Raw genomic sequence first — 288,358 nt, forward strand, 5'->3', positions numbered from 1 at the left:
TCTGTCTACTACGGCCTGCGCCTACCCGAAGCGACCTGCAGTCTGTGGCCGCTTCTCCAGTTATTCCCCTCTACAGACTAGAGGATTTCTGTTATTCCCTGTTTGGACTTAAATAAACTCTGTTTCTGTTAAGTCGCTTTTGGGTCCTCTTTCACCTGCATGACATAAACTAACAGAACTATGGTCAGAACGTGACACACAGTTACTTTACAAATGACCTTGACTAACTTGTATCCCCCAACATTGACTCAGTACCGGTACCCCCTCTATATAGCCTAATTTTTATGTACATTTATTGTGTTACTTTTTGATTGATAATATTTACTAAATACATTTGTTTTTCTTAACTCTATTTCTTGAACTGCATTGTTGGTTAGGGGCTTGTAAGTAAGCATTTCACAGTAAGGTCTACACCTGTTGTATTCGGCGCATGTCACAAATAACATTTGATTTAATCACCCTAACTTAACACTGAGTGGGTGAAAATTAATGCATGAGTTGAAATTCTAAAAAGAGAAAAGAGAGAGAAAGAATAGAAACAACACCATTGCAGCCTGTATCACAGGACTGGGTTTCTGTGGTCCAGATGGGATTGTTTGTTGCTCCCTGCTGCAAGGGGTTGGAGCGGCTGTAGCTGCCTGCCCACCTGAAAGATCCATCCACCAAACACGATCCTCTGTTAACCCTCACACACTCCACTTTGTCAGCCATTCACACACACACACACACACACACACACACACACACACACACACACACACACACACACACACACACACACACACACACACACACACACACACACACACACACACACACACACACACACACACACACACACAATCCCAAACAAGGGGGTAAAATATATAAGAATGAGAAATAACAAGAACATAAGAAAAAAAAATATTTTTAAAGTGGGTAGCTTATCAAAACCGCTGTATTTGTTTGACATCTTTCTCCCAGGCCAATATACGTTTCATAGCGTACGTTCTGTTTATAATTAGGGGAACCTGACAGCTTGCCCAGGAAAATGAGCTCTCCATGGAAGGGTGGCCATGAGAACTGTATTTCCTCTCAGACTATCCACTGTTTTCCAGAAAAGGAATGAAAAAGTAGGTCTACCTGACATTAGCAATATTTATGTTTGATAAAATGGCTTATTATTATGCTGTATAAGACATGCCATATCTAAGATGGAGGGATGAAAGCCTATAATCTTTAAACAGTGTCACCTCTGCCCTCTTGAGGAATCATGCATTCGTCTTTTTCATGCTCAGGATATATTGCATGCACCCCTTTATTTGTTTGTTCAGACCCTAGTTGTAGTCTGGTCAGTCCTACACATCTGGGGTTTTGAAAATCAATCATCACTTTCCTTTCACCACCCATCCTTAGCACTTATCCATACTTATCCAGTAAATGGGGAGTAGAATAACGGTTCCTGTATGTCACATCTACATATTTGATTCATTGTCCCTTGTGAAAGTGTGACGAGACGAGCAGCTGCGATTGTCATCGGCTGGAAGTCTAGTTCAGTGCTTGAGTTAACTCTCATCTATCATCGAACACCAGAAAAGTTATACTGTATATTGGGGAACATTCCACAGAACGTGTCTTTTTTCTTTGTGAAAAGTGGTGAACAGATAGTGGTATTGCAACTACATGTTACAACTGGCCAGGTATAATAAGGGCTCAGAGTTTTCCCTGGTCATGGTCAGGAAAAACTCAGGGCTCTAATTGTAACTTAAGTTGGCAAGAAGCACACCATCCAGCACTATTCTTAATACTGTACATGTGAAGCCATAACAATCAAACATAATTTGAGTTTGCTAATTAAGCTAATAGAGTTTTGTACTCCTCCGTGTTAAAAGTTACACATAGATTAGTCTGTGTGGAGTCTGAGAGGACCGTGGGTGTTTGTTGACGCCAGAGAAAGAACACTCCCACACAGCAGGTGGCTACATGGCGCTGCAGACAGAGGGTCAGAGAAATCTATACAAAAACAATCTCAAACTGCAGGAACTTTAAACATATAGGTAAGTTCTAGATAAAATCCATCAGCATTATATGAAATAATGTTATTAGCCAAATAAGTGATATGAGAGGAGGATAGGTAGAGGCATATAAAAACCCAATAGAACACAGGGTGAGGTCTGGTAACTCATCTCAGGGTTAAGTATGAGGTACCTCTATGTGTTTGTACCAAACAGTCCTGTCCTTCCCTATTATAGTCCTCTATCAGCATCCCACAGCCCTGGGGTCACTCATAAGGGGCCACAGTGACACTCTCCTTTTGTCTGCCCCTCCCCTCTGGTCCATCCAATCAGCACAATTAGAGCTTCCACTCCTGCCACTTCTGCTGAGTGTCAGATGGCCACGGAGTGTCTGTCTGGATAACTATACTCACACTCAATGTACGTTCCAAATGGCACCCTATTCCCTATGGGCCCTGGTCAAAAGCAGTGCACTATAAAGGGAATAGGGTAACATTTGGGAGGTACCCTCTGACACTTCTCCTCTATTCTCAGTGTTGGGCCTATAATCTCCCACTGAGTGAAGCTGAGAATGCAGGCTCTGGCTCTCCAGCATGACTTTATTCACTAGCATGAAATGGAGCTCTAAGCAATCACATATGATAAAGGAAAAATCCTTAGGGATTTAAAGGGTCTTTGGTGAGAGTGTTCCACAGGATCTCTCTCAATGTGGTATTACTCATAAGGGGATAAGTGACTGCTAGACGAGCTGTGCTAATAAGATTCTATACCTACTTTGAAGTCAATATGATCACATATGCACTTCGTTTCTGGTTTGTAGCATTGATCCAACACTGCATGGTTTAAATAGATATACATCGTTGTTATACATACAGAGGAGGAATACTGAGGATTCTAGTTTCATATGAATCAGGTCATTCAAAGGGTCCCACTGGATGTTTTGCCATTATTACTATATTTATTTGTACTTCATGTACAAAAGCACTAGCTCTTCATTTTTATACACAGGGCCATCTGGGGAAGTTAAGTAATGAGAGCAGAAGACACATTTATTTTATTCACTGTACCATGGAAAATAAAGATGTACTCTATTCAGGGCTGTGAAACGATAGAAAACATTTAACCAAGTTAATTGCAGGATTTGCTGTGATTAACCATGATTAAGAGTCTATAATCCAAGTAACATTTAAAACATCTGCATCAAAATCTGTCATTCTAAGCTACAGATCTCTACGTCTCAGTCCACCGAATCTGCCTATGTTGGCCTTCCGCATCTGAGGTGGAAGGTGGCCGAACTTGGTGGCCGAACTTGGTGGCCAAACCGTGAGACATCCTGAAAATGTTTATTTTTATTTTTATTTCTCACGTCTGTAGCATCCGAACGGTTTGGTCTGCAAATTAAAATGACCACTCTGTGGAAACAGAACACGATGGTGTTCTTCGTTTTGATCTATGACCCCCACAAGTGTCACGGGACTCATCTGAAGGTAACCCATATAAATTAATGGAAGTATGGAGGTAGTTTTGTGCCAACAAAAATGAGGGGTTAAATGTGTGTCCAAAAAAACTACAATATATTACTGAGCTTTCTTTAGATCTCCTAAATATAGGACAGGCACTTCAAAACCTTATTATTACTATTGGACTGTCTTTTTAACTGACTTTTTCTATGGCCAGCTGTTTTTCAGGCATTAGTTAATGATGTTCTGAGAGACATGCTGAACATCTTTGTTTTTGTCTATCTTGACGATATCCTGATTTTTTCTCCGTCACTCGAGATTCATGTTCAGCACGTTCGACGTGTTCTACAGCGCCTTTTAGAGAATTGTCTCTACGTAAAGGCTGAGAAGTGCTCTTTTCATGTCTCCTCCGTTACTTTTCTCGGTTCCGTTATTTCCGCTGAAGGCATTCAGATGGATTCCGCTAAGGTCCAAGCTGTCAGTGATTGGCCCGTTCCAAGGTCACGTGTCGAGTTGCAGCGCTTTTTAGGTTTCGCTAATTTCTATCGGCGTTTCATTCGTAATTTCGGTCAAGTTGCTGCCCCTCTCACAGCTCTTACTTCTGTCAAGACGTGTTTTAAGTGGTCCGGTTCCGCCCAGGGAGCTTTTGATCTTCTAAAAGAACGTTTTACGTCTGCTCCTATCCTCGTTACTCCTGACGTCACTAGACAATTCATTGTCGAGGTTGACGCTTCAGAGGTAGGCGTGGGAGCCATTCTATCCCAGCGCTTCCAGTCTGACGATAAGGTTCATCCTTGCGCTTATTTTTCTCATCGCCTGTCGCCATCTGAGCGCAACTATGATGTGGGTAACCGTGAACTGCTCGCCATCCGCTTAGCCCTAGGCGAATGGCGACAGTGGTTGGAGGGGGCGACCGTTCCTTTTGTCGTTTGGACAGACCATAAGAACCTTGAGTACATCCGTTCTGCCAAACGACTTAATGCCCGTCAAGCTCGTTGGGCGTTGTTTTTCGCTCGTTTCGAGTTTGTGATTTCTTACCGTCCGGGTAGCAAGAACACCAAGCCTGATGCCTTATCCCGTCTGTTTAGTTCTTCTGTGGCTTCTACTGATCCCGAGGGGATTCTTCCTTATGGGCGTGTTGTCGGGTTAACAGTCTGGGGAATTGAAAGACAGGTTAAGCAAGCACTCACGCATACTGCGTCGCCGCGCGCTTGTCCTAGTAACCTCCTTTTCGTTCCTGTTTCCACTCGTCTGGCTGTTCTTCAGTGGGCTCACTCTGCCAAGTTAGCTGGTCATCCCGGTGTTCGAGGCACTCTTGCGTCTATTCGCCAGCGCTTTTGGTGGCCGACTCAGGAGCGTGACACGCGCCGTTTCGTGGCTGCTTGTTCGGACTGCGCGCAGACTAAGTCGGGTAACTTTCCTCCTGCCGGTCGTCTCAGACCGCTCCCCATTCCTTCTCGACCATGGTCTCACATCGCCCTAGACTTCATTACTGGTCTGCCTTTGTCTGCGGGGAAGACTGTGATTCTTACGGTTGTCGATAGGTTCTCTAAGGCGGCACATTTCATTCCCCTCGCTAAACTTCCTTCCGCTAAGGAGACGGCACAAATCATTATCGAGAATGTATTCAGAATTCATGGCCTCCCGTTAGACGCCGTTTCAGACAGAGGCCCGCAATTCACGTCACAGTTTTGGAGGGAGTTCTGTCGTTTGATTGGTGCGTCCGTCAGTCTCTCTTCCGGGTTTCATCCCCAGTCTAACGGTCAAGCAGAGAGGGCCAATCAGACGATTGGTCGCATACTACGCAGCCTTTCTTTCAAAAACCCTGCGTCTTGGGCAGAACAGCTCCCCTGGGCAGAATACGCTCACAATTCGCTTCCTTCGTCTGCTACCGGGTTATCTCCGTTTCAGAGTAGTCTGGGTTACCAGCCTCCTTTGTTCTCATCCCAGCTTGCCGAGTCCAGCGTTCCCTCCGCTCAAGCGTTTGTCCAACGTTGTGAGCGCACCTGGAGGAGGGTGAGGTCTGCACTTTGCCGTTACAGGGCACAGACTGTGAGAGCCGCCAATAAACGCAGGATTAAGAGTCCAAGGTATTGTTGCGGCCAGAGAGTGTGGCTTTCCACTCGCAACCTTCCTCTTACGACAGCTTCTCGTAAGTTGACTCCGCGGTTCATTGGTCCGTTCCGTGTCTCCCAGGTCGTCAATCCTGTCGCTGTGCGACTGCTTCTTCCGCGACATCTTCGTCGCGTCCATCCTGTCTTCCATGTCTCCTGTGTCAAGCCCTTTCTTCGCACTCCCGTTCGTCTTCCCTCCCCCCTCCCGTCCTTGTCGAGAGCGCACCTATTTACAAGGTACATAAGATCATGGACATGCGTTCTCGGGGACGGGGTCACCAATACTTAGTGGATTGGGAGGGTTACGGTCCTGAGGAGAGGAGTTGGGTTCCGTCTCGGGACGTGCTGGACCGTTCACTCATTGATGATTTCCTCCGTTGCCGCCAGGATTCCTCCTCGAGTGCGCCAGGAGGCGCTCGGTGAGTGGGGGGTACTGTCATGTTTTGTCATCGATTATCATGCCTTGTCCCTGTTCTTCTCCTTCTATTCGTTTCCCTCTGCTGGTCTTATTAGGTTCTTTCCCTCTTTCTATCCCTCTCTCTCCCCTCCCTCTCTCACTCTCCCGCTCTCTCTTCTCTCTATCGTTCCGTTCCTGCTCCCAGCTGTTCCTATTCCCCTAATCAATCATTTAGTCTTCCCACACCTGTTCCCGATCCTTTTCCCTGATTAGAGTCCCTATTTCTCTCCTTGTTATTCGTTTCTGCCCTGTCGGTTCCTTGTCTAGAATTCACCGTGCTGTGTTTGTGTATCGCCCTGTCGTGTCGTGTTTTCCTCAGATGCTGCGTGGTGAGCAGGTGTCTGAGTCTGTTTGGTTCAAGTGCCTTCCCGAGGCAACCTGCTGTTCACCTGCTGTTCAAGATCGAGTCTCCAGTTTGTCCTCGTCATTTCGAGTGAAAGTTGTGTTTTTTTGATTGTATTTACTTTACTAGATTAAAGACTCTGTTTTCGCCAAGTCGCTTTTGGGTCCTCTTTCACCTGCATGACACTGTTCCAGTGAATATTGTTATTTTATAGTAATTATTTGGCATGGATTTTTCATTTTTCACCAAAGATATCAGCTATGTCAGCAGTCATCTCATGCATATTTCTTGTCACTGTAAAGGGCAGACCTTCGAGAAAATGTCATTTTGGTGAACTGAGAGAGAATCTAAACTTAATCAATATGAAGCGAATGCAACCCAACGCTGGCACCCACCGCATCGAATCAATAGACAGAAAGTGACATGACTCATTTTATTTTCCATTCAGGTATGACATGTCTATTGTGGGTAACAATGTTTATGGACTGTGAGGAAACAAATCCTACACTGGAGAAAGTACTGTATATAGCTCTCATTAGGGATTCCTCTGAGCCTGGGAGTGTACAGCGCCTTAGTCATTTCTCAGGGATTATTGGTAATATGAAAGGCTATAATGTCCATGCAAAGCCATCCCTGGATGGATTAAATGAGCGAGCGAGAGGAGATGAAATGAGAGGAAAATGATTGATCCCTCCTGGAAGCTTATCCCCCTCTCTGCAATCTCATATCTCTGATGAGCCCTGACTTCTGACCTCCAGCAGTCAAAGGTCAAGTTGGGTATTCACACTCTCTCACTCCTACCTCTTTACTTCAACAGATGATTACACTCTCCTTTCTCCCAGTGGTATAATATGTACGAAATGTATCATTCATTTAGCTACTGATCCCAAGGTGGAATATTGCTGGATTTTACACTTATAGTTTTTTGGGGGGAATATTCCCAAGCAGAGATAATTTGCTGCATTTGTAAAGAGACACCACTTTTTCGTATCCAGTTTGTATAACGTTAGTTGTAATAGTTGTTTTTCGTATGAAATGCAAATTATGTAGCATATTAAAGAAAGTATCTACAGAGAAACACCACAGCACCACAGAAATTAACCTCAACGTAAGGTTTCAAATACCAAAGTGTTATATTATATTCATTATTTCTCTCTCTTACAGTATGATTCTAATTCTGTTTCTCTGACAAGGCCCAGACAGAATCCCTGGGTGTGGACATTGTTTTTCTTGTGCCTCAGTTTGGTGTGGAGACTAGCAGTGGCTCCCACTCTGGCTCTTTAGAGTGAAATACTGAACATGCTTCACAATGGATCTTTGTGCCTGAAAAACAGTGAAGTCATAGTTTCCCAGGCTTCCTCCCCCCTGAGATGCCTAGCAATGAGGGGGAGAAGGGAGGGGGGAGAGGCTCAGACTTTTTTGTGGTAAACAAAAGATCAGAATCCATCGGGTGTCACTCTGGTCTTCTAGGGGTCTTCTTCTCCAAGTCTCTTAGCGCTTCAACACAGCTGGTCAGCATCACAGGTGAATAATGGGTCTCCCCCTCCTCTTTTCTCTGTTTTTCTCACTGACCAGTGACTAGTTCAGTTTAGAAGCTGAGTTTAGAGAACAACCTCACTTCATACAAACTCATCAACACTAGCAGTAAAATGAGTAGTTAAGCACACTCCTGAAATCTCTTTTTATGCTCTGACTACCACAAATGATGCAGTGGAGATTGCCACATTTGGAGAATTTGCAACAGTCAGCACAGCCAGAGTGCAGCAGCTGAGCCTCTCCCTGGGTGAACCTCCTTAATGATTAAGGTGTCTGCACTGCCAGGTAAGTATATCTGTATTTTCATTCATGTATTTTTCATTCAGACACTATGGTAAAAGGTCAAAGGTCACAATGATGTTCATGCATCAGCTCATACAGCTACTATTACTTACCGGGCTGTGCATTCTCCTTAGGTAGGTGTTCATCAGCCAGAAAATATCTTCAGACAGCACTGGGCCGGTAAGCAGGGTGGAGGAAAAAAACCACATCCTATTTTTGGCATCTTTATTTTATGAGGCATGAGGGGCATGTTCAGAGTTTGCCCAGATAAGTGGGAATTTATGTTCTGGGGGCTTAGAGAGCCACTCTCTCAGATCAATTAGACTCTCCAGACAGACTGTTTCATCTCCACATCTAATTTATGTACTAGCGTGTCTTCATAGGAGGGAGCACTGTGCCAAGCTCATGTCGCAACCCACTCCCACTGACAAGGCTCAGGCACAATTATGAGCTTTACACTTGAGTGCCATCACGGTAATTTAAAAGCTATTATCTACCTATCTTCCAAGAATTAATGGAGGGTGATACGTAAACAGTTTGCGCATCTGCTAAGACAACCTCTGACTCATCTTGTAGGGTGGTAAATGCGATTGATGGACATTATTTTCCAATTAAAAGTGTCAAGAGAGGAGGGTCTTGAATCATAAAAAAAAAAAATAATGTTTTACTCTACCTTACATTGGTCTGCAGAGTCCATATCTGGAACAATTTGTACATAAAATCTGATGTATATCAAGATGTGAGACAGTAAGATGTATCACGGCCAAGGGAGATGGCAGGAAGTCTTTCAGGTGAAGTCAGGCGTTTCTTATAGAGCAATGTGCAGTGTTCAGCAGAATACTTGGATATTTACAAATGGATCCACAAAAATAAGAAAAATATATAATAAACGCAGGACTGTGGAGACTGGGATGAAAAAGGCATGTAGGAACCACCTGGAATGAAGTCAAGAAAACCGCCCAGAACAGAATTCGCTGGAGATGCACCGCTGAGGCCCTTTGCTCCACTAGGAGCTGAAAATAACGAGTCAAGCGAGTCAAGTTATGCGCATACATGACTGCCATCCCCCATTTAACATAGCAGACAGATGTACAGGAAGGAGGAGCCAGCCTACTAACAAAGATGACACATTTTGACACTACTGTAAAACATCAAGCGCATATGTGGTATAGGTTTAATTGACTGAACACTTGAACCAAAAGTGAGAATCAGATGTGTGTGAATGATTCAGAATGGAGCACTGATATTTTTTCATTGTGCTGTTTAGAATAACGTAATAGTACTTTATCTTTATAGACGTCTCCAATCAGAGTTTTGAGTTTCATCAATCCTACAGTATATTCCTTTGCTTCTAATGTGTGCTAGACCATTTTTCACACTCAGATCCAGAGCCAACACAATGTTTAGGACTCAGTTTTAATAACATTGGCACAGCCAGCAAAACATTCACATCTTTGCTGCCATGCCTATAATCATCATCTTCTGCATGTGTAACACATTGCAGTACTTGCATCTATGACGCCTCCATTTGGCAAAACAACCTACAGATCCAACATACAATGAGTGAGTGTTTGTGTGCAATCCTTCATGTGAGGATTGTTTTTCATCTAACCTTTATTTTATTTATTTATTTATTATTACATCTAAACAGAGCACAGAAAGATGGGCAACTCCTGGAATGAGATGGAGAAGACTGCCCAAAGTTAAGTTTGCTGGAGAAGCATCGTTGACAGCCTACTGTATGTTGTTCATGGGGCGACGGGCCTAAATAAGTCAATTATTCATCTTTATTTAAAGCAGGAAGTGCCATGAAGACAAAGAATGATTTCCAACAGAGACTTGGAATTGAGTTTCAATGATATTAAAGAGGTGCTGAAGGTGTTGATGTATAATCCCAGTCACAGTGACGGGCTAGGATTCATGTAGGGTAGCCTAGTGATTAAGAGTGTTGCCCCAGTAACCAAATGGTCTCTGGTGTGAATCCTCAAGCCGACTAGGTGAATAATCTGTAGATGTGCCCTTGAGCAAGGCACTTAACCCTGGAACAAACAGCACAAGCCTACCTTTAACTATCAACACTACACTGACCTTGCACACCTATGTACCCTTACACACACACATTGGCTTTCTACTTGCATATTAAAGCAACATGCAGTCATGTACAGTTCCCACACGGACTTACATACCTCCAGACCTTTTCCCCTCACATCCCCCCACCGATACATGACTGCTGCCCTCCCACCCCACTACAGGACCTATTAGCATCCAAGATGGCGTAGTAGTCGGACGTGTGTTTTGTCTTGTCCCGTGTAAATATTGTTTTATCTATCGTTTTCCTAATTTTCTTCATATATATTTTAATCTCACTTTCCATCTACGGACTGAATATACACTCCTGCAACCCACCTCACCCAATGTGGTACGGATCTGCTATTTTTATACTTTAGAACCAGAACCCCCATCTGAAGCTAGGCAGCTAACTAGCTACTAGCTAGTAGTCAGCTAGCCACTGCTAGCAGTCTTCACCATTAACTCGGACACCAGCCAGCCTCAGCTCAGTCAATACCTGCCAGTCTGCATAGTGCGATATTGTCCCAAAGCATATCGGAATGCTTCTTCTCTACCACATCTCTGGATTTCTACCGCAAGCTCTGAATCTTTACACCGGATCATCGTAGCTTGCTAGCTGCAATCCGAGTGGCTACTCCTAGCTAACGTCTCTGTCCTGAAGCAAGCACCAGTTAGCCTTGAGCTAGCTTCGAGCTAGGCCCATCTCCCGGCTTGCCAAATAGGTCCACCAGCTAATTCTTGGGTACAATACCTCTTTTGCCAATTGGCCTGGACCCTTTACTGCTGCCACAGAGCCCCGCCGAACCATCACGACTGGTCAGCCGACGTAATAGTTTGAGGTGGTTTCAACAGGCTCTTCCGTTGCAACATCGCCGATGGCCCATCTGCTAGCTCCAGCCCGCTAGTTGTCTGAATCGCCGTGTCTCCAGCTCGCCTCGCGTAGTAGCAATTACTGAATCGGCTCCCTGATTCACATATTGCTACTCATTGGACCCTATGATCACTCGGCTACACATGCCTCTCCCTAATGTCAATATGCCTTGTCTATTGCTGTTTTGGTTAGTGATTATTTTCTTACTTCACTGTAGAGCCTTAGACAGCCCTTTTGTCCCACCCCCCACACATGCAGTGACCTCACCTGGCTTAACTGCTGACTCTAGAGACAAAACATCTCTCATCGTCACTCAATGCCTAGGTTTACCTACACTGTACTCACATCCTACCATACCCTTGTCTGTACATTATGCCTTGAATCTATTCTTCCACGCCCAGAAATCTGCTCCTTTAACTCCCTGTTCTGAACGCACGAGGCGACCAGTTCTTATAGCCTTTAGCTGTACCCTTATCCTACTCCTCCTATGTTCCTCTGGTGATGTAAAGGTTAACCAAGGCACTGCAGTCCCCAGCACCACTCCCATTCTTCTGTAACTGTAAAGCCTTGGTTTCATGCATGTTAACATCAGAAGCCTCATCCCTAAGTTTGTTTTATTCACTGCGTTAGCACACTCTGCCAACCCAGATGTCCTAGCCATGTCTGGATCCTGGCATAGGAAGGCCACCAAAAATCCTGACATTTCCATCCCCAACTACTACATTTTCCGACAAGATAGACCTGCCAAAGGGGGCGGAGTTGCAATCTACTGCAGAGATAATATGACAGAACTCTGCAGGCTATCTAGGTCTGTGCACAAACAGTTTGAGCTTCTACTTTTAAAAATCCACCTGAAACAAGTCTCTCACTTGTGCCGCTTGTTATTACATTTACATTTACATTTAAGTCATTTAGCAGACGCTCTTATCCAGAGCGACTTACAAATTGGTTATAGACCCCCCTCAGCCCCCAGCTGTGCCCTGGACACCATATGTGAATTGATTTCCCCCCATCTATCTTCAGAGTTCATACTGTTAGGTGACTGGGATATGCTTAACACCCCGGCCGTCCTACAATCTAAGCTAGATGCCCTAAATCTCACACAAATTATCAAGGAATTTACCAGGTACAACCCTAAATCCGTAACCATGGGCACCCTCTTAGATATCATCCTGACCAACTTTCCCTCTAAAGACACCTCTGCCATCTTCAACCAGGATGTCAGCGATCACTGCCTCATTGCCTGCGTCCAAAATGGGTCCGCGGTCAAACTACCACCTCTCATCACTGTCAAACGCTCCCTAAAGCAATTCAGCGAGCAGGCCTTTCTAAATCGACCTGGCCCGGGTATCCAGGAAGGATATAGACCTCATCCGACAGTAGAGGATGCCTGTTTGCTCTTTAAAAGTGCTTTCCTCACCATCTTAAATAAGCATGCCCCATTCAAAAAATGTAGAACTAACAACAGATATTGCTCTTGGTTCACCCCAGACTTGACTGCCCTTGACCAGGTCATCTATAAGTCTTTGCTAGGTAAAGCCCCGCCTTATCTCAGCTCACTGGTCACCATAGCAACACTCACACGTAGCACGCGCTCCAGCAGGTATATTTCACTTGTCATCCCCAAAGCCAACACTTTCTTTGGCCGCCTTTCCTTCCCGTTCTCTGCTGCCAATGACTGGAAATATTTTCAAAAATCACTAAAGCTAGAGACATATCTCCCTCTCTAACTTTAAGCATCAGCTGTCAGAGCAGCTTACCGATCACTGTACCTGTACACAGCCAATCTGTAAATCGCCCACCCAACTACCTCATCCCCATATTGTTATTTAACTTCCTGCTCTTTTGCACCCCAGTATCTCTACTTGCACATCATCATCTGTACATCTATCACTCCAGTGTTAATGCTAAATTGTAATAACTTAGCCTCTATGGCCTATTTATTGCCTTACCTCCCTGACCTTCTACATTTGCACACACTGTACATAGATTTTTCTATTGTGTTATTGACTGTACTTTTGTTTATGTGTAACTCTGTGTTGTTGTTTGTGTCACACTGCTTTGCTTTATCTTGGGCAGGTCGGAGTTGTAAATGAGAACTTGTTCTCAACTGGCCTACCTGGTTAAATAAAGGTGAAATAAAAATAAATAAATATCAAGTGTGTGTGATAACAGTGTGTGATGTCTGCACACATTAACGTGAGAGTCCGATGACAGCAGTGGTTCCGCTCACCACAATGGAGGAACTTAGTGCTGTTGGTATGACATACGCCTCTATAAGGGCCACAGCCATGGAAGTAATGCGAGTTAGCACAGCTGGAGGGGGGTTTCCATAGCAATGAGCACTACATTGGGTTTGCTATGTTTCTCTCTGATTAGATGATTATCAATATGTTCTGGCCAACGCAGCTTAAATAAAAACATGAATGTGAATCTAATTGATTGGTTAACACACTACAAAGCAACACAGGAGTATAAAAAATGGATATATTGAAAAATGAACTGACAAAGCTTCTAATAGCAGATCCTGTCACCTGTGTAACCATGTCGTTGATTGCAAAACAATTAAACAGAACCATTTAATGGCGCCGGAGGGGATGGCTGTCATTTTATGTGCTCTTAACAAACCATGCTATTTTGTTAGTTTTTTCGCATTGTTTGTAACTTACTTTGTACATAATGTTGCTGCTACCGTCTCTTATGACCGAAAAGAGCTTCTGGACATCAGAACAGCGATTACTTACCTTGAACTGGACAAATCATTTTTCTTTACTGAGTCGGATGAGAGGGATTTACTCCAGACACCCGAACAGGCCCTCATCCCGTCAATCGAAGGAGAAAAAGAAGGAGATATTGCGGAAGGCGATTGGGGTACCTTGTAAGGATCTGGCGATGAGTGGCTAATCTGCCTTTGCCATCGGTACAATTGACTGGATAATAAAGTGGACGAACTACAAGCACGTATATCCTACCAATGGGACATTAAAAACTGTAATATCTTATGTTTCACAGAGTCGTGGCTGAACGATGACATGAATAACGTTGTGGAAATATTCAGTCAATAATATTTCACAAATACCGGAGCCGGAGTTCAAATAGACTTTTATTACGACATAATAAAAGTCGAGCTGGTTCATGAAAACAACTAATTTTCCAGTCTTGGCACACACTTCTTCTAAATGTTTTCTCTTCACGTCACACACAGTAACTCCTCTTAATGACTCATCCCCTCTGGCATTTAGCCACCGTTATCTTATTGCCTTGCACTAATTTTAGTTTGGTTTCATATTAGGACATGGAAACTGTAGAGTCACAGCAATAGTTAAAAAATACACACATGTTCTCGACTGAGACAGGTGCATGCATGTAGGACGATAGCAACAGTTTATAGATACATTTTACAGAAATAACTAGACATGTCATCCTGCTAGCTCATCTGAAAGGAACACCCATGTTCTGGATAAGTCCCAAGAGGTGTAACCATAGCAAAATTACATATTAGGCCATACCACTTGTTACAGAAATAACCAGTCATGTCCACTCCCCAGACAGGTGCATGTCTAATGCAGAGTGCACTAGTCTTGCGGACCATCCTGAAATGTATAATGGCCACACATGTTATGGAGAACTTCCCAGAACAACATACAGCTGGTGGGTCACACACTGTATCGGCAGGATAGAACAGCAGCCTCTGGTAAGACAATGGGTGCCGGTCTATGTATATTTGTAAATAACAGCTGGTGCACGATATCTTAGGAAGTCTCGTCTGAGGTAGAGTATCTCATGATGAGAATAAGACCATCTATATTCTTTGTAGCTGTCTATTTACCACCACAAACCGATGCTGGCACAAAGAGCGCACTATATGAGCTGTATACGGCCATACGAAAACAGTAAAAAGATCATCCAGAGGTGGCGCTCCTAGTGAACGGGGACTTTAATGCAGGGAAGGTAAATCTGATTTATCAAATTTCTACCAGCACGTTAAATGTGCAACTAGAGGGGGGGGGGGGGAACTCTAGACCACCTTTACGCCACACACAGAGACACGTACAAAGCTCTCCCTCGCCCTCCATTTGGCAAATCTGACCATAATTCTATCCTCCTGATTCCTGCTTACAAGCAAAAACTAAAGCAGGAAGGACCAGTGACTTGGTCTATAAAATGGTGGTCAGATGAAGCAGATGCTAAGCTACAGGACTGTTTTGCTAGCACAGACTCGAATATGATCCGGGATTCTTCTGATGGCATTGAGGAGTACAACCACATCAGTCACTGGCTTCATCAATAAGTGTATTGATGATGTCGTCCCCACAGTGACTGTACCTTCATATCCCAACCAGAAGCCATGGATTACAGGCAACATCCGTGCTGAGCTAAAGGGTAGAGCTAACGCTTTCAAGGAGTGGGACTCTAACCTGGAAGCTTATAAGAAATCCCGCTATGCCCTCCGGGAAAGCATCAATACAGGACTAAGATCGAATTGTACTACACCGGCTCCGACACTCATCAGATGTGGCAGGGCTTGCAAACTATCACAGACTACAAAGGAAAGCACAGCCATGAGCTTCCCAGTGACACGACCAAACCAGACGAGCTAAATTACTTCTATGCTCGCTTTGAGGCAAGTAACACTGAAACATGCATGAGAGCATCAGCTGTTCCGGAAGACTGTGTGATCACGCTCTCCGTAGCCGATGTGAGTAAGACTTTTAAACAGGTCAACATTCACGAGGACGCAGGGCAAGACGGATTACCAGGACGTGTACTCCGAGCATGCGCTGACAAACGGGCAAGTGTCTTCACTGACATTTTCAATCTCTCCCTGTCTGAGTCTGTAATACCAACATGTTTCAAGCAGACCACCAGAGTCCCTATGCCAAAGAATCCTAAGGTAACCTGCCTAAATGACTACGACACGTAAGCACTCATAACTGTAGCTATGAAGTGCATTGAAAGGCTGGTCATAGCTCACATCAACACCAGAAACCCTAGACCCACTCCAATTTGCATACTGCCCCAACAGATCCACAGATGATGTAATCTCTATTGCACTCCACACTGCCCTTTCCCACCTGGATAAAAGGAACACCTATGTGAGAATGATATTCATTGACTACAGCTCAGCATTCAACACCATAGTGCCCTCAAACCTCATCACTAAGCTAAGGACCCTTGGACTAAACACCTCCCTCTGAAACTGGATCCTGGACTTCCTGATGGGCCACCCCCAGGTGGTAAGGGTAGGTAACAACACATCAGCCATGCTGATCTTCAACACGGTGGCCCCTCAGGGGTGCGTGCTCAGTCCCCTCCTCTTCACTCATGACTGCATGGCCAGGCACGACTTAAGTTTGTCAATGACACAACATGGTAGGCCTGATCACAGACAACAACGAGACAGCCTATAGGGAGGAGGTCAGAGACTTGGCCGTGTTGTGCCAGGACAACAACCTCTCCCTCAATGTGATCAAGACAAAGGAGATGATTGTGGATTACAGGAAAAGGAAGACCGAGCACGCCCCCATTCTCATAGACGGGGCTGCAGTGGAGCAGGTTGAGAGGTCCAAGTTCCTTCGTGTCCACATCACCAACACACGAGCATGGTCCAAGCACACCATGACAATCTAGCAGAGGGTACGACAACACCTATTCTCCCTTAGGAGAAGATTTGGCATTGGTCCTCAAAGGTTCTATTGCTGCACCATTGAGAGCATGACTGGTTGCATCACTACCTGGTATGGCAACTGATCGGACTCTGACCGCACTATGGCACTACAAAGGGTAGTGTGTTTGGCCCAGTACATCACTGGGGCCAATCTTCCTCCCATCCAGGACCTCTATACCATGCGGTGTCAGAGGAAGGCCCTAAAAATTGTCAAAGACTCCAGCCACCCTAGTCATAGACTGTTCTCTCTGCTACTGCACGGCAAGCGATACCGGAGCACCAAGTCTAGGTCCAAGAGGCTTCTAAATAGCTTCTATTCCAAAGCCACAAGACTCTTGAACATTAATCAAACGGCTACCCAAACTATTTGCAGCGCTTAGAAATGTTTGCCAATGTATTACAAATAAAAAACAGAAATACCTTATTTACATAAGTATTCAGACCCTTCGCTATGAGACTCGAAATTGAGCTCAGGTGTATCCTGTTTCCATTGACCCCCCCCCCCTTTTGCGCTGCTGCATACTCTCTGCTTATTATCTAATAACTCTACCTACATATTACCTCACTTACCTCGACTAACCGGTGCCCCTGCACAATACTGCTGCTATTTAAGTTTTTGTTAATTTTATTTCTTATTTCTTTGGGTATGTTTCTTAAAACTGCATTGTTGGTTAAGGGCTTGTAAGTAAGCATTTCACTGTAAGGTCTACCTACACCTGTTGTATTTGGCCATGTGACAAATAACATTTGATATGATTTATGACGGAATAAGACCCGAACTGGCAGAATCAGACACTATTTACCCGATATTGAAAAAAAATGCAAGAAATCATATCAAATTAAAGAAAAAAGCTGCCTAACAGATACCACATTTCTTGCAACAAAATGTGTGAGTGAGTGAGAGTAAGAGAGAGAGTTCTACAACGGGAGGAGACTCACGTGACGTTCGACTCAATTCATCTGTCCCTGCAGCGCAAATTCTCGGAGCGCACAGCTAATCAAAGACTGGTCCACTGCGAACGCACAAATATTCATTTTTGGACACTCTAGAAATAAAGAAATCGTCGAAATGGGTGAACGCCTAGCCTACATCCACGATCATTCTATTTCCATTATTTTCTTGTTTTGAGTAGAAGGGTTTTGTTTTTCTCCGCTGCAGCTTTTGCATTGGATGGCATGCTTTATCAAGAAAAGCGTAGTACTTATCTTCAATATAAAATAGACATAGCCCTCTGCAGGCGAGCATTAGGGAGCTCACTATAGAATTTCGCGTTTCATTTCTTCATTAGGTGATTAGCATTACTTAAAACTTGAGTTTACATTTTTTTGCATTGAGCTAATCGGACACAAAGAGCAGAGGACGGAGAACAACGCTGCTGAAGTCGAGAATCATCACATAGGACCTCTTGCGCAAGCCCCCACGAAAAATGTCATCTCAAACCAGAGTCAAGAAGGACAAGGAGATCATAGGAGAATATGAAACGCAAGTCAAAGGTGGGTAATAAATGATATGCAAATTCAGAAATGTTTTGACCTTGTGGAACTGCATCTATAGCCCTGCAAGCTAAATGACACGAGACAGAATTGGGGAAGCATAGGCTGGAGTTTCATCATTACATTTCAACGAATCATAAGTACATCGACGTTTAGCTTTTGTGCCTGCTTGGTCCCCTTACCAGTGCTGAGGGCTCGTCAAGTAGTATACATAGCATCACTGTGGTTTGGTCACCGTTTCATCAGCATCCCTATCTTTGCATATAATTATATTGTACCCAGCCTTCAGGTGACAGGTTCTGTCAATTAACTTCTGTAGGCCCATTGATGAGGCTGCTGGACACGTGTTTGAGAGACCACGAACGTTCGAAAACAGGTATCATATTACTGAGGTCAATTCTTATATTCACCCTAGAAGACGCCAAGGTAATAGACAAGGTTTAGAAACTCTGAGTCGGTAATGGGCTTTTCAGTCTGGTTCGATTTAGGGTCAGTGTGTTTGAAAGGCTGCACGCTTTGTTGCTGGGTAGAACGATCTGTGTACTGCCATGGTCCCTTGGGGGGGGGCTCCGTTAATTGCGCTCCTTTGTTTACATTTATTGAGCCTTTGAGTTCAGCCACACCACATTGCCTCTATATTAATGTCACTGGAGAAGCTAATAGCATCAATTTATATTGGTTATCAATTATATTTGAATACATTGTCTAAGTGCAACATCACTACAGTCCCTGGTTCGAATGCAGGCTGTATCACATCTGGCCGTGATTGGGAGTCCCATTTTTGTATTTATTATTTTAATTTGACCTGGCAAGTCAGTTTCAATGATGGCCTAGGAACAGTGGGTTAACTGCCTGTTCAGGGGCAGAACGACAGAATTGTACCTTGTCAGCTCGGGGATTTAAACTTGCAACCTTCCGGTTACTAGTCCAACGCTCTAACCACTAGGCTACCCTGCCGCCCATAGGGCGTTGCACAATTGGCCCAGCGTTGGCTGAGTTTAGGCTGGGGTAGCTAAGAATTTGCCTAGTTAAATAAAGGTTAAATTAAAAAAATTAACTACAGCAAGGGGGCTCTGGTGGCATTCTCTCTCTGTCCATCTCCTCTCTCTGTCAGGAAGAATATCCTGTAGGACAGGGATCATCAACTAGATTCAGCCGCTGGCCAATTTGTATTTTTGAGCGGATGGCAGAACATAATTACAAATAATTTGTAGACTGCAAATTGACCTCAAGGAAGCCCAAACAGATATAATATTTGACTAAAACATAATCATTTCAAAACTTGCCTACATTTGCATATTATCACATACACTGAGTGTACAAAACATTAGGAACATCTGCTTCTTCCATGACAGATTGACTAGGTGAATCCAGGTGAAAGCTATGATTCCTTATTGATGTCAGCTGTTAAATCCATTTCAATCAATGTAGATGAAGGGGAGGAGACAGGTTAAAGAAGGATTTTTAAGCCTTCAGACAATTGAGTATTGTGTATGTGTGCCATTCAGAGGGTGAATGGGCCAGACAAATATGTAAGTGCCTTTTGAACAGGGTATGGTAGTAGGTGCCAGGGGCACTGGTTTGAGCGTGTCAAGCACTGCAGCGCTGCTGGATTTTTCATACTCAACAGTTTCCCATATGTATCCGAATGGCCCACCACCCAAAGGACATCCAGCCAACTTGACACAACTGTGGAAAGCATTGGAGTCAACATGGACCAGCATCCCTGTGGAACGCTGTCAACAGCTTGTAGAGGTCATGCCCCAATGAATTGAGGCTGTTCTGAGGGAAAAAGGTAGTGCAACTTAATATTAGGAAGGTGTTTAATGTTTTATACACACAATGGGAATATCTCTATGAATGGGAATACTTTGAAACAGATTTCCAAAATTAATATCACTTGGAGCTGATTTGCTGGTGTTTTTACAGTCTTATGTCCCCCCCCCCCAATTTGTATTTTTTAATTTTTTAACAGAACTTTCCTGCAGGCTGCCAGTTGGGGTTCCCTGCCCTACAGTATGTGTGTTTTCTGCCTGGCTGATGTTTACGAAGTGACAGTGCACCCTCAGAGCGTCAAGATAGTGTGTGTGTGTGCGCGTGAGAAAGAGAGAGTGAGGCAGAGGGGAGGACGGTCTGTGCTGTCTGTGCTGCGACTGAACAACATGGCAGGTCCTGTGGGGTCTGTATCCAGGCTTACGTGGCTTCTGCTCTGAAAGAGGTTTTACCCTCATAGGACATCTAACACTATCTCCCCAGAGTCCAGACAGGTGACACTAACATAGATTTACTTTATTTGACTGATTGTCTTACCTTGGGCCAGACAGTGTCAAGGCCTGGTGACAATAGCTGGTCATATTAGCCTTCCACTCACAGTTATTGTCTGTGATAAATTAGAAAGAATACAGTATACTCTCACTGTTTACACCCTTTAATAGTGTGGATGATCACACTTTCGCATGCCTTCTAGCCTTCTGTTGCCTGGACCTGCCTCACTGCACTTTTTTATGGTGCCTTTGGAAAGTATTCACACCCATTTACTTTTTTTAAATGTTGTTACGTTGGTTTTATTCTAAAATTGATTCATCTCCCCCCCCCCTCAAATCTACACACAATACCAGATAAAGAAAAAATGTTTTTTAGAAATTTTTGCTAATTTATCAAAAGTAAAAAAAAAAAAAAAACTGAAATATGACATTTACATAAATATTCAGACCCCACAGAGGAACTCTACAGCTCTGTCAGTGACCATTGGGTTCTTGGTCACCTCCCTGACCAAGGCCCTTCTCCCCCGATTGCTCAGTTTGGCCGGGTGGCCAGCTCGAGGAGGAGTCTTGGTGGTTCCAAACTTCTTCCATTTAATAATGATGGAGGCGACTGTGTTCTTGGCAACCTTCAATGCTGCAGACATTTGATTACCCTTCCCCAGATCTGTGCCTCGACACAATCCTGTCTCACAGCTCTACGGACAGTTCCTTCAACCTCTTGGCTTGGTTTCTGCTCTGACATGCACTGTCAACTGTGGGACCTTATGTAGACATGTGTGTGCCTTTCCGAATCATGTCCAATCATTTGAATTTACCACGGGTGGACTCCAATCAAGTTGTAGAAATATCTCAAGGATGATCAATGGAAACAGGATACACCTGAGCTCAATTTCGAGTCTCATAGCGAAGGGTCTGAATACTTATGTAAATAAGGTATTTCTGTTTTTTATTTGTAATACATTGGCAAACATTTCTAAAAACACATTTATACTTTGTCATTATTGGGTATTGTGGGTAGATTGCTGAAGATTTAAAAAAATATAATCTATTTTTGAATAAGGCTGTAATGTAACAAAATGTGGGAAAAGTCCAGGGGTCTAAATACTTTCCGAAGGCGCTGTATGTACATAGTTCTGTTTCATTGATTTCAAAGTCTGAGACTATGGATCTAATAATGGATCACAGACTGAGGGATTTGATTGGTATTTTAGGCCTGAGGTAAAGTCTTTTAGGGAATTCTGTCAGGGTTGCGGCTGGGGATTTGTAGTTTATTATTGTCAACCGTGTTAATCTGTTATTCACCATGTTTATCACTGGGCTTGGCGAGACATGTTTTCAAAATGATATCAATGATGCAATTTCATCCAGTGCTATCCTAGATAATCCAGCCCGTGCTGCTGTCACTGTGTTCCTATGCATCTCAGGGTAGTGGCCGTGGGGTGAAATACAAAGGAGGCAAATAAGAGATTGAGCTGGATCATTGAGAATAATACTGTGAATTGTCTTCTACTACTGTAAGAATGGGAATACAGGGAATATTTTAGCATGCTCGAGAAGCCTGAACTCCTCAGAAATGCTGTATATAATGTAAGCCGTCCAAATGAACCATAAAGACCGAGGGGGTGGCGTATAACAATAAGGATGAACAAGAGACTGAACAGGCAACCAAGAGAATGAGGAGAACCATCTTAAGCATCGGTGCTGCTAAGTGGGTTGAGTGGCAGTGTCAGGAAGCGAGAGAGGGAGAATTCCTCCCACCCCCCCCCAGTCTCAGTTACTGTGCTGCAGGGGTTTATGGTTAATGATCCCCTGAGTCAACCCTCAGACACTAGGCTAGGAGGAGAGGAAAGTGTGAACTGCTACTGGAGGATTATGGGTTGCTCTACAGCGCCACTCTTACTTCTACTGGAGAAGGGTTGTAAATGTCTATTACTGCTGCTAATAATGGTAGTGAAACCTAATGTTGCCTTATGTGGTGGTGTGACTTTAAATGATGTCTAGTAAATAGCATCTTGTCTTCAGCTTGCCATTGGCCAGACTTCTCCAGTATGGCTCCTCTCTCTCTCTCTACCATGGCACTGTGCCGACTGGAAGGCCTTCTTGTTCATTCAACCATCTATTATTCAGCATGCGTCTGAAGCTGCCATGGGAGCCATTCTCTTGTTCTATAAAGCCTGGCTGTGTGTAAGACAAGGCCTTGAAAGAGAGCAAGGAAGAGACTGATGCTAATTTATGGATAAATCCGCCTCTTCACTCATTCTCAGCTGCTCAACCACACAGAGGATCTCCAGCAATCAACACAAGGGGGCTCCGACATCCACGGCCCGTTGGTTTTGTTCATCAGTTGGTTAACAACAATGGCAGCGTTTTGGGTCTCTTTCTGTCTGTAAGGCCCAACCACTGTGCTACCATAATGAGCTTCAGTTTAGAGATGGCACCTGACGTGGTGAGTTGTTGCGTTTTTATGTATGGATGATGTATACGAGCGAGAGAAAGGGTGTTGAGGATCAGTGTTGCCTCTCTGATAGGCCGTGGCACAGCACAGCTTGCTGCTGCAAGGTTGCTTGCCTCACATTTATTGATAGATTGATTTCAGTAAGGCATCAGTGAATCATTTTAATAGTAATTTGAGCTTGAGGTTGAAGACGTATGAGCCAATAGGAAAGGGCAATGTTATCACTGTGATTGGTCAATGTTTCCTCTTGAATGTATGCGTTTCAAATGATTCACCAAGCAAGAAAACAACTTCACATCGCCACAAACATTTTGCTCAAAAGATATGTGAATTTCACAAGTCAACTTCTCTTTTGGCATCACTGCAAATGCAGTGTTATTCCCTGCAATGGAGACATATGAGACAGAGAGGAGAGGATTCTAAAAGAAAAGCCTGGCCTCTCGCAAGAAGCTCAGAGACCGCATGGATCAAAGGTCTTGGGATCATACTGTACATGCACTAGCTGGATTGCACACAGACGTGCAACACAGTACACACAGCACGTGTGTATGTCTCCGTGATCTCCGTTTCTTGTTCATCCGTTACATTTTACAGGGAAGCTTCTCTACTTCCTTCTTATGCTAGATTGGCTTGATAACCTAATACTGATGCATGTCCACTGCTTGTTTTCACCCCTTTCATAATCCCTTCTAAACCACTCCGATGTGTAGCCGGGCCATGCGGTGAAACTCCTATGGCGTGGTTGTCTTGTGAGTGGTTAGTTTTTTTATTAGATTTGCCTGTTATTTGTCTGTACTGTTCTCTCTCTTCCCCCCACACCCTGCCCTGGCTGGGGGACAGCATGTTGCCTGTCCTTTTGGCAGTGTTCCCTGGCTTTGGCTCTGGTGCTGAACCTGATCCCATTGCAGGAGAAGTGCTACAGAGCAATCTCAGACTCCTTTTGTTGTCTTTTAGAACAGTGAACCCTTAATGAACAGGATGCCGGAGCTTTGAATAACATGCCCACCCAAATCTGCTCCAAAATGTTCTGTATATTAGTTTATGTTGATGGCTTTTCTCCACATTAGCGTTTTTCTGTAGCTGTGATGCTGTCTTTATAAAGGGTTGTTTATGGTGCTTATGAGAACATCATTGAAGGTGATGCAGTTACAGATCTGTAGTTCCCTATTAAACTCTTCCATTTGTTAGTACTTGATGGGTAATGTCACCATGTACACTACAGGCTCTAACATTCATATCACGACTCAGTGAATACACACACATATTCATTATTTGCCTTCCATAGAAAAGACAGAGTTTACCTTGCAACATAGAATTCCCTTGTGGCCTCTTTCTCAGGTCACAGCTTGCTAATGACCGGTACACCCTCTGTCTGTCTAACCCTGGTGATACTCATGTACAAGCATGCCGGCAATTTCCTGACTAATAGCGCACACACACACGCAGATAGACAGAGGAAACAGGGTCATGTTGCTGCAGGCAGGCAGCACTCTGTGGTCTGGTCAAGGGAGTTTTCAGTTGTCACACCTTTTGGACTCAGGTTTCTGCTACTGGGCTGGTAATAAGCCCTTCTCTGCAGGTTGTCCTCAACCAGACTAAAAGCAAACAAACTCAACCTGCTCTGCAGAGACAATAAAGTAAGTGGGATTTGATTCACATCAGGTACAGTGCAGTTAAACGTTTGGACACACCTACTCATTCAAGGGTTTTTCTTTATTTTTACTAATTTCAACATAGTAAATGTTGAAATAACTCATATGGAATCATGTAGTAACCAAAAAAGTGTTAAACAAATCAAAATATTTTAGATTCTTCAAAGTAGCCACCCTTTGCACACTCTTGGCATTCTCTCAACCAGCTTCACCTGGAATACTTTTCCAACAGTTTTGAAGGTGTTCCCACATTTGCTGAGCGCTTGTTGGCTGCTTTTCTTTCACTGTGTGGTCCAACTCATCCCAAACCATCTCAATTGGGTTGAGGTCGGGTGATTGTGGAGGCCAGGTCATCTGGTCAAATACCCCTTACACAGCCTGGAGGTGTGTTGGGTCATTGTCCTGTTGAAAAACAAATGATAGTCCCACTAAGCGCAACCAGATGGGATGGCGTATCGCTGTAGAATGGGAGCCATGCTGGTTAAGTGTGCCTTGAATTCTAAATATATCACAGACAGTGTCACCAAAGCATCCCCACACCTCCATGCTTCACGGTGGGACCAACACATGCGGAGATCATCCATTCACCTACTCTGCGTCTCACAAAGACCAGAAATCTCAAATTAGAACTCATCAGACCAAAGGACAGATTTCCACCGGTCTAATGCCCATTGCTCGTGTTTCTTGGCCCAAGCAAGTCTCTTCTTCTTATTGGTGTCCTTTAGTAGTGGTTTCTTAGCAGCAATTTGGCCATGAAGGCCTGATTCACACAGTCTCCTCTGAACAGTTAATGTTGAGATGTGTCTGTTACATGAACTCTGATGTTTTTTAGGCTGCAGCTTCTGAGGTACAGTTAACTCTGATGAACTCTGGGTCTTCCTTTTTTTATGGCGGTCCTCGAGAGTCAGTTTCATCATAGAGCTTGATGGTTTTTGCGACTGCACATGAAGAAACTTTAAAAGTTCTTGACATTTTCCGGATTGACTGGCCTTTATGTCTTAAAGTAATGATGGACTGGCACACCTGCTAATTGAAATGCATTCCAGGTGACTACCCCATGAAGTTGGTTGAGAGAAGGTCAAGAGTGTGCAAAGCTGTCATCAAGGAAAGAGTGGCTATTTGAAGAACCTCAAATATAAAATATATTTAGATTTGTTTCACACTTTTTTGCTTACTACATGATTCCATATGTGTTATTTTATAGTTTTGATGTATTCACTATTATTCTATGTAGAAAATAGTAAGAATAAAGAAAAACCCTTGAATGAGTAGGTGTGTCCAAACTTTGGACTGGTACTGTATGTCCAAAATCATTCTGTCTGTGTAATGTCAATGTTACCCAGAGGTCTGCTAAATACCCCTGGGATAGTTAGAGTAAAAAATATTGATTTAGCATAAGAACAAATCTTGCCTCCGATTTCTACAATACAGAATGCAAAAGAATGCACATGTCCTCTGCTAGAACCATAACCACAGTCCAACTATGTCTTACTAAGGTTAGAGCGAACCATATAGTGTATATCATGTACTGATGGCCTCCCATAATATGAACTCTTATGCCTCAGGATTCCCCCCAGGCTACCCCTGTTTGTTTCATGCAGAGCAGAGGGCTTTGATGAGTTTCAGTTATGATCCCAGCACACCCAAAATGGGAGAAAGTGTTATGTTTTATTAGAAGGGCTCGAGAGAGCAGCCAATATGAAAAGCATTCCAAAGAAACCAACTTCTTGCCAAGTGAGAGCAAAGGGGATAGTGTTCACACATTGGGTGGATAGACAATAGTGTAGACTATAGGTGTTGTTACTCCCAGTGATCACACTAATACAATTACTGAGATCAGAGATGTGCACTGTACTGCACAGATGCAACTAGTCTTCCGCCTTTTAGTGAAATGTGGATCGTTTGAGAATAAATACTAATTTGCACATCTGACAATCATTTCCTATTAAGAACTTTTGGTAAGCTTAGCTTGGATCAGAAAAATACTATGCCTATATATTTTCCTGATTGTACCTCCTGTGTTCCTCTGTTTTGCCTTAGCATATTATAGCTAAAGGTTTGTTGTATTGCAATAAATCATATAATCATTTGAAGTCTTTGACATAGAATAATTGGTTCCAGAATATATTTTGTCATCCAGAATTTGTGATGGCTGAACTGCTGGCACATGAAAAGTGTTAAGAAGGAATGTGGGCATTTCCATGTAAAAAGCCCCATGAGCACTACTAACATGTGAAGTTCATAGGAGCACATCACATTTGGTGTCAAATGAAAGCTAAGAGTCTTTATATTTTTGAGAAATTAAGGCATATATAAAAGTTTCAACCATTTCCCATCCTAAGAAATTGGAATAAACAAAGATTTCTGGTCAAACAGATGGAAAAGGGGTCTTAAACAACATCTAGCAGAAACAGTATTTAATAGGTATTAGAAATGCATCAAAACAAAGTAATATTGAAGCAAAGACTCCTGCTAACGTTTCTATTTTGTTTTGCAGAAATGATTTGCTTTCTGAAAGTTGTTACAGCCTTATTCTAAAATTGCTTAAATTGTTTTCCCCCTCATCAATCTACACACAATACCCCATAATGACAAAGCAAAAACAGGTTTTTAGAAATGTTGCAAATATATTTCGAAATAAAAAAACTTATGACATTTCCATAAGTCTTCAGACCCTTTACTCAGTACTTTGTTGAAGCACCTTTGGCAGCGATTACAGCCTCGAGTCTTGTTGAGTATGACTCTATTTGGGCACACCTGTATTTGGGGAATTTCTCTCATTCCTCTCTGCGAGTCCTCTCAAAATAGACCAACTTGACAGAAGGATGGATTGGGAGCGTCGCTGCCCAGCTATTTTCAGGTCTCTCCAGAAATGTTCAAATTGGGTTCAAGTCTGGACTCTGGCTGGGCCACTCAAGGAAATTCAGAGAATTATCCCGAAGCCACTCCTGCATTGTCTTAGCTGTGTGGTTCGGGTCGTTGTCCTGTTGGAAGGTGAACCTTCACCCCAGTATGAGGTCCAGAGGGCTCTGGAGCAGGTTTTCATCAAGGATCTCTCTGTACCATTCACCATTCATCCCTTGATCCTGACTAGTCTCCCAGTCCCTGCCACTGAAAGACATCCCCACAGCATGATGCTGCCACCACCATGCTGCACCATAGGAAGGAATGGTGCCTGGTTTCATCCAGAGGTGATGCCTGGCATTTAGGCCAAAGAGTTCAGTCTTGGTTTCATCAGACCAGGGAATCTTTTTTCTCATGGTCTGAGAGTCCTTTAGGTGCCTTTTGGCAAACTCCAAGCGAGCTGTCATGTGCCTTTTACTGAGGAGTGGCTTCCGTCTGGCCACTCTGCCATAAAGGCCTGATTGGTGGAGTGCTGCAGAGATGGCTGTCCTTCTGGAACATTCTCCAATCTCCACAGAGGAACTCTGGAGCTCTGTCAGAGTAAACAGTGGGTCTTGGTCACCTCCCTGACCAAGTCCCTTCTCCCCGATTTCTCAATTTGGCCAGGCAGCAAGCTCTGGGAAGAGTTTAAGAATGATGGAGGCCACTGTGTTCTTGGGGATCTTCAATGCTGTCGAAATGTTTTGGTACCCTTCCCCAGATCTTTTATTTTTTTAATTTAATCTTTAGTTAACCAGGAAGGCTAGTTGAGAAGAAGTTCTTATTTGCAACTACGACCTGGCCAAGATAAAGCATAGCAATTCGACACATACAACAACACAGAGTTACACATGGAATAAACAAAACAAAGTCAATAATACAGTAGAACAAAAGAAAACAAAAAGTCTATATACAGTGAGTGCAAATGAGGTAAGGTACGGGCAGTGATCGGTTGAATAGCATGCATTTAGTTTGACTTGCGTTTAAGAGTAGTTGGAGGCCATGGAAGGAGTGTTGTATGGCATTGAAGCTCGTCTGGAGGTTAGTTAACACAGTGTCCAAAGAAGGGCCAGAAGTATACAGAATGTTGTCGTCTGTGTAGAGGTGTACCAGAGAATCACCAGCAGCAAGAGCAACATCATTGATGTATACAGAGAAGAGTCGGCCCGAGGATTGAACCCTGTGGCACCCCCATAGAGACTGCCAGAGGTCCGGACAACAGGCCCTCCGATTTTACACACTGAACTCTATCAGAGAAGTAGTTGGTATACCAGGCGAGGCAATCATTTGAGAAACCAAGGCTGTCGAGTCTGCCAATAAGAATGTGGTGATTGACAGAGTCGAAAGCCTTGGCCAGGTCGATGAATACGGCTGCACAGAAATGTCTCTTATCAATGGTGGTTAAGATGTCGTTTAGGACCTTGAGCGTGGCTGAGGTGCACCCATGACCAGCTCTGAAACCAGATTGCATAGCGGCGATGGTACGGTGGTATTCAAAATGGTCGGTAATGTGTTTGTTAACTTGATTTTCGAAGATTTAAGAAAGGCAGGGTAGGATAGATATAGGTCTGTAGCATTTTGGGTCTAGTGTCACCCCCTTTGAAGAGGGGGATGACCACGGCAGTTTTCCAATCTTTGGGAATCTCAAACGATACGAAAGAGCGGTAGAATAGGCTAGTAATAGGGGTTGCAACAATTTCGGCAGATAATTTTAGAGAGGTTCCAGATTGTCTAGCGCGGCTGATTTGTAGGGGTCCAGATTTTGCAGCTCTTTCAAAACATCAGCTATCTGAATTTGGGTAAAGGAGACGTGGTGGGGGCTTTGGCGGGTTTGCTATGGAGGGTGCCGGGCAGTTGACCAGGGTAGGGGTAGCCAAGTGGAAAGCATGGCCAGCCGTAGAGAAATGCTTTTGAAATTCTCAATTATAGTGGATTTATCGGTGGTGACAGTGTTTCCTAGCCTCAGAGCAGTGGGCCGCTGGGAGGAGGTGCTCTTATTCTGGATGAGGTCAATGTTATTCCAGGATACCCCGGCCAGGTCAATTAGAAAGGCCTTCTCGCAGAAGTGTTTTAGGGAGCGTTTGACGGTGATGAGGGGTGGTCGTTTGGTTGCAGACCCATTACGGATGCAGGCAATGAGGCAGTGATCGCTGAGATCTTGATTGAAAACAGCAGAGGTGTATTTGGAGGGTGAGTTAGTTAAGATAACATCTATGAGAGTGCCCGTGTTTACGGATTTGGAGTTGTACCTGGTAGGTTCATTGATAATTTGTGTGAGATTGAGGGCATCAAGCTTGGATTGTAGGATGGCCGGGGTGTTAAGCATGTCCCAGTTTAGGTCACCTAGTAGCACGAGCTCAGAAGATAGATGGGGGAAATCAATTCACATATTGTATCGAGGGCACAGCTGGGGGCAGAGGGAGGACTATAGCAAGCAGCAACAGTGAGAGACTTATTTCTTGAAATGTGAATTTTTAGAAGTAGAAGCTTGAATTGTTTGGGTACAGACTTGGATAGACTTGGATAGTAATACAGAATTCTGCAGGCTAACTCTGCAACACAGCCCCCTTTGGCAGTTCTATCTTGGTGGAAAATGTTATAGTTTTTGGTTGTTTTCCTAAACCAGGATTTAGACACGATTATGCATCCGGGTTGGAAGAGTGTGCTAAAGCAGTGAGTAAAATAAACTTAGGGAGTAGGCTTCTATTGTAAACATGCATGAAACCAAGGCTTTTACGGTTACAGAAGTCAACAAATGAGAGCACCTTGGGAGTGGGAATGGAGCTAGGCACTGCAGGTCCTTGATTAACCTCTACATCACCAGAGAAACAGAGGAGAGTTAGGATAAGGGTACGGTTAAATGCTATACGAACTGGCCGTCTAGCACGTTCGGAACAGGGAGTAAAAGGAGCAGGTTTCTGGGCACGATAGCATAGATTAAAGGCTTAGTGTACAGACAAAGGTAAGTTAGGATGTGAGTACATTAGAGGTAAACCTAGGCATTGAGTAATGATGAGAGAGATATAGTCTCTAGAGACGTTTAAACCAGGTTATGTCATCGCATATGTAGGAGGTGGAACAACATGTTTGGTTAAGGCATATTGAGCAGGACTAGAGGCTCTACAGTGAAATAAGACACTAATCACTAACCAGGACAGTAATGGACGAGGCATATTGCTATTAGAGAGAGGCATGCGTAGCCAAGTGATCATATGGGTCCAGTGAGTGGTTGAGCTGACTGGAAACACGGCGATTTAGACAGTTAGCAGGCCGACGCTAACACGCTAACAGTTAGTAGGCCGGGGCTAAACAAGCTAGCAGTTAGCAGAACGGAGCTGGCAAGCTTGCAGTTAGCAGACCGGGTTAGCCAGCAAGCAGTTAGCAGGGGCTAGCACTTAGCAGACCAGGGCAGGCAAGCTAGCAGTTAGTAGACCGGGGCTAGCAAGTTAACCTTTGAGGGATGTCGCGATGGGGGTAAGTCTGTTTTTGCCTCTTTGTGCTGTGATGTCGATAGACCAGTCGTGGAATTAGTAGGGTTCCAAGTAGCTCTAGGTAGCTAGCAGGTTAGCAGAATGGGCCTTCAGTGGACGTCGCGCCTGAGGGGCCTGTTGGAATCCTCGGGCAGATTATGTCGGTATTCCAGTCGTAGAGGATCGGAGGGGTTCCGTGCCCCATAACGGCAGTAGAAGGGGTCTGGATATTGTAGCCCAGGAGTGAGCCGGGAGATGGGTCTAGCATGGGCTTGCCCCAGGCTAGTTGGTGCTAGCTCCGGTGCGGAAACGTTAACCAGGAGAAGTCAACCCGGGTTGCGGTTAGCTATCTGTGATGATCCAGATGAAAAGGTTCAGAGTTTGTGGTAGGAATTCGGGGATATGGAGAGAAAAATAGGTCCGTTATGCTCTGGTTTGAAACGTGTTGTACGAACTGGCGAGAACTTTCCGAGCTGAAGGTTAGCTGATGACCGCTAGCAGTGGTTAGCTGACTGATAGCTGGTAGCTAGTTAGCTAGCTAGCTTCAGTTGAGGTATTCCAGTTCGGAGGTAAATAGAAATACTTTAGGGGGGGAGAAAAACAGAACCACACCACATTGGGTGAGGCGTGTTGCGGGAGAGTATTTTGAAGTTGAGGTATGGGAAAAATATTAAAAAGAACGCGAAGAAAAAGATATATACACATGGGACAAGACAAGACAAAGACGTCTGACTGCTACGCCATCTTGGATCCAATCTGTGCCTCGACACAATCCTGTCTCGGAGCTCTAAGCACAATTCCTTCGACCTCATGCCTTGGTTTTTGCTCTGACATGCACTGTCAGTTGTGGGACCTTTATAAAGATAGGTTTGTGCCTTTCCAAATCATGTCCAATCAATTGAATTTACCACCGGTGGACTCCAATCAAGTTGAAGATCTCAAGGATGATCAATGGAAACAATTTCGAGTCTCATGGCAAAGGGTCTGAATACTTATGTAAATAAGGTATTTTTGTTTACTTAAAAAAAATACATTTGCAAAAACTTCTCAACCAGTTTTTGCTTTGTCATTATGGGCTATTTTGTGTAGATTGAGGGGAAAAAAAGATTTCATCCAATTTAGACTAGGGCTGTAAAGTAACAAAATGTGGAAAAAAGTCAAGGGGTCTGAAATAATGTATTTTCTCATTTCTCTCCATGATGCATGAGGATAATGAAAGTTCACAGAAGTAACAAGTTAAGGTAGACCTACCAATTAGTTATAGTGTCTGTACTGATAACAATTTGGTTTATGATTTAAGTTATTAAAACGTGTCATTCTGTTACAAAATTGGTATCAGAATGACCAACAAATTGTCTACAATGGGAATTCGTAGGAAACACAACCCAGAGTTGGGGAAAACAGCAAAAAATAATTTAAATAAAATATGACAATTTAAATAATAAAATAACCACAGTTGGGGAAGCTGCTTACTGTCCTCCTTTCCACTGGCATACTGTTATGTTCAGATTATAGCTGTTTTATTTTTAAACTCTGTTCCATGGAGGTCAAAGAAGGAGTGTGAAAACAGTTTGGGCAACCCCTCCCCTTGTCTCTCTTTTCCCTCTCCATTTAATGTCACCTCTCCCAGCTCTAACTGACACCTACCCATGAGCCCACTCTCGTTCCATTTACTGTAACCTACCCTCTCACCCACTAAGCAACGACCAACACCGGACATCCGTGGACGTTGAAAGTAGTTTGAACAGTACAGTACAGTACACTAAAGAAAAGTAGAGTATAGGTCAGTACAATATAGCACTTTATAATTTTCTGTACTGAACGATACTGCACTGAACTCTACTTTACTGTGCTATACTGTATTTTACTGAACTTTGCTCTGCTGTGCTTTGCTGCGACCACAACTATAATCTTGTAGGACAGGAAGTATCCTAGTTGTGGAAGGTTGAATGCCTGGTGACGGTAAATATACCTTACCTCATATGTCTGGCTTCACCCTCCAAAAATGTCCCGCCAATAAAAGCATATCTATAATCACTCTGAACCAGTTGTAAGGATAAATGTGTCCCTCGCTATCAAACAAACGTCTGAATCCAACTTTTGTCCTAACTGCACAACAATCCTGCTGTGTTAGACAGTGGGCTGCCATTAGAACACGCATTTCACACAAGACTTCCTACAATGTCGTCTACCACCGTTTACACCAAGATTGTGGTTCAACTTTTATTTGATTGTGAGGGACACATTTAACCTTACAACTGGGTCGGCAGGGTAGCCTAGTGGTTAGAGCGTTGGACTGGTAACCGGAAGGTTGCAAGGTTCAAATACCTGAGCTGACAAGGTACAAATCTGTCGTTCTGCCCCTGAACAGGCAGTAAACCCACTGTTCCTAGGCTGTCATTGAAAACAAGATTTTGTTCTTAACTGACTTGCCTAGTTAAATAAAGGTAATTTTAAAAAAGTATTGTGTAGAGGTTATCAATATTCTTTTGTTGATGCGAAAGCCGGACATATGAGGTTAAGTATATTTTCCGTTGCTAGTCATTTCAACCTTCTTCAACGAGGATACTTCCCGTCCTGCAAGAACCAAATTTGGTCATGTTTGGGGGCGGAGCTCAAATTAATTAATTAATTGTTCTACCTTTGTGTACCTACTCAGGATATGTCACCATAAAGAGAATGACATTCATAATTATGCATTTCTGCATAGTACAGATCAGGGATCCATGATGTCATTCTGTTACCATCATTCTGTTCTGGGTGTTAATCCACTTCATTTATTATAGTTCAATAACCAAAATATATATTTTTTTAACTCAATGTTTCATATCACAGCTCACACCACATTCTTTCTGCAGACATCTTTGAATCTTAATCGGAGTAGATATTTTAACCAGAAGGGGACTAGGGTTCCAATTTTGGAACACCCCCCCCCACGTTCAGCTGGAAGGTGGCGCATGGAACGCAAAAATATTCCTAAAAATATTTAACCTCCACACATTAACAAGTCCAATGGCTCAAATGAAAGATAAACACCTTGTTTATCTACCCAGCAAGTCAGATTTCTAAAATCTTTTACGGCGAAAACATAGCACATATTTATGTCAAACTACTACCGAAGACACAGCTAATTTGCATAGCCAAGTTGAAAAAAATATGCAGTCAACAAACGCAGGATTAAAAGACAAATAATGCACTAACCTTTTGAAATCTTCATCAGATGACAGTAATATAACATGTTACACAGTACATTTATATCTTTTTCAATAATATGCTATATATATCCATAAATCTCTGTTTACAATGATGCATCGTTCAAAAAATGCTACTCAAATGTCCTGAGAAATGACGATAGCTCCGGCAGATAACGTCAGCTAACAAGGAATACACATCATAAACTTTGACTAAATATGCATGTTCTACATATATATAGTTAGATACACTTCTTCTGAATGCAATCGCTGTGTTACATTTATTTTTAACGTTACAGTTTTCGTTCACTAGGCTATACTATGAGTCGGCGCTCAAAAAGTAGCATTATGGCTCCTCTATCTTGGAGTCCACATAAACCCAAATTTACCACATAAATATTCCCTTTGCTGTGCTTCCATCAGAAGACCTGGAAGGAATTATACTTACCAAAAACAGCTTTTAGTTTTGCAGTCTGTGTCTTTCGGTTCTCAAACTCGACACATTTAGGTTGAAATGTAGCCAAAAGTCAAGTGGATGCGCACCAAAACGTCGAACTTACATATTATATGTCGATTAAACTTGTCAAACTAACTTCATAATCAAGCTTTAATATGTTATAAAGGTGTACAGCAATCGTGAGGACGAACAGAAACGCATGCATTGTATAATCGATCTTGGAAAAAAGACAAGACCTGAGCAGAGTGCGCATAAAAGTGACCTGTTTTTTCGCCTGACCGAAAGGTTTCGGCCCGCCAAAACTCTCGTGAGCGTGCAATTCTCACAATGAGAAGCCCCATTGAAAGCTGAGATCGCGCTGTAGACAGAGAGACTGTTCCCAGACCTGTAACTGCTTGGGGAGGGTGGGGGCGATGACGTCAAAGTTGGGCCAACTTTTCTGATGACGAGAGAGTTTGGGAGAATGACTGCCCTGAGAGTTCTGCTTTACATACAGACATAATTTAAACGGTTTTAGAAGCTTTAGATTGTTTTCTATTCAATAATATTTTTTATTTGCATATATTAGCAACTTTTGACCAAAAACAATTATGTTTACTATGGGCACGCAATTATTCCAGCGGGGGCAGTAGACAGCCCTATCCCCAAGAGGTTTAACAGAGTTTTAAACACCCATGTGTTTATTATTTGATATCAAGCAGCCTCAATATTAGTTTAAATCGGGCTGATTTTATTGACTATGAGCTTTGATTTAACAATGATAACATCCCATTTGAATTATGCGAGGTTGGTAGTGTGTGTTTGTTTTAACTCCAGATTACAAGGCAGCTTTTCTGTAATCAGACACGGGAGATCAATGCAGCAAAGCATCCATGCATAGATAATAAACAGCGAGTAACAGCAGTGTAAAAACAAAGGGGTGGGGGGGATCCATGTAAATAATCCGGGTGGACATTTGATTAATTGTTCAGTAGTCTTATGGCTTGGGGGTAGAAGCTGTTAAGGAGCCTTTTGGTCCTAGACTTGGTGCAGCTGTAGAACGTTTTAAGGATCTTGGGACCCATGCCAAATCTTTTCAGTCTCCTCAAGGGGAAAAGGTGTTGTCGTGCCCTCTTCACAACTGTCTTGATATGTTTGAAACATGATAGTTTGTTGGTGATGTGGACACCAAGGAACTTGAAACTCTCAACCCGCTCCACTTAAGCCCCGTTGATGTTAATGGGGGCCTGTTCGGCCCTCCTTTTCCTATAGTCCACAATCAGCTCCTTTGTCTTGCTCACATTGAGGGAGAGGTTGTTGTCCTGGCACCACCCGGCAAGGTCTCTGACCTCCGTATAGGCTGTCTCATCGTTGTCGGTGATCAGGCCTACCACTGTTGTGTCGTCAGCACACTTGATGATGGTGTTGGAGTCGTGCTTGGCCACGCAGTTATGGGTTAACAGGGAGTACAGGAGGGGACTCAGCAATCACCCCTGAGGGGCTCCAGTGTTGAGGATCAGCGTGGCAGATGTGTTGTTGCCTACCCTTACCAAATCAGCTTTTATTGGTCACATACACATGGTTAGCAGATGTTAATGTGAGTGTAACGAAATGCTTGTGCTTCTTGTTCCGACAGTGCAGTTAATATCTAACAACTAATCTAACAATTTTCCAACAACTACCTAATATGAATGAATGAGAATATGTACATATACACAGTTGGAATGGGAAATGTCAGAATAAAAGTAGAGAATTATTTATTTCAACTTTTATTTCTTTCATCACATTCCCGGTGGGTCAGAGGTTTACATACACACAATTAGTATTTGGCAGCATTGGCTTCAAATTGTTTAACTTGGGTCAAACGTTTTAAGTAACCTTCCCCCTTTTTTCCTCCAAACACAACGATGGTCATTATGGCCAAACAGTTCTATTTTTGTTTCATCAGACCAGAGGACATTTGTCCAAAAAGTACGATCTTTGTCCCCATGTGTAGTTGCAAACTGTAGTCTGGCTTTTTCATGGTGGTTTTGGAGCAGTAGCTTCTTCCTTGCTGGGCAACCTTTCAGATTATGTCGATATAGGACTTATTTTACTATAGATACTTTTGTAGCTGTTTCCTCCAGCATCTTCACAAGGTCCTTTGCTGTTGTTCTGGGATTGATTTGACTTTTCTCTAGGAGACAGAACGCGTTTCCTTCCTGAGCGGTATGACGGCTGCATGGTCCCATGGTGTTTATACTTGAGTACTATTGTTTGTACAGTTGGACGTGGTAACTTCAGGCATTTGGAAATTGCTCCCAAGGATGAACCAGACTTGTGGAGGTCTACAATTTTTTTCTGAGGTCTTGGCTGATTTCCCATGATGTCAAGCAAAGAGGCACTGAGTTTAGAGGTAGGCATTGAAATACATCCACATGTACATCTCCAATTGACTGCAATTATGTCAATTCATCTATCAAAAGCTTCTTAAACCATGACATTGTTTTCTCCTAACCGACTTGCCAAAACTAGTTTGCTAACAAGACATTTGTGGAGTGGTTGAAATAAGAGTTTTAATGACTCCTACCTAAGTGTTAGTAAACTTCCGACTTCAACTGTATGTGAACATTATTAAAGGGGCATTATTATTAAAGTGGCATTGTTTAAAGTGACTAGTGATCCATTTATTAAAGTGCCTAGTGATTGGGTCTCAATGTAGGCAGAAGCCTCTCTGAGTTAGTGGTGGCTGTTTAGCAGTCTGATGACCTTGAGATAGAAGCTGTTTTTCAGTCTCTCAGTCCCAGCTTTGATGCACCTGTACTGACCTCGCCTTCTGGATGGTATCGGTGTGAACAGGCAGTGGCTCGGGTGATTTTTTTTTTTTTTGGCCTTCCTGTGACATCGGGTGCTGTATGTGTCCTGGAGGGCAGGTAGTTTGCCCCCAGTGATGCGTCGTGCAGACCGCACCACCCTCTGGAGAGCCTTGCAGTTGAGGGCGGTGCAGTAGCCATACCAGGCTGTGATACAACCCGACAGGATGCTCTCGGTTGTGCATCTGTAACAGTTTGTAGTGTTTTTGGTGACGAGCCAAATTTCTTCAGCCTCCTGAGGTTGAAGAGGCGCTGTTATGACTTCTTCACAACACTGGTTGTGTGGGTGGACCATTTCAGTTTGTCTGTGATATGTACGCCGAGGAACTTAACTTCCACCTTCTCCACTGCTGTCCCATCGATGTGGATGGGGGTTGCTCCCTCTGCTGTTTCCTGACATCCACGATCATCTCCTTTGTTTTGTTGACGTTGAGTGAGAGGTTGTTTTCCTGACACCACACTCCCGTGTGCCCTTACCTTCTCCCTCTAGACTGTCTCGTCGTTGTTGGTAATCAAGCCCACTACTGTTGTGTCATGTGAGATGTTGTTTCCTACCTTCACCACTTGGGGGCGGCCCGTCAAAGTCCAGGACCCAATTGCACAGGGCGGAGTTGAGACCCAGGGCCTCCAGCTTGATGATGAGCTTGGGGGGTACTATGGTATTGGAGGGTCCTATGGTAGTGCTACAGGGCGGTAGTCATTTAGTTCAGTTATCTTTGCCTTCTTGGGTACAGTATCATTGGTTGCCATCTTGAAGCATTTGGGGACAGCAGTCTGGGATAGGGAGAGATTGAATACGTCCGTAAACCCACCAGCCAGCTGGTCTGTGCATGCTCTGAGGACGTGGCTAGGGATGCCGTCTGGGCCAGCAGCCTTGCGACTCTTTTTGTAGTCCAAATCAAATCAAATCAAATTTTATTTGTCACATACACATGGTTAGCAGATGTTAATGCAAGTGTAGCGAAATGCTTGTGCTTCTAGTTTCGACAATGCAGTGATAACCAACAAGTAATCTAACTAACAATTCCAAAACTACTGTCTTATACACAGTGTAAGGGGATAAAGAATATGTACATAAGGATATATGAATGAGTAATGGTACAGGGCAGCATACAGTAGATGGTATCGAGTACAGTATATACATATGAGATGAGTATGTAGACAAAGTAAACAAAGTGGCATAGTTAAAGTGGCTAGTGATACATGTATTACATAAGGATGCAGTCGATGATATAGAGTACAGTATATACGTATGCATATGAGATGAATAATGTAGGGTAAGTAACATTATATAAGGTAGCATTGTTTAAAGTGGCTAGTGATATATTTACATCATTTCTCATCAATTCCCATTATTAAAGTGGCTGGAGTTGGGTCAGTGTCAATGACAGTGTGTTGGCAGCAGCCACTCAATGTTAGTGGTGGCTGTTTAACAGTCTGATGGCCTTGAGATAGAAGCTGTTTTTCAGTCTCTCGGTCCCAGCTTTGATGCACGTGTACTGACCTCGCCTTCTGGATGATAGCGGGGTGAACAGGCAGTGGCTCGGGTGGTTGATGATCTTTATGGCCTTCCTGTAACATCGGGTGGTGTAGGTGTCCTGGAGGGCAGGTAGTTTGCCCCCGGTGATGCGTTGTGCAGACCTCACTACCCTCTGGAGAGCCTTACGGTTGAGGGCGGAGCAGTTGCCGTACCAGGCTGTGATACAGCCCGCCAGGATGCTCTCGATTGTGCATCTGTAGAAGTTTGTGAGTGCTTTTGGTGACAAGCCAAATTTCTTCAGACTCCTGAGGTTGAAGAGGCGCTGCTGCACCTTCTTCACGACGCTGTCAGTGTGAGTGGACCAATTCAGTTTGTCTGTGATGTGTATGCCGAGGAACTTAAAACTTGCTACCCACTCCACTACTGTTCCATCGATATGGATAGGGGGGTGTTCCCTCTGCTGTTTCCTGAAGTACACAATCATCTCCTTAGTTTTGTTGACGTTGAGTGTGAGGTTATTTTCCTGACACCACACTCCGAGGGCCCTCACCTCCTCCCCGTAGGCAGTCTCGTCGTTGTTGGTAATCAAGCCTACCACTGTTGTGTCGTCAGCAAACTTGATGATTGAGTTGGAGGCGTGCGTGGCCACGCAGTCGTGGGTGAACAGGGAGTACAGGAGAGGGCTCAGAACACACCCTTGTGGGGCCCCCGTGTTGAGGATCAGCAGGGTGGAGATGTTGTTGCCTACCCTCACCACCTGGGGGCGGCCCGTCAGGAAGTCCAGTACCCAGTTGCACAGGGCGGGGTCGAGACCCAGGATCTTGAGCTTGATGACGAGCTTGGAGTGTACTATGGTGTTGAATGCTGAGCTGTAGTCGATGAACAGCATTCTCACATAGGTATTCCTCTTGTCCAGGTGGGTTAGGGCAGTGTGCAGTGTGGTTGAGATTGCGTCGTCTGTGGACCTATTTGGGCGGTAAGCAAATTGGAGTGGGTCTAGGGTGTCAGGTAGGGTGAGGTTAAATGGTCCTTGACTAGTCTCTTAAAGCACTTCATGATGACGGAAGTGAGTGCTACGGGGCGGTAGTCGTTTAGCTCAGTTACCTTAGCTTTCTTGGGAACAGGAACAATGGTGGCCCTCTTGAAACATGTGGGAACAGCAGACTGGTATAGGGATTGATTGAATATGTCCGTAAACACACCGGCCAGCTGGTCTGCGCATGCTCTGAGGGCGCGGCTGGGGATGCCGTCTGGGCCTGCAGCCCTGCGAGGGTTAACACGTTTAAATGTCTTACTCACCTCGGCTGCAGTGAAGGAGAGACCGCATGTTTTCGTTGCAGGCCGTGTCAGTGGCACTGTATTGTCCTCAAAGCGGGCAAAAAAGTTATTTAGTCTGCCTGGTCCGTGACTGGGCTGGGTTTCTTCTTGTAGTCCGTGATTGACTGTAGACCCTGCCATATGCCTCTTGTGTCTGAGCCGTTGAATTGAGATTCTACTTTGTCTCTGTACTGACGCTTAGCTTGTTCAATAGCCTTGCGGAGGGAATAGCTGCATTGTTTATATTCGGTCATGTTACCAGACACCTTGCCCTGATTAAAAGCAGTGGTTCGCGCTTTCAGTTTCACGCGAATGCTGCCATCAATCCACGGTTTCTGGTTAGGGAATGTTTTTATCGTTGCTATGGGAACGACATCTTCCACGCACGTTCTAATGAACTCGCACACCGAATCAGCGTATTCGTCAATATTTTTATCTGACTCAATACGAAACATGTCCCAGTCCACGTGATGGAAGCAGTCTTGGAGTGTGGAGTCAGCTTGGTCGGACCAGCGTTGGACAGACCTCAGCGTGGGAGCCTCTTGTTTAAGTTTCTGTCTGTAGGCAGGGATCAGCAAAATGGAGTCGTGGTCAGCTTTTCCGAAAGGGGGGCGGGGCAGGGCCTTATATGCGTCGCGGAAGTTAGAGTAACAATGATCCAAGGTTTTACCACCCCTGGTTGCGCAATCGATATGCTGATAAAATTTAGGGAGTCTTGTTTTCAGATAAGCTTTGTTAAAATCCCCAGCTACAATGAATGCAGCCTCCGGATAAATGGTTTCCAGTTTACAAAGAGTTAAATAAAGTTCGTTCAGAGCCATCGATGTGTCTGCTTGGGGGGGGGATATATACGGCTGTGATTATAATCGAAGAGAATTCTCTTGGTAGATAATGCGGTCTACATTTGATTGTGAGGAATTCTAAATCAGGTGAACAGAAGGATTTGAGTTCCTGTATGTTTCTTTCATCACACCATGTCTCGTTAGTCATGAGGCATACGCCCCCGCCACTCTTCTTACAAGAAAGATGTTTGTTTCTGTCGGCGCGATGCGTGGAGAAACCCGTTGGCTGCACCGCCCCGGATAGCGTCTTCCCAGTGAGCCATGTTTCCGTGAAGCAGAGGACGTTACAGTCTCTGATGTCCCTCTGGAATGCTACCCTTGCTCGGATTTCATCAACCTTGTTGTCAAGAGACTGGACATTGGCAAGAAGAATGCTAGGGAGTGGTGCGTGATTTGCCCGTGTCCTGAGTCTGACCAGAAGACCGCTACGTTTCCCTCTTTTACGAAGTCGTTTTTTTTGGGGGTCGCTGCATGGAATCAATTCCGTTGACCTGTTTGTAAGGCAGAACACAGGATCCGCGTCGCGGAAAATATATTCTTGGTCGTACTGATGGTGAGTTGACGCTGATCTTATATTCAGTAGTTCTTCTCGACTGTATGTAATGAAACCTAAGATGACCTGGGGTACTAATGTAAGAAATAACACGTAAAAAAAAAAAACTGCATAGTTTCCTGGGAACGCGAAGCGAGGCGGCCATCTCTGTCGGCGCCGGATTAGTCTGTGATTTCCTGTCGACCCTGCCACATACGTCTTGTGTCTGAGCCGTTGAGCGATTTCACTTTGTCCCTGTACCGGCTTTTCGCTTGTTTGAATGCCTTGCGGAGGGATTAACTACGCTGTTTATATTCAGCCATATTTCCAGACCTCTTTCCATGGTTAAATGCAGTGGTTTGTGCTTTCAGTTTTGCGCAAATGCCGCCATCCATCCACAGTTTCTGGTTAGGGTAGGTTTTAATAGTCACAGTGGTTACAACATCTCCAATGCACTTCTTTATAAACTCACTCACCGAGTCAACATATAGATCGATGTTGTTCTCTGAGGCTGACCGGAACATATCCCAGTCTGTGTGATCAAAAAAATCTTGACGCGTGGATTCCGATTGGTCAGACCAGCGTTGAATGGTTCTAGTCACTGGTACATCTTGAATTTCTGCCCATAAGACAGTAGGAGCAAGATTGCATAGTGGTCGTATTTGCCGAAGGGAGGGAAGGGGAGGGCTTTGTATGCATCGTGGAAGTTAGAATAGCAGTGATCGAGTGTATTACCCCCGAGTGTAGTGCAATCAATATGCTGGTAGAATTTAGGTAGCCTTGTTCTCAAATTTGCTTTGTTAAAATCCCCAGCTACAATAAATGCAGCCTCAGGATGTGTGGTTTCCAGTTTACATAGAGTCCAGTGAAGTTCCTTGAGGGCCGTCTTGGTGTCTTCTTGATGGGGAATGTACACAGCTCTGACGATAACTGACGAGAATTCTTTTGAGAGGTAATATGGCCGGCATTTGATTGTAAGAAATTCTAGGTTGGGTGAGCAGAAGGATTTGACTTCCTGTGTGTTGTTATGATTACACCATGAGTCGTTAATCATGAAGCATACACCTCCGCCCTTCCTCTTCCCAGAGAGGTGTTTATCTCTGTCAGCGCAATGCATGGAGAATACTTTGAGGCACCTGGGGGCGACCAGTCAGGAAGTCCAAGATTCAGTTGCAGAGGGAGGTGTTTGGTCCCAGGGTCCTTAGCTTAGTGATGAGCACTATGGTGTTGAACGCTGAGCTGTAGTCAATGAAAGGCATTCTCGCATCGGTGTTCCTTTTGTCCAGGTGGGAAAGGGCAGTGTGGAGTGTGATTGAGATTGCGTCATTTGTGGATCTGTTAAGACGGTATGCAAATTGGAGTAGGTCTAGGGTTTCCGGTATGATTTTGTTGATGTGAGCCATGACCACCCGGCTATGTGAATGTTGACCTGTTTAAAGGTCTTGCTCACATCGGCTACGGAGAGCGTGATCACACAGTCGTCCAGAACAGCTGGTGCCCTCATGCATGCCTCGGTGTTGCTTGCCTCGATTATTAAAGGCATTTAGCTCTTCTGGTAGGCTCGCGTCACTGGGCAGCTTGCGTCTGGGTTTCCCTTTGTAGTCCGTAATATTTTTCAAGGCCTTAGTAGTAAAGCAAAAGCTTCTATTTAATGAGTGATCTGCGGATTATTAATTTGTCTGTTACAATAACAGATTAGTCCCCAGGTTCAATCATTGTGTTTGCTTCGGCATTGGTGAATTACACATGGGCCTCCTGAATATTTACTGCCATTTCAATACATGATCTCACGTAACTAAGCATGCAGTCAGTTTTTTATGCTCAAAATAATTCTAAATGAGACAAAAAGCATCAAAAACCAATACAGAAAGAGAAGAAAAAATATTGAAAATATTGTGTATGCAGCAGTGAGTAGCAATCCTAGTTGGAGCACAGCCAGGCAGGGGAAATGATGGTATGGTATTTAGGCCACATTAGTTCCCAGCCAAGGAGTTTCCATGGACGACACAGCGGGCTACTCTACTTTTCAGATGATTTAACCTCTGTCACTGAGACGGTCAGCGGTGAGAAGTGCTAAAACAACAGTGGCCTCTGACAACCAGTAACATTAGCAACAGCACACTGCCAACACTTAGCTTTCCTACCATACCAAATAGAAAGGGGGGATAAAAAGTTAGCCATTTTAGTCATTAATAAACTCCTAATTACACTGACCTGGCTGATTAACAATATGATATAGCAATATGTAAGACTGATTATGAATGAAAATACCATTGAGCTGAGGCAGCTATTAGCAGCACAGCAGTCCTTCAGCAACCTCCACTGAAGATAGAGATGTACTGTAGCATCGCAGCACATTATACATTACTGAAGACCTAGAGAAGCACAACTGTCAAGTGAATTAACACAGGTGGCAAAACTTCTAGCAGTCAAGATGGATGTAGAAGATCATAGGGCACTCTGGAGCTAAATCATCCGCTTATACAATCCACTTGACATCACACATACATTATACTGTAACGTGGCTTAATGATGAATCCATGTGTAGAGAGGATTGTCTGGGCCCCTTGGAATGTGTGGGGCAGGCTTATGACTGTGGAGCCCAGGGAGGTAGACCTAGGCTGTGTTTGGTGAATTGCTCCACAGGTGAACCCCACTGCAGAACAAATCCCAGCACTGACATGATGTCATGATGCAGTCTTTCTATGGATGGGGTCTCCAGGGTCATGCTCTGCTCTCTCACACTTTTTCAACTGACTGGTCTCAGTGGCCTCAGTATAGTGCAATCCAAAATATTGACATTCATCATTGTCAGCTTTTCACACTGGCCTGGGACTCCCAGCACAGCAGCTCTATGCCTTGGTCTTGTCTGTCGTCACCACTGTACTGTCTTTGATCAGGACCCCCAAGTCACTCCTAGCAAACACAGAGAAGGATTGCAGTTAATAATTGTTGACTATCTCTGGAGGAGGCAATTATTTTCCTTAACAAAAGGGGAATGAGAGACACAGAAGAGAAACTCATCTGTTGAGGTTGTCTAAGTAAGAGCTTTCAGATCTACATCCTTAAATAGAAAGTAAATAACTTGTGTTTAAAGTAGACTACTAGACACTCAGTGACCTTGTTGTTAGTGTCCACCCTAAGATTTGAAGGTTGTGATTTCGATCCCGTCTGAGTCATACCAAAGTCTGTAAAAATGGGACCTTATGAGTCTCTTCTTGAGACTCCGCATTAAGGAGATAAATTGGGGTTAAGGCATTGTGATGGCATGCCTCAGGCTCTTATGCTACAGAAACAGGAGATAGGCTCCCGCTCCAATGAGCTGTTCTGGCTCACACAAGCCTAAGCTTGAGCAAGACTACTTACTCTTTTCTACTAGATACTCTTGGTTTGGAGGCAATGGTAGACTGGCAGCCATTTAAAGGAATGATCCCATAAATGCAGTTATTTTTGAGAGCATGTTTGCTTGGTCAGTTGGTTTGGGCTCTCCAGAGACTGGACTGGAGTTGGCCAGACTGCAGCGGACATGGAGGATACTGGACAGGAGGCACAAGGCTATCTCCTTACTTGTCCCTGAGTCTCTCTTTGTCTCTGTCTCTTTCTCTCTCTCTCTCTCTCCAGGCCCTTTGTCTTCTGTTCTGTAGGAAGTTCCTCTTTCTGCTGTAGCTGCTGTATGTAGCTGTGGTGGTGGTACAGTCTACTCCCAGAATACATAAGCTCTCCCTGTGGTTTCTGTTTACTGTTCTGAGGCACCAGGTGACCTTGGCCTCTGTGGAAACTGTCTCGCGCTAATGGGTGAGCAATAGTCTGGCAGGATGAACACTTTGGCTACAAATACATGTTTTACCATACAGCAGTAATATCATAATGGCTAGACCTGTTAAATGGCATGTATAGTGTATTTGATAAATGATGTGATTACAGAATGACATATATTGTGCATAGAGTATCGCTGTGTCGTTCCCAAGCATGTTCAGCCTGGGTTACTGCTGGGAGATAAAGTCATTTTATTTGTTAAGGGATGTGTTTCAGAGCAGCAATAATACAAAGTAATTAAACAAGATTATGATTTATCTTTACATTATTTGATCCATCCAAAGCCTCCGCTTGCTACACATCCAGAGACAGAAAGAGAAAATAACATTCATGTCATGTCACAAGGAGTGAACCTACACATGCATTCTAACCCCTCTTCCCCACCTATCTGCATCCCCCCACCCTGCTCTCCTCCAATCAGCTGCTCCCAAGGGATGTGTGCACGCCCCTGTTGTCATGGAGACACCATGCAGTCTATTTTTCTTGGTTCTCCATGGCAGCTGGTGCCGGGATACGGCTGTGATTGACGGCTGGTGTTGTGAAAGGGCATGTCTGGTGCGCTGGGGCCTTGGCTTCCTTGAAGCTCCAGTTCTGTGTAGCATACTGACACTGTGTTGATGATACTCAGGAAGGAGAGAAAATCAATGGTGAGGAAGGATGAGAGCAAGAGGAGAGAGAGAGTGGGTGACTGTTTTTCATCTCTCACTGTGAAGTGGTCTGTCTGTCTGTCTGAACCTCCGGACCTGTGATGAGAAGCTGTCACATTTCCTTCCTTTTAATATACACCACAGCACTCCACTTGACAGGTGACTGTTTGAAGAAATCGAGATTTGAAAAATAATTGGCAATTGAAAGGGAATCAGATATTTTGCTAATCAAATAATACCCCCTAAAGTAATCTTCACATAGTATTATGATTGATCAAGGTCCAACTGAAATTGGACTTTTAACCCATTCTCCCACGAAATACAGACATACATACACATAGATATACAGTACATACCGTATACAGGTTTTGGAGAGGTGCAGGGGGCTGCCACACTGGGTGCCCAGGGTGATGTTGTTGTGGGGGGTTAAGTGCCTTGCTCAAGGTCACTACGGTAGGTAGGTAATGGCAACTAGGATTTGATACCAGCAACCCCCCGGTTGCCAGCCCACTTCCCACCAGATTTGTTCTGTCGAACCCTGGATTCGAACTGGCTGCTGGCTCGCCTTCCTAACCTCTGGGCTACCTACCACAATTGGCAGATCTACTCCATATCATGCAAGAACAAGGCTACTTCATGGCTACTTCATCTATCAGCATGTGACAAACGTTTATTCCATGCAGGGGGAAAATGTATCCCTGGGTTGAACTGTATTGATCTAATTTCAACAGGAGTTCCTGAAAAGGAAGTGACCATAAACCAGACAGTAATGACCCGGGATAAATGATAAACAGGCTGACAGAGCAGGCAGGCAAACAGAGCAGGCAGGCAGTCAGGCAGGCAGACAAACTGACAGACCAGGGAGAGATGGACTGATACAGAGCCCTACAGCAGGGATTAGTGACAGAGGAAGAGTGGAAAACTGAGCCTGGATGAGAATGGAGAGAGGGTTGCACGGAGAAGGATGCCGTGCCTACCACACCCATCCAAAAGCCAGGTCTGAACAAACAGTCAGCAATGGACAACGTCCTAGAGGAGGATAAGGCAGTCTTCCATTTGGGTGCGATGATGTTAGGCTACTGTCATTGGGCATGTGCAGCGTGAGAGTCTACTCCAGGCTGATTTTCATGAGCATTTGGCACCTAATGTAGAGAGCTGTAAGGGGACGGTAAGCTCTGCAGTAGAGAGGCCAGAAAAGCTGTGTGGGGGATTAGGTGAGTGAATTTGGCTTTCAGGCAGACGCTTTTGTCTGCTGCGTACGTGTGCGTATATGTTGTGTGTGCGTGCTCTCGCTTGTGTGTGTGTGTGTGTAATCCAACAGTGATATTGTTGCCAAGGAGGCTAATTCCTTCTGAGGCTGTTTATTTTTATGCGGCACACACAGATGTTACACAAACCCAGATGTTACAACCCAGATGTTACACAAACCCATGAACCTCTTGTGTTTCCCTTTACCCCACAACGCTCTGACTCATTCATATTCATATCGGATGTGTTGATGTACTCCACTCACCATAACAGGCCTCCGTGTTTGAGGTGATAATGGGGGGCTGTAGTGCCCTGAGGTGAAACGAACCATGTTTAATGCTGCATCTTGTGTGTGGCATGGGGATGATGGGGAATGGCTGCTGCTGTCTCTGTCTGGCTGTAAGTGGCCTTTGTGAGATGAAATTACCCGGCCTATCAGGCTAAAGCAGTCTGCTCCACTGCACTCTGGTTGCACAGGCTGGCTTACTGTGCCTCTCTCCCCAACCAAGCCACCCTGAGGATGCTATGCAGGAAACACACACTCCAGGACACACACACGACACACCAGTTTACATTTCCTCACATTTGTGCACTGTTCCGTGGAGAGGTGGAAGACTAGGTTGAGCAGGTTTACTGTGCCTTCAGAAAGTATTAATACCCCTTGACTTATACCATATTTTGCTGTGTAACACCATGAATTCAAAATTGATTAACTAGATTTTTCCCCACCCATCTACACACAATACCCCATTATGACAAAGTCAAAACATTTTTTTAGAAATGTTTGCAAATTGATTTAAAATTATGTAAAGAAATATCAATTTTGCATAAGTATTCACACTCCTGAGTCAATACACCTTTAGCTGTGATTACAGCTGTGAGTCTCTAGGTGTGCAAACCTCTAAGAGGTTTGCACACCTGCATTGTCAAATATTTGCACATTATTCTTTTTAAAATTCTTCAAGTTGGTTGTTGATCATTGCTAGACAGCCATTTTCAAGTCTTGCTATAGATTTCTAAGTGGATTTAAGTCAAAACTGTAGCTAGGCCACTTGAACATACGTTGTCTTGGTAAGCAACTCCAGTGTATATTTGGCCTTTGTCTTTGTGTCTGTTGGAAAGCAGACTGAACCAAGTTTTCCTCTGAATTTTGCCAGTGCTTAGCTCTATTTTGTTTCTTTTTATCCTGAAAAACTCCCCAGTCCTTTCCGATGACAAGCATACCTTTTGGGCTTTCCCCCGATTCAGTTTCAACTTAATTGCCTGGAGTCGTCGTTATGTAAGCTTGCGCAAAACTTCTGCATCGGTGCATTATCCTGGAATGACTTCTAGGAAGAACAGGTTGAGTGTAGGGTAATTTTATTTTTATTTTTTATTTCACCTTTATTTAACCAGGTAGGCTAGTTGAGAACAAGTTCTCATTTACATCTGTGACCTGGCCAAGATAAAGCATAGCAGTGTGAACAGACAACAACACAGAGTTACACATGGAGTAAAAAAACAAGTCAATAACACAGTAGAAAAAAAGAAAAAAGAGTCTATATACATTGTGTGCAAAAGGCATGAGGAGGTAGGCAAATAATTACAATTTAGCAGATTAACACTGGAGTGATAAATGATCAGATGGTCATGTGCTGGTAGAGACACTGGTGTGCAAAAGCGCAGAAAAGTAAATGAATAAAAACAGTATTGGGATGAGGTAGGTAAATTGGGTGGGCTATTTACCGATGGACTATGTTCAGCTGCAACGATCGGTTAGCTGCTCAGATAGCAGATGTTTAAAGTTGGTGAGGGAGATAAAAGTCTCCAACTTTTAATTACATACCCTCTGATGTTTGATGTCTTTATTACTGGTATATATATATATATATTGTATTGAGATAGACAGATTCTGTACACTCACACTAGAGACTTTCAGAAGCCACGATTCTTTCAGTTGTGAAACGAAAATATGTTAATTGAATTTACCCTCGATAAAGCCTTGGTTGAAATTCCTGGCCAATATGGTGCCTTGTTCTGCGCTTCCACACTGCAGCTGTGGGCCATTTTCCAGGTTTTCTGTAGGGAACCATAGAGGAAGATAAAAACATCTTGGATAAGTGTGATTTTATGACTTGAGGAGAGTTAAAACATGGAGTAAAGTAGGTCCTCTCTCTAACCTGGGCCTGGCCTGGTCTGGGCTAACTACTTATTTTCATTCTGTGTCCCCTGGCCCACTGCTCTCTGGCCGGCTCAAATCAAATGTTATTCGTCACACGCTTCGTAAACAACAGGTGTAGATCAACAGTGAAATGCTTACTTACGAGCCCTTTCCAACAATGCAACAATGCAGAGAAATAATAGGAGAGTAAAACACTTAATAATAAATACACAATGAGTAACGATAACAGGGTACCAGTACCGAGTGGATGTGCAGGGGTACGAGGTAATTAAGGTGGATGTGTACATATAACTAGAAATAAAGTGACAGATCATAAAACAGTAGTAGTATGTAATGAGTTAAAGAAGGGTCAATGCAGGTCGCTACTTAGCAGTCTTATGGCTTGGGGTTAGAAGCTGTTCAGGGTCCTGATGGTTCCAGACTTGGTGCATCGGTAAAACTTGCCATTCGGTAGCAGAGATAACAATCTATGACTATAACTTGGATGGCTGGAGTCTTACAATTGTTAGGGCCTTCCTCTGACTGCCTGGTATAGAGGTCCTGGATGGCAGGGAGCTCGGGCTCAGTGACGTACTGGGTCATATACATTACCCTCTGTAGCACCTTGTCGTAAGATGTCAAGCAGTTGCCATACCAAGTGGTGATGCAGCCAGTCAAGATGCTTTCAGTGATGCAGCTGAATAACTTTTTAAGGATCTGAGGGCCCATACCAAATCTTTTCAGCCTCCTGAGGAGGAAGAGGCGTTGTCGTGCCCCATTTACGACTGTGTTGGTGTGTGTGGGACATGATAGATCCTTAGTGATGTGGACACCAAGGAATTTAAAGCTCTTAACCTGCTCCACTACATCCCCGTCAATGTGAATGGGGCCATGCTCGGACTTTTGTTTCCTGTAGTCCACGATCAGCTCCTTTGCTTTGCTGACGTTGAGGGAGAGGTTGTTGTCCTGGAACCACACTACCAGGTCTCTGACCTCCTCACTACAGGCGGTCTCATCATCGCCGGTGATCAGGCCTACCACCATGGTGTCGTTGGCAAACTTAATGATGGTGTTGGAGTCGTGCGCGGCCACTAAGCACGCCCCCCTGAGGGGCCCCAGTGTTGAGGGTCAGCGTGGAAGATGTGTTGTTGCCTACCCTCACCACCTGGGGGTGGCCCGTCAGGAAGTCCAGGATCCAGTTGCAGACGGAGGTGTTGAGGGATCTGTTCAGTCCCAGGGTTCTTAGCTTAGTGATGTGCTTGGAGGGAATTATGGTGTTGAACACTGAGCTGTAGTTAATGAATAGCATTTTGACATAGATGTTCCTCTTCTCTACGTGGGAAAGGGCAGTGTGGAGTGCAATAGAAATTGTTCTGAATTCTGAATGTAAAACTGTTTAAAGGTCTAGCTCACATTGGCTACGGAGAGCGTGATCACACAGTCGTTTGGAACAGCTGGTGTTCCCATGCATGGTCAGTGTGGCTTTCCTCGAAGCGAGCATAGAATACATTTAGGTTGTCTGGGCAGCTCGCGTCACTGGGCAGCTTTTGGCTGGGTTTCCCTTTGTAGTCTGTGATAGTTTGTAAGCCGACGAGTAGCAGAGCCGGTGAAGTAGAATTCGATCTTAGTCCTGTATTGACGCTTTGCCTGTTTGATGGTTCATCTGAGGGCGAAGCAAAATGTCTTATGCATCCGGATTAGTGTTCTGCTCTAGCCTTTAGCTCAGTGCGGATTTTGCCATTAACCGATGGATTCTGGTTGGGATAGATGCATTTGGTCAATGTGGGGATGACATTGTCGATGCACTTGTTAATGAAGCCGGTGACTGATGTGGTGAACATCTCAATGCCATCGGATGAATCCCAGAACATATTCCAGTCTGTGCTAGTGAAACAGTCCTGTAGCTTAGCATCTGCTTCATCAGACCACTTCACTGGTACTTCCTGTTTGAGTTTTTGCTCTCAGTGATTACCCTTCGTTCTATTGGCGAATGTACAAAGGTGGTTTATGTACTCACCGACGTAGTCTATTTTACAAGTCTCAGGAATTAGTCCCTGGTCCGGGGTGAGCAGTATATCCTGCGCCTCGGACTCGTTGAAGTAGAAATCTTCATCCAAATCAAGGTTAGTTATCGATGTTCTGATGTCCAGAAGCTGTTCTTAGGAAATGGTGGAGGAAACATTATGTACAAAAAAAGTTAAAATCAGTGGGAAAAAAACACAAAATTGCAGAATTGTTCAGGATCCCATAAAACGGTCCCGCAGCAAATGACGCCCTGCAGATGTGATTATGGATTTTTTTTCTGCTGAGATGTCAAAGTTCAGGGATCTCCTACATCTTAGTGTTTTTCTGAGAGGTCGCTGGCTTTATAATTCTTGTCCTGTCCCGGGATGTTGTCCCAGACGTGTAGTGATCTTATTGAGCAGGTGCCTTGTGGTGGGGATGATGGTGGGGGTTTAGGCTAGGCATTGATTATGATAATGTATGGTCTTCGAGGTCAGTGTTGAAGTGATCCCTTCTTATCTCTACTGTCCCATCTGCTCTCACAGGGCTGGTTAATGAGCTAGGACCACTGCTGACTGCAGATCACACCTGCATGATAACACTTGCCATACACAAACTACTGCAGTTAATATCAATTGTGTGAGTGGATCAAAAACGATGCAAAGTAACAGACTCGGGCAACTTCATCACAAAGATTTACGTAGATGCATTAATTAAGCAGGACATTTGACTGTGATTTAGACATGCCTGCCAAACTAAAGATATGATTATTGGAGAGCTTACTTGGTGTAAGATATAGGCATAAAGGGAGCCAAGCCAAGCTGAGGTCCATGAGCGCTTATCTGCTTCCGATGGTGGGAGGTAAATCTATAAGTTGAAGAACATGTTTTACATTAGAGAGTTTACCAGCATGCACATTGCACACCAGTACAGGCTTTCATACTTAACTGACAAAATATAGGAAACACCAACATAGTATCTTAATAAGGCGTTGGGCCATTGCGAGCCACCAGAACAGCTTCAATTCACTTTGGCATAGATTCTACAAGTGTCTTGAAATCTATTGGAGGGATTTGACACCATTCTGCCACTGGGATGTCCATAATCTGGTGTTTTGTTGATGGTTCTCCCATAAGTGTTCAAGTGGGGTTGACATCTGGCGACTGAGACTAACACACACAGTGCTTTATTTTCTAGAAATGTCTTTTTGTGGAGTAAAAATGTTTGACCATTAAAACTCTATTTTCCCCAACCCTGCCCTAACCTTAACCCCAAAACCTAACCATTAAGCTTAAAATAGCATTTGAACAAATTCAGGACGTTAAAAACGTTCTGACTTTTACAAAAAAAATCAAATCAAATCCAATTTTATTTGTCACATACACATGTTTGGCAGATGTTAATGCAAGTGTAGCGAAATGCTTGTGCTTCTAGTTCCGACAATGCAGTAATAACCAACAAATAATCTAACTAACAATTCCAAAACTACTGTCTAATACACAGTGTAAGGGGATAAAGAATATGTACATAAGGATATATGAATGAGTGATGGTACAGAGCAGCATAGGCAAGATACAGTAGATGGTATTGAGTACAGTATATACATATGAGAGGAGTATGTAAACAAAGTGGCATAGTTAGTGGCTAGTGATACATATATTACATAAGGATGCAGTCGATGATATAGAGTACAGTATATACGTATGCATATGAGATGAATAATGTAGGGTAAGTAACATTATATAAGGTAGCATTGTTTAAAGTGGCTAGTGATATATTTACATCATTTCCCATCAATTCCCATTATTAAAGTGGCTGGAGTTGAGTCAGTGTCAGTGTGTTGGCAGCAGCCACTCAATGTTAGTGGTGGCTGTTTAACAGTCTGATGGCCTTGAGATAGAAGCTGTTTTTCAGTCTCTCGGTCCCTGCTTTGATGCACCTGTACTGACCTCGCCTTCTGGATGATAGCGGGGTGAACAGGCAGTGGCTCGGGTGGTTGATGTCCTTGATGATCTTTATGGCCTTCCTGTAACATCGGGTGGTGTAGGTGTCCTGGAGGGCAGGTAGTTTGCCCCCCGGTGATGCGTTGTGCAGACCTCACTACCCTCTGGAGAGCCTTACGGTTGAGGGCGGAGCAGTTGCCGTACCAGGCGGTGATACAGCCCGCCAGGATGCTCTCGATTGTGCATCTGTAGAAGTTTGTGAGTGCTTTCGGTGACAAGCCGAATTTCTTCAGCCTCCTGAGGTTGAAGAGGCGTTGCTGCGTCTTCTTCACGATGCTGTCTGTGTGAGTGGACCAATTCAGTTTGTCTGTGATGTGTATGCCGAGGAACTTAAAACTTGCTACCCTCTCCACTACTGTTCCATCGGTGTGGATAGGGGGGGTGTTCCCTCTGCTGTTTCCTGAAGTCCACAATCATCTCCTTAGTTTTGTTGACGTTGAGTGTGAGGTTATTTTCTACCTTGTCAGGACATTGGGGTGAATTGTTAGGACATTGGGGTCCTGATAAGATAAGGAAACAAGTACACACACAAACTTTAAACTCCTATGCTCCTTTGAGACCCCTCTATCAAAGTCACTGAGATTTCTTCTAGTCATGGTAGCCAAAATAATGGGCAACTGGGCATTTTATACATGACCCTAAGCAAGATGTGATGTTAATGCTTAATTAACCCAGGAACCACACCTGTGTGAAAGCACCTGCATTCAAGATACTTTGTATCCCTCACTTACTCAAGTGTTTCCTTTTATTTTGGCAGTTACCCGTACATTCAGAGAAGCAGTCATACTGTACTGATAGAGAGCATTCTCTTTCGCAGACTTATTCACGTTACATATTCAAGTTACGTACAGTTTCATTAATACAGAGACTGTTCAGGGATAAACAAGTGGTTGTGGATTGATGCCTCTACACATAGGCCTATCTGTCTGCGTGTTCTATTGCATAATGAATGAAGCCTGTGACTCCAATAGCTTTCAGGGAGAGCCAGTAATACCGCATCATCACTTTGGCTTGCCAGAAAAGTTGCATTCTATGTTCAGTAGTAACTGAATTGGATTCATGCAATCCTTTGATATCTTTATTTTTTTATTTATCCATTATTTTACCAGGTAAGTTGACTGAGAACACGTTCTCATTTGCAGCAACGACCTGGGAAATAGTTACAGGGGAGAGGAGGGGGATTAATGAGCCAATTGTAAACTGGGGATTATTAGGTGACCATGATGGTTTGAGGGCCAGATTGGGAATTTAGCCAGGACACCGGGGTTAACACCCCTACGATAAGTGCCATGGGATCTTTGATGACCTCAGAGAGTCAGGACACCCGTTTAACGTCCCATCCGAAAGACAGCACCCTACACAGGGCAGTGTCCCCAATCACTGCCCTGCAGCATTGGGATATTTTTTAGACCAGAGGAAGGAGTGCCTCCTACTGGCCCTCCAACACCACTTCCACCACTTCCATCTGGTCTTCCATCCAGGAACTGACCAGGACCAACCCTGCTTAGCTTCAGAAGCAAGCCAGCAGTGGTATGCAGGGTGGTATGCTGCTGGCATACCAATATACACTGCAGAGAATCATGACAATTGAACATTAGCTCAATATAGATTGCGCCATCATTGCACATTTTCTGCAGTCTTGATACGTTTGTTTGCAAAAATACATTCACTAGAGTCGGGGTGCATCCATCATTGATGATCTTACTGTTAGGTATTTGTGCTGATTTAGAATATTTGCTCTTGTATCAAACTGAGACAGTCAATGGTGGTTAACTTTCAGATGAAGTAGCACAAATAGACAAAAGGATAGCTCTGTTGTAGGAACAATGTTGTTCAGTTACTAGCTTCTCTCCCCCATATGTAATGGTGGTAGAATTTCCTCATTGGGATATTTCTATCTCCCCATCCTCTTACCCTAATTGAAAGACTTTGTATAGCCCTCAAAAGAGGGGTTTTGTATCCCTTTGGTGTTGTTCCTTATGGGCGTGGAAGTAGTGAAGGATGGACCCTGTGGTTAACTACCACTGCCTCTTCCCCTCATTCCCTTGCCCCCTCCCGCTCAATCCTGTACTCTTTTTCTCAGAGGTTGCCACCCCAATGAGCAAACACATCCACCCACAAATGGAAACATGTGTAGAGAAGGCATGCTGTGCGCCTGCCGTATGTAATTGCTGCATTGCCTAATCAAACAATGGTGTTAAAGCCAAGTACATTGTACCCTTCAATTAAAGGTTGTGCTTCTGGCCTAGATCTAATTAATAGAGAGCTCCTGTTTATTTTGAGGAGTTGAATTACCTCCATCTTCCCTCCCCCAACACTGGGAGTAGTCTGTGCTTGTTATCCATACAAACGCATGAACAAGTGAACCACAAAACACTGTTTGAAATGCACATTTTTATTTCAAATAGGGGACTCATAACCTCGAACGAGCTCCTTTTTTAAATAACTTGATTGCTCTCAAAGAATTGGGCCGTAGCCAATAATCAAACCGTAAACGTTTGATGTCATGGATTCCTTTTCATTCCATGAATCATTGATGTTTATACGTACTCCAGAACATTCACATTCTTTTTTCTAAAAGGTCCATTTTGAAAATGTTTATTTGAACTGATGTCATGCTGGCTACAAGACTTGTTTTGGTTCTGTTCAAAAGGGCAAAGCATCATCTGTAACTGCAGGCCTAAATTCACAGCATTCCTCCCCTTCACAGATTGAGAAGAACCACTAAGGCTTCAGACACTTCAAATAAACCACAATGAAGGCGCTATGCAAGGAATCGAGAATACTGGGGAATAATTCTGCGATTGCTCATGGTTTCTAAGAGGTGAGGACACACTTCTGGCGCGAGTGACCTATTTTTCCAAACTCGTCTGTCAAATCCACCATTGCAGCTGCCGGTTCACAGTCGGCCATTTTTTACGAGAGTGCTTTAAAAAGTCCTCCCTGCCATTCATGCGGATCAGTGTCAGATTTTTCTGGGGCGTTTCTCCTGGCTCCTCTTGTTTTGCCACTGGATAGCCTACATGTAGAGAGAGAAAACGAGAGAAAGTAATGGAAAGAAAGGAAGAAAACAATCCTTCATTCAGTCTGGGAAGAGCTCAGAGTCCCTGGAAGTATGGGTTGGAATGTGTTTGTTGTAGGAGCCAGGCATCTCCAGGGCTGGTGCTGGTTATATGAGACCTAGGCCCATGTAGGCTGATGGAGAGCGAGGGAGGCCCATGGGTAAAAGGAAGGGCTGGGACAGTGGTTAACCACAGATTGTAGGATGCCGCTTGGGGCTGGGGCCAGGCGGCGCAACATCACAGGGACAGAAACCATCCCCTGCACAAGATCACTGCTCCAGTTGCTAAACACAAATGGCCAACTTCCCTTCGCTAAGTCACAGACTGTATATATCCACGGGAAGGGCTTGGCTGACCAAATTACACCCTCTGCAGCATGGAAACATGGTCTTTGTCATTGCTGTGGTGGTGCTGTGCAGTTAACAGTACATCTGCCGTACAGAATGTCACCCCCATGGCCTGTGTTATGTCGAATGTCCTATGACAAAGCTACTTCACAGGGACCTCTTATAGTTTTGACCTTGCCTGGAGTGCTTGAAGCCACTATGCTGTTGACCTCAGACAAATCCGAGACTCAAACTATTCTCTAAGCCTCAGCAAAGAAATTGTCCGCTCACATTCTGTCTCCAATCAGTACTTTGAAGCCTGCAGCAGCGAACGAGCTTCACCTTGTATTACAGAACACAAACCTTTCTGGGCACCAGGCAAAGGGACGCTGCCAGCCCTATTTAACATCAAACTGCTCTTCCCCCGCCATCCCATATTTATATTATTTAAGCTTACTGGACCAGGAACCTCTGTGGAGAAAACCAAAAGAACACAGTATTGTTTGATGCCGATACATATGGTATGGCACATGAAAAAGCTTTGATTCTGCATGCTGAATACAGCATGCTCGTGAGGTCTTTCCTTTCTGTTGACTAGTGATGCCACCTTTCAATCCGATAGCTAGTCAGTATTACTTTGCTTTCAAATCATATTTCCCCTTTATTCCATTTGTTTACAGTAGCTGTTTTATGAAGATCAGAAAGAAGCATCTCAGAAGCATCTGTTTTTTTTCTTCAGTTAAATAGGCCATTCTTTGTTCTTCAGTCGAGGCAGAGTTGGAGCTCAGTGACAATAGTACAAAGCCGATGAAAACTCCGGTTTCTCTCCTGGGTACCCACCAGCGTCGAGAATCGTCAGTGAGACTGCCAGTGTCAGGTTCCCCTCGTACGGTTTTAAGCACCATTGACAGCATTTCGAATTCCTGAAGCCCGTTCTCACACAGCTCATCTTAGCTCAGCTCAGCTCTGGAGCCATTACGCTACATTACATTTAGCAGGCAGTCGTTTCTCATCTTCCTAAAGAGATATTCAATAGCCCAGGGTGGAACCAGGGGAAACAGTCTGTTTGAATACAGAAAAGACTGCTACAATACAAACTCAGGGACCAACATTAAGCTTCCAACTCTTTCAGACATGATGTGTGGTGCTGATTGACAGCTTTGCCTGAGGGATGTTAGAGAGAGAAACACTTTGTTAACACAGTGAGCTGCTTGGAAATATGTGACAGGACATTTCATGGTTGTTAGGTGTGCAAGGTGAAAACCGTTATTTCCAGCCAACTTGCAGTGATTCGAGGCAAAAGAACAAGCCCAGTTTATAAAAGTAGAAAATGTGTGAATGTTGATGAGATTTCAGTGCCCTCCGTAACCTATTTCACGGTTGGAAAATAATCCTTGGCGCAACTATCATAACAGAATCATGATAAACCCATAATAAGATAAAGTATTAAATGTCTCTTTTACACATTAAACAAATGTATCTTGAATAAATCCACAGAATGGTTTAGGGTGCTGTAAAACAAATCTACTGACCGAAAATATAAAAGCAACATGTAAAAAATAAGAAGCTTAATTCTCTTAAATTTTGTGCACAAATGTGTTTATATCCCTGTTGGTGAGCATTTTGTCTTTGCAAAGTTAATCCATCCACCTGACAGGTGTGGCATATCAAGAAGGTGATTATTGTATGATCCTTACATAGGTGCACCTTGTGCTGGGGACAATAACATGCCACTATTAAATGTGCAGTTTTGTCACATACAAGTTAAAAGTGACATGTTATTGTCCCCAGCACAAGGTGCACCTATGTAAGGATCATACAATAATCACCTTCTTGATATGCCACACCTGTCAGGTGGATGGATTAATTTGCCACATATGTCAACATTTTTAGGGAGCCTGCAATTGGCATGCTGACTGCAGGAATGTCCACCAGAGCTGTTGCCAGAGTATTGAATGTTCATTTCTCTATCATAAGCCACCACCAACGTAGTTTTAGAGAATTTGACAGTAATAAATATAATAAATAATATGCCATTTAGCAGACACTTTTATCCAAAGCGACTTACAGTCATGTGTGCATACATTCTACGTCCAACTGGCCTCACAACCACAGACCATGTGTAACCGCGATAGCCCAGGACCTCCACATCCGGCTTTTTCACGTGCCGGATCATCTGATCTGAGACCCATCACCCAGACAGCTGATGAAACTGAGTATTTCTGTCTGTAATAAAGCCCCTTTGTGGGGAAAAACTCATTCAGATTGGCTGGGCCTGGCTCCCCATTGTGTGGGCATGGCTCTCAACTGGGTCCCCCTGCCCAGTCATGTGAAATCCACAGATTAGGGCCTAATGAATGTATGTCAATTGACTGATTTCCTTACATGAACTGTAACTCTGTAAAATAGTTGAAATTGTTGCATGCTGCATTTATATTTTTGTTCATTATACATAAACTCTTCTCAGATAAATGTTTTCAGACTAAGACACTTTTTTGGGGGAGAACATTTGAACAAAGATGTCAAACACGGCAGGGTTGACTGAATCCAGCCCCATGCCCCTGGTTTTCTGGAGATGATGACTCTGTTGTGACTTATTGACTCGTCCTGTTTTGTGTTTTGATGCATAGAGATCCGTAACCAGCTGGTGGAGCAGTTCAAATGCCTGGAGCAGCAGTCCGAGTCTCGTATCCAGCTGCTACAGGACCTGCAGGACTTCTTCCGCCGCAAGGCTGAGATCCAGCTGGAGTACTCCCGCAGCCTGGAGAAACTGGCCGAGCGCTTCTCCAACAAGATCCGCAGCTCCAGAGAGCACCACCAGTTCAAGTGAGTTTCCCTCCCATGAAGAGATGAGACCACCACACCGTTAAAGACCACCGAGCGTCAAACTGAGCCAAACAGCGAGGGATTGTGTATGCGTGTGTGTGTGTTCATGCAAGTGTGTGTTTGTGTGTCTACTTGCCTTGCCAGAGCATGTCTACTCTGTTTGTGTGTTTGCTTGGGTGTGCAGATTTAATTTGTTATATTGTCTCAGAGCGTGTGAACTTGTTGAGTACACATGGAGTTACATTCGTTCTTGCCAAGTTTTTCTCCACAGATCTCAAACTGCTCCACCCTATTTTTCTCACTTTAATCTGTCCGAAAACGACTCCCGCTGCATTTTAGGTTCACTACAATGAATAAATAGCCTTTGGATATAAATGCCCTTCCTATAATATGCAAGCGATTATGATTTCACTCACTAGAAATCTCAAACCATCCAAAGGCGATAGGAAAGTAATCTCATTCTGGATGAAACCTCAATTTTAATTGGCAAAGCTGATGTTCAGCACAGTGCAGAATCTCCCCATATAAAGCTCTTGTTCCTGTAGCTCTGGGCCGAGGAGGGACTTAAAGCCAGCCAGGCCTTACCGGTATTATCCTATAGGGTCGAGGCACGGCTGAAGCCAGGCATGCTACGAGACTGTGCCTTGTTTCCCCTCACATCAATGAATACATGGATTATTCTCTGCCATTCGGGGCGGCCAGTGATAGATTTACAGCTTGCTAGCTAGCCCCAGCCTTTCCATTGGAGCGTTTGAGTAAAGTGCAGTCTTATGCTGCAAAATGTACTCCTCTTCGTCTGCCTGTACAAGTATGTACTTGTACTCCAAACGTTTGCATGTAATTGTAAGCTACATCTTTAACACATTCTAAAGGTTAACTATTTGAATGTGATAACAGTGATCACAACAGTAGTTATGAAACTTTAAAAAAAGGCAGTAGAGTAGAGGGTGTGTTTCAGAGGGCTTTGTGTCATCCAGTTTAGTTCAGGCCCTGGTGAATTCGATGGGGATTTGACTCAGTAATTGAGGCCAGCTGTTTTAGAGCAGGCAGCTTGCACCAGGGTCCCTAAGGCCATGTTGACAGTAGACAGGCCTGTGCTGCTGCAGATGCTATGGCTTAACCAAGACAGTTACTGTATAGTAGAGCTTCTAGTAGACCAGTTCTAACAGTTCTTGAAGAGCAGGCACCAGCCAAATAGTTCTTACCAGACTCAGCATCTCATCTTCCTCTGCCACCTCAATGCCTTCGCCAAGACTGCCTGAACCACTGTACTCGCACTCATAGGGCTGCAGTGTAAAGCAGCCGTCTAGAAGTCTGTAGCCGCAGAGTCTTTGGCTGTGTGTAGTTGTCTGGCCACACACACACACACACACACACACACACACACACACACACACACACACACACACACACACACACACACACACACACACACACACACACACACACACACACACACACACACACACACACACACACACACACACACACACAAGATCTGTGTGTTGGCAACAATGAAGTGTGACATTTTGATTACACACACTTCTTTATGAGGGCCACGATGGCTTCCTTTGGACTCCATTAACCCAAACAAACACAACCATAAAAATGTTCAACCAATTAGCTTTGACAGTGTCCTTGTTAAAGACCCTCACTTCGTAAATAAACCCTGGGCACAACAACTACTGTATATACAGTACCAGTCAAAAGTTTGGACACCTACTCATTCCAGGTTTTTTCTTTATTTTTACTATGTTTTACGTTGTAGAATAAAAGTGAAACCATTAAAACTATGAAATAACACATGGAATAACGTAGTAACCAAAAAAGTATATTTTAGATTCTTCAAAGTAGCCACCCTTTGCCTTGATGACCGCTTTTCACACTCTTGGCATTCTCTCCATCAGCTTCATGAGGTAGTCAACTGGAATGCATTTCAATTAATAGGTGTGTCATGTTAAAAGTTAATTTGTGGAATTTAATTCCTTCTTAATGCGTTTGAGCCAATCAGTTGTGTTGTGACAGGGGTGTTATACAGAAGATGGCTCTAATCGGTGAAAGACCAAGTCCATATCATGGCAAGAACAGCTCAAATAAGCAAAGAGAACCGACAGTCCATCATTACTTTAAGACATGAAGGTCAGTCAATCCGGAAAATTGCACTCACAAAAACCATCAAGCGCTATGATGAAACAGGCTCTCGTGAGGACCGCCACAGGAAAGGAAGATGCCGAGTTATCTCTGGTGCAGAGGATAAATTCATTAGAGTTAACAGCCTCAGAAATTGCAGTCCAAATAAATGCTACACAGAGACACATCTCAACATCAACTGTTCAGAGGAGACTGTGTAAATCAGGCCGAATTGCTGCAAAGAACCCACTACTAAAGGACACCAATAAGAAGAAGGGACTTGCTTGGGCCAAATAACACGAGCAATGTACATTAGAAAGGTGGAAATCTGTCCAAATTTGTCAAAACAATTGAGATTTTTGGTTCCAACCGCTGTCTTTGTGAGATGTAGAGTAGGTGAACGGATTATCTCTGCATGTGTGGTTCCCACCGTGAAGCATGGTGGAGGAGGTGTGATGGTGCTCTGCTGGTGATACTGTCAGTGATTTATTTAGAATTCAAGGCATACTTAACCAGCATGGCCAACACACCATTCTGCAGTGATACGCCATCCCATGTGGTTTGCGCTTAGTGGGACTATCATTTGTTTTTCAACAGGACAATGACCCAACACACCTCTAGGCTGTGTGAGGGCTATTTGACCAAGAAGGAGAGTGATGGAATGCTACATCAGATGACCTGGCCTCCACAATCACCTGACCTCAGCCAACAAGTGCTCAGCATATGTGACTCACCACCTGGATTAGGTCTTATGTAGCAAAATGTGAAATGGTGTTTCTTACATTGGATAAAGTAGAGACTCAAAATGGTGTATCATACACTGCATTGAGGAACAATGGGAAAGTAATTCCACTTTGATAGTTGATCAACTTGTAAACTAGGGAGCCAGCCAGCTAATGTTAGCTAGCTCGCAAACAGTACAATTTAGCTTAAGACATATAGCAACTCTCTCGGCATGTCCAACCCACTCATTATCTCAGCCAATCATGGCTAGTGGTAAGGTTGCTCACTTTTTCTGTGGCTTAACCAACAAGGCTCGTAACTTAACAATTTTATTTGTATTTACAGATGGCATACAATTTTGTTATTAAGGCACATGAAAGTTCACATGTTCGAGAAGGCATTTCTGCCCCCCAAAAATATTTTTTTATGTTCAAATGGCTCTCCTGTGAAGTTGTGACTTGTGACATACGCCTAGTTTCCTGAATCGGGTCACATATGGGAACTCCTTCAAGACTGTTGGAAAAGCATTCCAAGTGAAGCTGGTTGAGAGAATGCCAAGAGTGTGCAAAGTTGTCATCAAGGCAAAGACTGGCTACTTTGAAAGAATCTAAAACATAAAATATATTTTGATTTGTTTAACACTTTTTTTGGTTACTACATGATTCCATATGTGTTATTTCATAGTTTTGATGTTTTCACTATTATTCCACAATGTAGAAAATAGTCAAAATAAAAAAAAGCCACTGAATGAGTAGGTGTGTCCAAACGTTTGACTGGCACTGTATGTCACACACCACACATATGTAATATGGATACTCTTGGCTACCTCTCAAATATGCATGCACTCGCGTGTCCTGTCTTTCACCGTGGTCTCACTATCTCTTTAGTTTAGATACAAATAAGCCCCAACTCTCAGTTTTTCCCCTGATATTTTGTCCCTCTGTGGATATTTCTGAGTTTCCAAAGCAGCCCAGCTCTCTGTGGAAGGATAGGCCATGAGCAGCATGACTTCTCCGGTGCCTAGCAACTCATGCATGGCAGTCCCTTGCCTCTGCTATACACTGCACAGCACTATCGGAAATGAAAACAGCACAATTAGACTCTGTTCAGCCAGGCAGAGGTCCACATTGAGCTGCTAGGTCACCGCCCCGGTCTTATTAACTTAACCCATAGCATACAAATATGGCTTTATGAGCTGAGTTTACGACAGCAGTCACTGATGTGATGCTCAATGCCACTGTAGTTTACAGCTGCACTGCCATGATGCTGCCATGATCATTCATTTTTTACATATAGCTGGATCTACACAACAGACGTCAAGATAAGTCCACGTCACATTAGACCACTTGAAGATCAAACAAACTTTGATTGTTGAGTGAACTATCACTTTAAGCCATTTCATCTGTGGGGCTTCGGGAACTTCCTATTGCTCCTAGAATTATCTTCAATGTCTATGAGACAGACAAAATAAATTGGTTGAGGAACTGTTTTGGGGTTTATCATTAAATGGGGATTTTAATCACCACCTATTAAACTAAAATGTCTGAATATGGTCTATCAGTCAAAACAGGCATTATCAACAGCAAGCAAGCAATTAGAAAGCAGCTCATGTTATACTGAAAGGAGACATAACCTGTCTGAGAAAGATAAGATAAATCTTGCATTAATGTCCAATCCTGTGTGTGCCTGCCTGTGTGCAAGTGGTGTGTGTGTCCGTGTATATGCGTGTGTGCATGTGTGGGTAGGAGGGGGTCATTAATGATTGTCCTGGTATCGTGCTGAGCCAGATTGTCTCCTCCACGCTCGTTCTGCTTGACTACAAACACTGGTGGCCTCCTTATTTTTCTTAAACCTAGTTCCATTTGATGTTGCTGCCTGAAATCTCTGTCCAGCTCCCTGTCTGGCTTCAAAACACAACACATGTACACATTACTGCAAAACATGAGACTGACATTTCATGGTTTTTCATTAGGAGTAAAAGCAGTGTACTGTTTCGTTTTCAAAACCTGTCCAGACCATACTGCAATGCAATATGTAGCTACAACCCATAACATTTAATCCAATATCGCATTTTATTAATCGGTCCAAATACCGATCCCTTCGTGAACTGACACTCGCACTTGACTTTTTCCCCCCTGACCTTGGTGATAGCTACTTTATTGAGGAAAATGTACAACTATAACTGTGATATGTGGTTGTCCCACCTAACTGTCTTAAGATGAATGCACTGTAAGTCGCTCTGGATAAGAGTGTCTTCTAAATGGCTAAAATGTAAATTTGATAAATGGATTTCAGATAACTCAATCAGCAGGAAAGCCTTATTAAGCTTGAGCCTACATCATCTGAAAGGTTCATAATTGATGCACAGTATTCATGACCATGTGCCAGTGATTCCTTCACTAATTATTCATAATATTATGAATAAGAGAGAGCATCAACTACCCAGTGACTCCCAGCAGACTGCTAAGCGTTATGCATGAGGTTGCTTGGTTGGTGTACTTTCCTGTGGGGCAGAGGCAGACCAAGGGCTGCCAATCTGCATTCCACCAAATACTTAAAATTAATATTTATTAGGCTAGACCACAGTACATACTATACATAATATTCTGTCTATACAGATTGCTTTGCACCATTGCATTTCTAATTTACGGACATTAGTGCGAACCAAGCAGCCTCTGTTCTGTGTGCCCACCTGTCCAAACCAGCTCACTGACTGTACAGCTCCTAATCATCTGCACAGCCCACATCACTGAGTCTTTCCCCGGTGGTCTAGCGTGCAAGTTAAACTATAGTGTTAAAGGTTCAGAAAGAGAGACTAGGTGTGTTAACAGCAAACATCAAACTCCTCTCCAAGGGAAAGTGTGAGAGGCTTGTAAGTCCCATATCCCTTTGGTTTACAACCTCAGCTGGATGACATCAGTATCTGCAGAAGCAGGCAGGGTTCTTTTGTGTGTGTGCCTGTAAGTAAGCAGTTCACTGTTAGTCTTCACCTGTTGTTTACAAACACCTGTTTAGACTAACAGTGACATGCTTACTTATGGGCCCTTCCAAACAATGCAGAGAGAAAAATGATAGAAAGATAATGACATGGGGAATAAATACACAATGAGTAATAACTTGGCTATATACACAGGGCACCAGTACCGAGTCGATGTACAGGGGTACGAGGTAATTGAGGTTGACGTACTGTGGCTTGCGAAAGTATTCTACCCCCTTCACGCCTTACATCCTGGAATTAAAATATATTTGGGGGGGGGGGGGTTGTATCATTTTGTATCACTACACAACATGCCTACCACTAGTAAGAAGAAATTAGACAAAAAAACAGAAAACACAACAGGTTTTAATAAGGAAATGTGAAACGTGGGATTAATCTTAAGGGATCTGGGTAAGTGAGGCGATATGAAACGGGGTTCACTCTCCTGGCAACCTTAAAGGGACCGATGTATTTCTGGGACAGCTTGCGAGACTCCACCCATAGCGGTACGTTTTTCGTGGAGAGCCAGACTCTCTGGCCGGGGCGCAGGGTAGGCCCGGGACGGCGACGTCTGTTGGCTTGTTGTTGGTACCGCTGTGAGGAACGCAGAAGATTAAGACGGGTCTTCCTCCACGTAAGCCGACAGCGTCTCAAGAACTTCAAGGCTGAAGGCACTCCGACTTCTGCCTCCTGGTCCGGGAACAATGGAGGGGCATAGCCAAACTGACTCTCGTGCGGGGACATACCAGTGGAGGAGGAGTGCAACGTGTTGTGCGCACATTCGGCCCAAACAATGAAGGACGACCATGTGGACGGGTTGTTAAGGGCCATACATCTGAGGGCGGTTTCCAGCTCTTGATTCATCCTCTCTGTTTGGCCATGGACTCCGGGTGGTACCCTGAAGATAGACTGGCAGTGGCCCCTATGAGTTGGCAGAAGGCCTTTCAAAACCTTGAGGCGAACTGGGGACCTCTGTCGGAAACAATATCTTGAGGAATGCCGAAGACTCGGAACACATGGTTAATTACCAACTCAGCCGTTTCTTTGGCAGAAGGTAACTTAGTCAGGGGGATGAACCTGGCCACCTTAGAAAACCTGTCGTTGAAGACAAGGATTGTAATATTATCATGGGACGGAGGAAGGCCAGTAATAAAGTCCAACGAGATATGGTGACCAGGGTTGGTGGTGAACAGGTAAAGGGTGAAGGAGTCCTTGAGGGCGGAGGTGAGAAGATTTGCCCTGGCAGCACACGGGTGCAGGCCTTGATGGAAGTGGCAACGTCTTCTTTTATGGTGGGCCGCCAGAACTTTCACTGGATGAACTCAAAGGTGCGACCTACGCCGGGGTGACAGGTGAGACGAGAGGAGTGCCCCCACAGAAGGACCTCGCTGCCTTGGGGACAAACAACCGATTGGCAGAACCTCCTTTCGGACCCGGTTCAATAGCTTGAGCTCGTCTCACGGTATCCTCAACTTGCCACGAGATCAGGGCCACGATCTTAGCAGCAGGAAGGACAGGCATGTCAGTGTCGTCTCAAATGGCAGGAGCGTAGACTCGGGACAAGGCGTCCGGTTTGAGATTCTTCGACCCGGGCCAATAGGTGTCTGGAGTTCAACCGCTTCGCCTGCTGGATATACTCCAGATTTTTGTGGTCCGTAGGCACTTGAAACAGGTGAGAAGCCCCCTCGAGCCAGTGTCTCCAGATAGGGAAAAGATCCGACCCCTGGGGGAGCAGGTGCCCGGAAACAGGTCGATGGGGCAATCGTAAGGTCTATGGGGTGGTAGCATGGTGGCCCTCTGTTTGCTAAATACCGGTTTGAGGTCATGGTAACACTCGGGAACCCGGGACAGTTTGATGGATTCTAGAGACTCGGGAGGAGAACTCGGGGAACTCGGGAAGATACAAGTGGCTAGGCATGTACGACCCCACTGCTTGATAGTGCCCACAGAACAGTCAATGTGAGGGTTATGGCTGTGAAGCCAGGGGTATCCAAGGACGAGAGGGAACTCGGAACAGGAGATCAGATGAAAGTTCATCACTTCCTGGTGTTGGGGAACTGAAAGTCGCAAGGGGGTAGTGACACGAGTGACAAGTCCAGATCCCAAAGGGCTTCCATCCAATGTAGTAACCCTTATGGGGTCACTTAGAGGTTCAGAGGGAACGCCATTCTCCTTCGCCCAGACACCATCCATGAAGTTACCTGCGGCTCCAGAGTCTACCAAGGCTTGAAGGGGAAGCTCGTGGTTGTCCCAGGAAAGGGTGACTGGAATGAGCAGGCGGGAGTTGGATGGATGGGAGGAGGTTATGTTTCCCGTTACAGTACTCCCAGGTCTGCACGGGACAGTGCGTTTCCCTGGAGCGGAAATGGCCCGGTTTGCCGCAATATAGACAGCATCGCTCCCTCATCCGGCGGTCTCTCTCAGCCTGGGAGATGCGTCCAATCTGCATGGGTTCCGGTGGAGCCAGCGAGGATAAAGGTGGAGACTCGGAGCTGGGACCGATAGGAGCTAGGGTGAGAGGTCTACGGTTGTGTTCTCTCTCTCTCTCAGACGCTGGTCTATGCGCGAGGACAACTTGATCAGGGACTCGAGGTTGTCCAGTGGTTCCCGAGTGGCCAGTTCATCTTGGATGGTTTCGGAAAGACCCTTCAAAAAGCACACTGAGTGCCTCGTCGTTCCAGGTACTCGCTGCTTCCACCGTGCGGAACTGGATGGCATAGTTCGTAACTTGAATCTGATGTACTGGGGCAGGAGCGGTTGCTGGGGAAAGTCGATCAGATGTCTGCTTTATGGAAGTCAGCATCTCCGACAGAAGTCGAGAATGTCTAGCCATTAAGGCCTCTTGCTGAACCAGAGCAGCTTCATGGCGTTGGACAGTCCCCCCGTGGTGGGACAGCATGGATAAAATGTCCTGGGTACTGGCTGCCTCTGGGTTAATTTTGTTGGCTCTGTGTTTCTGTCAGGACCCGGTTACGAACTCGGGTCTCCGGTATCCTCCAAGACACAAGGAAAATCCACAAAGTGGTAAGAACAGCAGAGAAAAAACAAACCTCAAAAGAATAATAAAAAATAAACAAGAACAAAACCACAGCACCTCAAGTTCACAGCATGGCTTGAGCTGGGTGCTAACATACCAACACAGAGAAAAGAACTGAGGAAAACTAAGGGTTTAAATACAATCAAGGGAAACGAGGCACAGGTGCAAATAATAACTGGGAACAAGGGAAAACAAAAGGGTCAAAAAGCACAATGGGGGCATCTAGTGACCAAAACCGGAACAACCCTGGCCAAATCCTGACAACTTGAGCGTGCATAACTATTCATCCCCCCCAAAGCCAATACTTTGTAGAACCACCTTTTGCAGCCATTACAGCTGCAAGTCTCTTGGGGGTTGTCTCTATAAGCTTGGCACATCTAGCCACTGGAAGTTTTGCCCATTTATCAAGGATTGGTTCCACTGGTGTACAGCAATCTTTAAGTCATACCACAGATTCTCAATTGGATTGAGGTCTGGGCTTTGACTAGGCCATTCCAAGCCATTTAAATGTTTCCCCTTAAACCACTCGAGTGTCGCTTAAGCAGTATGCTTAGTGTCATTGTCCTGCTGGAAGGTGAACCTCTGTCCCAGTCTCAAATCTGTGGAAAACTGATACAAGTCTCCCTCAAGAATTTCCTTGTATTTAGCGCCATCCATCATTCCTTCAATTCTGACCAGTTTCTCAGTCCCTACCGATGAAAAACATTCCCACAGCATGATGTTGCAACCACCATGCTTCACTGTGGGGATGGTGTTCTCGGGGGAATGAGAGGTGTTGGGTTTGCACCAGACATAGCGTTTTCCTTGATGGCCATAAAGCTACATTTTGTTTCTCATCTGAAGAGAGTCCTTCTTCCATATGTTTGTGGAATCTCCCACATGCCTTTTGGCAAACCCCAAACGTGTTTGCTTTTTTTTCTTTAAGCAATGGCTTTATTTTGGCCACTCTTCCATAAAGCCCAGCTCTGTGGAGTGTAAAGCTTGGTGGTCCTATGCACAGATACTCCAATCTCTGCTGTGGAGCTTTGCAGCCCCTTCAGGGTAATCTTTGGTCTCTTTGTTGCCTCTCTGATTAATGCCCAGCTTGCCTGGTCCGTGAGTTTTGGTGGGTGGCCCTCTCTTGGCAGGTTTGTTGTGGTGCCATATTCTTTCCATTTTTTAATGCTGCTCTGTGGGATGTTCAAAGTTTCGGATACTTTTTTATAACCCAACCCTGATCTGTACTTCTCTACAACTGTTTGGAGAGCTGCCTGGTCTTCATGGTGCCGCGTGCTTGGTGTTGCCCCTTGCTTAGTGATGTTGCAGGCATTTCAGAACAGGTGTGTATATACAGTTGAAGTTGAAAGTTTACAAACACTTAAATGAGTTTAAAACTCATTTTTCAACCACTCCACAAATTTCTTGTTAACCAATTATAGTTTTGGCAAGTCGGTTAGGACATCTACTTGGTGCATGACACAAGTAATTTTCCAACAATTGTTTACAGACAGATTATTTCACTTATAATTCACTGTATCACAATTCCAGTGGGTCAGACGTTTACATACACTAGTTGACTGTGCCTTTTAAACAGCTTGGGAAATTCCAGAACATGATATCATGGCTTTAGCAGCTTCTGATAGGCTAATTGACATCATTTGAGTCAATTGGAGGTGTACATTTGAATGTATTTCAAGGCCTACCTTCAAACCCAGTGCCTCTTTGCTTGACATCATGGGAAAATCTAAAGAAATCAGCCAAGACCTCAGAAACAAATTGTAGACCTCCACAAGTTTGATTCATTCTTGGGAGCAATTTCCAAATGCCTGAAGGTACCACGTTCATCTGTACAAGTATAAACACCATGGGACCACACAGCCGTCATAATAGTATGCAAGTCTGCGAAATGACTTAAATGTAAATGTAATAGGACCACGCAGCCGTCATACCGCTCATGGAGGAGATGCGTTCTGTCTCCTAGAGATGAATGTACTTTGTTGCGAAAAGTGCAAATCAATCACAGAACAACAGCATAGGACCTTGTGAAGATGCTGGAGGAAACTGGTATAAAAGTATCTGTATCCACAGTAAAACAAGTCCTATATCGACATAACCTGAAAGGCCTCTCAGCAAGGAAGAAGCCATTGCTCCAAAACTGCCATAAAAAAGTCAGACTACGGTTTGCAACTGCACATGGGAACAAAGATCGTACTTTTTGGAGAAATGTCCTCTGGTCTGATGAAACAAAAATAGAATTGTTTGGCCATAATGACCATTGTTATGTTTGTAGGAAAAAGGGGGAGGCTTGCAAGTCAAAGAACACCATCCCAACCGTGAAGCACAGGTTTGGCAGCATCATGTTGTGGGGGTGCTTTGCTGCAAGAGGGACTGGTGCACTTCACAAAATAGATGGTATCATGAAGAGATAAATGATGTGGATACATCATCTCAAGACATCAGTCAGGAAGTTAAAGCTTGGTCACAAATGGGTCTTCCAAATGGACAATGACCCCACGCATACTTCCAAAGTTGTGCAAAATGGCTTAAGGACAACAAAGTCAAGGTATTGGAGTGGCCATCACAAAGTCCTGACCTCAATCCAATATAAAATGTGTGGGCAGAACTGAAAAAGCGTGTGCGAGCAAGGAGGCCTACAAACCTGACTCAGTTACACCAGCTCTGTCAGGAGGAATGGGCCAAAATTCAGCCAACTTATTGTGGGAAGGTTGTGGAAGGCTACCTGAAACGTTTGACCAACATTAGACAATTTAAAGACAATGCTACCAGTAACAAATTGAGTGTATGTAAACTTCTGACCCACTGGGAATGTGATGAAAGAAATAAAAGCTGAAATAAATCACTCCCCATAATTATTCTGACATTTCACATTGTTAAAATAAAGTGGTGATCCTAACTGACCTAAGACTTTGAATTGTTGCTAGGATTTAATGTCAGGAATTGTGAAAAACGTGTTTAAATGTATTTGGCTACGATGTATGCAAACTTCCGACTTCAACTGTAGATTATGTTAATGCATCAGAACATGCAACTCATGTAATGAAGCAGACAATAAAACAATTTTCAAATAATGGCCAAAATAACTTGTGGGAAAACAGCATTCTAAACAGCGCACGTGATAGCAGTTCCATATGTGACAGAGATGAAAATCTATTTCAGGAACTTACGTAGAAAGAGGGGGAATCTAAAGTTGCAACAAATAGGATAGGTTGCGAATATGACTCGGATTCTGCCTTTGGCTTCTGGAAAAGGAAAGAAAATGTATAATTAAAACAAATGGAACAGGAGATTAATGGCATAGCGTTGTGTCCAATAGGGAAGTAAATGCAAATAAATAGAATTACTCCTGTCTATACACAAGCTTGTAGGTCTATGCCTATTTGGGAACCCCAGAATTTGGACAGCTTGCATGGCAATAGGCCTAGCTATTTATTTGCAGCTGTCAGTGAAAAGCATCTAAACTGTGTGAAGATAGTGTCTTGAGAATCATTTAAAATGTTGAGGCAAGAAGGGCAGGGGTATGTGGCAAAGATATAGGCGAGTATCGGCTGTCTCCCGCCAATTATTGTACATTCATTGTTTCATCGTGTGAGTTATTTGCCCTTAGATTATTTGTTTTAATCAATTCCCCATTACATATGTCACCTGTAGTAAATGTACCGTTAATTCCCATCATTTGGTTACATGAATTTATTACAGTCATTTACCATTCTCATTCTCAGAGTGGAAACATTGTTTGCAGAGTTCACAACCTGCTACACTTGTGAGAAACACGTTTTGGTTTATTTCATAACTATTTATAAGATTTGTAAAAAAAATATATATAAAAAAAAATAATCATTGTCTTTTCTTTGGAGTGCTCCACATGAGCAATGAGCATGTGTTTTGGTTTATCTGGCAGCAGTCCAAACACATAAAATACACACCCTCATACACTTACCCTCGCCTTATGCCCTTGGGGGAATCCCCGTTTCCATCTTGGCTGGTGGTCCAAATGATTAGCCAAGCAAGGGAAGATTGCAACATAAGCCCTCGTTTTAGTCGGCTTTGGGAGTGTACAGTTATGTTCACTCCTGGGCCTGAAACTCCCCATAATTCAATTCGCGGCAATCCACTAAGAAAAGTCAGCTACTAATGCACATGATGGCACAAGCAAGTCTCTAAAAAGTTAATGTTTTTGTTTGGTTGTCCTTTGGAAATTGTATAAATAAAACATTTTCCTTCTTCAGAAGTTCCAGCTAGGCAGCCTAACGTTAGTTAGCTAATTAATTTGCTAGCTATCATACAGTATGCGTATATTAATAATTACATATTTAATATAAGTAGACATGCACTCATAATTGACTGTAGCGCATATAATGCAACCACAAGCTACTGGTGGCTGAAAACACAATCATCTTCGGATGAACGAGTGATGAATTTCTGGCCAAGAGTTGTCCATTTAAAAATCATTCCTTCCTCCCTCCCTCACCTCTTTTTTTATTTTTTTAAATGTATTATGTATTTATTTTATTCAATTGTATATGTAGCCGATGTGAAACGGCTAACTAGTTAGCGGTGGTGCGCGCTAGTGGCGTTTCAGTCGGTGAAGACACTTGCTCTGAGACCTTGAAGTTGTGGAGCAATGGGTAATGATGCTTTGAGGGTGACTGTTGACGTGTGCAGAGCGGCCCTGGTTCGTGCCCAGATCGGGGCGAGGGGACGGAAGTAAAGTCTATACTGTTACATTGATGCTGTTAACCCGGATCACTGGTTGCTGCGGGTGGAGGTCTAAAGGGGGGTGAGTGTAATCGATGTAAAATGGCTAGCTAGTTAGCGGCGAGGCCAGCAAGTGGCGTTTCAATCGGTGACGTCACTTGCTCTGAGATCTTGAAGTAGTGGTTCCACTTGTTCTGGAAGGGCTGCTGCTTTTGTGGAGCGATGGGTAACGATGTTTCGAGGGTGACTGTTGACGTGTGCAGAGCCTCCCTGGTTCGCGCCCAGGTCGGGGTTAGGGGACGGAACGTAAAGTCTATACCGTTACATATACTCGTCAGACGTCATCAGAAGTGTTCACTTAATTTGAGGGCTGAGGGGATAAGGTGTGTATTTTAAGTGTTTGGACTGCAACCACTGTCCTAATAATGTTGAGGGAGTGCGCGCGCCTGAACACGCATAGACATACTTGGCCTGCTGCACGGAAATGAGGTAAAGTGTTGTTGTTTTTTAACATGGACTGCTAATGAATGATAATATATTAATTAATTAGTTTCTCACTATTGGAAAAATTTATTGGAGAAATCATTCCAACAATGTCCCCCTTGATAATCACCAATCCTCGATGTGAAAGAGCAAGTTATAGGCCTATTGCTGCATTGGCCTATAGAGTATGAGTTCCATGCGCTAATTTCTTTAGATGCCATATTACAAAGGCTGTTGATCTTGAGGTGACTTTTAACTTTTAGAATGTTATGATTAACCACGTGACCATGCTTTTCCGAAACTAAAAGGTTATTATTGAAATGGAACTATTCCATGAAAATGCGCATAGGAAAAAAGATGCCATGCGTAAGACGTCTTTTGTAACGCATATCTAAAATGCTTTTTATTGTAACCTCTGCTTGGCATCAGACGAATTTCCACTCAAATGAGAATTCACGCACGGACATTTTATTAGCAGACAACTGATGTGTAGGTACTTTTCGTTGTGGCCATCCTACTTTTCTATGGTAAAATGCAAGAGTAACTTTAAGAAAAACATTAGGAAATGTATCTGGCTACATTCTTTCTACAATAAACAGAAATATGATGTCCATGCATAGTTTTTGCAAAAATGACTTGCTCATTTAGCATACTTGTGTAGCTGACAGCAAAATAGCGTTGCACATCTGTTGTTAACTGATGGAAATGAAGCTATTTTCTGCCGAATGTGTTACACGAATATATTTTCTGTTAAGGAAAACTGTAGTTGCATGTCCCTGATCACTCAATTGAATAAAACCCACACTGTTGACCCCTGTCAATACACAGCTGGACTCAACTGCTCCCGCTTTATCCAGATGTGCCATTTACAAACAAACACGTGACTGAACTACGGTAAGCTTCATCATGTAAAATAATGTTATAGTTGGAATGAAGAACACAATCTTCTAACATATTGCACAAGTTAACTGCAGCTATTTACTTAAAAAGTAGTTACAAATATTAAAATGTAAAGTAAAACTTCAAAGAAATAGTTTAGACAATATTGATGGTATTGAAAAACCAAATACCCTAGTATACTGAATGTATGGTATACCGCCTGAGCTTACTGAGGTCTGATTTAGGATCATACTGTCTGTCTGATAAGGAGGCACTGTTATAGTAATGCTAGAGTTGTGACCTGTGGGTTTACAACCCACTGTTCCATTACTATAAAACCGGGGCTGCATTTATCACTCAGTGAAAATAATCAGCTCCCTTTCTCTCTCTCTCTCTCTCTCAGAGCAGAGATGTGTCCTGCTGCAGCCACACAGGCTTAATTGCTTGTCTTTTTGCTCCAAGTTTCTGTGAAATGAGGAAGGCAGCTGGGGAGAAGAGAGCCTGTGTCCTTTTGTCTCTTCCCTCAGGAAAAGGGTTTAACCCACAGCACAGAGAAACAGCCTGGCCAGATTCTCAGATGTCTCTTTTCGGAGGCTCTGCTTATAGTTATGGTCTCGTGGTGTGGGTGGGTGGGTTTTTGCAGTGTTGGCAGTTTCAGTGCTGCATTGAACGTCAGTCACAATGAATAGGCTGCTTTGTCACAGAGCATTGGAGCTCTCTGTCTGTCTGTCTGTCTGTCTGTCTGTCTGTCTGTCTGTCTGTCTGTCTGTCTGTCTGTCTGTCTGTCTGTCTGTCTGTCTGTCTGTCTGTCTGTCTGTCTGTCTGTCTGTCTGTCTGTCTGTCTGTCTGTCTGTCTGTCTGTCTGTCTGTCTGTCTGTCTGTCTGTCTGTCTGTCTGTCTGTCTGTCTGTCTGTCTGTCTGTCTGTCTGTCTGTCTGTCTGTCTGTCTGTCTGTCTGTCTGTCTGTCTGTCTGTCTGTCTGTCTGTCTGTCTGTCTGTCTGTCTGTCTGTCTGTCTGTCTGTCTGTCTGTCTGTCTGTCTGTCTGTCTGTCTGTCTGTCTGTCTGTCTGTCTGTCTGTCACCTTGGTCTTAGGTGTTTTCGTTATTTATTTGGTCAGGCCAGGGTGTGACATGGGTTTATTTTGTGGTGTGTTTTTGTATTGGGGTTTAGTAGGTATTGGGATTGTGGTTGAGTAGGGTTGTCTAGCATAGTCTATGGCTGCCTGCGGTGTTTCCAGTGCGGGTGCATAGCCCGGTGCGGTTCATACCAGCTCTTCGTAGAGTGGACATCGAGCCAGGTAAGGTTGGGCAGGCTTGGTGCTCAAGAGCTCCAGTGCGCCTGCACGGTCCGGTCTATCCAGAGCCACCTCCACACACCAGTCCTCCGGTGGCAGCTCCCCGCACCAGGCTTCCTGTGCGTGTTCTCGGTCCAGTTCCACCAGTGCCAGCACCACGCATCAGGCCTACAGTGTGCCTCGCCTCTCCAGCGCTGTCGGAGTCTCCCGCCTGTCTAGCGCTATCAGAGCCTTCCTTCTCTCCTGCGCTGCTGGAGTCTCCTGCCTGTTTAGTGCAGCCAGAGCTGCCAGTCTGCATGGAGCAGCCAGAGCCGCCAGTCTGCATGGAGCAGCCAGAGCCGCCAGTCTGCATGGAGCAGCCAGAGCCGCCAGTCTGCATGGAGCAGCCAGAGCCGCCAGTCTGCATGGAGCAGCCAGAGCCGCCAGTCTGCATGGAGCAGCCAGAGCATGGAGCAGCCAGAGCCGCCAGTCTGCATGGAGCAGCCAGAGCCGCCAGTCTGCATGGAGCAGCCAGAGCCGCCAGTCTGCATGGAGCAGCCAGAGCCGCCAGTCTGCATGGAGCAGCCAGAGCCGCCAGTCTGCATGGAGCAGCCAGAGCCGCTAGATCTGCCAGTCAACCAGACTCTTCCAGATCTGCCAGTCAACCAGACTCTTCCAGATCTGCCAGTCAACCAGACTCTTCCAGATCTGCCAGTCAACCAGACTCTTCCAGATCTGCCAGTCAACCAGACTCTTCCAGATCTGCCAGTCAACCAGACTCTTCCAGATCTGCCAGTCAACCAGACTCTTCCAGATCTGCCAGTCAACCAGACTCTTCCAGATCTGCCAGTCAACCAGACTCTTCCAGATCTGCCAGTCAACCAGACTCTTCCAGATCTGCCAGTCAACCAGACTCTTCCAGATCTGCCAGTCAACCAGACTCTTCCAGATCTGCCAGTCAACCAGACTCTTCCAGATCCGCCAGCCAACCAGGATCTGCCGGAGCCAACTACCTGCCTGAGCTTCCTCTCAGTACTGGGCTTCCCCTCAGTCCCGGGCTTCCCCTCAGTCCCGGGCTTCCCCTCAGTCCCGGGCTTCCCCTCAGTCCAGTGGGGTCCTTGGTGAGGGTTATTAGGGCAAGGTCGGCGGCGAGGGTCGCCAATCAAAGGACGCGTTACAGGGGAACTAAGACTTGGTTGGAGTGGGGTCCACGTCCCGAGCCGGAGCCGCCACCGTGGACAGACGCCCAGCCGGACCCTACCCTTGGGTTTAGGTGTGCGGCCGGGAGTCCGCACCTTGGGGTGGGGGGATTCTGTCACGCCTTGGTAGTTTCTGTATGTATAGTTTTCCTTCATTAAAATATTATGAATCATCATCACGCTGCATTTTGGTCCGATCCTTGTTCTACCTCTTCGTCAGAGGAGGAGATAGAAGAGAGCCGTTACTGTCTGTCTGTCTGTCTCTCGCCCTGAGCTCCTATCATGGTAAACAACTGACTTTTTTTTAATATTCAGGGAAAATAAGTGACTTTACGAGCAGATTAATATTTTATCAGGGATTAAAGTTTGGAGGTGCCTGCTCAGCATTTTTTGACGAAACATTTGGAGGAGTACGGTACTATTGACAGAGAGCCTTGTGAATGGAGTCTTGTTGCTTGGATGACTAAGGTCAAATCAAATCAAATTTTATTTGTCACATACACATGGTTAGCAGATGTTAATGCGAGTGTAGCGAAATGCTTGTGCTTCTAGTTCCGACAATGCAGTGATAACCAACAAGTAATCTAACTAACAATTCCAAAACTACTGTCTTATACACAGTGTAAGGGGATAAGGAACATGTACATAAGGATATATGAATGAGTGATGGTACAGAGCAGCATACAGTAGATGGTATCGAGTACAGTATATACATATGAGATGAGTGTGTAGACAAAGTAAACAAAGTGGCATAGTTAAAGTGGCTAGTGATACATGTGTTACATAAGGATGCAGTCGATGATGTAGAGTACAGTATATACATATGCATATGAGATGAATAATGTAGGGTAAGTAACATTATATAAGGTAGCATTGTTTAAAGTGGCTAGTGATATATTTACATCATTTCCCATCAATTCCCATTATTAAAATGGCTGGAGTTGGGTCAGTGTCAATGACAGTGTGTTGGCAGCAGCCACTCAGTGTTAGTGGTGGCTGTTTAACAGTCTGATGGCCTTGAGATAGAAGCTGTTTTTCAGTCTCTCGGTCCCAGCTTTGATGCACCTGTACTGACCTCGCCTTCTGGATGATAGCGGGGTGAACAGGCAGTGGTTCGGGTGGTTGATGTCCTTGATGATCTTTATGGCCTTCCTGTAACAACGGGTGGTGTAGGTGTCCTGGAGGGCAGGTAGTTTGCCCCCGGTGATGCGTTGTGCAGTCCTCACTACCCTCTGGAGAGCCTTACGGTTGACGGCGGAGCAGTTGCCGTACCAGGCGGTGATACAGCCCGCCAGGATGCTCTCGATTGTGCATCTGTAGAAGTTTGTGAGTGCTTTTGGTGACAAGCCAAATTTCTTCAGCCTCCTGAGGTTGAATAGGCGCTGCTGCGCCTTCTTCACGACGCTGTCAGTGTGAGTGGACCAATTCAGTTTGTCTGTGATGTGTATGCCGAGGAACTTAAAACTAGCTACCCTCTCCACTACTGTTCCATCGATGTGGATAGGGGGTGTTCCCTCTGCTGTTTCCTGAAGTCCACAATCATCTCCTTAGTTTTGTTGACGTTGAGTGTGAGGTTATTTTCCTGACACCACACTCCGAGGGCCCTCACCTCCTCCCTGTAGGCCGTCTCGTCGTTGTTGGTAATCAAGCCTACCACTGTTGTGTCGTCCGCAAACTTGATGATTGAGTTGGAGGCGTGCGTGGCCACGCAGTCGTGGGTGAATAGGGAGTACAGGAGAGGGCTCAGAACGCACCCTTGTGGGGCCCCCGTGTTGAGGATCAGCGGGGAGGAGATGTTGTTGCCTACCCTCACCACCTGGGGGCGGCCCGTCAGGAAGTCCAGTACCCAGTTGCACAGGGCGGGGTCGAGACCCAGGGTCTCGAGCTTGATGACGAGCTTGGAGGGTACTATGGTGTTGAATGCCGAACTGTAGTCGATGAACAGCATTCTCACATAGGTATTCCTCTTGTCCAGGTGGGTTAGGGCAGTGTGCAGTGTGGTTGAGATTGCATCGTCTGTGGACCTATTTGGGCGGTAAGCAAATTGGAGTGGGTCTAGGGTGTCAGGTAGGGTGGAGGTGATATGGTCCTTGACTAGTCTCTCAAAGCACTTCATGATGACGGAAGTGAGTGCTACGGGGGCGGTAGTCGTTTAGCTCAGTTACCTTAGCTTTCTTGGGAACAGGAACAATGGTGGCCCTCTTGAAGCATGTGGGAACAGCAGACTGGTATAGGGATTGATTGAATATGTCCGTAAACACACCGGCCAGCTGGTCTGCGCATGCTCTGAGGGCGCGGCTGGGGATGCCGTCTGGGCCTGCAGCCTTGCGAGGGTTAACACGTTTAAATGTCTTACTCACCTCGGCTGCAGTGAAGGAGAGACCTCATGTTTCCGTTGCAGGCCGTGTCAGTGGCACTGTATTGTCCTCAAAGCGGGCAAAAAAGTTATTTAGTCTGCCTGGGAGCAAGACATCCTGGTCCGTGACTGGGCTGGATTTCATCTTGTAGTCCGTGATTGACTGTAGACCCTGCCACATGCCTCTTGTGTCTGAGCCATTGAATTGAGATTCCACTTTGTCTCTGTACTGACGCTTAGCTTGTTTGATAGCCTTACGGAGGGAATAGCTGCACTGTTTGTATTCAGTCATGTTGCCAGACACCTTGCCCTGATTAAAAGCAGTGGTTCGCGCTTTCAGTTTCACGCGAATGCTGCCATCAATCCACGGTTTCTGGTTAGGGAATGTTTTTATCGTTGCTATGGGAACGACATCTTCGACGCACGTTCTAATGAACTCGCACACCGAATCAGCGTATTCGTCAATATTCCCATCTGACGCAATACGAAACATATCCCAGTCCACGTGATGGAAGCAGTCTTGGAGTGTGGAGTCAGCTTGGTCTGACCAGCGTTGGACAGACCTCAGCGTGGGAGCCTCTTGTTTTAATTTCTGCCTGTAGGCAGGGATCAGCAAAATGGAGTCGTGGTCAGCTTTTCCGAAAGGGGGGCGGGGCAGGGCCTTATATGCGTCGCGGAAGTTAGAGTAACAATGATCCAAGGTTTTACCACCCCTGGTTGCGCAATCGATATGCTGATAAAATTTAGGGAGTCTTGTTTTCAGATTGGCTTTGTTAAAATCCCCAGCTACAATGAATGCAGCCTCCGGATAAATGTTTTCCAGTTTGCAAAGAGTTAAATAAAGTTCGTTCAGAGCCATCGATGTGTCTGCTTGGGGGGGATATATACGGCTGTGATTATAATCGAAGAGAATTCTCTTGGAAGATAATGCGGTCTACATTTGATTGTGAGGAATTCTAAATCAGGTGAACAGAAGGATTTGAGTTCCTGTATGTTTCCTTCATCACACCATGTCCCGTTAGTCATGAGGCATACGCCCCCGCCACTCTTCTTACCAGAGAGATGTTTGTTTCTGTCGGCGCGATGCGTGGAGAAACCCGTTGGCTGCACCGCCCTGGATAGCGTTTTCCCAGTAAGCCATGTCTCCGTAAAGCAAAGAACGTTGCAGTCTCTGATGTCCCTCTGGAATGCCACCCTTGCTCGGATTTCATCAACCTTGTTGTCGAGAGACTGGACATTGGCAAGAAGAATACTGGGAAGTGGTGCGCGATGTGCCCTTTTTCGGAGTCTGACCAGAACACCGCCGCGTTTCCCCTCTTTTTCGGAGTCGTTTCCTTGGGTCGCTGCATGCGATCCATTCCGTTGACCTGTTTGTAAGGCAGAACACAGGATCCGCGTCGCGGAAAACATATTCTTGGTCGTACTGATGGTGAGTTGACGCTGATCTTATATTCAGTAGTTCTTCTCGACTGTATGTAATGAAACCTAAGATGACCTGGGGTACTAATGTAAGAAATAACACGTAAAAAAACAAAAAACTGCATAGTTTCCTAGGAACGCGAAGCGAGGCGGCCATCTCAGTCGGCGCCGGAATACATTGGTGTGTGTGTGTGTGTGTGTGTGTGTGTGAGAGAGCCTGGTTGTGCTTAAGGAAGGGATTAAGCATCTCTGGCCACTCTAAGGGATTAGGAGAGGATAGAGGTGCCTGGTCTCTAGGCCTCTCATCCACAAACACCAATTACACAGCGAGGAGCTACGACTCTAACAGCCAGATAGTTCACTCAACCGGAACTGTTACGGAATGAGGGCTGTGCTGAGACAGAAAATAGGCCATCCCAGAAGGCAAGGAAAACATGATTCATCACATTGAGTTTTTAATGTAGTTAGAGAGTCACCCCCGGTCTATTGTTTCCTCTATCTAGTCTCCCTGAGACAATGAATCACTTTGCCATAGCAACAGAAAGTTCAGTTTAATCATTCTATTATCACTAGTGACCTCTTGATTATTGAACTGTCCCCAATTTGGTTTAATTGGGAGATTCTCATCTCATTCAAATTACTTTCCCATTCCTTTTGATTCCAAACCTGTAAAAGTCCTTTTTAAACCGTGATCAGCTGGAGAATGCTCAATCAGACCTGTCTCAGCAAATGCAGAAGTCTGAAAACCTGCTTTCATAGTATAATATTAGACACATCCATTTTCTGTCTAACTTCTTTTTCGCACTGAGCATCCTTCCTCAAACGGTGAGTTGACCTGCTATAGCATCTTGACCGGATTCTTAGAGAGTATGTATATATGGTTGTGGTAGAACCATATGGCTGTACAGTATATTAGCTGTGTCCATTGTGGTGTCTTGCTGTGGGGGTATGTGGGGGGATAATGGTAACAGCACTCTAGAGCAGACATATATCAGCTTCTTAGAGGTGATTAGCATTGCGGAAGCTCTCTGTAGAGGGGACCCTTTGATGTTAATGCTCATGATTTTTCTTTGCAACAAGTACATGTGCAGTTTTCACCACGGCTCAGTGAAACCCTCTGCTGCTATCAGTGTGTCTGTGTGTGTGGGGGGGGGCATTTGTGTGTGTGTGTGTGTGTGTGTGTGTGTGTGTGTGTGTGTGTGTGTGTGTGTGTGTGTGTGTGTGTGTGTGTGTGTGTGTGTGTGTGTGTGTGTGAACATATACTGGAGGGGGATGTAGTGAAAGCTGATTACGCTTCAGTCAGAGCCCATGCCTCTCAGGGTCATTATGGTAACCAGCGTTAAGGATTTAAGCAATCAATGCCGTGTCAAACTGGAGCGCTGCGAGGAGAAACTAATGGCGTCTATTCTAGGCTAGCGCCATCACTGTAGAGCAGGGGAGTCAAACTCATTCCATGGAAGGCCTAGTGTCTGCAGATTTTTGTTTTTTTCCTTTCAATTAAGACCTAGACAACCAGGTGAGGGGAGTTCTTTACTAATTAGTGACATTAATTCATCAGTCAAGTCCGGCCCTCCATGGAATGAGATTGACATGTGCCGTAGAGGGAGGGAAAGAGAGCGGGAGAGGGAGGGAGGGAGAGATGGCGGAAAGGGAACAGAGATATATAAGGAGGGAATTAGATGGAGAGAGACAGAGAAAGAGAAAGTAGGAATAAATGAGGGGGAATAAGTGAGAGAGAGAGGCAGAGAAAGAGAAAGTGGGAATAAGTGAGGGGGAATAAGTGAGAGAGAGAGGCAGAGAAAGCGAGAGTGTAGTGTGATGTCAGTGTGGTTAAGTCTCTGCAGTCAGCCAACAATGGGATCATGTAGCAGCTGTATTGTTTACTTGGAACAGGAATCGGTCTCAGAAGCCCTATTTGTTTACTCCAACAATGCCTGTGTGTGTGTTGTGTTGCCTGTGTGTTGTCTACCCAGCGCGACCCTGGGCAATATAGGCTGCTCACTCATATTCACCGGGGATGGGCTATGCTTAACTTAATGGCAAGTCATCAACCTGTCAAGTCCATCTGGTGCACAAAATAAATTATTAGGGTGAAGTCGAAGACTTCTGCTGTGGGACAGACAGATATTTGTTCTGACCATCAACTTTGTCTCTTTATATGCCGATGTGTTGAGCCCGTTGAATAGACACGCTAATCAGGTAGTAGCCCTTAGAAATGATGAAAGCAGAGACAAGCGCATGTATGTACAGTATGTTACAGTAACCCTTTGCTGATCACTCTAACGTCACCTCTTGTCTGTGTTGTGTTCAGGAAAGACCAGCACCTGCTGTCCAGTGTGAACTGCTGGTACCTGGTACTGAACCAGACCAGGAGGGAAAGCAGGGACCACGCCACCCTCAACGACATCTACACCAACAATGTCATCGTCCGCCTCGCCCAAATCAGCGAGGACGTCATCCGCCTCTTCAAGAAGGTCTGTCTGCCTGTCTCTCTGTTTACTCCTCTCCTTATCACCTGTCTCTCTGTTTACTCCTCTCCTTATCACCTGTCTCTCTGTTTACTCCTCTCCTTATCACCTGTCTCTCTGTTTACTCCTCTCCTTATCACCTGTCTCTCTGTTTACTCCTCTCCTTATCACCTGTCTCTCTGTTTACTCCTCTCCTTATCACCTCTCTCTCCTTATCACCTGTCTCTCTGTTTACTCCTCTCCTTATCACCTGTCTCTCTGTTTACTCCTCTCCTTTTCACCTGTCTCTCTGTTTACTCCTCTCCTTATCACCTGTCTCTCTGTTTACTCCTCTCCTTATCACCTGTCTCTCTGTTTACTCCTCTCCTTATCACCTGTCTCTCTGTTTACTCCTCTCCTTATCACCTGTGCTCATGTGTTCAGAGTTGAAGATACAAATGAGCACTATCTTTTATCGTTCGCTTGCTGACCAGTAATGGGCATGATGTCAATTGTCCATTCTCTAAGATCCTAATCATATACAAATAACACCAGATCTCATTGCTCTTTTGCTTAAGGTTACGACCACATTCAAAACAGTTTTCACCTGAGCCTTTGAAATGAGTGAAAGAAACCAATTTTCCTCTATCCTTTCCATATTCCATCTTTCGTATCCCGATTTGTGATGTTTTTTGAGAAGCTCCATTATCAGCTGACCCGTATTCCAGCACATTGGATTTGTATACCTCTGTCGGGCATAAATAAGTTCCATGTGGCCTGTGGAGTAGTAGTGCAGCAGTAGGGTTAAGTTAGAGCAGGGCAGGGTACCCCCTGGCCCCCTAACCACCCATGGGCCCCTGCTGGTGTGAGCAGCATCTGGCCCTGTGTCAGCACATAGCAGAGATGACTGAGGTCTAACCCAAACACCAGACCCCTGTTTACACCTGGCAGGCTTTCCTAGAGGTGAGACCCAACCCGCGCTGCCAGCCTCCATTCACACACTACGGAGTGTGTGTGTGTGTGTGTCAGCAGGAATGTGAATGGGGGAAACAAGCAACACATGCTTTAGGGAGCACCAGTCAGGGCTGAAAACCGAACAACACAGCCTCCTGTTAGTCAGTACAGTTCCCTCAAGTAGCTTTTCCTCTGGCTGGAAATATGAATGGAGCTACACGTCCTTGCTGGCAGGCCTCGCAGTGACAATGGATAACATGTCAAAGAAATATGCTGCCGAGCTTTGTAGCTGTCAAGTAAATGCATGGAGGAGAGAGCTGAATAGGCTACAAGTCGATCACGCTGCCCCGATGATGAAAGAAAGACCCGGTGTTGTCCAAGATTTCTGATATCCAGATAGTCATAAATGAATACTCCATAAATAGGGCATGAGTTTTTCCTGACCATGTTATCTAAACTTTGACCTGACCACGGAAAAACTCTGTGCCTTTTCTAGACAGGATCTGTTCTGGGAAAAATACACAGGTCTTTGTTGTAGTATTTCTCTCCTCAGTTAGGAGTTCTCTGTTAGAGGTTTAGTAGCGTCAGAGTCTGGTTGATTTTGTCAGCCAATCAAATCTGCTCTACAGTCAGAGGTTCCATGTCTAGAAAGTGAAGTGAGACATTTCTAATCAATAGAAAATGTAATAACAATTACGGAATTAAAGGTTCGCTAAATGAGAAGGAGTGGGCTACAACGAACAACCAACACGAGGGCTGTTGTTCTGAATCATGGTGTTATATGTTCACAAGGATGCGGAGCACAGCACATTATAGCTTAAATTTTAGCTAGCTGGCTAACTCAGCTAGCTATCTGGCTAGCTGGGTGGCTAATTTAGCTAGCTATCTGGCTAGCTGGCTGGCTAACTTAGCTAGCTATCTGGCTAGCTGGCTGGCTAACTCTATCTTCTCTACATCGATTTGATGCAGTGAAGACAGGCACTGTTAAGGGATTATAAGAGAACCAGCATCTAATGTTACAAATTTGTATGACTAGCGCAAGCCATCGTGGCTACCTTTTAGTCTCACTCTCCTTCTCACAAACATATATACACCGGCCCCTCCTCTGCCTGCTGCTGTAGAAGCAGCAAAAAAGTATTTAGTCAGCCACCAATTGTGCAAGTTCTCCCACTTAAAAAGATGAGAGGCCTGTAATGTTCATCATAGGTACACTTCAACTATGACAGACAAAATAAGAAGATAATAAGAAGATTTATTTGCAAATTATGGTGGAAAATAAGTATTTGGTCAATAACAAAAGTTTATCTCAATACTTTGTTATATACCCTTTTTGGCAATGACAGAGGTCAAACCTTTTCTGTAAGTCTTCACAAGGTTTTCACACACTGTTGCTGGTATTTTGGCCTATTCCTCCATGCAGATCTCCTCTAGAGCAGTGATGTTTTGGGGCTGTTGCTGGGCAACACGGACTTTCAACTCCCTCCAAAGATTTTCTGTGGGGTTGAGGTCTGGAGACTGGCTAGGCCACTCCAGGACCTTGAAATGCTTCTTACGAAGCCACTACTTCGTTGCCCGGGCGGTGTGTTTGGGATCATTGTCATGCTGAAAGACCCAGCCACGTTTCATCTTCAATGCCCTTGCTGATGGAAGGTTCTCACTCAAAATCTCACGATACAGGGCTCCATTCATTCTTTCCTTTACATGGATCAGTCGTCCTGGTCCCTTTGCAGAAAAACAGCCCCAAAGCATGATGTTTCCACCCCCATGCTTCACAGTAGGTATGGTGTTCTTTGGATGCAACTCAGCATTCTTTGTCCTCCAAACACGACGAGTTGAATTTTTACCAAAAAGTTATATTTTGGTTTCATCTGACAATATGACATTCTCCCAATCTTCTTCTGGATCATCAAAATGCTCTCTAGCAAACTTCAGATGGGCCTGGACATGTACTGGCTTAAGCAGGGGGACACGTCTGGCACTGCAGGATTTGAGTCCCTGGCGGCGTAGTGTGTTACTGATGGTAGGCTTTGTTACTTTGGTCCCAGCTCTCTGCAGGTCATTCACTAGGTCCCCCCATGTGGTTCAGGGACTTTTGCTTACTTGTGATCATTTTGACCCCATGGGGTGAGATCTTGCGTGGAGCCCCAAATCGAGGGAGATTATTAGTGGTCTTGTATGTCTTCCATTTCCTAATAAATGCTCCCACAGTTGATTTCTTCAAACCAAGCTGCTTACCTATTGCAGATTCAGTCTTCCCAGCCTGGTGCAGGTCTACAATTTTGTTTCTGGTGTCCTTTGACAGCTCTTTGGTCTTGGCCATAGTGGAATTTGGAGTGTGACTGTTTGAGGTTGTGGACAGGTGTCTTTTATACTGATAACAAGTTCAAACAGGTGCCATTAATACAGGTAACGAGTGGAGGACAGAGGAGCCTCTTAAAGAAGAATTTACAGGTCTGTGAGAGCCAGAAATCTTGCTTGTTTGTAGGTGACCAAATACTTATTTTCCACCATAATTTGCAAATAAATGAATTAAAAATCCTACAATGTGATTTTCCTGGATTTGTTTTCTCATTTTGTCTGTCATAGTTGAAGTGTAGCTATAATGAAAATTACAGGCCTCTCTCATCTTTTTAACTGGGAGAACTTTCACAATTGGTGGCTGACTAAATACTTTTTTGCCCCTCTGTATATGGATATCCCAAAACAGTGGCAAACCGCTGCTAAATTGTTGCCACCGCTGCAAGAAATATGATGTAATTGAAAAAATATGTATATTTCTGCTGAGACATACTTTTATAGTCGTTGACTCAATGATTGAAAGTCTATGGGAACATCTAGCATGTCCCCCCGCTACACTTGTCACCACTGTTGAAAAGAATGCTAGGGGAAACACTGTGATTGTCTAGGTCAGTACTTCCCAACCAGCGGTACTAGGACCCTTGTGGGTACTTGACCTATCCACAGGGGGTTCTTAAGAAGACTTATGAGACCATAGACCTTCTTGTAAAATGGGGGTACTTCAAGGGTACTCCGGCAGAGCAATTGGTGGTACAGTAACAGAAAATAGTTGGGAACCACTGGTCTAGGTTGCCTGTCTGGTATGGTAATGTCTGGTTTCTCACATCCGTGGGAACATTATCAAGGTCTCACAATCTGTTTAACAAAGAAGTAATTGACGCATGTACAGGTAATTAGGTACCATTTTCAGGTAGTTATTGATGTTTAAAGTACTCCTGTCAAGCCATGGCTCAGTCGAGAACTGCAAGATCTCAGTGGGGTGCACAGTTCAAAATGTGGTCAAGAAAAATAGAACAAACCATTTCAATCAGGCTCCACTGTGTTCATTTTTTTTAGAGATAAGAGAGAATTTCATGAATGTATTATTTTTGTCTCGACAGCCAGAGCAGTTTTAGGCCAGCGCTATCTGACTTGACACATCCATATTCTTACTTGTCCACTCTCTGCTCTGCTCCCTCAGTGCCTCTGCAGTACATTCTCACTCTGCAGTATGTCTGACATCAGAGCCACCCATGCATACAAACGCCATTCACCAGCTGCCAGGAGTCTTTCACATATTTCTCACAAAAAGAGCTTCCCACTTATCATGTTCAGGCCAAGACACTTTCATATCTGATTTAACATGACATATTTCCTGTCCTCCTTGGGAGTTTTGATGATGAAGGTAAAATAAAATAACAATTTGCCTCTCTCTCTCTCTCTGGCTTGCTATCTTTGCTCAGTATAGTTTAAAGGGCGGACCTCAGAGGGACGCACAAACATTGTCCAATCAAAGAAAGCTCATACAATTCCATCTCAGCTGGCCCCTCCTCCTGTTGCTATGAGCCCCTTTTCTACATGATTGATTGCACATTCCAATTTTGACTCATCAGCCTGCGTATGTTAGGGCTTGGTTTTGATGGTTAGAACTTCTACCTGGTTGGCATAACCCATACAAAGATGTGCGGTCAAGTATGAAAAGGGTGTGTGTCTGCCTTCAGGCAAGCTTACTTGCATCTACCTGTATCTCTCTCTCTCTCTCTCTGTGTTCATGTGCGCGCATGTTTAGAGATTAGCCCTGGTGCTTGGCTCTGTGCTGTAGAGTCAGAGTGTAGCAGTGCTGCTGGCTCTATCGATCCCACAGTTTTACCCTCCATATGATTTATGTCCAGGGAGGGCCACCATAGCAGGCAGAACCATAAATCCTAGCAGACATGGATGTATAGGGACCATATATCAGATTCAATATACATAGAGCTAGGGCCTGGAACATTATGGCGTCTTAGACAGCGGAGGCTTTGGGCACACTGCGGGAGTGTGAAAAGTCCTTTATGTGTGTGTGGGTAGTATTAAAGATACTGTTAACAATGAAATAGAGTTTGAGATTAAATACTCAAGGTATGTGCTCTAGAAAAAAACTTTTCTGAAAAGGTTAGTCAGAGTCGTACTTCTGTGAAGTAATTAAAGGTGTTATATCCTTTGTGCCTACTTGATTTTCTGCAAAAACACAGTAATGTGTGATGTGGGTGGATTCACATGCCCCTGTAGCCTCAATCTAAGAACAGTTTGTTTTCTGTGGCATGTACCGCCGTGCTAGCAATTACGTTCTCTCACTGAGCTCCCACAATACCAGGTGTGTTCCCCACACTCGTCATCACTAGATAGGTTGTGTGGGATGGGTGTAAATGCTGCAGTATTTCTGTCCTCTGTAAAACACATGACTATAGTCCTCCTCCATCTTGAAGGCTGATAGCAAAACTGAATGTCACTGACAAGTCAAGCTTCCATCAGTTACAGCTTCTTTCTCAAGACTCTGTTTTGAAAAACAACACTGTACATGACATGACAAAATGACAATCTGGATATTGGTTGACAACAGGAAAAAGATGAAATGGCTGATTGTGCCTTTTCTCAGCTTGAGTCATTACTGATGTTATCTACTTAATAAATCAAATCAAATTGTATTAGTAACATGCGCCGAATACAACAGGTTACAGTACAATGCTCACTGACGAGGCCCTAACCAACAATGCAGTTGAAAAAAATATGGATAAGAATAAGAAATAAAAGTAACAAGCTATTAAAGCGCTGCAGTTAAATAACAATAGCGAGACTATATACAGGGGGGTACCGGTACAGAGTCAATGTGCAGGGGCACGGGTTAGTTGAGGTAATATGTAGGTAGAGTTATTGAAGTGACTATGCATAGATGATAACAACAAAGAGTAGCAGAGGTTTAAAAGAGGGGGGGGGGCAATGCAAATAGTCTGGGTGGCCATTTGAATAGATGTTCAGGAGTCTTATGGCTTGGGGGTAGAAGCTGTTTAGAAACCTCTTGGGCCTGGACTTGGCGCTCCGGTCCTGCTTGCCGTGCGATAGCAGAGAGAACAGTCTATGACTAGGGTGGCTGGAGTCTTTGCCAATTTTTAGGGTCTTCCTCTGACACCGCCTGGTATAGAGGTCCTGGATGGCAGGAAGCTTTGCCCCAGTGATGTACTGGGCTGTTCGCACTACCCTCTGTAGTGCCTTGCGGTCCGAGACCGAGCAGTTACCATGCCAGGCAGTGATGCTATTGATGGTGCAGCTGTAGAACCTTTTGAGAATCTGAGGACCCATGCCAATTCTTTTCAGTCTCCTGAGGGGGAATAGGTTTGCTTGGACCATGTTAGTTTGTTGGTGATGAGAATGGGGACGTGCTCGGTCCTCTTTTTCCTGTAGTCCACAATCATCTCCTTTGTCCTGGTCACATTGAGGGAGAGGTTGTTGTCCTGGCACCACACGGCCAAGTCTCTGATTTTAAAGGTGTTTATTTAAAACAATAAAGAAAAAGAAAGGAAACCTGTCACTTCCAGTAGACCTCTTCCGTGTCACCGCCTTCTGGGCTCCAGAAGGCGGTATGATATTGTAATGATATTCTCTTATGAATAATTAACCATTTGTTCACTAAGATAAAAATAAAAGATGAGTTGAACTAAACTGAAGTCATAAGAGGCTGTGGCATCCCTATAGGATGTCTCGTTGTTGTCGGTGATCAAGCCTACCACTGTTGTGTCATCGGGCAAACTTAATGATGGTGTTGGAGTCGTGCCTAGCCGTGCAGTCATGAGTGAACAGGGAGTATAGGAGGGGACTGAGCATGCACCTGAAGGGCCCCTGTGTTGAGGATCAGCGTAGCAGAAGTGTTGTTACCTACCCATACCACCTGGGTGCGGCCAGTCAGAAAGTCCAGGATTCAGTTGCAGAGGGAGGTGTTTAGTCCCAGGATCCTTAGCTTATTGATGAGCTTTGAGGGCACTGTGGTGTTGAACACTGACCCGTAGTCAATGATTTGCATTCTCACGTAGGTGTTCCTTTTGTCCAGGTGGGAAAGGGAAGTGTGGGGTGCAATAGAGATTGCATCTTCTGTGGATCTATTGAGGCGGTATGCAAATTGGAGTGGATCTAGGGTTTCTGGGATAATGGTGTTGATGTGAGCCATGACCAGCCTTTCAAAGCACTTTGTGGCTACAGATGTGAGTGCTACGGGTCAGTAGTCATTTAGGCAGGTTACCCTAGTGTTCTTGGGCACAGGCACTATTGTGGTCTGCTTAACACATGTTGGTATTACATACTCAGACAGGGAGAGGTTGAAAATGTCAGTGAAGACACTTGCCCGTTGGTCTGCCAATGCTCGGAGTACACATCCTGGTAATCCATCTTGCCCTGCGGTCTTGAGAGTGTTGACCTGTTTAAAGGTCTTACTGACATCGGCTGCGGAACAGCTGGTACTCTCATGCATGTTTCGATGTTATTTGCCTCGAAGCGAGGCTTCCGGGTTCCGGGTTAGAGTCCCGCTCCTTGAAAGCGGCTGCTCTAGCCTTTAGTTCAGTGTGGATGTTGCCTGTAATTTTTTGTATTTTATTTATCCGTTATTTTACCAGGTATGGTGACTTAGAACACGTTCTCATTTGCAGCAACGACCTGGGGAATCGTTACAGGGGAGAGGAGGGGGATGAATGAGCCAATTGTAAACTGGGGATTATTAGGTGACCGTGATGGTTTGATGGTCAGATTGGGAATTTAGCTTTAGTAATCCATGGCTTCTGGTTGGGGTATGTACATATGGTCACTGTAGGGACAACGTCATCAATGCGCTTATTGATGAAGCCAATGACAGATGTGGTGTACTCCTCAATGCCATCGGCGGAATCCCGGAACATATTCCAGTCTGTGCTAGCAAAACAATCCTGTAGCTTAGCATCTGCTTCATCTGACCACTTTTTTATTATTGATCTAACACTGGTGCTTCCTGCTTTCATTTTTGCTTGTAAGCAGGCATCAGGAGGATAGAAATATCGTCAGATTTGACAAATTGAGGGCAAGAGAGAGCTTTGTGTGCATCTCAGTGTGTGGAGTAAAGGTGTTCGAGAGTTTTTTCCCCTCTTGTTGCACATTTAACATGCTGATAGAAATTTGGTAAAACGGATTTAAGTTTCCCTGCATTAAAGTCCCCAGCTACTAGGAGCGCCGCCTCTGGGTGAGCATTTTCTTGTTTGTTTATGGCGGAATACAGCTCATTCAATGCTGTCTTTGTCTTTATTTTCAGCTCTCTCCAGAGATGTTTGATCGGGTTCAAGTCCGGGATCTGGCTGCGCCACTCAAGGACATTGAGTGACTTGTCCCGAAGCCACTCCTGCATTGTCTTGGCTGTGTGCTTAGGGTTCTTGTCCTGTTGGAAGGTGAACCTCCGCCCTAGTCGGAGGTCCTGAGCGCTCTGGAGACGTTTTTCTTATCAAGGATCTCTACTGTACTTTGCTCCATTCATCTTTGCCTCGATCCTGACTAGTCTTCCTGTCCCTGCCGCTGAAAAACATCCCCAGAGCATTCTGCCACCAGCATGCTTCACCGTAGGGAAGGTACCAGAGTTCAATCTTGGTTTCGTCAGACCAGAGAACCCTGTTTATCATGGTCTGAGAGTCTTTAGGTGCCTTCTGGCAAACACCAAGTGGGCTGTCATGTACTTTTTACTGAGGAGTGGTTTTCGTCTGGCCACTCTACCTTAAAGACCCTGATTGGTGGAATTCTGCAGAGATGGTTGTCCTTCTGGTAGGTTTTCCCATCTCCACAGAGGAACTCTAGAGCTCTGGTTCTTGGTTACCTCCTTGACTAAGGCCCTTCTCAGCCAATTGCTCAGTTTAGCCGGGACGGCCAGCTCTAGGAAGAGTCTTGGTGGTTCCAAACTAATCCATTTAAGAATGACGGAGACCACTGTGTTCTTGGGGACCTTCAATGCTGCAGAAATATTTTGGGTACCCGTTCCCAGATCTGTGCCTGTCTCAGAGCTCTACGGGCAATTCCTTCGACCTCATGGCTTGGATTTTGCTTTGGCCTGCCATGTCAACTGTAGGACCTTATACAGACAGGTGTGGGCCTTTCCAAATCATGTCCAATCAATTGAATTTACCACAGGTGGACTCCAATCACGTTGTAGAACCATCTCAAGGATAATCAATGGAAACAGGATGCACCTGAGCTCAATTTCGAGTCTCATAGCAAAGGGTCTGAATACTTATGTAAATAAGGTATTTATTTTATTTTATATATATATATATATATATATTTGCTAAAATTTCGAAAAACCTGTTTTCGCTTCGTCATTATGGGGTATTGTGTGAAGATGAGCTGAGTTTTATTTTAATTTATTTAATCCATTTAGATTAAATGTAACAACATTTGGAAAAAATCAAGGGGTCTGAATACTTTCAGAAGGCACTGTTAAGATTTAAACCAATCCAGACAGGGTCTCATCACCACCAACACACTGAAAAACATTGCCTGTCAGTTTGTTGTTACAGGATATTCATCACTATTTTGACTATTTGTTGATGCACTTTATCCACCTGGATTGATTAATGTGAATTGGCCCTAACTGCTTTCCAACCCATTGATTTTCAGAGCAAGGACATTGGGATTCAGATGCACGAGGAGCTGGTAAAAGTGACCAACGAACTCTACACTGTGAGTACAACAAAACCCATCTTCTTTTCCCCTGTCAGAATCGATTCCTTCTCTCCTCTTGTTGCATCCCTACATCCAGACACAGCCCGTATCAAGGCCTCTACTGAGGGCAATGTGATGAAACTAGTGTTCCTCTTTCTCGCTCTCTTTCTCTTCTTTTTATCTCCCCCTCTCTCTCTTTCTCTCTCCAAACTGCAGTGTGATTCTCAGATGTAGAGGATGATATGGAGGAGGAGGTGGGTGATTGTTATGATGATGGAATGAAACGTTGCATTTCTCTCCAAGTGGGCCAGTTGCAGGCTGCAGCTCAAATCACTTCCACATTGCAATATTGTTCTGGTGCCAGTGGCTGGGTCCACAGTAACAGGAAGGCAAAACACCCCTCGCTCAACCATCGGGTCTACTGTATCTATGTGTCCGTCAGGGCTTCTCTCTATGCCTTTATTAACTCTTCTGTAAACTTTCCTTTGTGACCAGTGAGAAATCAAGGGCACACTGTGCTTCTGCCCCTCTGTCGCGTTGTGAAGCTCATACTGAAGGAGACACTGTGCCTATGTCTGGAGAAGCTCCAGGCAACTTCAGCTGTCCTCTTGCTCCCCCAAGAAGAGCAGACTTCGATGACTTATTCATCTGATGTCATGAGTGACAGGCTATCAAAGGACAGGGCTGGCACAGATGCCATCTCTCCCTGATTGGACCATCTGTCCACCATGACACAGTAAAAAGGGGCTATAGAGAGTTAGAATAGAGGTTATAACTCCTTTTAAAGGTGAAGAGAAAGATCATCAACCACGATCAGGGCCAAAGGACCAAGGACAGACCTCTTTATACCATTTACCAAGTGAAGCCTTAACCAAAATATAGGACTGCATAATAATGATAAATGCTGTTTTTTTTATACCAAGTCACTTAAGTATCTGTCTAAATGTGGTATGTTACATTTGACAAACCCATGTTTTCTCTCCACCGCAGACTATATTTTATTGACTGAATCAAATCTCCACGTTCAATCACTGCCTCTAGTCTATGCTAACTGACCCACTCTCACCCTGCACATTTCCTAACCCCCCTGTACACATTAAAGGCAAGGATATTAGAGCTCACGGCTCCATCAGCAGCACCTCTATCTTCCCTCAAGTCTGCCAGGCTTTCCCCACCAGGTTTATGAATGAGACAGAGATTGTTTTTCCTCTTAAGCGGCTGGTGTCCTAAACCCTACCCTGTGCGGGGTACGGCCCGGGGGGCTCGCTCCAGCAGCAGTGTGCATTTCAAGGTCACAGCCAGAGGAGTCCAAATGCATCAGAATGCAGACAAGAAAACAGATAATTACTCTGCTCCTCTCCCTGCTCTTCAACAGCTAGGGCCAGCCATGGCTTGGTTAAACATGTGGGCTGCTATCAGATTGAATGGCCATGATCATGTTTTATGATTGTTCCTCTCTTCTTCAAGCCCCATTTGACTCCTGTGGTGCCCCATTTCATTTTTGAATCTCAAAAATGAAACTAATCAGAATCGGAAACCCACAGATGTGCCATTTTCTCGAAATACTGATGATAATGATGATTGTGGTTTTGGCTGTCGTTATATTTATTCATTGTATAAAATGGCAGTTAAAAAACACGGGAACAGTCGAAGCTTTTAGCTCATTGGTAATCAGATGACAGAGCTTATGGACTGCAAACAACAATGCATTTTGCCAGAGGTAGAATTGCAGAAATCCCTTGTGAATCCCTTTAAAATCAAATCATATCAAATGTTATTGGTCACATACACATGGTTAGCAGATGTTATTGGTCACATACACATGGTTAGCAGATGTTATTGGTCACATACACATGGTTAGCAGATGTTATTGGTCACATACACATGGTTAGCAGATGTTATTGCGAGTGGAGCAAAATGCTTATGCGTCTAGATCCGACATTGCAGCAGTATCTAACAGGTAATATCTAACAATTCCACAGCAAAACCTAATGCTCATAATCTTGTAAAGGAATGGGATAAGAATATATAAGTATAAAATATATGGATGAGCAGTGACAGAGCGGCTAAGATGCAATAGATAGTAAAGAATAGATAGTGAAGGATACTGAAGTGTCTACATATGACATTAGTAATGCGAGATATGTCAATTCTTAAAGTGGCATTATTAAAGTGACTAGTGTTCCATTTATTAAAGTGGCCAATGATATCAAGTCTGTAGGTAGGCAGTCGTCTTTCTGTGCTGGTAATGTCTGTTTAACAATCTGATGGCCTTGAGATAAAAGCTGTTTTTCAATCTCCCTGTCCCAGCTTTGATGCACCTGTACTGACCTCGCCTTCTGGATGGAAGCAGGGTGAACAGGCAGTGGCTTGGGTGGTTGTTGTCCTTGATGATCTTTTTTTGCCTTCCTGTAACATTGGGTGTTGTAGGTGTCCTGGAGGGCAGGTTGTTTGCCCCCAGTGATGCGTTGTGCAGACCTCGCCACCCTCTGGAGAGCCCTGCGGTTGTGGGCGGTGCAGTTTCTGTACCAGATGGTGATACAGCCTGACAGGATGCTCTCAATTGCGCACCTGTAAAAGTTAGTCAGGGTTTTCGGTGAAAAGCTACATTTTTTCAGCCTCCTGTTGCGCCTTCATCACCACACTGTCTGTGTGCTTGGACCATTTCAGTGTGTCAGTGATGTGTACGCCGAGGAACTTTACACCTTCTCCACTGCTGTCCCGTCAATGTGGGTAGGGGGGTGCTCCCTTTGCTGTTTCCTCAAGTCCACGATCATCTCTTTTGTTTTGCTGACATTGAGTGAGAGGTTATTTTCCTGACACCACACTCCGAGGGCCCTCACCTCTTCCCTATAGGCCGTCTCATCGTTGTTTGTAATCAAGCCTACCACTGTACTGTTGTCTGCAAACTTGATGATTTGAGTTGGAGGCGTGCATGGCCACGCAGTCGTGGGTGAACACTGTGTACAGGAGAGGGCTGAGAATGCACTTGTGGGGCCCCAGTGTTGAGGATCAACGGAGTGGCAATGTTTTTTCCTACCTTCACCACCTGGTGGGCGGCCCGTCAAAAAGTCCAGGACCCAGTTGCACAGTGCGGGGTCGAGCCCAAGGGTCTCAAGCTTAATGATGAGTTTGGAGGGTACTATGGTGTTGAATACTATGCTGTAGTCAATGAACAGCATTCTTACATAGGTATTCCTCTTGTCCAGATGGGATAGGGAAGTGAACAGTGTGATGGCGATTGCGTCGTCTGTGGACCTATTTGGGCGGTAAGCAAATTGGAGTGGGTCAGGTAGGATGTCAGGTAGGGTGTCAGGTAGGATGTCAGGTAGGGTGTCAGGTAGGGTGTCAGGTAGGGTGTCAGGTAGGGTGTCAGGTAGGGTGTCAGGTAGGGTGTCAGGTAGGGTGTCAGGTAGGGTGTCAGGTAGGGTGTCAGGTAGGGTGGAAGTTATATGATCCTTGACTAGTCTCTCAAAGCACTTCACGATGAAAGAAGTCATACCTTAGCTTTCTTGGGAAAAGGAACAATGGTGGCCATCTTGAAGCATGTGGAGACAGCAGACTGGGATAGGGATTGATTGAATATGCCACATTCACTAACACAGGGTCTAGAGATTTAAGAGGGTTTGGCTGAAGCCATTGTTCAAACATTATTTAAGCTACTGAGACAGCTATTGATTTGAGGGCATGATGCTTGATGCCTGTGGCTTGAATTATATGTAGTGAATCTGAAATGAGAAATGAGAGCAAATTTCTTCATTGGATCACAGAGTCAATTATTCACCTGGCAGCTCTGATCCATTTAAACAACGTGTGTGTGTGTGTGTGTGTGTGTGTGTGTGTGTGTGTGTGTGTGTGTGTGTGTGTGTGTGTGTGTAAAGTTTTTTTCAATTAACCAGACAGTACAGGAGCAAGAAGTCCTGCTGCAGTTTTCTTGGTTCATTTGTTATTAAACTCTGCCACACTGGAGGCTGATTGTTTAATGAATGCAGCAGCACGCCGCCCTGGTAGTAAGTTTGTTGCAATACATTATGGAAAGGATGGAGATGTTCTGCTCTCTGTTTCCACCCTGGGTCTGAGATGGGCAGTACAGTCTGATACAGACCGTCCCAGTGCAGTGACTTACAACAGGTCTGGTTTTTCCATCTCTCTCCAGTTTCATTCCGGGGTGCTCCTCTGACTGTCATGGTAATTGTGTTAGCCATAATGGCCATGCTTATTGTAACAGGTCTCTTGAGATAACACTTTCATATTTTTCCAATTGACAAACTATAGGAAACCAATTTGGTTTCAATACACAGGCTTACAGAACACATAATCAAATATCAGAGTGGCATATAATTAAATGTAACCTTCATTTAACTAGGAAAGTCAGTGAAGAACAAATTCTTATTTACAATGACGGCCTACCCCGGCCAAACCCGAACGACGCTGCGCCAATTGTGCGCCACTCTATGGGACTCCCAATCATGGCCGGATGTGATGCAGCCTGGATTCGAACCAGGGACTGCAGTGATGCCTCTTGCACTGAGATCAATGCTGCAACCACGGTTCACTTTAAGTGGAAGTCACGTCTGTCTGTATTTCCACAATTAAATATGTTAATTGTAGCTTTCATCAGTGCAGAAACAGAACAGCCTCAGGCTATTGTTTGAGTGAAGACAGTAACCACATACACACACCTCCCAGAAGGTAGACCCTGCCTCACCTCAATGTTCCTGCAAATAACATTCTGTCTTTAGCTGTTGGTCTTTTAGTTGTGCTGCTCGAAGTTGCCTGGAAACCCTGTTTTCTTTTCACGCTGTTGGAGAAATGGGTTGCCAGCCTTGGGAGATGCGCACTGCTAGCCCTAGTTTCCCCAAACACTGAAGTGACTTCTTTCTACTGTGTACTCTGTCATATACCAGAATAGACAAGAGTTTGTTTTTGCTTTGCGTTTTTTCTTTGAAGTGTTTGCCTTTCAGATCTTTGAGTTTTTTTTTTACTCTCCTAAGACTTGTAGCGCCTTATGCAGTGGAGCTCTGTTGATGAAAGCATTGACTGGCTGGATGATAAAAATAAGCTGTTCTTCTGACTAAGAAACCTTACTATCATACAGTAGCAGTCAACTGGAAATAGTAGAGATTCTGTGTGTGTGTGTGAGTTGACATAAACCCAACCCATTAACCCTGTGATGTTCTTATAACCTTATTTTTCCAGATTAAAGGGAGTCATACCATCCGGTCAGATGATACTATACAAAGTGAGCATTAACTACAGTAAGAGAACAAGCTAGCTTTAATGTTAGGCTCTCTGTCTGTCTAACATCGAGTTATAGTACTGGATCTCGCTGCCGAGTTACACGCACAGGAAGCATTTTAAGACGCTGCACACATCTGTGCTGTACTTTACAAGGCTGCTGAATGAGCTGCTAAGACCTCCTGAGGCCAGACCACATAACAGTGGGCCTAACCCTCAGACAGACAGAGCGACAGACAGCAGAGTGGGTCTAACCCTCACAGACAGACAGACAGACAGACAGACAGACAGACAGACAGACAGACAGACAGACAGACAGACAGACAGACAGACAGACAGACAGACAGACAGACAGACAGACAGACAGACAGACAGACAGACAGACAGACAGACAGACAGACAGACAGACAGACAGACAGACAGACAGACAGACAGACAGACAGACAGACAGACAGACAGACAGACAGACAGACAGACAGAGTGGGTCTAACCCACAGACAGACAGACAGACAGACAGACAGACAGACAGACAGACAGACAGACAGACAGACAGACAGACAGACAGACAGACAGACAGACAGACAGACAGACAGACAGACAGACAGACAGACAGACAGACAGACAGACAGACAGACAGACAGACAGACAGACAGACAGACAGACAGACAGACAGACAGAGTGGGTCTAACCCACAGACAGACAGCACAGAACAGTGAGAGAGCAGCGGATAGTAGCCATCTTACAGGCTCCTGACCAAGTCTGCTATGTTGTGATTTTTTTATGCTATAATTTCCTTTGACTGGAAACAGCTTCTGGACATCAGATCAGCCATTACTAACCTTGATTTGGATGAAAATATCTACTTCGAGTCAGCAGCTCTGGACGTTCTACTTACTCCGGACCAGGCCCTAATCCCCGACTCGAAAAAGGAGGCGGTGGAGAAAGAGAAGCAGGCGAGTCATCATCCTGACGAGATTATGTCGACGAGCAAATAGACGACCATTGCACTCAATTCTATAGGCGAACATGCAGTCACTGGAGAACAAACTGGATGAGCTCTGTTCGAGACTATCCTATTAACGGGACCTGGAAAACTGTAATATTCAATGTTTCTCAGAGTCGTGGCTGAATGAGAACATAGATAATATACATTTCGCTGGTTTTTCTATGTATAATCAAGACTGGATGGCAGACTCGGGTAAGATGAAGGGGGGAGGGGTGTATCTCTTTGTTAACAAAAGCTGGTGCGCGATCTCTAATGTTAAGTAAGTCTCAAGTTACCATACTATTTACCAAGAGTTTTCATCTATATTTTTTGTAGCTGTCTATTTACCATCATAACTCGATGAAGGCATCTAGACCGCACTCAATTAGTTGTATAGGGCCATAAACAAACAAGAAAATGCACAGCCAGAGGCATGGTTTCTCGTCGCCGGTGTCTTTATTGCAGGGAACCTGAAATCTTGTTTTACCCAATTTTTACCAGCATGTCACCTGTGCAACTAGAGGCGACAAAACTTTAAATCACATGTACAAGGCCCCCTCTCTCCCTCCCTTTGACAAATCAGACCATAACTCTATCCTTCTGCTTTCTGCTTACAAGCAAAAACTCAAACAGGAAGTACCAGTACTGCGCTCAATATGGAAGAGGTTCGATATAGCGGATACTAAGCTACAGGACTGTTTAGCTAGCACAGACTGGAATATGTTCCGGGATTCATATGATAACATCGAGGAGTTTACCACATCAGTCACCAGCTTCATTAATAATTGCATCGATGATGTTGTCCCCACAGTGACCGTACGTACATACCCAAGCCATAAACTACAGGCAACAGTGATCTAAAGGATAGAGCTTCTGATTTCAAGGAGTGGGACAATAATCCGAAAGCTTATAATAAATCCCTCTATGAACTCCAACTAGCAATCAAACAGACAAAGCGTCAATAAAGGACAAAGATCGAATCCTACTATGTCGGTTCTGACATTTGACGGATGTGGCAGGGCTTGCTAACTATCATGGATTAAAAAAGTTAAACCCAGCCGCGAGCTGCCCAGGAACGTGAGCCCACCAGACCAGCTAAATGCCTTCTGTGCTCGCTTCGAGGCAAGCAACACTGGTCCATAGATGAGGACACCAGCTGTTCCAGACGACTGTGTGATTTTGCTCTTCATAGCCAATGTGAGAAATACATTTAAACAGTTTAACATTCACAAGGCCGCGAGGCCAGACGGAATACCAGGATGTGTACTCAGAGCATGTGCTGACCAGCTGGCAAGTGTTTTCACTGACATTTTCAACCTATCCCTGAACCGGTCTGTAATACCAACATGTTTCAAGCAGACCACCATAGTCCCCGTGCCCAAGAATGCCAAGGTAACCTGCCTAAATGACTATCGCCCCCTAGCACTCGCATCTGTAGCCATGAAATGCTTTTAAAGGCTGGACATGACTCACATCAACAACATCATCCCAGACACCCTGGACCCACTCCGATTAGCATACCGCTCCAACAGATCCACAGATGATACCCACATGGACAAAAGGAATACCTATATAAGAATGCTGTTTACTGACTACAGCTCAGCTTTCAACACCATAGTTCAAGCTCATCCCTCTGGGACCAAACGCCCCCCTCTAAAATTGGATCCTGGACTTGCTGACGGGCCACCTCCAGACAGTGAGGGTAGGCAACAACACATCCGCCTCCATCAACAGGTCAAGAGCTTCAAGTTCCTTGGTGTCCACATCACTAAGGAATTAACATGGTCCACACACACCCACACAGTTGTGAAGAGGCACCATTGCCAGCACAATAATTTAGCTAGGACTGTCTGGGAGTGGTCTGAGAGCGGGACCTAATTAGTTTAGCCTAATGGGGGGGATATGTAACCTGAACTAGCTCTTATTGGCAGAGGTTTGAAACTCTTTTTGTTATTGGTCAATTAACTTATACCGCCTGGTGATCAAATCAAATCAAATTGTATTTGTCACGTACACATGGTTAGCAGATGTTAATGCGAGTGTAGCGAAATGCTTGTGCTTCAAGTTCCGACAATGCAGCAATAACCAACGAGTAATCTAACTTAACAATTCCACAACTACTACCTTATACACACAAGTGTAAAGGGATAAAGAATATGTACATAAAGATATATGAATGAGTGATGGTACAGAACGACATAGGCAAGATGCAGTAGATGGTATTGAGTGCAGTATATACATATGAGATGAGCAATGTAGGGTATGTAAACATAAAAGTGGCATAGTTTAAAGTGGCTAGTGATATATGTATTACATAAAGATGGCAAGATGCAGTAGATGATATAGAGTACAGTATATACATATACATATGACATGAGTAATGTAGGGTATGTAAACATTATATTAAGTGGCATTGTTTAAAGTGGCTAGTGATATGATACATTTTTTCCATCAATTTCGATCCATTTCCATTATTAAAGTAGCTGGAGTTGAGTCAGTATGTTGGCAGCAGCCACTCAATGTTAGTGTTGGTTGTTTAACAGTCTGATGGCCTTGAGATAGATTGCTGTTTTTCAGTCTCTCGGTCCCTGCTTTGATGCACCTGTACTGACCTCGCCTTCTGGATGATAGCGGGGTGAACAGCCAGTGGCTCGGGTGGTTATTTTCCTTGATGATCTTTATGGCCTTCCTGTGACATCGGGTGGTGTAGGTGTCCTGGAGGGCAGGTAGTTTGCCCCCGGTGATGCGTTGTGCAGACCTCACTACACTCTGGAGAGCCTTACGGTTGTGGGCGGAGCAGTTGCCGTACCAGGCAGTGATACAGCTGCTGCGCCTTCTTCACAATGCTGTCTGTGTGGGTGGACAAATTCAGTTTGTCAGTGATGTGTACGCCGAAGAACTTAAAACTTACTACCCTCTCCACTACTGTCCCGTCGATGTGGATAGGGGGCTGCTCCCTCTGCTGTTTCCTGAAGTCCACAATCATCTCCTTTGTTTTGTTAACGTTGAGTGTGAGGTTATTTTCCTGACACCACACTCCGAGGGCCCTCACCTCCTCCCTGTAGGCCGTCTCGTTGTTGTTGGTGATCAAGCCTACCACTGTAGTGTCGTCCGCAAACTTGATGATTGAGTTGGAGGCGTGCATGGCCACGTAGCCGTGGGTGAACAGGGAGTACAGGAGAGGGCTCAGAACGCACCCTTGTGGGGCCCCAGTGTTGAGGATCAGCAGGGTGGAGATGTTGTTACCTACCCTCACCACCTGGGGGCGGCCCGTCAGGAAGTCCAGTACCCAGTTGCACAGGGCGGGGTCGAGACCCAGGGTCTTGAGCTTGATGACGAGTTTGGAGGGTACTATGGTGTTAAATGCTGAGCTGTAGTCGATGAACAGCATTCTCACATAAGTATTCCTCTTGTCCAGATGGGTTAGGGCAGTGTGCAGTGTGGTTGCGATTGCGTCGTCTGTGGACCTATTGGGGCGGTAACCAAATTGGAGTGGGTCTAGGGTGTCAGGTCGGGTGGAGGTGATAAGATCCTTGACTAGTCTCTCAAAGCACTTCATGATGACGGAAGTGAGTGCTATGGGGCGGTAGTTTGTTTAGCTCAGTTACCTTAGCTTTCTTGGGAACAGGAACAATGATGGCCCTCTTGAAGTATGTGGGAACAGCAGACTGGGATAAGGATTGATTGAATATGTCCGTAAACACACCAGCCAGCTGGTCTGCGCATGCGCTGAGGACGCGGCTGGGGATGCCATGTGGGCCTGCAGCCTTGCAAGGGTTAACACATTTAAATGTTTTACTCACGTCGGTTGCACTGAAGGATAGTCTGCAGGTTTTGGTAGCTGGCCGTGTCAGTGGCACTGTATTTCTTCAAAGCGAGCAAAAAAGTTATTTAGTCTGCCTGGGAGCAAGACATCCTGGTCTGCGATGGGACTGGTTTTCTTTTGTAATCCGTGATTGACTGTAGACCCTACCACATACCTCTTGTGTCTGAGCCATTGAATTGCAACTCTACTTTGTCTCTATACTGACGCTTAGCTTGTTTGATTGCCTTGCGGAGGGAATAGCTACACTGTTTGTATTCGGTCATGTTTCCTGTCACGTTGCCCTGGTTAAAAGCAGTGGTTCGCGCTTTCAGTTTCGCGCAAATGCTGCCGTAAATCCACGGTTTCTGGTTTGGGAATGTTTTAATCATTGCTGTGGGTATAACATCGCCGATGCACTTTCTAATGAACTCACTCACCGAATCAGCGTATTCGTCAATGTTGTTGTTTGACGCAATGCGGAACATATCCCAATCCACGTGATCGAAGCAGTCTTGAAGCATGGAATCAGATTGGTCGGACCAGCGTTGAACAGACCTGAGCGCGGAAGCTTCTTGTTTTAGTTTCTGTCTGTAGGCTGGAAGCAACAAAATGGAGTCATGGTCAGCTTTTCCGAAAGGAGGGCGGGGGAGGGCCTTATAAGCGTCGCGGAAGTTAGAGTAACAATGATCCAGGGTTTTACCAGCCCTTGTTGCGCAATCGATATGCTGATAGAATTTCGGGAGTCTTGTTTTCAGATTAGCCTTGTTAAAATTCCCAGCTACAATGAATGCAGCCTCAGGATATGTGGTTTCCAGTTTACATAGAGTCAAATATGGTGGTGATGTCGCCAGGCTGGCCAAAACGCCACCTATGCTAAACTAGCTGAAATTTCAGGCAGTCTTTTCAAACAGCTCTTACACTAAAATTGTATTATCATCATTTTCACAATTTCACAGTATTATTCCATCCTGTATTATTCTGAAACATGTAAAAACATGTTTTTAAGTGCACTGCCCTTTTAACAAACAGACATAAGATGCGTCTAAGTATTCAATTAGACAAGTTGTATTGCCAGTGTTTTTGGTGGAAGGGCTATACTGTACATCCCATCCATTACAGTTATTTATTTTGATTTGTGACAGAGGGAATATTGAGTGTCTGAATGCAGAGAGATCACAGTAGGGAGGGGAAAGGCAGAGAGCACAATGGTGTCATTATGCCACACAAATGGCATGGAATGAACAACCATTAGGTGATGAACAGTTTATCCTGATTTACAAACCCAGATCCAGGAGGAGAAGGGGGGTGGAGAGGGGGTGTGGATGTGTCAAGTCTGGCCCAGATGAGATGAGCTATATTACCACACACAGCCCTGGGCCCCCTGATTCAATCAGCCCACCATTGAAAACATCGTGTGTGTGTGTGTGTGTGTGTGTGTGTGTGTGTGTGTGTGTGTGTGTGTGTGTGTGTGTGTGTGTGTGTGTGTGTGTGTGTGTGTGTGTGTGTGTGTGTGTGTGTGTGTGTGTGTGTGTGTGTGTGTGTGTGTGTGTGTGTGTGTGTATGTGTGTGTGCTCACTGAGCTTAGGCCAACAAAGGAGCAAATAACAGTTTCCATATGTGTAAAAGTTGAAGAGCGTATATCATGCAGTTTCTCTCTGGATGCAGACTGGTCTGTGGATGTGAGATAAAGGAGCTGTGATGTCCTGTGCTTTGCCTGGCCCTGTTATGCATATTCATGGCCAGCTGTGGTCCTGATAAGAGTACTGATGGGATCCTGTTCCCTGTCCTTGTCGCTGGGTGAGCACCCGCCACCATGGATGAAACACAAGCCCCTCATGCAGTATTTTATGAAACAGACCCATTCTCCCCCTCAAGTCATTATTTCAAAGGGAAAGGGTTCAAAAGACGTAATATGGTTTTTGTTAGTTAGGGCACAGATTGTAATGAAACTTTTCTAACTAGCTGTCACCTCAGGTCACCCATTTGCTTGCTCTGTCTGCTGTTGTGAAGTCTTATATGAAGCCTATGTCCAGTTATTGTTGCAACTTCCTCATTCTTCCTCTGTGCTGCTCCTGCTCTTCCAGGTGATGAAGACCTACCACATGTACCACACGGAGAGTATCAGCGCTGAGAGCAAGCTGAAGGATGCTGAGAAGCAGGAGGAGAAGCAGTTCAGTAAGTCTGGAGACCTCAATGTCAACCTGCTGCGCCACGAGGACCGGCCCCAGAGACGCAGCTCCGTCAGGAAGATCGAGAAGATGAAGGAGAAGGTGAGGCTGACACCAAGGCTTGTAAGGGTTGTCCCCGACAAAAAAAAAAAGAAGAAAAGTTGTCTGTTCTTCCAATCAATCGATTGGTCGAAATTTTCAAACATTTTTTTTCTTTCTATTTATAGACACACCCTATGTTTGTATAAAATCAACTATATGTAGGCTACTGAGCTTGTCTGATGCTTTAAGCACTGCGATTAAAAATGAAGACACACAAAGGGAGCCAGAGATCAATATACTGTAGCCTAACCAGAAGAGAGAAAAAAACTGCTCTCGACCCTCCTTCTCCTGCTGCTCGCTGCCGCTGGCATTTGCATATTCTGCAAAGCTCCTGAAGTTGCCGGTTTGCCGGTAATAGGTTAAACCAGCGGTCAGAAACCTTTTCCATTTGGAGTGCCAAGTTATCATAACATTTCTACTGATCTGCGTGCCAGTTATGATTTTCATATGCGCATTTTCGTGGAACAGTTTCATTTAATTTATAATAAGGTCTTCATATCTCAGATCTAATTGTTTTGGTCACATACACATATTTAGCAGATGCTAATTCGGGTGTAGCGAAATACTTGTGTTCCTAGCTCCAACAGTGCAGTACAAAGTATCTTAACAATTCACAACAATACACACAAAATCAATGTTGTGGTTAATCAAACCTCTTATCTAAATGAAAAAGATACAAATCTAAAAGTAACTTCTGTTGCCATCGCCAATATGTACAAATAGCCTATATAAAGCCAACAAATAATAATATTACAGCCCTCAGGTAGAAAATATCCTGATTAAAAATAAATATCCTATAAATCACATTGGCTACGCATGGCCTGTCTGCAAGGAACTTGAAACGTTGCATCAACTATTAACTTGATCAGCCCAAAGCTCATGCTAGCAAACTTGCAACATTCTATAAAATATATTCTGGGCCCTCAGAGCTTCCAGAGTCAGTGAGCTCCGGACAGACAGATACAGCTGTAGGCTATTTGCACAAGGGATAAGAAGTAATCAGGTAGGCCTATTTTAGGAAGTTTCCACCGACAGGATGTTTTCCCCTCCCTTTCATGCTGAGTGGTTATCAAAAGGGAGAGAGCTGGAAAGATTTTTCGAATAGGCTGTGTTCAGGAAACAGAGTTAGTTTGTACTGTCTGAGGCAAAGAATTACTCTGAGAAGCTCCACAGTGATGGTGAGTTAAGACAATCAGAAATAGTATCAAATGGGCACATTTATAGGTATATATATATATATAACCTTTATTTAACTAGGCAAGTCAGTTAAGAACACATTCTTATTGTTGTTAACCTGCCTGGGCTCCAAACAAGTAAATGGAACACGTAAATGGAAATAAAATTGACCAAAACCTTTTTCTCACAAGTGTAGCCTAGGTTATGCGCTCTGCAATTAATGTGTCCACTCCAACAATGACAACAGTAAGACTGCAATAATAATACTATATATTGAATGCATTAACATAAATTACTGTAACCAAACAAATGTAGATTAGAAATGATGGGAATTAACAGTAAATGTACTTCTGGTGATACTGGTGTGCCGTCCCTGCTGCCTCCGCAATGGATTAGTCCACTCAAACAGGCGTGAATCAGACAGGTGTCTCGTGTGCCGTCCCTGCTGCCTCCGCAATGGATTAGTCCACTCAAACAGACATGAATCAGACAGGTTTCTCGTGTGCCGTCCCTGCTGCCTCCGCAATGGATTAGTCCACTCAAACAGGCGTGAATCAGACAGGTGTCTCGTGTGCCGTCCCTGCTGCCTCCGCAATGGATTAGTCCACTCAAACAGGCGTGAATCAGACAGGTGTCTCGTGTGCCGTCCCTGCTGCCTCCGCAATGGATTAGTCCACTCAAACAGGCGTGAATCAGACAGGTGTCTCGTGTGCCGTCCCTGCTGCCTCCGCAATGGATTAGTCCACTCAAACAGGCGTGAATCAGACAGGTGTCTCGTGTGCCATAATTGTTGTTATATATATTTGCCACTGCTCGACTAAACAATTGTCCAGTCGACTAAATGGGGTCAGGCTTGATGACCATAGTGTCTCCAACAGCTAGTGCTGTTGGCTGGGACTGCTGCTAATACTGTACATTGTAAACCTAGTCACTTCTGTAAAGTGATATTTTGTTCGGCAGGTAGAATAATTTTAGCTGGCTAAGGCCAGAGGGACCCTCTCAGTATTGTGTGAATGAAGGCTGTGTGAGAGTGGGTGCAGGTCCATTGTGTAAGCCCACGAGAGAGGGAGAGAGCGAGAGAGAGAATTGCCGTAGCATGGGTCTACACACACAGACAAATGGTGACTTCCAGGTCAGTGATCCAACTGCACAGTCTCTCTAGCTCATCCATGCCCATGATTCTAATTCATGTTAATTCTGCTTATTACCACACACTCTACTGCACTGTACTTAAGACACTGTACTTCAAACATGCATATTTCATTCTGGATTCTCAGGGGGAATTTCTTCATTAAAATGCGTCCATTATCAGTGCAGCTCAGGGAATCAAATGGCTGACAGCTTTCCTCCCTCCTCAGGCTGCCGTCTCCAGAGATGCTGGCAGGAGAACTGTACCATCCCCACGGACTATTTATAACTTGCTGTAGTTGTGAACGTACTTTCTCTCTGCGTTGTGACCTGATTTTGCCGGCTACAATAGGATTGTCGTTCAGAATCCTTAGCTACCTGCAAACAGAGTTGAAGAGGGAGAGGAGAGGAGAATCAAGCCATAATCCCCATTTCCCCGATGCAGTGTTTTCATTTGCACGATAATGGACATGGGACATTGGTGTTGGTGGACCATGTCTATTTGAAGTGCAAAGTGTATGTATTTGAAGGACATGCTGTCCAATAATCCCCAGGCTGCTGGAAGAGGTTTTAAGGAGCACTTTCAAACACAGACACGCAGATACTCGTCAATGTGTTGTTGTTTAATTGGCTCTCTTTAATCCTGCTTTGTGAGCCAAGTCTCAATGATTCTGTGTCACTGCGTTCCATTTGAGTCAATTGTTTTTGTCAATACCATTGTGTATTGTCTGGTAACGTCCGTTATCGATGCTATGTGAACAACAGATGACTACATATTATTTTTGATGAAAAATGTCATGTTTCCCAGCTGGATGCCACGAGCAGATGCAGCATGCCCAGTTAACCATAGCAACAAAGACTGTGCACCATTTAAAGCTACAGTGCCAGTCAAAAGTTTGGACACATCTACTGATTCCAGGGTTTTTCTTGATTTTTTAAAAACCATTTTCTACATTGTAGAATAATAGTGAATACATCAAAACTATGAAATAACACATATAGCATCATGTAGTAACCAAAAAAGTGTTTAACAAATCAAAATATAATTTTATATTTGAGATTCTTCAGAGTAGCCACCCTTTGCCTTGATGTACAATTAGAGCACACTAGAGTGAATGTTTGTTTGAGTCTGTTTTGGTTTTAGCAAGCACACTGCACCAAAACAGTATTTTATATGGCTGTTTCATTGTTCACATCTGGGCTGTACATTTTGTTGTGCTGAATTGAATTGTGACTCTGACTGTGAATGGCCAGCCTGGGTGGAACAGTTATGATGCTGTTATTATCTACAGGAAGCTTGTCAAAGAGCCTCTCTTATAGTGGATCCCTCTGACCTTTTCCCTGCCAACACTAAGCCAGGCCATCAGGCTGCACAGAAATTCTCCGATGTTATTGTGCAAATACCATTTAGCAAACTCAACGTTGCTTAATTTCATTAACCCCCCCCCCCCCTCTGTTTCTGTTTTCCTCTCTCTCACTCTCTCTCTCTCTCTCTTTCTTCTCTCTGTCCCCCAGAGACAAGCCAAGTACTCCGAGAACAAGCTGAAGTGCACTAAAGCCCGCAATGACTATTTGTTGAACCTGGCAGCAACGAATGCCGTTGTGGCGAAATACTACATTCACGATGTCTCTGACATGATTGATGTAAGTACGCGATAGGCACACAGGTTTCACTGTATCTCTCAGCTGGGACGGTCTAACGGTGGTCTAACGTTGGTCTAACGTTGGATGCTACACTAGATATTCTCACCATCTGTTTTAGTGTTCGCAGCCCATTTGCTGTATTGCTACAAGCTGCTCTGTTGGTTTGACTGAAAGTGTTTACCTCCATTTTGTGTCTCATAATCTCGAACAAAACAGTTTGATTCTGAGCCAGTCGGTAGTACTGTTGTTAAGTGTCTAACTGAATGGCTTTGCCAGATGTACATTACAATTCTACTGTATGTTACCACCCAACAGGCATTGTTAGGATTCTTCTGGAATATAAATGATGACATCCTGTCATGGGAATGGATCAGTGTTTGACAGTCAGAATGCCGTCCTGCTGGTCTTCTCTTCCCCTGTTCTCCTCTCCTGCCTCTGTCATGCCCTCATCTATCTGGGAGTGCTGTGAGGGCTGAGGCTCCTTAAGGGAGTTGTGCTGGGAGATGCGGAGCGTGTGTGTCTGGCTGTCACTGTCACACACCCCACTCTCCCAGGGAGCCAGGCAAAACACACTGATGGTGAAACATGACCCTTGGTGACACAGACACATGCACACCCTCACACGCGTACAGAGACTCCTCTGGACCTTCCTACTTCTACAGGGCAGAGGTGGAGAGAAACCACAGCCACAGGAAAACTGGATTGACAGGATCGAGAAGGGAGAATCTCATCAGAATCTATTTAAAACAAAACAAAAGTTTCCTCTCTTACCTCAAATCTGCAGTACCTCCAGGGTTTCCACCCTCTTCTGTTGGTCCGTATCTAATAAATAACGTGTTCCGTTTAACAGTATGCCACTTCCCCTTCAAAGTATCAATTGGATTAGAGAAATAGAGTTACATGACAGAAAATACCATACCTAGGTGAACCACCATCATAATTCAAAATGCAAAGCCAACACACCCCAGCAGCAAGCCTGTCTGGGAAGTCTGTGATTACAGTTGGTGAACGAGTTTGCTTTGTAGACCACTAATGGCTAGAGGAATGAAACCCTAGCCAGGGTCTGGGTGCAGGCTCTGTGCATACAGGCAGCAGTGTGGCCAGTGTGGTTGGGAGGGATCATTCATCCCCAGGTTACCTGGTGGTTCTTGCAGGGATCATTCATCCCCAGGTTACCTGGTGGTTCTTGCAGGGATCATTCATCCCCAGGTTACCTGGTTGTTCTTGCAGGGATCAATCAGCCCCAGGTTACCTGGTGATTCTGGTGACTCTGCCAGATGTGCCCCCTAGCCCCTCCCTCCCTGTCTACTGTGTGTGTGTGTGTGTGTGTGGAGGGGGGGGAGGGGTGTACTGTGGTATTGGCCTAGGCATGCCTGGCCAGTTCTAAAACTCTCTGGTTGGAGAGTTGTATACAGAGATCCTGCATATTTACAGAATGCATATGATGCGATTGTACTTAGAGGCTTGAGGCTGGCTAGACTTTAAACAGTTCTAAACATCAACTGTGTGAAGTGTGAAGGAGCTGGCCTGGAGCTCTAGGTTACACAGGGTTCCGCCAGACAGAGACCTCTGGTTGGTGGCTGTGTCTCTATGCTGGGTCACTTTGTTGGAGCTGCTTCCTGTGCCTGGCAAGTGAAAGGGGACATGTCATGGCAAATCCTGCCGTCCTGCAGGGAAAGGGATTGTGAGCATGACTCGCTGTGCCGGGTCTTGCCGCCACAAGCTGGACAGAGGATAAGGGCCTGTTTGTCATGCCACACAGAAACAGTCACTAGCAGCCAGACATCAAAACATGCATCCAAAACATGCATCCACACCGCAAGAAGTCAGTCCTGTCTATTAAAATCAATGGAAATAGATTGCAGATGTCTTTTGCATGCAGATAAACAATGTCATCAGTTTTACAGTACCATTATTTTACCTGTCAGCGCTCCTGCTACAGTATACTTATGATAGAAGGGCACTGGTGAAATCAAGGCATGAATCTCATTACAGACTGCCAGTGTGTTGGTTATGGGATGTGGCTGTTGAAATAAAACTCTGTACCTTAAAGGGCTCTGTGCTGCCGTATCCTTCCCGATTGTACACTGACCCTGTTATAAAATAACCGCTGCTATGGGGATTTATCCTTGGAGCCGAGTGCAACTTCCGGTGCGTCTATTAAAGAGCGTTTAGAGAATCACAGAGCAGTCTGACTCTGGCCCCTCTGGCCTCGAGGCAACCCACTCACCGCTCTGCTCTGCTCGGCTGCAGTAATTAGGTTAGGTTTATGCAGCTCCATGGTTGAGCTAATTATCCTATAGGTGTCCTACTGTGCTTGCTCTTCTAATTCGCTGTATTCTATTATTCTATTTAGGCCTGTTAACCGATAGCAGTGTCTGATTTGGAATTGAGTTCATGTTGAAGGTCAGGTTAGTAACGTGCTTGTAGGAAATGAGAGGAATCATGTAACTGAATCGTGTGGATGCTAAAGGCTGAGTTTATCCCATTGACTTGTGTATAATGGATTCAGACTGCTATGTCAGGTTGTCCATAATTAGGTCCAGGAGGTTCTTAGTCACATGACCTGAGCCACAAAACTCTGGACACCTGATGTAGACTTACAGTCAGGTCATGTGGTCAAGAAAAAGGCCTATATTATATTCTACTCCTATATTAGTTATTGTATTATACTATACTATAATGAGTGTTTTTCCCTATATCTCAGTGCTGTGACCTGGGCTACCACGCCAGCCTTGCGCGTACCTTCAGGACCTACTTGTCAGCTGAGTACAACCTGGAGACAAGTCGCCACGAGGGCCTGGACATTATGGAGAACGCCGTGGACAACCTGGACTCCCGCAGCGACAAGCACAAGATCATGGACATGCACAACCAGGTGTTCTGCCCTCCCATGTGCTTCGAGTACCTGCCCCACATGGGGGACGAGGTGAGAGGGGTCAAATGACTGATTTGGTACATTTATAGATTCATACGATATTGATTGTCATTATTGAAACTGATTCCGAGTTGCAATTACAGCCGGTAGATTTGTTCAACCATGGAAAGCACGATCAAGTCAGCAGAAACAACATTTCTAAGCATGCTTTTTTCCAATTCTGTAAGGTACACTTAATGAGAATCCAAGTGCCCAGCCCATACCTCTTGTCTATGTGTGCCCCCTCAGGTGTGCCAGGTGAGTGCCCAGCAGCCTGTGCAGACTGAGCTCCTGATGCGCTACCACCAGCTGCAGTCCCGTCTGGCCACGCTCAAGATCGAGAACGAAGAGGTGAGGGCTCACGGTAGCGTCCACCCCCCCCAGTGTGTCTGCTGCATCAGCCCGCTGAGATCGTCCTGTCGCCCCCTGTTTCCCAAGTCTCTGAAATGCCAGAACTCAGGTCTATAGATACAATCAACTCTCATTGCAATTTCAATGTAATGGCCCACACACACTTCCTGGGAGCTGAGAATGTATCTTTAGCTTGTGACTGTGAGCTTGTATGATAACCGTAATGGATGCATGTTCCATGTAGATACAGTACATCCCTAATGATGGCGTGTTGTGCGTGGTGAGGAGTGGTCCTTCTCAGTGGGAGCAGCAGGCAGCACACACACACACAGCTCTCTCTCCCTCTGAGTGGATGCAGGTGCTAATGGAGATGCTAATGACCCTGGCTGGCTAGCTACAACCTGCCCTGATGGCTACGCCTCGGCTCCCGTCTCATATCGCCCTGGCTCTCATCACGTCTCATAACGTTTCATATAACTTCCGGGTAATGGACGAGTCGTGCCACTCTGGGAATGAGCCTGATCAATCACAGTGTTGTATAGAAAGAGCCCGCAGACCTTTTACATACAGCCGGGCCAGATGCTCTTCATATTCTGCTGTTATTGTGATGAATGGCTGACTGGCAGGTCGTCTGGTACGCTGCCTAGGAATGAACCGTGTACCTGCCTTAGGAGGTGAAGGCTGTTTGGTGTCAAACAGCTACAATCAAAGGTTATTTGTTGTTATTCGGGGTTGATTTGTCTTTGAAATGGGATATGCCAGTGATCACTCACATTTGACCTTGCAAGTGGCATAGGATGCTTTTACCTTTATGTTCAAAAAGACCCGAATCAGATGACTTGAGGAGGAAATCCTGGCTCTTTTTGTTGTGGTTTGAGTTGCTGAATCTTTGCCTTTGCTGTAGGTGAGGAAGACTCTGGACGCCACCATGCAGATGCTCCAGGACATGCTGACTGTGGAGGACTTTGACGTGTCTGATGCCTTCCAGCACAGCCGCTCCACTGAGTCCATCAAGTCTGTTGCCTCCGAGACCTACATGAGCAAACTGAACGTGGCCAAGAGACGGGCCAACCAGCAGGAGACAGAGGTCTTCTACTTCACTGTGAGTACCTGCCTGTTATACATAGCCTTCATACCTGCCTGTTATACATAGCCTTCATACCTGCCTGTTATACATAGCCTTCATACCTGCCTGTTATACATAGCCTTCATACCTGCCTGTTATACATAGCTGTGAGTACCTGCCTGTTATACATAGCCTTCATACCTGCCTGTTATACATAGCCTTCATACCTGCCTGTTATACATAGCTGTGAGTACCTGCCTGTTATACATAGCCTTCATACCTGCCTGTTATACATAGCTGTGAGTACCTGCCTGTTATACATATCCTTCATACCTGCCTGTTATACATAGCTGTGAGTACCTGCCTGTTATACATAGCCTTCATACCTGCCTGTTATACATAGCTGTCAGTACCTGCCTGTTATACATAGCTGTGAGTACCTGCCTGCTATACATAGCTGTGAGTACCTGCCTGTTATACATAGCCTTCATACCTGCCTGTTATACATAGCTGTGAGTACCTGCCTGTTATACATAGCCTTCATACCTGCCTGTTATACATAGCTGTGAGTACCTGCCTGTTATACATAGCCTTCATACCTGCCTGTTATACATAGCTGTGAGTACCTGCCTGTTATACATAGCTGTCATACCTGCCTGTTATACATAGCTGTCATACCTGTCTGTTATACATAGCTGTCATACCTGCCTGTTATACATAGCTGTCATACCTGCCTGTTATACATGGCTGTCATACCTGTCTGTTATACATAGCTGTCATACCTGCCTGTTATGGATAGCTGTCATACCTGCCTGTTATACATAGCTGTCATACCTGCCTGTTATGGATAGCTGTCATACCTGCCTGTTATGGATAGCTGTCATACCTGCCTGTTATACATAGCTGTCATACCTGCCTGTTATACATAGCTGTCATACCTGCCTGTTATGGATAGCTGTCATACCTGCCTGTTATGGATAGCTGTCATACCTGCCTGTTATGGATAGCTGTCATACCTGCCTGTTATACATAGCCGTCATACCTGCCTGTTATGGATAGCTGTCATACCTGCCTGTTATGGATAGCTGTCATACCTGCCTGTTATGGATAGCTGTCATACCTGCCTGTTATGGATAGCCTTCATACCTGCCTGCTATACATAGCTGTCATACCTGCCTGTTATACATAGCCTTCATACCTGCCTGTTATACATAGCCTTCATACCTGCCTGTTATACATAGCTGTCATACCTGCCTGTTATACATAGCCTTCATACCATAGCCTTCATACCTGCCTGTTATATACATACCTGCCTGCCTTCATACCTGCCTGTTATACATAGCTGTGAGTACCTGCCTGTTATACATATCCTTCATACCTGCCTGTTATACATAGCTGCCTGTTATAGTACCTGCCTGTTATACATAGCCTTCTGTTATACCTGCCTGTTATACATAGCTGTCAGTACCTGCCTGTTATACATAGCTGTCATACCTGCCTGCTATACATAGCTGTGAGTACCTGCCTGTTATACATAGCCTTCATACCTGCCTGTTATACATAGCTGTGAGTACCTGCCTGTTATACTAGCCTTCATACCTGCCTGTTATACATATAGCTGTCATACCTGCCTGTTATACATAGCTGTCAGTACCTGCCTGTTATACATAGCTGTCATACCTGCCTGTTATACATAGCTGTCATACCTGTCTGTTATACATAGCTGTCATACCTGCCTGTTATACATAGCTGTCATACCTGCCTGTTATATAGCTGTCATACCTGCTGTTATACTGCTGTCATACCTGCCTGTTATGGATAGCTGTCATACCTGCCTGTTATACATAGCTGTCATACCTGCCTGCTGTCATATGGATAGCTGTCATACCTGCCTGTTATACATAGCTGTCATACCTGCCTGTTATACATAGCTGTCATACCTGCCCTGTCATACCTGCCTGTTATGGATAGCTGTCATACCTGCCTGTTATGGATAGCTGTCATACCTGCCTGTTATGGATAGCTGTCATACCTGCCTGTTATGGATAGCTGTCATACCTGCCTGTTATGGATAGCTGTCATACCTGCCTGTTATATAGCTGTCATACCTGCCTGTTATACATAGCTGTCATACCTGCCTGTTATACATAGCTGTCATACCTGCCTGTTATACATAGCTGTCATACCTGCCTGTTATACATAGCTGTCATACCTGCCTGTTATATAGCTGTCATAGCTGTTATACATAGCTGTCATACCTGCCTGTTATACATAGCTGTCATACCTGCCTGTTATACATAGCTGTCATACCTGCCTGTTATACATAGCTGTCATACCTGCCATACATAGCTGTCATACCTGCCTGTTATACATAGCTGTCATACCTGCCTGTTATGAATAGCTGTCATACCTGCCTGTTATACATAGCTGTCATACCTGCCTGTTATACATAGCTGTCATACCTGCCTGTTATGGATAGCTGTCATACCTGCCTGTTATACATAGCTGTCATACCTGCCTGTTATACATAGCTGTCATACCTGCCTGTTATACATAGCTGTCATACCTGCCTGTTATGGATAGCTGTCATACCTGCCTGTTATACATAGCTGTCATACCTGCCTGTTATACATAGCTGTCATACCTGCCTGTTATACATAGCTGTCATACCTGCCTGTTATACATAGCTGTCATACCTGCCTGTTATGGATAGCTGTCATACCTGCCTGTTATACATAGCTGTCATACCTGCCTGTTATACATAGCTGTCATACCTGCCTGTTATACATAGCTGTCATACCTGCCTGTTATACATAACTGTCATACCTGCCTGTTATACATAGCTGTCATACCTGCCTGTTATACATAGCCTTCATACCTGCCTGCTATACATATCTGTCATACCTGCCTGTTATGGATAGCTGTCATACCTGCCTGTTATACATAGCTGTCATACCTGCCTGTTATACATAGCCTTCATACCTGCCTGCTATACATAGCTGTCATACCTGCCTGCTATACATAGCTGTCATACCTGTCTGTTATACATAGCTGTCATACCTGTCTGTTATACATAGCTGTCATACCTGCCTGTTATGGATAGCTGTCATACCTGCCTGTTATACATAGCCTTCATACCTGCCTGCTATACATATCTGTCATACCTGCCTGTTATACATAGCTGTCATACCTGCCTGTTATACATAGCTGTCATACCTGCCTGTTATGGATAGCTGTCATACCTGCCTGTTATGGATAGCTGTCATACCTGCCTGTTATGGATAGCTGTCATACCTGCCTGTTATGGATAGCTGTCATACCTGCCTGTTATGGATAGCTGTCATACCTGCCTGTTATGGATAGCTGTCATACCTGCCTGTTATGGATAGCCTTCATACCTGCCTGCTATACATAGCTGTCATACCTGCCTGCTATACATATCTGTCATACCTGCCTGTTATACATAGCTGTCATACCTGCCTGCTATACATAGCTGTCATACCTGCCTGCTATACATAGCTGTCATACCTGTCTGTTATACATAGCTGTCATACCTGCCTGTTATGGATAGCTGTCATACCTGCCTGTTATACATAGCCTTCATACCTGCCTGCTATACATATCTGTCATACCTGCCTGTTATACATAGCTGTCATACCTGCCTGTTATACATAGCTGTCATACCTGCCTGTTATGGATAGCTGTCATGCCTGCCTGTTATACATAGCTGTCATACCTGCCTGTTATGGATAGCTGTCATACCAGCCTGTTATACATAGTTGTCATACCTGCCTGTTATACATAGCTGTCATACCTGCTTGTTATACATATGTCATACCTGCCTGTTATACATATCTGTCATACCTGCCTGTTATACATATCTGTCATACCTGCCTGTTATACATATCTGTCATACCTGCCTGTTATACATAGCTGTCATACCTGTCTGTTATGGATAGCTGTCATACCTGCCTGTTATACATAGCTGTCATACCTGTCTGTTATGGATAGCTGTCATACCTGCCCTGCAATACATAGCTGTCATACCTGCCTGTTATACATAGATTCCTACCTGCCTGTTATGGATAGCTGTCATACCTGCCTGTTATACATAGCTTTCATACCTGCCTGTTATACATAGCCTTCATACCTGCCTGCTATACATAGCTGTCATACCTGCCTGTTATGGATAGCTGTCATACCTGCCTGTTATACATAGCCTTCATACCTGCCTGTTATACATAGCCTTCATACCTGCCTGCTATACATAGCTGTCATACCTGCCTGTTATACATAGCTGTCATACCTGTCTGTTATACATAGCTGTCATACCTGCCTGTTATGGATAGCTGTCATACCTGCCTGTTATACATAGCCTTCATACCTGCCTGTTATACATAGCCGTCATACCTGCCTGTTATGGATAGCTGTCATACCTGCCTGTTATGGATAGCTGTCATACCTGCCTGTTATGGATAGCTGTCATACCTGCCTGTTATGGATAGCTGTCATACCTGCCTGTTATGGATAGCTGTCATACCTGCCTGTTATGGATAGCTGTCATACCTGCCTGTTATGGATAGCTGTCATACCTGCCTGTTATGGATAGCTGTCATACCTGCCTCTTTTGCCCTAAGATATGCATCCATGTCTCAGGGCAACTGCCTGTTCTATCAGTTTCACACTAAAGTGACAAACCTAGCTGTACTACCATAGTCTTTTTCCCTGACTAAAAGGACCTTTAGCGTCAGTTTAGTGCACATCAAAGCCATCAGCCATCACACTTTTCCACAAAACACGCATGCTTTGGAAATCACATGGAAATTAGATTATCCTTGGAACAGATTGAATTTGTGCCATTCAGAGTGAGACTGAATGTCTTCTCTGGCCTTTGTGGTGGACAGCGGCCGACTCTGCCTGTTCCAGTCACATCCCATTAACACTGTTCACTCACTGACACTTTCATCTGGTCTGTCTGGGTTTGCAGAAGTTCAAGGAGTTCCTGAACGGCAGCAATCTCATCATTAAACTGCAGGCCAAGCATGACCTCCTGAAGCAGACATTGGGAGAAGGTAAGGGCCCGATGTCTCTCCACCAATGACGTCATGTCTATCGACGTCAATGTTAGTTCGACATCCCTTCTCTTAATGTTCCTATTTCTTCTGGTCACAGTGGCGTTAATGACAGGTGCCAGGCCTAGTCTGTCAACCTCTAGCTTATTATGAGCCAGGGTTCCCTGGGAAAGGTGATGGGCCTGTAAAATGGCTGCCTTCAGGGCAAGTAGTGTTGTGGTGCGCTTATCTAATGAGGAGAGCTGAACCAGGCTGAAGAGCGAGGACACCATAGGGACTTGTGTCCCCTCAATGGGCAGTAAAACAGGGAAGAGGAGTTCAGTTCATATTCAAAGGCGAGGACTGTAAGTACATCAAAGGTATCATAACAAAACATTATAACATCACAATCACCTCTCCTCTCTGTATGTTGTGCTGTAGCCTCTAGGAGGGTCCAGGAGGAGTCTGGATAATAGAGACCCCCTCTCACAGAGGCCCCTCCCAGGGGGACCCTTGTCACCTCAGCCGTGAGCAGTTTACGCCCAATCAATCAGGCTGTCCCAGCTCCCAGCCGCACAGGCCTATCTCCACAGCTGCTGCTGTACCAGGGGTTCACCTAATAGAGAGGGACAGCAGGAGCAACCAGCTGGGGCCGTGTGTGTGCACAGCCGTGCTCACTCACTCACTCACTCACTCACTCACTCACTCACTCACTCACTCACTCACTCACTCACTCACTCACTCACACTCAGTGTTTCCCCTATGATTTTTTTTCAGCAGTGGTGGCAAGGGTGGGTGCATTGCTACTATTATTAGCGCAATGACATGCTTGCTGTTCCCATAGACTTCCAGTCATTTAAGTAAACGACAATCCATTTAAAAGGGTGTTTCGGCAGAAATACATAAACAGTAACACCATATTTTTTGCAGTGGTGGCAACAATTGAAATGAATATCGGGGAAACACTGCACTTACACTTGCACATACACGCACACACTCCCCCTATTTCAACTCATACACACATACGTGCACACTCTTGTTCAACGTGGATTTTTCTCTTTCGTTTAGGCCTCCCGAATGTTCCTCTGTCATCTTCAGATCTCTATGAACTGATGATAGCTTGAGCATGTTCTCATGTGAACACAGCCCACAGCTGGTTTGTTTGTGTGATTGTGGCTAGGAGCTAGAAACAGCGCGAGCGTGTCTGTCTGCGCCATCGTATTGGTCCAGTGCTGCTGCTGTGTGTGTGTGTATGGGCGTGACATACGGCGTCTGCAGGTACCAAACATGTTTCATTATTGAGGTGATCAGTCAGCCCTGCTCATGTGTATGTTCAATCAGGCCTGCTCATTAAGTGTGTGCGTGCGCGCGCGTTATTAGTGACCATGGAGAATACCACATGGCGCACACATCAGACCTAGCTGTATAGATTACTAGAACACTATGTCTACATTGAAACTACTCAACATGGCTAGGACAGCTGCATACCCTCCTGGGTTCTAGCTGGAAATCACAGATCTCCATGAATATCTACAGTTAACGCAGGTAGAATTCAGACTGCTATAAAAAAAAACACCATTGTGATGATTAATTGCCTATTATCGGGTTATGTAGCTGTAGGTTGATTTGTTGGTTTAGAATACTGAAACCTTGAGTTAGCAGTTTTTGCATAAAGCATTCGGCTCATTTAGCAAACGTACTTCAGTCACCAATTGACCCTTTAATGAGCCCCGAGCCATAATTTGGGGCAATTTATCACAATCGAATTAATAGCAGCTGTTGTCAAGATGACACCTTGTGTCATGACATGCTCACGTTTAAATCCCATGAAAGCCGGTGAGGGCTAGGGCAAAGATTTTTTTTTTAAAAAAAAATACAATTTTTATTGGCTAAATAATTGAATAGTGCACCAGGAGTACTTGCTACTCTAATTCCTGAAATGCAGAACCTGTTAATTAAGTATATTTTGAATCCATAATTATACTTTTGTTAAGCTTCATTGTTTGCTGGCTCTGCTGGTTAGCTAGCTCTCTGTCTCACTAGCCACTTAATATAACTTGTTTTCTCAAATGTATGTTCCTAACATTGCTATTTGCTGTCAACATCAGGATACGATTGGAAGGCACTAGTTAGCTCCAAAAGTGATTATAGCTTTGACTGTATGCTGACAGGTAATTACACAAACATTATTTTACCAGGTTCCCGTGAAGCAATTGTAATGATAGTCCACCACAACATATCCAATAGTTTCTTGATTAACAAGGGGCAGTCTGTGTTTAATTTCATTGTGTATTAAAAACACAGTATGAGATCATTGTGAGGGGATTTCACCAGTGGTTTAATGGGGAATTGGGCTTTCGAAAAATGTGTCCAAGGTTGCAACAGTAACCAAAGGGGGCGGAGCTTAGCAAAGGGTCAAACGCTACTGTGTTCTTGCAGTTACAACGAGACACTTAAATCCTTATGTTTGGATATGAAATTAAAACTGAATTTGTATAGCCAGCCTGTGCTTTGCCCATGCTGGAGAAAAGGGGTGTAATTTCTGGGTTCATTGAGCTGAGCTAGGCTAGACTATCACTCACTGGAATGACTGGCAGGAAATGCACTGTTGTTTCTCCACATGAACGCTCCAGAGACCACACTGCTAGTCTCATCTACTGCCAACATTATGCATAGAGAAATGGGTCAGTCATCACTCTCGTCTCTCATTCTGAAACTGATAGAAAGGGAACAACATAATGCTAGAATAGTGTGCTGTTCGAGCTTGTTGTACACAATGAGGCACATTCAGTCAATGCTCAATGGATTATATTTAAAAGACAAAGGGCCTTTCTCCACGCCAGCTATTAAACTCTATTTATTAACTATTGGCTGTTAAAGCTATGGTTAGTGGGAGGACCTTTCTGACACATACGAATAACAGTAATAAGGACTGACTTCTTCATTGCCTAACCTATACTCAATGTCTTGTCTTTACCTGAGGCTCGACTAGCAAGGTGTGTTGGTTGTGTGTGCGTGTGTGTGTGTGTGTGTGTGTGCGTGCGTGCGTGTGTGTGTGTGTGTGTGAGAGAAAGACAGAGGGAGAACATTTATTTGTGAAAGTGTGTGTGTTTGGGTTGGGTTTGATGTTTTTGCGTGCTCATGTGCTACTGTGTGTGTGTTGAGACGTGCGCAGGGCTTCGGGACAAAGGGCTCAGTGAGCCGGTGCGGACATCGCTCAGTGTCACCAGTTAGAGATGCACCCCCAGTCCCCAGAGCCCCTTTTCTTCCTTGAGGGAGCCGGCCTGCACCCTACAGGGTCCCCTATGAGGTTTCTATGGTGACAGCTCAATGCATTTGTCTCAAGGATGCTGTTGTCCCTAGACCATTCAGCTCTCTCTCAATAGGTCTGACTAGTCCCATGAAATCCTTCACTGAGCCCTGGTAGAGGAGCTGGAGTTAGCCTGTGCACTGTGCATATTCTTAATGACTTGTCTTTCTTGTTCTGTGTTTGCAGGAGAAAGGGCTGAATGTGGGACTACGAGGTAAGGTGTCTTAAGATAACTAAACCACTTCAAATACCCTGCCTTTGGCCGAACTACTCTCATGGTGCATACAATATAATATATATTATACGGTTATTTGATTTCAGTGGGTGTCTAATAGAAAATAAAGAAGAAAACTACTACAGATCATACAGTATGGAGTTCTCGGAGCATCTTGTTCACAGACGTCCATTGTTTAATGCTTCATTAACCTTATTGCCAGGAGTTCATACAAATCTGAGCATCATGTGTTGCAACGATGAGCCACAATGAGCAGAATGGTTGAGGCTGTGTTTAGACTTCCGGCTGGATGGCAGAGAGGAGAGTGCTGTGTGTCACTGATCTGTCCGTCCCTGGGAAGGGCTTCAGGGCCGCAGTGCAGATGGATCAGGAATGCTGGGTAGCTGTTAGTGTGTGTGTGGGTGGGTGGGGTTGGGGGGCAGGCCCTGAATAGGAAACCTGAACATTGTCAGCTCTACCTCCCTCTGAGGGCAAATTACCAACTCGGTGTGTGTGTGAGAGAGAGATATTAATGAAGGAAATCCCAAGGTGTATTTTAACATCTTTGTAATGTTATTCTAAGTTTCGATAAGGCTTAAATAAGTGTTTGGAGTGCTACTTTGGTTTGCCCTGGCCGTGACGGGACTTGCTGAAGTACCACTGGTCTGCTAACCACACTGTCATTTATTTGTGAGGGATAACCTGAACTATCAGCAGGTGTGCTTGATTTTATGAGTTCTGGTTAATGTTTACATTATGCTATACATTAGGAGTCAAGTTTCAATACGTCAATCATAGTGGGTTTTATAAGGGGCCCGAAGCCTCCGGCCATAGAGCCACACAGGGACCTCCCAGCAGCAAGGCCTAACGCAGACTAGCACTGCTTAGGGGTTAATTACAGGGCAGAGCCATCAGGTTTAAATAACACACATCAGTAATAAAACGTCTCGTTTTGGTTGAATTTCCAACATTTAGATGTGGATCACTTCCTACTGCCTACACACATTTCCTCTTGATAAACAGAGTGCAGGGGGACATTTTGGAAGGTGGAAGTCAGGTCTGTTGAGAGATGATGTTTTCATACCTGCATTTCAGCCTTGCGTGTTCGTTTCACAGCATACAGTGTTTTTGTTCCCCTCCTCACCCGCCATCTCCTCAGGCCCCCCACTCTCCCCCCTAAACCACAGAAAATGCGGAAGCCTAGGCCGCGCTCAGTCTATAACCATAAGCTGTTTAACGGCAACATGGAGACATTCATCAAGGTACCCCCCCCCACACACACGCACACAATGGGTTGTGTGAATGAGCGACCCTGTGGGGCTAAAGGAGGAGGCCCTCTCTCCCTCTCTCTCCCTCTCTCTCGCTCCTCCTGCTCACTGCTCTCCCTCATCCTGTAACCAGTGTCCTTAACCTCACCTCCACTTTCTCTGTTTCCTTGGCTCTGACGATGCACACAGGCAGGGTGGCAGTGGGTTAGTGTCTCCCTATTCTTTCAGATGGAGCAGTAGCACAGTTTCTCCTCTGCTTATCTTCAGACGTGAGGATACTGCGTATCATAGTCCCCATAATGGCTACACAGTGGTCCCTGTGCTAGTTGATTCCCTCGATGCACCCACATCTCACTGCAACTCAAGCCCTCCCAGTGGCCCCTGACCTGTGCTTATCCTCCAGGCCTCCGAATGGGGCTCTTTCTGTCTATCTGTCATCTGTGCTTCTCTAACTATGTTGCCTCTCTGCCTCCCTCCCTCTGCACCTCCTTGCTGTGCTGCTTTCTGTCCCAGGGGAAGACGGAATGCCCGTACCCGCAACCAGGTACTATCAGTGGGGGTTGATAGGATGGGAGGTAGGGCGCGTGGCACGGTGCTGTAGAGTGGGCCGACTGAAAACGATTACCACAAACAGCTCCACATGCCTATTCCTGCTTTCCTCCACACGCAGTCGTACTAATGAGCTCCAATAGCATGTCACTGCTGCTCCTCTTGTTTCATGACTGCTTGCTTGCTGTAACAGGGGGCTGTGAATAGTAATGATTTCTATCTGTCATTTTAATCCTGCTCGTATGAATGCTGGTTGACACTGCTGTTTATGAAGCATCGGGAAGAGGCATTTGTTTCTTTATGGCAGGGTGCAGGGCAGGCTTCTCTTCTTTTAGTATAATGTGAAGTAAGGCCTAATTGGTTGTTATGTACAGTATGCTGAAATGTTTTTATTATGCTGTGCTGCTTCACATGAGCAACAGAATCTATCAATATGGCCAGTATAGAATGGGTGGTTTTCTAGTCACTGTATAAGTGTGAGTCATCCATGCTTTGCTCTTACTATTGCCATGATTTATCTTTCAGGACTCCGGTCAACCTATTCCACTTGTGGTGGAGAGCTGTATTCGACACATCAATTTGTATGGTAAGCCTAGTAGAATCACACCTTTCTGATGGCTTCTACCATTTAGCAGTATTCAAAACACCAGTAGAAAGCTGTGAACTCCGCTGTGAACTCTTCATATCTCATAACAGATGACAGAACCTCTGGGTAGAGGTAATCCATTTACTAAAACATCTCCAGGTGTCGAGACAAACCTGCTATGATTTAAAACCTCAGCCCCACGTGCTCTCAGCTTGGAAAACGTGACAGTTAGCGTGGCAGCACATCACGCATAGGGACTTCTGACAGGACCCTTGGTCTTTGTTTACTAAATCAGTCCAATCTTCCCTTCCTCCCTCCTCATATCTTCATCCTTCTGTCCACCTCCACATCTGACTCCAGCCAAAGTGGTGTAGCCTCCAGGCCTGTAACCCCCACCCCTCCCCCTCCCTTCCCTACCCCCCTAGACCTAATGAAACCCCCACAAACTGATTAGGGGTTCTCTAACAGAAACCATATGCGGCAGACCGACCGAGGGGCCCTCTCCTGGAAGAAGAAAAAACACACGTCCCGTCACGACTAAATTACATTTCCTGCTCTCTGTTGTGTGTTTTCCATTGGTCTTTCATATTGCGGCCGTTTGGGTGTGGGGATAATGGTGGGTTCAGACTCAGTATTATGTTTCTATGTGTTGTTGCAGGGCTCCAGCAGCAGGGCATATTCCGCGTGCCTGGATCCCAGGTGGAGGTCAATGACATTAAAAACTCATTTGAGAGAGGTAGGTCCCCAGTGAGATCGGGGGTAATTGGTAATAGATGAGATTTCTGTTTCTCTCCTACAGCTCAGGATCAATAACATGACAAACCCATTGAATGTCAGCCATACAGTAGATACCTGTTATTTTCTATAATATAAGATCTACGTGTAGCAAGCAATCATTTTTTATTCAGATTTACGGTAATGAAGTCTTCATTGTTTCACTGATTCAGTTCTGTTGCTGTGGTCAGAACTATTAACTCTACTCTGCTATTGTTTGGCTAGGTGAAGACCCATTGATTGATGACCAGAATGAACATGACATCAACTCAGTGGCAGGGGTCCTCAAGCTGTACTTCAGGGGCCTGGAAAACCCTCTGTTCCCCAAGGAACGCTTCCTGGACCTCATGTCTACTATCAGTGAGTAGACTCTAAAGCCCTACCTTATACTCTTGGTCAATGTAGTAAATGTGTTCAGGGTAACTGAAACCCTACCCATCTGGCTGGTGAAATAGCACCATTGGGGCTTTGGTTACAGTACATGCCTTTTTGGATTATTCCCCGTCCGACACTGAGTAGAGATTGAGTCAGAATAGAAGAGAGAGGAGCCAACATCCGGCTCCAAAGATACATCATCAATCCCCACCACAACACCCTAATCACACTGCTTTATGGGAGGGGTAAGTTAGGGACGAGAGGCACGCAGCGCAGCACATGGAAACGATCACAACACCACGGCTGTCTGCCTGCCTGTGATTTAATAGAAACCCAATAGGAGGAGAGGAGCGAGGGGGCCACGACAGTCTACTAACTGAGCACAGCCTTGCCGTATTTCCCCCTGCCCCAGATAGCCCAGTCACTCAAATCCCCCTATCCTCTGGTTTAAACGAGGTGGGGATATCTATTAATGATCGGACTGTTCGTGTTGTCATTCCTGTACCCACAGTATGACTGCCAGGCCCTTGATAAGGTCGACTCATTCTGTGTATTCAGTAGATCATGGCGGTGTAGTGGAGCATAACGTTGCCCTGTATTAATATGGAGTGTTTTTATTTTCCTCCCATGTCATGACACTCTCTGATCCTCCTCTGTTTCAGAGCTGGAGTCTGGAGCTGAGAGAGCGCATCACGTCCAGCAGATTATTGTGACTCTTCCTCGCGCCGTTATCATTGTCATGAGATACCTGTTCGCTTTCCTCAATCAGTAAGTCGGCCGTATTGACATAAGTCACGTTTTGACAGTCCTCTGTTTTTTAATAGAGTCCCGGGACCAGACTACCTATACACTAAGGGCATACAGTTTAACCGGATGGGGTAAAAGTATGAAATTATAACTTTTATACACCTTTGAGAGTCTTGGGGAAAGGAAAAATCACTGTATTGCACTACATCAGCAATCCTTGTGAACCTCTGCTGCAGCAGCCAGAGGAAATGGCATTACTTTCCAAAGAATTGAACAGCCCTACTGTTCACGGCCTATTTACCACCGCGTCTGTCGGCAGAGCTTTAGAACATGTTTACGGGCCCGCTTGGAAAGTCATCCCTCAACCCAGTAATATACCTGCCCTGTTTTATTGGGCTGTTATTTTATACTCCTTTTTGCTTGGTTCCCCTGCAGAACAAAGAGTTTGATTCCACATCCTGACTTTTACCTCCGTGTTTGATTCCCCCCCCCCCCTCAGACAGAGTTTGGCTCTGGGCCAGCTGTAGGTCTTTACTGCTTCTCTCCAGCACCACACCACTCTGCTTGAATCATGAGCCCCTCTTAAAGATGAGGGTGAAGATACTGTAGGCCTGCTACCTAACTAGGATGCTGCTGGAAGGAAGGATGTTCTCACTGCCCCCCAAACCAGGATGGCTTATTAATATTGGCTACTATTTGGGGCGGTAGGTAGCCTAGTGGTTAGAGCGTTGGGCCAGTAACTGAAAGGTTGCTGGATCGAATTCCCGAGCTGACAAGGTAAAAAATCTGCCGCCCTGCCCCTGAGCAAGGCAGTTAACCTACTGTTCCCCCGTAGGCCGTCATTGTAAATAATTATTTGTTCTTAACTGATGTCATGTCTTTGACTATGCCGGATTAAGTGATATGACATGCTATTCTATAAAATCCATTCTCCGTAATTAATATTACCTGATTGAGCTAATCATGTAAATGTAATTAACTAGAGAGTCGGGCACAAAATTGGGTTTTATTATTTATTTACTAAATACCTAACTAATCACACAGAATTACACATACACATAATTAGTCATAACTTGATTACAAATGACGTCACAAAGGAAAACATCCCTAGCGGGCGAAAAAGATATGACAGCTTGTTACACAAAAGAAAAGGGCTGGGTTTGAGTGAAAGAGCGGGAAGACTGAGTAACAAAAGAAGAAGCTGTGCTATCGTAAATACAGTATCTTATGCATTCTAAATTACCGGCCATTTGGAAAAGGAAAATGCAATAAATATTTACTCTGAGCTGCGCTTCAGTAGGTTGGTGGTAGATAGAAGGCTGTGTTGCCAAACCGAGTCCTTTGTCCTTTGAAGAATGTATCTGGTGGTCAATTGGATACATTGTAGTAATGTCATTGTGTGATAGACGGGATACTTTGTCTGTTCCTTCCTAACCCTCGTTTGCAGCTGCTGTTGCTAACTCAACGGCTAGGAGGTATCACTTCTGTAGTGAATAAGAGTTCAAAGTTCATACCATTCGCATCCAAAGCTCACGCTGATGTTGGCTTCGTTCTGTAGTTATTATCTGAACCATTCTGACATCAGACCGTCGTCCTCACATCCTCGGAACAGGAGGTTACATTTTCACCAAGGCTTTATATAGTGGAGCGAGAAGGGTGTGTCTGAAAAGTATTATAACCCATGACTCTTCACAGGGGCGGGCCACTGATTAAGCAGAGCCCTAACCTTATGAAAACCCAATTCTCACATTTTAGAAGCTAAAATCACATTTCATCCCAACACAAATCATTTCATATTCAAACATTTAAATTAAACAACAATTCCATGTGAATCCGATAACTCTGATGTGTAGACTTTCCACTGTAGAGTTTATGTCATCTTATCATTGATGAGAATGTCTCAGATGACAATCGAACTGACATCATATTCATTAAGTACCACTGCATATGTTCAATTGGTCGGGTTACCAGAATATAGTTCATTTCCCCCCACCTTCTGATGTTCCCAGAATCTCTATGTTAACCAAGGGGTTTGCAAATGTAACATCAGTAGGGTAGAGAGAGGAAAAAGGGGGAGAGGTATTTATGACTGTCATAAACCTATCCCTCAGGCCAACGTCATGACACAGACTTGCCTAGTTAAATAAACGTTCAATTAAAAAAAAATGGCCTGTTAAACTGTGAAGTTAGAAGGGCAGGCTTGTTAAAGCTGGATAGGTGTGAGAATCTAGGTGACAACTAAACGGGGTGACTGAGGAATGTTTTAGCTAAGCTGGGATGTTGAGGGTTAAGGTAATGGGGTTTAAGGATGTACTTACTAAGCTCTGGTTGAAGACTGATGCCAAGCCAACAGGTAGTAGAGGAGATGATGCAGATCTCAAATCTGTCTAGAGACCAGACTCAAAGCACAGTATAAGCATGTTGGAAACGTATATATTCTATTGGCAAACAAGTAACTATAAGTACATTTAAAATGGAATCACCCGTCAGCCAGATTTTCATCTCTTAATGTAAACACGACCTAATTGTTCACCCCACTCACTCAAACCTCTTCCCTTCCATCCAGTCTGTCCCAGTACAGTGATGAGAACATGATGGATCCCTATAACCTGGCCATCTGCTTCGGCCCCACCCTGATGCCCATCCCCGACGGACAGGACCCTGTAGCCATCCAGGCACACGTCAATGAGGTCATCAAGACCATCATCATCCACAACGAGGTCATCTTCCCCAGCTACCGCGAGCTGGACGGGCCGGTCTATGAGAAGTGCATGACTGGAGGAGAGGAGTACTGGTGGGTAGCAGCTAGACCTGGGAGGACAAAACCTTTAAGACAAACACTGAAGACGTACAGTATGGCTAAGGCTAAAGCAGTAATACTGCTGCTGGTGTGACCCTGGGTTTAGCAGCAGTACAGTAATACTGCTGCTGGTGGATCGAGCACATGGTAGGATCTCAGCCATACAACAGCTACATTATGAGTCTGCTCGAGAATGTGGTGAGAAGAGGGGAATTTAGAGTGTAGGTAGAGATGGTATTTTCGGGTGGTATTTTCTTCAGCACTTGCTTTTACAGACACTGCTTAGATATAATACCCTAAGATAATTACTTGTATTTAGGGGCTGGAAATGTAGAATGGTATACATTTACTTCAAGAGCCAATCTGTCTGGAAAGATACATCATGTAACTGTTTAAATGGTCTTTTCTCTTTCTTGCCTTTTATCCCATTGTTCATGATACAAATGCTCCAAAGTAAATGTAGAACTGAATTATTCCAGTGCACAGACTGCAATATTACTGCTTGGGAATGTTTTGCATCTCAAAACTCACAGGGATATGGCGTACAAGCCAGTATGTACAGTTAAATGAATACCTTACCCAGAGCTGGTCCAACTAACATGTAGCTGGTACTTCCTGGAGAAACATGATGATATAAACGCCCCCTAGTTCAAATAAGAATTCACTTTGGAAAAGATCCAAGTATGACCTGTAACTCATCTTTCCGGGAGGAGGCATCAGTTTAGATTAGTTAGCCTACGCATGTGTCGTGGGTGTGTCTGAGTTTACCATTGATTGACTGTCCATCTCTCTCTCTCTCTCTCTCTCTCTCTCTCTCTCTCTCTCTCTCTCTCTCTCTCTCTCTCTCTCTCTCTCTCTCTCTCTGTCCACAGTGACAGCCCCCACAGTGAGCCAGGCACCATCGATGAGGCTGACAATGGGACTGAGCCACACACCAGTGAAGACGGTCAGTAACAGGGAGTTCCTTTACTTCTTCAGACCCTGGTACCCTAGAGGAGATGTTAGCAGCTAGCTGGCTACACAGCTAGTCTTAATCAAGCAGTTTGCTGTTGCAGAACTCCAAAAGCTTCTGTTGTCTCCCATTTCACTAGCTACTCTCTATGTTGTGTTTGGTTTTGTAATTGAATTGCTGTTTAGCCATGTGGTCATACTTTACACTACTAAAGTATGACATAACAGCATAGTCTGTTCTGTCTATGTTAAAGATGGAGGGTTGGTTGTGTCTGCTAGTCCTGCTGTCGGTGTCTGTCTGCCTCCCCAGGCAGGTACTCTGCTGTGTACTGCAGCACTGTAGGTCTGTGTCTGGACTGGACCTCCCATTTTAATTGCGATACGATGCAAAAATAGCCAATGTACTGTAGCCGTGGGTTAACTTTCAGCTTAATATATACATCCATGCAATGAGCCGTTCAGTATTAAAGAGGTGAGGCAGGACAGGGGCAGTGATTTATCTATGTACCTCTAGATGTCTCCCATAGAGACGGACAGATTGATCTTTAATATCAATTACCACAGCAGATGAATCATACATTTGATCTAATGAGCCCTTGATATAAGGTTGTAAAAGTTTGTTTTTTAAAGTTGTATGTGGTTGTTTCGCAGCCAGAGGTATTCCGTGTGATGGTTGAATGGGCTCAGTATGAATCTGATCTGGAGTGTAAGAAGGCTGTGTGGATGGAGTTGCCCTGAGCTCTGACTGACCTTATTCTGTGTGTTCTTTAGACTGAAGGAGAGAACTAGGCACAGCTCAGACTGTGACAGCTTAGGGCTGCAAAGGAGCACATCATGCTTGAAGGCGGAGGAGACAAGATTGTGTGTACATTGTGGGCAACCCCCACCTTTCTCATCTCTCTGTCTCTCTTTCTCTCTCTCTCTCTCTCTCTCTCTCTCTCTCTCTCTCTCTCTCTCTCTCTCTCTCTCTCTCTCTCTCTCTACTTCCGCTTGTAGCTTTCTCTCTCTCCCCTTGTAGCGCCCTCTCTCTCTCCCCTCGCGCCCTCTCTCTCTCCCCTAGCGTCCTCTCTCTCTCTCTCGCTCTCCCCTCGCTCTCTCTCTCTCTCTACTTCCGCTTGTAGCTTTCTTTCTCTCCCCTTGTAGCGCCCTCTCTCTCTCTCCCCTTGTAGCACCCTCTCTCTCTCTGCCCTTGTAGCGCCCCTCTCTCTCTCTCCCCTTGTAGCCTCTCTCTCTCTCTCTGCCCTTGTAGCTTCCCTTGTAGCTTTCTTTCTCCCTCTCTCTCTCTCTCCCCTTGTAGCGCCCTCTCTCTTCTCTCTCTCTCTCCCCTTGTAGCCCCCTCTCTCTCTCTCTCCCCTTGTAGCGCCCTCTCTCTCTCTCCCCTTGTAGCGCCCTCTCTCTCTCTCCCCTTGTAGCGCCCTCTCTCTCCCCTTGTAGCGCCCTCTCTCTCGCCCTCTCTCTCCCCTTGTAGCGCCCTCTCTCTCGCCCTCTCTCTCTCCCCTTGTAGCGCCCTCTCTCTCTCTCTCCCCTTGTAGCGCCCTCTCTCTCTCTCTCCCCGCCCTCTCTCTCTCTCTCCCCTGTAGCGCCCTCTCTCTCTCTCTCCCCTTGTAGCGCCCTCTCTCTCTCTCTCCCCTTGTAGCGCCCCCTCTCTCTCTCTCCCCTTGTAGCGCCCTCTCTCTCTCTCTCTCTCTCCCCTTGTAGCGCCCTCTCTCTCTCTCCCCTTGTAGCGCCCTCTCTCTCTCTCCCCTTGTAGCGCCCTCTCTCTCTCTCTCCCCTTGTAGCGCCCTCTCTCTCTCTCTCCCTTGTAGCGCCCTCTCTCTCTCTCTCCCCTTGTAGCGCCCTCTCTCTCTCTCTCCCCTTGTAGCGCCCCTCTCTCTCTCCCCTTGTAGCGCCCTCTCTCTCTCCCCCTTGTAGCGCCCTCTCCCTTGTAGCGCCTCTCTCTCCCCTCTCTCTCCCCTTGTAGCGCCCCTCTCTCTCTCCCCTTGTAGCGCCCCTCCCTCTTAGCGCCCTCTCTCTCTCCCCTTGTAGCGCCCTCTTTCTCTCTCTCCTCTTGTAGCCCTCTCTCTCTCCTCCCCTTTCTCTCTCTCCTCCCCTTGTAGCTCCCCTTGTAGCGCCTCTCTCTCTCCCCTTGTAGCGCCCTCTCTCTCTCTCCCCTTGTAGCGCCCTCTCTCTCTCCCCTTGTAGCGCCCCTCTCTCTCTCCCCTTGTAGCGCTCTCTCCCCTCTCTCTCTCTCCCCTTGTAGCGCCCTCTCCTCTCCCCTCTCTCTCTCCCCTTGTAGCGCCCCTCTCTCTCTCTCCCCTTGTAGCGCCCTCTCTCTCTCTCCCCTTGTAGCGCCCTCTCTCTCTCTCCCCTTGTAGCGCCCTCTCTCTCTCTCCCCTTGTAGCGCCCTCTCTCTCTCTCCCCTTGTAGCGCCCTCTCTCTCTCTCTCTCTCTCTCTCTCTCTCTCTCCTCTTATAGCTCTCTCTCTCTCTCTCTCTCTCTCCTCTTATAGCGCCCTCTCTCTCTCTCTCTCTCGCTCTCTCTCTCTCTCTCTCTCTCTCTCTCTCTCTCTCTCTCTCTCTCTCTCTCTCTCTCTCTCTCTCTCTCTCTCTCTCTCTCTCTCTCGCTCTCTCCTCTTATAGCTCTCTCTCTCTCTCTCTCTCTCTCTCTCTCTCTCTCTCTCTCTCTCATTCCCTCTCATCTATCTTTCCCTCTCATCTATCTTTCTTCAGCAATAGTAAACAGGTCCCATGGGACTTCCTCCTTTGTGCCTTTGTATTTTCCTGGTAGTCCTCATAGCCCTGACAGAATAATTGGGCTAAAGCTTAACACACTCAGGGAAACCATAACACTAGTCAGTCACAACACCAGAGATACTACTGTATCTGCTGGCTCTCAATGGTCAGACCCAATCATACTGCTGTATGCCAGGCTAGGGTAACAATATCGGGGAGACCCATCTGTAGTGATGGGTGTGTCAGTAATGAGTGCTGACACCCTCCCCAGCCCTCTGAACCAAACAGCAGAACAAAGGCTGACTGCCCCACACTACATGTGGAGAATTGGGAGGAGAGTACAGAGACACAGCCAGCCAGGGCAGGGCCCTTGGCGCTGGATCGTGGTCTCCCTCTGTTTAATTAGTTTGCATGGAGAGAATGAGAGTCACATGGTCCTGTCTTGGCTCTACTCAGACCTGAGGCGATACTGCCCTCCACAGCTCGACCCTCAAAATGAGTCTGGAGAAATGGCCGCCCAGCAAGACACAACCACACGTTCTACTTGAAGCTAGAACTAAAGGACTACATGAATACTATATAAATCAGTGAACCACAAAGTGGGCCGAGTTTGACTGTTGTGGCCTTCAGCTTGTATGTTGATTCTGAGTATTTGTTCTTTATTGGAGAACACAATAGTCATATTGTGATGATCAGACATACAGGTAACTGCCGAAATAAACTTAGTGTCTTAATAAAGCGTTTAGCCACCACGAGCCACCAAAACAGCGTTAATGCGACTTGTGTCTGGAACTCTATTGGAGGGCTGTGACACCATTCTTCCACGAGAAATTCCATCATTTGGCGTTTTGTTGATGGTGTTGGAAAACGCCGTCACAGGCAGTTCAATTGAGTTGAGATCTGGTGACTGAGATGCACAAACTCACCCTTTAAAACCCCTTTGAGACCCCTCTTTTAAAGCCACGTTAGCCAAAATAAGCATGATGGGATGTTAATTGCTTAATTAACTCAGGAACCACATCTGTGTGGAAGCACCTGCTTTCAATCTACTTTGTATCCCTCATTTACTGAAGTGTTTCCTTTATTTTGCCAGTTACCTGTACATGTGTTATTGTGTTTCTGAGGAAGAGAGCGAGAGCTCTACTTAAGTGGTCTAAAAGCCTCAGGCTGAATCTACTCTTGGAACCAGGGGGACAAAGTGAGACAATGTTACCCTGTCTCTGTCCTTCTACCTCGCTCTCTCCTCCCCTTTCCTCCTCTCTCCTTCTCCTCTTCCTCCTCCTCTTCCTCCCTCGCTCTCCCTGTTTCTGTAGGTAATTTCACCCCTGGATGGAGCTCCTAATAGAACTGATTGGGCTTTCTGGTTGGCTTGGAGATTTCCTGCTGGGAGACTATTTATTTTATACATGTGCTTAACCCCGGCTGACTCCTGCTCTGTCTGTCTGGTCTGGCCCATAGAGACACAATGAGGCGTGGCTGTAGTACCAGTGGCCAAGGCCATCCTGCCACGCACACACACACCCCCTCCACCCGGTCAGGGAAGTCTAGATGGGAAATCTGACAGCCTGGGGACTAGCTTAGATCCCTTTAGCATTTTGAACACTCACTACATGTGCATATCTCTATGGGACATGTCCCCAAGCAAAAATGTGTTTATCTAGGTTGTGTGTGTAACCAAGTCATCACGCTCTTTGTGTGATTGATATCAGCTTGGACGCAGGGTGTGGGCATGCGTCCGTGCGTGCGTGGCAATACCTCCCCCTCACCCGTCATACCCCCTCCCCTGGCACCGTCCCTGTGGGATAGAGGTCTTGTAGCAGAGACCAGTCTGCTAATCTCCTCTGGTCCAGTGTTGAATGGTGACTGATGTTTGCTTACGGACAACTAAAGCCTGTGCCTTTGTGCGTCTGTTCTCTCAAGAGGCTAACAGCAGCGTGAAGGTTGGTTCTTCTGGCTATTGGTGTGTGCTCAGTGTGTGAGTAGTTTGGTGTGTTGGGACCCATAATGCCATTAAAGGACCAAGTCATTGGATTGTCAACCAGTCTATTAGCTGTTAGGATAGTAGTGTTCACTGATCAGAATACAGTGTTACCCTTGAGCAGAGTTGTGATGTCCTCATTGGTGGCACTGGTGTTGATTGCACAGCAAATGCTCCAGTTTTAAATAATCACTGACAGTGTTACATTTAACACTGGGCAGGTGTCTATACAGGTCCACACTTTTCAGTGTTAAATTAACACTGCTTAGTTCTGATGCTGTTACACTCTGTCAGTGTTAGGGAATATGCAATAACCCTTAAATTATTTTTAATCATTACGCAAAGACGTCCGTATCTCTAGACAAGGTCGCTCGTGTTGGATTAAGGACATGTGTTGGTGACAAGAGACATGGTTGTTGAATTCATTCATTTTCAGTACTGTGGACTTCGCCAAGTGAGTTCCTACTGGAGGCGAATGTTATCATTCAAATGAATCTCTTTAGGACACTACATTAAATATCGTAAGGCCTGCTGTGTTAGGAACCCCCTGGTTTACAGGCCACATCAGGACTGCAAGTCACATTATGCTGGCTTGCAAAATCTGATAATGATGGGCGTGGTTTTGATGAGAAATGTTTACTCTCCACATAATAAAACTGACACAATCACCCTCAACACTGGGGTTCTTTTATACCAGAGTGAATCAACACCAGAAATATTACACCGAAAAATCAACACTAGATAACACTGGCCAATTTGCTCGGTGGAACTCACTGACAGGTCATCCTCAACTCACAACAATGCTTGGAATCTAAGTGTATCACTCAAACAGTATAACCATCCCCTCTGTTAGAAAATTGTTTATATTGTAAAGCTGCATCTCGTTTTATTTCTCTTCAACTCAGATATTTCCTCTTCTCGCTCTTTGTCTCTCAAAGACTTCTGTGTCTTTTGAAGGTCTGAAGAACAAACTCAGCCATTAAATTGAGCCCCCAGGCAATCACAACACTCCACTGTCCTCTGGAGTTGATCACAGACCACGAGGCCTGAGGCCATTGTCTGAGAACATGAAGACATATTCTCATTGTTTGGCCACATGGTTTAGGTCTTAGTAATTAGAGCAAGGGGCTCCTTATTCCTATTAATGAACTCAGGTCAGGCTACTCTGTCCACACATCTCAATGGGGTGTGAGATATGTTATAACACCTGGAAATGAAGCTGGTCCAGGTTGTGACTGATGTTTCTCTCCCTTTGTTCTTTATTTCCACAGAGGTGGAGCAGATTGAGGCCATAGCTAAGTTTGACTATGTGGGACGCACCCCCCGGGAGCTGTCCTTTAAGAAGGGTGCGTCGCTGCTGCTGTACCACCGCGCCTCTGAGGACTGGTGGGAGGGCCGGCACAATGGCGTGGACGGACTGATCCCACATCAGTACATAGTGGTGCAGGACCTGTGAGTAACAACCATTCATAAACATGAACATCAGCGATGGATGAAGAGCAGTTTGACAATAAATCTGCCAGACAGTAAATTATTCTGTCAGGCAGGCAGGAAACAGTCAGTCAGTTAATCAGATGTTTTATAAACCCGGGGAGTAATTTCAAGTGGCAGGTGTATCAAAAGCTTTCTCTTGTGTTTTGATGTCATTAGCCACACACCAATAACACTCATGGAAGATCCTCGACTGAAAATCACAAAGGCACAGATAAATCATTCAAATCATGCCTGATATGTTAGCTCAAAGACACTTCACTGACAATTGTACCTTTAGTGGTAACACATATTAATGAAATGTGGATTTGATGTCAGTCAATGAGGCAGAAGTAAAGATGCTAAAGAGAAGGCCAGAGCCTGCTTTAAGTTTACAACTCAAATGAATTCATTGAAAACACCCTCAGATAGTAATTCCCGGTACAAAAGTACGCAATCATTTTAAAGATGAGCCACTTGGTATACAGTTGGAGCTTTCTTGTGAAACTGTTCTCCACTTTCTCCTCCCTCCTTAATCCTCCACCTCCTCCTCCACCTCCTACCCCCCCCCCTCCTTCCTTTCTGCAGATGACTTTGTCAACCACTTTAGAAACAAGGTTGATGATATCCACTCCTCAGAACTATCCACTCCACAGAACTACCCTACGCCTTGACCTCTTTCTCCTCTCTCTCTCCAGATGAAATCCTGCGACTAGTGATGTTCGGCCGCCCAACGACCTGCCCACTTGACCTCATCCCCCCCTTCCCCTTTCCAGACAATCTCTGGAGACCTCCCATTCCTCTCTTCCTTCCTCAACTCCTCCCTTACAAATGGTTGCGTCCCTTCTGACTTCAAGATGGCCAGAGTTGCTCCCCTCAAGAAACTTGACCCCTCTGATGTCAAAAACGACAGACCAGTATCTCTTCTTTCTTTGCTTTCTAAAAAACAACGTCTGCTGTCTCTGACCAACTCTCTCGATATCGCTCTCAGAGTGATCTTCTTGACCCTAATCAGTCAAGGCCTCAAGGTGGACACCGTAAACCATCAGATCCTCAACCAAACCCTTGAGACCCTTTCAGGCGTCTCACTTGACAGGTCGTTCCTACCTGGCAGGTCATTTTTACCAGGGGGCATGGAGAGGATCTGTGTCTGCACCACGTGCTCTCACTACTGATGTCCCCTCGGTAGTGCTGAGCGATTAACAGAAAATGTTGTTGACCAACGTCAGTTCAATTACTTTAATTGCATTTAGTTTTTTTCGAAATCAAAAAGATTCACTAGATAGACCAAGTCAATAACTAAGTGGGATGCTGGGCTTGAAGGGAGTTTTCATTAAACAGATATTCAACCTAGTTCAGCGCAGAAACGTGGTAATTAACTACAATGACCATATTCAATTGTGCCTTTTTCTGTCTCGGACAGAGATGGATACACTTTTAAGCCTGTTACGTTAGGTTAGATAACCACAGACCGCATGAGAGAGGAGTGTACAGAACACCAATATGAGAGAGAGGGATAGAGACAGTTTGTGAAAGTATGCCTTGTTTACTTTGAAGAACTAGTAAAAATTGGTTTGTCAGACAGCTCTGCAGCATGCTAGCCTAGCTAAATAGGATGACTGAAGACAGTACAGTATTGGGAGCATGAGATCAAGTTGGCTGGCTGGCTGCTACTGCCTGAGCGGAGAGAAGATGATGACTTTAAGGAATGAAAAATAATAGTCACAAAATATAAACAAAAGTATTATACACAACTTAAATATTGTTTTAGTTCATAGTAGTTTCCTACTTGTCTTTTGATGTCTACCCGATTTGGGCCTGATCAGAGACAGTGGAATATTTTCAGTGTTTTGGCAATTTAATGTTCACTTTTTATGGCATTGGAATTTCCTTTTCATTATGCATTGAAACAATATTCCGTACCTGTCAGAAGTTTGGACACACTTACTAATTCAAGGGTTTTTTCTTTATTGCTACTATTTGATACATTGTAGAATAATAGTGAAGGCATCAAATCTATGAAATAACACATGGAATCATGTAGTAACCAAAAAAAGTAATAAACAAATCAAAATATATTTTATATTTGAGATTCTTCAAAGTAGCCACCCTTTTCCTTGATGACAGCTTTGCACATTCTTGGCATTCTCTCAACCAGCGGCATGAGGTAGTCACCTGGAATTGTTTTCCAATAGTCTTGACGGAGTTCCCACATATGCTGGCAACTTTTCCTTCACTCTGCGGTCCAACTCATCTCAAACCATCTCAATTGGGTTGAGGTCGGGTGATTGTGGAGGCCAGGTTATCTGATGCAGCACTCCATCCCTCTCCTTATTTGTCAAATAGCTCTTACACAGCCTAGAGGTGTGTTTTGGGTCATTGTCCTGTTTAAAAACAATTGATAGTCCCACTAATCGCAAACCAGACGGGATGGCGTATCGCTGCAGAATGCTGTGCTATCCATGCTGGTTAAGTGAGCCTTGAATTCTAAATAAATCACAGACAGTGTCACCAGCAAAGCACTCCCACACCATCACACCACCTCCTCCATGCTTCACGGTGGGACCCACACGTGCGGAGATCATCCATTCACCTACTCTGTCTTACAAAGACACAGCGGTTGGAAACAAAAATCTAAAATTTGGACTCATCAAACCAAAGGACAGATTTCCACTGGTGTAATGTCCATTGCTCGTGTTTCTTGGCCCAAGCAAGTCTCTTCTTATTGTTGGTTTTCTTTAGTAGTGGTTTCTTTGCAGTAATTTGACCATGAAGGCCTGATTCGTGAAGTCTCCTCCGAACAGTTGATGTTGAGATGTGTCTGTTACTTGAACTTATTTGGCTGCAATTTCTGAGGCTGGTAACTCTAATTAACTTATCCTCTGCAGCAGAGGTAACTCTGGATCTTCCTTTTCTGTGGCGGTCCTCACGAGAGCCAGTTTCATCATAGTGATTGATGGTTTTTGCAACTGTAATGTTTCATATTGACTGACCTTCATGTCTCAAGGTAATGATGGACTGTCGTTTCCCTTTGATTATTTGAGCTGTTCTTGCCATAATATAGACTTGGTCTTTTATCAAACAGGGCTATCTTCTGATACCACCCCTACCTTGTCACAACTCAACTGATTGGCTCAAATGCATTAAGAAGGAAAGAAATTCCACAAATTAACTTTTAACAAGGCACACCTGTAAATTGAAATGCATTCCTGGTGACTACCTCATGAAGCTGGTTGAGAGAATGCCAAGAGTGTGCAAAGCTGTCATCAAGGCAAAGGGCTACTTTGAAGAATCTCAAATATAAATATATTTTGATTTGTTTAACACTTTTTTGGTTACTACTTGATTCCATATGTTGTTATTTAATAGTTTTGCTGTCTTCACTATTATTCTACAATGTAAAAAACAGTCAAAATAAAGAAAAACCCTGAGTAGGTGTGTCCTAAGTTTTGACTGGTACTGTATATATATAAAAATATATACACACACACAGTGGGGAGAACAAGTATTTGATACACTGCCGATTTTGCAGGTTGTCCTACTTACAAAGCATGTAGAGGTCTGTCATTTTTATCATAGGTACACTTCAACTGTGAGAGACAGAATCTAAAACAAAAATCCAGAAAATCACATTTGTATGATTTTTAAGTAATTAATTAGCATTTTATTGCATGACATAAGTATTTGATACATCAGAAAAGCAGAACTTAATATTTGGTACAGAAACCTTTGTTTACAATTACAGAGATCATACGTTTCCTGTAGTTCTTGACCAGGTTTGCACACACTGCAGCAGGGATTTTGGCCCACTCCTCCCATACAGACCTTCTCCAGATCCTTCAGGTTCCGGGGCTGTCGCTGGGCAAAACGGACTTTCAGCTCCCTCCAAAGATTTTCTATTGGGTTCAGGTCTGGAGACTGGCTTGGCCACTCCAGGTCCTTGAGATGCTTCGTACGGAGCCACTCCTTAGTTGTCCTGGCTGTGTGTTTCGGGTCGTTGTCATGCTGGAAGACCCAGCCACGACCCATCTTCAATGCTCTTACTGAGGGAAGGAGGTTGTTGGCCAAGATTTCGCGATATATGGCCCCCATCCATCCTCCCCTCAATACGGTGCAGTCGTCCTGTCCCCTTTGCAGAAAAGCATCCCCAAAGAATGATGTTTCCACCTCCATGCTTCACGGTTGGGATGGTGTTCTTGGGGTTGAACTCATTGAACTCATCCTTCTATTTCCTCCAAACATGGCAGGTGGAGTTTAAGACCAGAAGGCTCTATTTTTGTCTCATCAGATCACATAACCTTCTCCCATTACTCCTCTGGGTCATCCAGATGGTCATTGGCAAACTTCAGACGGGCCTGGACATGCGCTGGCTTGAGCAGGGGGACCTTGCGTGCACTGCAGGATTTTAATCCATGACGGCGTAGTGTGTTACTAATGGTTTTCTTTGAGACTGTGGTCCCAGCTCTCTTCAGGTCATTGACCAGGTCCTGCTGTGTAGTTCTGGGCTGATCCCTCACCTTCCTCATGATCATTGATGCCCCACGAGGTGAGATCTTGCATGGAGCCTCAGACCGAGGGTGATTGACCGTCATCTTGAACTTCTTCCATTTTCTAATAATTGCGCCAACAGTTGTTGCCTTCTCACCAAGCTGCTTGCCTATGGTCCTGTAGCCCATCCCAGCCTTTTGTAGGTCTACAATTGTACCCCTAATGTCCTTACACAGCTCTCTGGTCTTGGCCATTGTGGAGAGGTTGGAGTCTGTTTGATTGAGTGTGTGGATAGGTGTATTTTATACAGGTAACGAGTTATATATATATATATATATATTGAAATTGAAAACCGTGATTATTTTGTAATAATCTAACCGAAATTACCTCAAAAAGCACTAATCGCTCAGCACCACCCCCAGGGCTCAGTTCTAGGCCCTCTCCTCTTTTCTCTGTACACCAAGTTTCTGCTCTGTCATATCCTCACATGGCCTTCCTATCATTGCTATGTGGATGACACTCAACTACTCTTCTCCTTACCCTCTTCTGACACCCAGGTGGCGACACGCATCTCTGCGTGCCTGGCAAACATCTCAGCTTGGATGTCGGCCCATCACCTCAAGTTCAGCCCCGACAAAACAGAACTGGTCTTTCTCTCAGGGAAGGCCTGTCCACTCCAAGAGCTCTCGATCACAGTTGACAACTCCACGGTGTCCCCCTTCCAGAGTGCAAAGGACCTTGGCATGACCCTGGACACCCTGTCGTTCTTTGCAAACATCAAAGCACTGACTCGCAGCTGCAGGCTCATAATCTAGGCACTTGTCATCTCCCATCTGGACCAGTAGTTCTCAAACTGTGGGGTGGTCGGCAAGGGTGGGGTCTTTAAAAATATATATATATTTATGAACTCAGTCCGGCTGTAAACTTACTCTTGAAAGTTGTAATAGCAGAATGCACAAGATGTCATTTCCAAATTGGGTAGTGAATCATCAGTTCTTCTTGTCATGTTAGTCATTGCATACCTTACATGCTGACCAGAGCGAGCGTGCAATCTCGCGCATGTTGATTTTGTCCACCTACACCAGACGCGATAAGGATACGCAGGTTGAAATATCAAAACGAACTCTGAACCAACTATATTAATTTAGGGTCTGGTGGAAAAGCATGAAACATTTATGGCACTTTAGTCAGCTAACTTGCTGTTGCTAGCTAATTTATCCTGGGATATTAACATTAGGTTGTTATTTGACCTGAAATGCACAACAATTAATCCACAGATAAAAGTGTAAACCAAGTTCGTTTCTAGTAATCTCCTCCTTCAGGCTTCTTCTTCGGACTTTATATGGCAGTTGGCAACCAACTCAGTTTCAATCTTTCCATCACCCACGTGGGTACATGCTCCTAAAAACCAATCAGGAGATGGGAGAGATGGGACTTGTAGCTCGTCATGCGTCACAAATTGAACCGAGTTTTATTTTAGCACCTGCTATGTAGACGCGCGTAAGCAGTGTGGGTGCAATGATTGAATAACATGTATGTGTACATTTATTTTGCAATATTCTCAAGCACGCGATGTACATTTAAAAAGAAAAGTATGGTATTGTTGTAATTTGTTTGTCACTCAAATATCACATGAATACACATTATACATGGCAATATGTATAGAATTGCAAGAAAATGTACTTTAAAACTGCCTAATGTTCTTTGCACCCCATGACAAAATGTGTAGAATTGCAGGAAATACACTTTATACCTGCAGAATTCTCTCCATCAATAAGAGGGGTGTGAACAGTTTGTGTCATGAACAGTGCTTGTGCCCATAGAAATAGACGTGGCGCGTGCATGCAGGGGGGGTGCTGGATGTTCCCCAATGCTGGAAGGGGGGCCCTGAGAGAAAACATTTGGGAACCCCTGGTTTAGACTACTACAACGCTCTGTTCGCTGGGCTCCCCTCTTGTACCATCAAACTCTGCAGCCCATGTCACCCCACTCCTCCGCACACTGCACTTGCTTCCAGTTGAAGCTCACATCGTCTTCAAGACCCTGGTGCTTGCTTACAGAGCAGCAAGAGGAACTGCCCCTCCATACCTTCAGGCTATTCTCAAATCCTACATCCCAACCCGAGCACTCTGTTCCGCGACCTCTTGTCTCTTGGCCCTTCCACCCCTACGGGAGGGCAGTTCCCGCTCAGCCCAGTCAAAGCTCTTTTCTGTCTTGGTTAAATAACTCTTGCGGTGTCCCCAAATAACCCCAAATAATAATAATAATAATACTTATAATGCTGATAATAATAAAAAGAAAGGCACTTGTCTTTTCCTACTAGCACTGACTTTGCTGATGAAAATTACCTTTATACGATTCTTATGTGTTGTTGTCTCACCTTAAGATGAATGCACTAATTGTAAGTCGCTCTGGATAAGAGCATCTGCTAAATGACTAAAATGTCTGAAATGACTAATCATTGCTGGTGTCTGTTTAATGAATCCATTTGGATGTTGAGTGGGCAGTAAGGCCAGAGTCTCATATTGCTACTTTTTGTGTTAGGAGGAATACATTGGAATGATCAATGTTCAAAAGGAGGGGCTCCAGAACTGTCTGGAACAGATAAACTGACTGCAGATTGAAAACCAGAGCCCTGTGTAAATATGGACCAATTAGTTTGAATAAACAGCAGTTCAAGATCTCTACCAACTGTATGAATAATGTTCATTCTCTCGCTCTCCTCGCAGGGATGATGCGTTCTCGGATAATCTCAGTCAGAAGGCGGACAGCGAGGCGAGCAGTGGACCACTACTGGATGACAAGGCCTCATTCAAAAACGACGTTCCATCACCGTGTGAACACTCCCCGGACTCCAACTTTGGAGGAGTCATGGGGAGGTGGGTAACGACTGACAAGGACCACATATTGAAATGTAGCCCTTCTCGTTCTAGTCTCAATGTTTAACTCACTCTGGGTTACTTAAATGCAGAAATATAAGATCAGTTTAAAACCTCTCCAAATGCTAATCTTAACCATTTATGGAGTAAATAGTCAATGTTTCAAACTGACCGTAGATCAGTGTCAAGGGCCAACCTAATCCTACTCTGTGTGACTGTGATGTCATCTCTCTCCTCAGGGTGCGGCTACCTTCTGACGGGGCCGCCACCCCTCGACGCCACAGTGGAGAGACCCACAGCCCTCCTCGGGGCACTGACACACCCCCGCGGGCCGCAGCCTGTCCCAGCAGCCCCCACAAGGTGGCAGTTAGCAGGAGCCACATGGAAAGCCCAGAGAAGAGGCGCCTGGGAACATTTGGCAGCGCGGGCAGCATCAACTACGCTGACAGGAAAGCCTATCCTGAGGGCCACCCCCTGAGGCCTGTAGCAGGGGCCACACGCCACAGTAGCCTGGGGGACCACAAGTCACTGGGGGCTGAGACACTGGCAGAGGTATGGACCTTATTTCCTATCAGCCCCAGGTTCTAAAGTATTACCTCGGCCCAAAATAACTGCAAAAGCTCTTTTCCCCATGTCCTGTAGCCTTATCAGTCATAGAACTCAGACAATATGGAATATGGAATATGGAATGGAATCAATAGTGGTGCGCAAGTGATACTTTGTGTGGCCTACGAAAACGATAGCTATTTGTCTGACCTTCCCGAAATATCACATAGCAGAGCCAATCAGAGAATATGAATTCCCTAGAGACCAGAGTGAAATGCTTTTCATGGCGATGCTGAAATGAAGTAAATTACACAGAGTACTAATGATCCTTCATATCGGCAGCACAAGCCCAGCGCTGGATACATGGAAAATGAATAGAGACACAGAGGCAGCTTTCGAAATGGCAGAGCTATGATCAGTGCAGCTAATGATAGTGGTCTCCTATCAGAGCCCTATTTCAGACTGAGCCCATGTTGATGACCCTGCACTGTCAGGGCCTGACTAAACCCAGTCTTTGATCTTTAATTATTCTCCACTCATCAATGAATCTGTTATTCAGACAGAGGGAGTGTGTGTGGGATTTAGAGAGGGAGTGTATGTGTCTGTGTGTGATTGTGACAGTGGTACTGAGTGTGCAGCGGGGATATTATTTTCTTCATTTGGTGCTGTTGGGCTGTACTGTGTGAGGAGAGGGAACAGAGAGCGGCTACTAGAGAGGCTAGTTAGAGAGCCGCTGGTGTCTGGAAGAACAGAGCGAGATGTGATGTCCTGCTGTACTGTGTGTGTGTGTGTGTGTGTGTGTGTGTGTGTGTGTGTGTGTGTGTGTGTGTGTGTGTGTGTGTGTGTGTGTGTGTGTGTGTGTGTGTGTGTGTGTGTGTGTGTGTGTGTGTGTGTGTGTGTGTGTGTGTGTGTGTGTGTGTGTGTGTCTGGGTGAAGCAGCCCCGACTTAGTGTAAATGTCAGAGACAGTCTGCAACTCCAAGAAAGAGCTACAGTACCAGTCAAATGTTTGGACACACCTACTCATTTCAGGGTTTTTCTTTATTTTTACTGTTTTCTACATTGTAGAATAATACTGAAGACAGCAAAACTATGAAATAACAACATACAGAATCATGTAGTAACCAAAAAAGTGTTAAACAAATCAAAATATATTTTATATGTCAGATTCTTCAAAGTAGCCACCCTTTGCCTTGATGACAGCTTTGCACACTCTTGGCATTCTCTCAACCAGCTTCATGAGGTGGTCAACTGGAATGCATTTCAATTAACAGGCGTGCCTTGTTAAAAGATCATTTGTGGATTTTTTTCCCTTAATGTGTTTGAGCCAATCAGTTGTGTTGTGACAAGGTAGGGGTGGAATAGAGAAGATAGCCCTGTTTGGTAAAAGACCAAGTCCATATTATGGCTTGCCAACAGCTCAAATAAGCAAAAAGAAACGACAGTCCATCATTACTTTAAGACATGAAGGTCAGTCAAATTGGAAAATGTCAAGATCTTTGAAAGTTTCTTCAAGTGCAGTCGCATAAACCATCAAGAGTTATGATGAAACTGGCTCTCATGAGGACCGCCACAGGAAAGCAAGACCCAAATAATTGCTATTTTCAACCATACAATGACCCAAAATACACCTCCAGTCTGTGTAAGGGCTATTTGACCAAGAAGGAGAGTGATGGAGTGCTGCATCAGATGACCTGGCCTCCACAATCACCCGACCCCAACCCAATTGAGATGGTTTGGGATAAGTTGGACTGCAGGGTGAAGGAAAAGCATCCAACAAGTACTCAGCATATGTGGGAACTCCTTCAAGACCGTTGGAAAAAATACTCCAGGTGAAGCTGGTTGAGAGAATGCCAAGAGTGTGCAAAGCTGTCCTCAAGGCAAAGCATGGCTACTTTGAAGAATCGAAAATATATTTTGATTGGTTTAACACTTTTTTTGGTTACTACATGATTCCATATGTGTTATTTCATAGTTTTGATGTCTTTACTATTATTCTACAATGTAGAAAATAGCAAAAATTATGAGTAGGTGTTTCCAAACTTTTGTCTGGTACTGTACATCACGAGAATGGAGCTGAATTCAGAAAGAAAACACCACATGTACGTTTGACCATTTATTTGAAAAGATAACAGTGCACGTCTTGGCGTTGGGGCTCTGTTCCTTAAGGTTAGCGCACTGTCAGAGCGAAGCTTCATATGAAGATGATAATACAACTACAGGCAGTGAGCACGATATCCTATATCAAATACCCCAAAGGCGGAAACACACAGCCCGTGCAGGTAGAGGCTGAGGTGGTGGTGGGATATCAAAAACAGCAAGCATAGGGAGTAACAGCTAGTTACAGCAGCAATGCAGCAAGACACACCAACGCATGTGAGCGCGTGACATCTGGTATTGAGGAAGCATGTGTAAAACTGGTCGACTTAAATGGACCGCGTGCAATTAAAGTATGAATCCAGTTAGTGCAAAATCTGCTAATGCAATCAGCTGATGCCACCACACTCGACTTTCCCTTCTGACCTGGCTATGCTTTATTAAAAATATAATATTTTCTGTGTGTTTTGTGTATGTCAGGACATAAAGAAGACCATGACCACGGCCCTACATGAGCTGCGTGAACTGGAGCGCCAGAACACGGCCAAGCAGGCTCCAGACGTGGTGCTGGACACCCTGGACACCACCATGAAGAACCCTGTAAACTCCGAGCCTGGCAGCCCCCTCCACACCATCATGATCCGCGACCCAGACGCCGCCATGCGCCGCAGCAGCAGTTCCACCTCTGAGATGATGAGCACCTTTAAGCCCACCCTGTCAGCCCGTCTGGCCGGAGCCCAGCTGCGCCCCCCGCCCATGAGGCCCGTCCGCCCGCCCCCCACCGGGCACCGCTCCTCAAGCTCCAGTTCCTCTGGGGTGGGAAGCCCTGCTGTCACGCCCACCGAGAAGATCTTCCCCAACAGCACTGCCACGGCTAGCTCTGCAGCCAATGCAGCTAACGCAGCCGGGGACAAGTCCGGCACCATGTAGCTCTGAGGGAGAATTAGGGTTGTCATGTTGCAACTGTTTGACACAGAGGAAAGCCGATAGAAATGGGACGATGCGTTGTTGATGTGTTCTCTGAGAACCGTTTGGGATGTTTCCTTCCTCATTTTGGGTTTGACTTTATTTCTTGAATTCAGGAAGCTCCTGGAGTGAGCCTGAGTTGCCATGGTGATGGCAGGCAGAGAAGCTGTAGGGCTTTGCCTATCAACACAAGTCTCTGTGAAGCTTGATTTAAAACCAGATGTGAAAATAATGAATAAAATCACCTCTAAGTAAAACGTATTTTTTTATTTTTCGTTTTTTACCTCAAAATTAGAAGTATGTGGCCAGGTCCGGCTTTTTAGTGATTCATTGACTGCAAAACGTGAAGAAGTACTTGTGGAATTTTCGCATTGGTTTTCATCCTGCACTGGTTGTCCAGATGATGTCTCATCCCTTGCTGGTGGATTGGACACTCACCAATAAGGTGTCTCATCCCTTTCTCTCTGGATCGGACACTGTCTACCAGCCTGTGTCTAAGAGACTGCAACCAAGATGGTCACCGGCCTTTTGGCTGTAAATAAAGACTTACTTGAAGTTGTTATGCCTTTTTGTTTGTACTGTAGTATAAGGAATGTTCAACAAAGTAACACCATAGCAACATTGTACGTATACGTATGCGTATATGAGATGCGGAAACTGAACCAATATACCAACTCAATGTAAGAAACCTAACCTGTGGTAAACATGTAGTTGAAACTATATAGTTTCTGTATTTTTTTTATTTTTATGGTATAAATGTTGTACAGGCCCAGACAGAACAAGCAAGGAGATGTGAATGGCATTGTCAAAAAACAAACATACAAAAGAGTCAACCTGCAAACAAAGACAACACATCAAAGGTTTCTGCTTCCTTTGTGTTGTTTTCATAATTTCCTGCTTGAACACACGTACTCAACACGGCACTGAGGGTCATGGGGATGTCAACATCATACCACACATTGTATTTATGAGTGAAAATTCCATTTGGATCCTGACATTCTCTCTATTATTCATATTTAAGACGGTAGAAGGAGTGTAATTATAGCATTGTTTTTGCCACAGTAAGGTTTTGAACCCACTTTTATTTTGTAATACTGTGAGAATACTGTTGACCGTGGCCCCTTACCCCATAGTCCCTCATTGTTCCAACAGCTCTAGAAAACTACACGGTAACCTGTGTGAAGTCGGTCCACAACCAGACTGACTGATTTTGGTTACCAGGCTGATGTTGGGTGTTCTAGTGGCCAGTCCTGAGCACTGTTTGGACTGAGCCTGACGCTTCTCTAAGTTGGATGAGAGCTCACAGACTCGGTCCAAATCTGTCAGCTTCCATCCACTACAGTCCAACAGGCTTCCCCTGTGAGCCCTGTGTGGCATGGATGGTGGAGATACCCATACAAAATAGGAACTCATCTGATCCAAATACCCATACAACTTTGTGCCCATGAAAGCTCTTGGGACACACATTTTTACATTCACATTTTAGCAGATGTTCTTATCCAGCGCAATTAGGGTTAAGTGCCTTGCTCAAGGGCACATCAACAGATTTTTCAACTAGTCGGCTCGGGATTTGAATCAGTGGCCTTTCAGTTACCGGCCCGACTCTCTTAACCGCTAGGCTACCGGCCGCCCAAATCAGATTTCATACTGTACACGTTGCCATCTTTAAAGCAACCTCTTGCCTGTTCGAGTCTGATTTATGTCATGCTTTTAACATGCAAAATATGCTGGAAAGTACTGTTACAATATTCCTTTTAATCTAAAATGTGATACCTTACCTAGACAACTCCAGTGATGCTTGAGCAGTTAGCGGTAAATGTGGTGAAATAATAACAGCAGCACAGTGGTCTTACCTCCCTTACCTCTTCTCCCCCGCGGGTATAACATCCTGACTGTCATGTCCCGGTGTCTCATTCCACCACTTCTTGTTTTCAGTCCTTCAGCAAGGAAATGTGAGCACGTACTGGCCTATACTGTAGCTGCCATGTTGAATGATATCCTGTGCTGGCCCAAGCCCGCTCCTGCCACTCTGCTCAGTCATACAGTTGTGTGGTTGGACTGCCTTGTATACGGCATGCCCTGCTCTGCATCTTTTATGCTGTACCATTCGACTCATACAATATGACAATTCAACGATGGCTGTTTGCGGAGTCTTTCCTCTGTGAAACACACCATTGACTTATAGCGTAGTCATGGGGGTGGGCTACTATATCCTATTAGTCTAACCTTTTTGGAATATGAGAATACCTGTTGTCACTAACATGTAGCAGTATTGTGTGGGCAATGGAATTGAATTGTCAGCTAAGGTAGATTTTAAAAAATCTGATTTAGCAGCATGAATCTCAGGCTGTGATTCCATTATCAATCATATCAGCATCATTCAGTCACTGTTGTAATGTGTACAGATCTTGATTTCATACACAGTTTACTATGAGATACATACTTTCATTTGAAAAACGTGTCATCCCTGTCTGTAGTTTGGCAACCCTGCCCTCCTCTGTCCATTACACGGTCCCCTGGTTAGATTCTAGCCTACATGCAGGGCACACAGGGACATGGAAAGCAACCAAAGTTATACACTTCCACCATCTGTTGGTCATATATGGTATTGCTTAAAGTACAAATACACTGTGGATAATTGTCTGGTATGTGTGAACTCAGATGGACAGACCTTTCCAACAGGAGAATAATGGGCAAAGAATTAGATGATGAAAACAAATGCATTTCAATTCATTCTGTGTATTTTATTAAAAATAAATAAGTCATACGGTTTTAATAAGAAAATCAATTAAGAACATTAAACTAAGAGGGTGCTCTCTGTCGAGAGGAGCTGTCACCAACAACGAAATCATGTTTTTTTCCTACAGGAATTACATAACATTTTTCTTAACCACATTTCTCATCAGTAAAACTGAAGCGTACATTCAAGTACATTTTTTCTCAAACATACATAAGCTATATTTTCAAAGATAAACATTTAAAGTCTGCGGTTTGCTTTATTTGCAAAGGTAAGATTAACATCTTTATGTACAACCAGACTGTTCACGTTTAAATGATTTTTGTAAATGTGTATTTTGTTTATTTATACCTCTTGTCTTAAATTAGTATTTTTAAAGTGCCTTTTGTGCACATCATTTGTTTTTAATGAACTTGTTCAATTACTTTTTTAAACTATATGGTATGTTGTCAGTCATGTTTGGTATAAACTTTTATCATATTTTCCCTTCAGTGTTACATCACACACATCATTTCATCTGAGGAATATGTGAAAACAAGAATGATGTAAATATGTACTGTACACTTTGCTATAGAGGAATTGCTACTCTCCAGATATCTACCTACAGAATGACTGAAATGTAGTATTTACTTGTAGAATGTATTACCTAATATGCTCCAGGTGATTCATGGAAGGGTAATAGATTTATGAAGAAGACTACTGTACACTCAACAGTAATTTCATATTTTTTCAGTTCTCTCTTATACTGATCATCCTCCTTCATAGCTCAAGCATCATTGCGTTGTTGTAGGCAACAGTGGAGTCTGTCAATATATCCTAGCTCCTCTACTTGCACGGTTTATAAGACACTTGGTGCACTCTCTTTCCTCTCTAAGCTCTATGTGATTTCTGGAATGTATGCTAAAAATAGGTCATGTCTTTTGTATGTTGGATAAGATAACAATGCTTACAAAGTGGCATTCAGAGACCGGCTGAGTGGCTGAGTGCCTATATTGGTTAGTGTGAGTTGTTGTCATACTGTTTACCCTCTTTTCTCGCTCTCTCTCTCTCTTTAACACGTGTCTAGTGATGCTGTCTGTTCATGAGTGTCTGATTGGTTGAATCCCTTGTGATGTAATGGATGTTGAGAACCCTTATGTCCAAATAAAAACAAATGTTTCCCTCTAATGTTGACCTTTTCTGACTGTTTTATCCAGCAGGTCAAATGAATTAACTATACTAGCAAATACAAACGCCCATACCTTGACTAATAGCCTTGTTGATCAATTACCTTGGTGTCTGCAGACGTGCATGAATCTCTATGAATTGGTATGCTAATAGACGGGTAATACGTAACCAATTCTGCAATTTTTGTATATTGTACCATGTCGATGCTCAGCTATCTTACAGTGTCTGTGTAAATAGACCAGCTAGCTCACCTCTGTACAGGGAGATCAAGCCCCAAACTTCTTATGACTGAGACTGCAGTTCCATCTGAGGCCACATGATGGAGAAACTACGGCACAAAACTACTGCTGTGCTAGTTGCCGGAAATTCAGGGAGAGGCGATCTGAGTGTGGTGGAGTGCAGTGCAGACATGAGCTGTACAATTAGTTTACAATATGTGACCTTTGAGGTTGATTATTATGTGTTAAAATAAATATAAATATATAAGTATAAAGTTAGATCAGCAATATATCAGTCAACAACCAACCATTCACGCATGAAATGGAGAATTCAATTTGTTCCAGCCCAGAGCCTTTTAATCATCAGAGACAAGACAAAAGCCCTGTTTATACCTGGTTCAAAAATGCATGCTTTTTCCTGATATTGTCCACATTCTGATTGTGCCCACATATTCAGACAGGTGTATATGATTAAAAGATGCATTGTGATCTGATTGTGATGTGATCTTCTTGACCACCTCTTGGAGGTAGTCAGGCACACATTGTGTAGACACATATGGATGGTGAAACCATCATTATCCTATTAAAAATCATTGACAGGTGGAACCATTTACTCATGGCGTCAATGTGTCTTAAAATCTGTCATATAATTTGCATACAGAGAGGGATCAGGAAATCTGGTCACAATGCAGACACAGTGGATGGATATCGACACATTTTTATACCATATTTTAAAAAAGTGAGGCACAATCAGAATGTGGACAAGGACAAAGGATGCATGTTAGCAGCAGGTATAAACAAGTCTTATCACACATTAAATTATGCTCACATATTAGAGCACTGAGGAAGTAACACTATTTTTGCCCACATTAAAGGTGTGTTATTGACTAGCTTTTATGCTTCTTTTCTTTAGAGTTAACCTAGAGTCTATTGACACACTGGTGCATCAATCTAAGTAACATAATAAAGAAATCCCCATCAAAGTCCGTCAATTTAAGCAGGAGATATATTTGTGCATGGGCTGTTTCTCAAACCACCGCTTCTGCCAATGTCGCTCTTCCGCACTGCAGTGGAAGGTGTCTTGAGATACATCTGTGTTGGTCAGATTATGAGACATCCCAAAAATCTGTCTCCTCACAAAAACATCTGTAGCGTCCGACCAGTTTGGCCTAAAAAGGTAAATAACTGTAACCCTAATCCTTTATGTAAAGAGGAGACTTTGGTGGTGTTCTCTGTTTTGCTCTACGACTCCCACACCTGTCATTTGTACTCGTCTGAAGGTAACCGACACCATACCCCCCCTTCCCCTCCCAAATGGGTTAAATATGTGTGAAAGAAGAATATATATATATATATAGGACACACACTTCAAAACTTTTTTCCTTATGATTTCCTTTTGGACTGTCTTTTTTGCCATTATGAATGTTATTCAATGTGTTTCTACAGGCTATAATTATATAGGCCAAATGCAATACTTTATTTATTATTATTCATCTTAAAATGGTCATACACTACACGACCAGGGGTATATTGACACCTGCTCATCAAACGTCTCATTCCTAAAATCATGGGCGTTAATATGGAGTTGGCCCCTCCTTTGCTGCTATAACAGCCTCCACTCTTCTCCAATCTTTCCACTAGATGTTGGAACATTGCTGCGGGGACTTCCATTCAGCCACAAGAGCATAAGTGAGGTCAGGCACCGATGTTGGGCAATTAGGCCTGACTTGCATCCGCCAAACCCAGATTTGTCTGTCGCACTGCCAGATGGTGAAGTGTGATTCATCACTCCAGAGAATGCATTTCCACTGCTCCAAAGTCCAATGGTGGTGAGCTTTACACCACTCCAGACGACACTTGGTATTGCGCATGGTGATCTTAGGCTTGCGAGTGGCTGCTCGGCCATTAAAACCCATTTCATTAAACTTCCCGACGAACAGTTCTTGTGCTGAAGTTGCTTCCAGAGGCAGTTTAGAACCCGGTAGTGAATGTTGCAACCAAGGACAGATGATTTTTAAGCGCTACGGGCTTCAGCACTCAGCGTTCCCGTTCTGGCAGCTTGTGTGGCCTACCACATCGTGGCTGAGCCGTTGTTGCTCCTATACTTTTCCACTTAACAATAACAGCACTTACAGCACTGAAATTTGACGAACTGACTTGGAAAAGTGGCATTCTATGACGGTGCCACATTGAAAGTCACTGAGCTCTTCTGTAAGGCTATTCTACTGCCAATGTTTGTCTATGCGATTGCATGGCGGTGTGCTCAATTTTATACACCTGTCACAACAGGTGTGGCTGATTGCCGAAACCACTCATTTGAAGGGGTGTCCACATACTTTATGTATATATTGTATCATGGATCAGACTTTTAGAAGTTAAGTTCATAACAACCTTCTACTAATCACCATATTATAAATAGTTTGAAGTGAGTTGTTGCAGCAGTTATAATTCTGATCAGATTAGTCAGTTGGATGGCCATTGTTAGTCTTTATTGTTATATTCATCGTGTTCTGCCAGACTAGATTCCTAATTCATCTGTGTCACGTTCTGACCATCGTTCGTGTGTGTTTTCCTTGAAAACCGTTACAGAATCACCCACCACAACAGGACCAAGCGGCGTGGTAACGGGCAACAGCAGCAGCAGGAGAAGAGACAGGTGCAGCAGGAGCAGCAGCAGCAGCAAAGGCAGCAGCAGGAGAAGCAACATAGACAGCAGCAGCAGTGGGAGAGGCTGCACTATTTGGAGAAATGGACTTGGGAGGAGATCCTTGACGGGAAAGGACCCTGGGCAGAGCCAGGGGAATATTGCCGCCCCAAAGCCGAGCTGGAGGCAGCGAAGGCAGAGAGGCGGCATTATGAGGAGCTACTACGGCAGAGCGGCTGGAAGCCCGAGAGGTACCCCCAAAAATGTATTGGGGGGGGGCACAGGGAGAGTGTGGCAGAGTTTACCGTAAGGAGCCATGGATGTTATCGGAGCTATCGGCGAAGCTGAGGGCTGAGTCTGAGAGGGTCGAGGAGTTATTGGACAGAATGGAGGAGAGTGAACGGATGGGAGATGAGGAGACACTCGAGGAGGTGTTAATAGAATTGGGGGAGTGTGAAGAGAGAGAGCAGTTGATTTGGCGTAGTATGCAAGGCATTCGCCCTGAGGTGTGTGTCCCCAGCCCGGTACCACCAGTGCCGGCACCCCGCACCAGGCTGTCTCTCCGTCCCATCAACACAGGTGCTCCCGCCTGTCCGGCGCTACCAGAGTTTCCGCCCCTCAGTCCAGAGGCGCCAGAGCCCCTCAGTCCGGAGGCGCCAGAGCCCCTCAGTCCAGAGACGCCAGAGCCCCTCAGTCCGGAGGCGCCAGAGCCCCTCAGTCCAGAGGTGCCAGAGCCCCTCAGTCCAGAGGCGCCAGAGCCCCTCAGTCCAGAGGCGCCAGAGCCCCTCAGTCCAGAGGCGCCGGAGCTTCTCTGTCCAGCGCGGCCAGAGCCTTCCTCCTCTCCAGTGCAGCCGGGGTCTCCCGCCTGTCCGGCGCTGCCAGAGCTCCTGCCCCTCATTCCAAAGTGCCAGAGCCCCTCTGTCCAGTACTGCCAGAGCCTTCCTCTCCAGCTCCGCCTGAGCTACCCGTCTGCCCAGCGCCGTCTGAGCTACCCGTTTGCCCAGCGCCGTCTGAGCTACCCGTTTGCCCAGCGCCGTCTGAGCTACCCGTCTGCCCAGCGCCTCCAGTCTGCCCAGCGCCGCCAGTGTCGCCAGTCTGCCCAGCGCCGCAAGTGCCGCCAGTCTGCCCAGCGCCGCCAGTGCCGCCAGTCTGCCCAGCGTCGCCAGTGCCGCCAGTTTGTCCAGTGCCACCAATCAGCCAGGAGCAGCCAGTGCCGCCAGTCAGCCAGGAGCCGCCAGTGCCGCCAGTCTGCCAGGAGCCGCCAGTGCCGCCAGTCAGCCAGGATACACCAGTCAGCCAGGATCTGCCAGAACTGCCAGTCTGCCAGGATCCGCCAGTCTGCCAGGATCCGCCAGTCAGCCAGGTTCCGCCAGTGCCGTCAGTCAGCCAGGATACGCCAGTCAGCCAGGATCTGCCAGAACTGCCAGTCTGCCAGGATCCGCCAGTCTGCCAGGATCCACCAGTCAGCCAGGATCCGCCAGAACTGCCATTCAGCCAGGACCCGCCATTCAGCCAGGATCCGCCATTCAGCCAGGACCCGCCATTCAGCCAGGATCCGCCATTCAGCCAGGACCCACCATTCAGCCAGGATCCGCCAGTCAGCCACCAGCTGACCATCGTTCGTGTGTGTTTGCCTTGTTTTAGTGTTGGTCAGGACGTGAGCTGGGTGGGCATTCTATGTTGTGTGTCTGGTTTGTCTATTTCTATGTTTGGCCTGATATGGTTCTCAATCAGAGGCAGGTGTTAGTCATTGTCTCTGATTGGGAACCATATTTAGGTAGCCTGTTTTGTGTTGGGTTTTGTGGGTGATTGTTCCTGTCTCTGTGTTTGCAACAGATAGGGCTGTTTTGGTTTTCACGTTTCTCGTTTTGTAGATTGTTCATGTGTAGTTGCTTTATTAAAGTACCATGAATAGAAACCACGCTGCGTTTTGGTCCGCCTCTCCTTCACCACAAGAAAACCGTTACAATCTGACCATGTAGCTCGGAACCAATGATTTTTTATTAAATTAATTAAAAAAGGTACCAACAAACGCACAAATTATGTTTTAATATACTGAACAAAAATATTAACGCAACATGCAACAATTTACAGTTCAGTTCATATGAGGAAATCCTTCAATTGACATAAATTCATTAGGCCCTAATCTATGGATTTCACATGACTGGAAATACAGATACTGTATGCATCTGTTGGTCACAGATACCTTTAAAAAAATATGGGCCTTACAATCGGCCTCAGGATCTCGTCATGATATTTTTGGGCATTCACATTGCATTCAATAAAATGCAATTGTGTTCGTTGTCCATAGCTTATGCCCGCCCGCCCTCCCTCCCTCCCGCCCATACCACAACCCCACCACCACTGTTCACAATGTTGACATGAGCAATCCGCTCACTCCCCCACAACACTATACACGTGGTCTGCGGTTGTGAGGCCGGTTGGACGTACTACCAAATTCTCTAAAACGACATTGGAGGTGGCTTATAGTAGAGAAATTAACATTCAATTATCTGGCAACAGCGGCGGTGTACATTCCTGCAGTCAGCATGCCAATTGCACCCTCCCTCAAAACTTGAGACATCTGTGGTATTGTGTTGTGTGACAAAACATTTTAGAGTGGCCTTTTATTGTCCCCAGCACAAGTTGTAACTCTGTAATGATCATGCTGTTTACTCAGCTCATTGATATGCCACACTTGTCAGGTGGATGGATTATCTTGGCCAAGGGACGTAAACAAATTTGAACACGACATTTGAGAAAAATAATATTTTTGTGCATATGGAACACTTAAGGGATCTATTATTTCCACACGTGGGACCAACACCTTATCTGTTGCATTTATATTTTTGCTTAGTGTTTAGTGTAATTATACAAACTACTTTGATAGTACCAGTGCTTGTTGGGATGAGCGAGTTGAAAACCCAGTGGAAGTGGCTGATAAGGTTCAAACTAGGTGTGGATTACTGTAAAGAATTGTTCAAAGCCTTGGGTTAGTAAGTAAAGTAAAGTAATCATTTCTCTCTCCAGAGATATTGGTGTTCACTGTGACAATTGTAGCATCAGGAGGATGCCGGGGAACCGGGAAATTCAACCCTTGCAACTTAAAAGGGCTATATTCAATTCATATCACGGAAGTTCAGCTTTATAGCGTGATTGAAATTTAAAGGCAATGTTCCTGTGTTAGCGAAGACACTGCATTTGTAGGCTCAATCAGAAATAACCTTTACATTTATATTACGCAATCTGTAACGCTTCATCGATACAGAATGAATAGAGCCCTTAAAGCGGCAATCAGCGGTTGAAACAATAACACATCATTTACCCCACCCATGTTTTGGTAACAAGCTGAGGGCTGGAGCTGGATTAATGTAACCACTCTCAAATGCACAGACAGAGCTACGGATGCAAGGACTGACCATCCATGACAGTGTTACTCACTATGTTTTGTACAGGGGCCACTTTGGGTTGAGACAATCATTCAGAGGGCCGCACACATCTTTCATTTGTTCTACTTTTTTCCCGAATATTATCAATTATTAATGGAGAGCAAATTCAGAATAATAGAGCACATGCAATTGATTTTATGTACAGCACATCACAAATATATACCTACACCCATCAAATAGGCTACATCTCATGTATAAGACCCATATTAAGGGTTACCTCTGTAGTTGGATGAGCGAAAATGTCCCTTCTGCTCCTTGACTGAATTTATTCTAAACATATAGTCCGTTGTTGCTATCCAGGTGTGCATTGGTCAGTCTTTTTCTCTGTTTTTGTTTCCCAGTATTCATTGTTGAAAATGTTGCTTCACATGAATAAGTGCTGACAAAAAATAATGTCACCTTTTGCACACACTGCTTCAGAAGTGGATACTCTGTGTCTGACACAAGGCTCTAGAAATGAGTAACACCTGATCGTAGTTCAGCTTGCAATGTGTCATTTGCCTGCAGCTCCATTATCTCACTCTCTATTCCAGCACTGTCAGGACACCGGGCTGTGATGACTGGGGTCAGAGATCACACTATCTCACTCTCTATTCCAGCACTGTCAGGACACCGGGCTGTGATGACTGGGGTCAGAGATGACACTATCTCACTCTCTATTCCAGCACTGTCAGGACACCGGGCTGTGATGACTGGGGTCAGAGATGACACTATCTCACTCTCTATTCCAGCACTGTCAGGACACCGGGCTGTGATGACTGGGGTCAGAGACACTGGCACATGAAAGGGGTTCTCAATAAAGTTGAACAAATCCTTGTACTCCATGATATCCTTAAATCTTGACTCAAACTCCAACTTCAACTCTTTCAACACACGCACAAATGCATCATAGCTAAAATGTTGAAGTATGTCTGGGTTGGATGTGGTGACTGCTCTGAGTTTTGGGAAATGAACAAATTCTCTGTCAGGTATGAACAGTGTGGTGTTTTTATTTTGCCCGGAGCTTTAGCTTTCCCTTGGAGTTAGAGATTCACCGTGTTCAGGTGGCAGGTGATGTCAGTTAAAAAAGCCAGCTTTAATATCCACTGTGGATCGTCCAGCTCTGGCTCCTGAGGGAGAGAGAGAAATCTTTCCAAAACTCTGCCATGAGACAGCCATCTCACCTCATTGTGAAATATCAGTAATCAGTTACTTAGCGATGTCCTCACCGATGTCTTCTATGCGTCTTGTTATGGTCGAGTCCCTTAACTTTCTTTAAAATAGCTTCCTTGTTTGTGAAATCAGCATACAATATTTAGGCTGAGGACAATTTAAAAAAAAAATGTTTTTTTTGACAATTTCCGTGTCTGCGAAGGCCTTCTCATATCAATCTCATAGGTTGTCTCTGTCATTTTCTCTGCAACAGTGCTGTACATCATTTGTTGTTGACCTTTGTGCTGTCCTTTGAGTTGCGCTATTTTGTTGTTTCTGAGGTTGCTTTGTGGCGGATATGATTCGTCAATGTGGGCATGGTGTGACTGGAAATGTTGCTCTAAATGTGCTTGTTTGAAACAATTGACTGCCTGCTGGAAAATAAGACAACGTGAGCTAGTCCCATCATGCAGTACAAAAAAATACATGTCTGTCCATTTCTCTTGGAACTTTCTGTGTTCTTGAATCAATCGTATCCTTCTCTTAGCCACGTTAGTTACGTTAGCTACGTTAGCAAGCTGCATTTCGGCGCCGCCATCTTCCTGATTTTCTTGGATATCCGGTGGTTGTTCGTTCATAGCTTTCACATTGTTCTCCAGCTCTTCCCCTCATTTTCAATAGATTTACGTTTATTCTTTACAATAAATTGATATATGTCGACCAGACTGAAACATGAGCTAGTAGCAAACTGATGTGTGTCAGTCCACGCAATGAGTACCACTGATCCACGATATAAAAATTATAATTTTAACCAGGTTTAGAGGCTATATAGTGTTTGTTTACATTTACTTTGTTTATACATTTTTTTGTAAAACAAGCCTTTATTTGGGTTCTGATGGGGTACGATAGTTGAACTCATCTCGTGAGACATTTATATTCTTAATAAATCAATGTGAGTGACTGGTTGCCGGGAAGTCAGGCGCAGGGGAGCAGAGATGGGTGATAACAGGAGAACTTTAATATACACCCTGGCCCAAAGGCACAGGCGAGGCAGCACAAAGCACAACCACGGTAACATGAAACGGATTAAACAAAACAAACCTAGCACAAGCCAGCCTGTAGCGTAACCCTACACAAAGAACAATTCCACACACAGACATGGGGGGAACAGAGGGTAATATACATTTAGTCTGATGAGGGAATGTGAACCAGGTGTGTGGGAAAACAAAATGAAAATGAAAATGAAAGATGGAGCAGCGATGGCTAGAAAACCGGCGAGGTCGACCACCGAACGCCGCGCGAACAAGGAGAGGGACCGACTTCGGCGGAAGTCGTGACACAATGGGTACATATCGTTCATTTATCAGTCGAAAAATGGATGTAGCAAATGCAGATTTCACCTTTACCTTCCCTTCCTGATCCTTCCTGTAGGGCGATTGACATCCATTCACAAAACCCAATTAAGTAAGATCAAAACATGATATAGTGTGTGCTAATTACCTCCTTAGTTGAGAGAGAGAAAGAAAGAGAGATCAAGGAGGAAGTAGCTTGTTATCAGACACAGTCCCATGGATGCAGCAGTCACAAATGCTTCTCAGCAGAGCCAAATTCAGTGTGAACCCCGACTGTATATGGGAAGAGAATGGCCCCACAGGCCTCCAGAGGGTAGAGGATGTTCAAAACGTCCAGATTGGTGGAAAGGGGACAAGTAAACTCAGGTCACAAATCATATTGAGATGGTTCCTGATACCCTCTCTTACTGTAGAGAGTAGAGACTATAGACAGATGATTCAGGAGAGAATAGAGGGACATAACATCCCACATAATGTAGGAAAACATAACCATCAACCCCACCGCATTAATATAATTGTGTAGGAAAGGCAAGGAGAACAAGTCAATAAATCAGAATAATTGCGAAGATAAGAAAGAGAGCGTACAATGAAACAGCTAACAGAGGGCACTGTCGATAAATCCTGCAAAGCCCATTCTCCTGTCACACTGCATTTCTATCAAACTGTTTGTGGTCCCACACAAGCATACAAATAAAGCACATTCTCAGGGACATTTACTGTAGGTTTATCTCTGTTTTCCAAAGTCTTGTGTTTATACCCCTAAAAGGAACTGTGCGTGTTCTTTGCATTCTTTGAACAAGGTTTGCTTTATATTTACTTCTACTTTCTTCAAACTTTGTTAAAGACAAAGTTTCAAGAATTTGCATGAAGGTGATATGGTTTTTGGAATACAGTTGAAGTCGGAATTTTACATACACCTTAGCCAAATACATTTTGTCAGGACCCGGTTACGAACCCGGGTCTCCGGAGTGAGAAACAGTCACTTAACCAACTGAGCCACGAATAGTCGGCAGAACCCAGAAGATGAGGCAGACACAGCAGTACTTGAGACGGTGTATTTAATGAAGTAAAAAGTGAAGTTCTTCAGGAAAACATGTAACTTCACAACCTCAAAAGGAATTCCACAAGAACAAAGGTAATCCTCCAAGACAAAAAGGTAAATCCACAAGGTGGAAGGTAAAGCACAAAAAGCCTCAAAAGATACTCAAAAACAAACAAACAAGAACAAAAAACAGAATTCCACAAGAGAGTCCACCGGGATCAACAAGAGTTCACAGAATACTAGGGCTGGGTGCTAACATACAAACACAGAGCAAAGAACTGAGGAAAACAAAGGGTTTAAATACAATCAGGGGAAACGAGGCACAGGTGCAAATAATAATGGGGATCAAGGGAAAACAAAAGGTCAAAAGGCACAATGGGGGCATCTAGTGACCAAAAACCGGAACAACCCTGGCCAAATCCTGACACATTTAAAATCAGTTTTTCACAATTCCTGACATTTAATCCTATAATTCTTTTCCTGTCTTAGGTCAGTTAGGATCACCACTTTATTTTAAGAATGTGAAAATGCTCGAATAATAGTAGAGATAATGATTTAGTTAAACTTTTATATATTTCGTCACATAACCAGTGGGTCAGAAGTTTACATACACTCAATTAGTATTTGGTAGCATTGCCTTTAAACTGTTTAACATGGGTCAAACATTTTAGGGAGTCTTCCAAAAGCTTCCCACAATTAGTTGGGTGAATTTTGGCCCCTTCCTCCTGACAAGAGCTAGTGTAACTGATTCAGGTTTGTAGGCCTCCTTGCTCGCACACGCTTTTTCAGATCTGCCCACACATTTTCTACAGGATTGAGGTCAAGGCTTTGTGATAGCCACTCCAATACCTTGACTTTGTTGTCCTTAAGCCATTTTGCCACAACTTCAGAAGCTGGCTTTTTTATGGTGGTTTTGGAGCAGTGGCCTCTTCCTTGCTGAGCGGCCTTTCAGGTTATGTCGATATTGGACTCATTTTACTGTGGATATAGATCATTTTTGGTTTCCTCCAGCATCTTCACAAGGTCCTTTGCTGTTGTTCTACGATTGGATTGCAATTTTTGCACCAACGTGCGTTCATCTCTAGGAGACAGAACGCGTTTCCTTCATGAGCGGTATGACGGCTGCGTGGTCCCATGGTGTTCATACTTGCGTACTATTGTTTGTACAGATGAACGTGGTACCTTCAGGCATTTGGAAATTGCGCCCAAGGATGAACTAGACTTGTGGGGGTCTACAATATTTTTCTGAGGTCTTGGCTGATTTCTTTTGATTTTCCCATGATGTCAAGCAAAGAGGAACTGCGTTTGAAGGTAGGCCTTGAAATGCATCCACAGGTACACCTCCAATTGAATCAAATGATGTCAATTAGCCTATCAGAAGCTTCTAAAGCCATGACATCATTTTCGGGGATTTTCCAAGCTGTTTAAGGCACAGTCAACTAGTGTATGTAAACTTCTGACACACTGGAATTGTGATGCAGTGAATTATAAGTGAAATAATCTGTCTGTAAACAATTGTTGGAAAAATTATCCATGTAATGGACAAAGTAGAGGTCCTAACCGACTTGCTAAAACTATAGTTTATTAACAAGAAATGTATGGAGTGGTTGAAAAACAAGATTTTAATGACTCCAACCTAAGTGTATGTAAACTTCCAACTTCAACTGTATCTATATGTAATCAGAATGTAATTGTACAATGTATTACAATGGGTCAAATATCTGTAAGTTTACTGTTAACAATGCCGACACTGGGGAACCTGGTAATTTTACTTATGGTATTGTTTTGGAAAAATTCTTACACTCAAAGTCTATCTTAAATTAATCATTGTTTATTATCAGCACGCTGGAGAGGTTCCAACCAACTCAATGCACCATAGTACACATGTCAATCAGGAGCTCTCTCTGGGAAGACCCAGCAGTTGTCTTATATACGGCTATACACAGACTAGTTTTATTTGCATGATTTAGCATAATTCATTAATCATTACCATTTTGTTAATGTGACCGACCAATACTGTTTCATAACATGTGACAGACCAACACCTCACAAGGCTTCTCTCTAAGCTGAGACCTCAAAACTAAGATATCTTTAGTTTGTTCTCAAAACAAGGTCTGGGTTTACTGCCAAATTGCCGCTATTGATAAGAGGAGGATTTGTTCAGTCAACCACTTGCATGAACACAGAAATTGGTTTATAGAACAGCATATTAATAGAACATGGAAAATAGTTATAAGAAAACAACACAAACATTAAAATTCCCATTACAGTATCTCAGTCTATAATGTTTTTGTCCTTTTCAGAGGAGCTCCGAATGGAACCTATTGGTTGTGTGGAAAAATGGCTTACTGTAGCACTTCCTCAAATTGAGGAGGTACATGTACTGTAGGGTTCGTGGTGACAGTTATGAGAACCGTTCCGAATAATGAGAGGGATCTGAATACTTTGTTTAAAGACTACATACCTTCTGGAATGAGGAGAGATAAGATATCACTGGCTGACATCACTCACACTCAGGCACCTGCCTCCAGGTTCCTTGGGGTGTTTTGTCTTGGGTATGGAGTTGCATGTACGTTAGACCAAATTCGTGACATCTCTAGACACAGAGAAAATTGGCAATGCTACTCAAAATTCCCTGGAACAATTGTACAGGGAAATGAAAGAATTGCGTGTTAGCTCTGCAAAACAGAGAGCCCTTGACTATCTTTTGGCAGGTCATGGGGGCACTTGTGTAATCATGGGTGATGAATGTGGTACTTTTGTCCCAGATCACTCTTCTAATGTGACTGATCTTGCCTAATACATTGCCATTGTTGCTAAGAATAATTCTTGAAAACCAGATTGGACATTTGCAAATTGCTTGGAATCCCTGTTTGGAAGTTTGGGATCCCAAATTGCCCAATGGGCTGCAGCATGTTTTTTTCTGTTTAGTTGGCTTAATTGTGTTATTAACATGCTGTGAGGCGATCTATGCCTCTCTGGCTGGTAAGATTTCAGCAGCTATCATGTTTTCTGCTCCTCCAGAGTATGGTGAAACAAATGAGCTGCCAAATCTGGATGAGCTCCTATTTCTCCCTGTACAAACGGACAATGAGTAATGGTTGAAGGTAACTTTCTCTCAATAAATTGAGTGTAAGGTCATTTAAACCCTTAATCTGTTTTCTATGATGTGGAACAATGAGCTGATGAGCCAGCACCAAACTTTTCAAGGTCTTTGCAGAATTGTTAAACAAGGGTTTTATGCACCTACGTTTGACTGTGACATCTCCAGCTTGCTGACAGTAAAGAGTGATTTTTTAAAATATTGACTTTGAGTGTCCTGTGTAAGAATTTCCACAGCATTCCATTACTGGGTCTTGAGTTAGACTTGGGCATAAATCTCGCTTTTCTATCCCTGGAAAGGGGTCGGGGATCCAGCTCTATTCCAGCACAGAGATTTCTAGGGATAATCATTATTCTTGGGATAATGGCTTCTATGATATTGGTCATTCCCCTAGGACTATTTTTGATGTGGCCTTTCCAGCACTGGGTGCTATTTCCTTTTCGCCTCCTCCTGTTGCTTCTGAAGAGAAAAAGAGGTTACTGTGTCCTCTGCCAGCTTCACACATGTATATTGAACAGACCCGGGATATCCAGTTATGTGACCATCTTTTTGTCTGTTTTACTAATCCAGCTCACGACAGGGTGCTCTCTAAGCAGGATCTCTCCCACTGGATTGTGGAGGCTCCCTGGCATATAGCAGCAAGGCTTACCTAGCAGTGTATGCACCCACTCCACCAGGGGTCTGACAGCATCTTGCCCGTTGTTTAAATGGTTGACTATATGAAATATTTGTTCTGCAGCGAGTTGGGCATCACTATACATGTTTGTGAGGTTTTATCCCTTGGATGTCACTGCTCCCAGTGTAGCCCACAGGGTGAGGGGGCTGTGCTCTGGTAAAGTGGGTGGGGTTATATCATGCCTGATCGGCCCTGTCGGGGGGCATCGTCAGACGGGGCCATAGTGTCGTCCCCCCCCCTCACCTCAGCCTTCAGTATGGTCAGTCTGTTATATCTGATGACCTGTGTGAGTTTAAGTATGCTCACTCTAATTCTCTCTCTCTCCCCTCCCTTCCAGAACGACATATGCCCTAGGACCATGCCTCAGGACCACCGGGACTGATGACTCATGGCTGTCCCCAGTCCACCTGGTCATGCTGCTGCTCCAGTTTCAACTGTTCTATGGAACCTTGATCTGTTCACCAGATGTGCTGCCTTGTCCCGGACATGATGTATTCGACTCTCTCTCTTTCTCTACCGCACCTGCTGTCTCGACCTCTGACTGCTCGGCTATGAAAAGCCAACTGACATTTACTCCTGAGGTTGCACCCTCTACAACCACTGTGATTATTATTTGACCCTGCTGGTCATTTATGAACGTTTGAACATCTTGAAGAAGAATCTGGCCTTAATGACCACGTACTAATATAATCTCCACCCGGCACAGCCAGAAGAGGACGTATTACCCCTCAGAGACTGGTTCCTCTCTAGGTTTCTTCCTAGGCTCCTGCCTTTCTAGGGTGTATTTCCTGGCCACCGTGCTTCTACAGCTACATTGGTTGCTGTTTGGGGTTTTAGGCTTGGTTTCCGTATAGCACTTTGTGACATCTGCTGATTTAAAAAAGGCTTTATAAATAAATGTTATTTGATTTGTTCTCTGTTGTGCTGAGCAGTGTTTTGCCGTGGTCTGCTGTGTGGTGTCGTGCTATTCTGTTCTGTTGTGTGGTGCTGTGTCATGTTGTGTGTTGTTCTGTGCTGTGTTGTGGCAGATATGGCATGTGTAATCAGCCCACATTAATCCACCTTGGCAGATGGTTGTCTGGGCAGTGCCCTCCACACACTCACTCTCCAGATCAATACAGACAGCTGATACAGTACCCTGAAATTAAAAATTAAAGATGTGTGTATTATCTCCTGCCTGGTTATTATAATGATGTTATTAACATTTAGACATATGTGGCCTAGCGGTTAACAAGATGGACCTTTGATGTAGAGTGGTTGAGTAGCAATGATGCCAAGCTTTAGTGAGAGGGCTGAGGGTATCCAGAGGGACCAGGAGACAGGTTCTCTCATCAAAACTGTTAAACAGGTTTTGACCTAAGAGGTGTTACTCTAGTTACGGATATGCTAACATTTCTCCTTCCTCTATATGTCTTTAAGCTTGATTTCTTATTTAATGTCCCTACTAGGAAATTATGTTGAAAACAAACTCAATTCACTATCTTTAGTCTGGGGATTATTTGTTGATATGGACGCTGCTGTATTTTCCCTCATGTTTATTGCTACTGCAGTAGTTTCTAGCAGATAATCCGTGTGTTGGTGTAATGAAGCAGTGCAGGTAAACGAGGTCCCATTTTTCTAATATAATAATCTCCTTACGTATGAGACAGTTTTCTCCCTGAGTGGACCCACCTAATATTGCAGAAATGTTCTCTATGTTTTTATTCAAGTAATGGATTGGGTTTGTGACATGAAAAACAAACATATATTAACACAGCCATATCAGTTGTTTTGTCCAGGGTTAATTTAGTGTAAAGATAATATTGCTTGAAAATGAAAGCACGCTGAGCAATAATCTACAAATACACCATTTCCCCCACTGAAGTACTTGCAGTTTAATTCCACAGTAAATTACCTTCCCTGCTAAGAAGAGAGAGCGTAGCCTTGCTTACGTAATACCCCCTGCTCGCACGCAAATAATAACAAAGCTTTTGGCTCCCTATTCTGATTATTCCTGGAAACACAAAGGGACAACTCCTCTGGAACATTGAGTTGTTTACTTGAGGGCAAGTGCTGGAATATTTTTGGAGTCTAGGAGATAGCATGCCTTATAAGCTGTAAATACGATCTCAGCAAGCAGACAGCAGCTTCTGCAGGCTGGGGAAATGGCCAGCCGATGACTGCTAGAGTGTTTCTGTGGAGGGTACCGTGCTCCAAGGCTAGCCAGGCAACTTTGGACCACACCCTACACCTCATAACACCCTCCTAAATCAGTCTATCAATCTGGGCCAGTGGGTAATGGACTGACTAAGAGTGAAATACACTGGCAAGATGGCGCAGCAGGGGATAGCATCCATCTTATGGACTATTTACCAATTCTACTATTTAAAGTGTTTTTTACACTGATCTTAATTTTTTTCCTATGACAATAAAAATGGTCTGGACATCAGAACAGTGATCACTAACCTCAATTTAGATGAAAATGTCTACTTCAACGAGTCAGCAGCTCTGGACGTGCTGTTTACTCCGGATCGTGCCTTAATCCCCAGCACTTGAAAGAGGTTCGTTTTTTTTTGTTAGGTTACTGTAACGGCTTTCATCGTCAGATGAGGAAGAGTAGTCGGACCAAGATGCAGCGTGGTACGTGTTCATGATTTTTATTTGGCTGAACACTAAAACACAAAACAACGCAAATAAATGAAACCGAAACAGTCCTGTGAGGTGCAGAAAACACTAAACAGAAAATAACTACCCACAAAACACAGGTGGGAAAAGGCTACCTAAGTAGAACCCTTTACACAGATTGTTCTACATGGATCGCAAATGAGTTGTACCTGTAACCAAAAAAGGGTTATCCTATGAGGACAGCTGAAGAACCCTTTTGGAACCCTTTTTTCTAAGGATGTAGGCAACAACACATCTGCCACGATGGCCATCAACACGGGTGCCCCTCAGGCGTGTGTGCCTCGTCCTCTTCTGTACTCCCTGTTCACCCACAACTGCATGGCTGCGCACGACTCCAGCACCATCATCAAGTTTGCTGACCAAACGACGGTGGTAGGACTGTTCACCGACGACAATGAGGCAGCCTATAGGGAGAAGGTCAGAGACCTGGCAGTGTGGTGCCAGGAAGACAACCTCTCCCTCAACGTCAGCAAGACAAAGGAGCTGACCATGGACTACAGGACACGGGGGGGAGAGCACACCTCTATCCACATCGATGGGAATGTAGTGGAGTGGGTCGAGAGCCTCAAGTTCCTCGGTGTCCACATCACTAAGGATTTAACATGGTCCACACCAATGTTTCCTAAAACAAATTCCGGCACTGAGCAAAATTCAAGTAGGCTACTGTGGCTATTTGATCCAAATGTAGGCCTACCAGAGATGTGTACAAAGATACATGATTTGTGCTTGTTGTAGGAAGCAATCACTCCCTCATTGCTGACTTGAAATTATATATAACTGGGCTAATAACTCACTAACTAGCAAAGGATATGAACAAATGTGCACACGTGGCTACATGCAGCTCTTGCTCTGACCTCTAATGCTGTAAACACAGTCCAGTTCAAGGTAAATGGCACAGATCTGTCATGTTTTGTCATTGATTATCATGCCTTGTCCCTGTTCTTCTCCTTCTATTCGTTTCCCTCTGCTGGTCTTATTAGGTTCTTTCCCTCTTTCTATCCCTCTCTCTCCCCCTCCCTCTCTCACTCTCCCGCTCTCTCTTCTCTCTATCGTTCCGTTCCTGCTCCCAGCTGTTCCTATTCCCCTAATCAATCATTTAGTCTTCCCACACCTGTTCCCGATCCTTTTCCCTGATTAGAGTCCCTATTTCTCTCCTTGTTATTCGTTTCTGCCCTGTCAGTTCCTTGTCTAGAATTCACCGTGCTGTGTTTGTGTATCGCCCTGTCGTGTCGTGTTTTCCTCAGATGCTGCGTGGTGAGCAGGTGTCTGAGTCTGTTTGGTTCAAGTGCCTTCCCGAGGCAACCTGCTGTTCACCTGCTGTTCAAGATCGAGTCTCCAGTTTGTCCTCGTCATTTCGAGTGAAAGTTGTGTTTTTTGATTGTATTTACTTTACTGGATTAAAGACTCTGTTTTCGCCAAGTCGCTTTTGGGTCCTCTTTCACCTGCATGACAGAAGGAACCGACCAAGGAATGGACCCAGCGACTTCAGACGCTCGTTACACTGCCGTCGAGATCCAAGGAGCCATGCTCGGCAGACACGAGCAGGAATTGTCTGCTGCTCGCCATGCCGTGGAGAACCTGGCCGCTCAGGTTTCCGACCTCTCTGGACAGTTCCAGAGTCTTCGTCTCGTGCCACCTGTTACTTCCTGGCCTGCCGAGCCTCCAGAACCTAGGGTTAATAACCCACCTTGCTACTCCGGGCAGCCCACTGAGTGCCGCTCCTTTCTCACGCAGTGTGAGATTGTGTTCTCTCTCCAACCCAACACATACTCTAGAGAGAGAGCTCGGGTTGCTTACGTCATTTCACTCCTTACTGGCCGGGCTCGAGAATGGGGCACAGCTATCTGGGAGGCAAGGGCTGATTGCTCTAACAAGTACCAGAACTTTAAAGAGGAGATGATTCGGGTTTTTGACCGTTCAGTTTTTGGTAGGGAGGCTTCTAGGGCCCTGGCTTCCCTATGCCAAGGTGAACGGTCCATAACGGATTATTCTATTGAGTTTCGCACTCTTGCTGCCTCTAGTGAGTGGAACGAGCCGGCGCTGCTCGCTCGTTTTCTGGAGGGACTCCACGCAGTGGTTAAGGATGAGATTCTCTCCCGGGAGGTTCCTTCAGATGTGGACTCTTTGATTGCTCTCGCCATCCGCATAGAACGACGGGTAGATCTTCGTCACCGGGCTCGTGGAAGAGAGCTCGCATCAACGGTGTTTCCCTGCTCCGCATCGCAACCATCTCCCTCCTCTGGCTCAGAGACTGAGCCCATGCAGCTGGGAGGGATTCGCATCTCGACTAAGGAGAGGGAACGGAGGATCACCAACCGCCTGTGCCTCTATTGCGGAGTTGCTGGACATTTTGTTAATTCATGTCCAGTAAAAGCCAGAGCTCATCAGTAAGCGGAGGGCTACAGGTGAGCGCAACTACTCAAGTCTCTCCATCAAAATCCTGTACTACTTTGTCGGTCCATCTACGCTGGACCGGTTCGGGTGCTACATGTAGTGCCTTGATAGACTCTGGGGCTGAGGGTTGTTTCATGGACGAAGCATGGGTTCGGAAACATGACATTCCTTTCAGAGAGTTAGAGAAGCCTACGCCCATGTTCGCCTTAGATGGTAGTCATCTTCCCAGTATCAGATTTGAGACACTACCTTTAACCCTCACAGTATCTGGTAACCACAGTGAGACTATTTCTTTTTTGATTTTTCGTTCACCGTTTACACCTGTTGTTTTGGGTCATCCCTGGCTAGTATGTCATAATCCTTCTATTAATTGGTCTAGTAATTCTATCCTATCCTGGAACGTTTCTTGTCATGTGAAGTGTTTAATGTCTGCCATCCCTCCCGTTTCTTCTGTCCCTACTTCTCAGGAGGAACCTGGCGATTTGACAGGAGTGCCGGAGGAATATCATGATCTGCGCACGGTCTTCAGTCGGTCCCGAGCCAACTCCCTTCCTCCTCACCGGTCGTATGATTGTAGTATTGATCTCCTTCCGGGGACCACTCCTCCTCGGGGTAGACTATACTCTCTGTCGGCTCCCGAACGTAAGGCTCTCGAGGATTATTTGTCTGTGTCTCTTGACGCCGGTACCATTGTGCCTTCTTCCTCTCCGGCCGGGGCGGGGTTCTTTTTGTTAAGAAGAAGGACGGTACTCTGCGCCCCTGCGTGGATTATCGAGGGCTGAATGACATAACGGTTAAGAATCGTTATCCGCTTCCCCTTATGTCATCAGCCTTCGAGATTCTGCAGGGAGCCAGGTGCTTTACTAAGTTGGACCTTCGTAACGCTTACCATCTCGTGCGCATCAGAGAGGGGGACGAGTGGAAAACGGCGTTTAACACTCCGTTAGGGCATTTTGAGTACCGGGTTCTGCCGTTTGGTCTCGCCAATGCGCCAGCTGTTTTTCAGGCATTAGTTAATGATGTTCTGAGAGACATGCTGAACATCTTTGTTTTTGTCTATCTTGACGATATCCTGATTTTTTCTCCGTCACTCGAGATTCATGTTCAGCACGTTCGACGTGTTCTACAGCGCCTTTTAGAGAATTGTCTCTACGTAAAGGCTGAGAAGTGCTCTTTTCATGTCTCCTCCGTTACTTTTCTCGGTTCCGTTATTTCCGCTGAAGGCATTCAGATGGATTCCGCTAAGGTCCAAGCTGTCAGTGATTGGCCCGTTCCAAGGTCACGTGTCGAGTTGCAGCGCTTTTTAGGTTTCGCTAATTTCTATCGGCGTTTCATTCGTAATTTCGGTCAAGTTGCTGCCCCTCTCACAGCTCTTACTTCTGTCAAGACGTGTTTTAAGTGGTCCGGTTCCGCCCAGGGAGCTTTTGATCTTCTAAAAGAACGTTTTACGTCCGCTCCTATCCTCGTTACTCCTGACGTCACTAGACAATTCATTGTCGAGGTTGACGCTTCAGAGGTAGGCGTGGGAGCCATTCTATCCCAGCGCTTCCAGTCTGACGATAAGGTTCATCCTTGCGCTTATTTTTCTCATCGCCTGTCGCCATCTGAGCGCAACTATGATGTGGGTAACCGTGAACTGCTCGCCATCCGCTTAGCCCTAGGCGAATGGCGACAGTGGTTGGAGGGGGCGACCGTTCCTTTTGTCGTTTGGACAGACCATAAGAACCTTGAGTACATCCGTTCTGCCAAACGACTTAATGCCCGTCAAGCTCGTTGGGCGTTGTTTTTCGCTCGTTTCGAGTTTGTGATTTCTTACCGTCCGGGTAGCAAGAACACCAAGCCTGATGCCTTATCCCGTCTGTTTAGTTCTTCTGTGGCTTCTACTGATCCCGAGGGGATTCTTCCTTATGGGCGTGTTGTCGGGTTAACAGTCTGGGGAATTGAAAGACAGGTTAAGCAAGCACTCACGCACACTGCGTCGCGCGCGCTTGTCCTAGTAACCTCCTTTTCGTTCCTGTTTCCACTCGTCTGGCTGTTCTTCAGTGGGCTCACTCTGCCAAGTTAGCTGGTCATCCCGGTGTTCGAGGCACTCTTGCGTCTATTCGCCAGCGCTTTTGGTGGCCGACTCAGGAGCGTGACACGCGCCGTTTCGTGGCTGCTTGTTCGGACTGCGCGCAGACTAAGTCGGGTAACTCTCCTCCTGCCGGTCGTCTCAGACCGCTCCCCATTCCTTCTCGACCATGGTCTCACATCGCCCTAGACTTCATTACCGGTCTGCCTTTGTCTGCGGGGAAGACTGTGATTCTTACGGTTGTCGATAGGTTCTCTAAGGCGGCACATTTCATTCCCCTCGCTAAACTTCCTTCCGCTAAGGAGACGGCACAAATCATTATCGAGAATGTATTCAGAATTCATGGCCTCCCGTTAGACGCCGTTTCAGACAGAGGCCCGCAATTCACGTCACAGTTTTGGAGGGAGTTCTGTCGTTTGATTGGTGCGTCCGTCAGTCTCTCTTCCGGGTTTCATCCCCAGTCTAACGGTCAAGCAGAGAGGGCCAATCAGACGATTGGTCGCATACTACGCAGCCTTTCTTTCAGAAACCCTGCGTCTTGGGCAGAACAGCTCCCCTGGGCAGAATACGCTCACAATTCGCTTCCTTCGTCTGCTACCGGGTTATCTCCGTTTCAGAGTAGTCTGGGTTACCAGCCTCCTCTGTTCTCATCCCAGCTTGCCGAGTCCAGCGTTCCCTCCGCTCAAGCGTTTGTCCAACGTTGTGAGCGCACCTGAAGAGGAGGGTGAGGTCTGCACTTTGCCGTTACAGGGCACAGACTGTGAGAGCCGCCAATAAACGCAGGATTAAGAGTCCAAGGTATTGTTGCGGCCAGAGAGTGTGGCTTTCCACTCGCAACCTTCCTCTTACGACAGCTTCTCGTAAGTTGACTCCGCGGTTCATTGGTCCGTTCCGTGTCTCCCAGGTCGTCAATCCTGTCGCTGTGCGACTGCTTCTTCCGCGACATCTTCGTCGCGTCCATCCTGTCTTCCATGTCTCCTGTGTCAAGCCCTTTCTTCGCACTCCCGTTCGTCTTCCCTCCCCCTCCCGTCCTTGTCGAGAGCGCACCTATTTACAAGGTACATAAGATCATGGACATGCGTTCTCGGGACGGGGTCACCAATACTTAGTGGATTGGGAGGGTTACGGTCCTGAGGAGAGGAGTTTGGTTCCGTCTCGGGACGTGCTGGACCGTTCACTCATTGATGATTTCCTCCGTTGCCGCCAGGATTCCTCCTCGAGTGCGCCAGGAGGCGCTCGGTGAGTGGGGGTACTGTCATGTTTTGTCATTGATTATCATGCCTTGTCCCTGTTCTTCTCCTTCTATTCGTTTCCCTCTGCTGGTCTTATTAGGTTCTTTCCCTCTTTCTATCCCTCTCTCTCCCCCTCCCTCTCTCACTCTCCCGCTCTCTCTTCTCTCTATCGTTCCGTTCCTGCTCCCAGCTGTTCCTATTCCCCTAATCAATCATTTAGTCTTCCCACACCTGTTCCCGATCCTTTTCCCTGATTAGAGTCCCTATTTCTCTCCTTGTTATTCGTTTCTGCCCTGTCGGTTCCTTGTCTAGAATTCACCGTGCTGTGTTTGTGTATCGCCCTGTCGTGTCGTGTTTTCCTCAGATGCTGCGTGGTGAGCAGGTGTCTGAGTCTGTTTGGTTCAAGTGCCTTCCCGAGGCAACCTGCTGTTCACCTGCTGTTCAAGATCGAGTCTCCAGTTTGTCCTCGTCATTTCGAGTGAAAGTTGTGTTTTTTGATTGTATTTACTTTACTGGATTAAAGACTCTGTTTTCGCCAAGTCGCTTTTGGGTCCTCTTTCACCTGCATGACACAGATCCATATATGGCAATTGTTTATTTGCATATAGGCCTACTACAGTTCTGATTGGTTATGACGCACCAGTCTCTGTAGAGTACGGGATAAGTCGTGCTGGTCAATGCAATAGAATCCTACTCTGATGCGTTCTGCCTACAACAAAATCTCTTCCCGTTAAAAAATACAAATATTTATCATCTCTTTTTCAACAGCGTCCTGGCCAAGATAGGCAGCACCAATTCACTACACAATTACAGACAGACAACATGAAAAACTACAGGTAATCAAGTAAAACAAATCATAGAATTTACAAGAGTACAACAAAATCATAAGACAGCTAATTAAAAACATTGACAGGTCAGGGAATCAGCCTCAAAAATGTTCATCAATGATTTAAAAACACCAATCGGGACAAGTTCTTTCGGTTTAAAAATATTTTGTTAGGCATTCCAAGCCAATGGTGCAGAGTACATAAAAGCCCTTTTACCAAATACATTTGGAACAGTTAGCAGATTAGATTAGATTAGATTAAATCCTGTGAACGAAGAGAGTACCCACCACATTTCTGAACAATAAAAATGCTCAAATAAAATGGTAGTAAACCCAAAATGGCATTGTAAATAAAAGTATACCAGTGACTGAGTCTACGATTGACTAGAGAATTTATTTATATAAATAGTCAATAAGAGGAGACCAAGTACAGAGCCCTGGGGCACACCATTACAGACAGACAATTTAACAGACATGAGCCCATCAAATTGAGTGCACTGAGTTATATCAGACAGATAGTTAGCAAACCATGCAACTGCATGCTCCAAAAGACCTATGCTCGACAATCTCTGCCTCAGTATAGCATGATCAACTGTATCAGAAGCCTTAGAGAGATTTTTTTTTTTAAGAAATAAAAAGTGAGACCGTGCTGTTTTTTTGTCAAGGGCTTCAGTGATATAATTTAAAACCTTCATGGCTGCTGTAATTGTGCTATGCTTCTTCCTGAAGCCCGATTGGTACATTGATAAAATAGAGTTAGTATATAAAAAATATTTTAGCTGTTCACTAACAAGGGTTTCAAGTATTTTCACCAGGGGTTGACAGCTTTGAGATTGGCCTATAATTATTTCAAAGAGTTGGATCTCCCCCTTTTAAAAGTGGTAGGAGAAATGCTGATTTCCAGATCTTTGGAATTTCATTACATACCAGGGTTAGATTGAACAGATATGTGAGTGGTTCAGCTATGAAATCAGCTGCCAGTTTTAAAAAGCAGGGATCAAGAAGATCAGGACCTGCAGGCTTTCTCTGATCTAAGTATTTCAGGGCTTTATGTACCCCCTGCACTGAGAATGGCAAAAAGCTAAACATTTGACCAGCTCTCACTGGTTCATCCACACAGGGTTGTACAGAGCCAGAGGATACTGAATCAAACAGCCTACCAGATGATACAAAGTGCTCATTGAAACAATTCAGCATTTCTGTCATATACAGCAACAGAGTCCTTCAAAACACATGATGGTAATTCATTAACATTACTGTTACCAGCCTTCCAAAACGTTCTAGGGTCATTCAAGTTGGTAACAGTGGTAACAGACAGTGGTAACAGACAGTGGTAACAGACATAAAATATTCAGACATGGCCTTCATTTTTTAAATGTTTTATTAATAAATAAGAAAGTAGTAACTATCCCAACTTTAGGATTTGCATAGGCTCTTAGTCAACCCATACACCTCCGTTAGCCTCATTGAAGCTACAAAACGTATCAACATGAAATCTTATTAAAATATGTTCACATACACCCCCAAGAAGAATATCACACTTTAAAAAAAAGGTAAAAAAATTCCGCACTCGAGAATTTCAAGTTTTCATACATTCATAGAATTTTTGGGAAGGGCGTAGAGTTTGCGAAAATTCCATAGTAATATAGAATGAGAACGTGGCCGTGCGTTTGGACAAATAATAGACACTGCAGTAAATAAAACCTCATAAAAACATCTGTCTTGTCCAGGACCAGACTCTACACAGACATATATCCATTCGGAGCTACAGTAGGCCTATATGCAAATAAGCCATTTGCCAGACACGGCCTGCCATTATTCACTTTGAACTGGACTGTGCGTTTACATACAGTAGCAATAGAGTGACTTTGGATCATTAGAAAGCATTCACCAAAAGCCACAAAATACAACTGAATGAATTTATGCAAATATGTAAATACCACTGGAGTCCTCTTAGATTTTGGAACTCTACAGTCCTATTGTTCAAACAACCATGAACAGGTAGGCTATATCTCTATTTCCGATGCACATCAACAAGATCAACAACTAAAGTTAACAAAAGTGAGATGAGCTAAAATCGAACGGGAGAACAGTAGATAAACCCTCTCAAACCTTTTCAGCTTACAGTTGACCATAAAAATTGCACTGATAAGCGATTGAAACTTGCCTGCCTGCCCACCCATTTGATCAATGCCAAAAACATTTGATTGACAACTAAGAAATCCGTGGATAACAGTCATTCAACTTCAGCATTGCTACCTAGCTAGCAAAGTGATTCTCATTTCTAACAAAATGACACCTGCATCTCTAGCTGTAGCCACAAAAAAATAAGGTGGGAAAATATAATCCACTCACCCATTCTCCCAATGACATGACATCCTCCCAGTAGCATCCTGCCTGTAAACACAGAGCTGACGTTATGCTACGTGTTTTTAGCTTGCTAAATATATAGTTACATAAATAGAGAAGCTAGCCCATTTATGACTGACTTGTGATCATTGCCCTTGCTAGTTTGATTGTGTTGACATTCCCAGCCTTCGTTAAATTTTGTCAGTTTTTGTTCAAAATATTGAGCAATTGAAACTGAAACAGTGCATCTAGGAATGTACTCTTAGCAGGGGCCATGCCTCGAGTCCAGGGTTCCGCCCTTTGCTACATTGAAACATGAAATGTTACTCCAGGAAACCCACAACTAACCAAAGGTACAAATATGAACCATTGACTAGCAATGGTTCCAATTGTTCCTTGAGGAATTATTCACTATTAATCAGGGTAACTTCACTCAGGAGACCCTGGCAGGAACAGTACAGGACATTGGACTTGATTTGACTTTAAAAAAAACTTTGTTCAAATGGTGGGATTCAAATTACAGTTTTGTCTGTGGGGGTAAACACTCTCCATCTGTCCTGTCAGGAACGGGAGCTTCTCTGTGCTGCTCCAGAACAGGCAGATGATGTATGTATCCCTTGGCTGACCTCTGTGTGTGTGTGTGTGTGTGTGTGTGTGTGTGTGTGTGTGTGTGTGTGTGTGTGTGTGTGTGTGTGCGTGTGCGTGCGTGCGTGCGTGCGTGCGTGCGTGCGTGCGTGCGTGCGTGCGTGCGTGCGTGCGTGCGTGCGTGCGTGCGTGCGTAAGAGTGAATGTATGCGCTTGCGTGGGTTTGTGTGTGAAAAGAACATTCAAGAGGGAGCTGCACTATAGGAAAAAGATCTCCACCGTGCCGCAGAGGACAAGCGGCAGCTACGCACGAAGAGACAACACCAGGAAGGCCCAACCACAAACCACACCCACCACTCACTCCTGTCCACACAGCACCAAACTATGTGGCTCCCACCTCGGTCCTCTACAGCCATCTGAAGACCCACAACTAGAAGATCGAATGGATGACAATCATACTCGACACGGGTGATCGCTGATGGTGTGTGTGATGGTAATATGATTTCCCTCTACCCTGAGGAAGAACAACTCCTACATGTGATGATTATTGCTGGGTCATGCCGATTACATAGCAGTGTTGGGAAACACTGATCACTCACATACTGCACTTTTTCTTTTTTTTCACCTTTATTTAACCATTTGCAACTGCGACCTGGCCAAGATAAAGCATAGCAGTGTGAACAGACAACACAGAGTTACACATGGAGTAAACAATTAACAAGTCAATAACACAGTAGAAAAAAAGAGAGTCTATATACATTGTGTGCAAAAGGCATGAGGAGGTAGGCGAATAATTACAATTTTGCAGATTAACACTGGAGTGATAAATGATCAGATGGTCATGTACAGGTAAGAGATATTGGTGTGCAAAAGAGCAGAAAAGTAAATAAATAAAAACAGTATGGGGATGAGGTAGGTAAATTTGCGTGGGCTATTTACCGATAGACTATGTACAGCTGCAGCAATCGGTTAGCTGCTCAGATAGCAGATGTTTGAAGTTGGTGAGGGAGATAAGTCTCCAACTTCAGCGATTTTTGCAATTCGTTCCAGTCACAGGCAGCAGAGAACTGGAATGAAAGGCGGCCAAATGAGGTGTTGGCTTTAGGGATGATCAGTGAGATACACCTGCTGGAGCGCGTGCTACGGGTGGGTGTTGCCATCGTGACCAGTGAACTGAGATAAGGCGGAGCTTTACCTAGCATGGACTTGTAGATGACCTGGAGCCAATGGGTCTGGCGACGAATATGTAGCGAGGGCCAGCCGACTAGAGCATACAGGTCTCAGTGGTGGGTGGTATAAGGTGCTTTAGTAACAAAACGGATGGAACGGTGATAAACTGCATCCAGTTTGCTGAGTAGAGTGTTGGAAGCTATTTTGTAGATGACATCGCCGAAGTCGAGGATCGGTAGGATAGTCAGTTTTACTAGGGTAAGTTTGGCGGCGTGAGTGAAGGAGGCTTTGTTGTGGAATAGAAAGCAGACTCTAGATTTGATTTTAGATTGGAGTGGTTTGATATGAGTCTGGAAGGAGAGTTTACAGTCTAGCCAGACACTTAGGTACTTAGAGATGTCCACATATTCTAGGTCGGAACCATCCAGGGTGGTGATGCTAGTCGAGCGTGCCGGTGCAGGCAGCGAACGGTTGAAAAGCATGCATTTGGTTTTACTAGCATTTAAGAGCAGTTGGAGGCCACGGAAGGAGTGTTGTATGGCATTGAAGCTCGTTTGGAGGTTAGATAGCACAGTGTCCAAGGACGGGCCGGAAGTATACAGAATGGTGTCGTCTGCTTAGAGGTGGATCAGGGAATCGCCCGCAGCAAGAGCAACATCATTGATATATACAGAGAAAAGAGTCGGCCGGAGAATTGAACCCTGTGGCACCCCCATAGAGACTGCCAGAGGACCGGACAGCATGCCATCCGATTTGACACACTGAACTCTGTCTGCAAAGTAGTTGGTGAACCAGGCAAGGCAGTCATCAGAAAAACCGAGGCTACTGAGTCTGCCGATAAGAATATGGTGATTGACGGAGTCGAAAGCCTTGGCAAGGTCGATGAAGACGGCTGCACAGTACTGTCTTTTATCGATGGCGGTTATGATATCGTTTAGTACCTTGAGCGTGGCTGAGGTGCACCCGTGACCGGCTCGGAAACCAGATTGCACAGCGGAGAAGGTACGGTGGGATTCGAGATGGTCAGTGACCTGTTTGTTGACTTGGCTTTCGAAGACCTTAGATAGGCAGGGCAGGATGGATATAGGTCTGTAACAGTTTGGGTCCAGGGTGTCTCCCCCCTTTGACGAGGGGGATGACTGCGGCAGCTTTCCAATCCTTGGGGATCTGAGACGATATGAAAGAGAGGTTGAACATGCTGGTAATAGGGGTTGCGACAATGGCGGCGGATAGTTTCAGAAATAGAGGGTCCAGATTGTCAAGCCCAGCTGACTTTTCGGGTCCAGGTTTTGCAGCTCTTTCAGAACATCTGCTATCTGGATTTGGATAAAGGAGAACCTGGAGAGGCTTGGACGAGTAGCTGCGGGGGGGGGGGGGGGCGGAGCTGTTGGCCAAGTTTGGAGTAGCCAGGAGGAAGGCATGGCCAGCCGTTGAGAAATGCTTGTTGAAGTTTTCGATAATCATGGATTTATCGGTGGTGACCGTGTTACCTAGCCTCAGTGCAGTGGGCAGCTGGGAGGAGGTGCTCTTGTTCTCCATGGACTTCACAGTGTCCCAGAACTTTTTGGAGTTAGAGCTACATGATGCACAGCTGGGAGCTGAGGAGGGTCGGTAGCAGGCAGCAACAGTGAGAGACTTATTTCTGGAGAGAGTCATTTTTAAAATTAGTAGTTCGAACTCTTTGGGTATCGACCTGGAAAGTATGACATTACTTTGCAGGCTATCTCTGCAGTAGACTGCAACTCCTCCCCCTTTGGCAGTTCTATCTTGACGGAAGATGTTATAGTTGGGTATGGAAATCTCAGAATTTTTGGTGGCCTTCCTGAGCCAGGATTCAGACACGGCAAGGACATCAGGGTTAGCAGAGTGTGCTAAAGCAGTGAGTAAAACAAACTTAGGGAGGATGCTTCTGATGTTGACATGCATGAAACCAAGGCTTTTTCGATCACAGAAGTCAACAAATGAGAGTGCCTGGGGACATGCAGGGCCTGGGTTTACCTCCACATCACCCGCGGAACAGAGGAGGAGTAGTATGAGGGTGCGGCTAAAGGCTATCAAAACTGGTCACCTAGAGCGTTGGGGACAAAGAATAAAAGGAGCAGATTTCTGGGCGTGTTAGAATATATTCAGGGCATAATGCGCAGACAGGGGTATGGTGGGGTGCGGGTTCAGAGGAGGTAAACCCAGGCACTGGGTGATGATAAGAGAGGTTGTATCTCTGGACATGCTGGTTGTAATGGGTGAGGTCACCGCATGTGTGGGAGGTGGAACAAAGGAAGTATCAGGGGTATGAAGATTTGAACTAGGGGCTCCATTGTAAACTAAAACAATGATAACTACCCTGAACAACAGTATACAAGGCATATTGACATTTGAGAGAGACATACAGCGAGGCATACAGTAATCACATGTGTTGATTGGGAGAGCTAGCTAAAACAGTAGGTGAGACAACAACAGCTAATCAGCTAGCACAACAACAGCAGGTAAAATGGCGTTGACTAGGCAGAGAGGGTCGGATTAACTACACACAGATCCTGAGTGCGGCTGGGGCCGACAGATTAAACATGAACAAACAGAATGGAGTACCGTGATTAATGGACAGTCCAGCAGGCATCAGCTATGTAGCCAAGTGATCACAGTGTCCAGGGGGCAGCGGTGGATGGGACAGGGAAGCTAGACTGGCGAGTATTATCCAGGCTAAAAAAACTGGCTGGCTGTGCAGAAGGTAAAAGCCGCTAGCAGTGGCTAACAATGACTAAATAGCTTGTAGCTAGTTAGCTGGTTAGCTTCTGGAGGTTCTTGAATGTGTTCTAAAAATTAAAAATAATAGCGATTCCGTATCACATTGGGTGAGGCAGGTTACCGGAAGGTATAATCCAATACCGCTACTTTATTCATTATACAGCACAGAGGTGGCTATATGCTGACTACCATAGCCTATTACCACCTAGGTTTAGCACCCTAAGCACATATAATACAGTGCACTGGTGCAATGCTGCATATTAAAGGTGTGCAGTGTTGTTGTCCTTAGAGAACCTACAGTATGGTATTTGATATACATCTATATTGGATTATTATTTTTGTTTAATCACAGTATACCAATGTTCATTATTTATGATGTGGATTTGAATCCCCTCTTCAAACTGAAAGGAGATGAGTCATCTTGCTGTAAGGTACACATGTCTCTAAGAATGATTAAAACGGCATTCTATTCTGCATTGAAAACTGAACACTGACAAGGGCATCTTTCCTGTTTAAGCCTTTTGTTTCACAGCAGACCAAACACTGCCTCTAATGATATGACTGTGTTTGCTCCTTGCCTCAGCGACTGGGCAGAGATCAGTGGAAAATCCCTGGCAGTGAGAGCAGACAGACAGACCAACCGACCGACCCGACCGACAGAGATGACTCACCTGCTGAGGGCCTCATTAAGATCAGACACAGACAAGAGGCAGAGATGAGACAAATCAGAGTGGCTCCTCTGATATAATAGAAATGCTAGCTGCTCTCTCTCAGCCTGTACTATGGCTGACTGCTGATAAGCTCCCTCACAGATCACAGTGTGACATATACACAGCCATTTCATCATACAAACAGGCAGAATGTCAAAAGACTAAGCTTCCCTTAGTGCTGATATTACCAACTGTATGTTGTAAAAACAAATGTCAACAAATACACTATTGAAGGCGATGGTGTGTGTGTGTGTGTGTGTGTGTGTGTGTGTGTGTGTGTGTGTGTGTGTGTGTGTGTGTGTGTGTGTGTGTGTGTGTGTGTGCGTGCGTGTGTGTGCGTGCGTGCGTGCGTGCGTGCGTGCGTGCGTGCGTGCGTGCGTGCGTGCGTGCGTGCGTGTTCATGAATGCGTAGAATGTAGCAGATTGCATACCAGCTCCGTGAACCAAATGACAGACAGTGCCAGAGTATGCTAAAAATGTAACTTGTTCAAAGAGAGATCTTGACAGGCCTCTCCTCAGCTGGCACTCCCTCAACACACTCCCACTTGAAAAGACAGCATAACAAGAACCCAATAACAACATCCAGTCCAAACCCCTGTTCTTAGATCACTGCTGAGATTTCTCAGACTTGGGCAGGAATAAGCCTGAATCCAAGTGGCACGTAGTAATGTTGTTGTGCCACAATGCTTACACCAATTTCAATACAATTAAATCCAGGACAGTTCAGGCTGTGAATACAGCTCAGGTTTTAAATGAATTTAGTTTTTATCTATCCTCCTCTCTTATATATAATACAGTTGGTTACAGTGGTATTTAACCACTTTGGCATTCCATACAGTTCACCTGAAACTAGCGTTAGGTCATTGTTCATGATGTCTTTCTGTTTCCTGTTTGAATCATCTGTGTCTGTGTTTGTGTGCAGCCATGTGCAATGTGCATCAACTCCAAAATGGTTCAGACAGGGTTTATGTGAATGCGGTTTTATTTTGTACCGTGTGTCTCCTGAGCTTAACTCTGTAATAGTGATGAACGAGAGTGAGAGGGAAAATAACATTGGCTGATTTCACGGCTATCATTTGTCATTATGTTGCATATTAGACACATCTGAGAAATGAGTTTCCCATGATTGTTAGTTCTTGTCCTACATGTGGGTTGAAGAGAAGATGTTGATTTGTTTGCTCAGTCCACATGAACATGCCGCTCTTGACTATTTGGTGAATATAGATTTGAGTTATGCAACGATACCGTAAAGCATATTTTTATCATGCATTCAATCTGAATGAAGATGGTGGTGTCCTATAGGAAGGATAGAATGTAGTCTAGGAGGAGAGAGGGTTGCAACTGAATGGTTAGAGAGTATAAGGGGGGGGGGGGAGTAAATCTGTCCTCTAAGGAGGAGGAAGTGGAAGGTGGAGCAGGAGGAGGGTGAGGTGGATGGGATGAAAAGGAGGAGGTGACAGTTTTTATCCAGCTGGTCCAGCTGGTCTCTTATTTGATTGAAATTCTTTATTGTGATGATGTGTGTCTATTGATAGAGAAAACAAAAAAGCAATCACCTAAGTGTGCTTCAGGGCAGTACTCTGCTGGCAATAAGAACATAGGGATCATGTGTTTTTGACATGCTAAGGTGTGGTAGAGAAAAAGAGCCCAACAGAATGAACCATCACTGTTTTTATGGTCATTCGACAAGATGCATTTTGTTAAGACTTTGAAGACACATTATGGAGACGCGACGCATCTTAACAACATAGTGTGTCTCGCTCAGACAATGAACTCAAAATGGGAATAACAATGCGCTGAACTTGATTCTTGATAAATGTTCTAACTTTCATACCCAAGGTGGCCCACTATGCTGTACGCAGAAGAGAAACAGACACATATCAACCTCACTGACATCATCTCTCCTTATATACTGCACATCCATCCACATCTTTATGGACTATTACATTGCAAATCAGAAATCCTCTGAACTTTAAGGTACATTTCTAGCAATAGTGGCTGCGGTAGCCACCATTTGTATATAATCTGTATGCATGAGCAATTTCACTATTTGAAGTGTGGATGACAACAGAAAATAAATAGCCTGTGCTAATTGAAAAGATTGTTATGCAAAAGAAAGAAAACGACCAAGTCAAACGGCATCCAACCAAAGTCGTGTGTGTCACATTTCATCATTTTAATTGTTTTCTTTCTCTGCTCTCCTAGTGGTCAGGCTTGTGTTGGTCGACTCACATAGCACACGTTATGGAAATCTCTAATGGGTTCTTCAGGATGGGTGAAAATACAGATCCCAGTGCCTAAACGCTCATTAGTTTGACATAGAATGAGTCGTGACAATGCTGTCTTCCATCTAGGTGAGTTGTGGGGCGGGGAGAGTTTAATGGTTAAAAAAAAGCACACAGATGCAATGTCTACTCTTCTTCAACATTGACTGAGGCTTCCCCCTGATAGCTTTCAATATGACATTCCATGACATTCAACAGAGTTGACCAATTTGTTCCCAAATTTTTCCCAGACATCCCACAATGCAAAACTTATGCCATTAGTAACCCTAACATGTAATCCATATTTATTAAAAAACAAAGTAAAAGTGGGTCAAAAAATATGTTTTAATCTAAGTCACAATAAAATTAAGAAACATTTACCCCTATTCCCCAGCCCCTAAACCCAATTACCCACCCACCCTACCCGTTACCCCCATGCCTAACCCTAACAACCTGTTAGGGTTAACAATTATGGTATATGTCTATACCATAATATTGACATAATCAAGTACTGATACACCCATATCCTAGCCCTAAATGCCCTATTTGTTACTCATAGACTCCAGTTCCTTTGCCAATACATCTCACCCCTGTTACCCACTTTCCTTAAACAACAGTAACCTATATCCAACTATTCACTGCACACCCCAACATTGTTATTTGCATTTATTAGGCCTGTGACCTCTGACCTTTATAAGCTAATAATTTCATAGATAAACTCATAGTACAGTAATATAACATGTGCCCCAGTCCCATTCACTTTTTTTCTACCACAAACTTGTGCCAGAAAGAATTTACTGTAAAAGGGCAATAGACGTCCATCCAGACCCATTACGTGTATGAGTCTTGTGTATCCCTTATCCCTCATATACTGTAAACCAGGTAAGTCTATGGGCATACACATATAAAACGGGTCTATCCTAATGCCCAAGCCTCAACATTCATACAAACCATGTCTAAACTTTTACTTCAGCACCAATATTCTTACAACCAAGTGTTCATAGGGGAGCAAGTATTTTTCACAGAACCTTCGATGTGTGCAAGTGCTACTGCTACACATACCGTCTCAAAAACATTTGATCTTTTTAATACCCTCAAACACCAAGTTATGCATACCTAATTTCAAAATAGGCTGTCATCACTATCAATTGCACAATTAAACATCAGACATACAGGGATTCAGTCCACAGGAGGAAAAGTTCAGCAGGAGGGTAAACTGTAGAAGTGCTCATCAGGATGGGGAAAGCATGTTTCTGACCAGACAGCATTCTGGGGTCATACACTAACTGAAACTGAAGTCCCGGGAATCAAAGCCTTGATAGATAAGACACTAACAAAGTGGGGGTCCTCTGAATGGGAGACTAAGCTCTCCGACTAGAACTAACCAGAAGGGATGGCTAGATTTGAAGTGGTTCATCGTTCTAAGGCACTGCAGCTCAGTGCATCTAAGGCACTGCATCTAAGGCACTGCATCTACAGACCCTGGTTCGATTCCAGGCTTTATCACAACCGGATGTGTTTGGGAGTCCCATAGGACGGTGCACAATTGGCCCAGAACCTTTACGGTTTGGTCGGGGTAGGCCGTCATTGTAAATAAGAATTTGTTCTTAACTGACTTGCCTGGTTAAATAAGTAAATATATACAGTCGTGGCCAAAGGCTGTGAGAATAACACAAATATTAATTTCCACAAAGTTTGCTGCTTCAGTGTCTTTAGATATTTTTGTCAGATGTTACTATGGAATACTGAAGTTTAATTACAAGCATTTGTGCCAAAGGCTTTTATTGACAATTACATGAAGTTGATGCAAAGAGCCTTCTTTTTCAAGGCCTCTGCAATCCGCCCTGGCATGCTGTCAATTAACTTCTGGGCCACATCCTGACTGATGGCAGCCCATTCTTGCATAATCAATGCTTGGAGTTTGTCAGAATGTGTGGGTTTTTGTTTATCCACCCGCCTCTTGAGGATTGACTACAAGTTCTCAATGGGATTAAGGTCTGCGGAGTTTCCTGGACATGGACCAATGTTTTGTTCCCCAAGCCACTTAGTTATCACTTTTGCCTTATGGCAAGGTGCTCCATCATGCTGGAAAAGGCATATTTTGTCACCAAACTGTTCCTGGATGGTTGGGAGAAGTTGCTCAAGGAGGATGTGTTGGTACCATTCTTTATTCATGGCTGTGTTCTTAGGCAAAATTGTGAGTGAGCCCACTCCCTTGGCTGAGAAGCAACCCCACACATGAATAGTCTAAGGCTGCTTTGCTGTTGGCATGACACAGGACTGATGGTAGGGCTCACCTTGTCTTCTAGCTTTTTCCAGATGCCCTAAACAATCGGAAAGGGGATTCATCAGAGAAAATGACTTTACCCCAGTCCTCAGCAGTCCACTCCCTGTACTTTTTGCAGACTATCAGTCTGTCCCTGATGTTTTTCCTGCAGAGAAGTAGCTTCTTTGCTGCCCTTCTTGACACCAGGCCATCCTCCAAAAGTCTTTGCCTCACTGTGCATGCAGATGCACTCACATCTGCCTGCTGCCATTCCTGAGCAAGCTCTGTACTGGTCGTGCCCCGATCCCGCAGCTGAATCAACTTTAGGAGACGGTCCTGGCGCTTGCTGGACTTTCTTGGGTGCCCTGAAACCTTCTTCACAACAATTAAACCGCTCTCCTTGAAGTTCTTGATGATCCAATAAATGGTTGATTTAGGTGCAATCTTACTGGCAGCAATATCCTTGCCTGTGAAGCCTTTTTGTGCAAAGCAATGATGACGGCATGTGTTTCCTTGAAGGTAACCATGGTTAACAAAGAAAGAACAATGATTCCAAGCACCACCCTCCTTTTGAAGCTTCTAGTCTGTTATTCAAACGCAATCAGCATGACAGAGGGATCTCCAGCCTTGTCCTCGTCAACACAAGACAAAAATCCAGAAAATCACATTGTATGATTTTTAAGTAATTAATTAGCATTTTATTGCAAGACATAAGTATTTGATCACCAGTAAGAATTCCGGCTCTCACAGACCTGTTAGTTTTTCTTTAAGAATCCCTTCTGTTCTCCACTCATTACCTGTATTAACTGCACCTGTTTGAACTCGTTACCGGTATAAAAGACACCTGTCCGCACACTCAATCAAACAGACTCCAACCTCTCCACAATGGCCACGACCAGAGAGCTGTGTAAGGACATCAGGGATACAATTGTAGACCTGCACAAGGCTGGGATGGGCTACAGGACAATAGGCAAGCATGATGCATGACCGTCAAGATGACCGTCAAGATGACGGTCAATCACCCCCGGTCTGGGGCTCCATGCAAGATCTAACCTCGTGGGGCATCAATGATCATGAGGAAGGTGAGGAATCAGCCCAGAACTACACGGCAGGACCTGGTCAATGACCTGAAGAGAGCTGGGACCACACGCTACGCCGTCATATATTCAAATCCTGCAGCGCACGCAATGTCCCACTGCTCAAGCCGACACATGTCCAGGCCCGTCTGAAGTTTGCCAAGGACCATCTGGATGATCCAGAGGAGTAATAGGAGAAGATCATGTGGTCTGATAAGACAAAAATAGAGCTTTTTGGTCTAAACTCCACCTGCCATGTTTAGAGGAAAAATAAGGATTATTACAACCCCAAGAATACTGTCCCAATCGTGAGGCATGGAGGTGGAAACATCATTCTCTGGGGATGCTTTTCTGCAAAGGGGACAGGACAACTGTACCGTATCGAGGGGAGGATTGATGGGGCCATGTATCGCAAAATCTTGGTAAGAGCATTGAAGATGGGTCGTGGCTGGGTCTTCCAGCATGACAACGACCCGAAACACACAGCCAGGGCAACTAAGGAGTGGCTCCATAAGAAGCATTTCAAGGTCCTGGAGTGACCTAGCCAGTCTCCAGACCTGAAACCAATAGAACATGTTTGGAGGGAGCTGAAAGTCCGTATTGCCCAGCGACAGCGCCGAAACCTGAAGGATCTGGAGAAGGTCTGTATGGAGGAGTGGGCCAAAATCCCTGCTACAGTGTGTGCAAACCTGGTCAAGACCTACAGGAAACGCAAGATCTCTGTAATTGCAAACAAAGGTTTCTGTACCAAATATTAAGTTCTGCTTTTCTGATGTATCAAATACTTATGTCTTGCAATAAAATGCAAATTAATTACTTAAAAATAATGTGATTTTCTGGATTTTGTTTTTAGATTCCATCTCTCACAGTTGAAGTGTACCTATGATAAAAAATTACAGACCTCTACATGCTTTGTAAGTAGGACAACCTGCAAAATCGGCAGTGTATCAAATAATTGTTCTCCCCACTGTATATTGACTAGAGGTACGCAATGTTGAGTTTTGGCCGCATGAGTAAAATAATGTAACTATTCAGTTTCCAGTAAGAAATGACTGAGGATGTGTATTTGTTTGAGAATATTGTAGGCCTACTACGCTACAGTATATGCTATGATATTCGGTTCTGTTATCTAAAATACTAATTAATCATGTGATCTTGTGAGACATTGATTCAGTTATGATTTAACTTTTCTAAATGAGCACCATTGTGAGAAGTGATAATCTTCTATTTGTAATAATAATAATAATAATAAAGTGGTTAGGACTAAAAGGCGTAGACAAATCGCTTATTTTTAGCGATTTGAGCGCTCTTCGAATCATGGTGTTGAAAGGACAGCACCATAACCAAGCAGTCACATATTATTCTGGGTTACACTGCGCAAGAGGGGTTCCGTGGAGATTTATGAACATCAAGGCAGACACATTGATTTTGGATCCTAGATCACATTGGTGTGATAAGGTTCATGCAGTGGATCAGTTTGTCTACATAAGCAATAGAAGTGGTACGTTTCTGTATTAAGCTAAGCACTTGAACTGTAGAGCGAGTTCAAGTGCGTCGTAAATGAGCCCCAATTCCATAAACTGCTTTGAAGACATTTTTTGCAACCCCTGGTATGTCTGTCTGGGGGTGTTTTTGTTTAATCGGATTTCGCCTGCTCAAAGTGGTTATGCTGTCAAGTTGTGTGAAGGATTGAGAGACAGGCGCAGGAATGAATGCGTAATAGGGGTTTTTAATGACCAAAATTACAGCTTGTCAAGTAAAGGCACGGAGACAAAGACCAAACAAACACGTGTACAGAACACAGGGTTGAACCCAAACAAAACAGCGTACTTCGAATAAATACACAGGGCCAAAACACAGCACAGGCACAATGGACTTTGGAACAATAATCGACAGCACCAGCAGCGGGGCGACACCCACCTCAAAGATGATCACAGAAACGCAGTGCGAGTCGATCTGGACCCGTTGCAGCTGCCAAAGTTGTGTCGTCGTCAGAGGGCCAGTTGTGATGGCGTCGGACAGGCCAGTGGCAGCTGCTGAAGTTGCGGTGGCGTCGGACGGACCAGTTGTGGCGGCGTCAGACGGGCCAGTTACAGATGCTGAAGTTGCGGTGGCGTCGGACGGACCAGTTGTGGCGACGTCAGACGGGCCAGTTACAGATGCTGAAGTTGCGGCGGCGCCAGGCGGACCAGTTGTGGCGACGTCAGACGGGCCAGTTACAGATGCTGAAGTTGCGGCGGCGCCAGGCGGACCAGTTGCGGCGTCATCGGACAGGCCATTCCCGCTGTCTCCCTTGGGTGGTTGATTATTCTGTCTCGTTGTGTGAAGGATTGGGACGCACGCGTAGTAGGGGTTTTAATTAACCAAAATTACAGCGTACCATGTAAAGGCACCCGGGACGAAGACCAAACAAACACATATACAAAACACAGGGTTGAACCCAAACAAAAGAGCGAGGAGTACCTCGAATAAATACACGGGGCGAGACCCGAAAACACAAGCGCACAATAATACACCACGGGACGAGACCCGTAATCATATATGCACATCCAAACGGCACAAAAGCTAAAACAACACAGCACAGGTACTCACAGGAACACCGCACATTGGAACAATAGTCAATAGCCCAATGGTGAAACAAAGGGCACATTTATACAGATACAATAAGTTCGGAATTGGACACAGGTGTGCATAATGACAGTTCAGTGTCTAGAGGCCAGTGATGTAGACCTCTGAATGAGCAACAGTACCGGAGGGATCCATGACACATTCCTTCAACCTACGGGCCTCTGCACACATGCCTACAGTATGCAACAACAACAAAACATGCAAAACAAATTATATTGTACTAAAAAAAAAGTGCTATATTATTTTATACTAATACTAAGAACATTAGTATTTGTTTTTTCTCAAAAAGGTGAGGGTCAAAATATTTGACCCCCTAAAGATTCCTAGAAATAAAGTAGTCAAAGTTTAGTATCACGTCCCGTGTTCCTAGAACGCAATGACTACATAAAGCTTGTAACTCCACATTTTCAAATTATTTTGTGCCCATAGAAATTAACTGTAAATAATGTATTGTGTCATTTTGTGATGCTACCATGATTGAATTCTCATGGGACATGCACAGCATTCATGGAAACACTATTACCCAAGACCGAAATTGTATGTTAAAAACAAACAATGCAATGGAATGAAAGAATGACAGGCCCTCTAATGTAGAACCTTCAATCAGGGCAATGTACCAAAGTAAATTTAGCCAGATGATATGTTGTCTCTGGCTCCAGGTATTTAATCAGACAAACCTAACCAGTTAAATTCAGCAGCAGAAGGTTGATTGCCTTTGACATTTTCGATTCCCTTGAAACCCAGTGGTTTTCCAACTTCCTATTTTTTCTGCCCGAGACTGGTAATAAAAGCAAGAGATATGTAATTTTAATCATCTATATTGAAAATGAATGTATATTGTCAAGGCCCCCTGCCAATTAAGATATTAGCCCTGGCCCCCTTGTATCCTTTGGGAGCAACATGTTTGTGCTGAGGGCAGGAACATCTATCTATCCCTCGGAGGATGAATCATCACGTAGGCATAGCATGTTTGACCCCCTCTGCTCTAGTGTGTGTTTAGGAAGGTGTCCTTGTCTCCATATGTCCTTGTATGCAGTCTAGGACACCAAACTGCTGTCCTAATGATTGACAAAGAAAGAAAAAGAAAGAGCACCCCATCCTTCCACCTCGATCACACCTAAAGGGTCATTGTGCAAAATGTTACGCAGCATCATCTAGATATGTGTGCAACAAAAGTTAAACACTCACCTTCTGCTACCATTTCTGTCATGCTGTCTCTGCATACAATTTTAAGCATATAAGTCCAACTTAATATGCACCACACAGAACGCACTGCAACTGCCTCTGCAACAATGCTGCAAGGCAAATGGAAATGGATGTACAGTACCAGTCAAAAGTTTAGACACACTTACGTATTCCAGGGCTTTTCTTTATTTTTTACTATTTTCTACATTGTAGAATAATAGTGAATACATCAAAACTATGAAATAACACATGGAATCATGAAGCAACCAAAAAAGTGTTAAACAAACCAAAATATGTTTTATATTTGAGATTCTTCAAACTAGCCACCCTTTTCCTTGACGACAGCTTTGCACACTCTTGGCATTCTCTCAACCAGCTTCATGAGGTAGTCACCTGGAATACATTTCAATTAACAGGTGTGCCTTCTTAAAAGTTAATTTGTAGAATGTCTTTCCTTCCTAATGCGTTTGAGCTAATCAGCTGTGTTGTGACAAGTTAGGGGGGTGGTATACAGAAGATTATGTATTTATTTAACCTTTATTTAACTAGGCAAGTCAGTTAAGAACACATTCTTAATTACAATGATGGCCTACCGGGGAACTGCATCATTCAGGGGCAGAACAACAGATTTTTACCTGGTCAGCTTGGGGATTCGATCCAGCAACCTTTCGGTTACCGGCCCCCAATGCTCTAACCACTAGACTACCTGCCGCCCTATTTGGTAAAAGACCAAGTCCATGTTATGGCAAGAATAGCTCAAATAAGCAAATAGAAACGACAGTCCATCATTACTTTCAGACACGAAGGTCAGTCAATCCAGAAAATTTCAAGAACTTTTAAAGTGTTATCACAAAAACCATCAAGCGCTATGGTGAAACTGGCTCTCCTGAGGACCGTCACAGGAAAGGAAGACCCAAGGTAACTATCTCTGCTGCAGAGGATAAGTTCATTAGAGTTACCAGCCTCTGAAATTGCAGCCCAAATAAATTATTCTCAACATCAACTCTTCAGAGGAGACTGTGTGAATCAGGCCTTCATGGTCGAATTGCTGCAAAGAAACCACTACTAAATACACAATAGACAGGAAGAGACTTGCTTGGGCCAAGAAACACGAGCAATGAACATTAGACGAGTGGAAATCTGTCCTTTAGTCTGATGTGTCCAAATTTGAGATTTTTGTTTCCAACTGCCGTGTCTTTGTAAAACACAGAGTAGGTGAATGGATGATCTCCGCATGTGTGGTTCCCATCGTGAAGCATGGAGGAGGAGGTGTGATGGTGCTTTGCTGGTGACACTGTTGGTGATTTATTTAGAATTCAAGGCACACTTAACCAGCATGGCTACCACAGCATTCTGCAGCGATACGCCATCCCATCTGGTTTGTACTTAGTGGGACTATCATTTGTTTTTAAACAGGACAATGACAAAACACACCTCCAGGCTGTGTAAGGGCTATTTGACCAAGAAGAAGAGTGATGGAGTGCTGCATCAGATGACCTGGCCTCTACAATCCCCTGACCTCAACCCAATTGAGATGGTTTGGGATGAGTTGGATCACAGAGTGAAGGAAAAGCAGCATATGTGCAATCTCCTTCAAAACGGTTGGAAAAGCATTACAGGTGAAGCTGGTTGAGAGAATGCCAAGAGTGTGAAAAGTTTTCCTCAAGGCAAAGGGTGGCTACTTTGAAGAATCTCAAATCTAACATATATTTATTGATTTGTTTAACACTTTTTTGATGTCTTCACTATTATTCTACAATGTAGAAAATAATAAAAAATAAAGAAAAAGCCACTTCAATGAGTAGGTGTGTCCAAACTTTTGACTGGTTCTGTACTTCTGGTGTACCAAAATGCAATGACGCTGTCGGTGTGATTGAAGCGCTCCTTTAAGACAGAGTGCTGCTGGCAAACTGACAGCAATAATGGAGATTTGGAGACAATCTGGGGAAACGTCATTAAGAGGCTGGCCAGCTTTTAGCTCGATCTCTGTTTATAGAGTCTGGCCAAAGGCTAGGAGGGCTGCACCATGCAAACGGATTGGCTAAATCTAATCACTGTACTTTACTGCCTTTGTATATTCAGAATTATAAATCAACTGGAACTAACACAGCAATTAGTCATGGTCAGACATAAACAGACATATCTACAGTTGTTGTTATTAATTTGACATTAATTTGGGGACTGTTCACATATAATATAATTTTGGGACTGTTTTGTATAGTTATTCATATCCTTTTTCCATGAGCCAGAGAGACAGTGCTGGGTGGTTGTGGTAAAATGGATCTGTGACTGTGGCCTATACAGAATCAAGTGTCCTCGGAAAATGATAGTCCTCAGAAAATGACATTTCTGTTCTGTTATCATGAAATTCAATACTCCATCAACATCACTGCACTTTAATTTATTTTAACCAGGCAAGTCAGCGAAGAACAAATTCTTATTTTCAATGACAGCATAGGAACAGTGGGTTAACTGCCTGTTCAGGGGTAGAATGACAGATTTGTACCTTGTCAGCTCGGGGGTTTGAACTTGCAACCTTGCGGTTACTAGTCCAACACTCTAACCACTAGGCTACCCTGTAGACCAGCACATCTCTCACCTATAGACAGAAAATAGAATTCACATTTTTCCTACAGCAGTTTGAGGTGTCATCTGCTGTACAAATATCTGAGGAAAAAAGGATGATATTTCAAATATCATTTCTGGCAACAATCTCCTTTGAACAAGACTGTTGATCATGTTTGTAAAAAAAAAATGTCACCTGGCAAGACATCTGGAACATGGAAGCTGCTTGTCCTTTCTCCATTATATTCATATAATAGGATATAATACAAACACTCAGTAACTGCCCTCAGGTTGTATTCACAGCAGGTTATCTATGTTAAATGCATCCAGTTCAAATGCCATTTGCTTTAACAATACATCACTCACAGCCTCCTTATCAGTCAAATACAAAGCGTATAATAAGACCAGAACTGTTGACATAACCTCTTCATTGTTGATTGCTGATCTGCTGTAAAGAGTTAGAGTCATGAACTAGATATCGCGTGAGGCCAAATATAGTACTGTCTGTACTTTTCTGCACACAGGTTGCAAGGAAAGAGAGAAGGAGTTTGGTGAGGATGGCAGAACTCTTTTAAGCTGTGAAAACACATTTGGCCGGCACAGTATGACTTGCTTTGGAGTGAAAGTCGACTTTCTTCAGCTGTCTCATCAGAATGTGTTGCTGGGATGTGAAGCTGACAACATGTGTGATAGCTATCATCCGCACTATCAGAGTACCTCCAGTACCTCTAGTACATCTAGTTTGACTGTCATTCAATGACTGTTCTACTGAAAAATGAGAGGAGTGTAATATCAACATAAACTGTTATTCCTTTCCACACTGAACAGTAGGGTTGCTTGGTGGGACATTGCATTGAAGTGAAGTGAAGGTTTATTGGGGAAAATGTGTGCTCACAGTCTAGACCTGCATGGCCTCTCCAAATTGCCTGTGTCTTAGAGAGCTCAATGATTTAGTAGTAGCCATCTGGGGGAATGACAAAATTGAGTTATTATTTCATGATGAAGGCATTTCACTCAGGCAGCACCCTGGCAGTGGGAAAGGGCACTGTAAAACATTCTCATCCATTACAAATCTTCTAGAAAGTGAAAGAAATGATACTGTACACACCACGGCCACCGTACTGAATCTAATTTCAATGGCAGGGTTGCTGGTAAAGCTACTTTGACCATGTCCATTTGTAGTTCATCCAAGATTGCAGGTCTCTTTATCAATTTAAATAGGCCTGTTGGATAGTAGCAGTGCTGTCAAGGTGGAGCCTTGAGTAAGTGTGTTAGTATGGAATACCCATTTTCTGTCCTTATATTTCTTGACTGGAATCATGGTTAGGATTAAGGGGGATGAATTGTTTGGGTCTGATTTTGTTAATCAGTGACATATGTATGGGAGGTCTACACTCTTGGGTTTTGGTTACAAAATCATTGCATCTCAGAGACATACTGTATATGGGACAATTTTACTGAATTCAAATTTGTTTCCAGATTATTTTGTTTATTTGTGTTTACTGTATGTTTATCTTAGTTCCCCACTAGAAGCAAAAATATTTTGATATAGTGACATATTTTTTAAAATGGTTGGTGTTAAATTTAATTAAATGAATAATATGAATGAATTTGTTGTAAAACTAGATTAACCCAATTCAGTTTGCTGCCATGCAAAAGTTCAGTGACAAAGTTAAACCACAAAGCTAATGAGGACGAGCAAATAAACAAGAACACAAATGGAAAGATTAATACTTTTAAATTGTGAAAACACACTCCATGGGTGGTGGGTTCCCGCGTTGTTCGTAACTTCTTTTGTACATAATTTTGCTGCTACCCTCTCTTATGACCGAAAAGAGCTTCTGGAGATCAAAACTGCAATTGCTCACCTCAAACTGAAGGAAGAGTTCTTCTTAAATGAGTCGGATGGGAGGGAAATACTACTACAGACACCCAACCAGGCCCAGATTCCTGTGATTCGTGGTGAAGGAAACTGAGATTTAGTGGAAAAAGTGCCTTGAGAAGATCAGGTGACGAGTGGAAAATCTGCCCTTGCCTTACGTCCTGCTAGCTAATGTTCAATCGCTGGAAAATAAATGGGATGAGCTGATAGCACGTATAGCTTACCAAAAGGACATTTAAAACTGTACTTATTTAAAACTGTACTGTATCTTATGTTTCGAGATGTGGCTGAACGACGACATTAAGAACATACAGGTGGCGGGTTATACACTCCATTGGCAGGACAGAACAGCAGTATCTGGTAAGACACAGGGTGGGGGCCTATGCATATATGTGAACAACAACGGATGCACAATATCTAAGGAAGTCTCGAGGTGTTGCTCGCCTGAGGTAGAGTATTTAATGATAAGCTGTAGACCACACTATCTACCTAGGGAGTTTTCATCTGTATTTGTCGTAGCTTTCTACATACCCCCACAGACCGATGCTGGCAGTAAAACCACACTCAATGAGCTGTATACCGCCATAAGCAAACAGGAAAACGCTCATCCAGAGGCGGCGTTCCTAGTGGACGGGGACTTTAATGTAGGGAAACTTAAATCAGTTAAACCTAATTTCTACGTCAAATGTTCAACCAGAGCAAAAATAACAACTGACCACCTTTACTCCACACACAGAGATGCGTACAAAGCTCTCCATTTGGCAAATTTGACCATAATTAAATCCTCCTGATTCCTGCTTACAAGAAAAATTAAAGAAGGCAGCACCAGTGACTCGGTCTTTAAAAGAAGTGGTCAGATGAAGCAGCTGCTAAACTACAGGACTCCTTTGCTAGCACAGACTGGAATATGTTCAGAGATTCTTCCCGAATGCATTGAGGAGTACATCACATCAGTCACTGGCTTTATCAATAAGTGCATCGAGGACGTCGTCCCCACAGTGGCTGTACGAACATACCCCAACCAGAAGCCATGGATTACAGGCAACATCCGCACTGAGCTAAAGGATAGAGCTGCTGCTTTCAAGGAGTGGGACACTAACCCGGGAGCTTATAAGAAATCCCACTATGCCATCCGACAAACCATCAAACAGGAAATAATCAATACAAGACTAAGATCGGATGTGGCAGGGCTTGCAAAATATTACAGACTACAAAGGGAAGCACAGCCGAGAGCTGCCCAGTGACACGAGTCTACCAGATGAGCTAAATTACTTCTATGCTCGCTTCGAGGCAAGTAACACTGAAACATGCATGAGAGCACCAGCTGTTACAGATGACTGTGTGATAACACTCTCCGCAGCCGATGTGAGTAAGACTTTCAAACAGGTCAACATTCACAAGAATGTTCAACCTCTCCCTGTCTGAGTATGTAATATCAACATGTTTCAAGCAGACCACCATAGTCCATGTGCCCAAGAACATTAAGGTAACCTGCCTAAATGACTACCGACTTCTAGCACTCACATCTATAGCCATGAAATGCTTTGAAAGGCAGGTCATGGCTCACATCAACAGCCTTATCCCAGAAACCCTAGACCCACTCTAATTTTCATACCGCACCAACAGATTCACAGATGATGCAAACTCTATTGCACTCCACACTGCCCTCTCACACCTGGACAAAAGGAACACCTATCTGAAAATGCTATTCATTGACTACAGCTCAGCGTTCAATACCATAGTGCCCTCAAAGCTCATCACTAAGATAAGGAGCCTGGGACTAAACACCTCCCTCTGCAACTGGATCCTGGAATTCCTGACGGGCCGCCCACGCTGATCCTCAACACGGGGGCCCCTCAGGGTGGATGCTCTGCCCCCTCCTGTACTCCCTGTTAACTCATGACTGCATGGCCATGTACGACTCCAACTCCATCATTAAGTTTTCGGATGACACAAACTAGGCTTGATCACCGACAACGACAGGACAGCCTATAGAGAGGAGATCAGAGACCTGACCATGTGGTGCAAGGACAACAACCTCTCTCTCAACGTGATCAAGACAAAGGAGATGTTTATGGATTACAGTAAAAGGAGGACCGAGCACGCCCCCATTCTCATCGACGGGGCTGTAGTGGAGCAGGTTGAGAGCTTCAAGTTCCTTGGCGTCCACACCACAAACAAACTAACATGGTCCAAGCACACAAAGACAGTCATGAAGAGGGCACGACAAAACCTATTCCCCCTCAGGAGACTGAAAATATTTGGCATTGGTCCTCAGATCCTCAAAAGGTTTTACAGCTGCACCATCGAGAGCATTCTGACAGGTTGCAACACTGCCTGGTTTGGCCATCTGCTCGGCCTCTGACCGCAAGGCACTACAGAGGGTAGTGTGTACGGCTCAGTACATCACCAGGACCAAGCTTCCTGCCATCCAGGATCTCTATACCAGGTGGTGTCAGAGGAAGGCCCTAAAAATTGTCAAAGACCCCAGCCACCCTAGTCATAGACTGTTCCCTCTGCTACTGCACGGCAAGCGGTACCGGAGTGCCAAGTCTAGGTCCAAGAGGCTCCTACCCCCAAGCCATACGACTCCTGAACATCTAATCAAATGGCTCCCGAGACTATTTGCACTTGTTTTGTATTTTCTTAAAACTGCATTGTTGGTGAAGGGCTTGTAAGTAAGCATTTCACTGTAAGGTACATGTGAAAAATAACATTTGATTTGAATTGTGAACTTCATCGTGGTTTATGGGCATTCTTAAATGCTTTGGCAGCTTCCACATGCTGTATAGTGGAGATACTGTGAGGGACCTTACAGAATTAATGCAATTATGCTTTGGGCATAAGAAATGGATTGAACTCAATAAACTGGCAATCACATGTAGAGAGAGCATGGAGGTACCGCCCTTCCCAAAGATGAACAGTTACCTAAATGTTACGCTTCTCACCAGCAAACAGTCAACAACAAAAAATCCCAGGGATATACCCTGCCGTACAATGCACACTATCACCCAAAATGAATCCAAAGCCATTTCCAGTTATTATTCTAGTGCAGCTGCTTTGGAATCTAAAGAATGAATGGATGACGTGCTGATGAATGACTGAATGTATTAATGGCGAACTAGGACTGAGACAGGTTATCTACTCCACTATTCTATTTAAGTGTATTAAACTGTATTCAACTCTAATTGCGCACAGAGTTTTTGGATTGAGTAGGAATGACATTGGCTCTCGCTTGTGTTTGTTCTGGGTGAACACACATCTGGTGTCTGAAGACCATACATGCAAATGTGATATTATCATCATACCATGGCCTGTAATTGGCCCTGTAATTACAAATGGGATCTTGCCACATGCTAGCTCCTAATAATCAGACCATTCTCTCCAGCACAAAGCTATTCATGTGCCAAAATTAAAGCTAGTAGACTAACACACAATAAACCATGGGGAGGCTACATGTCAGGACAGAGAATAGAATTATGAATTAGAATACTAGAATGGACATGAACCTTCTTATGATGGGATAAAGGTAAACCATTTAGGTCATGGAGTTGGTCAACCAGGGTTTGAAAGTGCTGTGATAAGATATTGTGTAAATCAATGAATTTGAAGAATTGATCTGCGCTGTATGTTTGTTAGCTAACTAGCCAGACAGTTTTAGAGGAATGATTCCTATAAAGAAATGTATTAATTTAGTGATAATGCCCGAGAAGCCAGTGTTTGGAGGATATATTAGCATGCATGTTGTTACAGTGCCAATATATCCTTCAAATCAAGGCTTCGAGAGCATTATCACTTTTATACAACGGGTAACCAACATCTTCAAATAATGATTGACAGATTTTCATTAAAAAAATTATTTTGAGGAATTTACTCATACTATTTCATCCTTCCACAAGATATTGTCCCAACACAAATCTAAGGTTCCTACCCAGGCTGGCTGGTCAATCGTTCTACTGGTTTGGTTGACCCAGTCATTCAGTCTTTTGTTCTGCATCTACGGACGCGACCCAGTTGTTCGTTCTATATGTTCCATTGCCATACATTCTGGCAACGGTCTTATCCCTTGCTATCTAGCTAGACAACTACGGCTAATTTACAGTCACATCAAACAATGCATCCAGAATAACAGCAAAGTAGCTGCATTTGTTTAAGCTGTTTGCTTAATGATGCGCTATTTCGCCTGGCGTAGAAAATGTGCTCTCTCGTCAGGACACTTGGTCAGGCCAACAACACAGCCACTTCCATTCAAACTGAAGGTGGAAAGACAGCAAACGAGTTGCATTTCGTTTCACTTGACCTGTTTTCTATTGATAGTTCTTTGTATATATCCATAAAAATTCATTATTTCGACTGTTTGAGAAAAGCTGCCTGCCTGTCTGTCTCATCCCGACACGATCATTACTATGGGACATCTAGAGATCGAATTTGAATATTGAAAAAATGCCAGGTTTATACAAATCACAGCTGTTTCAATATTCAAATGAGTCTAAAAGAAATGTGAGATAATGTCTAGATGCTTTTTATAATGGAGATCAAATTTACAAAGTGACTGGCTGGGCTAATGAGACAGTGGATTATGCAGTCAAATGGAACAGAGTAAATAGGCATTTTAACATCATAGATTTTGCCGGTGGTCATTTGTGGAATATACACTGGCTGGAATGTGGATTTAACCAATCAGCATTCAGGATTAGACCCACCCATTGTATAACTGCCAATATGCCAACATTCCATTTGTAACGGATGTGAAACAGCTAGCTTAGTTAGCGGTGGTGCACGTTAAATAGCGTTTCAATCGGTGACGTCACTTGCTCAGAGACCTTGAAGCAGTAGTTCTCCTTGCTCTGCAAGGCCGCAGCTTTTGTGGAGCGATGGGTAACGATGCTTCGTGGGTGACTGTTGTTGATGTGTGCAGAGGATCCCTGGTTCGCGCCCGGGTATGGGACAAGTTGTAAATGCAACAAGTACTGATATTGTATAACATAATAGCATATTTTAGAGGCTATTTATATAGAAAATGTGTATAAAACCCTCTATAAATTGTATTTAAAATGACAATATTTTAGGCTCACAATAATTATATTACACAATTTCTGATATATCGCTTTACTTTTATTTTCCTGCATAAGTAAAATCAGGGGCTGAATCCCAAATCACCCACTTTTCCTTCCCCTCGCAAGTTGTGGGAGTGAAAATGATTGAGGGTGTAGGGGCTAATTAGACCTTCAGACAGCCACTTCGCCCAAGCCAGCAAGGCTGCAGGCTTCAGAGCGAAGTGATATCCAGACATGCACTGCAATATGAGTTTGTGCAATTTCAGAGACGTGAGTAATTACAGCGTCACCAAAAAATATGTGAACCCTTAGGAATTACCTGGAGTTCTGCATGAATTGGTCATAAAATGTCATCTGATCTTCATCTAAGTCACAACAATAGACAAACACAGTCTGCTAAAACTAATAACACACAAACAATTATATGTTTCCATGTCTTTATTGAACACACCATGTAAACATTCACAGTGCAGGGTGGGAAAAGTATGTGAACCCTTGGATTTAATTACAGGTTGACCCTCCTTTGACTGCAATAACCTCAACCAAATGTTTTCTGTAGTTGCATATCAGACCTGCACAACGGCCAGGAGGAATTTTGTACCATTCCTCTTTACAAAACTGTTCCAGTTCAGCAATACGCTCGGGATGTCTGGTGTGAACTGCTCTCGAGGTCATGCCACAGCATCTCAATCGGGTTGAGGTCAGGACTCTGACTGGGCCACTCCAGAAGGTGTATTTTCTTCTGTTGAAGCCATTCTGTTGTTGATTTACTTCTGTGTTTTGGGTCGTTGTTCTGTTGCATCACCCAACTTCTGTTGAGCTTCAATTTGCGGACAGATAGCCAAACATTCTCCTGCAAAATATCCTGATAAACTTGGGAATTTATTTTCCCGTCGATGATAGCAAGCTGTCCAGGCTCCGAGGCAGTAAAGCAGCCCCAAACCATGACGCTACCTCCACCATATTTTACAGTTGGGATGAGATTTTGATGTTGGCGTGCTGTGCCTTTTTTTCCTCCACACATAGTGTTGTGTGTTCCTTCCAAACAACTCAATTTTAGTTTCATCTGTCCAAAGAATATTTTGCAGCAATGCTTTTTTTGGACAGCAGTAGCTTCTTCCGGGGTGTCCTCCCATGAACACCATTCTCGTTTTGTGTATTATGTATCGTAGACTCACCAACAGAGATGTTAGCATGTACCAGAGATTTCTGTAAGTCTTTAGCTGACACTCTAGGATTCTTCTTAACCTCATTGAGCATTCTGCACTGTGCTCTTGCAGTCATCTTTGCAGGACAGCCACACCTAGGGAGAGTAGCAACAGTGCTGAACCTTCTCCATTTATAGACAATTTGTCTTACCGTGGACTGATGGACATCAAGGCTTTTAGAGATACTTTTGTAACTGTTAGGTATGCGTAACTGGCTGTAAGGGAGTCAGGTGCAGGAGAGCATAAATTGGGTAGGAGCCTTTTATTTCGGCGAACAAAACACACGGCACTAAGAACACTAAACACAATATGGATTGACATAACCCAGCGCAAACCAGTCTAGTGTGCACATACACAAAACAATTCCACACACAGACATGGGGGGGGAACAGAGGGTTATATACAATTCTAACTACTGAGGGAATTGAAACCAGGTGTGTAGGAAAACAAGACAAGACAAATGGAAAAATGAAAGGTGGATTGGCGATGGCTAGAACGCCGGTGACGTCGACCGCCAAACGCCGCCCGAACAAGGAGAGGAACCGACTTCGGCGGAAGTCGTGACAGTAACCCTTTCCAGCTTTATGCAAGTCAACAATTAGTAATTAGCCTAGGGGTTCACATACTTTTCCCAACCTACACTGTGAATGTTTAAATGAAGTCTTCAATATAGACAAGAAAGGTTCAAGTAGACTGAGTTTGTCTATTGTTGTGACTTAGAGGAAGATCAGATCACATTTTTTTGACCAATTTATGTAGAAATCCAGATAATTCCGAGGGTGACACATACTTGTTCTTGCCACTGTATTATGCCACGTGCATTTGTTTATCTCTGATTTCAAGACTTGACACATGTAACAGATTAAATACAGTGCATTCTAAAAGTATTTGGACCTCTTGACTTTTAGCACATTTTGTTATGCTACAGCCTAATTCTAAAATGTATTACATCGTTTTCAATTTCCCTCATCAATCTACACACAATACCCAATAATAACAAAGCAAAAACAGGTTAAGAAATTTTTGCAAATGTATAATAAAAAATTAAAAAACTTAAATACCACACATAAGTATAAAGACCCTTTACTCAGTACTTTGTTGAAGCTCCCTTGGCAGCGATTACAGCCTTGAGTCTTCTTGGGTATGACGCTACAAGCTTGGCACACGTGTATTTGGGGAGTTTCTCCCATTCTTCTCTGCAAATCCCCTCAAGCTCTGTCAGGTTGGATGGGAAGTGTCGCTGCACTGTTATTTTCAGGTCTCACCAGAGACGTTTGACAACTCCATTGTGTCCTCCTCCCAGAGCGCTAAGAACCTTGGCGTGATCCTGGACAACACCCTGTCGTTCTCAACTAACATCAAGGCGGTTGCCCGTTCCTGTAGGTTCATGCGCTACAACATCCGCAGAGTACGACCCTGCCTCACACAGGAAGCGGCGCAGGTCCTAATCCAGGCACTTGTCATCTCCCGTCTGGATTACTGCAACTCGCTGTTGGCTGGGCTCCCTGCCTGTGCCATTAAACCCCTACAACTCATCCAGAACGCCGCAGCCCGTCTAGTGTTCAACCTTCCCAAGTTCTCTCACGTCACCCCGCTCCTCCGCTCTCTCCACTGGCTTCCAGTTGAAGCTCGCATCCGCTACAAGACCATGGTGCTTGCCTACGGAGCTGTGAGGGGAACGGCACCTCAGTACCTCCAGGCTCTGATCAGGCCCTACACCCAAATAAGGGCACTGCGTTCATCCACCTCTGGCCTGCTCGCCTCCCTACCACTGAGGAAGTACAGTTCCCGCTCAGCCCAGTCAAAACTGTCCGCTGCTCTGGCTCCCCAATGGTGGAACAAACTCCCTCACGACGCCAGGACAGCGGAGTCAATCACCACCTTCCGGAGACACCTGAAACCCCACCTCTTTAAGGAATACCTAGGATAGGATAAAGTAATCCTTCTCACCCCCCTTAAAATATTTAGATGCACTATTGTAAAGTGGCTGTTCCACTGGATGTCATAAGGTGAATGCACCAATTTGTAAGTCGCTCTGGATAAGAGCGTCTGCTAAATGACTTAAATGTAAATGTAAATGTTTGATCTGATTCAAGTCCGGGCTCTATCTGGGCCACTCAAGGACATTCAGAGACCTGTCTCAAAGCCACTCCTGCGTTGTCTTGGCTGTATGCTTAGGGCCATTGTCCTGTTGGAAGGTGGACCTTCACCCCAGTCTGAGGTCCTGAGCACTCTGGAGCAGGTTTACATCAAGGATCTCTCTGTACTTTGCTCTGTTCATCTTTCCCTCAATCCTGACTAGTCTCCCAGTCCCTGCTGCTGAAAAATATCCCCACAGAATGTTGCTGCCACCACCAGGCTTCTCCTTAGGGATGGTGCCAGGTTTCCTCCAGACCTGCCGCTTGGCATTCAGGCCAAAGAGTTCAATCTTGGTTTCATCAGACCAGACAATCTTGTTTCTCATGGTCTGAGAGTCCTTTATGTGCCTCTTGGCAAACCAATATGGCTGATATTTCTATTCTGAAACTTTCAAGGCTTGTATGAATACAGAGGAGACAGAGGAGGCTTATCTTCCATTCTAGTAATGTGGAATTTCTGAAGCAAACCATAGGAACATAAACCTTCTGTATATCAAGTATTTGGATGACAAGCACTTTACAGATAAGTAACCATGCATGAAGTCAAGACAAGTACAGGCAGGAGTAGTGGTCAAACCAATAGCAACTTTTCTCTGTCTAATGACAGTGGTATAAAATAACCGGCCAAACGTTTGCGAGCTACTCCGCCCAACCGGTACATTTATGTGTGCCCATTGGTCACGAAGAGCAAACCGAGACAGGAATTGACACGATCCTCCCGGAAGGGTGCATTTGGTATGAAAATAAATCTGCGCGGTATTATACAATGAAACATAGCTAGTAGCCCCAGTTTCTTTCTAAATGCGTTCTTCTAACCACTGTTTATAGAGAACTATCACCATGGCCAATTTTAATGAAGCGGATTTACCACCAAATCTGACTTGCCTCAAAGTAAGTGCTAGTTCAAAACTCCCTCATTGACAAGCTAACGGCGACGTCATCGAGCTACAGTCTAGCTACTTCTTACAATGACTATTTTCGCAAAATAGCCCACACTACATGATAGCAAGCGAACGTTAGTTAGTACAGAATATTTGTCAGACAGCAAGTTAACTAACTAACTTGCTTTTATTGTTTTGCCTTTTAAAACATGATGCATAATAGCCAGCTAGCTAACCCAGTAGTGTGAACAACAAACGGACACTATTCTTTCTGTATGCAGAATGTTGATACCCTTCTTCGATGTCCCATTTGCTTTGATTTCCTGAGTATCGCAGTGATGACAAAATGCTCTCACAACTGTAAGTTAACCGGATATAGTCCCCAGACAAACTATCCAGCTTTAGTTTTCAAGACCATTTTATAGCTATAGCCTGGTGTGTAGATGGCACCACTTGTCTCTTAACAATACAGTATAATCACACCTGATTATGTACATTTCTATTTACAGTCTGCTCTTTGTGCATAAGAAAATTTATGTCCTACAAGTTGCAATGTCCAGTGTGCAATTCAGTAAGTATGATCCCTGATGGTACTGAATGCATTGCATCGTTGTGACAATTAAGCTATCTTTTTAATTGAATCTGTTTAAGCTTTCCATATGTCAAAATCAGGCAGGTATGTATTTTTCTCTATTTTAGCCTACAACAGAACAAGACCTAAGAAACAACCGGATACTGGATGACCTGGTCACAAACTTTCAAACTGCAAGGTATCTGTATTGCATGAAATAATTACATGATATGCCGGTAGAAAAATTTAAACATACTGTATCTAGCCTATTTCTCGTTCTTATATTACATAGAGGCATCTCCTCAGGCAACTAGACACCCTACAGCACATCTGTGCCTACCTATATGACAGATGAAATGCCAATTCATTATAGAGAAACCACAAAAATGTATATTTTGAAAAAGCCACCAAGCTCAGTGTTTGAAGGCTGAGGGTATGCCTGATACCATAAGCCCAGCTGGCAGGTTCCTTTCTCTGTAGAAAAATGTTAATCAAAGTCTTGAAAGTGCATATTATTTGCAAATACATGTGTATTACTTATATAGACTGAGTGCACAAAACATTAGGAACTTTCCATGACAAACATACCTGGTGATTCCAGTTGGAAGCTATGATCCTTATTGATGTTACCTGTTAAATCCACTTAATCAATGTAGATGAAGGGGAGGAGACATGGTAAAGGATTTTTAAGCTTTGAGATAATTGAGACATGGATTGTTTATGTGTGGCATTCAGAGGGTGAATGGGCAAGACAAAATATTTAAGTGCCTTTGAAGAGGAGGTATGGTAGGAGGTGCCAGGTGCCTCGGTTTGTCTGTCAAGAACTGCAACGCTGCTGGTTTTTTTTGCGCTCAACAGTTTCCCGTGTGTGTCAGCGATGTTCCACCAACCAAAGGACATCCAGCCAACTTGACACAACTATGGGAAGCATTGGAGACAACATGGGCCAGCATCCCTGTGGAATGCTTTCGACACCTTGTAGAGTCCATACCCTGACAAATTGAGGCTGTTCTGAGGGCGAAAGGGGGCGCAACTCAAAATTTAAGGTGTTCCTAATGATTTATACAGTCAATATACAAAACCATTCAAAAGTGCTGTTTTGAGCAGGGTTTCCCAAACTCAGTACTGGTGCCCCCGTGGGTGCACGTTTTGGTTTTTGCCCTAGCACTACACAGCTGATTCAAATAAAGCTTAATGATGAGTTTGTTATTTTATTCAGCTATGTAGTACTAGGGCTTAAACCAAAAAGTGCACCCAGGGGGGCCCCAGGACCGACTTTGGGGAAACACTGGTTTTGAGGACTGCCTTTTAATACACTTCTTGTGCCGATGTTTGGGGATGCCATTTTAAATGTTGTCATTTCAGAATGATAATCCTGAGGATAAAATGGAAGGAATGATAACAATGTCCTTTTCCCTCCATAGTAGCAGGAAACACTGTTAGAGCAAGTCAATTCAATGTTGTGCATACTTTGGCCTTGGGAATGGCAGTAATGGAGTAATGAAAACGACAGAAGGGATATTTACTACAGTACACCAAAAACATACCCTCAAACACAAACACAGGAGAGGATGTAAGCATAAAAAAGCCAAGGTTGTTTTGAGCTTACATCATAAAAATACCAGGAAACAAAAATGTATGTGAAAGATTAGGAATGCATGTCAGGGGATGCCACTGTTATTGACTAGATTTTAATTTGCCCTCTGGTGAACAACATTTAAACCATTTTTATCTAACATCTTACTACTTACCTGCTACTAATACACCTCTAAATTGTGGATTTCCCTTTATAATCAAATGGGGATTTCTATTTAATGTACCTGAGCGATATTCTTTTTTGCATTGCATTATTTCCTATTTACTACAATGCAATGCTGTTGTCAACAAGACTATGTCCATGGCATGATATTGAGTCAATCACATAAAATATATTTGCACTTCTGTAGTAATTCCACACATGGATGTTTCCAGTAGATAAGTCCACTGTTTTATGAGTATTTTAGGAGTGAGCATAAAACATTATATTTTTGCCCAGGCAGGATTTGAGGCTGCAAGCAGCAGACTTGATCTCACGGTGCTGTTGTTATCAATGTTTAAACCATGCTGCTCACTCACGTCAATCATCTGAATGGCGTCATCCCTCAGAAAGCTCTAATTTACAACCGAGGAATTTCAGATGGCCATCGGGGTTTGGAGAGAGTGGCTTATGTGGCTGCCCTCTCCTCTGTCCTTTAATTTCCTGTTTGTCTAGCAGGGAGCATGTGAAAGAGAGGTACACCACCACGGGGGACTGGACCCTCAGAAAGCAGGATGTTTACAGAGTACCCATTTGTTCATTTCCCTGCTGTCTGAGATGCAATCAAATAGCATACTCCTTGCTTTGTACTGTATGTCTTGATTCATCTACTTTTTGTCCTTTCTGAAATGTGTTCATTTTGCTGAGTAGCCTACCTAACTGATCATGTAGTTATTTAATAAGTTGTTATTAGGCTAGATACTTGATAGCAGGCCATAAGTATCTGACCCTAAAAGCAAACTATGAGCTATTTTGATACTTTGGGCTTGAGATGCTATTTGTCGTAGGTAACATTTTCTCCTCTGTGTGCAGGAAGCTACCTGGCAACTTTAGAATCAATATCCTGGGACAGTTGAAATGCAATTAGACTCTCGGCTTTAAGGAGGCTGTATTGACTCTATCCGGTCCTCTGGTGACTTGAGGTCTGCTCATCCATGATCAATAAGCTCCCAAAATCCTGGCCTCTCTCCCCGGCCCGCCGCTGACCCCCGCTCACCTTTGGGGTGCTTCTGGCCTGCTATTTATTATCAGCTCTTTTTTCTAACGCCCGCTGTTATGACCATTTCTCTACCACTTTGTGTTTGGACAGTTGCATAGCGTTGTGTCAACAAAATGACAAGAAACCAAGCAGCATCGAATACATTCCTTTGGCCTTTAGAGTAATGTATTTCCCTCCCTATATGGATGTTGTTTTTAATGTAAATGGTTGCTCTGTGTGGCTGGTGACAGCCTGTTTAGGGAGCAGATCTCCTGGATTCTTAGTAACTATCAGGATGCCCTTTCCTCTGGGAAACTGGTTATTCCTGCCTCAAACCATGGGTCTCCTCTCTTCGTTGTTATTCACAATGTAACTGCGCTCTGTGCCTCTGAATAGTAAATCAGGCAGGCAATCAGTTCAAACTGTCATGTAGGCTTAGATTATCTCCAAGTCATCCCTTCCTCCGTGACCTGGGCTCAACACATATCAAATCACACCTCGTGTAGGGGAAGCAGTACATCGACACTCTTCCCTAAAGGCCATGGAGGTACATAGATGTGTGTGTGTGCTTGTGGTGCGCATCACTGCTGCCCACTGTGCCAATAACACAGATAACTCATTGGTTCTCTCATCTAATTACAGATATCGTTAACTCCAATCTATTCCATTTCCTGTTTTAATTTAGAATCTATGAATAGTCATCAAGCACAAAGAGAATAGATTATTTAATGTTTTATTAACTACACTATTCTCTACGTTGGCAGATTAACCTCAGCATCTTTCAACCTCTGACAATTGTGGCTAATGCTGTTCCTACTGGGTGACGTATGGAATAGTGGAGGAAAGGTCTATGATGTAACTCCGATTAGAAGGCAATAGGCAGTCAGTCAATGTCCCTCTGAGGTGCGCTGTTTATTATGACAAAGCCCAGACTCTTCCAGGGTTTTGTCCAGCAGATGCAGGATGGGTGTAACTAAGTGGATCTGAGTGAGGCAACCCAGGGGAGATTCAGGTTAGTCATATGCAGTATTTACAAAGTTTGACTCCTGACTCCGTGCCAATGCTGGAATGAGAGAAGCAATACAAGAATGACAAAGGCACCCATTTAGTCTATGCTTATTATTTGTTTTGTGGCTTGCTGTTGTATCGACTCCCATAACCCAAGTATTGGCATTTTGATGATCTCCATAAAGATTGCTTGCAATGAGGTTAGGTGGAGCATGCAGTGTGTGCATGCAGTGTGTGGAGTCTGTTTGTGTAGAGGCATTTCTACAGAGGCATTTCTACTAATTGAATAAGGGTGGGACTTCTTTTAATTCTGACTTTGATCTGCTACCTACCAAGTCATGGTGGGCTTAGTATTAGTGAAACTTACATGGTAATCAATACTTTTTAAACATAAACACTACTGCTTTGGTTTAAAGGGGTAAATGAACAATCTAATATCATTAGAAAAAACAATGTTTGCGTGTGTGTATTTATACTTAGCCTTATAATAGCCTCCAATACCCTACTCAATAAATTGAATGCAGTCTATCACATTGCCTTCCGTTTTGTCACCAAAGCCCCAAATACTACCCACCACTGCGACCTGTACGCTCTCGTTGGCTGGCCTTCGCTTCATACTCGTGGCCAAACCCACTGGCTCCAGGTCATCTACAAGACCCTGCTAGGTAAAGTCCCCCCTTATCTCAGCTCGCTGGTCACCATAGCAGCACCCACTTGTAGCACGCGCTCCAGCAGGTATATCTCTGGTCACCCCCAAAACCAATTCTTATTTTGGCCGCCTCTCCTTCCAGTTCTCTGCTGCCAATGACTGGAACCAACTACAAAAATCTCTGAAACTGGAAACACTTATCTCTCTCACTCGCTTTAAGCCCCATCTGTCAGAGCAGCTCACAGATTACTGCACCTGTACATAGCCCATCTATAATTTAGCCCAAACAACTAACAACTCTCCCCCTACTGTATTTATTTATTTATTTTGCTCCTTTGCACCCCATTATTTCTATCTCTACTTTGCACATTCTTCCACTGCAAATCTACCATTCCAGTGTTTTACTTGCTATATTGTATTTACTTCGCCACCATGGCCTTTTTTTTGCCTTTACCTCCCTTATCTCACCTCATTTGCTCACATTGTATGTAGACTTATTTTTCTACTGTATTATTGACTGTATATTTGTCTTACTCCAGGTGGAACTCTGTGTTGTTGTATGTGTCGAACTACTTTTCTTTATCTTGGCCAGGGCGCAATTGTAAATGAGAACTTGTTCTCAACTTGCCTAACTGGTTAAATTTTAAAAATGAGCCTAGGCTAAATGTTGGAATTTTTCCATGAAACCAAAGAAACGTCAGTGTTATTGGTGGATCGCGTGACATGTCCAGTCGGGCTCTTAATTTACTGTTAGAATAGTAGTATACACAAAGTGCAATTTGGTTGTGCATCAGCAGTTTTTCTCTTGTTATGTCAGTCATTGCCATTCACTTACTTGGCCATGTCAACTAATACTTTTTAGATTGCGAAGTTAGTCTAGCCAGTTATCTAAACTTGTAGTAATCATGGCTGGCCCTGATCTTCACGGAGCCTCCATTTATTTTGTTAGTCACTCTCACTCCGGTATCATTATTAACATGGCATAAGTCATTGCAGAATGTGTAGAATTGCAGGAAATTAGCTTAAAATGTTTTTATTCATTAGAATATAATAGAGGGTAAACACTGAGAGTGGAGCCTTCGGCTCCTCAAAGCACAAGATGCCCTCCTGATAACCTGGCTGCTTTACGTGATAGTGTTACTGCCATTAGATGTGTTTTTCAGATGACATGAGAGCATTTGAAGGAGTGAGCATATACAGTATACTGTATATACATGTCAAATATTACGGCCCACCAGACCGCCACCTCTTCATTAAGTGCATTTCATTTAGACTGGATGTGCATAATATTATCTGTGGCTTTATATTTACTAATAGAGACAGGCGGTAAGGTACTGGGAGCAGCTGAGCACCTGTCCGAGTGGGAGTTTTATGGCCTTTCCTACAGCGCATGGTGTGTGCTGTGAAGGTGCTGGCTGCCTTGCGTGTGCTGTAACCTGCTCTAATGCTCAGAGCGAAGACAAATAAAAGGGTTTCAATATGGAAAGCAGAGCATTGCACACCTCATTGATTCCACTTTATGGCCCAGTAATGGCTCTGCAGCTACCAGCTCTATTTGTTTGCTTTCCACATTTCCAAGATTGTGGCCAACTGGCCGACTCGTTCTCGCTCTGCAAGAAAGTGCGAGATAATTGGACATGTGCAGTTTACGTCAAGGGGCTCACATTACTGTCAGCAGCATTTATTGGCAGATAACCCTCTCCTATTTCCAGTGGGCCCCAAACCTTTCCTTCTCTAGAGTCTCTGCATGCGCCTGTTTTTGTTGAGTAATTTAGTGAGCGTTTGTTTCACTGTCACTGTGTGTGTGTCATTTTTGGTTGGTGGCATATCTGTGTGGAATAGTCAATGCATTTTATCAGACTACTTAGACCTGGAGGATTTGTCAGCTCTGTCCTCTTGTTCCTCTGTTGTGACCAACTCATTGTATTTCTTCAGTCTCACACTAAAGTTCTAATGTTCTTTTCTCCCGCCTGCTTATCCCAGGCAGAAGTTGTCTAAAGCTAATTTCGACTCGCCTCCATTATCCCCGACGACCCCAGCCTCTACTGTCAAGTGTAAAACACACAGACAGACCAGGGGCCCCAAGAAGAATGGCTCCATCCTCAGTCACTTTTTCCAGAAGGGGCCCATCACTTCCACATCATCTCTCACTATAGAGGCCCCGCCAGCACTTCATACACAAACTGTGAAAGTAGACCCTGGTCATCAGGTCTCTATGAATGAGGAGCCCATGGAGGAGGAGATACCGGCCCAGGTGCTGGTGTCTGTGAAGATTGAGAAGATGGACATCTCCATGACAGGGCTGGCGTCTCTGGCTGACTCGCCGTCCACATCACAGGACATGAAGCCTGTAGTTAAAGGTAAGGCCTGTCTCCAGGAAGGAGTCTCCAGGAAGTCTTGTGTGTGTGGTGTGGAGACACTAATGATATTTTCCACTAGAACATTTAGAATTTGAGGAAGACTTGGCTGCCAAAACACAGTATTTCTAATGCATATGGGCCTATGCTTAAAATGGGAAAGCAATGTTAGTTGTACTTTTTTTCATTGTACTAGCTGCATAGAATATGCATGTCAATTTAAAATGATGGATGATTTCAATGCTACATGGAACAGTGGCCATTTCACAATGACCACGTTTACATGCACACAGTATTCTGAATAATAGCTCATATCCCGGTTAAGGTCTTATTCAGGATAAACTGTTTACATGCATTAGGGCCCTATAAAATATGCGATACGGAGAACACTGACAGAATCAAGGAATCCAGACATGAAAAGGAATTCAACAATATTTTAAAATGTATTGAATTTAGTAGGGAATCAACTAAAAGTATTGAACATTTATTAATTTGTCCAAGTTTATCGTGAGACCTGAACAGAATTCATCAGTGATTTGTATTTCCTGCATCTTTCTGAAGAGGCAATGAGAAATCCCCATCTGTATGTGCGGTGCGCATACACTTTGTGTGGCCGTTAAGGATGATGCAAATGAAAAGTCTTCTGGTAGATGGAAAGGTATTCCCAAAAACCTTATTGATGTAAATGTTAACTACTGTACAAAGTAGGCAGAATGATATCATGATTATTTGCATCAAACCAGTGGGTATTTAACTCTACCATCACATGTGCGCTACAAAAACACGGTTAAACAATAGCCTCTTGCTAGGTAAGCACTGGAATTAAAGGGTAACTTCACCCAAAAAATATATATACAGTGGGGCAAAAAAGTATTTGGTCAGCCACCAATTGTGCAAGTTCTCTCACTTAAAAATATTATTTTAATTTGTAATTTTCATCATAGGTACACTTCAACTATGATAGACAAAATAAGAAAAAAAAATCCAGAAAATCACATTGTAGGATTTTTAATGAATTTATTTGCAAATTATGGTGGAAAATAAACTTTTTCTCAATACTTTGTTATATACCCTTTGTTGGCAATGACAGAGGTCAAACATTTTCTGTAAATCTTCACAAGGTTTTCACACACTGTTGCTAGTATTTTGGCCCATTCCTCCATGCAGATCTCCTCTAGAGCAGTGATGTTTTGGGGTTTTTGCTGGGATACACAGATTTTCAACTCCCTCCAAAGATTTTCTATGGGGTTGAGATCTGGAGACTGGCTAGGCCACTCCAGGACCGTGAAATGCTTCCTACGAAGCCACTCCTTTGTTGCCCGGGCGGTGTGTTTGGGATCATTGTCATGCTGAAAGACCCAGCCACGTTTCATCTTCAATGCCCTTGCTGATTGAAGGAGGTTTTCACTCAAAATCTCACGATACATGGCCCCATTCTTTCCTTTATACGGATCAGTCGTCCGGGTCCCTTTGCAGAAAAACAGCCCCAAAGCATGATGTTTCCACCCCCATGCGTCACAGTAGGTATGGTCTTCTTTGGATGCAACTCAGCATTCTTTGTCCTCCAAACACAACGAGTTGAGTTTTTACCAAAAAGTTATATTTTGGTTTCATCTGACCATATGACATTCTCCCAATCTTCTTCTGGGTCATCCAAATGCTCTCTAGCAAACTTCAGACGATCCTGGACATGTACTGGCTTAAGCAGGGGGACACGTCTGGCACTGCAGGATTTGAGTCCCTGGCGGCGTAGTGTGTTACTGATGGTAGGCTTTGTTACTTTGGTCCCAGCTCTCTGCAGGTCATTCACTAGGTCCCCCCGTGTGGTTCTGGGATTTTTGATTGTGATCATTTTGACCCCACGGGGTGAGATCTTGCGTGGAGCCCCAGATTGAGGGAGATTATCAGTGGTCTTGTATGTCTTCCATTTCCTAATAATTGCTCCCACAGTTGATTTCTTCAAACCTAGCTTCTTACCTATTGCAGATTCAGTCTTCCCAGCCTGGTGCAGGTCTACAATTTTTGTTTCTGGTGTCCTTTGACCGCTCTTTGGTCATAGTGGAGTTTGGAGTGTGACTGTTTGAGGTTGTGGACAGGTGTCTTTTATACTGATAACAAGTTCAAACAGGTGCCATTAATACAGGTAACGAGTGGAGGACAGAGGACCTCTTAAAGAAAAAGTTACAGGTCTGTGAGAGCCAGAAATCTTGCTTGTTTGTAGGTGACCAAATACTTACTTTCCACCATAATTTGCAAATGAATTCATAAAAAAATCCTACAATGTGATTTTCTGGATTTTTTCCCTCATTTTGTCTGTCATAGTTGAAGTGTACCTTTGATGAAAATTACAGGTCTCATCTTTTTAAGTGGGAGAACTTGCACAATTGGTGGCTGACTAAATACTTTTTTGCCCCACTGTATATATTTTTTTTACCAGACCTCAAGTGGTCTCCAGTTTAACCATTGTTATGGACTTGGAACATACAATTTAGTGGTTTTTCTATTAAAAAATGTGTGATTTTTGAGAGGGAAAAACAGGAAAACAGATACCTGGAAAACTAAACAGAGAAAACAATTTAGGAAAAATTTAAATGTAAAAAAAGAAAACAACATATTTTATAGGGCCCTTACATGCACCTTTGATATCCCACTCCTGAGTTTCCCCTGTATCTCAGGGGAAGCTCCTCAGAGGACGAAGGGGAGGACCATCATTTTCAGTGAATTTCATAAAATGTCTAATAATAAAACATTCAACTTATCCCTTTTAGATAAAACTATGCTAAATATATTCACTTCACCAAATAATTGAAACAGCCTCAACAGTACACAGTGGAAAGCTAGATTGAAGAAGCAAGAGAGAGCTTCACTTAGTTTGCAAATACAGCTAGCTAGTTTAGCTTGCTCAAACACCTGGCTCAATCCGAGAGGGATGCTATGTTAGCTCGCTGGCTAAGTGAAAGTGGAAAAAATACAACTCTGGTAGCTTTTGGTTTGAATAATTTATTGCCACCGGGGCCTGCCGGTGTAACTGCTAATCTGCTTGCTGACTGTACACTGTACTGCATGATTGTAGCGGGTTTAATAATGATTTAGTTCTAGTAGCTATATTGGGTATGACGTCTGCTAATATGGTGACAACAATGTAGGCTGTGTGTGTAGCGGTTATGATGTGAAGGTTTGGCTTGGAAAGGTTTTTTCACCTGGTCACAGATAGCTGATGTATTTGTTGTGCACTGAAGCCCACAAGCGAATGGAAGAGGTGAGAGTAGGAGAGCGAGTAGCTGCGAGAAGGAATTATGCAACGGAACGGAGATAAACATACCTGCATTTGTTCATTATAAATTCTTGTTTGCAACTGTTGGACTAATGACTACATCCTAGATCAGCTAGATGCAGGAAAGTGTGCAAGGCGATATTGAATGTGTCACTGTCTGCCACCTTGATTACTCAAATTTCTCTTGATCTACGTTGTAAACATTCATTCATAGGCTAGGTTGTAGCAACCTCATGATGGGTATAGGGGAAATTAGAGTATCATCTAGTAGCCTAAACCTATCGATGTTACATTAAGCCGGGTAAATGGAATATGAATGACAGTCATCCAATATGCTGTAATAGGCCATGCTCATAAAAACAACTTAAAAAATGCCTTAAAAATGCCTTAAACGGCACCAACCGCCACTGCTGAACCATGAAAAAACAGAATATTCTTATTTTTCTCCATATCGTTTACGATATTAGGTAGGCTATTTGTTAATCAATTTGTCTATAACTATACTGAACAAAAATGTAAACGCAACATGTAAAGTGTTGATCCCATGTTTCCTGAGCTAAAATGAAAGATCCCTAACATTTTTCCATATGCACAAAAAGCTTGTTTCTCTAAAATGTTGTGTGAAAATGTGTTAACATACTTGTTAGTGAGCAATTCTCCTTTGCCAAGATAATCTGTCTACCTGACAGGTGTGGGATATCAAGAAACCAATTAAATAGCATGATCACTACACAGGTACACCTTGTGCTGGGGACAATAAAAGGCCACTCTAAAATGTGCAGTTTTGTCACACAACACAATGCCACAGAGGTCTCAAGTTTTGAAGGAGAGTGCAATTAGTATGCTGACCTCAGGAATGTCCACTAGAGCTGTTGCCAGATAATTTAATGTTAATTTCTCTACCATAAGCCACCTCCAACGTTGTTTTAGAGAATTTGGCAGTACGTTCAACCGGCCTCACAACCGCAGATCCCGTGTAACCATGCCAGCCCAGGACATCCACATCCGGCTTCTTCACCTGTGGGATTGTCTGAGACCAGCCATCCAGAAGGCTGATGAAACTGTGGGTTTGCACGACCAAATAAGTTTTGCACAAGCTGTCAGAAACTGTCTCAGGGAAGCTCATCTGCGTGCTTGTTGTCCTCACCAGGGTCTTGACATGACTGCAGTTTGGCATTGTGGGCAAATTTTCACCTTCGATGGCCACTGGCACGCTGGTTTAAGTGTGGTCTTCACGGATTAATCCCGGTTTCAACTGTACCCGGCAGATGGCAGACGTGTGGGCGAGCGGTTTTCTGATGTCAACCTTGTGAACAGAGTGCTCCGTGGTGGTGGAGTTATGGTATGGTCAGGCACCCTGTGGTGGTGGAGTTTTGGTAATGGCAGGCACCCCGTGGTGGTGGAGTTATGGTATGGGCAGGTACCCCGTGGTGGTGGAGTTATGGTATGGGCAGGCATACTCTATGGACAACAAACACAATTGCATTTTATCAATGGAAATTTGACAAGATCCTGGGGCCCATTGTCGTGCCATTCATTTGCTGCCATCACCTCATGTTTCAGCATGATAATTCACGGCCCCATGTCGCAAGGATCTGTAAACCATTCTTGGAAGCTAAACATTTCCAGTTCTTCCATGGCCTGCATACTCACCAGAAATGAGCATGTTTAGGATGCTCTGGATTGACGTGTACGACAGCATGTTCCAGTTCCTGCCAATATCCAGGGACTTTGCACAGCCATTGAAGAAGAGTGGGACAATCTTCCACAATCAACAGCCTGATCAACTCTGTGCGAAGAAGATGTTGTGCTGCATGACGTAAATGGTGTTCACACCAGACATGGACTGTTTTTCTGATCCACGCCCCTACCTTTTAAAAAAAAGTTATCTGTAACCAACCGATGCGTATCTGTATTCCCATTCATGTGAAGTCCATAGATTAGGGCCTATTGAATCTATATAAATTGGCAGATTTCCTTATAAGAACTGTAACTCAGTAAAATCTTTGAAATTGTTGCATGTTGCATTGATATTTTTGTTCAGTATAGATACATGACTTGCTTACCCGAAAGTTATAGATTGATAGAATGAATGCATCAACAGTCTAGACATTGATAAAATAATCTCTTTTGTTTCTCCTTCATACGTCGAGTGAAGACGTTTTTCAATTTCGGTGCAACATTTTGAAATGACATCACTTTGTTGACCGGTTTCAAGCAAATGAAAGCTGTGAAACGATCCAACATGTTTCTGACTGTGTTTCAGTTCGTCTTGGATTCTTATTTCATAGGGTTGAAATTGAAATACTGTCAGCTTTTATATCACTGCATTCACATTTTCTCCAAAAATGCAATCATATTTTTCCATTCCTGTTCCCGAGACAAACATTTGGTCTGTCATTTTACTGCAAGGAACATTTCATTCTGCAGGAGTTAATATGATAAGGTTACATAGGTGGCCTACAGTCAGTGTCCAGACTTCAGATACTATTCTAATTATTAATGTTCCCATCTGAACTTCAAAGGTGATACTATGTGAAACTGAGCCTACGCAGACCGAGAAAAGCAAACAGTAAACTGGATGAGATGTTTACTTGCCACGGTGTCCCCAGGCGTCTTATTCAGGTTTCTCAAAACAGGGAATCAAGCTTATTTGGGTTATTGTAAACGGAATATGATGTTTATATGCGTCAACTTAAAAATGGAATACTTGAGCATCCCAAGTAATAACGGGATATTTTGTAGTGCATGTAAACATGGTCAATATCTCTTTTTCTATGTGTGTATTTGTCTCTAAATCCTATTTCTGTGTGTGTTTTGCAGTGGAGTGTCCTGTGTGTTCTGTGGGCATCGCTGAACAGCTCATCAACAAGCACCTGGACACCTGTCTGACCCGAGGGGAGAAGAAGGAGAGCCTTAGGAGGTACTAGTGGACACACATCTCACAGGGGTTCAAGAGGTGGATAACTTTTTGGAAGTTTCAACTTATTTTTGACCTCCCTGAAACAACAACACTTAATGAAGTCAGAGAATAAGCTGAAACTTAAATTTAAAAAAAGTGAACTATCCCTTTAAAGAATTCTCATAACATTTTGTATTATTTATTTATTTTATTTAACCTTTATTTAACTAGGCAAGTCAGTTAAGAACAAATTCTTATTTACAATGATGGCCTACTCCGGCCAAACTCTCCCCTAACCCGGACTGCGCTGGGCCAATTGTGCGCCACCTAATGGGACTTCCGATCACAGCCGGTTGTGATACAGCCCGGGATCGAATCCGGGTGTGTAGTGATGCCTCTTGCACTGTGATGCAGTGCCTTAGACCGCTGTGCCACTCAAGATTAACCCTGATGTAAAGCTAGCTCTAGGTGGGGTATATTACTTATATTTGAATGTGTCTCTGTCTGTGTTGTATATCATGTTTAGATTTATGTTTGGGGAGACGATATTCATTCCTCTAAGGAAATTGATGTCTACAACCTGGAAATATTCCTTTCTGCTTAAATCTAATGCATGGTTCCACGTTATGATTAATGTAGGCTTGTGATATCTGAGGCTCCGTCAGAAGCAGGCAAGTGTGCGTGACAGCATGGAACCCTTGATGTGTGGCGGACCTTGATGTCAGAGTGATGGATTACAGAATTTCCTATACTCTTCAACACATTTGACCTGCCACACAGCTCTGCATAGGAGCTGGAGAGTTTTCAATGCAGCTTGGTGATGAAAAGATGCCATGTGGGCAGAACCTTATCCGGCCCTGAATTAGTCATGGACTTTCTATCTGAAAAGCAGCTTATTTGAAAGTCTAGTCTACATTATGCTTTTGTGGTAGGAGAGGGGACCGAACTGAGTGAACTGAAAAATAATTACTTGGAAAGCCCAGCTAAAATCCCAATTGATTTATTGGCCTTACAGGGAGGTCAGTGATAGGAAAGCGCTTTATACTGTACACCGCTGCCAAGTTGCCTGGCTCTAATTATATGCATCTGATCTGACAAGTGGTAGCTGAGTGACTCCCGGCTTCTAATATATATTTTTTAAACAGAGCCCCCCTCCCTCCCTGTATATCAGGCCTTAGGTTAACTATAACATTCATGTTGTCTTCCTCTGTGGTGCCCTCCCTATGATGGACTCTTGTTGGGCAAGCCAGAGGTCTGAGAGCTGCAACAACAACACGTCACACTGTAGTTCATCATGGAATAATAGTACCACTGAATATCTGTCTCACTACAGAGCTCGTAACTGTGTAGGCTTAATATCTAATGACCATGTTATAGTCGGTTATAAACTGATTTTCCTTATGGCTTCATGTTCCACAGCTCCCTAGGTGCTAAGAGGAGGCCGATGGGGAAGCTGGTGTACACACTGCTGTCCATGCAGGAGCTGAAGAGGAGGCTGAAGGAGTGCCACCTCTCTGTCCAGGGTAACAAAGATCAGCTGGTCAGGAGGCACCAGGACTTTGTACACTTCTACAATGCCCAGTGTGACGCCCTGGAACCGAAATCAGGTGAGAGTGCCATTTTCACTGTGGTCGAATAATGACGATGGCAGGGAGTCAACCATGGATGATGGTAAAATTCTGACAGTAAATGCCAGAGCAGTTTTCTGGCCACCATAAATTGACTTTCCATCATTCAAAGCCATCATTGTATAACTGCTAGAAAGCTTCAGACTTTTCTGGCCATTGTTGATTCATGATTGACATCCATTACAAAAAAAATACACAACAGCTTTTGTTTGGCGGTTTAAAAAAAATCATAGAGCCTTAGACTGACTGAATTAATTAAATGTTTTTTTTGTGTCAAATCCCCAGTTGACAACCCATCCCTTACGGGAGTAAATGACACATTAAAGATACACAGTGATGATTCAGTGAAAATTATTTTGGCTTTCTGTGCAGTGCGCACCGCATAAAGAAGGAAAATAAATCAATACATAATAGTAGATAAGGTTATCCAAGCAATAATATTAACCCTAATGCATTTTAAATAAATACGTGTGTGGACGTTTCCATCTCAGGTTGATACAGAGACATTCTGCTTTTATTAAAAGCAGGCTTGACTACTGTAATGCTCTCCTGTCTGGCCTACCCAAGAAAGCCATTGGTCAACTGCAAAACATTCACAATACTGCAGCACAGGAACTTACCATGACCAGACAGAGAGCACACATTACACCATATTTTAAAAGTCTCTGCACTGGGTGCCAGTGAGTTTTAGAATACATTTTAAGATTGTTCTATTGGTTTTTAAATCAATCCACAATTGTGCACCCCAATACAAATCAGACATGCTTTTGAGTTATGTACCCAATAGGTCCCTCACATACTCTGGCACTGGCCTTTTAACTATCCCAAAGCCTAGGACCAAGAGGCATGGAGAGGTAGCCTTTACTTACTATGCCCCCAGCCTCTGGAATAGCCTGCCAGAAAACCTAAGGGGGGGTCGAAACTGTGGACATATTTAAAGAGATTTTACAACACGCCTTTTCATCTTTTCTTTTCCTTAGGTTGCCTTTTTAGTCTTGTGTTTTTTATCCTCTTATGTTTGTAGTAAATATTTGCGTTGCATTCATGTCTGAAATGTGCTATATAAATCATGTATGATTTTGATTTGAAAAATACATTCAGATAAATAAATACAGGCAAATTAATTGGAAGCTGTTTAAACCCCCATCTGTCACAAAGAGAAGATACACGTTTGAGACTGGCCTACACAAAATCTAAATACATGCAGTGCATTTGGAAAGTTTTCAGACCACTTGACTTTTTCCACATTTTGTTACGCTACAGCCTTATTCTAAAATTGGTTAAATTGTTTTCCTCCTCATCAATCTACACACAATACTCCATAATGACATAAACTTATTATTTCTATTGCAATTTTTGCAAATGTATTAAAAATAATTTTAAAGGAATTATTCAGACCCTTTACTCAGTACTTTGTTGAAGCACATTTTGGCAGCGATTACAGCCTCAAATCTTCTTGGTTATGACGCTACAAGCTTAGCATACCTGTGTTTGGGGAGTTTGTCCAATTCTTCTCTGCAGATTCTCTCAAGCTCTGACAGGTTAGATGGGAAGTGTTGCTGCACAGCTACTTTCAGTCCTATCCAAAGATGTTTGATCAGGTTCAAGTCCGGGCTCTTGCTGGGTCACTCAAGAACATTCAGAGACTTGTCCCGAAGCCACTCCTGCGTTGTCCTGGCTGTGTGCTTAGGGTTGTTGTCTTGATGGAAGGCGAACTTTCGCCTCAGTCGGAGGTCCTGAGCACTTTGGAGCAGGTTTTCATCAAAGATCTCTCTGTACTTTGCTCCGTTCATCTTTCCCTCAATCCTGACTAGTCTCCCAGTCCCTACTACTGAAAAACATCCCCACGGCAGGATACTGCCACCACGTCAAGGGGTCTAACTACTTTCCGAATGCACTGTATATGTAAATACGTGTATGTATATCTGGAAATCATGATCTTATTCGAATAGTGAAATAATTTCAAATGCCCATCCCTACAGTGCGATACGGTAGAGTTCAGTACAGTATAGTTAATTATATGGTACTCTAGTCTAGTGTGCTCTACTGTACTGTAGGCTTGGGCGGTATACCGTTTACCGGGGTATTTGGAAATAGCCACGGGATGATTAATCAATACCGTCAATACTATTTAAAACTATTTATTTGACATTTTTAAATAAATAAATATCTTTGTAGCAACATTTTAAGAAAATACCTGCAGTCAACTTGTGCAATACGTTAGGAGTTTACGACGTAATTTTTCATTATGAAGCTTACCGGTATTTCCGAGTCACGTGGTGTTTGTTAACAAGCACACAATGACGAGAGACCAGAGCCCTGTGAGTCACTCACTGTTGTGCAGCATGTGCTACGGGAGCGTGCTAGTTGAAGTATGGAATTCACAACTAAATGTTTGCCAGCTAGATATCTTATAACTATTACGTTAACTGTCTAAAATGTGCTAAATGCTCTGCAGTTGTGCATTTGGTTTGTTAATTTAGTAGCTAGTTAGCTAAGTGGGTAGCTTCTTCCAAAATCAAGCTTCGCTTGGTAGTCTAACACCAGAGATCCCCTCCTGGAGCAAGAGCCATGTTGTCTAATACTTGTTTTGTACGTGCAGCAAACTCTGAGTAGTGTTTTCTGTTGTTGTTGATACTTGTAAAACTTTATGAGCTGGGATGTATGTCCTGCAAATAGTTTAGGTCAGAGACCGTATAAAATGTTTGCAATGCACTCATTAGCATTCTCCAAAGGATTTTACATATACTTCGGATTTACTTCGGATTATAGAGGCTAAGGGGGGTTTGAATGTGTTCAGTGCCAGTATTACCAAAAATCCCTGTATGGTACATGAACAGTATGACAATCTGGATACCGCCCAAGCCTACTGTACTAACATCAACAAAACAAAGGAGATAATCGTGGACTTCAGGAAACAGCAGAGGGAGCACCCCCCTATCCACATCGACGGGACAGCAGTGGAGAAGGTGGAAAGTTTTAAGTTCCTCCGCCTCCACGTTACTGACAAACTGAAATGGTCCACCCACACAGACAGTGCGGTGAAGAAGGCGCAGCAATGCCTCTTCAACCTCAGGAGGCTGAAGAAATTTGGCTTGTCACCTAAAACCCTCACAAACTTTTACGGATGCACATCTGAGAGCATCCTGTCGCGCTGTATCACCGCCTGGTACGGCAACTGCAACGCACCGCAACCGCAGGACTCTCCACAGGGTGATGCAGTCTGCACAACGCATCACCCGGGGGCAAACTACCTGCCCTCCAGGACTCCTACAGCACCCTATGTCACAGGAAGGCCAAAAAGATCATCAAGAACAACAATCACCCGAGCCACTGCCTGTTCACCCCGCTATCATCCAGAAGGCGAGGTCAGTACAGGTGCATCAAAGCTGGGACCAAGAGACCGAAGCTGTTTTTTAATCTCAAGACCATCAGACTGTTAAATAGCCATCACTAGCGCATAGAGGCTGCTGCATATATACACAGACTTGAAGTCGTTGGCCACTTTAATAAATTGAACTCGAGTCACTTTTTAATGTAACTTTAATAATGTCACTTTAATAATGTTTAGATAGTTTGCATTATTCATCTCATATTTCCACACTGTATTTTATACTATTCTACTGTATCTCAGTCTGTCGCTCTGACAGTGCTAATCAATATATTTATATATTCTTAATTCCATTCCTTTACTTAGATTTGTGTGTATTGGGTATATGTTGTGAAATTGTTACATATTACTTGTTAGATATTGCTGCACTGTCGGAACTAGAAGCACAATCATTTCTTACACCCGCAATAACATCTGCTAAACATGTACAGTTGAAGTCAGAAGTTTACATACACCTTAGCCAAATACATTTAAACTCAGTTTTTTTATATATATATATATATATTTTTTTTTATACATATATATATATATATATATATTTTATACAATTCGTGACATTTAATCCAAGTAAAAATCCCTTTCTTAGGTCAGTTAGGATCACCACTTTATTTTAAGAATGTGAAATGTCAGAATAATAGTAGACGGAATTATTTATTTAAGCTTTTATTTGCTTCATCACATTCCTAGTGGGTCAGAAGTTTACATACACTCTATTAGTATTTGGTGGCATTGCCTTTAAATTGTTGAACTTGGGTCAAATGTTTTGGGTAGCCTTCCATAAGCTTTCCACCAGAAGCTGTGTGAATTTTAGCCCCTTCCTCCTGACAGAGCTGGTGTAACGGAGTCAGGTTTGTAGGTCTCCTTTGCTCGCACATGCTTTTTCAGTTTTGCCCACACATTTTCTATAGGATTGAGGTCAGGGCTTTGTGATGGCCACGCCAATACCTTGACTATGTTGTCCTTAAGCCATTTTGCCACAACTTTGGAAGTATGCTTGGGGTCATTGTCCATTTGGAAGACCCATTTGCGACCAAGCTTTAACTTCCTGACCAATGTCTTGAGATGTTGCTTCAATATATCCATATACTTTTCCTCCCTCATGTTGCCATCTATTTTGTGAATTGCACCAGTCCCTCCTGCAGCAAAGCACACCCACAATATGATGCTGCCACCCCCATGCATCACGGTTGGGATGGTGTTCTTCGGCTTGCAAGCCTCCCCCTTTTTCCTCCAAACATAACGATGGTCATTATGGCCAAACAGTTCTATTTTTGTTTCATCAGACCAGAGGACATTTCTCCAAAAAGTATGATCTTGTCCCCATGTGCAGTTGCGAACCATAGTCTGGCTTTTTTTATGCCGGTTTTGGAGCAGTGGCTTCTTCCTTGCTGAGCGACCTTTCAATATAGGACTCGTTTTTCCGTGGATATAGATACTTTTGTACCTGTTTCCTCCAGCATCTTCACAAGGTCCTTTGCTGCTGTTCTGCGATTGATTTGCACTTTTCGCACCAAAGTACATTTATCTCTAGGAGACAGAATGCGTTTCCTTCCTGAGTGGTATGACAGCTGCGTGGTCCCATGGTGTTTATACTTGCATACTATTGTTTGTACAGATGAACGTGTTACCTTCAGGCGTTTGGAAATTGCTCCCAAAGATGAACCAGACTTGTGGAGGTCTACAATTCATTTTCTGAGGTATTTGGCTGATTTGTTTTAGATTTTCCCATGATGTCAAGCAAAGAGGCACTGAGTTTGAAGGTTGGCCTTGAAATACATCCACAGGTACACCTCCAATTGACTCAAATGATATCAATTAGCCTATCAGAAGCTTCTAAAGCCATGACATAAATTTCTGGAATTTTCCAAGCTGTTTAAAGGCACAGTCAACTTAGTGTATGTAAACTTCTGACCAACTAGAATTGTGATACAGTGAAATAATCTGTCTGTAAACAAAACATGTCTGAACCGACTTGCCAAAACTATAGTTTGTTAAAAAGAAATTTGTGGAGTGGTTGAAAAACAAGTTTAAATGACTCCAACATAAGTGTATGTAAAACTCCGACTTCAACTGTATGTGACCAATAAAGTTTTGTTTGATTTAAACTCTACCCTACAGTACTGTACTGTATTGTATTGACTAGGGATTTAAACCGGTAACCAGGATCCCGGGACATAAAATGACAAGACCCGGAAAATTACAAAAATATTCCCCAATGTGCACGAGTGCAACTCCACAAAATACACAAGCACAGCAGCTGATTGGGAAAAATTAAACATCACATTATTCAAACAGATTGTCACATGGAAATCTTTAGCCTAGTGTATTTACGTCACACAAAGTCGGTATAAATTCAAAGCACATAATTGATACTGCCGGACTGCACACAAAACCCAAATGCAGTTTAGAGTTCTCATCAGAACTGGAAATGTGATCCCGGTCGGACCCAATTCCGGTGAGCTGAAGCCCGAGCCCATGCCTGGTTTGACATCACAGAAATTAAATGAGCCGAACCTGAAAAAAAGCTAGATTTCTAGAAAACAGTGTGCTATATTGATTGAAACTGGTGTTGAGAACGATGCGGCGGAGGTGGGCAGAAGCGGAGTGAGGAGACAAGGAAACAGTCATTGGGGCCTAGACAACTCACTTCAGTAATGATCAACTGAATTATGAAAATATTTAAATAATGCAGGCTAATGCATTTCAAGGCATGTATCAAATTCTTGCTTATACTGAGTCTCCCAAAGTTATATCAACTGTTATGCTAATTTAAAGCAATAGTTGTGTGTGTGCTTACCTAGATGATCATTTCAGCACCGTTTTGACTGGGACAGCAAGATGAGTAGGGGAATCGTCTAGAAAAGTCAAATTTTTGTTTTCACCGAATCTCTGTTTGGATATGTGGTAACAATTAGGCTTGAATTGTTAGCTAAGTTGAGGTCAGTGCTATTGATTTTTATTCTAGTTTGCTCATATATTAGCTGATTACAGTGATTTATTTTGCTAGCATGTTATACAAGTCTGCTTGCGCTTAACTCACATTATGTAGCCTGTCCTTCTCCCGACCAAAAGCCTGTGACTTTTCAGATAATCAATCACTGTAATTTTTTTTTACTGAATCTCAATCGTCGTTTCCAATTGGTAGTTAGTCTTGTCCCATGGCTGCTACTCCTGTACAGCCTCGGGAGAGGCGAAGGTCGAGAGCCGTGGGTACTCCGAAACACAAACGAGCCGAGCCGCACTGCTTCTTGACACAATGCCCGCTTACCCCAGAAGCCAGCCGCACCAATGTGTCGGAGGAAACACTGTACACTGGCGACTGTGTCAGGGTGCACTGTGCCCGGCCAGACACAGGAGTCGCTAGAGTGCGATGGGTCAAGAATATCACGGCCTTCCAAACTCTCCCCTAACCTGGATGACGCTGGGCCAATTGTGTGCTGCCCCATGGGTTTCCCGGTCGCGGCCGGCTGTGACGGGAGCCTGGAGTCGAACCAGGTTCTCTAGTGGTACAGCTAGCACTGCGATGCAGTTTCTTAGACCACTGTGTCACTCGTAGTAGCCTTTATATAGCTTTATTTATAGCCTAGGCTATTGTCCTACCGTCCCAATCCTGACTCGTGTCTCGTATTGCTGCCCTTATGAGAGCTTCTGTAGAGAATATGTGATCAATAAATGGTATGAGAGTAGATATTGTAGCAGGTTCAAGGGTGTGGGGTTTCCACGTCACCAAGTTCAATAACCAAACACGCACAAGGAGCACAACTAGAATGCAAATTGGAAGTTTATTGGAGTTTTGCACACTTGAGAAAAGTGGGGAATTCACCATTTCACAGTCCACAATCTGGTCTCGTTGTCTGCTCCGTTCTCCAGGGGTAATCCTAAAACGCAGGTCCTCAGCCAAACCGGTTCGGTGCACAGTGGTGGTAATCAGACAAATATTTCTCTCATCACACTCTTCAACACATGCTTCCCTCTCCATTCTCTGCCTCTTTGTGCAGGCCGCTTCCTCTTTTATCCCCAAGTACTCCCTGGCTTAATGACCTATAGGCTCGCCTCATTGGGGGCAGGAAGTCCATATAAGGCTCAGGGGTGGAGCCAGTGGGCTGCCTGGTATCATCCTTCAATCACCACTTCCCTCACCTCTCCCTGCCGTCTGCCACTATGGTAATTTTTTTTTACAGAGTTGGTCTCCGTTAAGATACATTCATATTTAAAACATTTCCTCTTTTCATCTGACCCTTATTCATGAGCTGATCTGCTATCTGTATAATTATCAACTCGATTTTGATAAATAGGAGATATTCTGTCATTAGTTGGAGGTTATCTAGCAAACTTACAACTTTGGTAATTTGACTTTTGTTTGACTGCCGTTACAAAGTTTGTATCAATCGACAATGCTATAGCCTACTGAGTGTCTGTGTGTCCTGAATGCGCACTCTTTCGAGAGAGCCTATGCCTACTGCTGAAATGCACTGAATTAATTGAGGATAACTCTCACAATGTATTAACGACCTGTTTCGCAATTCATAACAGTCATTGGCGATCGAAGTTACTCTATCATTACTTAACATCAGTTTCACTTGCTGTGAAATCTTTACATGGTGGTGTAGCCTAGTGGTTAGAGCGTTGGACTAGTAACCGAAAGGTTGCAAGATCGAATCCCCGAGCTGACAAGGTAAAAATCTGTTGCTCTGCCCCTGAACAAGGTATTTCCCAGGAATTATTCCCTATATTGAAATTTGTTAGATTTCGGCAAAATATTAATCTATACTCTACTTTTCTTTATTGTACTGTACAGTACAATACAATACCGTATAGCACTACAGTACAGTAAAGAAAAGTAGAGTAGAGTTTAGGTCAGTACTGTTCTAGGTCCTGGGACCCCCCTGGGTGCACGTTTTGGTTTTTGCCGTAGCACTACACAGCTGATTAAAATAATCCAAGCTTGATGATGAGTTTTTTATTTGAATCAGCTGTGTAGTATTTGTATTTATTATGGATCCCCATTAGCTTCTGCCAAGGCAGCATCTACTCTTCCTGGGGTCCAGCAAAATGGTGGCAGTTATACATATTAAAAACATTACAATACATTCATACATTCTTATCTATAACACAAAATCCATGTGTGTATATTGCATATGTTATCGTTTGTATGCATGTGTCTATGTTTGTGTTGCTTCACACTCCCCACTGTTCCGTAAGGTGTATTTTTATCAGTTTTAAAAAAAATCAAATTTTACTGCTGGCATGAGTTACTTTATGTGGGATAGAGTTCCATGTGGTCATGGCTCTATGCAGTACTGTGTGCCTCTCATAGTCTATTCTGGACTTGGGAGCTAGGACAAAAACCAAAACATGCACCCCAGGGGGGGGGGGTACAGTTCAGTACTCTACTGTGCTGAACTGTAATCTACTGTACTGAACTCTATTGCACTCTGTGATATCAACTTGTAAAACATAGACATCTGTGATTGTTGCACGTCATGAAGAAATACACATTCATTTGGTTTTATTCATTTATGAATGTGACATGTCATGGTATATCCTTGTATGTAACAATGTCACATGGATATTTGAATTTCATTTAGAAATAATTCAAGAATATTATAACCATGCCCTTCCCTAGAACACACCCCATCTCTGTTGAGAAGTAGTGTTTCAATCAAACACCAAGGCCTGTTCTGAGCCTAGCACATGATTTGAGAATCTACTGTTACCAACAGTTAAATCATTTCTACTCTAGCGAGTATTCTTTTCTTGCCTTGGCATTTGTCATGCTTCTGTGATATCTTTAGGTGTATATTACTGGTACATGCTATTAGACTGTCAGTAAGTGACCTTGATACATGATCATGCTAGATGTATAATGGTGTGTCCTCCTACCTCTTAGCTCTTTTCAGTTGGTAGTTGGGCATAAGATGTCGGAGGGTAAAGGCTGTAAACGACACACTACTTTACCTCTTTAAGCTCGGCGGACAGAGCATCCAGTCCAACAGCCCTTGCTGAGACTATTAGATATGAAGTGGTGCTCTGAGCTATGCCTACTTCTTTCTTCGTGTGTGTCTGTGTACAAATCACAAACAAAAGTTTGAACCACTTGATCGTTTCCTGTTGTTTGTTTTGTTTCTCTGGGTGTGCTTCAATTCCTCAGCAGTGGCCTCAGGGGCAGAGACCTTAATGTGTTGAAAACAACCGTTCACATAACAAGCCATGCTTGTGATCCGGAGGGTCATAAAGGTCTCTTTTCATTCTCTGTCAACAGCCAAAGACATTGCCAATGAAGTGGAGGCCAACGAGAAGGCCAGGAACCAACTTCAGGGGAAAACCAAACGTGTACGTACCAATACCTGATCACAGCATCTCTGACTTGTGCCACAGGACCCCCGGATACTTTTTGTTGTTCCCAACATGACATAATGTTCAATAAAAGGCATTGCCCCTTGCAAATAACCTTGTCCAGTGTGTTCTTGAAACGCAAATGATCACTCTACAGTACATGTTTTTTTGTTTGTCCAACTGTGTTGCAGGTCATGGACTTCTCAAAGAATCAAAGTGTGGGAAAGATCGACGAGATGCATTCAACTTACAGTAAGTCACCTCTGTGGTGCACTTCCACCATTGATCTGTTGTCAGTGGGACTTCAGAATTGTTTTCTGAAAGCCTTTTCTCTATTGACTTCAGCACTGTGTTGTGTATTATTGTCTAAAATGGATGTGTGCGATATTGACTCAGTTGACAGTGGATCCCTGTTTTGTTCCTCAGTGAATCTGAATGATTACTCCTGGTGAGGGATTGGCATGGAAATAGATTAGTTTAGCAGCATCACTGGGCTCTGAGTGTATTCTCACTCTTGTGTTTGCATTTGCACTGGTGCAAAGTCTTCGATTCTGAAACACTGCAGTGTGCGTTTTATAGTTCAGAGTGCTTAGTCATTGCAGTCCATTCCACCAGTGGTGCACTCACTTTAGTCCTTGTTGCAGTTTAGCAGAAAAAGCTGAGAGCTGTGAAGTGAATCAGGCCACAACCCAAGAGAAGAGGAGTGGCTCTCACATTCACAGATTGGATCAAAATAGTGGGAGTGCAACAGGTCTGCATCATTGACCCTGCTTCATTATGTGGGGAGGCCCTCGTATGGCTAAGGACCAACTCCTGCGGAGAGAATCGCCAGGAAGACCATACGCTCCCCTGATAGCTGTGTTACTGTATATCTGAGAGGGCTGTTTGAAAGTGCACCTGAGGGAGTGGAGATGTGCTGGAGATGTGATTAAGCATCAGGGACTGTCACTGCAGCAGACATGAAGAGGAGGGAAACGTTTAGGTTTGCTGGGGTGTTTCAGTGTCTCTTTAGGGAATAACTCTGAAAAGTAATAGACTTTACCCAGCAGGAGGAAACTGAGCCAGATTGTGTTTGCATTACCGGACAGAGGGAGAGAGAGAGTTTGTTAGTTAAAGTGCTGTGATAGCAAGAGGAGGATGAAAGGTGGGAGGAACTAGAAATAGCTTGGTGGAGCTAACTTTGAGAAAGAGGAATATTGAAATATTAATGGCACCTCGCAGAGGGGGGGTTCTATAAATAGCTGGTGTGCTGTGATAACTGATCCGTCAGGCCAGGGTCGGCCCGCGCAAGTGGTATCGCGATACCACAGGGAAAACATTTAGTGTCCTAGAGTCCTGTTCGCCCCGTCCCCTGACTCTTTGTTACCGTTTTCTTAATGTTCGTGCTACACAAAATATTTTCTACTCAATACAACACCTTGAGATGTTTCTACAACTTGATTGGAGTCCACATGTGGTAAATTCAATTGGTTGGACATGATTTGGAAAGGCACACAACTGTCTATATAAGGTCCCACAGTTGACAGTGCATGTCAAAGCAAAAACCAAGCCATGAGGTTGAAGGAATTGTCCGTAGAGCACCGAGACAGGATTGTGTCGAGGCACAGATCTGGGGAAGAGTACCAAAAATGTACTCAGCATTGAAGGTCCCCACAGTGGCCTCCATCATTCTTAAATGGAAGAAGTTTGGAACCAGCAAGACTCTTCCTAGATCTGCCAACCTGACCGAACTGAGCAATGGAGGGAGAAGGGCCTTGGTCAGGGAGGTGACCAAGAACCCAATGGTCACTCTGACAGAGCTCCAGAGTTCGTCTGTGGAGATGGGAGAACCTTCCAGACGGACAACCATCTCTGCAGCACTCCACCAATCATGCCTGTGTAGTAGAGTGGCCAGACGGAAGCCACTTCTCAGTAAAAGACACATGGCAGCCCTCTTGGTGTTTGCACCTAAAGTACTCAGACCACAAGAAAACAACAATATTCTCTGGTCTGATGAAACCAAGATTGAACTCTTTGGCCTGAATACCAAGCGTCATGTCTGAAGGAAACCTGGCACCATCCCTACGGTGAAGCATGGTGGTGGCAGTATCATGATGTGTGTATATTTTTCAGCTGCAGGGACTGGGAGAGTAGTCAGGATCAATGGAAAGATGAACGGAGCAAAGTACAGAGAGATTGATGAAAATCTGCTTCAGACTGGGGCGAAGTTTCACCTTCCAACAGGAAGACGACCCTAAGCACCCAGCCAAGACAACGCAGGAGTGACTTCGGGACAAGTCTCGGAATGTCTTTGAGTGCCCCAGCCAGAGCCCAGACTTAAACCCGATCACAACTCTCTGGAGAGACCTGAAAATAGCTGTGCAGTGATGCTCCTCATCCAACATGACAGAGCTTGAGAGAAGAATGGGGTAAACTCCCCAAATACAAGTGTGTCAAGCTTGTGGCGTCATACCCAAGAAGACTCAAGGCTGTAATCGCTGCCAAATGTGCTTCAACAAAGTACTGAGTAAAGGGTCTGAATACTTTGCTTTGTCATTGTGGGGTATTGTGTGTAGATTGAGGGGGAAAAAAACAATTTAATCCATTTTAGCCTTAAGCTGTAACACAACAAAATGTGGAAAAATTAAACGGGTCTGAATACTTTCCGAATGCACTGTATATTCATAACGATCTGAATGTCATTGTGACAGGAAGGGAAAAACACTGCATGAAACCTTTACTCTTCAGTAAACAGAGCCACACAGACTGTCCCTCCCTCACGCAATCTGTCTCCCTCTCTCTCATAAACACACACACCATTCTCTCTCCCACAAACGCATACACACGCTACTCCCAACTTTAAAAACATTAGGCACCAAACAGAATTTAAGGAGCACCAGAAAGAGAGATTTTTGATTATAGTTTAGGCATCCATTCAGTCTATATGATTCCTACAGTACCTTTTGAAGCCCATGTTTTGAGTAGTGAAGCAGACACATTTCCTTTCTTCTTGTGCCAGAACAGAATTTTATATACAAAACTGTATTAACATTTTATAAGAGGAATCAGCGGAATCTTTACTTTGGTTGAGATAAAATATATTTGGTAGTATCATATTAAACGGTACTACGGTATTCTAAAATGTTGGTATCATGACGTTTTAGTACCGTGATATTACCTTGGTACCGGTATACCGTGCAACACTAACACACAGTAGACAGACAGACAGATATAGACACACGCATACACAGGAACACAGAGTGCTGGCCACATGCAGTAGGTTGACGCAGTCTCGCTATCACTTCCAAACGTGAGAAAGATTGCCATTCCACCCTCAGTGTGTTACTGTTGTATTATTGAATAGCTGGACCATCGAACAATGCCAAACCAAACAGATCTCTGTCAATGGAGACCAGTGTTATTTCCCCTCAAAAGTAAGCTGCAGCTTGCTCCTGTGCCCTTGGCAGGTTATGGTAGTAATGGTAGTAATCTGTCAGCCAGGGGCCTTCCCAGGGGCACACTGAAATGATTGTGGCTCCACACTGCTTAACATATCAAATCAAATCAAATTTATTTATATAGCCCTTCGTACATCAGCTGATATCTCAAAGTGCTGTACAGAAACCCAGCCTAAAACCCCAAACGGCAAACAATGCAGGTGTAAAAGCACGGTGGCTAGGAAAAACTCCCTAGAAAGGCCAAAACCTAGGAAGAAACCTAGAGAGGAACCGGGCTATGTGGGGTGGCCAGTCCTCTTCTGGCTGTGCCGGGTAGAGATTATAACAGAACATGACCAAGATGTTCAAATGTTCATAAATGACCAGCATGGTCAAATAATAATAAGGCAGAACAGTTGAAACTGGAGCAGCAGCACAGTCAGGTGGACTGGGGACAGCAAGGAGCCATCATGTCAGGTAGTCCTGGGGCACGGTCCTAGGGCTCAGGTCCTCCGAGAGAGAGAAAGAAAGAGAGAATTAGAGAGAGCATATGTGGGGTGGCCAGTCCTCTTCTGGCTGTGCCGGGTGGAGATTATAACAGAACGTGGCCAAGATGTTCAAATGTTCATAAATGACCAGCATGGTTGAATAATAGTAAGGCAGAACAGTTGAAACTGGAGCAGGAGCATGGCCAGGTACACTGGGGACAGCAAGGAGTCCTCATGTCAGGTAGTCCTGGGACATGGTCCTAGGGCCCAGGCCAGTTGAAACTGGAGCAGCAGCATGGCCAGGTGGACTGGGGACAGCAAGGAGTCATCATGTCAGGTAGTCCTGGGGCATGGTTCTAGGGCTCAGGTCCTCCGAGAGAGAGAAAGAAAGAGAGAAGGAGAGAATTAGAGAACGCACACTTAGATTTACACAGGACACCGAATAGGACAGGAGAAGTACTCCAGATAAACAAACTGACCCTAGCCCCCCGACACATAAACTACTGCAGCATAAATACTGGAGGCTGAGACAGGAGGGGTCAGGAGACACTGTGGCCCCATCCGAGGACACCCCCGGACAGGGCCAAACAGGAAGGATATAACCCCACCCACTTTGCCAAAGCACAGCCCCCACACCACTAGAGGGAAATCTTCAACCACCAACTTACCATCCTGAGACAAGGCCGAGTATAGCCCACAAAGATCTCCGACACGGTACAACCCAAGGGGGGGGGGGGAACCCAGACAGGCCGACCACAACAGTGAATCAACCCCCCAGGTGACGCATCCCCCCCAGGGACGGCACGAGAGAGCCCCAGCAAGCCAGTGACTCAGCCCCCGTAACAGGGTTAGAGGCAGAGAATCCCAGTGGAAAAAGGGGAACCGGCCAGGCAGAGACAGCAAGGGCGGTTCGTTGCTCCAGAGCCTTTCCGTTCACCCTCCCACTCCTGGGCCAGACTACACTCAATCATATGACCCACTGAAGAGATGAGTCTTCAGTAAAGACTTAAAGGTTGAGACCGAGTTTGCGTCTCTGACATGGGTAGGCAGACCGTTCCATAAAAATGGAGCTCTATAGGAGAAAGCCCTGCCTCCAGCTGTTTGCTTAGAAATTCTAGGGACAATTAGGAGGCCTGCGTCTTGTGACCGTAGCGTACGTATAGGTATGTACGGCAGGACCAAATCAGAGAGGTAGGTAGGAGCAAGCCCATGTAATGCTTTGTAGGTTAGCAGTAAAACCTTGAAATCAGCCCTTGCTTTGACAGGAAGCCAGTGTAGAGAGGCTAGCACTGGAGTAATATGATCAAATTTTTTGGTTCTAGTCAGGATTCTAGCAGCCGTATTTAGCACTAACTGAAGTTTATTTAGTGCTTTATCCGGGTAGCCGGAAAATAGAGCATTGCAGTAGTCTAACCTAGAAGTGACAAAAGCATGGATTAATTTTTCTGCATCATTTTTGGACATATACACTATACAGTGTATAACACCATATGTACCTCATACACTATTTTCCTCTGCATGTGTTTCTCATTCATCAAACATCTGAGATTCATAATACGCCACTTATTTGTACTGAGGCAATCAAAGCTAAATAAAATTGTATTTGTCACATGCGTTGTAAACAACCGGTGTAGACTAATAGTGAAATGCTTACTTGTTGGCTCTTTCCAATAATGCAGAGAGAACGAAAATAGAGAAATAATAGAAAAGTAAAACACACTATAATAAATACACAACGATAACTTTGACTCGGTACACCGTGTATATAGCAATGCCCCAGGGGTAAGAAGTAATTGAGGTAGATATGTACATATAACTAGGAATAAATGGACAGATAATAAACCGTAGCAGCAGCGCATTTTATCAGTAATAAAAGTTAGTGCAAAAAGTGTCAATGCAGATAGTCCGAGTAGCTATTTGGTTAACTATTTAAATAACTATTTAGCAGTCTTATGGCTTGGGTTAGAGACTGTTCAGGGTCCTGTTGGTTCCAGACTTGATGCATCGGTGCCGCTTACCATGCGGTAGCAGAGAACAGTCTATGAATTGGGTGGCTGGAGTATTTGACTATTTTTAGGTCCTTGCTCTGACACCGCCTGGTATAGAGGTCCTGGATGGCAGGGAACTCGACCCCAGTGATGTGCTGGGAAATACGCACCGCCCTCTAGTGCCTTGCGGTCGTAGGTCAAGCAGTTGCCATACCAAGCGGTGTTGCAGCCAGTCAAGATGCTCTCAATGGTGAAACTGTAAAACTGTTTCAGCCCCCCTAGGGGGAAGAGCCATTGTCGTGCCCTCTTCATGACTATGTTGGTGTGTGTGGACCATGATAGATCCTTAGTGAAGTGGACACCGAAGAACTTGAAGCTCTCGACCCACTCCACTACAGTCTCATCAATAGGAATGGGGCTGTGCTCTGTCCTCCATTTCCTGTAGTCCTCAATCAGGTCATGTCAGTGAAATGTTTTTCTTAAACTCAAAATCCAACAATGCATAAATCAATAATCAGTTCCAATACTATATTTACAGTGTGCAGGGATACTGGAGTGTTGGAGGCAGATGTACAGTGGGGCAAAAAAGTATTTAGTCAGCCACCAATTGTGCAAGTTCTACCACTTAAAAATATGAGAGAGGCCTGTAATTTTCATCATAGGTAGTACACTTCAACTATGACTGACAAAATGAGAAAAAAAAATCCCCAAAATCACATTGTAGGATTTTTTATGAATTTAGTTGCAAATTATGGTGGAAAATAAGTATTTGGTCACCTACAAATAAGCAAGATTTCTGACTCTCACAGACCTTTTTAAGAGGCTCCTCTGTCCTCCACTCGTTACCTGTATTAATGGCACCTCACGTCATGTCTGGAGGAAACCTATTACCATCCCTACGTTGAAGCATGGTGGTGGCAGCATCATGCTGTGGGGATATTTTTCAGCGGCAGGGACTGGGAGACTAGTCAGGATCGAGGTAAAGATGAATGGAGCAAAGTACAGAGCGATCATTGATTTTAAAAAACTCCAGAGCTCTCAGGGCAACGACCCTAAGTACACAGCCAAGACAACGCTGGAGTGGCTTCGGGACAAGTCTCTAAATGTCTTTGAGTGGCCCAGACAGAGCCTGGATTTGAATCCGATCAAACCTCTCTGAAGAGACTTGAAAATAGCTGTTCAGCGTCGCTCCCCATCCAGCCTGACAGAGCTTGAGAGGATCTGCATAGAATAATGGGAGAAACTCCCCAAATACAGATGTGCCAAGCTTATAGCATTATACCCAAAAAGACTTGAGGCTGTAATTGCTGCCAAAGGTGCTTCAACAAAGTACTGAGTAAAGGGTCTGAATACTTATGTAAGGAATAATTTCATTTTTTTATTTGTAATAAATATGTGTAAAATATGTTTTTGCTTCGTCATTATGGGGTTTTGTGTATAGATTGAGTGCAAAAAAGCTGTAATGCAATTTTCTTTAAATTCAAGCGGTCTGAATACTTTCCGAGTGCATTGTACCGTATACCGGGTATTTGGAAATAGCCACGGTATGGTTTGTCAATACCATCAATTTAAACTTTTTCTTTTGAATTTTTCTATTCATTTCAATATTTGTAGCCTCTCAAATAAATACCTGCAGTCAACTTGTACAAAATGTTAGAAGATAAAGCAGATTGCGTTCTTCATTTCACCTGTCACATTATTTTAAATGTGTATTTCTTATGCGAATTCTGCGTTAACGAGACCCCTAAGTTAAACTTGCTAGTTATTTAGCTCAGTAAGTAGCTGAATTAATAAGGCAACGGGGAATCATATTGTGTTGGCTTTCTGCCATGTTTGAGAAGTCAATGCCGTTTGGATGAGTTATCTGTACAGCTGCCATCTTTTGATTTCCTTGCGTTATTTTTCTCCTCTCCAGTCTCGGCCTGTCTGCTCCTCCCCCATCTACTACAAGCAGAGCAAGCAGGCCCGTTGCCCTGGCGACTCCAGATTCCACACAGACACAGTGTGTACACACTCTGCTCCAGAGCCAGTACTGTTCATTTGCAAGTTATCTCATTAATTTTCACTTGTAAATGTCCTAACTCACCAAAAATGACATCCGGTAGCTCCTTCCTATATATGTATGACTTTGAGATGGAATGCCTGTCTTTGCAAAAAAAAAAAATATAATAATTTGCATTCGTTAGCAAATTTATCTAGCAACCTCCGTGAAAATTCGCTATTACTTTGAGGTGCTCCTGAGTGGTGCGGTGTTCTAAGGCATTGCATCTCAGTGCTAGTGGCATCACTACAGACTCTGGTTCGATCCCGGGCTGTATCACAACTGGACGTGATCGGGAGTCCCATAGGGCAGCGCACAATTGGCTCAGTGTTGTCCAGGGTTTGGCCAGGGTAGGCTGTCATTGTAAAATAAGAATTTGTTCACACTCACTCGCCTAGTTAAATAAAGAAATGTAAAACATGTATTACTTGTGCTAATTTTGGGCATCTAATACTGGGCTTTTTGCAGGGGTTTTTGATGCTCCCTTGTGTACTAAGCCGGTAATACTATAAATCCTTGTGCCAACGCTAGTTAGCATTGGCTCACGAAAGCACCTCTAATTTCCTTCATTCTGGACACAGAGACATTCATCTGACTCTGGGGAAGGAGATAAAGTAGGAAGTAGAAAAATCATTGCCAAAATCCCAAAGTATCTCTAAGATATTTGAAATATGTTCAGTGTTATTTTCACAATATTTCGCATTCATCTGCAGAATTTAAATCTAACATTAATTTGCACGAGACACAGTACACTTGATCAATAGTTATTGCTCTAGTATCTTATGGTGCCACTGATGCTAATGACATTTATAGTGCAACCAACTGGTCTGGTGCAGCCATCTAAAGGTTGCAGTGATGATATTCACACAGCTTCTAAGGACATGTACATAAGTTTCACATACCAAATTTCATGGCCCCATGTGCATCGGTTCAGTGCTTATAGCCCTGGTGTGATATGGTGCCATCTAGTGGCTGACTTTGAATGCAGCAACTAATAGAGGTTTTCATATCGTCATACCGTTCTTCTCTCATCCCAGGATTTACAGTATTACCGGCTTAGTACACAAGGGAGCGCTAAAAAAAACTGCAAAAAGCCAGATGGTATCTACTAGCATGTTCCATCTTTTATTGAACTGTTGCTAGAATGTTTTCGTTTAGAGACCAAAATGTTTAATAAGGTATTAGAAAAAAACAATTGCCTTTCTCTGTCAACTCTGACAACCATCTTGTCTTTCTGTCATTCTGATTTCCAGAAGCCGCAATTTCACCTCAAACTGATTAAATGCCATCAAGTAACATATAGCCCTCTCGTATGCCTCCATGAATCCACAGTTTTGCTGTGCACCCATTATTTTTCTTTTCTCTTAAAGACTATTTGCCCTCCCGCCATCAAGTAGTATTTTGGAAGTTTCACCATTTAAAGACATCTGTTTGATGTTGTCCATGAAAGCTGCTCTCCTGAGCTGGATCAAAGCCTGAGACAATAAGGCCAGATAAAGGTCATGATGATGTTCTCTTCTTTCTTCTTCTGCTCCCTTTTTCTCTCTTTCTCTTTGTGCAGCTGAACCCATGTTTGGAGGCAGGTCGTTGTGAAATTTTATCAGTGGTGACATTTGCGCAAGTTGCCCATAGAGCTGTCGTTGTGTGGTTGACGGACGGTTTACCTATAAGGAGGTGACCCCATGATTGGAGTCACATCAAACATGGCATTTCCTGGAGACAATCCTTGTGCTACTGAGGAAGATGTCCTCCGCTTTAAGTCAGTTACTGGAACAAGCAAGGCAGCAGTATGGGTCTTGAAGAATTGCTGACAGGATGTCACACAGATAATATTCGGAACAGATACCAGGTCTTGAGCTCATTTAGATGTAAATTACTGGTTTGATAATGATCTATATTTCTCCATGCAACTGTTCTTTCTTCATTACAGCTCAGACTCAAACTACAGCCAAGAAAGTGGTTTGTCGCTCTGGGGCTACATATGAAACTGATTTCTTTAGCTACAATACTTTGGTAGCGGGCATTGTACGAATTAGCATTCATTTACGTAGAACACCCCTGTCTACGAAACAAACAAGTGGTGGAAATTAATTAAATTAAACTATAATTTGCTTCATGTAATATGCAGAATGAACGTTAAATAGCTTGTCATTATATCAAACTCAACAAATAGCCATGAGCAGGGTCTTGTAATAACATGTAAATGAGCCATGTGGTGAGTAATCAACCCATGGGATTGTGAGCATTCACCTTGGCTCTCTGAATACTGCTCTAACTGAATGGTGTAGTTCACGGAAGTTCTATTTTTATTCCTCCCAAAATATTCAATGTCATCAGAACATGTCCAATAACATGTATGTTCTTTGACCTTCATTTAGTGTACGCACTCGAGACTCTTTAAGGTGGAAACCTGTCAAAGCCAAGTCACAAAGTCTGATTCAGTCACTGGTCTTCTAGGCCTAATCTGAGTAAAAAGAAAAACGAGTATGTCTTTTGTTTGAAATATTTATGCCTCGGAATCCAAAACGCAATGATAGCCCTTTTTTGTTCTTGCTTTGTGAAGTCTGCGGATAAGCAAGCAAACCGGTGAAATGTATCGGTGTTCTGCAGCTGAATATCTCAAGTTGGTGAATCTGGCACCTTGGTTTTACTTTATAGTACATGTGCAAACAGAACAGTACTGCTGAGTTGGGGTTCGGGGAAAGGTGGCATGAAATGGAGGGCTAATGCGGACCATGCAGTAGGACCATGCAGTAGGACCATGCAGCTGTAGAGCACCAGCATCCCCACAAACACACACATCTCAACTCAATTTACTGTAAACATTGGACCTGCTGGAATGTTAGGTGCCACAAGGCTGGCCTATGCGGCTGCAGCCAGGGTCCGGTGCTTTCAGAAAATGAGGATTTACAGTATCTACTATGTCCTTTGATGGGAGAATGAGAACTCATTTCTGGTCTGGTCTTAGGGATTTATTTGATTGTATATACTGGTTTTCTGTACAAGTTATGATAGTGATCAGAATGCGATTTTTCTGAGCAGATTCCAGAGGATCTGTCCAGATCTGCTCTAGTCGCATAGTCAGATCATCAGAGGTGAGTGGATGTTAGTTGTGCTCAGGCTGAGAGAACACAATGTCCTGCATTACACGGCTATAACGGGCATGTCAGAGGAAAGGAATCTCATAATGAAATCACTTACCTACAGGCGGTTGTAATTGAATTCTGGCCCGGGTGCGTGTGTTCTGTGTTTAATCTGGACTACTTTGGGCCTAAGTTGTATTGACAGGACACATGATATGAGGAGTTTAATTTGCACAATAATAAAATAGGGCTGTACAGTACCTTATTTTACAATGTACCAGTATTTGACGCACAGACCGGTTTGGGTTTTTACTTTACCTTCTATAATGGTATTTCAATGTTTGGTTTGTTGAATGTGATGCGCAACTCCAGCTGCATGCCACTTCCCACACCATACCCTGACCCCTGTCACTCAAGGAAAAACCAGTTGCTCAACTTTCATGCAGTTCACTCTGCTGTCTGGTCTGCATGGTCAGATAGATGCAGAAAGACGTTGGTGACAGCGATGCTGCTTTCTACAAGCGTTCTATAAATACATTATTAGTTTGTGTATCTTACTGTCTGCAAACTACTGTCTTAGGTCCAAAAGGATTCTTAAAAGCTTCTACCCCCAAGCCATAAGAATCCTGAACAGCTAATCAAAGGGCTACACAGACTATTTGCATTGCCCCTCCCCCTCTTTATGCTGCTGCTACTCTCTGTTTATTATCTAAGCATAGTCACTTTAACTCTACCTACATGTACATATTACCTCAATTACCTCGACTAACCGGTGCCCCTGCACATTGACTCTGTACCGGTACCCCCTGTATATAGCCTCGCTAATGTTAGTTTACTCATGCTGTTTAATTATTTGTTACTTTTTCTGAAACATTTTTAGTTATCTATTTTTCACTTTACACTTATTTTTCTTAACTGTATTGTTGGTTAAGGGCCTGCAAGTAAGCATTTCACTGTAAGGTTGTTGTATTCGGCGCATGTGACAAATACAATTTTATTTTATTTGCTAGTTTGTCTAATGCTAATCGCTAGAATTGAGTGGTAAACGTCTATCAATGTTATCAAAACCATAGAAACTCTCTGTGGCAAAACTCCCCAATAAAAGGAGCTGGAGGCGCCTGAAAACTCAGAAAAATGCGTAACAAAGTCGCTAAATAGGCAACACTGGGATAGGCGAAACATGAATATGTTAGCTAGCTAGCTGTTTTCGTTTGATGTTGGATTGAACAGTATAAACAATCAGAATGGAGAATGCCCCATTGAAATCACATATTTGTGTTGCCACCTTAGGGTCATGAACTACTCATAAAGCATATTTAGAACTTTTATTATTCAGAAACAAAAAATACTGCCAAAAAACAAATAAAATTATATTTTGGCCATATCACCCAATCCTAGAATGAAACATCTTTTCAGTCAAACCTGTAACCAGGTATAAGGTCTGAGTATAAATATTTTTAGGATAGCATGTGCTTTTTGTTTCTCTCAGATCCATTGTTTTGCAATAAAAGCCCTGAAATTGTGATTTCATACTCTTTGTTTTACATTCTCTGTAGTTTGTGCTCAGTTCTATTATTGTAACTTTTCATATTTTTTTGTTGTTGGCTGAATTGAACCCGTCCGTTTCTGCACTCAACTTGAATGCCTTCTGCTGACTTGATCCAATAGCTTTGTCTGCCTTAATCGTATTGGTTTTCATTTGTGGTTTAGCTCATGTTTTAATGAGTTTGTTTTTCCAGCAGAAACTTGCGGTTTAATTTGATCTCTTATCATTTAACTGTTTCTGTGTAGGCTGATAAGCTCTCGGAGAGGCCTTTTTATGGAGCTCACCCTCGTCTGTCTATCATATTAGTAAAACCCTTGTCTTTTTTCTTCTGCTATTTAAAACAAAAACATCCTCACAAACCTCCCATGACACACTGTCCTTTACCATCACTGAAACTGAATATACAGCTGTTCTCAACAATGTACTCAGAGAGGGGTCCTGTATTCTAACACACCAGACCTTACATTAACATTGGTTATCTTCCAGAGCGCGTGCCTCTAGTTATGATATAATAAGGAAGGGGGAGTTTGTATGATCGGTGCCTTGATGTATCTGGGTCTTAAACCACGCTTGTTTCTCCGTGTTTGGATGTGGGTTTTTGTATAAAAGGGAATCAAACTGCAGTTCTCGCTCTATGCAACATTCAGAAACAGGATCTGTCTGCTTACGTGTGTTACTGTGTATGTGCATGTCTGATCTCTGCATGCCTAACCTGGCTTCTGACCTCTCCTCATCTGTATTACAGGGAGGCAGCATAACAGTGATTTCTCCCGCCTTATCGCCCAGGTCCGGGGTCGCCTGGAAAAGACCAGGAAGAGGGAGATGAAACAGAAAGTGAGGGATGAGGGAGTAGAGGAGGACCGGAGAGCGGGCTCCAGCTCTGCAGGTACCACCGTAACCCTCATTAACATGTTGAGCGGATTAAACAAGGGTTAGCACCGTCGCCACGGAATATCTTACAGCCCCCAGCCTCCCCAGCAGAGCTCATAGTCCATAAGCAATTTACAAAAGGAGAGAGACGCAGGGACGGTTTCTATATGAAGAACCCTCTCTGTATGCCTGTTCAGGGGGATTTGCTATCACAACCTTCACATCGTCACTCAGCCCCAGACCTGTGATGGCTTCTCTTCAGGTGGTCACGGTTGATCAGGGCCAGGGTTCAGCTATACACCCCAAAATGTTTTTTTAATCCTTTGCATCTTATGTGAATTTCCAAGATGGTGTAGCAGTTGGACGTGTGTTTGTCTTTGTCTTATCCCGTATAAAAAGTCATTTTTTTTCTCCCATATATACTTTAATCTCAGTTTCTATCTACAAACTAAATATACTTTCCTGCGACCCGCCTCGCCCAATTTGGTACAGATCTGCTATTTTTATTCCTTATAACTGGAACCTCCATCAGGAGCTAGCCAGCTAACTAGCTACTAGCTATCAGTCTTTGTTAGCCACGGTTAGCGGTCTTCACCTTTAGCTAGGACACCAGCCAGCTTTAGCTCGGACAATACCTGCCAGTCTGCACAGCACAATATCCATCCAGAGCATATCGGACTGCTTCTCTCTACCACATCACCGGATTCCTGCCGCAAGCTCTGGACCATTACCTCGGATCATCCCAGCTAGCTAGCTGCAATCGCATGGCTACTGTTAGCTAACGCCTCTGTCCTGAAGCAAGCACCAGTTAACCTTGGGCTAGCCTTGAGCTAGGCCCATATACCAGCTAACTTATTTCGCTACAATACCTCTTTTGCCAATTGGCCTGGACCCTTTATTGTTAACACAGAGCCCTGACGATCCCTCACGACTGGTCTGCCGACGTAATCGTCCAATGTGGTTTCAACAGGCGTTTCCATTGCGATGTCGCCAAAGACCCATCCGCTAACCCAGGCCCGCTAGCTTTCTGAACGCCGTTGTCGCCCACTCGCCTAGTGTAGTAGCGACTACCGAACGGCTCCCTGACTCACCTATTGCTGCTCATTGGACAAATATGATCACTCGGCTACACAGCTGATGCCTGCTGGACTATTCACAAACTCGGTACCTCTTTTTGTTTGTCTGTCGGCCCCAGCCTCGAACTCAGGTCCTGTACGTACCTAACTGACCCCCTCTGCCCATTCATCGCCATTTATTCATTGCTGTCTTGGCTCTCCCGATCAACACCCGTGATTGCTTTATGCCTCTCTCTAATGTCAATATGCCTTGTCAACTGCTATCTCGGTTAGTACTTTTTATTTCATTGTAGAGCTCCCAGTCCCGCTCAACATGCCTTAGGTAGCTCTTTTGTCCCACCCTCCACACATGCGGAGACCTCACCTGGGTTAACTGGTGCCCCCAGAGATGCAATCTCTCTCATCGTCACTCAAAGCCAAGGCTTACCTCCACTGTACACACACCCTACCATACCCTCGTCTGTACATTATGCCCTGACTCTATTCTACCACGCCCAGAAATCTGCTCCTTTTATTCTCTGTTCCCAGCGCACTAGACGACCAGTTATTATAGCCTTTAGCCCTACCCTTATCCAACTCCTCCTCTGTTCCTCTGGTGATGTAGAGGTTAACCCATGCCCTGTAGCCCCCAGTACCACACCTATTCCCCAGGTGCTCTCATTTGTTGACTTGTGTAAACGTAAAAGCCTTGGTTCCATGCATGATAACGTCAGAAGCCTCCTCCCTAAGTTTGTTTTATTCACTGCTTCAGCACACTCCGCCAACCCTAATGTCCTGGGCGTGTCTGAATCCTGGCTTAGGAAGGCCACCAAAAATTCTGAAATTTCCATCCCCAACTACAACATTTTCTGCCAAGATAGAACTGCAAAAGGGGGTGGAGTTGCAATCTACTGCAGAGATAGAACTCTGCAGGCTGTCATACTATCCAGGTCTGTGCCCAAACAGTTCGAGCTTCTACTTTTAAAAATCCACCTTTCCAGAAATACGTTTTTCACTGTTGCCACTTGTTATAGACCCCCCTCAGCCCCCAGCTGTGCCCTGGACACCATATGTGAATTGATTGCTCCCCATTTGTCTTCTGAGTTCCTACTGTTTGGTGACCTAAACTGGGATATGCTACAATCTAAACTAGATGCCCTCAATCTCACACAAATTATCAATGAACCTACCAGGTACGACTCTAAATCTGTAACCACGGGCACCCCCATAGATATCAACCTGACCAACTAGCCCTCTAAATACACCTTTGCTGTCTACAACCAGGATCTCAGTGATCACTGCCTCATTGCCTGCATCTGTAATGGGTCCATGGTCAAATGACCACCCCTCATCACTGTCAAACGCTCCCTAAAACACTTCAGCGAGCAGGCCTTTCTAATCGACCTGGCCCTTTTATCCTGGAAGGATATTGACCTCTTCCCTTCAGTTGAGGATGCTTGGTTGCTCTTTAAAAGTGCTTTTCTCTCCATCTTTAATAAGCGCCCCATTCAAAAAATGTAGAACTAAGAACAGATATGGTCTTTGATTCACTCCAGACTTGACTACCCTTGACCAGCACAATAACATCCTGTGGCGTACTGCATTAACATCGAATAGCCCCCGCGATATGCAACTTTTCAGGGAAGTTAGGAACCAATATTCACAGTCAAACAGAAATTTGCATTCTGTAGCACAAATCTCAAAAAGTTTTGGGACACTGTAAAGTCCATGGAGAATAAGAACACCTCCCAGCTGTACACTACACTGAGGCTAGGAAACACTGTCACCACCGATAATCTACAGAAATTTAGAATTTCAATAAGCATTTTCTACGTCTCCATGCTTTCCACCTGGCTACCCCTACCCCAGCCAATAGCTCTGTATCCCCCGAAGCAACTTGCCCTAGCCCCCCCGCTTCTCCTTCACCCAAATCCAGATAGACACCTGAAACCCCACCTCTCTAAGGAATACCTAGGATAGGATAAGTAATTCCTCTCACCCCCCCCCCTTTAAGATTTAGATGCACTATTGTAAAGTGACTGTTCCACTGGATGTCATAAGGTGAATGCACCAATTTGTAAGTCGCTCTGGATAAGAGCGTCTGCTAAATGACTTAAATGTAAATGTAAATGTAATAGTTGATGTTCTGAAAGAGCTGCAAAATCTGGACCCCTACAAATCAACTGGACTAGACAATCTGGACCATCTCTTTCTAAAATTATCCGCTGCAATTGTTGCAACCCCTATTACTAGCCTATTTAAACACTTTTTTGTTTTGTCTGAGATTCCTAAAGATTGGAAAGCTGCAGCGGTCATCCCCCTCTTCAAAGGGGGAGACACTAGACACAAACTGTTACAGACTCATATCTATCCTGCCCTGCCTTTTCTAAATTCTTCAAAGCCAAGTTAACAAACAGATCACTGACCATTTCAAATCCCACTGTACCTTCTCCTCAGTCTGGTTTCCAAGCTGGTCATGGGTACACCTCAGGCACGCTCAAGGTCTTAAACTATATCATAACTGCCATTGATAAAAGACAGTACTGTGCAGCCGTCTTCATCGACCTGGCCAAAGCTTTCGACTCTGTCAATCACCACATTCTTATCGGCAGACTCAATAGCCTTGGTTTCTCAAATGACTGCCTCGCCTGGTTCACCAACTACTTCTCTGATAGAGTTCAGTGTGTCAAATCGGGGGGCCTGTTGTCCGGACTTTTGGCAGTCTCTATGGGGTGCCACAGGGTTCAATTCCTGGGCTGATTCTTTTCACTGTATATATCAATGATGTCGCTCTTGCTGCTGGTGATTCTTTGATCCACCTCTACGCAGACGACACCATTCTGTATACTTCTGGCCCTTCTTTGGACACTGTGTTAACAAACCTCCCAACGAGCTTCAATGCCATACAACACTACTTCCGTGGCCTCCAGCTACTCTTAAATGCTAGTAAAACTAAATGCATGCTCTTCAACCGATCGCTGCCCGCACCCGCCCTACAAATACCTAGGTGTCTGGCTAGACTGTAAATTCTCCTTCCAGACTCACATTAAGCATCTCCAATCCAAAATTAAATCTAGAATCTGTGTTCCTATTGCGCAACAAAGCCTCCTTCACTCATGCTACTAAACATACCCTTGTAAAACTGACTATCCTACTGATCCTTGACTTCAGCGATGTCATTTTCAAAATAGCCTCCAACACTCTACTCAGACGACATCCAATTTGCTATCACAGTGCCATTCGTTCTTTCACCAAAGCCCCATATACTACCCACCATTGCGACATGTTTGCTCTCGTTGGCTGGCCCTCGCTTCATATTCGTTGCCAAACCCACTGTCTCCAGGTCATCTATAAGTTTTTGCTAAGTAAAGCCCCGCCTTATCTCAGCTCACTGGTCACCATAGCAACACCCACCCTTAGCACGCGTTCTAGCAGGTATATTTCACTGGCCATCCCCAAAGCCAACACCTCTTTGGCCGCCTTTCATTCCAGTTCTCTGCTGCCAATGACTGGAACGAATTGCAAAAATCCCTGAGGCTGGAGACTTATATCTCCCTCACTAACTTTAAGCATCAGCTGTCAGAGCAGCTTACCGATCACTGCACATGTACACAGCCCATCTGTAAATAGCCCACCCAACTACCTCATCCCTATATTGTTATTTATTTTTGCTCTTTTGCACCCCAGTATCCCTACTTTTTCATCATCTTCATCTATCATTCCAGTTTTAATGCTAAATTGAAATTATTTTGCCACTGTCTATTTATTGCCTTACCTCCCTAATCTTACTACATTTGCACACACTGTATATAGATTTTTTTATTGTGTTATTGACTGTACATTTGTTTATCCCATGTGTAACTCTGTGCTGTTGTTTTTGTCGAACAGCTTTGCTTTATCTTGGCCAGGTCGCAGTTGTAAATAAGAACTTGTTCTCAACTGGCCTACCTGGTGAAATAAATAAATGTGGAGACAGCTTATTTTAACCCTCTCATATTGGCTCTGATACGTGTTCTGTTATAGTGTTGTTTCAATGTGGGCATTAAGGTGTCCGCATGCTTCCCAGCCAAAAGTTAGATGCATGAACTCTATAGTGTTCGTGCATATATTATGAAGATATTTTATGCCGTTTTTGTTCGTTTTGGGCTTCAGTGAGGTTTTTTTTCAGCTGTTCTTGCACACAACTTTTTTTGCTGGAGGGAAGCTTCGGAGCCGAAGTCTACGCCCCTTTCGTCGGTGATTGGTCAACAGTAGGACTCATTTTATTGAAAAATAGTCCACCAAACATCTTGTAATATTGTGCAACTAAGATCTCTTTTTCAAGAAAGTCAATATTTATTATTTTCTTTATTTTCTTTTACCCCTTTTTCTCCCCAATTTCGTGGTATCCAATTGTTTAGTAGGTACTATCTTGTCTCATCGCTACAACTCCCGTACGGGCTCGGGAGAGACGAAGGTTGAAAGTCATGCGTCCTCCGATACACAACCCAACCAAGCCGCACTGCTTCTTAACACAGCGCCATCCAACCCGGAAGCCAGCCGCACCAATGTGTCGGAGGAAACACTGTGCACCCGGCAACCCTGGTAAGCGCGCACTGTGCCCGGCCCGACACGGGAGTCGCTGGTGCGCGATGAGACAAGGATTTTCCTACCAGCCAAACCCTCCCTAAACCAGACGATAGGCCAATTGTGTGTCGCCCCACGGACCTCCCGGTCGGTTATGACAGAGCCTGGGCGTGAACCCAGAGTCTCTGGTGGCACAGCTGAAGAACGTGAATATTAATGACAGTTTTCTTCAGTTAGCTTAAATTAATTCCGACTATTTTGAGAAAGTGTATAGTTGTTACGCCTTCTCAAAAAGGGCAAACAGTACTATACTACTATTGCCATTTTTTAAATATTTTTTCAAGCGAAGCTCTTAAGGGAGTATACGAGTACACTCGTTCGGTTCGGCTTGCTGAGTTCGGCTAGGCCCAGCCGAACTGAAGCATGCTGATGTCTTTAGTCATACCCCTATTAAAGATTCTTGTTAACATGCACACCACCATACCCATGCTGTCTGATGTAGTGCAGGGAATAAATTACAGCCCCAGAGTACAATTCATTTTGTAAGTCGATACACACACTATTACCTCCGAATGTGTGGTTCGTCTTTGGCATGTCAGCCAAAAAAGATACACATGTATTGCATAAAACGTGGAAGCATACTGCCATAACTTGTCGCATAAGTTATTATGTATATATTTTTTGGCTGACATGCAACACATCCACAAGCTCTTTTGGGATTCAGTGTGTTGAATGTCTTGAAAAAAGGTCACACTTGTAGTCCACTGAAAGCAATGGCTGCCAACAAAATGACGGAGACTATTCATTTTCGATAAAAGGAAAGATCTAGTATCAAAGTGAGGTGAAGCAAGAGGAGCTCGGTGATCAGTGAGTGAACATTAAGTTGGAGAAGCTTAACAGTATGCTAATTATTGGGGATATTGCAGGGCAATTGACCAATCGAGGCTTGCTATAGCTTCCAGCCCGTGCTGTATTGGCTGTTAGTACCTAGCACTACCTAGCATTCTGTTTACTTTCATCTTGAAAAGAAAAAAACACACATGGCGTTTTAACTGTCGACAAATCAAGCGTTTCATTGCTTTACATGGAATTTCCCCGTCACAGAACGAAACGTCAGTATGTGCAGAGGTAATCATATTTATAATGCATAGAATACCATTAACTGCTGGTCATATATTTTGCCCACCACCTAGAAGACACAGTGGTTTGTTTGTGGTTAAAGGCATTTTGAACATTACATTGGGGAAATATCTATAATATAAGATCGAAATTGACATGGATGACTTTAGCATCTATCATGCAGCTTGCTCACACATCATGTGTACAACGTTAAAACAGGACAGATCCAGATTAAAAGACATGGTTGTCAAGGACAGTTTCCCAACATAGATTCTTGACAGCTCATTTTCACCAATGATTGATTTTCTACCAGTCTTTTATGACATGATCATTAGTATTGTCCATGTTCTTTTCCATTCCTTTCTGTAGATAAAGCAGCAGAACAGGAACAGAGGGATCCCAGTCCCAGTGACTCAGAGGCCTTCTGCATATTGATGACATCACCAGTGGAGGAGCCCTCTGAGGAGCAGCAGCCTTCTGTTGTAGAGGTCATTTCCAGGTCACCCAGCTGTCTCAGTGACGTGTCCATCAGCAGGTGAGCCAGCCCAGGAGACGGCAGAATTGATTAGGGTGAAGTTGCCCCTAGACACTGAATTTGTGCATTTTACCCACTAATGGTTAAGGTTAGGATTGGGGAAGGGTATCATTGATCTGATTCGAGATCTGTACCTTGGGGGAACTTCACCCCAAGCCAGCTGAATAGCTGATTCTCCACTCCTCAACAAGCAGACATTTGACTTGTCTTCCCGGGGTTTCAATGCTTCACAGCTCTCAAAACAGGAGAGCTGTTGTGTGTGTGCGTGTGTGTGCGTGTGTGTGCGTGTGTGTGTGTGTGTGTGTGTGTGTGTGGTATTACTGAGGAACTCTGTGTGAAACTAAAGTCGGACTCTCAGCGGGAGTATTGAATTGGTTCTGACTCACACAGCTCGTTGCGGGCCTCTGGAAAGAGTTCTATCAGCATTCATACCCCCACAGCCTGCCTGCACTTCAGCCCAGAATAGTTTAAATTGCCTTTTCTTTAGAAAGACACCGCAAGGTTGGCTAGTTGAAGACTAAAGTTACGTGTTGAACATAACACTCTAAATCAGTCACAGATCCCTAACAGTACCAAGCTCTTATCAAAATAGGGTTGGGACAAGTTACCAACTGATCAAAGGGAAAAAACACTATAGTAGATTTCTATTTTTACAGAGATTGATATATTAAATATTTTGATATACAGTATTGGAACAATATACATTATTGTTTTGAAAATATATTTTTTCAAGGAAGCTGGTCGTGAGCCAGGCAGCTGTTAATAGAACACGTGCTGCTTTTGTCTGGAATATCGACCTGGACCCCAAAGGATGCAGATTTGTAGAGCCATCGGCAACAGAATGTAATTAATAGTGTGCTCCCTTGTTCAGAGTGTCAGACCTGTGTATGCTGTGTGCCAGAGGGCCTTATCAAATAAGCACTATGAGATGTCCAGACTCCCACCACAATTTAGAGCTCTATACAGCAAGTTTTATTTTTTTTGGCAGAGGCTGATGTTCCATTGACCTGCTCCTATTCATATGAGGCCCTAGAGCTTCACGCAAATATGCTTTTCTGTTGCCCCACATTCTGCCTGTATGGAGCTGGAAGTGTGTCTGTGTGAAATCTGGCAGGTGTGATAATGAATTATAACCCTGTGTGTGTGTCTGCACATCACCTGCCTCTGATAAAGCCACCGCCTGCCTGCCTGGCTCGGCTTCCAGCTGGGGACTCGGACACCTGACAATGCTCTGAACCACACTACTTAAATAGCCTCTTAGCCGGCGCTATCATCAGAGCAGCACTTGGTCAGATCTCTCTCCCACTCCCCCCAGTAATGAGCCAGTTAGTCAGTCAGACGGAGAGCTGCTCCATGCTCCAGCAACCTGCTCTAATAGCTAACAGACAGGCATTAGCCCCACCAGTTGCTACGGCCCACCTACCTACCTAACTCTTTATGCAGATAGACATTTCATTAGTCTTCCCCTGGAGAGGCACCAAGAAGAGTGCTCTCACCTTCCAGAGGCAATTTACTCTCTGTTTGTCCGCATTAAGGCATGTAAATGTCTTGTAAAAGTGTTTTATTAGGACTTCCAGAGAGATATGAACAAATATTGGCTTCCTCTTTCAGAAAAGGCTCGCTAAAGATCGATTGCATATATCCTTCTCATCCTTTATCCATCCCAGCCAGGGTTTACATGGTCTTTCAGGTGAGAGTCAGCCATTACTGAATAATCTTCACACCTGCTTGAGCAGAGTCATCTTTTGGTCGTCAAATAGAAATCTTCTCACCAGGTGTCACTCTGTTTGGAATTTATTCCTGTTTCCATTCATATGATTTTTCACTCCTGCTTCCGGAGGTCACATTGTGATCCTGTGTGAGTGTGAAACCCAGACTGAGCAGAGGGAGATGAGGCCTCCAGGCTTGTGCCATCTCTTCTGTCTGTATTTACTCACCTGTCAGCGCCTATTAGAGCCCTCATGTGGTAGGCTGTCATGTTACTGTTAGGCGATAACACAAAAATGCATCAGCTTTTTTACCCAATGGTGTAATAATTAGGCTATTCTGTTTGCTCCCTGTTCCACAGTCGAGAACTTCCAAGGGACTATACAGCCCTCAAAGACCATCTTTGGGAGAAGAGCTCTTCACAAAAGTATTTTTTTATTCCACACACAGTAATAAAACATTATCTTTGTCCAGGCAAAGTGATGAAAAGCTCTTTAATGAATTCAACTTGCATAGAGGGGTGTTGTTGAAGAATCCTGAGAAGTTTTGCTGCACTCTCCACAGGTGTTGGGTATTTAGAGCATCTCTGAAGAGAACATTTAATGCTGTCTTCTAATCTTACATATGTGAAAGGCCAGCCGTATGGATGGTACATACTATAAGCAGGTCCTTGTTTGGTTTTGATTGAATGTTTAGGAGAGAAACATTACTTGCAGTATTCTGCTCATTATGGGATAAATCAGGGCTGTGCTCAACGCAGGTGTTCAGGATAGATTGATCCAATGTGTTTGCTTTTTCTGGTTCTCTCTGGTTGTTATTTCTGGTGATTCTCATTCCTTCTGCACACTATGGCAGTTTATTCAGCCTCCACTTGCTTTATTGATTTTATTTTTAAGTTCCCCTCCCCTGACATGTATTGATTTACTTTCAAGAGAAGAGACTAATATAAAGGAAAATGTTGCAAAAATAACACTGACATAGTGAGTAGGCTACATACATTATATTTCTATATTGATAAGGCTACATGAAGAACTTATAAACTTCACTTTCAAAAAGGCTGACTTAGGGCTGAATTCATTTTCACTTAAATAGCCATCTTAAGCTTAGACAAAGTTCTACAAAGTACTTGTAAATAAGTTTTTTCCCCCTGTTTAATACATTTGCTAACATTTCAAAAAAACGGTTTTTGCTCTGTCATTATGGGGTATTGTGTGTAGATGGATAAAATAATCTATTTTAGAATAAGGCTGTAACGTAACAACATGTAAAAAAAAAAAAAAAAAAAAAAGTCAAGGGATCTGAATGCTTTCCGGAAGCACTGTAGATTAAACCATGGAGTGCAGCATGGGCAACACAATGTATGACAAGGATTTACTTTTCTGATCAATTTCTCTTCAGTATAAAGATTAAACTGAACAAGTGAGTAAAAGTTATGCAACGTCAAATTAGCTAGTCGTCTTTCCAAGTATATCGACTCATTCATTTAATGGGCTGTGTAGTTTTTACAAAGCAAGGGTTAATCCCCTGATAAAGTGTTTTATTAGCAGTCAGAAGTTCGCTAGAGGTTCCTCTCTGTTAGGTTATCATTTTTTGTTCATTTTCCCCTGGCCAGGAAGTATTCACGCTGGGCTTTTCATTATTAATATTAATAGCCTTCGAATGAAAAGAACCAGCTTCAAAGAGGCCTAGTTTAATCCATTTAGATGGGCTCCTTGTCCTGGGTTGTCCTTACCTGCCTCCCAGGCCCTCCGTGGCCCCAAGACACTGATCTCAGGGGATTCAAGCCAAATCGGGTCATATTTGATTATGCCTGGCACCACACACACTTACCATTCCTCTGTTTCACAGCCAAGTTTAACCCACCCTTTCAGGTACTATTTTTGGATAAAGAACTCAGTAAACCTCACATCATCCCGGCTATTGTATTTCATCCAGGCCAAAATGAGCTGCTTGATATGATGACCATGTGATATGCCAAGTAAGGGATTTTTTTTTAAACATGCATTGCGATGGCACAGTTAGGGCTGGCACAATTACTGTATAACCTTGTAACCAACAGTTATGAATGAAGACCGTCATGAAAATAAAATAACCCTCATAAAAACAATTGCAATGGCTGCCTGGTATTGTGACGCAATAATTTCCATTAATGGGTTACACTTCCTGCATTTACTTCCTGCAATGCTTCTGGCAATTTGTCACCAGCAGAGAGAAAGAGGCTAAGCGGGAGGGAGTTTACTCAGAATTTTGGTTTGTAGATCAACGAGTATGGTTACGTGCACACAATAATAGAATTGTTGTGAATAGTCAGATAAATATAGTGGCTCGCCCTTGGCATTTTTTCTATTTTGTTGCCTTACAACCTGGAATTAAAATTGATTTTTTGGGGGGGGGTTGTATCATTTGATTTACACAACATGCCTACCACTTTGAAGATGCAAAATATTTTTTATTGTGAAACAAACAAGAAAAAAGACAAAACTGAATTTGAGCGTAACTACTCACCCCCCCCCCCCCAAAGTCCATACTTTGTAGAGCCACCTTTTGCAGCAATTACAGATGCAAGTCTCTTGGGGTATGTCTCTGTAAGCTTGGCACATCTAACCACTGGGATTTTTGCCCATTCTTCAAGGCAAAACTGCTCTAGCTCCTTCAAGTTGGATGGGTTTCGCTGGTGTACAGCAATCTTTAAGTCACACAACAGATTCTCAATTGGATTGAGGTCTGGGCTTTGACTAGGCCATTCCAAGACATTTAAATGTTTCCCCTTAAACCACTCGAGTGTTGCTTTAGCAGTATGCTTAGTGTCATTGTCCCGCTGGAAGGTAAACCTCTGTCCCAGTCTCAAATCTGTGGAAAACTGATACAAGTCTCCCTCAAGAATTTCCTTGTATTTAGCGCACCCAGCATTCCTTCAATTCTGACCAGTTTCTCAGTCCCTGCCAATGATAAACATTCCCACAGCATGATGCTGCCACCACCATGCTTCACTTCGGGGATGGTGTTCTCGGGGTGATGTGAAGTATTGGGTTTGCACCAGACATAGATTTTTCCTTGATGGCCAAAAAACAAAATGTTTGTCTCATCTGACCAGACTACCTTCTTCCATATGTTTGGGGAGTCTCCCACATGCCTTTTGGCAAACACCAAACATGTTTTCTTTTTTTTCTTTAAGCAATGGCTTTTTTTCTGCCCACTCTTCTGTAAAGCCCAGCTCCGTGGAGTGTACGGCTTAAAGTGATACAATGGACAGATATTCCAATCTCCGCTGTGGAGCTTTGCAGCTCCTTCAGGGTTATCTTTGGTCTCTTTGTTGCCTCTCTGATTAATGCCCTCCTTGCCTGGTCCGTGAGTTTTGGTGGGTGGCCCTCTCTAGGCAGGTTTGCTGTGGTGCCATATTCTTTCCATTTTTTAATAATGGATTTAATGGTGCTCCGTGGGATGTTTTGGATATTTATTCATAACCCAACCCTGATCTGTACTTCTCCAAAACTTTGACCCTGACCTGTTTTAAGAGCTCTTTGGTCTTCATGGTGCCGCTTGCTTGGTGGTGCCCCTTGCTTTGAGGTGTTGCAGACTCTGGGGCCTTTTAGAACAGGTGGGGTGGCAGGTAGCCTAGTGGCTAAAGCATTGAACTAGTAACCGCAGGATCAAATCCCCAAATCCCCATGGCAGTTAACCCACTGTTCCTAGGCCGTCATTGAAAATAAGCATATGTTCTTAACCGACTTGGCTAGTTAAATAAAGCCCCCGCCCCTCCAAAATAGGTGTATATACAGTTGAAGTTGGAAGTTTACATACACCTTAGCCAAATACATTTAAACTCAGTTTTTCACAATTCCTGACATTTAGTCATAATAAAATACCCTGTCTTAGGTCAGTTGGGATCACCACTTTATTTTAAGAACGTGAAATGTCAGAATAATAGTAGAGTGATTTATTTCAGGTTTTATTTCTTTCCTCACATTCCCAGTGGGTCAGATGTTTACATACACTCAATTAGTATTTGGTAGCATTGCCTTTAAATGGTTTAACTTCGGTCAAAAGTTTCAGTTAGCCTTCCACAAGCTTCCCACAATAAGTTGGGTGAGTTTTGGCCCATTCCCCCTGACAGAGCTGGTGTAACTGAGTCAGGTTTGTAAGCGTCCTTGCTCGCACATGCTTTTTCAGTTCTGCCGACAACTTTTCTAAAGGATTGATGTCAGGGCTTTGTGATGGCCACTCCAATATCTTAACTTTGAAGCCATTTTGCCACAACATTGAAAGTATGCTTGGGGTCATTTTCCATTTGGAAGACCCATTTGCGACCAAGCTTTAACTTCCTGACTGATGTCATTAGATGTTGCTTCAATATATCCACATAATTTAGAAGAGCAGTGGCTTCTTCTTGCTGAGTGGCCTTTCAGGTTATGTCGATACAGGACTCGTTTTACTGTGGATATAGATACTTTTGTACCTGTTTCCTCCAGCTTTTTCACAAGGTCCTTTGCTGTTGTTCTGGGATGAATTTGCACTTTTCACACCAACGTGCGTTCATCTCTAGGAGACAGAATGCGTCTCCTTCCTGAGCAGTATGACGCTGTGTGGTCCAATGGTGTTTATACTGGTGTACTATTGTTTGTACAGATGAACGTGGTACCTTCGGGTGTTTAGAAATATGTCCCAAGGATGAACCAGACTTGTGGAGGTCTACATTTGCCTTTCTGAGGTCTTGGCTGATTTCTTTTGATTTTCCCATGATGTCAAGCAAAAAGGCACTGATTTTGATGGTAGGCCTTGAAATACATCCACAGGTACACCTCCAATTCACTCAAGTTATGTCAATTAGCCTATCAGTAGCTGTTTAAATGCACAGTCAATTTAGTGTATGTAAACCTCTGACCCACTGGAATTGTGGTACAGTGAGTTATAAGTGAAATAATATGTCTGTAAACAATTGTTGGAAAAATTGTTTGTGTCATGCACAAAGTAGATGTCCTAACTGACTTGCCCAAACTATAGTTTGTTAACAAGATATTTGTGGAGTGGTTGAAAAATGAATTGTGTCGTATCCCATATATATGCAGTATAGTCGTGGCTAAAAGTTTTGAATGACACAAATGTTAATTTCTACAAAGTTTGATGCTTCAGTGTCTTTAGATATTTTAGTCAGATGTTACTATGGAATACTGAGGTATAATTACAAGCATTTCATGTGTCAAAGGCTTTTATTGACAATTACATGAAGTTGATGCAAAGAGTCAATATTTGCAGTGTTGACCTTTCTTTTTCAAGACCTCTGCAATCTGCCCTGGCAAGCTGACAATGAACTTCTGGGCCACATCCTGACTGATGGCAGCCCATTCTTGCATAATCAATTCTTGGAATTTGTCAGAATTTCTGGGTATTTGTTTGTCCACCCACCTCTTGAGAATTGACTACAAGTTCTCAATGGGATTAAGGTCTGGGGAGTTTCCTGGCCATGGACCCAAAATATCAATGTTTTGTTCCCCGAGCCACTTAGTTATCACTTTTGCCTTATGGCAAGGTGCTCCATGATGCTAGAAAAGGCATTGTTCGCCACCAAACTGTTCCTGGATGGTTGGGAGAAGTTGCTCTCGGAGGATATGTTGGTACCATTCTTTATTCATGTCTGTGTTCTTAGGCAGAATTGTGAGTGAGCCCACTCCCTTGGCTGAGAGGCAACCCCACACATGAATGGTCTCAGGATGCTTTACTATTGGCATGACACAGGACTGATGGTAGCGCTCACCTTGTCTTCTCCGGACAAGCTTTTTTTCCAGATTCCCCAAACAATCAGAAAGGGGATTCATCCTAGAAAATGACTTTACCCCAGTCCTCAGCAGTCCAATCCCTGTACCTTTTGCTGAATTTCAGTCTGTCCCTGATGTTTTTCCTGGAGAGAATTGGCTTCTTTGCTGCCCTTTTTGATTCCAGGCCTTCCTCCAAAAGTCTTCACCACGTGCAGATGCACTCACACCTGCCTGCTGCCATTCCTGAGCAAGCTCTGCACTGGTGGTGCCATGATTCTGCAGCTGAATCAACTTCAGGAGATGGTCCTGGTGCTTGCTGGACTTTCTTGGGTGCCCTGAATCCTTCTTCACAACAATTGAACCACTCTCCTTGAAGTTCTTGATGATCCAATCAATTTCAGGTGCAATCTTACTGGCAGCCATATCCTTGCCTGTGAAGCCCTTTTTGTGGAAAGCAATGATGACGGCATGTGTTTCCTTGCAGGTAGCCATGATTGACAGAGGAAGAACAATGATTCCAAGCACCACCCTCCTTTTGAAACTTCCAGTCTGTTATTCAAACTCAATCAGCATGACATAGTGATCTCCAGCCTTGTCCTCGTCAACACTCACACCTGTGTTAATGAGAGAATCACTGACATGATGTCAGCTGGTCCTTTTGTGGCAGGGCCGAAATGCAGTGGAAATGGTTTTGGGTGATTCAGTTCATTTGCATGGCAAAGAGGGACTTTGCAATTCTTCTGATCACTCTTCATAACATTCTGGAGTATATGCATATTGCCACCATACAAACTGAGGCAGCAGACTTTGTAAAAATTAATATTTGTCATTCTCAAAACTTTTGGCAACGACTGTATGTATGTACAGTGAGGGGGGAAAAGTATTTGATCCCCTGCTAATTTTGTACGTTTGCCCACTGACAAAGAAATGATCCATCTATAATTTTAATGGTAGATTTATTTGAACAGTGAGAGACAGAATAACAACAACAAAAATCCAGAAAAACACACGTCAAAAATGTTATCAATTGATTTGCATTTTAATGAGGGAAATTTTTCCCTCACTGTATGTACCCCCTTGTACCCGCTGTGTGTATGTTGAATGTTTCTTGAAGTGCAGTCGCAAAAACCATCAAGCGCTATGATGAAACTGGCTCTCATGAGGACCGCCAAAGGAAAGCAGGACCCATAGTTACATCTGCTGCAGAGGAATCAGTTCATTAGAGTAACCAGCCTCAGAAATCAGCAATTAACTGCACCTCACATTGCAGCCCAAATAAATGCTTCACAGAGTAACAGACACATCTCAACATCAACTGTTCAGAGGAGACTGCGTGAATGAGGCCTTCATGGTCGAATTGCTGAAGAGAAAAAAAAACACATCTAAAGGATACCAATAATATTAAGAGACTAGCGTGGTCCAAGAAACACAAGCAATGGAAATGAGACCATTGGAAATCTGTACTTTGGTCTGATGATTCAAAATTTGCGATTTTTGGTTCCAACCGCTGTGTCCTTGTGAGACGCAGAGTAGGTGAGCGGATGATCTCTGCATGTGTGGTTCCCACCATGAAGCATGGAGGAGGAGGTATGATGGTGTGGTGGGGGTGCTTCGCTGGTGACGCCGTCTGTGATTTATTTAGAATTCAAGGCAGCAGTATGGCTACAACAGCATTCTGCAGCGATACACCATCCCATCTGGTTTGTGCTTAGTGGAACTATAATTTGTTTTCCAACAGGACAATGGATAGCACACCTCCAGGCTGTGTAAGGGCTATTTGACCAAGAAGGCGAGTGATGGGGTGCTGCATCAGATGACCTGGCCTCCACAATCACGACTTCAACCCAATTGAGGTGGTTTGAAATGAGTTGGACCGCAGGGTGATGGAATAGCATCCAGCAAGTGTTCAGCATATGTGGGAACTTATTCAAGACTGTTGGAATAGCATTCCAGATGAATCTGGTTGCGAGAATGAGAGAATGCCAAGAGTGTGCAAAGCTGTCATCAAGGCAAAGGGTGGCTACTTTGAAGAACCTAAAATATATTTGTATTTGTTTAACACTTTTTTGGTTACTACATGATTCTATATGTGTGGTTTCATAGTGTTGATGTCTTTACTATTCTACAATGCAGCAACTGTTAAAAATAAAGAAAAGCCTTTGATTGAGTAGGTGTGTCCAAAATTTGGACTGGTACTGTATATATATATATTTATATAGATTAATTTTTGTCATATTGGTCCCGTATTAGTGTTTTCTATCCCTGGGCTGGGCCATAGTCCAAACGACTCAGCTGGTTAGTATCACCTGGACAGTGTTCTTTCTCTATGTCTGTCTCCTCCCTTTCTCTCTCTTCCTCTCTGTCCAAAAGGCAGAGAAACCACCCAGGGAGAAAATGATTCAGTGAAGTGCTTTCCTTTTCCTAATCTTTGATACCACTTTGACAATCACAATTGTATTTTTGTCATTGACCCCCCCCCCCCCCCCCCCACGCTCATGAGCAGAGCCGAGAGTGGGTCTTACAAAGACTGAAAGGTGCTAACTCTCCTGAAATGTGCATTACTTGGGTTGACCTTTTCTTTTGTTTGTGTGTCGTGTGGCCCACATACATTATTCCATTATTACATCATTCCATCTGTTAGTCACATGTCTGTGGAATTTGTTCCGTTTATGTCTCAGTTGTTGAATCTTGTTATGTTAATACAAATATTTACGCATGTTAAGTTTGCTGAAAATAAACTCAGTTGACAGTGAGAGGACGTTTCTTTTTTTTGCTGAGTTTATTTCTATAGATTCATTTTTGTCAAATGTGTCCCGTATTAGTGTTTTCTGTCCCTGGGCTAGGCCATAGTCCAAACGACTCTGCTGGATAGTATCACAGGGGGACAGCATTCTCTCTCTCGCTCTCTCTGTCTTTATCTCTGTGTCTGTCTCCCCTCTTTCTCTCGCTTCCCCTCTGTCCAAAAGGCAAAGAAACCACCCAGGAAGAAAATTACTCTGAAGTGCTTTCCTTGTCCTGATCTTTGATACCACTTTGACAATCACAATAGTGTTGTTTTTGTCATTGACCCCCCCCCCCCCCCACGCCTATAAGCAGAGCCGAGAGTGGTTCTTAGAAAGAGTGCTAACTCTCCTGAAATGCATTTTTTGGGGTTGACCTTTTCTTTTGTTTGTGTGTTGTGTGCCCCATTCTTTTTTCTGAATCCCATATCATCCCCTAAAGTCACCAAGGCCTTCAGAAGCACAACTGATTTTGCGACTTGTTACAGAGGTCTTCCCTGTGGCAGGACTCCTGAGTCGCTGGCTGTGCCTCGTTAGGATGCAGCCTCCAGCTAGCGAATTTCCACCATTTTCTCCACAGAGCTGCTGCTCATTGCTCCCGTAGGCTTTTCATTAGAGAGACAAATTTCAGCAATCATCTTACAGGCTGACCCAACCTCGAGCCTTGATCCCCCAGCTCTGCCCACTGAGTCACAGAGCTCAGGCTCTGCCCCAGCACCTCTTCAGCCCAATCCAGTCCTAAGTCCTTATCGCACAGACCAGCCGGCTACAATAGGGAACTGCAGACCCAGTGCTGAAGGCTGGTTCGTCCTCATACTCTAGGACCCCGCAGACCAGGAACAGGAACGTGCTGTCCGGGGTCCTCTTTTGGCTGAACCTACAGTATATGAATTGATTTCAATTCAGGCATATACACATTGATATCGACATGGATATCTGTATGTATCGATAAGTATATTTCACTGGTCAACCCCAAAGCCAATTCCTCCTTTGGCCACATTTCCTTCCAGTTCTCTGCTGCCAATGACTGGAACGAATTGCAAAAATCACTGAAGCTGGCGACTCATATCTCCCTCTTTAACTTTAAGCACCAGCTGTCAGAACAGCTCACAGATCACTGCGCCTGTACATAGCCCATCTGTAAATCAGCCCACCCAACTACCTAATCCCCATACTGTTTAAAAATATATATATATATCCTTTGCACCCCATTATCTCTACTTGCACATTCATCTTCTGCACATCTATCACACCATTGTTTAATTGCTCAATTGTAATTATTTTGCCACTATGGCCTATTTATTGCCTTACCTACCTTATTTTACCTCATTTGCACACACTGTATATAGACTTTTCTATTGTGTTATTGACTGTATGTTTGTTTATGCCATGTGTAACTGTGTTGTTTGTGACGCACTGCTTTGCTTTATCATGGCCAGGTCGCAGTTGTAAATGACAACTTGTTCTCAACTAGCCTACCTGGTCAAATAAAGGTGAAACAAAAAAGTCTCAGTCCAAATAAGTTATTTCAGGTGTTGATTTTCAAAAACTCTACTCTGTGTGATGTATTTCATTACTATATATAATCTGTCAGAAACCTGCATCCTGTTTGTTGCACATGTTCTTCCCACCATTTAGCTGGGTGGCAGCAGCATACAAATGTGCTTTCGAAGTAGGAGAGTTGGATGTGAGAGATATGCTCTGTCAACATAAGTTATGAGGCGAGGGAGTGCTGCTGATGAGATGTGTGTTATGTGTTATGGCCCTATTTTTAGCCTGATGGTGTTGGTTTCAATGACTGGTGCCAATTGTGCATGCCAGGCTTAACTCTCTATCTCTTTCTTCTCTGTTCCACTTAAGTGCTGCTCCGTTGTGATGACTGGTTGACGCTCTGAACACTATTAATAGCAAGTTTCTCCTCTCTGTTTTCTCAGTTCCATCTCCGACGTCTTCGCTGACAGATGCTATGAGTAAGTTATTCTGCTCTTCAGGCAAATTTAATAACAAAACCTTCACACACAACACTGATGTTTGGAAACATGCGGCCTCATCATGTCAGCTCCTGCCATGTTGCCACATCAGGACATCTGTTGGAGACGGGCAGTCTTCAGCTCAATTCTGCTAGCTGGGTTTTTGTCATTTGGAGTTAGCTGATGCGAGGAAATTGCCAATAGTGGGTAATTGTAGGCCTCACTGATGGGCAGATTGGATCCGAAATTGCTGATGCAACTGCTAGGACAGCTGCCTTGCGTGACTTGACACGGATGAATGCTTTTTCAACTAACAATCTGCTAATGTCAGGTTTGGTTTTCACAAGGCATAATGGGACCCATATCGTCCAAAAAGTTATTCTTTTGACTCATCTGTCCATAGACCATTATTACAAGAGTCTTGATGATCACCCAGGTGCTTCCATGTGCTTTTTGGCGAACTTGAGTCAACTTTTTGGACAACATGGGTTCCATTATGCCTGGAGAACACCAAACAATGCATTCCACAGTAAGAACCTTATACCAAGGGTCAAGCATGGTGGTGGTAGTGTGATGGTTTGGGGGTGCTTTGCTGCCTCAGGACGACATGCCTTATAGAAGGAACTGTGAATTATGCTCTGTATCAGATAATTCTACAGGAGAATGTCAGGATATCTGTCTGTGAGCTGAAACTGAAGCGCAGCTGGGTCATGCAGCAAGACATTGATCCAAAACACACAATGTTTGCGTGTGTCTACATGAAAATGATTAGAAAGCAACTAATTAGATGTTTTGGAATTGCCTAGTCAAAGTCAAGACCTAATCCCAATTGAGATGTTGTGGCAGGACTTGAAACGCATAGTTCATGCTTGAAAACCCACAAATATTTCTTAGTTAAAGAAGTTCCTCATGCAAGAGTGGGCCAAAGGTTCTCCACAGCGATGTGAGAGACTGATCAATAACTACAGGAAGCATTTGGTTGCAGTCATTGCAGCTAAAGATGGCACAACCAGTTATTGAGTGTAATGGGGCAATTGCTTTTTCAAAAATAATTGTTATTTGTAAACTCAGATTCCTTATGTAATAATGGGTTTTGGTTGAAGATCTGATAACATTCAGTTTCAAAAATATGCAAAAAGGAGCAAATACTTTCCCACAGCACTGTGTCATAAACCTTCTTCCAAGGTTTTGGTCCCTCCAGTCTCAAGTCGTGAGGCCCCCTACAGCCTATGATTGTTTGAAGTGTAGTCAGGCAAGGTGCAGCTCCGGCTCACCCTCCACCTCAGAGTAATGATCAGTCCCTGTTGCACAGCTGGTTCCCATGTCATGGCTGGTGTTTATATTCGTTATGGATCTTATTTATCACATTCGCACATCGCACAGATACAGAGCCTTTGAGCAGAACATCTGTCAGACAGCGCTTTAATAAGCCCAATCATTGCATACAATTCTAAATGCTAATTAGTTTATTAAAAATCATTTTGGGCCACGATTAAAAAATGATCTTTATTTCTCAACTGGTAATTGAGGCGTGCTTCCCATTTCCCATTAAAATGCATCGGAAGGCAGGCTTCACCACTTTGCAACGAGTTGGAGGCAGTATGCATTTATTAACTACTTCATTGAACATTTTACTGAGGCATGTTTTCCTTGCTTCAAATTAGCCTAAGCAAAATTGGACCATATCTGTGGAGGCAATTGGTTTTACAAAGACTTCCAAATGCCATTGAAACCAGTACCCTATTTTTCTCATGTTCTGTTGGTTTTCAGCTTCCTTTCGTTGTCTGTTGGCCAAATGTACATTGGCAAGTAGCCTACTGCCTTGTGCACATTGCAGCGATAATAACGTTGATAAATAATATCTTCTCAACATTTTAAGCTAAACTTTCTGATCTGTTGCATCCGATTCATTGCTTTAAAAAAATGTTTATGGGGGCCTACTGGTTGTATGAATTTGGGATATATCTCCCCTCACTGTCCCAGAGTCTGTTTGGGCTATTTCTTTCTCAACAAACTGACCAACTTTTCTATTATGGGGGATAGTAGATTTAATTAAATTGGCAAAATTATATAGCCTAATTAGCCTACGCCTGTCTAGGCAGAAATACATTTCAAAAATGCTCAACTTAATTGAGTGAACCACAGTAGTCCTATAGCCTATCTTATTGGCACCAACCGAGAGCATCAGTGTGCACTGCATATTCACTCTTTATTATTGTGTGGTCATTGCCACCTCCAGTTTAAATGGACGTCATATTCTATTTGTGTCTCCCCTTCTCGTGGGCCAATTACAGTGTGTATGGACAATGACTTTTTTTTTATTGATTTTGTTTGTCAGCAGAGTAGGCTACCCTGTCATTTTTCGTTTTCAAATAGATTCTGCTGTCTCCATCCATATACTGTAAAGTGAAACTCGCGCAGCATCTATGTATAGGCTAGTGATTATGCTGTTCCTTAATCATCTTGTTGGTTGAGGGAAACTAAATGTGGACAGTTATTCTAACATCGACTTGCATGTTCTCTTAAAATGAATGACCATAATCTAAATGGGATTTCTGTCATTCTGAGCACCGCGTGTGGATTCCCTGATCAGGTTACTCACCCAATGTATTTGGATCCGATAAATGTAAGTGCTGCTGGTCAGATGTCCGCCGCCATGTTTTCATAACGGAAATCCTGACACTTTGTCACATCACATGAGATTTGACAGGAGCTCTGCCGTGACGATGCCTGCCAAGGATCCTCCCATTCATAATGCACGTTTGTTGCCACAAAACCAATTGGCTATTTATTTTGCAGACGTTACATGGTGGAGTTTCCATGAGCTGCGGTCACATCTCCCTTTAAACCTCATGATGCCCATTCTTTCCACGATCAGGAGTTCTGAAGTGTGTCTTCCTGACATTTTCTTTCTGCACAGACCTGCTTGTCTCCTAAATGAATACCCTCAAGAGTGGGAGGAAAGTTATTTAAGAAAACAGCACCTAACTGACAATGGAGCGTCTATTGAATGACTTTTTCCAGTTGGTGCCTGTGCTAAATGTAATGATTTCCCATGAATGGACTTGGGAAAATGAGACATTTACGTTGAGTCCCAGATACATAGCGCTGGGCATTCCCTTGTCCTCAACACAGCTATGGAACCTGGTCCATGTCACGTGAATGCTTGTTGTACAATCAGTGTGCAGAAGCGCTCTAGTCATTTTTGGACAGCCCTCTCATTGCCAGGTGTTCATGGTGCTGCTGTTTGTCAACGCTCGAGGGTGGCAAGTATAAGTCGAGGATGGCAAGTACAAGTCTGAGATTGGTTCTCCATACAAGTATGGAGAACCAATTATAGCATGTTAATAATTGATTGCATTTACATAGCACTTTGCTGCTAGCTGAGGTACTTAAAGCGCTTTACATAGAAGGGCAGGGTTTTCTAAACTCTGTCCTTGTCCCCAGCTGAATCAGCTGTGTAGTGTTAGGTCAAAAACCAAAACATGCACCCCTTGGGAAACTTACCTCATCCAATGTGTAGCACCCACATGGGTGATGCACAGCAACGATTTTCGTGGCAGAATTCTAACCATAGATCAGCTTGATAAGTGATACAGTGCCTTGCGAAAGTATTCGGCCCCCTTGAACTTTGCGACCTTTTGCCACATTTCAGGCTTCAAACAAAGATCTAAAACTGTATTTTTTTGTGAAGAATCAACAACAAGTGGGACACAATCATGAAGTGGAATGACATTTATTGGATATTTCAAACTTCTTTAACAAATCAAAAACTGAAAATTGGGCGTGCAAAATTTTTCAGCCCCCTTAAGTTAATACTTTGTATCGCCACCTTTTGCTGCGATTACAGCTGTAAGTCGCTTGGGGTATGTCTCTATCAGTTTTGCACATCGAGAGACTGAAAATTTTTCCCATTCGTCCTTGCAAAACAGCTCGAGCTCAGTGAGGTTGGATGGAGAGCATTTGTGAACAGCAGTTTTCATTTCTTTCCACAGATTCTCGATTGGATTCAGGTCTGGACTTTGACTTGGCCATTCTAACACCTGGATATGTTTATTTTTGAACCATTCCATTGTAGATTTTGCTTTATGTTTTGGATCATTGTCTTGTTGGAAGACAAATCTAAGTCTCAGTCTCAGGTCTTTTGCAGACTCCATCAGGTTTTCTTCCAGAATGGTCCTGTATTTGGCTCCATCTTCCCATCAATTTTAACCATCTTCCCTGTCCCTGCTGAAGAAAAGCAGACTCAAACTATGATGCTGCCACCACCATGTTTGACAGTGGGGATGGTGTTCAGGGTGATGACCTGTGTTGCTTTTACGCCAAACATAACGTTTTGCATTGTTGCCAAAATGTTCAATTTTGGTTTCATCTGACCAGAGCACCTTCTTCCACATGTTTGGTGTGTCTCCCAGGTGGCTTGTGGCAAACTTTAAACAACACTTTTTATGGATATCTTTAAGAAATGGCTTTCTTCTTGCTACTCTTCCATACGACTGATTGTTGTCCTATGGACAGAGTCTCCCACCTCAGCTGTAGATCTCTCCAATTCATCCAGAGTGATCATGGGCCTCTTGGCTGCATCTCTGATCAGTCTTCTCCTTGTATGAGCTGAAAGTTTAGAGGGACGGCCAGGTCTTGGTAGATTTGCAGTGGTCTGATACTCCTTCCATTTCAATATTATCGCTTGCACAGTGCTCCTTGGGATGTTTAAAGCTTGGGAAATCTTTTTGTATCCAAATCCGGCTTTAAACTTCTTCACAACAGTATCTCGGACCTGCCTGGTGTGTTCCTTGTTCTTCATGATGCTCTCTGCGCTTTTAACAGACCTCTGAGACGATCACAGTGCAGGTGCATTTATACGGAGACTTGATTACACACAGGTGGATTGTATTTATCATCATTAGTCATTTAGGTCAACATTGGATCATTCAGAGATCCTCACTGAACTTCTGGAGAGTTGCTGCATTGAAAGTAAAGGGGCTGAATAATTTTGCACGCCCAATTTTTCAGTTTTTGATTTGTTAAAAAAGTTTGAAATATCCAATAAATGTTGTTCCACTTCATGATTGTGTCCCACTTGTTGTTGATTCTTCACAAAAATATACCGTTTTATATCTTTTTGTTTGAAGCCTGAAATGTGGCTAAAGGTCGCAAAGTTCAAAGGGGCCGAATACTTTCGCAAGGCACTGTGTATGCCTATTGCGTAGCCATTTAGCCATTACACCAGGGTTAATAATCTTATGATAAGGGCCAAGCGTTTTTTAATGACCACAGAGAGTCAGGACACCCATCTAGCACCCATCCGAAAGATGGCACCCTATACAGGGCAATGTCCCCTTCACTGCCCGCGGATTGCCTTAGACCAGAGTGACGAGTGCCCTCTACTGGCCTCCCAACAACACTTCCAGAAGCATCTGGTTTCCCATCCAGGGACTGAACAGGACCAAACCTGCTTAGCTTCAGAGGCAAGCCAGCAGTGGGATGCAGGGTGGTATGCTGCTGGCATGTAAAGCCTGTGCCTTACTTGGTGTGTGCATTGTGCAGGATGTCATCATTTGAAGCTTTTCTGTTTGTGTGCTTCCCCTTGCCTCTTTAATATAGGGGAACAAAGGGTCGTTTGCATTCAGTCACCTTGATGGGAGCCAACTGGAATATCAAACATGGTAGGGCAATAAATTGGACTCCTCTCTTGTTGTGTCTCTGTCATTGTGTTTGGGGATAATCAAGGTCACACTCTTCATCTCTGTCTCGATGACCTTTCAGTGATGTCTATGGCTGCCACCGTACGCTCCTGATGTCATTCCTCCTCTGCTGGGTTGAATACACAGCCTCACATCTCTGCTCTATATACAGCCATTCACAACTCCCCCTGAGAGCTGGAGCTGGGAACGACTGGTGAACTCATGAGCAGGAAGCCATGATTTAGTTATTAATTGTTAAGTAATGATGGCAAGACAGGGAGAGTTTCCCTCTGAAAGCATGTAAAAGTCTTATCTGTAACCTTTGGTTTTGTCAGAAATGTCTGGACCAGATGGTATCGGTTATACACTAAGTCGAGGCATTTTGAGAAGTACTGTATATGTGTGGGGGATGGCTCTTAAACCAATAGTATACTGCTCTAAGTTACCTCCCTATACCCATCCCTCATCCCTCTCTACCCCCACAAATGCTGATCCATGAACCACATGTTGTTTTCCCTCTCTTCTCTGTCCATCCAGTAGTCATATCCTTCCACCCCCACCTTGCACCCAGGTTTATATCCCTCCACCCCCACCTCACGCCCAGGTTAGTATTCACCCCCCACCGCCCATTGGGCACTGTTGTGGACTATAATATTGTGAACATGGCCTTTATTTATTTACTTTTCCATGTCCACTGATTACGTTCCTGAAAGATCTGATTTATGTACATGGACAAGCCCAAGAATAGGCCCCCCCGGTGTGTCCTAAGGAATTCCAAGAACAAGTTTGGTTGGTGGCCAAAGTAATGGTTGCAGAGGGGCTTCCAGACAGACAGCAGCCTTCCTTTTTTCTCCTCTGACTGGCATAAGTTAGGCAGGCGTAGACCTGGTCTTGATTAGATACCTACAGTATGTACCAAAGGTAAATGTGTTCACTGCTGAACATCCAGATAGAGATGGAAATAACCGAGTCTGTCAAATAGGTCTTAATGAAATCTTTACCCAAACAACACGACTTACTGAAAGGTTTTTCTGACACCTGGTGAAAAATACCCTCACAGATTCACTTATACACTGATACACTGTTAGTTATCTAGAAGTTGCTGTGAATTTTGGGTTACCTAATTGGCAACCAGCTGTCACTAAGTTATTGTTAAATTCACAGTAACTTAATAGCCAGTAACTGACAACTAACTGCCATTAACTTATTGGCAGCTTAACTCGCACAGATGTTAGTAAGTTATTGTCAACCAGATGTCAGTAAGCTGTTGTAAAATGCACAGTAACTTACTTGCAACTGCTGCCAGAAGGTTTTCTAATTACAAGAAAGCTTATAACATTAGTTGACAACTCCTAACAATCCTTTGTGGTGAGCACACTTGGGCTTTACCGTGCCTCAACCTCTTGGTTGGCATCAAACTGACCTTCCTGACACACCATCAGGTCAGTGAGCGTGACAGAGATGAGCCACAGTAAGTTACTGTGAATTTTACAATAACTACTTGCAGCAAACTTCCCAGTGACCAACTGCCATTAACTTACTGGAAAATGTACAGTAACCACTTTTTGAAGTGTAACTCTTGATTGTCACACGCTATTACAAATATTGTAGAACTGGGTGCTCAACCTTAATAATCAACATAGTGATAAAACCACTTAAACTGGTACAACACTTCCACTAACAGTTGGCACAAATACAACGTATATTAGACCATGCCCCCATATATGCTAATGAGCTCCCACCAACATTTCAAAGTGCAGTGAAAGTAAGTTAAACAACAAATTTGTAAAATGACTTTGGGAGGAAAAAACAAATGTGCTCTAAAGTATTGTTCACATTGGAAGTTTAATGCGACTCAAATCCACTCTAATCAGTTATTTTTCCTGCAATATAAACAGCCAAAAAGCACATGGAATCGGTGGTTTCAAGCCACATTTCAAACCACTTTTGGGAATGTGCTAGAAAGCTAAACGGCTACCTAGCTAGCTAGTTGACTACCGTGGCCAAAAAGGACTGGTTTTGAAAGTTGGATCATACCCTTTGAGGCTTTAACCCTTGTGTGGTGTTTATGTTTTTGTTATTCATCCAATGTTCACGGGTCTGAAGGATCAACCGCATTATTGGGTTTTTAAAACAATACAGCCATAACAACTTACGTAAAAATACTTCATTCTTAGATGTTGACCTATATTAATTACAAGCAATATAGACAGCATACGTGGTTAATAGTTGCCATTTACCTCTGCTGGATCACATTTATCAATAAAAGCTCATTTTTGGGGGGTGAACAGAAATATTTTATAATCTAGAGATGGATGGAATAAATCATGTTTATCTTGAACAAATATAAAAGAAACAAGGTTTTCATCACTATTGATGTTTATTGCTTTGAACTGAACAAATTGGAAGGACAAATTTTACAGAATTTGATGGAAATTATAAATTAGCCCCATTGAACACAAATTAAGGCAGGTCTACACCCCACATGAGGGACAAAGTTTTACTGTGTGTGTTCAAAATGTATTTCTTGCACTTGATGAATGTGTTCTGCGTCTTCCTGTCCTTCTTGGGTCCACACACATCACAGCGCTTCTTTTTTTATCTCTCTCTCTCTTAGGGATCATCTTTAATATTGCATCAACGTAATTGTCTGCATCATTTCCAATCCCCCATATATTTGGGGGGTAAATATACATTAACATTCAAAAGTTTGGGGTCACTTAGAAATGTCCTTGTTTTTGAAAGAAAAGCACATTTTTCTCCATTAAAATAACATCAAATTGATCAGAAATACAGTGTAGATATTGTTAATGTGGTAACTGACTATTGTATCTGGAAATGGCTGATCTTTAATGGAATATCTATATAGGCGTACAGAGGCCCATTATCAGCAACCATCACTCCTGTGTTAGCTAATCCAAGTTTATAATTTTAAAGGGCTAATTGATCATTAGAAAACCCTTTTGCAATTATGTTAGCACAGCTGAAAACTGTTGTCCTGATTAAAAAAAGCAATATAACTGGCCTTCTTTGGACTACTTGAGTATCTGGAGCATCAGCATTTGTGGGTTCGAGTACAGGCTTAAAATGGCCAGAAACAAAGACCTTTCTTCTGAAACTCGTCAGTCTATTCTTGTTCTGAGAAATTAAGGCTATTCCATTCGAGAAATTGCCAAGAAACTAAAAATCTCGTACAACGCTGTGTACTACTCCCTTCACAGAACAGTGCAAACTTGCCCTAACCAGAATAGAAAGAGGAGTGGGAGGCCCTGTTGCACAACTGAGCAAAAGGACAAGTACATTAGTGTCTAGTTTGAGAAACAGATTATAATATCATGTTTATCATAATTTGGTTTTAAGCCAGAGAGGTTAGAAAAAGTTTCTAGATCCTCTGAGGCTGTGGAGGGATTCTACTTGTGGATTTAAAACAAAACATGAATCATCTGCTTACAATGACACCTTTTTGTTTTTAAGGCATTGATTTCTAATCCTTTAATATTATTGTTGGATCTAATTGTAACAGCTAACATGTCGATGCCAATAATAAATTGTTATAGTGCCTATAGTGGACCACCTTGTTTTACTCCTCTTGACAGTTTAAAACTTTCTGAAATGTAGCCATTATTTACTATTTTACACCCAGGGTTACTATACATAACTTTAACCCATTTTATAAGAGATTCTCTCAAATTGAAATATTCCAGGCATTTATATATAAACCCCAGTCATACTTTATCAAAAGCCTTCTCAAAGTCCGCTATGAAAAAAAGGCCTGGTTTCCCAGATATTTCATAGTGTTCTATTGTTTCCAGTATTTGTCTTATATTATCTCCAATGTATCGTCCATGTATAAAACCTGTCTGATTAGAATGAATAATATCTGACGAAACCTTTTTAATTCTATGCGCTAAGCATTAAGCTAGAATTCTTGCATCACATCGCTTCTTGTTTCTACTGGCTGTAATCTAGAATGATGAAAACATTTAGTTCTGGAATTTTACTAACATCTCACTCACATATATAGTTACAACAGGCCAAGGTAGGAGACTCAGACACACACATGCAACAACATCACTCACACTTACCTCCAGTATTGGAGTTGTTGGTTCTGTGGGTTGAGTGAATGGGGCACCAGCATCCTCCTCTTGAATCATCCTCACGATGACTGCAGAAGCTGAGGTCCTTGGGATATGTTGCCTCCCCTGGATTTGAGGTCTGGAGCTTCTCTCTGTTCCAACATGGGTTCAATGCCATCCAGATGACAAATGAGATGTCGAAGAATATCACAAGTGGCCAGCGTAGGTTTCTTCTTTTGCCACCATCTTGTCTAAATTGTCCACCTCTGCTTTTGTGGCATTGAAATCATAATGGATTACTGTTTTTTGATGTTCCTGGACACAGATTAACCCATCCCTATGCAGCGTACTCATAAGTACCACATTTTTGCCTTTCTTTGGCACGTAGGACACTAAGGACGTGTCGGCCATGAACACAAACCTAGAGGAATTGATAGGCCAGTTACGTGTATTCAACAGCTGAGGTAGGAGCTCTGGCTTGTTTTTTGTGTACTGTTCCTACCATCGTCAGCTACCTCTTGAGGAGCTCCTGTCCCAGCTTGTGCAAAGTAAAAAAGTTATCGCATGTGATGTTGTGGGCACTTGGGTCCCTGTGTCACATTCAGGCAAACCTCATCCCTTGGTTCTTCTCAGGGACTCCTCCTTCTGGCTTCCCTGTAAACACTTGCCTGTTCCACACATATGATTATGATTAAGCAGCATCACAGGCAGCCCAGATCTTGATTCCATATTTTGCGGTATGTACTGCATGAAGGGGCAGTGGACCCTAAATAGCATGAGATGCTCATCAACAGTAACGTTGGGCCCAGGGTTGTAAAACAGGGGAAGGCGGTCCACCCACTTGTCCCACACTGATTGCAGCTAGCTTGTCTCTCTGCCGCCGAGCTGGTCTGGTGTCTCTGTTATCGAAGCAGATAATCCTGGAAATAATGTGGAAGGTTTCCAGAGACATTGTGCACGGAACAGTTATCTGCCAGTATCTGCATCCCACAGGGGTTCTGTGGATTCCCTATTTGGATCTGAAAACACCAGCAAGGGTAAAAACCCAAAGTTTGCAACAACAAAAAGCATAGCTTCCCTCCAAATTAGTGCAGTCCAGAATAATTTCCTGGATGGTGTCTGGGATTGACAGTTAAAAATAATACTTTATGTCCTGCCCATGACTAACCGCCATTCGTGTTTTTCTCTGGTTTCATCCTTATCACATTGGCGGCCATGCAGGGTGGCTCATTCCTTCGTCAAGAAGACCATTCAATTTCACAATTTTTTGACATACATATTTCTCCTCCTGCAGGCTGCAGGCTGCTGATGAGCTGGTTGCTGATGGGCTGGTCCTGGGGCTGGCTGAGGCTCGATCTCATCCTCTTCTTCCAAGTCACTGTCAGACTCCGAATTGATAGAGACATGATCCTCATAACACAGAAAATTCTTCATCTTCCAAAGTGGAAGAGACTCCTTCCACACTAGCTTCTCTCTCTGTAAATCATATTTCTATGGCCCTCTGAGCAGAGGTTATTTTTGCCATACTGATAGATTGTGGTAGGGAGCCACACATGCAAAACTATTTATTTGTGTCCCTCCCCCAATTTGTACCTGGCTGGGGTACAGTGTGGAAAAATACTTCATTTTTCTTTTTACAATGTATCAAAATTATGTATTGTAATAACATTGTGCAGGTTCCCGCAAAACATTGTTTAGTTTCACACACTACAAAGGGTACAGAGTGCCAGAAAAGCAGGAGACAGGCAGGGAGACAGACAGACAGGTTATTGGTGCTATGTTGAAATAGCAGGCCCAGGGGGGAGTGAAGGCACACAGCAAACCTTTTTTGTTAATATTTTATTTGTTTTCACCCACACACACACTTTTCCACACGTTTATTACCATCTGGTCCAGGGTAATAAAAATAATGATGGAGGCTACTGTGTTCTTGGCGTCCTTCAATGCTGCAGATATTTTTTGGTACCCTTCACTGTCGACTGTGGGACCTTATATAGACAGGTGTGTGCCTTTCCAAATCATGTTCAATCAATTGAATTTACCACAGGTGGACTCTGATCAAGTTGTAGAAAAATCACAGGGATGATCAATGGAAAATGGATGCACATGAGCTCAATTTTGATTCTAATAACAAAGGGTACAAATACTTCTGTAAATAAGGTATTTCAGATTTTTGGAAACATTTCTAGAAACCTGTTTTCGCTTTGTCATTATGGGTTATTGTGTGTAGATTGATGAGGAAAAATGTGTATTTAATACATTTCAGAAGAACAAAATGTGGAAAAGGGGAAGGGGTGTAAATACTTTCCGAATGCACTGTCGTTTTGAGTGTGTGCATCTGTCTAGACAGTTTTTCCACCAAACAAAACTGTGCGGTTGCTGTGACCTAAATGGCATAGCGGATTAAATTTCAGCAGGGCTTTTTTATGGATTGTGAGTTAAGTATCATTGGCAGACGTCAACTAAAATGTCTATGTGGTATACGAGGGTACCCACGGTGCTGCATCCAACTCTGAACACATGTAGAGCTATGCCACCCCTTTATATTTATCTGAGCACCTCTGGCTGCATTTACAGGCAGCCAAATTGTGACATTTGTTTAACTAATTGGAAATAGATCCAATGTGAAAGTAACTGGTATGATTGTTCAAAAGACCAAATAGTGGGAAAAAGATCAGAATTTGGTTGCAACTGATTTTGCTCTATGACGCTCATAAGTTACACAAGTTGTTAGAATGTAATGGGTTCTTCTACATAGGAAATCCCAGGACATAGTGTCTATAGGACTGTAATAAATCAAATCAAATGAAATCCCAGGACATAGTGTCTATAGGACTGTAATAAATCAAATCAAATGTAAAGGGATAAAGAATATGTACATAAAGATATATGAATGAGTGATGGTACAGAACGGCATAGGCAAGATGCAGTAGATGGTATCGAGTACAGTATATACATATGAGATGAGTAATGTAGAGTATGTAAACAATGAGGCATAGTTTAAAGTGGCTAGTGATACACTCTAATAGGTCACGTAGTTGCTGTCACAAACGCCACGCAGTTGTCACTGGATATTAATTTCCCAGTGAGCAAACAATGTATTTACTTAAACCAGTCATATACATTCATTTTGATCAGGTTTTTCCATTGACTGACCTTTTTTTTATTGACATTTGTCAATAAAACTCAAGAATGCAACAATTTACAAAAGTTTTAGAACACATACTCATTCAAGGGATTTTCTTTATTTTTACTATTTTCTACAGTGTGGAATAATAGTGAAGAGAGAAACTGTGAAATAACACATATGCACGAACCAAAAAAGTGTAAACAAATCCAAATATTATTATTTTTTCAGATTCTTTAAATATCCACCCTTTGCCTTGATGACAGCTTTGTTGTCAACCAGCTTCACCTGGAATGCCTTTCCAACCGTCTTGAAGGAGTTCCCAAATATGCTTAGCACTTGTTGGCTGCTTATCGTAGAAACAAGTCAAACGATGTATGGAATCAATTGTTAGGATGTTGTTAACATAAAACATCAATAACGTTCCAACCGGAGAATTCCTATGTCTGAAGAAAAGCACTGGAACAAGAGCTAACTCTGCCGGGAGCGCGCGTCACGAGCCTGAGACACTCTGCCAGACCACTGACTCAAACAGGTCTCATGAGCCCCTCCTTTATAGTAGAATCTTCATTCAAGTTTCTAAAGATGGTGGACATTTAGTGGAAACCTTAGGAAGTGCAACTTGACACCATAGACACTGTGTATTTGGTAGGCCAAACTTTGAAAAACTACAAACCTCAGATTTCCCACTTCCTGGTTGGATTTTTCTCAGGTTTTCGCCTGCCATATGAGTTCTGTTATACTCACAGACATCATTCAAACAGTTTTAGAAACTTCAGAGTGTTTTCTATCCAATACTAATAATAATAAGCATATGTTAGCATCTGGGACAGAGTAGGAGGCAGTTCTCTCTGGTCACGCTATTCCTCCAAAAGTGAAAATGCTGGCCCCCATCCCAAAAAGGTTAACAACCCGAAAACCTGTTTACCCCTTGGTGTTAATTAATTGTGGGGAGAAAATAAATCAGGGAGGAGAACATATGACTACTTCTCAGGATTCTGTGCGTCGCACTGGCGATAAGCAGCAGAGGGAACAGAGAGGGAGAAAGGTTGGAAAGTTCAGGAGAAAGCATTCTCTGGGATTTTATCATTTCAGAGAAGAAATCAGCAGACCGTGGAAGGTCAGGTGGGGCATTTCATTCAGAGCTAGAGCACAGATAAGTCTTTCAAAATGACGATTAAGGCAGCCCTCTGCACCTCTCTGATTCAGAGGGGTTGGGTGTAAATGTGGAAGACAGATTTCAGTTGAAGGCATTCAGTTGTACAACTGATTTTGGAAATGTTGACCCAAGGAATTGACTTTATCCATGACATCAAAGGAAATAGTAGTCTAAAACAAAAGGCTTTTGGGGAAAGGGGGATACCTACCCTTTCCCCAAAAGCCTTTTGTTTTAGACTACTATTTCCTTTGATGTCATGGATAAAGTCAATTCCTTGGGTCAACATTTCCAAAATAACACTTCAGTCACCCCACTGGGGATCACTGGCATAGATACTAGGAGAACGACCTGAAGGGCCACCATAGCTCTTCTTGAGACTATGCCCTTTGACCTGCAGCACCCTGCCAGGCCAATGCTCTACATGTTGTGATATCTTACATGTACCCCACAGTGCAGAGCGGTCGGTGACCTGCTGCCCCCTGCAGAGACCTGACCTCCACATGTTGACCTTCCGTCTGTGTTAGTGGGCATGTGGCCACAGAGGAGTGTGAGCGGAGAACAGAGCAGGGAGAAATCCTTAATATTATAAGCCTTATGCTGTGACAGTGGACAGTAGATTAGGACCTGTACTGCATCCAGACCACCATGCCTCACACTTCAACATATCTGTACCAATTCCCTGGAAACACACTGTTGTCAAGGAGTGTTTTATTCTAGCTATATCATTAGTGGGGATACCTTTTAGGAATGGGAGACATAACCTAAACGTTCTACTATCCCCCCATGCATGCAGAGATGGCTATGCTGTAACTATCTGTGGTAGAGCAGCCCTGGGTGTGATTTGGTCAGGGCTGTATAGGGAACAGGACTCATCAGCGCAAATAAAGACACCTTTTGCTGCCCATTTGTCTGTGAGAGAATTGTTCCATAGAAGTCATGAATTGTCATTTTTTCTAATAATGTGATTTGGTCTTTCTGCTCCATTAATCTGGGGCTTGATACATGACCAAAAGCCCCAGACTCACTTATGAGAATTTCTCTCTCCAGAGTTTCAGAGAACGCCTCGAGTGGGAAGCGGGCTTTCTGCTCCAGGGAGGAAGACTCTGCTCTGCCCTTTGTCGTGGGAAAACGAGCACGGAAAACCTGAGGAGGAATGCTGGGAAGAGGATAGGAAAGATCTGAGCTGAACTCTGTTAAACTGTTTTACTTTTCTTTAAGCACATTTTCAGGATATGGCAAGTTATGCAATATATTTTATACATATGTGTCATTTTGTAAGTATTGATATCTTTATAGGAAATTACATTTTTTCATGGACTAGTCGCTAATTGTTCTTTACATGTACTGTCAAGTCTACATATTAACGTTGTAATAAATATTTCACATTTTACAATACTTTGTAGTTTTTGTGTCACGTGTATATTGACCAACTGCTCATCAAATTCTTGACAATTTTTTAATTCCCATATGTCAGTTTAGCATATTAAACACATGGAAATTATATAATTGGATCTCTATGATTCCTTATGATCCAACAGGTCTATTATTCCACAATCCAATACCAACCTGCCAATCATCCCATAGTTCTCCCCTCACTTAGCAGTCACCGCTTTAGAATTAAGTAGATAATGGCATCTGTAGCTGAAACAGATTCACCGAATGCAGAAAAATTCACATATAGTAAAAACCAAATAGAGGAGGCTTTGCATGCTAAGACATTTACATTTTACATTTAAGTCATTTAGCAGACGCTCTTATCCAGAGCGACTTACCCTGTGAGAGATGCTGTGCTCTCATTGTGTGCTTCGTTATAAGGCCCTAGGCTGAGCGGGATGGCAGGCGGTCTGCTTATCATGGACATATTTTGATGGGTGTAAACCCTCTCACGTCGCCTCTTCCGCGGTCTCTATACAGTACATATGATCTTGGCACCTAGAACCAAATCTTGTGTGCGCACAGGCCAGCTAATATTAAGTCTGTCATGAGAGGCTACTATACATGCACTCAGTGTTAAGTCTTTGGGTTAAGGTGCTTAGAAGTTCTATATGGAGTGATTTCATTGCCAACCGATTGTATTTTAATTGTATAATTTTGAATTTGTATTAGGATATTATATGAGGATTATAATATTATATTTTTGAACGTCTAATGCACAACTTGAATTTCATGATTTGAAATTGAATGAATATTGTGTTAAATTTAAATGTTATTTAAAAACTGAATTGAATATTCATCCTATATTTATATATTACATTTCAATAGGGTAGATATTGGATTATATTGTCTGTGTATCAAATTTACAAACCATCATTTCAAGTTAATCAAAGTTTAATATATTGAACTTCTCAGATGCATTCAGATTCCGTTTTCAATGATCTAAATTCAGATTAAAAACCAGAGACAACATCCTGGTACTTTGCCAGCCAGGAAAGGTAGAGGTGAACAGATTGAAGCTAACGCTCTCTGTGGTAAAACGGAAGCTTCTGGCGGTTAGTTTCTGGTGGTTTCTGAAGCCAATGTTGAATGTATTTTCTTCCTATGAATTTGGCTCTAGTGTTTGAACCGCTTTGGCTGTAAGCTATTATGAACCCATTCATGAAAGCTGAGACTTTCCCCTCTGATGATCACAGTAACAATTTGGCTCCCATAAGAATATACAGTGCCTTCAGAAAGTATTCACACTCCTTGACTTTTTCCAAATGTTGTTGTGTTACAGCCTGAATTTAAAATTGATGAAATGTTGGTTTTGTGTCACTGATCTACACACAATACCCCATAATGTCAAAGTGGAATTTTGTTTGTAAAACATTTTCCAAATTAATAAACAATTTGTCAAATAGTATTCAACCCCTTTGTTACGGCAAGCCCAAATCAGTTCAGGAGTAAAGAAAACCCAAGGCCAAACCTACACTGGAGTTCCTTACCACGAAGACAGTGAATATTTCTGAGTGGCCGAGTTACAGTTTTGACTTAAATATGCTTGAAAATCTATGGCAGGACTTGAAAATGTTTGTCTAGCAATGATCAACATCATACTTGACAGTGCTTGAAGAATTTTGAAAAGAATAATGGGCAAACATTGTTCAATCCAGGTGTGAAAAGCTCTTAGAGAGTTACCCAGAAGACTCACAGCTGTAATCGCTGCTAAAGGTGATTCTAATCTGTATTGACTCAGGCATGTGAATTCTTACTGTGATGGAAAATTTCATGTTGGTGCTTTTCTATTTACCAATTTCTATGTTCTCAGCTTGTGCTTTTCTAAAACCAATTTCTGTGTTCATGCAAGTGACTGATTGAACAAATCCTCACTATCAGTAACTGCAATTTGGTATTACACCCAGAACCTTGTTTAGAGAAAGGGATATCTCAGTTTCAAGGTCTCAGTTTAGAGAGAAGAAGCCTCTTGAGGTATTGGTCTGTCACATGCATGACCCAGTATTGGTCGTCACATGAATGGAGCAAACATTAATTGTAAATGATGAATAAGTTAAATACAAATATAACTTGTCAGTATATAAGGAAACTAATGGGACTGCCCCGTTAGAGCTTCTGACAGACTTTCACTATGGTGCATTAAGTTTGTTGAAACCCTCCAGCACAGTGACAATAAACAATGATTCATTTAAGATTGACTTTGAGTGTCCCTGTGTAAGAATTTGCACAACATTATGTAAATTATGATAGGTTTGTAAAAACAGATAACAAAACCTACTAATTATAAATGTATAAATGAATTGATCAGTAATCATGAAAAATACATATTTAAATGTGAGTTTGTGAGAGTTAGGCTATATGGAGAAGATTACTGAGTAGTTTGGTTCATCAGGCTGACCCCCAGTCTTCGCTTGAAGTTATTGATGGATGATGATATTTTGGCAATGTGAAGATAAAAATTCTAGAGTATGGTACCTCTGTTTCTGATAGTAAATGCTCTATGTGAGGTGCGGCAGTGGGAAGGGTGAAGGTTATCGCAGTATCTTGTTTTATATAGATGGATTTCAGTGTTAACCTAGAGGAATCCATTGAAGGTTTTAGGTAAACTGTCAGGTAGGTATGAGTATTTGTAGATGAAAGTGCATAATTGGCACATAATTGGCACATTAATGTCATAAATAGACAAGATATTGAGTTTCTTAAACAAAGGTGCAGATGAAGCCAGGAGGTGGCTAGTCTTGCAATGTTGAGTAATTTGTGTAGGTAGGAGGTACTGGCCCAGACAATATTACAGTAAATGAGATATTGGTAAATTAAGCTATAGTTCTCTATCATAAACAGAACTATAAAGCCAATTATATGTATAATCATGAAAACTGTAATAATGCAATTTAGAAAGAAATATTTCATGATCAACTGTGTCAAACGCTTTGGTTAAATCTAAAAACATGCCAAGAGCGTATTCATTTTTGTTCAGGGCTGTAAAGATTTTATCCGCAAGTTGTAAAAGAGCCATATCTGTGGAGTAGTTTTACGAAAACCATTTTGGTGCTCACATAGAATACAGAGAATTTAAATGTTTCAACATTGCACCAATTCTTCTAGGATTTTTGAAAAAGATGGTAGGAAAGATGTTGGGCGATAATTTGTGAAATATATTGGATCCCCAGATTTATAGAGCAGGATAACTTTGGCAATTAGAGGCTCAGTAATCGAGGAAGACACTGATTTCACCAAAGAGGCACCAATCTCATCATGACCTTCTGCTGATATCTTTAAGTTACCAATTACCACCATCACATCCATTACATCAGGAAGATCAAACTGAAGCAGAGAAGGGAAATGTCCTTTAATGTAATCCATGGGATTTCCCTTTCTCTATTTCATTTGACATAGAGGAACCCACATTCACAAAAAAAGTTTTAAATTCACATTAAATAACATCAGGATCACTATAGGTCTTATTTCTAACAATACATTGAGATGGGATAGTTGTAGATGCCCTTTTCTTATGCAACAGTTGATTGATGATTTTCCAAGATGACTTTATATTATTTAAGGATTCTTAGATTTTTTTAGTGAAATATATTTCTGGGGATATCCGAAGCAGGTGAGTAAATGTGTTCTTATACTTTTTGTAATTTGCAGAATTCAATGGAGAGGGATTTGTGAGACATTTTTATACAACTTTATTTTTAAACTGAGGAGTTTATGAGACTGGTTGTAAACCAAGGTTTACATAACCTTCTGCTCCTGTCTTATGTGGTTTACTAAGGGAAAGCAGTGGTGAAATACAGAATTGAAAGATGTGAGAAAAGTCTGGTAAGCAGGCTCCACAATGGCTTGATTAAAAAAAAAATCCAATTAAATATCATCAATCAACATCTTAAAAGCGCTCATAATTACTTGTGTTAAATATTCTACATTTAATGCTACTAATCATTCCCATCCGTTCATTTCCAGCTGCCAAAGGGAAGTGGAATTTTGGAAAGTGGTCAGAAATGTCAGTATAAAGTATACCTGTATTAGCCACAATATTTAAAAAATGCATTAAAATATTATCAATAAGGGTGGCAGATGAACTGATCAGTCTTGTGGGCTTATAGATGAAGGGATACAGATGGAGTATAACATATTATCAATAAGGGTGGCAGATGAACTGATCAGTCTTGTGGGCTTATAGATGAAGGGATACAGATGGAGTATAAAATATTATCAATAAGGGTGGCAGATGAACTGATCAGTCTTGTGGGCTTATAGATGAAGGGATACAGATGGAGTATAAAATATTATCAATAAGGGTGGCAGATGAACTGATCAGTCTTGTGGGCTTATAGATGAAGGGATACAGATGGAGTATAAAATATTATCAATAAGGGTGGCAGATGAACTGATCAGTCTTGTGGGCTTATAGATGAAGGGATACAGATGGCTGGAGTATAAAATATTCAAAAAGTCAGATGTCATAGAGTGGTTCTCACTTTTAAATCAGTTTATGTTGTAATAACTCAATATATTATTTACATTTTCATTATTAATCAAATCCAAGGTTGATGTCAATGAAACTACCAATGACAGATTTGGATGGCAGATAATGTAGATGCATCCAATTATCACTTTTTTTTACCACCAAAACATTTACAGGAGGGAATTTCTATGAAAAGAGATTAAACATCAATGTTATCATATGTAAGTGTGAGGTCCTCTCTTTGTCACACACTGATCTGTTTACCTGTCCTTGTGCTTGTCTCCACCCCCTCCAGGTGTCGCTTATTACCCCCGGTGTATTTATCCCTGTGTTTCCTGTCTCTCTGTGCCAGTTCCTCTTGTTTGTCAAGTCAACCAGCATTTTTGTGTCTCAGCTCCTCTCAGCTCCTGCCTATCACATGGTACTGTTTGGACTCTGACCTGGTTTATGAACTCTCGCCTGTCCCTGACCTGTCTTTTGCCTACCCCTTTTGTTATAATAAATATCGGAGCTCAACCATCTACCTCATATGTCTGCATTTGGGTCTCACCTTGTGCCCTTGTAGTACGAACTGGCCATGACAGACCCAACAGACTTGGACCAGCTCCATCACATTGTCTCCCTGCAGGGAGCCACCATTGGGAGGCATGTGGAGCTATTTCAGGACCTTTTGGAAGGGCTTCGTTCCCTGATGGAATGCCACGACCAAGGGTTTAAGGCGATAATGGAGAAAATCCATGAAGTAGATCATAGGCAGCACGCCACATCTGAGACCTCCCAGCCACCCACTAACCTATATACTAGTGGTGGGTTGGTTCAACCTACCCCGGCTCCCCGAGAACTCACTGACCTCCTCCGGAGCGTTAGGCAGGTGATCCAGGTACCTGCCGGGCATTCCTTTCCAAGTGCTCCCTGATTTTCAAACTCCAGCCCTCTTCATTCCCATCGGGCCAATCGAAGATAGCGTATTTAATCACGCTAACGTCCGGAAGGGCACTCTCCTGGGCGACATCTGTGTGGGAGCAGCAATTCGCTGTGTGCCATAGCCTGGAGGAATTTATGGTAGAGGTGAGGAGGTTTTTGATTCTCCAGTGCCCGGCTCGAAAACTATGCAGGTACGTCAGAACTTCCCTAGTGTGGCAGACTACGTGGTAGATTGGCCACCGAAAGTTCCTGGAACCGGAGACTCTGTTTGACACCTTCCTCCATGGACTGTCGAGGAGATAAAGGATGAGCTCGCAGCTCGTGAAATACCACTAGACCTCGATTCCCTTCTTGCCCTTTCGATTACGATTGGAGGTAACGCCAGTGTGAAAGGAGGTTGGGCCTCGGGAACAGTCAATCATCTGTTGATGCTGGCGCATGCCCTAAGGAATCCGGAAATCCCAAAGTGTTTATTTCGGAGGAGAGCCGAAAACACCCAAGGTTTCTCGAGAATCATCGGCGACGGATGGGTTGGATACTCCAGAGCCCATGCAACTGGGAAGAGCTAGATTATCAGTTGGGGAACGCTCACATAGGCTGAGTTATAACTGATGTCTCTACTCTGGAGGTATGGGACATTATATTGCCACCGGCCCTGTTAAGAAAACCTTCTCTGGTGGGTACAAGTACTCTGGTGAGCTAGACTGGGAGTCCCCTAATTCCCATCACCCGTACACCTGTTTTTGTGATTCTGCTGTGGGGAGACCAGTCTAATCTATCTGGGCTCATTGACTCTGGGGCTGATGAAAGTTTTCTGGATGCTACCATGGTTTCTGAATGAGGTATTCCCACTCAACCTCTCTCTGTCCCCATGGATGCACTGGACAGCCGCTCAATTGGAAGAGTCACCCATAGCACAGTGCCCGTTCAGATATGGGTTTCAGGAAACCACAGTGAGACCATACGGTTCCTCTTCATTGATTCATCCCATGTTCCTGCTTCTCTGGAATGTTCTTGGATCCAAAAACACAACCCTGTTATTGACTGGACCACAAGCTCCATCCTGGGTTGGAGCCCGTTTTGTCATTCCCATTGTCTTAAAGCGGCACAGCCGTCCCCGAGACGTCCACCTCAGGGCGTAAGCAAAGCCTCAGATGTCTGCCATTCCCACTGAGTACCATGACCTCCTGGAGGTATTCAGTACGGTACGTGCTACTTCTCTTCTCCCGCACCGTCCTTATGATTGTGCCATTGATCTCCTCCCCGGCACCACACCACCTCGTGGTCGGCTATATTCTCTATCCAGCCCGGAGACCAAGGCCATGGAGGAGTACATTGAGGATTCTCTGGCTACTGGAGGCATCCGTCTGTCTGCATCTCCTGCCTGCGCTGTGTTTTTCTAAGACCCTGCGTCCGTACATTGACTACCAGGGTCTTAATGATATAACAATATAGAATTGTTACCCCCTACCACTCCTCTCCTCGGCTTTCAAACCTCTCCAGGAGGCCAACATCTTTTATATGTGAAGTAGATGAGTGGAAGACAGCATTTAACACAGCCAGGGGACATTATGAGTAAGAGGTCATGCCGTTTGGACTCACCAATGCCCCCGCTGTCTTCCAGGCCCTGGTAAACAATGTGTGGGACATGCGAAATCAGTTTGTGTTCGGCTACCTTGACAACATCCTGTTTTTTCCCAGCCTGCCCAAGAACACATTCTCCATGTCATACAAGTCCTTCAACGCCTCCTAGAGAACTAGTTGTTTGTGAAAGCTGAGAAGTGTGTGTTCCACCACCCTACAATCTCTATTCTGGGATATGTCATCGCAGACAGAAATGTCCAAATAGATCCTGAAAATGTGAAAGCAGTGTTAGATTGGCTTCAACCTACGTCCAGGGTGCAGTCCAGCTGTTGGGTGTCCAGGGTACTTCCAGCTGTTGACCTTTGTAGACCTGAAGCATTGGTTCACCACAGCACCCATCCTCGTCCATCCAGACCCGTCCCATCAATTTGTGCTGGAGGTTGATGCTTCTGATGTTGTAGTGGAGGTCATCCAGTTCCAGCGATCTGCCCAGGACCAAAAGCTCCATCCCTGAGCCTTCCTGTCCCATCGGCTCAATCCCTGTTCCTTCCCCATCGGCTCAATCCGGCAGAAAGGAAGTGAAGCCTGATGCCCTTTCCTGCCTATACAGTTCCTCTGCCACACCCTCGGTCTCCAAAACCATACTCCCTACCTCCTGCTTTGCGGATTCAGTGGGTTGGGGTATTGAAACCTTGGTTTGCAAGGCACAACGTTCCCAGCAGGAACCTGAAGGGGGCCCGGTTAACCAGTTAATTGTCCCAAACTCAGTCCAGTTCCAGGTCCTGGAATGGGCTCATTCCTCCAGGCTGACCTGTAATCCAGGTTCCTGTGGAAACCTTGCCTTTCTCTGACAACGTTTCTGGTAGGCCACAATGGTTCATGACGTCTCTGCCTTCGTTGCCGCGTGCACTGTGTGTGCTCAAAACAAGAATCCACAGAATGCTCCTTCTGGCCTCCTTCTGCCACTACCTGTCCCTCATCGTCCCTGGTCCCATATCTCTCTGGACTTTGTTACTGGGCTCTTTCCTTCTGATGGCAACACCGTCTCCAGGCCTACCCCTCCTCCCCATGTCATCGATGGCCAGCCGGTAAAAGGCCTCCTGGGTGTTTGACCACGGGGCAGGGGTTTCCAGTACCTGGTTGACTGGGAGGGTTACGACCTGGAGGAGAGGTGCTCGGTTCTCGCTGGAGACATCCTGGATCCAGCCCTCATCGCCGACTTCCACCGCCGACACCCCGGTCAACCAGGTATGCGCCCAGGTAGGATGTGTTTCCTGTCTCTCTGTGCCAGTTTGTCTTGTTTGTCAAGTCAACCAGCATTTTTGTGTCTCAGCTCCTGCTTTTCCCAGTCTCTCTTTTCTCGCACTCCTGGTTTTGACCCTTGCCTGTCCTGACTCTGAGCCCGCCTGCCTGGCCACTCTGCCTGCCACTGCCCTCGAGCCTGCCTATTGCCTGGTACTGTTTGAACTCTGACCTGCCTTTTGCCTACCCCTTTTTTTATAATAAATTTTGACGCTGTAAATATTGGATGTTTATAAACATGAATGGACACTCTCCTCCCACTCTTGATGTTCTACAGTGGTAAACAGCATTATAAGGAGACATGTCATGAAGCATGGTTGTCTCTTCAGTCAACCATGTTTCTGAAAGGGCAACAATGGAAAATTCATGATCGAGAGAAGACAGATAAGTAACTTTTTATTTAATTTATTTAGTATTAGTATTAGTTTATAGTGGTTTATGGAGTGTAGTGCTTGATACGTAATCATCTTCTGCATTGAGCTTTGCAGCGTTTTTCTGTATAGTATTAGCCATGCTACGAGCTTGATGTGAGCTAAAATGAGTTCGCTAACACACCCCCCCCCCTGAAAACAAGCGCCGCCAGTGAAATGGCAAACACACAAGCAACACACACTTGATTACACATGCACCTGTATGATAAACAGAGAGAAAGCGGAGAACTTGCGCTCTGTATGGATCCTGGCTGCACTTTACTAAACGAGCGGGATATTACCAACTGGCAAGTTAGTGCTGTGGATACAGGAGGTATGCGGGCAGTAAGCCAAAACACAGGTCAAAGATGCTTGGGTGAGACAGTGATAGGAGCATTCGCTTACCCATGGAATGAGCAGCGTGAACAGCTCTCAAATGTATTTAGTTTAATTCAATATGTATTCAAGGTCTGAAAGAAAAAAAAGCAAAGAGAGAGAACGGTAAAGGGGGAGGCTGGCCAATGTTGTGTGTAGAGATGAGTAAGCAGAAGCACTTTGGAGACCTGAACATAATTGAAAACAGAGCTTAGCTTGAGCCAGGCAGGACCTTGGGATGGTGGTGCCCCAGTCACTGTAGGGGCCCACTGACTGACTGGACACTGAGCACGGACTGGGCAGGAGCACCTCACTGTGGCACAGACACTGGCCTAATACCAAAGTGACGTGCTGATCCCTGCACACTGATCCTTCACTTTCTCCCTGTTTCCCTCCCCGCTGGAAAGCCAGTCATTCCTGGCTGGAAGAAGAGCAGGGATGTCTTCTGTTCCTGAAACCACAGGCCAGAGATGAGTGGCTCCTGATCCCCTCCTGGTTTTGGGAAGCAGTGAAGCCGGGAGTGTTATTGTCGCTGCCAGACAGAGCAGAGATCCCCTGAGACGACACTTTCCCACTCCATAAAAAACATGTATCATTTTTCTGAAAGAATGAGGAAAGAAAGGATGTGTTTTAATGAAAAGGGTCAGTCATTCATGAGTGTCTGTGTGGCCAATGTTTTGTGTGTGATTTTCCCCAATTCGCACAAAGCAAAATAAATGTAAACTATAAGTAAGAGTCTACAGCACTACTCCCCGCATAAGTAGATGCTTCCAATTTTCAGAATAAGAAGTGGCAAGTTTTTATGCACAACCAGTACTTTGTAAACATAGACATTATATTAACATTGGTATGACAGGTTATATTGAATCCCTGCCATAGTGCCCCAGTCTGTCTTAGCGCTGGGCTGCTCTTCTTCTCACACAGCACACCACCCACAGCTTAGCCTGAAACTATCCATTATGGGGAAATTAAGA

At 43.9% G+C, this 288,358-nt stretch overlaps 2 protein-coding genes and 1 non-coding gene across 11 annotated transcripts; 2 read left to right on the top strand and 1 right to left on the bottom strand.

Moving 5' to 3' along the window:
* Positions 1-8,036: 8,036 nt before the first annotated feature.
* Positions 8,037-8,197, bottom strand: LOC124004423. Its single transcript, XR_006833409.1, has one exon. It is a non-coding gene; the product is annotated as a U1 spliceosomal RNA (small nuclear RNA).
* Positions 8,198-17,743: 9,546 nt separating this feature from the next.
* Positions 17,744-151,526, top strand: LOC124003048 (SLIT-ROBO Rho GTPase-activating protein 3-like). Of its 3 annotated transcripts, none has more exons than XM_046311036.1 (22): positions 17,744-18,289; positions 59,540-59,735; positions 83,218-83,380; positions 93,239-93,301; positions 105,396-105,581; positions 109,401-109,529; positions 112,237-112,458; positions 112,696-112,797; positions 113,702-113,899; positions 118,851-118,935; positions 122,411-122,438; positions 123,598-123,700; positions 124,781-124,841; positions 125,500-125,577; positions 125,841-125,975; positions 126,653-126,758; positions 129,304-129,531; positions 130,410-130,483; positions 136,449-136,629; positions 143,865-144,014; positions 144,254-144,566; positions 147,137-151,526. In XM_046311036.1, the coding sequence occupies exons 1-22, from the start codon at positions 18,223-18,225 to the stop codon at positions 147,584-147,586; spliced, it is 3,318 nt and encodes a 1,105-aa protein (XP_046166992.1). In that variant the 5' UTR covers positions 17,744-18,222; the 3' UTR covers positions 147,587-151,526. The 3 variants fall into 3 exon arrangements, with proteins under 3 accessions (XP_046166992.1, XP_046166993.1, XP_046166994.1); XM_046311037.1 differs by lacking the exon at positions 123,598-123,700 and adding an exon at positions 124,220-124,250; XM_046311038.1 differs by lacking the exon at positions 59,540-59,735 and having other exon boundaries at positions 17,745-18,289.
* A 53,279-nt stretch (positions 151,527-204,805) lies between these two features.
* Positions 204,806-278,277, top strand: rad18 (RAD18 E3 ubiquitin protein ligase). Of its 7 annotated transcripts, none has more exons than XM_046311159.1 (13): positions 204,806-204,888; positions 204,982-205,044; positions 205,316-205,394; positions 205,544-205,605; positions 205,734-205,804; positions 212,020-212,396; positions 218,491-218,590; positions 219,989-220,176; positions 229,851-229,921; positions 230,116-230,176; positions 243,232-243,372; positions 250,466-250,631; positions 252,700-254,426. In XM_046311159.1, the coding sequence occupies exons 2-13, from the start codon at positions 204,994-204,996 to the stop codon at positions 252,866-252,868; spliced, it is 1,536 nt and encodes a 511-aa protein (XP_046167115.1). In that variant the 5' UTR covers positions 204,806-204,888; positions 204,982-204,993; the 3' UTR covers positions 252,869-254,426. The 7 variants fall into 7 exon arrangements, with proteins under 7 accessions (XP_046167115.1, XP_046167121.1, XP_046167117.1 ...); XM_046311161.1 differs by lacking the exon at positions 252,700-254,426 and adding exons at positions 262,806-262,841; positions 277,935-278,277 and having other exon boundaries at positions 204,845-205,044; XM_046311160.1 differs by lacking the exon at positions 252,700-254,426 and adding exons at positions 262,806-262,841; positions 273,896-274,523 and having other exon boundaries at positions 204,845-205,044.
* The last annotated feature ends 10,081 nt before the right edge of the window (positions 278,278-288,358 follow it).

Source organism: Oncorhynchus gorbuscha, linkage group LG18 (genome assembly GCF_021184085.1).
Source record: "Oncorhynchus gorbuscha isolate QuinsamMale2020 ecotype Even-year linkage group LG18, OgorEven_v1.0, whole genome shotgun sequence".
NCBI classification, from domain to species: Eukaryota; Metazoa; Chordata; class Actinopteri; order Salmoniformes; family Salmonidae; genus Oncorhynchus; species Oncorhynchus gorbuscha.

Excerpts from the sequence above, each read along its gene's own strand:
- rad18 (XM_046311159.1), top strand. The coding sequence starts at position 204,994 with ATGGCCAATTTTAATGAAGCGGATTTACCACCAAATCTGACTTGCCTC. Across the intron at positions 205,606-205,733 it reads AATGTCCAGTGTGCAATTCA|CCTACAACAGAACAAGACCT; the intron begins GTAAGTATGATC and ends TCTCTATTTTAG. Across the intron at positions 218,591-219,988 it reads AAGAAGGAGAGCCTTAGGAG|CTCCCTAGGTGCTAAGAGGA; the intron begins GTACTAGTGGAC and ends CATGTTCCACAG.
- LOC124003048 (XM_046311036.1), top strand. The coding sequence starts at position 18,223 with ATGTCATCTCAAACCAGAGTCAAGAAGGACAAGGAGATCATAGGAGAA. Across the intron at positions 105,582-109,400 it reads TCGAGAAGATGAAGGAGAAG|AGACAAGCCAAGTACTCCGA; the intron begins GTGAGGCTGACA and ends TCTGTCCCCCAG. Across the intron at positions 123,701-124,780 it reads ACATGGAGACATTCATCAAG|GACTCCGGTCAACCTATTCC; the intron begins GTACCCCCCCCC and ends TTTATCTTTCAG.